At 32.8% G+C, this 288,358-nt stretch overlaps 5 protein-coding genes and 2 long non-coding RNA genes across 15 annotated transcripts; 1 reads left to right on the top strand and 6 right to left on the bottom strand.

Moving 5' to 3' along the window:
* Positions 1 to 28,624: 28,624 nt before the first annotated feature.
* LOC145327222 (uncharacterized) lies at positions 28,625 to 54,760 on the bottom strand. Of its 5 annotated transcripts, none has more exons than XM_080170804.1 (32): positions 54,673 to 54,760; positions 53,540 to 53,635; positions 52,389 to 52,448; positions 51,082 to 51,158; positions 50,125 to 50,191; positions 49,767 to 49,832; positions 49,189 to 49,251; positions 48,683 to 48,745; positions 47,762 to 47,969; positions 47,269 to 47,341; positions 46,775 to 46,847; positions 46,108 to 46,209; positions 44,163 to 44,269; positions 43,670 to 43,738; positions 43,182 to 43,244; positions 42,446 to 42,609; positions 42,184 to 42,281; positions 40,603 to 40,688; positions 40,371 to 40,460; positions 39,661 to 39,782; positions 39,330 to 39,461; positions 38,769 to 38,843; positions 37,863 to 38,012; positions 37,165 to 37,521; positions 36,400 to 36,465; positions 35,266 to 35,314; positions 35,162 to 35,226; positions 34,623 to 34,691; positions 34,176 to 34,251; positions 32,202 to 32,807; positions 32,005 to 32,035; positions 28,625 to 30,060 (listed from the first exon to the last, which is right to left on the bottom strand). In XM_080170804.1, exons 2-30 carry the CDS (start codon positions 53,633 to 53,635, stop codon positions 32,726 to 32,728), a joined length of 2,868 nt encoding a protein of 955 aa, XP_080026930.1. In that variant the 5' UTR covers positions 54,673 to 54,760; the 3' UTR covers positions 28,625 to 30,060; positions 32,005 to 32,035; positions 32,202 to 32,725. The 5 variants fall into 5 exon arrangements, with proteins under 5 accessions (XP_080026930.1, XP_080026929.1, XP_080026928.1 ...); XM_080170803.1 differs by having other exon boundaries at positions 32,202 to 32,394; positions 32,679 to 32,807; positions 35,162 to 35,314; XM_080170802.1 differs by having other exon boundaries at positions 32,202 to 32,505; positions 32,679 to 32,807; positions 35,162 to 35,314.
* Positions 54,761 to 55,218: 458 nt separating this feature from the next.
* On the bottom strand, positions 55,219 to 78,271 carry LOC145327224 (uncharacterized). 2 transcript variants are annotated; one of them, XM_080170805.1, is made up of 14 exons: positions 78,155 to 78,271; positions 77,336 to 77,398; positions 75,682 to 75,746; positions 75,167 to 75,262; positions 72,421 to 72,497; positions 71,946 to 72,025; positions 71,352 to 71,499; positions 69,997 to 70,038; positions 69,330 to 69,395; positions 68,718 to 68,771; positions 65,340 to 66,175; positions 56,992 to 57,285; positions 56,316 to 56,772; positions 55,219 to 55,365 (listed from the first exon to the last, which is right to left on the bottom strand). In XM_080170805.1, the coding sequence occupies exons 1-14, from the start codon at positions 78,200 to 78,202 to the stop codon at positions 55,259 to 55,261; spliced, it is 2,433 nt and encodes an 810-aa protein (XP_080026931.1). In that variant the 5' UTR covers positions 78,203 to 78,271; the 3' UTR covers positions 55,219 to 55,258. The 2 variants fall into 2 exon arrangements, with proteins under 2 accessions (XP_080026931.1, XP_080026932.1); XM_080170806.1 differs by lacking the exon at positions 55,219 to 55,365 and having other exon boundaries at positions 56,316 to 56,817.
* A 141-nt stretch (positions 78,272 to 78,412) lies between these two features.
* Positions 78,413 to 106,184, bottom strand: LOC145327225 (uncharacterized). Its single transcript, XM_080170808.1, has 11 exons — positions 106,066 to 106,184; positions 104,935 to 105,054; positions 100,338 to 100,391; positions 99,750 to 99,865; positions 99,264 to 99,345; positions 98,750 to 98,804; positions 95,532 to 95,593; positions 94,723 to 94,790; positions 89,137 to 89,280; positions 82,609 to 82,656; positions 78,413 to 80,100 (listed from the first exon to the last, which is right to left on the bottom strand). Exons 1-11 carry the CDS (start codon positions 106,162 to 106,164, stop codon positions 80,058 to 80,060), a joined length of 891 nt encoding a protein of 296 aa, XP_080026934.1. The 5' UTR covers positions 106,165 to 106,184; the 3' UTR covers positions 78,413 to 80,057.
* LOC145327226 (small integral membrane protein 14) lies at positions 106,168 to 109,130 on the bottom strand. Its single transcript, XM_080170809.1, has 3 exons — positions 108,963 to 109,130; positions 108,334 to 108,455; positions 106,168 to 107,989 (listed from the first exon to the last, which is right to left on the bottom strand). The coding sequence occupies exons 1-3, from the start codon at positions 109,080 to 109,082 to the stop codon at positions 107,911 to 107,913; spliced, it is 321 nt and encodes a 106-aa protein (XP_080026935.1). The 5' UTR covers positions 109,083 to 109,130; the 3' UTR covers positions 106,168 to 107,910.
* Positions 109,131 to 110,557: 1,427 nt separating this feature from the next.
* On the top strand, positions 110,558 to 242,062 carry LOC145327227 (WD repeat domain phosphoinositide-interacting protein 4-like). 4 transcript variants are annotated; one of them, XM_080170813.1, is made up of 14 exons: positions 110,580 to 110,812; positions 133,184 to 133,246; positions 140,480 to 140,597; positions 160,854 to 160,902; positions 188,613 to 188,733; positions 191,865 to 191,886; positions 193,685 to 193,716; positions 195,547 to 195,623; positions 198,125 to 198,188; positions 202,047 to 202,144; positions 225,516 to 225,587; positions 226,270 to 226,360; positions 240,608 to 240,698; positions 241,679 to 242,062. In XM_080170813.1, the coding sequence occupies exons 1-14, from the start codon at positions 110,717 to 110,719 to the stop codon at positions 241,762 to 241,764; spliced, it is 1,080 nt and encodes a 359-aa protein (XP_080026939.1). In that variant the 5' UTR covers positions 110,580 to 110,716; the 3' UTR covers positions 241,765 to 242,062. The 4 variants fall into 4 exon arrangements, with proteins under 4 accessions (XP_080026938.1, XP_080026939.1, XP_080026937.1 ...); XM_080170812.1 differs by lacking the exons at positions 191,865 to 191,886; positions 193,685 to 193,716 and adding an exon at positions 191,679 to 191,732 and having other exon boundaries at positions 110,558 to 110,812; XM_080170811.1 differs by lacking the exons at positions 191,865 to 191,886; positions 193,685 to 193,716 and adding an exon at positions 193,515 to 193,562 and having other exon boundaries at positions 188,613 to 188,739.
* LOC145327228 (uncharacterized) lies at positions 180,874 to 184,685 on the bottom strand. The gene is made up of 3 exons (XR_013882127.1): positions 184,555 to 184,685; positions 184,166 to 184,205; positions 180,874 to 181,416 (listed from the first exon to the last, which is right to left on the bottom strand). It is a non-coding gene; the product is annotated as an uncharacterized LOC145327228 (long non-coding RNA).
* A 6,634-nt stretch (positions 242,063 to 248,696) lies between the features above and the next one.
* Positions 248,697 to 262,149, bottom strand: LOC145327229 (uncharacterized). Its single transcript, XR_013882128.1, has 6 exons — positions 262,042 to 262,149; positions 260,581 to 260,618; positions 254,688 to 254,713; positions 251,161 to 251,211; positions 249,908 to 249,982; positions 248,697 to 248,773 (listed from the first exon to the last, which is right to left on the bottom strand). It is a non-coding gene; the product is annotated as an uncharacterized LOC145327229 (long non-coding RNA).
* Between the last annotated feature and the right edge of the window lie 26,209 nt (positions 262,150 to 288,358).

The raw sequence follows: 288,358 nt of genomic DNA on the forward strand, positions 1-288,358 counted from the left end.
CTTGATTATGCTCCATATTGATGAGAATGTTGACAAGAAGTATGGGCTGTCAATAATGTTCCCCTAAAAACGTTTAATACGGTAAAACAGACACATCGAAATATAGAGTAACTTCACTAATATAAATATTCGGAAGGGATAATTTTGTTTGGAATTTATATACATTTATCGTTTATTGTCCTTTTCGATGCCTTTTCTTGTGGTTTTTCATATTTGCCCCTTAATATAGCTTCAAACCTAACCAAAATCAATTTGAAGCGATCCTGCTTTTTTATCTTATTAAATTCTAGTTTATTATTTAAAAATCGTGTCAAAATTATCAAAGTGTTTTTTTTAATCGAAACTTTAATATTTATTATTTCCTTTTATAATTGGGATATGAATGAAATGAATTAATCTTTATATGATTATTCTCTTTTGAAACTTCGGAAGCTTATTATAGAATTTATTTTTACTTTACTTGCTTGCTATATAAAGGTTGAGGGAGGGGTAATATTTGGCAGGAACACGCTTAAAGGAAAAGTCAAATATTAAGTGCAAAAATTTTTGAAAATGTTTAAAAACCAACATTTCATACTGATTTTTACATTTTGTTTTAACTATTTCATAATGATGTTAAGTTTGATTGATTTTTAATTTTTTTTGAGTACATTAAAATTTTTCATTTACTATCGGCTTCGCCCATCCATATAAATTGTAGTAGTTCTGCTACGCCTTGATTTTTTATATAAAAAAAGTAAAAATTATATATAAAAGGATGTACAAATATATATACTAAGTGGATAAAAAAAGTTCCTAATAGAATATGTTTCAATTTGTTTTTCTTATTTTTGACACCTAAAATGTTTAATTCATTGTTAAACCTTTGATAAAAAAAATCTCCACCCCCAGGAAATGGAGGGGGGATATTGCTTAACCTACAAGTAACATGTTTAATCGCTTAACATAGTAGTACCATGATCCTTAAAACCTTTCCTTGTGGTCCTAAAGTGGGGATTAATTGTATTTTTTTTAATATGTTATAAGGAAACAAAAATCCTCCAAAAAATATTTTTGTTAATTTGCTAATGTTTTATTCCTGAATTATAATATCAGGGAGGGGGTTAATTTTATAAAGGGGGGTGAATTCACAAGGACCGGAGGATCTTGGGGGTTGGGGGGGGGGAGGGGGGGGGCGCATACAATGAAATCTGTGATGTGAAAAGACTGAAAGAGGATGTCAGATGTTAAAAACATTTTCAATATCAGGGAATAATTATCATACAGAAGGGAGAGCCAGTTGAAAATCTATGACAAAATATGCCCCCCCTCCCCTCCCCCACCAATAATCATTTTTTAGGTCTACTACATATAAGATATTTGCAATTAAAGTTGTAATAAAATGGGTCCTACCCCAAACGTAAGAGTCCCAAACGTCAGAGTGGACAAACGCAAGAGTCCCAAACGCAAGAGTCCCAAACGCAAGAGTCCCAAACGTCAGAGTGGGACAAACGTCAGAGTGGGACAAACGTCAGAGTGGACATTGCTTAAGTAAAACATCAGAGTCTATGCTATTTTAATTATATGACAAAAAATAGACAGTTAGGCCCCCTAGCCTGCCTAGCCGCGGGCGCTCGGCCCCCTAGCCTATAACCTAACCTAACCTAATCATAAAGAAAATGACTCTGGCTGCAGCACTCAGCACCCTGGCCTACCTAGCCGCAGCGCTCGGCCCCCTAGCCTGCCTAGCCGCGGGCGCTCGGCCCCCTAGCCTATAACCTAACCTAACCTAATCATAAAGAAAATGACTCTGGCTGCAGCACTCAGCACCCTGGCCTACCTAGCCGCAGCGCTTTAATGATTATAAAATCGAGACTCATACGTTTTACTTATAAAATGTCCACTCTGACGTTTGTCCCAAAAATCCTGCGTTTGTCCACTCTGACGTTTGTCCCACTCTGACGTTTGGGACTCTTGCGTTTGTCCACTCTGATGTTTTTCCACTCTGACGTTTGGGACTCTTACGTTTGTCGTGGAACCATAAAATGTCCCACTGCCGTTAAAATACCTGGTTTGTCTGATATTAACGTAGACTTTAAAACTACTAACATTGTTTAATAGGGTCATAGACGTCCTGGGGTGGGGGTAAAGGGGTGTTTATTTCTCTCAAACTTTGAAACCCTTCATTTTAACTCCCTCAAAACCTGGCGATACCTAATTTTACTCCCCTCTAAATAAAAAAGGGCTCACATAAAGGAGGCTAAACTGTAGGAGCATAAAAAGCTCTGAACAGAGTATGTTAGCTTTTTAATGGTTTAATAGAACCTCTTAGTTCTCCCCCCCTGCCTGAAAAATTTTTAGTTAAGTGCGAAAGGCAGGGGGACATCTATAAGTTTGTAAGGGGGAACTTCCTACCCCTTCATTTGATTTTAAGGGGGTAACATATGGAAAAAAAATTGTAAAGGGGTATAAGTTCAGCACCTGCAATATAATATATAGTATATAATATAATATATATAACTATCTAAAATTATTGACAGCATAATATTCACTCAACTAGAAGTCAAGGAGGGGGGGGGGAGATGGGGAAAAATTTGACAAACAGGAAGGGGAAAAGGGGGGAAGGGAAATATTGTGCATGCAAGCAAAAGAAAGGGGTCTAACTAACTAACTAACTTACCAGCGCAGCTACTCTATAATATTCATATATCGCATCGGATTATAGACAGCCTTAATCGAATGATAAAACTAAAAATCATAAGATTATTTCCAGTTTTGTTAGACCTGAAGGCCTAAGCTAACAAAACAGGCATTACTATTATGATTTTTATTTTACTATTCGTAGAAAGTTGTCTGTAATACGTTACGACACATGATTATGGCTTAGAACCAGCGGATATTATTCGGTTTCGAAGCCATGCTGATTTATGAATTATGTCACTCTGTCTGTAAAAGTAATTTATTAAATATGAAGTTTACTCTACTGTTTTTTATTGTGTAGATTCTCACAACTATTAGCTTTTAATAAATCCTAAAAAAATTTAATGTCAGGCTGCTCTTTGAAACTACTTATTAGCGTCTTTTATAATATGTTATTCCTAATTATTCTTATTTTATGTGTGTGAGTTGGTGCTGCGCTAATTATGCACAAAGTTGTTCTTGTGTAAAAATTTTTGTTCGAAGTTCTTCACAATAGGGGGGGGGCAAATTTTACATCTTTACACAATTTCTATTCAAATTTTGGATCTAGTGCAGTTCACGGTAAAATGTTACTGGTAACGATTACCTCCCAAAATCTTTGAACTTTATATTTACATAATGTAGCTAGGGTCATGCATATTTTTTCAATAATGCACGGTACACATAAATGCGCGAAAAATACCTATTTAACCCCTTTTTCTCGCACTGAATCTTCATTGGATCTTGGCTTTACACAATTTCTATTCAAATATTTATTCTGAGAAAGATTTTGTTAAAATTGAAGTAACTCACTTCCTACTATAATTTTGAAAGGTCTTTTAAAGTTTAATTTTATTTTAAGAGGAAAAAATGATTTCGACCTAATTCTTTATTAAAATTTCTCAGGAATTCAGACCTTCTCTGAGAAGAAAAGCCAAAACAGAATAGCCGTTTTAGATTTGGCGATTTCTGTAGCAGTTAGGTATGATTGGTAAACTGCTAAAGTTGGTAAAGAGTTTCTTAAATCGTCCCTATATGTTATAGGAATCATCATGCAAAGTTTTAAAAACTGTTATAGGAATCATCATGCAAAGTTTTAAATCGACAGGACAATTCTAACATGTCTAAATCAACGAAAGCTAACCATTCTAGCCGTAAGAACGCTTTAATAAATTACTAGCGGCTTCGCCCCTAGCCTCTAGGGGCTCTGCCCCAAGAGGTTTAATCAAACCAATTTTTGGTATTTTAGATTTAAAAGAAAAATTTTTAAAAAATTTTGGGGAGGGAGAATTTTTTTTTTTGAGAGGGTATTTTTCATTTTTTTGGGGGGGTTGGGGGTGTCCCACCCTCCAAGAAAATAGTTATAAACCTTCACGGAACCTATGAGAAGCTACCCTGTAAAGGAGAACCCGATCGGTTCAGCGGTTAGCGAGATCCTTTGCTACAAACAAACAAACAAACAGACAAACAGACACACAGACATCGTTCTACTTTGTATTATAGATTTGAGACGAAATTTTGATTGAATTCTAACTTTCTGGTTTATTGTGGATTCACACCTTTACCCGTTTTTATGTTGTTATGTTTTTAAGTTTTCATCAAATATGTAACTTAATCCTACATATCTTAATCCCCCCATATCCCTACACACAAAAACTTACACAGACACACACACATACACAAAATTATGAAAAAACACAGACAAACAAACATTCTTACATAAAAGTGAAAAGATTTTTGTATTAAAGAAAATATTTGTTGGTAAAAAGGGGGGCAGGAGAAATATTTACGTGGGTAAAGTAAAAGGCAGATAGGCCCTGAACACAAATTTTTAAAAGATTTTCCGGACAATGTCTAGCCGTTGATTAATAATAATTAATACTAGCGGCTTCTCCCTAGGAGGCCTCTAGGGACATGTAAAATCGTTTCTTTTCAATCTATTTCAAAATCAGCCATTTATCAAAAATATTTTTTTCGTCGATAGATGGTTATAGTTATGTTTTTAGCTTAATGCAAAAATGTCCGTAGGGCGGCGTTTTTTTCTCTTGGGAGGGTGGTGGTAACCTTCCCCAAAATAGTTATAAACCTTCCCAGGAGAATCTACCCTATTAAGGAGAACCCGAGAGAGATCAGACAGACAAACAGACACACATCCTGTTACTTTTTTATGAGGATATATTGCAACATTAGAATTAAATTTGGAAAAATCTTTAAAAAACTGTTTTACCAAAATTGTGGGGTCGGGGACCGAGGGTGGGGGGAGAAAGAAAATAAAGAGGGGGGCATACAGGAAAGGAATAGAGAGATAATAGATAGATAGGAATGGATAAAGAGAGAGAGAGAGAGAGAGAGAGAGAGAAAGAGAGAGAGAGGAGAGTGGTATAATTTTGTGAATAAAATATTCTTCGGCTGACAGCGCCAATTCACCGTGCAGGGCTTCATTTTTTATTAGAAATTTTGTAAAAAATATTTTGAAAGAATATCCCAAAGGCAAATCAGCTATGTAAAATAAGATGTGAATTTCAGGAGAGCTTTAAATTGGTTTGATCTTAGTTTAACTGAGAATATCCCTAAAACTAAAATTTTATATTTGAGGTAAGCAAAGCTAAGAAGAAAATTTTTACTACTGTGACTGATTTTTAAATTTTTATAAAGGGTTTTAAAGTTTTACCCCTCTCCCCCCCTTGTCTCGAATTACTCAAAGGTTTTCAATAAACTAATCACTAGTCTTTTAAAAATGGTGTTTATTGAGAAGATGGTATTAATATATTAAAATTTACTTCTAAAATTTGTTTTACTTTATGAAATTAAATCTCCATTCAATTCCTAATTTTTATTCTATATATACAATATGCTTCGCCCCTAGCCTCTAGGGGCTTTGCCCCAAGAGGTTTAATCAAAAGGTGTTATTTAGATTTTAAAAGAATAGGTAAAAAAATGTTTGTTTTTTGGGGGGGGGCTGGGGGTTCATTATTTTAGGGGGGTTGGGGGTGTTTCATCCCCCAAGAAAATAGCATAAACCATCCCAGGACCTATATGTGAAGCTTCCATAGAATAAAGAACTCAATTGGTTCAGTAGTTATCGAAATCTTAAGCTAGACACTAAAAAAACCTTACTACTTTATACAATAGCTTATTTTTTTTAAGGGGGTGTGGGGATAGGAATTTACTCACGGGATCTTTAAACAAAATTGAGATGATGATGGTTTACTTTTTAAAAAACCCTCTAAATGACAAAAAATATACAAATTACATAAAAAACTAACACATACAAATTACATAAAAAACTAACACATACAAATTACATAAAAAACTAACACATTAATTCCCTAAACAAAAAAATAAAAGATAAAAGTAAAATAAATTTATCCAAATTCTTGTAAAAATGCGCCCCTGTATCCCGTCCCTGTGGCAGAAACGCAAGATAGACGTAGGGGGACTCTAAAAAATAAACTAAGCATAATATTTCTTCAAAAGAATGTTATTTTTGTTGATAAAATGCCATTTTAAAGTTTTTTTTTCTATTTTAATGTAAAAATCGCCAAAAAAAAATTGAAATATATTTTGAACCCCCCTAGCGGATTTCCCTGTTATTCGTGTTTGTGTGGGGGGACGGGGGGTTGGGGGGTGATGGAGAAATTTTAGTTATAGAGGGTGGGGGGGGGGGGGCGGTAGAGAGTCCATGATTAATGGAGTTTGTGTTCACCCGGGGGAGTCGGAGCGGTATATACACACTCACACCCATACACACACAAACATACACACACATATACACACACACAGAAATATACACATACACACAAACATACACACACACACATAGAAATATACACAGAAATTCACGCACATGCATACAGGGTGGAAAACACAAAAAATCCTTACACAATACAGGGTGTTATTCAAGGTTTTTTTTTAAAGCAAAAAATACAAAAAATAAAATAAAAATAAAGAATATATCGACAATTAAAAAAAAATAAAGAAACCGAAAATTTACTCTTTAAATATTTGTCAAAATATTACAAAGCATAAAGTTTGAATTGAAAATATTATAATTATTTTTTGTTGCCAAAGAGATGTTTTACTTTATTTTGGTTGATTTGGTGGATCAAATTTTGAAGGGATTTTAAAAATCATGCAATAAACCCTTTTACAGAAAGGCTTCGAAACCGATTAATATCCACTGGATTAGAACTGGCACTAAAAAATATTGTTTAGCATCGAATCACAGAAATTTTCCGCGAATGTTAAAATAAAAATCATGAAATAATACCTACGAGTTTTGTTAAACCAGGTCTTTAGTCTTTTGATTATGAATAATTTTTCATTTTGAAATACATTCTGGTGTCTATAATAGGATGCGATAAATAACTATTCATATTCAAATCATACAAATTGTTTATCCAATGAAAATCAAGAACCAAAATTTTGATTGACAGATGTCAACAAACAATAAAAATCCACCAATCACAGTCGAGTATTTTACATTTGATTGACAGCTATAGATAGATTTGCAGATTTTTTAACCAATCAGAATTTAGAATAGACACCCATCAATCAAAACAGAAATATTACCAACCAATTAGAATCAAGAATCGACACCCATCAATCAAAATAAAAATATTATCAACCAATTAAAATCAAGTATTCTGGACCTATCAATCAAAATAAAAATAACCAATAACAGATATTTATCATGATACTAAATTATGAAGATGCTGTTCTAAGAAAATTGATACATTATTACTTGGATGTTGCACCAGATTTTCACGTACTTTGATAAACTAATAATCGCAGCTGGCTAAGGTTTCATAATCCACCCCTTTACCACATTCTTTTGGATGAACAAACTGATCAATAAATAAAGTCAATAACAGCAACCTAAATTGACGACAAATTATATCAATATATTCACTTATATCCTATATCCATTGCTATGAAATATTAATTAGATCATACGTGTAAAATGCTAGGACTATATAAATACTATATTTATAGCAACTAAAAGTATAATTATATGAGAAATTGTAATAAAATCCTGCTTATTAGTAATTAAGTGTGAAATTTTTAACCATTACAACCTTAGCATACCCCCCTTCCCCCACCCCCTTGACATTACAATGGCATCAATCATAATTTGACACCAGAGACAACCCTCTCACCCCCCCCCCCTTCGCTTCTGGAAAATTTAAACAGAGATATCTTATTTCAAACCCCCCTCCCCCCAAATTTCTCCACACCTAATTTACTTTGGTTTATTTGTTTCTGATCAATCAAAATTTGACAGAGGACCGAAGTTCCCCCCCCCCCCCCCTCCCCCTTCCAGAAAATTTGTACAGGTTGGAAAATTATGGTTTTCTCTTCAATTTCTACACAGAATTGTTATTTATCGAATCGCATTATAGACATTTTTCCGCGGATTTTAAATTAAAATTAAAAACTTGTTTTGTTAGCCCCGAGGGGCCGAAGGTACGTTTAACAAAAATTGTCTCTAATACGATGCTACCCATGATTTTTCAGTATGGCTGAGACCAGGTTCTAATCATCCAGCGGATATTAATCAGTTTCAAAGCACCGTAACGGATAGCTCGGGGACTTTGCATGATGATTCTTGAAACAGTTAGGTATAATTATGAAAGAGTACCAACTATACTATAATAATTACCAGAGAGACTATTTGTCTTTTTTACTAGATTTTTTAAAAATCTATTTTGTCTACCTTAATACATGACACTGATATTTGCATTTCCCTTTTCTTTACTAAATCCAATTATGATAAACCAAAACCCCTTTTTTCCCTCTCTCTCTTTAAAATTTTCAAGTCCTGTTTGTGAGAGATTTTGAGATTGTAAATTTCCCACCAAGTTTTCTAAATAATTACCATGGAGTAATTATGAAGAGAATTGGAACCATTTTCCATGTTACAAAATTTATATTCTTTATATAAATAATATACATTTTTTTCAAAAGTATTGTAACAGTGAGAAAAAAAAAGAATGACAACATCCAAAATGCGGGTCTCTAAAATATGACGTTAGTAAAAACAAAGATTTCAAATTTTTCCTTTTAAAATCAGAAAATAATATCAGAGATTGTAAGAGTAAGTACCTTCATTTATGTCTATCATTTTGTTTGTCTGTCTTTTAAGATCTCCCTAACCACCAAACCAATGGATCTCCCTTTTAGAAAAGCTGTATGTAGAATTTAGGATGGTTTTATGTTTCTATTTTTTATTCCTAAATTTTTTCTGCCTTAACCTATGAATACTAAGCTTCTTGATGCTTGGGTAGCAGACGCTAGGTTACATTTATAAAAGTTTAATATTGGGGGGGGGGGGAAGGGGAGTCTTTGATCACACCCCCTTTTCTATAGCAGAAAACTTTATTTATAAATTTTGTGTAAATTTGTTTAAAAATTACTTGTTGGTAAAGATGATTATCAAACCACTTGAAATCTTGATTTCAGTTTCAATTTCAAAACAAGGACAGTTATATTGACGCAGCAACAACATTTTTTTTTAAATAAAAAGAACAGTATTATTAAGTAAGAATAAAAATATCTGTAATGAATTAAAGATGATTAAATTGAAAGGTATGGTCCATAAATTATAAAATATTAATGTTTTGAATTGAATTTTATTAAATTTTGATTGGTTAGTTTATTAAATTTAGAATCCAAACATTTCAACCACCAATTGTAATCTACAGAAAAGGTAATTTTGTGTATCATCATTGTAGTTGTACATAAATTAATATTGTCTTATCCCTGCAGATCCCTGCAATTTAGTAGTGACGAATGTTTTGATTATTCATAGAGTAGCTGCGCTACTAATTATTATTGGTTTTTCTCATCAACAAGGAAATATTTATACACAAACATAAACCAAAAGTAAACTCTTTCTTTTTATCTAAACAATACTATTAAAAGCTAAGCTTTTCTATAATTGGAGTTGATCCGTACGTCCGTCCGTCCCTAACGGTTGCCTCTTTTTATAAATTTAGACATGTTGGAATTGTTCCCTCGATTTCAAACTTTGCATGGTGATTCCTTTAGTAGTTAGGTACGATTTAGAAATCGTAGCAACTCTATAATCGTTACCAGAAAGTTTCTACGTCCATTTAAAACATGCTGATTTTCAAAATCTAGAAAACAACTGTTTGTATGATATAATTATCCTATTCTTATGATTTTTGGAATAATGAGTCCTTTGACAACAATATACAATATTATAAGCAAAGCATCTCTACAATAAAATCCAAAAAATGAAAGTATGTCATTTTACATCTTAATAAAAAATTAATATTTTGAGTGTCCTTTTAGATGTAGTTAAAGACACATATGCCGAAAAAATAAAAACATTTTACCGTAAAATAAGAGGTTTTATATGTACATATGATTTAGTACAGGGATCTAAAGGGATAAGCCATTGGCCGATATATTGATGTACATCCTGAATGATGATACAAAAAATTATCCATTCTGTAGATTACATTTAGTGATTGAAACTTTTGGACACTCATCTCAATCAAAATTTAAAAAAAACTCCCCAAAGTTGTTAAGCCAATGATTTAGTTATCATAAAACTTTGGGGACTAGGGTAATAAACAGCGCAATGTCCCCCTACCACCCTGGGTTTAGTGAGGACCATTAAAATACAATTTTCTTTTTATCTTCTCAATTTTAGAAACTGAATTAATGGCTTGCGGCATCATTTTGGTAAAAACCTTTTCTCGTAAATAAGAAGCTTTTTATAGTGCCTATAAAAATGACGTCATTCTGGCCTTTCATTGGTCAATTAAAATTTATACTTTCCTATTATTTGTATTGTATGATATAAAAAAAATTCAAAACTTAATGCTACATCAAAATTAAAAATATGTTTTGAATCCGAAAATATTCTATAGATAAATTTTCCAACAGTCTGTAACGCTGTATTATTTTTTGTTTGTTTCCATGACGTACTTATCATGGAACAAAATTTGGCGGTTTGCCTAATCTACAAAATTTTTGAGAAAAACTGCATTTCTTGTTTTAGGTTAGGTTAGGTAGGAAAAGGTTTTAGAAGTTAGTTGATATTAAATATGATATTCAAATCTCAACAAAAGTAAAAGTTTAACCCATTCATTAATTTAGTATTAATTCATTGTCATCATTAAAGAAAAAAATGAAAGCAAGGATGAGGGGATAAAAATGTTGAATTTTCCCTTTAATGTAAGATGGACCATGTAATATATCATAATCTATTTCCCCACCCCACTGATAAATTGATGTACATAGCCAATGATGATAAAAAAAAATTATCCCTTCTGTAGATTACAATTAGTAGTTGAAATGTTTGGACACTTGACTAAGTGAACCAAACAATCAAATTCAATAAAAAGTCCCCCAAGATGGTTAAGGCAACGAATAAGAAACTGTTCTTAAAAATCTTTGCAGACTAGTGTAATAAACAGCCAAATGCCCCCTCCCTTAATATTTATATGATTTGATGTAATTACTTATATTTCTCCCTTTCGCTTTCATTGTGTTGTTAAAAGGGGTTTGATTATGGTTCAAAATTACATTCTCCGGACAATGCCTAAATTTAAATGGAAGAGTGGCTATTTAGAACTGTTTTTGTGCCCTTACTTGAAGGTTAGAAAACCCCTTTGATGCCCCCCTAGCCCCCTTAGAAGCAGCCCCCACGCCCCGAACTAATGATGACTTTATGACTTGGTCATAAATCTAACTGGAAACATCATTAGAATCAAAAGGCTATGCGACAAACACAAGACTTAACTTTCCTAATCAATTATAATTGAAATAAAGACGGTTTTTAAATCATTGACTTTTCTATATATCCTAAGGTTTTTTTGTCTGAAGTTTAAAATCTCAATAACTACTGTACCGAATAGTTTCTCTATATAGTCTTTAAACATGTTCCTGGATGTTTTAAGGCAATCTAATCGAACACAGTAATAGTGTCTGACTGATTATGACGTAACAAAAAAAATAGCCAATGAGAGGCCGTTATTGACCAATGGTAAAATTTATAGTGGCCCCTCATTTGATATTTTTTTTGTTACGTCATAATCAGTCAGACACTATTACTGTGTTCAATCTAATCCTTATATCTTAGTCTAGTTTTAGGCTATTTTCTATTTTCATTACTATTTCGACTACATAGTCCCTAGATGCTCGGGGTACAGCTGCTACTACTGTAAAAAATCATTAATATTAACATATTCTAGGACTGTAAATTTAGTAGTGCTTGACTTGCCTATTGTTTGTACCATAGCCTCCATTACTATGAAAATGATTTGTTGATATGCTTTAAATCTTTTTATGGGCTTTCACTTTCTGTGTGGGGGGGGGGGATAATTTAAGTGCAAGTTGTACGCATTTTATTTTATTGTTTGCGTAATAAGGGCGTACGCATTTTTTTTATTGTGGGATGCTTTAACTTTTTAACCCTATTTTAATTAATTTAATTACTTAAACTGATTTTTATTTTAATACTTTAATTACTTTTATTTTTAACTTGCGGCTGCGCACCTAAGAAATAGGGGCTCTGTATTCGATAGGAAGAGCAGAAAAGTAGCCTAAAACTTTTTCAATACTTAAATCTACAACTAAAATAGCTTTAAACCAACCCGGGACCTATGTTAAGATTCCTTAAAATGGATAACTCATTCGGTTTAGTAGTTACAGACTAAAAGACCTTACTACTTTATATATTGCGAGCTGCTTTGCTCCTAGCCTATAGGGGAGGAGGGCGAGGTAGGTCAGAAAAAAATACCTAAAACTTTTCCAAGACATTAGTAATGCTTATCTGAAAAAGTACAGCACATTAGGACAAGCAACTTTTGAAATCTTACTTGAAAATCTTACTACTTTATAGTATAGGAAGGATAATTTTGGGATATGCATGTAATAAGTAATATTTTGAAGATCAATATGATATATGTATACTTGATCTTAGGTTAAAAATTTGTCTTTTACCTAAAATAAATATTTTTTGTCAAAAACAATTATATTCTTTTTCTGAATTAATATATCAAGATGAACAAACATACAAAAGTTCATGCCGCTAAGATATTTCTTTCAATATATACTGATTTTTTTTCAACTCTAAAGCTAGCTTTTTGTGATAAATTTTTTTGCTAGAATTAATCATTTCATTATTATAGTTCTTAATAGAGTTAGATCTTAAAGATAAGAAATATTTTTTAAAAAGCTAGCTTTGAAAATAAGAATTAGTGAAAAAACTCCGTTAATATAGTGGGTGTTTATACCTGTCAAATATTTGATTGACAAGGCTTGTATCAGCCAATCAACATTTAGACAAAACTTTATACGGCGGGGGGAGGGGAGGGATTTCAGGGGAATTATATTAAATAATCGGGGTCCAATTAACCAATGAAAATAATGTAAGAAATCAAGAAAGGGAGGGGACAATGGGCTGTTTATTACACTAGTCCCCAAAGTTTTATAACAACGTTTTCTTATTCGTTGGCTAAACAACTTTGGGGACTTTAGTGAAGTTTGACTAGTTGATTCATTAAGTTGAATGTTCAATCGTTTCAACCACTAGTTGTAATCGACAGAAGGGGTAAATTAGCGTAAAATCATTGGAGATGTACATTGTCTTCTCCCTTTAGTTCCCTGGTAAGTTATACTTTACCAAAAGATTCAGCAGTCTCTGGTACACCGACAAACGTCCTACAGTACGAGGTTTAGGACGTTTGTCGCAGTAGGACGCTTGTCCTTAAATTTGGGAGATTTTTTTTATTTCATTATCTTTGAAAATTTTTTTAATGTTTTACTAAAGAGATGTCGCATTATGACGTTTGTCCCTTTAGAAGGTTTGTCGCATTAGGATGTTTTTCGCAGTATGATGTTTAGGACGTTTGTCGCAGTAGGACATTTGTCGCAGTAGGACGTTTGTCGGTGTACCCTTTCTCTTAATGGTTTGCTTAGAAACCTTAAGTAGATAAATTATATCTGATTAGTTGGTTTAAACAAACAGTCTCTAAAGTTTTCAACCAACAATCTTATCTACATAAGTAGTAAATTTGTTCCTCTTCATCGGAGGTGTACTGCAATTTGTCTCCATTGTCTTATCCCTTAAGATCCCAGAAAAAATCATAGAATTTATGCAAAACTGTAAATGAAATCTAAGCTTAAATGCTAAATGCCGTAAAAAGAACAAATATCTATATTTATGTACATATTAAAACACTTTACTATTGGATGCGCCTCTAACCCAATTTAAAAATGGATAAGAATCTGGGAAGATGATTAAAGTCTCCCAATAGATTATGACGTCATACGATAAAATAACCAATGAGAGGCCAGAATAAATTTTACCATTGGTCAATTACAGTGTATACTGGCCTCTTATTGGCTATTCCATCGTATGACGTCATAATATGTTGAGGGACTTTAATCATCTTCAGAATCTGGGGAAAGAGCTATTCTTTATTGGCTATTCCGCTAGTAGTCTCAAGGGATAAAACAATGGACGAAAATTTTGACAAATAAAATTACTCAAGCTGGAGATTAAATTATTGGTTGAAAAGTATGGTTGGTAGGACAGACAAAATGACAAACAGATCCTTATTTAAAGAGTAGCTGTGCTGAGATGTAATTTCAGGGGACATTGGGCTGTTTATTACAATAGTCCGCAAAGTTTCATAATAACGTTTTCTTATTCGTTAAACCAACAACTTTGGGGACTCTCTTAGAATTTTGATTGGTTGGTTCATCAAGTTAAATGTCCAAACGTTTCTACCACTAATTGTTATCTACAGAAAGGGTAATTTTGTGTATCATCATTTGAGATGAACGTCAATTTATTGGCCATCGTCTTATCCCTTTAGATCCCTTGGTAATTTGTTGTACATAAAAACTAATAAATAAAAATTGAACAAGGATGACAACATCCATAAAAGCGAAGCTCTGAAACGGTAGGACAAACGGACATTAACATTTGTATAATGTCAGAACTGAATAATCAGAATGCGAATGTATAAGAGTCAAAGCAAAATTGAAAGTAAAGTTGTTGAAAAACTGCTTGATACAGGATAATGATTATGGACATACTTACATTTTTAGGACTTGATTATGGAGTTGCTTCGCTTATAATATTGTACTTTGTTTTCCCAGGAATCAGTATACCAAAAATCAGACCAATCGGATAATTAGGTCACATACAAATTTGTTGTTAAAAATGTAGAAAAATCAACATGTTTAAAATGGACGTACGGACATTCTGGTAATGAATATAGAGTTGCTACGCTTTTATTCATCGTATATAACTACTTAAAGAATCATCATGCAAAGTTTGAAATCGATAGGACAATTCTAACATGCCTAAATTAACAAAAAAAGCTATTTAAAAAAGTAAAAAAATCAACATGTTTAAAATGGACGTACGGACATTTTGGTAATGATTATAGAGTTGCTACGCTTTCTAAATCGTACCTAACTACTAAAGGAATCACCATGCAAAATTTGAAATCGATAGGACAATTCTAACATGTCTAAATTAACGAAAAAAGCTATCCGTGACGGACGTACGGACGGACGTACGGACGGACGTACGGACGGACAGACTGACCATAATTATAGAAAAGCTTCGCTTTTAAAAATTGGTAATAATATTTATTTATATATTTACAATAAATAATGAAATAATGTATTATTTGCGTCACAATAAGCGTATAAAAGGTATGGAGAATTTATATTTGTGTACGCAATTGTAAATTTTAATCTGATTTTAAACCCTTCCTTTTCTCTTAGAATCACAATGGGCCAAAAACATAAATTTTAATGCAAATCTTCAATGTCTTTAATAAGCTTATTTAAAAACTAGAATAAGATCATTCTATTAACCAGCGTTTCGGAGCCGGAGCCGGGAGCTCGGAGCAGCAACATTTTTGGTGGAGCCGGAGCCGGAGCCGTATTTTTCGTTAAAAACGGCTCCGGCTCCAGATTAGCTTAAAATGATTTTTTAAAGTAATATTATAATTTGGCAACGGTCTATTTCCATATAATAAACTGAAAAACTATTGTTACTTAACAAATAAACACACATCCTTCTACTTTTATATAGCTTTAATCAAATAAAAGCAAAATATTTTATATTATTTATTTTATTTTATCAAATTCAATAATGAACAAAAATTGATATATTAATTTTAAGGTAGGAGCCGGAGCTGGAGCCGGAGCCGTATTTTTAGATACGGCTTCCCGGAGCCGCATCAAAATCAAACGGCTCCGACACGCTGCTTTTAACTTTTGATAAAAGAGAAAAAATTTTATTTAGAAAAAGAAACTACTCATTGAGACCTCTATCCCCCTCAAATAGTAAACTTGCGATTTTGGAATATTTTTTTATGAATAACAGAATACAATAGGCCAAGGCAATTATTGAGATCTTAAGCTTCTGCTGTATCCTTAATATAAAGTAGTAAGGTTTTTGTCGGAAGCAAAATATCTCAAAATACTGTTCTTAACGTTTGTGTCAAAAATCATCCATGTGACGTCATAAAAATGAGGGAATATCCATCTCTTTTTTAGGGGTTTTCTTTCTCACTTCTCCTCTCATCTCCCTCATTTTTATGACGTCACATGGATCATTTTTGACACAATTTTGACACAATTTGGGCTTTGTCCTTATAATAGCTAGACAATTTATTTTTGTCCCAACTTGACCCAACCCAAGTTTATTCTCTGGGGACTACGTATCCATCACAACTTGTCCAAGCTATGATTTACAATCTTTAACCCCATGAAACCCAACCCCTTTACAACCCAACCTAACCTGACCCAATCTATTCCATCTTTACCCCTAATTTGACTCCTTAACAACACCCTCTATCCCCACATTTTCTTAGAAAAAGTTCTTTCAAAACAAGAGAAAATTAGAAATGATGAATTTGCCAAAAATATTTTTTTCTTTTTTTTGGAGGAGGGGATTTCTTTCTTCTAAATAAAAATAATCATTATTGAAACAAACTATATATTTCAGCATGTTGGGCTTTAAGGCTGTATTTCTGATTAATAAAGACATTAATTGTTATTTATTGCATCATATTATAGACAGCTATCCGCGGATATTTAATTGAAAAATTATAAGATTTAAACCAGTTTTGTTAGACCTGGACTTAAGGCTTACGTTTTAACTTATAATTTTTATTTTAATATTCATGGAAAATTGTCTGTAATACTATTTTATAAATGTTTTCTTCAATATGGCTGAGAACTGGTTCTAATCCAGCTAAGAAGCCATATTGGAAACATTTAACCTAGTTTTTAATGGTTGAAAAAGAGTTGAAAATAGTTATGAATTATCCTTTTCTGTTTTAACAAAATGAAATAAAATTAATTTTGTAATATTATTGTTAGCCATATTGGTTTAATTCAAGTATTAGTTTGTTATATTAGTTACTAAATTAGCTATTTTGCAAAAACACCTTTTCAAAAAAATATGAAATTTAAATCCTTCCTTCTCATGTTATCTTTCTTTCGCTGATCTCTCTCTCTATCTCTCTCTCTCTTTCTCTCTCTCTCTCTCTCTCTCTCTCTCTCTCTCTCTCTCTCTCTCTCTCTCTCTCTCTCTCTCTCTCTGTCTCTCTCTCTTTCTCTTTCTCTTTCTTATCTACTTTTCTCTTTCTCTCCTTTCTCATATCTAGGATTTCCTGAATCTGAGATGTTAAAAGATGATCTCTAAAGAAAATATCTGAAGCAAAGGTTTCTTATCTTGGCAAAAGCGATACGGTAAAATCTTTTTAAAATTTTCTTCATTTGTCATTTGCATATATTTAACCAATTGCCTCGCCCCTAAAATCTAGGGGAGGTCAAAGGGGGGATAGGAAAATAGCCTAAAACCAACTATAGACATTGACATACTTACATTTTTAGGACTTGATTATAGAGTTGCTTTGCTTATAATATTGTACTTTGCTGTCCCAGGAATCTATATACCAAAAATCAGATCAAACTGATAATAAGATCAAATAAAAATTTGTTGTAAAAATGAACGTACGGACATTCTGGCAATGATTATAGAGTTGCTACGCTTTCTAGATCGTACCTACCTACTACAGGAATCGCCATACACAGTTTGAAATCGATAGGACAATTCTAACATGCCTAAATTAACGAAAATACGCTATATGTCTCGGACGGACGGACTGACCGACCCTAATTATAGAAAAGCTTCGCTTTTAAAAAGTTCCCAAACCCATTTCTATCCTAACACAGTATTATTCATGTAAATAAAGTGGCACAACCTTTTATCTGATTTGACTGATCAGCAGCAGCCCTCCATCCATCCATCCATCCATCCTGCAGGGCAGGGGCTACCCCCAGGGATCTAAAGGGATAAGACAATAGCCTATAAATCTATGAACATTGTACACCCCCCTGATGATATACAAAACTACCCCTTCTGTAGATTAGAATTATTATTTGAAACGTTTGAACACTCAAGTTAATGCATTAACCAATCAAAATCATTAAAGTCCTCAAAGTTATTAAGCCAACTAAAAAGTAAACCTCATTATAAAACTTTGGGGACCAGTGTAAAAAATTGCCCATTGTCCCCTCCCTCATAGCAGGGTTTACCTTCATGTTAGACACTAGTGCTGTTATTATATCAACATAAGATTAAAGATCATATATTTATAATGTTATTTTTGGATTAGGGTTTCATTCAAAGTTGACATCAGATTAACTAGCTTTTACATCCATACTATTGTAGACAACCATTTTATTGCACGGCCTTTGTCTAGAAGTCTTCATTGTGCACGGTAACTTGTCGTGACTTTTTGGACTAAGGCATGTATTAATACATCTGATATAGCAGCAGTAAGTACTAGGGTTGGGCCGGATATCCGGTGTGGCCGGATATCCGGCCGGATACCGGATATTGAAACTATCCGGCCGGATATCCGGCTCTATAATTTTTTATACTTTACACCAAAAATCTCTGCTTTTTAAAATCTTAAATGGCTATAATTTTCTTATTATTGAAGCTAGAAGAACATTTTTTCTGAATAAGTTTAACTTTATGTAAATTTATATAAGATTTCTGAAGAATTTTTTTTTTAACTTCTTTAATATCTGGTAATTTGGCCGGTTATCCGGCCGGATATCCGGTAATTTGGCCGGATAACCGGATATCCGGCATTTGAAATCAGCCGGATATCCGGTATCCAGTATCCGGCCAAAAAAGTATCCGGCCCAACCCTAGTAAGTACTACTTTTGACCTCTATAGTCTTGACATTGTTTAAGCAAAGATTCGAACCCAACACCTCCGCATAAAGCAAATAATAGTTTTACATAATTTTTTTTCATCGTAGTTTGATTATTTACTTTATCCGCCAGCAGATGGCAGCAAAGGCAGAAGGTTAATTTACTCGCAGCTACAAGAGAAACGGCTGTTGCTTGACAAAAAATATGCAGCTTGATACGGCTGCAGTTGCTTTGTCCTGTAAATTTTACAACCTTATGATAATGAATCCCTGGATTCAATCCGTTCAATCTCGTACAATCAAAACTGTTCTATTCATCTCTAGTTTGCATTGTTGCCAAATTGGATACAGAATACATGGATATATTGACAGGGGAAAAGTTGTCGTCAATTTGGCTTGCTAATATGGACCTCATTTAATGGTTAATTCGTTTATCCAGAAGGAGGGGAGGAGATGGGGTAAATGTATTAGTTGTGAGGTATCGTTATTTCAGCCAGCTGCGAGCATCACTTTATTAGAGTATATGAAAATCTGGTGCAATATTCAAGTAATAATATATTGATTGTTGCCAATAACAAACCTTCTCTACAATTAGCTTCATCTGTAAGTTCATTGTTAGTCTTCTAAAGTAGCTGGATGTTTGTTTGTGTGTGTCTCCAGTAGGATCTCTAAACGGATGTATATAAATGTTTTAAGGTTGACTGTATGTCGGTTGATAAAAGTGGTCTTTAACGACATACGATAAATATGACGTTTTATCAAATAAACTGTCTTTAATTGACGTAGACATTATGGCCATGCATTGATCATCATTGCTATTATTACATATCGGCCATAATAAATTTTTGAAGTTAAAGATGGTGAAACTTTTCAGGAAAGCTTTAATTGCATTGGTTTCATTGTTAATTGAATTTGGGATTATTACACTATTTTAGATTTAATCATTCTTGTAAAATCGAAGTTTTTCTATGATTATGGTAAGTCCTTACGTCTGTCCGGAACGGTTAGCTTTATTCGTTATTTACGCATGTTTTAATTGTCCCATCAATGTCAAACTTTGCATCTCTATAATAAAGTCCTATAACATTTAAGTATGTCCTTAAACATTATCATGTATTTATGCAGTTTTTCAAAACAAAATTACTTACAATTTTGTTTCGTCTTTTAAACGTTTATTTCTGAATATATTATTCAGTTCTGACACTCTACAAGTGTTAATATTAGTTTGTCCTATCGTTTCAGAGCTTCGCTTTATGGATGTTGTCATCCTTGTTTTTTTTGTTATTTACAATATACAAAATTGTATTATTGTATATGTGCAACTTTAAATAATAAAATTTTAAACACTTTCTCTGACATTAGTAAAGTTTGACTTTGATATCTTATACAAAATGTTTGAAAATTGAATAAGGACATACTTACATTTGTATGACTTGATTATCCAGATTCGTCACTTATAACATTGTACCTCGTTGTATTAGGAATCAGTATTCAAATAAAAATTTAAACGATAGTTATATCACATAAAAGATTGTAGTTTATAACATGTTTTAAATGGACGTACGGACTTTTTGGTAACGATTATAGAGTTGCTTTCTAATCCTGATAATAGCACAGCAACTATAAGTTAACAATGTCATAAATAAAAAAATATAAAACTGTAATTTAATAAAGAAAATGTGTGATTGAGTGTGTAAAAAGAGATACTGCGTAGATACTATATTCGTTACTTTAGTTGGAGAGACTGATAGACGTACAGCACAGGGAAGGAGGGGACATTGGGTTGTTTATTCCACTAGTCCCCAAAGATTTATAATAACGTTTTCCTATTCGTAAAATTAAGAACATTGGGGACTTTTGATTGGTTGGTTTATTAATTTGATTGTTCAAACGTATCAATTATGTTTGTCATCATTGGGGATGTACATCAGTCCATCGGCCATTGTATTATCCCTTTAGATCCATGCGTACAACACCAAACAATAGAGTAGCTACGATCCTCAAAGAATCTAATTTTGACCACCATCTATTCCCTCGGGTCCAATCTTTCTCTTAAAACTTAATTTTCACCTGGTTACCTATAATAAAATATTCATATATATTCTTTTAAAACAACCAAAAAAAAATTGCAATAAAATGATTTTAATGCTCTTATATATGTAAAGGTTTTTTTTGTCTGAAGCTTAAGATTTCGATAACTACTAAACCGATTGAGTTCTTTAATTTACGGGATGTTTTAAGGCTACTTCATTTAAATATTTAAGGTTTGCTAGTTTATGTAATAATTAGTATTTATGTGTATGTTAGTAAGTTATTGTATTATTAGAATAGAATAGAATTTATTAACTTAAAATTCTAAAAGAACTAGAACGTTGTTCAGGCTTTATATTATACTCATTGCTTCAACCCTAACCTTTAGGCAATAATAGGTCAGGAAATACCCTAAAACCTACATATAAGGCTTCCCTAAAAAATACCACCCCTTCGAACCAGCAATTTCTAATATTTTAAACTTTAGACAATAAATCTTACTACTTTATTTAATAGGATTGTTTTGGTTAATAATTTTTTTACATATTTATTAATTCGTCTTGTGGAAAAAAATATAAAATAAAGCAATTTAATTATTTCTTGCTTTGTATAAACAATAAAATGTTAAAGGCTTTATTTGGAAATTGAGACAGAAGGTAATAAAATGTGCTTTTATTGATGCTTTATTTATATATCTAATTTTTTTATAATAAAAGTTCAGAAATATTTTTTTTTTAATTATTTTTAATACAAAAATTAAAATTAATGGCGTTTTAATATTATGCAATATTATGATCTTTAAGAATCAATAACAAAAATTTTGAAAGGTATATTGCAATTAAACAATAGTTATTTATCGCATAGTTTCAGAGACAGCTTTCCGCGGATATTAAAATGAAAGATCAATACTGGTATTAATTTTATGATTTTTATTTCAATATTCGTAGAAAATTGTCTGAAATACGATGATATACATGATTTTTCAGTATGACTGTGAACCAATTCTAATCCAGCGGATATAAATCATTTTCAAACATTGCAGATACCCCAAAATGATCTTCGTTGAGACAAAATTTATTGTTTTTTTTTTTGCATTTTATAATGTATAGAGTGTTTTGTCAATTTAGAAGCAAAAAAATATTAATATCTATTTAAAATTTATAGTGATATGATAATTTTAATAAACATAAATAATCATTATTTGTTACCATTTATTTAGCACTTTTATAACATATTTATTATTTATTGATTATATTAAAATGACATATTTTTATTTTTACCATATATATAATCAGGAAGGGAGGGGACATTAGGCTATTTATTACACTAGTCCCCAAAGTTTTATTAAAACGTTTTCTTACTTGATTACATCACAACTTTGGGACTTATTGAATTTGATTAGTTGATTCATTAAGTTCAGTGTTCAAACGTTTCAACGACTTGGTGTAATCTACAGAAGGGGAAATTTTGTGTATTATTATTCTGGATGTACATTAGTGCATTTGTCATTGTCTTATCCCTTTGTATCCCTGCATATGATATAAATCAAATCCCCCCACCCACCCCATATATATTTGTGGTAGTTTTTAAAAACAAAGCTTTTCCAAATATAGTATCCGACCGTTAGTTACTTAGCATATTAGAATTGTCCTATCGATTTTAAGCCTTTCATTGAGATTTTTGTAAGTATGATGGACAAATTTATAGTAGCTCTTTAATCATTATCAGCATTTAAATATTTTTTTTTCAATAACTTTCATCAGATCAATATTAGCTTAACAATCTGGTTTTGTAAATGGTGAATTCTATAACGATTAGGCACAGTGTTATGTGCATAGGATCTCCACTATTAAGTCATATTCAAAGCACGTTCATTTATATTAGGTGTTCTATATTTTAATTATAATCCTTATATTAAAGTAACAGGATTTCTTTGTGTGTGTGTATAACAAAGGATCTCGCCAACCGCTGAACCGATATGGTTCTTTCTGCAATAATGCAATGTTTTTAGCTCTGCATTGCTCTTTCATTTTAGCATTTTTATTTTTCTGTTTTTCTGATTTGCTTTTATAGAAATTATCATTTTTGATCCTAAAATTGGTGGGGGGGGGGGATTATTTGTGGGGGTATATATTCGCCCTCCAGCTGTACAAAATATTATTCTCTTATTATTATTAAGATATTCCACAAACACACACACACACACACACACACACACACACACACACACACACACACACAGACACACACACACATTTGCATTTTCGAATCAAACCACAGAGATTCAGGGGCACCACAGAAAAAGTTTTGCCCCCCCCCCCCCAAGAAATTTTAACATGATAAATGATGTCAAAAAGTTTAACCCAGGTCATCCGTAAGTTGACCCATGCAAAGTCTGAGACTGCCCCTTCCCCCCAAAAAAATATTTTAAAAAAAGAGGTCATATTACAAAGTCAGAAATAAACTTAGATGCCCCTAGATTGGTTTCTACAGGGGGTAGTGTTTAGTTATGCCCCCCTCCCCCTCTTCCATCTCATGTCCCTTCATATTATTTTTCTTTCTCAAAATGCATTCCCCGATACTTATTCCCCCCCCCCCCGCCCCAACAAAAATACGAGAAAATATCCCCCCCCCCCTCCCCCCAATACCCCCGACTCCAAATGTTACCAGCTCCAATTTCCGTTACTGCCAAGTCCCCGAGATTAATGGTTTTTACACAAGGCAGGGGAAGTGGGGGAATATAGTGAAGGGGGGGGGGGGGTATGGGGAAAAAAGGGGAATTGAGAAGAGGAGAGGGCTAGTTCTCTAGGAGACAGAATAAAAGCAACATATTTGTTTCACAATCACGAAACCTAGTTTTTATTGCTTTTTAAAATTTCTTTTTGAAAAAAGCAATTTTCTATCCTCTACAAATCATGAATCAATAGAAAGAGATCTATCTACTTTAACCAATTTTTCAAGTCAAGTTTTTTCACCCCTTAAATCCAATAAAAAAAACCTATTTATTGCCCCTGCGGGTCACCAAAACCCTATACCCTTTGGGACCCTTCAAACCTTAGCTTAACTTAACCTGACCATAAAAACGGTTTTTGTACTATTTTAAATTTTTTTTCCGTGGTCTAGAGGCAAAAGGATATCTATCTCCCTTCCAACTCTATGTTAAAAGCTTCAAAGTTTGTAAATACTTTGGGGAATGAAAGGAGTGTTGATCATATTAAACTCCATTATTATCCCCATCCCTTGTAAAGATGCATTTAGAATATATGTGAATTTTGTGCAAAGGAAAAAATGTCGTTAAATTAGGTTATGGACATCATTTATTGATCAGTTTTATTCATTCAGTAGGTGGGGAGGGGATGGATGGATGTGGATAGGTGGATAGTAACTTTATTTTAGCCAGCTACGAGTTTCAATTTATTGGAATATATGATAATCTGGGGTAAGATCCAAGTAATAATAAACCCTTTCTCGTTAAATCCCAATGAACCTTGCCTCGAATGCAAAACTGGAGGGATTAAGGAAAGGATTGCCTAACATAGAGGAGGAAGGGATTTTCTATTTGGGGAGGGGAGGGGGGAACGAATCTTCACCCCCTTTCACACTCAAAACTGGGAAGTGGGTAAAGGAAGAGTAGGGGGAGAGGGTTGCAGTTTAGAAACACAGGGATAAGGGTGCAAGAATCTTTAAAACAAAATAAAATCGATATACTATTTATATTGATAGGAAAAAAATTTTCATTAATTTAGCTTGCTAATATGGACTTCATTTAATGGTCAGTTCCTTCATTCAGTTATGGCTACAAAACCAATTAATATCCGCTGGGTTACTGAAAAATCGTGTATAGCTTTGTATTTTTTCCACACAAATATTATAATAAATATCATAAAATTAATACAATATTTGATAGCACGGGCCAAAGTTCCCCCAGTGGCTAACAAACCTGGTTTTAATCTTATAAGTTTTTATTTTAATATCTGAGGAAAGTTGTCTGTAATACGATGCAATAAATAAGCAATATATAAAATAGTATAATAGTTATTTCTCGTATCGTATTATAAACGGCTTTCCGAGGATATAGAATGTACAATTATAAGATTAAAACTAGTTTTTTTAGCCCCGAGGTGCCGGAGGCACCGGCTAAAAAAACTGGCTGATAAATATAAAAGAGTTGTTATGCATCCTAGAAGTATACAACAAATATATATTCTAGAATAACAAATCTATACCTATATCCCTGATAAATATAAAAGAGTTGTTATGCATCCTATAGAAGTATACAACAAATATATATTCTAGAATAACAAATCTATACCTATATTCCTGATAAATATAAAAGAGTTGTTATGCATCCTATAGAAGTATACAACAAATATATATTCTAGAAAAGCAAATCTATACCTATATCCCTGGTGAATATAAAAGAGTTGTTATGCATCCTAGAAGTATACAACAAATAACAATAATACAAAGTAGTACGATGTCTGTCTGTCCGTCCGTCTGAAGCTCAAGATCTCGGTAACCACTGAACCGATTGGATTATACTCTTCATGGTATATACCTATTGATCCTGTGGTGGTTTTAAGCTATTTTCATGGGGGGAGGGACACCCCCGACCCCCAAAAAACAAAAAATCCTCCAATCACCTTTTTTTTTGCTAGACATCAGCCTGAAGCAGACCCTATTTTTTTTTAACAAATCTGTACTAGGCATCAGCCTGTAGCAGAGCCTATTTTTTAAAACAAATTGATCAACAGATCAATCGGATAATTAGATCACATAAAAATTTGATGTTAAAAAGTTAAAAATCAACATGTTTAAAATGGACGTACGGACTTTCTGGTAATTATTATAGAGTTGCTTTGCTTTCTCATTCGTACCTAACTCCTGTAGGAATCATAATGCAAAGTTTGAAATCGATAAGACAATTCTAACATGACTAAATTAACAAAAAGAGCTATACGTTACGTACGGACGAACCCTAATTATAGAAAAGCTTCGCTTTTAAAAAGAGAGTGAAAAAGTATTCAACCCATCAGAATGCTTGACTTTTTGGTAATAACCTTTTATTATTTGGCATATTATATTTTTGAACTTTTTTTTATGGAATAGGTATTAATTGTAAGAATTATATTAATGTCGTATTCTGAATATCTTTTTCGAATTTTTAATTGATTTAAATATTGTGTTACTCTGTTTTCATGAAATTGCAGACTATTAAACAGTGGCGTGCACAGTACAGAGTATTTGCAGGGGAGTAAGCGCACTTAGAAATTTTGACACGCCCACGATTTTAGACACCTAACGTAGTGTAAAATACAGTGCTGGATCTTTAAATCATCATTGTGGTAAGCCAGATCGGGGAGAGCCAAATTACCACCAATGAGAGCACAACATTTTATGAAATGCCGCGCTGTGATTGGCTGAAATTCGGCGCACCCCGATCTTGCTCACCACTAAAATGATTTAAAGATCCAGCTTAGACAAGAAAGTTTTAAGTTTAAAACAGGAAAGTTGAGCCTCAGAGTCGAGTTTAAGAATCGATATATGAGGGGGAGGGGGATGCAACCATCTCGTAATTAATGCGCTAATGGCGATTAGAATCCGAATTTTGGAAACGAAGTTGGAAAAGTAACGGCTAACGGCTGCCGGCTCAGTCGTTTTGGGCTTTTTTAGGGCAAAATGATCGATAATACAAATAAACTTTAAAACAAGGATAACAACATCCATAAGTAGCAAAGCTCAAATTTTTTGAATGGATATCGGGAAAAAAATTACTATAGAGCAAAGTCATACAATAAATAATAAACTTGATAAATTAGGGAAATCACAAAACCTTTAAATTCACGTAAAAATCTAGGAATTGATCTAATAGCTCCGCAATTATGAGACAAATCTTAATGAAACTTCATGGAAATCTGTAGAATGCAAAAGTAATTAATCCCTGAAAATTTCAGCTATCTATCTTTAAAAGAAATGGGGAAAACCACAAAAACTTGAAAACTAGGAATCGATCTAGCACCACAAATAACAGCTAGACAGAAGGACAAAACAATGCATAGATTAGACGGGCATATGTCAAAGGAATCTTCACTACAAATTTCAGCTGTCTATCTTAAAAGGGGCCGAGAAAATCACGTTTTCCCCATAGCGTTACGGACGGACTGACAAAGTGACTTATAGAGTAGCTTCGCTCCTAAAAATTTCTATTAACAGCTAGAACCGACTAGAAACGGCTGGTAGACGCTACAAAATTCCAAGAGTATCATTTTAATACCAAATAATGTACAAATATCATTCAAAATGTTGATTCCTACGTAATTACTGATGGATTTGCCAGGAAAATAGCCAATAACCAGCTACTGAATGAACGAACTGACCAATGAATAAAAATATAAAAGCAACCTAAAATGTATTTCAATATATCCCCGATTCTATATCCATTAGTGTAAGACAGACATTCAAATTTCAGAGGTATAAAGCAGCTTATACCAATAACAAAATTAATTCGGAAAATAATCACGAAACCTATACGTGTTTTTCAGCTGTCGTTGGGGGGCAACACATCGTAAAATTGACGACCTCTCCATTTGCCCCCAAATAATATTTTTTTTTCGCTTGTTGGTTATACCTTATACCTGGGTATAAAGCAGAATTGCAAAAATCCTTAGAAATATTTTCTCAGGAGAGTTTAGTATTTGTATGTGAAAGACAATTTTTAACAATAGACAGGTGCGCACTTTTTCATAACACCCATAATTTTAAAGATGTATTTCTTTACTTTACCAACTCCTCCTTTGGCTGTTTATGGTAGGTGTACCAACCCTCCCCCCTTCTAGATACACGATTTTAAAGGAGAATATTTACACCAGCAACAGTGGTTGGCATACGAATAAAAACAAGGATGACAACATTCATAAAAGCGAAGCACTAAAACGGTAAGACAAACGGACATTAACACTTGTATAGTGTCTGAACTGAATAATCAGAATATATAAGTATAATAGTCGAAGCAAAATTGTAAGTAAATTTGTTGTAAAACTGCTTGATGCAGGATAATGTTCATGGACATACTTACATTCTTAGGACTTGACTATAGAGTTGCTTTGCTTATAATATTGTTCTTTGTTGTCCCAGGAATCAATATACCAAAAATCAGATCAAACGGATATTTAGATCACATAAAAATTTGTTGTTAAAAAAGTAGAAAAAATCAACATGTTTATTATGGACGTACGGACATTCTGGTAATGATTATAGAGTTGCTACGCTTTCCTTAATCGTAACTAACTACTTGAGGAATCATCATGCAAAGTTTGAAATCGATAGGACAATTCTAACATGCCTAAATTAACTAATAAAAGCTATCTATCTCGTACGGACCCTAATTATAGAAAAGCTTCGCTTTAAAAATCATTCAAAGCCGATACGAATACCTTATATTGGTTTATACTTAAAGCAGAAATCAGGCTATTGGATATTGGCCCATAGCATCATCACCCAATATCTTTAGTTCAGAGACAACAAGTAGCACATGCACTCCTTCAAAACAAAGGCAAATCGAAATTTTTACTACTTTATGCAGTCTTTCAGCAATTAAAGCCTCATTTACTGCAGGCTTACTTCAAATAACCCATATTGCAGTACGGACAGAGAGCTATAAGAGTCGCATCGCTACTAAAAATAAACGAAAACAATATTTACTCGTTTTTAATATTTATCTCGTAACAAAAATAAATATAAAATATTTAACAAAATTTTCAATAAATAATGGAATGTTAATTAGTAATCAATTATGACGCAAGACACAGGAAACCAAGGAGAAGTAAAAATTATCAGTTTTTTCATGGATTTTCTAAATATCATTAAATAAACAAGACAAATGTTTGACGAAATTTTAATCTATAAATTTATCTTTCGTTGACCTTTCCCCAGGGATCTAAAGGGATAAGACAATGGGCGACATATTGATGTTCATCACCATTGAAAAAATACAAAATTACCCCTTCTGTTGATTACAACTAGTGGTTAAATCGATTGGACACTCAACTAAATTAACCAACCAATCAAAATTCAATAAATGTCCCCAAGGTTGTTAAGCCAACGAATAAGAAAAAACGTTATTATAAGACTTATGGGACAAGTGTGATAAACAGTCCAATGTCCCTTCAGTACCTGCCTTCACTAGAAATGCTTTGCTAAAAAAATTTAAATGTTCAACAATATGAAAATCTACTTTTTAAATGAAATAACCTTTTCCTTGGCCCCTGCGAGATATTAACAAAATAATGAATATGTAAAATTATGATAATAATATAAAATTTTATTCGTATTTTATTATTTAGTAAAAGGATATCTTAAAGTCCTAAAAAGGGATAGTTTCACCAAATGCATTTGTGCTTAACTTAGTGAATCCAAATATTTCCTAGTTCGAAACCGATTAATATCCGTTGGATTAGAACCGATATTGAAAAATCATGTAACACATCGTATTACAGACAATTTTCCACGAATATCAAAATAAAAATTAATACCAGTTTTGTTAGTAATTTTCTACATTAATATAGATTTAAGGATTTTAATACCTTACCAAAAACTCCTTAAATGCACTTAGTGAAACATTCCCTTTAACTAAAAAAAAACTTTTTAAATCCTTATTTTTTCATGAAATAAGATGTTAATAAAGCACTGTTTTGAGAAAGGCTATTAAGTTAAACTACCTCCTATAAGTTTAATTCTTTTAGAAATATGTAAATGTAAAAATTTTCAAATACAAATGTTTCAAATTTAAAGTTTTAAATTTTACAAAACCTTAAAGCTAAAGTTTTGACATAAATGATAACAATTTTATAACAATAATGAACAACATGTTAATAGAAAGCAAGGAGGATGTTTTTTCTCAAGAAAAACTGTTTTACCTAGGTACAACTTTTCAACAAAAATTAATTTTTATTTGTTGAAAACAGCTGATAACAAAAGTAAAAAATTTCTGAAGAATAAAAATATATTTTGACTAAATAAAGATCAATGGGTTTTACAGTTGATACAGAAAGAGGTAAAATAGTTTATTTTCAAGTTAAACATCCCTCGCTGAATGGTAAGTCTTAGGAACTATTCTAATTTTTAAAATCTACTCTAGGGTTGGGCCGGATATCCGGTTTGGCCGGGTATTCGGCCATATTCAATATCCGGCCGGATACCGGATATCCGGTAATTTGCCTGGTATCCGGCGTTGACCAGATATTCATCCGGATACCGAATGTCCGGAATTAGAAATCAGCCAGATATCCGGACCAACCCTAATCTACGCAACTATTTTTTTATTAACTTGGCACCAAATTTTCTAGTCTAATTTTAACTATGCATTAAAAAAGCATTATCAGCAATATAACTCTATACTTTAGTGGAATTTAAAATTATGATAGAAGTTTACACTAAAGATAAAAGAGATTATGCTGTTATATCTAATTCTAAAGGATATTTTTTTACATTAAATGATTCCTTTCCAAAAATCTGTTACAAATGTATTATTCTTATTTTGAAGGTTTTTTTTTATGGTATGATTGACAATAAATTAAATGCTAAACACTGACTTTTCAGCCAAACCTTGCCTATATTTTAATGTAAATAACTGTATAATACATTCATGATTTCAATTTTGTACTTTAAACTGAAAAAATAATAATCAAAATTTTTAATAAAATATGGTCAAAATAAACTTAATAAGAGTTTCCATTATGGGAATGATTGAAAATTGCCGCTTTAGCAATAAGCACCTTATGCATCTATATTTTTTACCCAGTATGGCTTCGAAACCGATTATTATCCGCTGGATTAGAACAGGTTTTTAGCAATACTGAGAAATTTAGCATCTCGTATTTCAGAAAATTTTCCATTAATATTAAAATAAAAATCATAAAAGGGGGGAGGCGGATGTGCCACTTTTTGAAACCAAAACTAAAAGTCAAATTAACTCAACTAAAAAAAGAGTTACAGGTCTGAGATTTTGCATGGCAGTTGCTTTATAGGGTTACAATATGGAACAGTTAAGAAACGGCGGCGAATCCGCCGAAAACCGCCGAGAAATTGCAAAAAAAATTCGGCGGGAAACGGCGGTTGCGCCGCCGTTTCTTCACAGTTCCATATTGTAACCCTATAAAGCAACTGCCATGCAAAATCTCAGACCTGTAACTCTTTTTTTAGTTGAGTTCCTTTGTTGACTTTTAGTTTTGGTTTCAAAAAGTGGCACATCCGCCTCCCCCCTTATTACCTACCTGTTTTGTTAGCCTAGTCCTTCCGCTAACAAAACTGGTTTTAATTCTACAATTTTTCCGGAAAGCTTTCTATAATACGACGCGATAAATAACTATTATGGTTTACACTAGTGTGAAAAAAAATCAGTGATAGAAAGTGGCAATTAAAACCCATTCCTGTGGAACTTTTTATCACTTATTGCTTGTACTTTCTTATATAACAACCATGATAACTAACACAAAGAAACAAATTTGAATCTGGTGCACAGTTCACGTTAAAATGATCCTGGTAACGGCCAAACGGTGGAACATATAGATTATGCTCGCACAAAATTTTAACCGACAAAAAATGACTACAAATAGTCTGAGATATTTACTACTCAATAATGCACAGTTATCTCGCAGTGCACATAATTTCGCGAAAATGACGCATTTGTTCTTCCGTGAAGCTTTCCCTGTGTATCATTGGATCTTGGCTGTTCTAGATTATTTATAGGCCTTCTTATGCCGCTTAACAAGGTGTGCGGGTATGACATGTACATTGAGCCGTTTGGCAGCTAGCAGCATTTAAACTTCATAGATTTTTGGAGATAATAATTACCAGGAACATTTTACCGTGAACTGCGCTAGATCTAAAATTTTAACACTTAATACAATTTTTGAACTGGAAGCTTTTTATAATCATTGATCAACATTTGTATGTGATTGATTTAAGGCAGCATATTTTTTAGAATGCAAAAAAACACGATATTAAAAAAGAAAAATTTTGATATTAAATAAACTTTTCGATGTATAATAAAAAATTGACTTTACTTAAATTACCAACAATAAAGTTTTGGTCAAAACGATGATAGTAACTAGGGTTGGGCCGGGTATCCGGTTCGGCCGGATATAAGGCCATTTTAACATTCAGCCAGATACCGGATATTGAAACTATACGGATACCAGATATTTGGCTGATTTCTAATACCGGATATCTGGTAATTTGCCAAATATCGGCCCATTTTCAATATCCGGCCCAACCCTAATAGTAACTGTATAAGTTGCATTGGTTTAGTATCAAAATACATAGACAATAAATAATTCAAAGCAAATTAATTTAATACTGACAATGTTCTCGGCAAGCAAGAAAACATTAATATATAAAAAAGTTAGTAATAAAACTAAAAATATGATTTTCTTTAAAATATTTAACAAAAAATTGTAATATTATTGACTATAAATAAATACCGATAAAAAATGTTTAATATTTGTAGTAAAATATGTAAAAAACGAATATAAAAAAATTATGGGTATAGTCCCTTTCGTGACAACGCCTCTTCCGGACCTTTCGTCGTATTTTCACAATAGCTTTTGATAAGTTATTTTAGGTTAGGTTGGGTTAGGTGATTGCCCCGCAAGGTTAGAGCCCACCACAGGTTAGAAATAGGGGGAAAGCTACTGTGAAAATACGACGAAACGCTCCTTAAGAGGCGTTGCCACTAAAGGGACTATACCTACCTAAAATTACTTATTTGGACTGGTTTAATTAAAGATATTTGTAAAAGTTAAACAAAAACATGATTATCAAAACTGGTTAAATTTTCTTTTTCCTCCTCCACCCGCTCTATCATCACAACCGAGGCACGTCTAAAAATAATGGATATAAAATATACGTGGATATTATGACAGGGGGAAAAATTGTCATCAAATTGGGTTGCTAACATAGACATCCTTTTTTGGTCAGTTCATTCATCAAGGAGGGTGATGAAATGAATTGGGGGTATCATTATTTTAGCCAGATGGGAGCATAACTTTATTAATACATGAAAATCTGATGCAACATCCAAGTAATAATATATCAATTCTAAAAATATCATTTTGATAACAAGTCAAACATAAACTGACATGATGCGATGATTCCTATTAGATCTGGGAAAAATTTAGAAAGAGAACCAACTCTATAATCATTTCTATAAAGTGCGCACTGCGTATGTTTTGTTCATTATTAACCAATATGGAAGTATCACTTTATTAGAGTACATGAAAATCTGGTGCAACATCCAGGTAATTATAAATCTATTGTGTTTACCTGACCCCTTGAGTAAAAAATAGTAATGATAAAAAGTATACAATTGGAGCCTTTTGTGATTTACAAAAAGCTTTTGATTGATGTTTTCATAACATCTTGCATGCTTTCTAAAAAATTCTTGTTTACCTGACCCCTTGAGTTGTATTGACAACAGACATATGTATGGTGGGACTTCAGTGTTGCGGATCCGAATCCGCAAGGATCCGCATTTTTTTTTTGAGTCCAAGGATCCGGATCCGGATCCTGGGGTATATTTATGGAAAAATCTACCTAAATTTAAATAAAATAGTCACTTACAAATTTTGAAATATCTGGTAACCTTGTTAAGATCAGCTGATTCACTCCCACACTCTTGTCTCTTTTTTTGACTTCGAGATTAAAGAATAAATATTTTTTGAAAAATTTGGTGATTTTATTTTTATTGTCAAGGATCCGGATCTGCACTGACCAAATTTGGAGGATCCGGATCCGCATACAATCAATGCGGATCCGCAACACTGTGGGACTTCCTGCAAAATCTCACAAAATCTAGCTACCCCCATTGGTTGTGTTTATGATGTAAAATTGTGTTTACCTGACACCTTGAGTTGTATTGACAACAGACATATGTATGGTTGGACTTCCTGCAAAATCTCACAAAATCTAGCTTTTCTGTCCTTTACCTAGCAAAATCTCACAAAATCTAGCTTTTCTGTTCTTTACCTAGCAAAATCTCACAAAATCTAGCTTTTCTGTTCTTTACCTAGCAAAATCTCACAAAATCTAGCTTTTCTGTTCTAAACCTAGCAAAATCTCACAAAATCTAGCTTTTCTGTCCTTAACCTAGGAAATCTCACAAAATCTAGCTTTTCTGTCCTTAACCTAGGAAATCTCACAAAACCTAGCTACCCCCAATGGTTGTGTTAATCATGTAAAATTGCATTTACCTGACCCCTTGAGTTGTATTGACAACAGACATATGTATGGTTGGACTTCCAGGAGTTTCAGGACTGGCTAGGGAACCTAAACAACAATAATCATCCTGTTATGTAAAGTTTAAGTAACCACTGGACCGATCGGTTTCTCCAATGTTGGAAAGATTCAAAATAGATCTCGGGTTAATTTAAGCTAATTTGTTTCTAAAGTCATTGGATGGTTTAATGCCTTTTTTCTGGAGAAAAGAGCTTTAGTTTTTGAATAAGCTTTGAGATTCTTCAAACGTTGAAGAGGGTTTTATGCTACTTTGTGTAGTTTAATTGAGGTCTACACCTTCCCTTCCTACAGAGACATGATGACCTTTAATGTCCTGGAAACAATAACCCCCATTCATGAGTAAAACAAAATATAAATCTAAGCTTTTGTGTAAAGGACAAACTAATGCTTTTATATTTTACCTAATGAAGTAGGACCAGCAGAAATAGCACCAAGTGATGTGGGCGCATCTAGAGAGTTGGGACCTCCCCCTAACACAAAATAAGAGGTTATATCTTAAGATTTAACAAAAGGGTGTATAGAAAAATGTTTGTTGATTCGTTGGCTTAAATTTTGGTTACTTTTTGAACTTTTATTGGTTATTACAAAAAAGTAGTGTCCAAACTTTTGAACCAATAATTTATAATCTACAAAAGGGTCAATTTTATTTATCATCATTGGAGATGTATATCAATTAAATTTAAAGCCATTGTTATTGAATATCTGAACATCCTATTTTATAAAGTAGTAAAGGTTTTTGTCTAAAGCTTAATATCTCAATAACTACTGAACTAATTGGGTTAACTTAATTTATTTAAGCTTTACATAGGTCCTGTGATGGTTTTAGGCTGATTTATTTTCAGATTTAAGTTTTTGAATGGTTTTATGCTATTCTTCAGCCCCTGTCTGTCCCTTCGAAAACAGAGCCCATAGATGCCGCAAGTATAAAAATAGAGTAAACCTATTGATGAATGTTGTCTGGGAGGACATGACAGGTGTACACTTGGTTGATACTGTTGGCTGGAGCCTTCACTGTGTACAGTTGATTGATACTGTTGGCTGGATCCTTCACTGGACCCTCCAGATGGACTACCTGGCGTTATGGGAGCAGAACCTAAGTAAAAACAAGTGTGTCATTTTTATTTGCGAATTTCCCGAAAAGTTTAACATATAGTAAATGCGCTTATATAGTCAAACAGTTATGACTAAATGTATATACATTTTAAATCTTCATACCTAATTAAGAACAGTTTGACTTAATAAGCGCTTTTGACTGTGCTAACACACATGTTTAAGCGAAAAACATAACCTTTTATTATTAAAACAAATTTCAAATGTACAAACTTTTAAAGGGAATATTGGTCTTCTGGCAATATGAATAAAATCATGCTTTAAAACATGGACGTCCAAGCTGTACAAATAAACATTCACCTATTCATTCATATATTATGTTATTGGTAAATTGAGCATAAGCAAAACTATTATAAAACTTAAAATAACTATCAAACTTTTAATGTATTTATTTTAGCAAGACTTTCAACCGGCTAATATGATAATTGAGCGTAAACAAAACATAATATTTTATAAGTTTTTCCTTCATTCTTAAACTTTAAAAAAAGCTCCAAATTTTTATTATGTAACTTCATTTATGTTAATTGTGCATGAAAAATGAATAATAAGTGATATTAATGTAATATGGAAAATTTTACTTAAAATTTTCTATTAAATTAAATATTGAACATAAAAATTAGAGAGATTTTCCCTCATTCATAATGACTTGCAAATTTTTTAATACCTATAAACCCAGAGATCTAAAGGGATAAGACAATGGCTGGTAAATTGATGTACTTCCCCAACCAATGATGATACTCTAATTTACCCCATCTGTAGATAATACTTAATGGTGCAACTTAAATAATAAACCAGTGTAAAAACAGCCTGATGTCCCCTCCTCCTGATATAATCCTCATATAAAAGTAACAGGATATTTGTTTGTCTGTGTGTGTGTAGCAATGCCACCGATATGTCCTTCCTTTTCAGTGAAGCTTCTCATTGGTCAAGAAGAGGTTTTTACAACAACTTTTGGGGGGAAAGTACCATCATCCTCCCAAGCAAAATCTTACCAAAATTTTCATAATTGAAAATAACTAAGAGTATCGCCAATAGCCTAAGGAACTTTTAAAATCCGCAAAAACTTACTTGATTCTTCGTCGATGTATGTGATTTCATCGTTGTCAAAATTTGACTTCGTTAGAGAGGATACCCCTGAATGAAAAATATTTTGAATATCCTGTTATATAAAGTAGTGGGTATAGTCCCTTTCGTGACATCGCACCTAAAGAGGCGATTCTTCGTATTTTTCACAGTAGGTTTTCTCCTATTTCTAGCCCCTGCGGGGGGATCAATTACCTAACCCTGTGTGGGCTGTGGCAAACACCTAACCCAATATAACCTAACCTAACCTATAATAACCGATAAAAAGCCATTTTAAAAATACGACAAATGGCCCCTTAAGGTGCGATGTCACGAAAGGGACTATTCCCGAAGCTTCTTATAGCCCCCCCAGGGAAGGTTAATAACTATTTTTGAGGAGAGTATCTCCACCATAATTTAATACCGTTTTATGAATTGGTATTTTCTTATTTATGAATATTTATGGCATGTGGTTGCTGCATTACTTAAATTTTTTTGGTCGATTTTAAAGGAAAATTGTGGTTTCCCTCAAATTACCTAGTCGAGCACTGAAAAGTTTAGACCCCTCCTTATTTTGAAATAAATTGAAAATAAGGGGGTAGTTTTTTCTAGCGTTCTTAGGTGTAACATTGGGTTGGGGTAGCCAATGAGGGTTAAGCATAAAGAAGAAACAATCCAACCCTCTAATTTTCCCCAAAAATAGGGAGGATAAGAGTTCCTGTGCTCGCTACGCACTATGAGGGGAAAACACCAGACTGAAAGAAACTAAACCTGGAGATCTGGCCGGCTCTGGTAACGGTGGACCCATTCTCTGTCCACCACCCGCCGCGGGAACAAGTGGCAGACCGCCAGCCCCCGCCGACCGGCTGCTGTTAGGCCGTCCATCCGGCGATGTTGTTGCCGGCCGCCGTCCGTCCGGCGAAGGAGTATCAAGATATGAAATGTGATGTTGTTGGTTGCTCTGCTGATAGCTGCTGGTTGTTCTTGTGGTGGGTGCCGGGGGGATAGTTTCATACCCCTCCTCACTGTCCAGTGACAGTTTCTTGTGCTGATGCTGTGGGTTGTTGTTGTGTTGAGTGCTGGGGTAGTTGTGGATTGATTGATACTCGATATTTGTATCTACTAGCCCTATGAACAAAAACAAGCAAGTTTAAATCAAAACATATTACTTATCTCTAATTATTCATTTGATTTTTGAAACACTAATTCCTAGAACAAAAAAGTACTAGGTATATAATAAGCGAAGTAAATCTCCAATAAAGTAAAAAAATTGAGTTCGGTCCATAAATAGTATCCTGTATTTACAAAATTTTGCAACAAAATAACACACAATTCTTTTTAGACTTATGATTTTTATTGTACTGATTAAGTTCTGACACACTACTAGTGCAGTGTTCATGCTCGTTTGTCCTGCCTGTTGCCTTTAGAGCTTTTATAGATGATGTCATCCTTGGTAAAAGAGAACTTACCATTTGTATGTAGCTCAGGTTCACTGACTCCAGCCAGAATCCTCCTGGACTGAGCCTGGAGGCCAACAGAAGGCGGGGGGCTGTCAGGCGGCTGAATGGCTGGAGCCGCTCTGGGCCGGGATGGGCCTCCCATGAAACTGCTTGGACTTCCTATAGTAACATTAGATTTAGTAACATAAAATAACCAGGGATCTAGGAGGAATAAGACAATAGCCGATAAATTGATGTACATCCCCAATGTTGATATACAAAATCACCCCTTCTGTATATTACAATTAGGGCTTTAAATGAGCCTTGGTATGGTTTTAGGCTATTCTTCTGCCTTTCCATATCTCTCCGAGGAGAGCCCCTAGATGCTAGAGACGCAGTGTTGTACCTGAAGATCTTGGAATGGCTCCTCTGATGAGAGCAGGACTGGATGTTCTAGATCCTAGTCCACACACACAGTGACACACACACAACCACACACTAAAGTGTTGTACCTGAAGATCTTGGAATGGCTCCTCTGATGAGAGCAGGACTGGATGTTCTAAATCCTAGTCCACACACACACACACTCACACACTAGGTACTAAGATTGTTGTACCTGAAGATCTTGGAATTGCTCCTCTGGTGAGAGCAGGACTGGATGTTCTAGATCCTGGTCCACACACACACACACACACACACACACAAACTAGAGTGTTGTACCTGAAGATCTTGGAATGGCTCCTCTGGTGAGAGCAGGACTGGATATTCTTGATCCTAGTCCACACACACAGTGACACACACACACACACACACACACACACTAGAATGTTGTACCTGAAGATCTTGGAATGGCTCCTCTGGTGAGAGCAGGACTGGATGTTCTAGATCCTAGTCCACACACACAGTGACACACACACACACACTAAAATTTTGTACCTGAAGATCTTGGAATGGCTCCTCTGGTGAGAGCAGGACTGGATGTTCTTGATCCTGGGAGCAGGCTACTATAACCTAAATAAAACAGGAATCGTTAATTGGTTATAACTTCAGGGAAGGAGAGGGGACATTGGGCTTCAAATTATACTGGCACCCAAAGTTTTATCAACACGCTCTCTTATTTGTTAGCTTTGGGTACTTTTTTAGTTTTTGAAAATCTTGATTGGTTGGTTAATAAAGAGAAGTGTCGGAGTTTTGCAACAAAATATTTCACTCTTCAGAATGGGTATTTTGTTAATCATAATTGGGGATGATAGCACATCAATTAATCGTCCATTGTCTTATTAAGTTAAAAGGGGATTAGCTCTAACTTATATTCATAGCAAAAGAAAGATGTAAAATTCTGAACAAATATAGCAATATTTTCTAATTATAAAGGTTTCTTTTGTAAAATGTAAAATGACGTATGCGGAATTTGCCTTTACATTTTTAATCTAACTAATTTTAGAATCATGAGCAGATCTGACAATTTCATAAAATTTCAGGAAAAAATGAGCGTACCTGCCGACAGGCCAGTAAGAGACAGAGGTGGAGTCGAACTTTCAGCCACACCTCCGGATTTTCCTTGTAGAGATCTCATTTTGTTTTCAGGTACAGTCTCATAGCCCGGCTCAGATCCACCAGTATCATATCCTTAAATATTGGTTCATTGGTGCTAAAATTCAAACCTATGTCTAGCAAATGCCGGAGCTCTAACCCTGCAGCCTCGCAGGGGAACTATCACTGTAGATGCCTAACCTTAAATACGCCACTTTGTAAGAAAGCACCAAAGAGGATCAAAATTCCAGACAATTTACATGAATAGTACCTCGATGTAAAAAAAAAACTATACCTGGTTCTTGTGTATCAGCCCTGGCAGATTGTCCAGGCATCCTGTTGGTATTATTAGCCACACTCTCGTAATCTGGATCCAGGGAGGGACGTAGGTCTGAAACAGTTTCATACCCTGGCTCTCTAAACAGCATCATAATATTTAATTAGGGGTAGTTGTTGAACGAAATGCCTTTGAACATAAATAAGTGAACCAGTATTTTTCATATTCTAGGATATCTGCATTTTTAAAGCTAACAAAAGATAGAATTTAAAGGGAATGGTAGCTCTCAAAATATTCTGTAAAATTGTGAGCAAGTTTCCAGTCAAATGTGCTCATTAAGTCTAACTGTTTAATTTAACGCACATTTAAAACAGTTTGACCTAATAAGCGCATTTGACTGGAATCTTATTCACAACTTTACGGATTTTTGCGAAAGCTACTATTCACTTTCCACCATGAAGTTTTTAAATTATCAAGGCTTAATTATACTTTTATGATTTAAACCTATTTTTTTTATTATTTATTTTTTTATGAAAAACTAATGTAATGTATTCTTGTGAATGAAATAATCTTTTTAAAATGGTCACCTTAACAATCACAAAAAATAGTTTATACAAATCTCAAAAACTGTCAAGTAGCTAAACTCGTAAAGTGCACTTCATGAATTTATCCCTTTAATAGGAATCTATTTTAAAACTATGGTTTTAATTGTTCCTAGGTCTTTTTACCTGTATTGTCTATATTGTGGCCTAGAACCAGCACCCCCAGGACGCTTAGACAGGGTCTCGTAACCGGGATCAAAAGAATCCGCACGAAATCTATAACAGTTATAAATTAAGCTACCCAAACTCAAATCTAAACTAAGAGAAATACTACATCATGAACACGTTTTTTTTAGGCGATGAAGTGGACGTTGTTTATTGGATTTAAATATATAGGAATTTGGCATTTTTTTTTTACCTGGATGGCAAAGTTTCATATCCAGGTTCCCGCCCCTGGCTTCCAGAGGGAACTGTTTCATAATCTGGATCTCTACCATCAAGATTCTAAAAATATATATGTGCAAACATAATAATTTTTTTAAGGTTTCACAGGGGTGTATATTTTCAAATTTGACCCTGCTGAGGGGGGGGGGGGGGATAAAAAATATGTGGTTGGGGGAAAAAATGTAAAAATTAAGAGAACTGAAAGCATTTTTTACCATTTTTCTCACCTTTTTGGCGAAAAAAAACTAAAAGCATATATGTGGGAGGGAGGATAATATGAATAAAATATTTTTCCATTTTATTTCTTCCTTGCTGGAAAAAAACTAGGAGTAGAAAAAAATAAAAAATCTTGCAGCCGGGGGAAAAAAATCTTTTGCAGAATATACCTACACCCCTGAGGTTTCATGAGAATAGATAGAATTAGAACACACAGCAAGGGATAAACCATTACAAGGGACTAATAACTTGACTAACCAAAATATAAATTTTACTTAAATTATTCCTAATCCTTAATAACAAGTGACAGGATGTCAAAGAGTGTGTAAAGATGTCGCTAACTCTTGAACCGGTATACATCTCATTTACATTAAAGCTTAAGCTAACCAATAATAGAACGAGTCAAATATTATATATTGTATAACTTGTACTAAAGATAATGGAACATGTAAATATCATCCACAATATATTGAACAAACAGGACGTAAAGCAGTGGATAGATTCAGAGAACACAGAAATTCAATTGAACCAAATTCTGTAAAAACTGTAGGACAACATTTTTCACAAAATGGCCACAACTCTTGCCATTTACAATTTGTTCCTTTTGAGCAACTTCAAAGTAATAATCCTTGGATAAGATTAGCACGAGAAAAATTTTATATTAGAAAATTTAAACCATTGTTAAATCGTAGAACTTGATTTAAAATGCAGTTGCAATTGTTTTAAAAATATTTTTTTTTTCAAACTATATACCCTTCCCTTTCTTTCTCTTATTACACAGCCAGTTTGACCGCTTCTCCTTTATTTGTTGTTTGGTTGTGTCAAAGTAAAGATCAAACAGTAGCTGTGAATTAAAATTTTATTTCTTATGATATATTTTAAAATTTTGACTATTTTTGTATAATTCTTAATGTTTTTTTCATTTATTTATGTTGTTGTTTTCTATTACCTACAGGTGCGATTGATAATAAAGATTTTTTTCTTTGAAATATATTTTGTTATGAAGCAGCAGTAGTTACTAATTTATAAATGTTATGGTTGAGATAGATTTATAACTGTTAAAAGTACGAGTCAAAAAGTTTCGCAGAAGGGGGAGATTCATTTACAGTCCATTGGCTTCTCATTAAACTAGTTCCTAAAGTTCTGTAATAACGTTTTCTTATTCGCTGACTTAACCACTTTGTCGACTTCCATTGAATTTTGATTTGTGGGATTATCAAGTTGAATGTCAAAACATTTCAGCCGCTAGTAGAAATCTAGAAAAGGGGTAAATTTGTGTATCATCATTGGGGATGTACATCAAATGTCTTAACCCCTTGGATCCCTGGGAGAAACCTACCTTTCCATCCTTGCTTTCTCCAGGTAGTACTTCATATTCTGGGTCCTTGTAGGAGTGGCCACCTGCACCGTCCGTCTCGTCCTGCTGGCGTCCACCTCCTGCACATTTTAATAGTTATTTATCGCATCGTATTAAAAACATCTTTCCGCGGACATTAAAATGAAAAATTAATCTATTCGTTACAAAAAAGAAATAAAAATCTCAACAAATAATTATGACTGAATTACATAAGAAAAAATCCTCGAAAATGTAATTGTTGTACCTGGAATAGCGACGCCCTGCGAGGAGGTACCAGCACCCGAGGTACCGGGTGCTCCATGGTGATGGGAGTGGTGGTGGTGCTCTGACAATTTAGATGTAGATGGGTGGGAGTGGGTGTATGGCACTGTTTCATATCCGGGATCTAGCTTATCCTTCTTCCCCATTCTATAAAAAGATATTTTAGGTGTAGCTCTTACAGCTTACCAACAAATTTTGAAGGTACATTATATTACACCCTTCAACCCCTCCCCCCCCCCAAAAAAAAAAAGCTTGAACGTCCTTGACTCCATGTATTAAACTTATATACTATTTATGCAACTTTATAAAGCTACAAGCTCAACTTATTAAACATATTTTGACCAGTTATATCATATGATTTTCTGGGGTGCTGCCACTTTTACCACTAGCAAAAGTACAGCCACTGTGTTTTTGACAAAAATTGGGTGTGTTTTTGTCAATTTCGTTTTTAGCTGTATTTTTGGCAATATTTTTTTATCCACTGTCAAAATTACACCTTTCCGCTGTCATAAACACAGTTTTACTGTCAAGTTCACACCCATGAAATTCAAGTTTGCTGACAAATTCACAGTTTTGATGACAAAAATACACCTATTTTAAATTAATTTTCTGGTTTTCACTCATATAATATGCAGATTTTTTATAGGCTGCGCTTATTTCATGAAATTGATTAATAAGTACCCAAACTAGTAAAAAAGTACTCAAACATATGTTCCTACCTTCCTTTAACCTTGTTCACTGTAGCATAACCGTTGTCATACGAAGCAGTTGGACGTTCCGATCTAATATAAATTTATAAAGTTAATGATATGCATTGCTGATTTTAAAAAAAATTAAATAGGTAGGTATCTTTATCTATAAATAAAGATTAAAGTAAAAGGTCAAATATATTATAAAACCATTCTCTTTGAAAACGGTCGTTGGTTTCACAAAAAGTGCGTAGCGAGCACAGAACCCCCCCCCCCCCGCTATTTATTAAATGCAAATAAGGGGGGGGGGGGGTAGTTTTTCCCTAACACTGCATGGTTTCTCTATACCAAAAATAACCTAACCTAACGATAAGTAAACCAAAAAAAGCATAGAAAAACTATACCAACCCATTTTTTCATTTCATATAAGTTAATTTAGGAAGTGTTAGGGTTGAGATCAACTATAGTCATATAACTATAAGTCACAAAAATTATTAACATATGCAATTAAAACTGACCTCTTCTTAGATTTATCAATTTTGGAATACATAATATTTGGATCTTCCTCGACTCTCCGCTGTTCTTGTCTAAAACAAATAAACAATGATGACAACATCCATAACTCTTAAAAGTCGGACCCCCCCCCCCACCCCTCGCACTTTAATCCAATCCCCCTAATATATCACCGCCTATCAAAGAGGGTTAATTTTTTTGGTGTAGGTCCCCTGTTTCATAAGGAAATTTCGACTTTAAGTCAGACAAAGTCATATTTTGATTTCTTCATCCTTTAACTTAACAACCTTTGTTTTTAGGTCCTTTTTTACTGAAAAATTTGAACGGTTTTTTCTTACTTTTGAAGCTAAGAAAACATTTTTTCCCCTGTCAAAGTTTATTTTTATGTAAATTTTATATTAAAGGTAAAATAACATGAACAAATATGATAATTATATTTTGAAATCTAACAAAATAACTGTTTTAAATTCAACACTTTATTGATGTAAAGTTTTGTACCTATTAGCATGAGCATGAGCTGAGCCCATAGGATCCATATAAACTGTATCCTCTATAGCTGCATACATTTCATCACTTGTCTCTGATAAAGTTACATAGTTCCCCTCCTAAATTATATTAATCACATAAACTGTATCCTCTATAGCTGCATACATTTCATAACTTGTCTCGGATATAGTTACATAGTTCCCCTCCTAAATTATATTAATCATATAAATTGTATCCTCTATAGCTGCATACATCTCATCACTAGTCTCAGATAAAGTTACATAGTTCCCCTCCTAAATTATATTAATCATATAAACTGTATCCTCTATAGCTGCATACATCTCATCACTTGTCTCGGATAAAGTTACATAGTTCCCCTCCTAAATTATATTAATCATATAAACTGTATCCTCTATAGCTGCATACATTTCATCACTAGTCTCAGATAAAGTTACATAGTTCCCCTCCTAAATTATATTAATCATATAAACTGTATCCTCTATAGCTGCATACATTTCATCACTAGTCTCGGATAAAGTTACATAGTTCCCCTCCTAAATTATATTAATCATATAAACTGTATCCTCTATAGCTGCATACATTTCATCACTAGTCTCAGATAAAGTTACATAGTTCCCCTCCTAAATTATATTAATCATATAAACTGTATCCTCTATAGCTGCATACATCTCATCACTTGTCTCGGATAAAGTTACATAGTTCCCCTCCTAAATTATATTAATCATATAAACTGTATCCTCTATAGCTGCATACATTTCATCACTAGTCTCAGATAAAGTTACATAGTTCCCCTCCTAAATTATATTAATCATATAAACTGTATCCTCTATAGCTGCATACATTTCATCACTAGTCTCGGATAAAGTTACATAGTTCCCCTCCTAAATTATATTAATCATATAAACTGTATATATCACACACACACACACCGTATCCTCTATAGATAATAGCTGCATACATTTCATAACTTGTCTCGGATAAAGTTAAATAATGTCAATAATTATAAATAGCGAAGCTACTATAAAAATTTCGGTAGAAAACAGCGATTATCGGCGAGCGGCGGTTCTGTCGCCATTTCTTAACAATTCCACATTGTAGCTCTTAATTACTACCGCCCTGTCAAACCTTAGTGCAGTAACTCTTTTTAGCCGAGATAATTTGACTTTTAGTTTCAGAAAGTGTCCCCTTTTTTTTTTTCGGATCTACTGCAGTTCACGGTAAAATATTGCTGGTAACGAATATTGCTAAAATTCTATGAATTTTAAAGGCTGCTAACTGCCAAACGGCTGAACGTACAGATCATGCCCGCACACTGTTTTAAGCAGCATAAGAAGGCCTACAAATAATCTGGAATAGCCATAAATCAATAATGCATAATTATCTCGCAGTGCAGAGAAAAGCGCGAAAAAGGCCTATTTTACGAGTTTTTTTCTTCAGTGAAGCTTTCCCTGTGCATCATTGGATCTTGGCTATTCCAGATTATGTGTAGGCCTTCTTATATCGCATAAAGTGGTGTGCGGGTATGATCTGTACGTTCAGCCGTTTGGCAGCTCGCAGCCTTTAAAATTCATAGATTTTTGGCAATATTCGTTACCAGCAATATTTTACCGTAAACTGCAGTAGATCCTTTTTTTTTTACTTCTTTGCCTTTTCCTTGTTTCTTTCTCTTTCTAAATTCTTTCTTTTTTAAAATTAATTAAGGGAACTTGAGAGATAAGACAATGGATACGACATATTAATGAAAAACTGACTAAAAACTTTATATTACAATTAGTGGTTGTAACGTTTTGACACTCAACCAAATGAACCAACCAATCAAAATATACATAACTTCCCCAAGGTTGTTAAGCCAACCAATAAGAAAACGTTAATATAAGACTTTGGGGACTATTGTAATAAACAGCCCAATGTCCCCTCCCTCCCTGCAAAACTTGACCTGTATGGTAGGTTGAGGTGGGTGTAGAACTTGTGGTCTCAGGTTCTCTAGAGGTTCACGGACTGATATGCTTGTGTAGCCTTTTGTAGAGTAGGTTGACTCCTAAAAGTTTAATCAGATAGGGTATTAAAGTAAAAATAGAGGGTTCACAAGCTATATGTAACTCTACCCACCCACGAGATAGGGACCCTTTAATTGGATCTTTGAATATTAACCAATAGCGTCGGAAATATTTAACTCAAATCTGATTGATCTTAAAGTAAATTTTCCCTTAAAATTAATGAATGGATGAACAAACCAGTCAAGATTAAATAAAAGTTTTGAAGTCAATGAATTAGAGAACGAATCAATAAAACTGCGTGCAAGTATCATCAGTCAAATATCCCCCTTCCTCCCTAACTTACGTATAACATATAAAGTATCTTTCATGCAATAAGGGTATTTTGTGAAAAATCTATATATTATTAATTGGATACCGCACCAGATTTTCACGTACTCTGCTGAAGTGATGGTAGCACCAGGCTAAAATGACTATATCCCCCCTCTCCTCCCTTCCTACTGGATAAACGAACTGAACAATAAATAAGACTCCTATTACCAAGCTAAATTGACGACAAATTTTCGCCTGCCACTATATCCACGTATATCCTATATCCATTATTTTCACCTGAGAATCTCCAGAGAAATGTTGCTGTGCTCCTTGGTTGTGATTTGGTTCTGGTGGCAGTGGGGTAGATTGTCTAAATAATATATTTGTCAAGGTTCTAGCAGCCATTTTGGAGTTGTTCTTTAATATAAACATTTTAAATTGAATTGAACGATTCTAACACAGATGTAGAAAAGTTTTGCTTTCATAAGTATTGATTGCATAAGATAAAATAGCCTAACCTAGCTCCTTCATTTTACTTTTTTTCAGTATGGCTTCGAAACAGATTAATGTCCGCTGGATTAGAACCGGTTCTCTGTCATCTTGTAATGTACAGGAACGTATTACAGACAATTTTCCAGGAATATTAAAATAAAATCTTAAAATTAATACCAGTTTTGTTAGCCCATGTCTACGGTTCCTTGGGGCTAACACAACCTCATCTTATAATTTTCAGTTTAATATGCGCGGATAGCTGTCCAGTGTCCATAATACGATGCGATAAATAACTTTACCTGCTTGTATTTCTGGCAGGAGGTGGAACCCAGGGTGCAAAGGAACCGGAAGGTGGGAACCCAATGCCAGGTCCTAGAAATACATACATTATTGTATTAATGATTCAAGATTTTTTCAATTTCAGCATGGTAATTTCAGACACGTACAATTCACAAATTAAGCTGTAAATAACCAGGGATATGGTATACCTAATTACTATTTTGTTTTACATTGGGTTACTAATGGAACATCCATTCATACTTAAAAATTTTTCTCCAGGGATCTAGAGGGATAAAAAAAGGTAAAATAAATTGATGTACATCTTCTATAATAACAAAATTATCCCACTAGATTTACATTATTGGTGAAAATGTTTCTACACTGACTTTGAACCAACCAATCAAGATTAACAAAGTCTTTGAACCGACGAATTAGAAAACATGTTTAACAACAACTTTCTAGTACAATTATTATTTACAGTCCAATGTCCCCACCCTCTCTGATATTTCCTACCTGGTGGAAAACTAGTTGTAGTGAGGGGGAAACCGCCGCCACTGACAGCTGCACCTCCTTGTGGATGTGCCCCACCCCCACCACTAGCCCCGTGATGTGGCGGGGAGTCAGACTTGGAACTACCAGGCAGGGCTGCAGAAGAGCCAGGCGGGGCACCAGCTGCGGTCAACTTTTCTGTTGTCTCATATTCTGTATCATCATCGTCCTCCTGCAATATCAGGAGTGTGACGTTAATAATAAAAGCAGGAGAATGGTTGGTTAAGTCCATAGGTCACTCTTAAGGGATAAGACAATGGTAATTCCCTTCTTTACATTGAAATTAAAAATACTAAAAAGTTTGGACTCTGCTAATTTGAGATTTAGTAACAGTACCCTAAAGCTTTTAAGCCAGCTAATGAGAGATTGTGTTTGTAAAACTTTAGTTACAATTTTCCGATATCCCCTCCCTTCCTCATTATTACGTTAATTACGAGATTGAAATCACATTATCCATACTTATTATTACTTAACTTATACCTACAGACTTTTAATAATTTTGTTCTTAAAGCAACTTAAAAAGTTGGGTGTTGTCAGTATTGTGACATTGCCTCTTAAAGGGCGTTTCATCATATTTCAATAGTATTATTTCTCCTATTTCTAACACTTGTGGGCAGGGGCGTCCAAGCTTTTTTTATTGGGGGGGGGGAGGTAATATTTATTTTATAGAGGCATTTTTTTTATTGGGGGGGGGGGGTAATCACCCCATTACCCCCTCCCCCCCCCCCCTTGGACGTCTATGCTTGTGGGGCAATCATTAACATTCATCTAACTTAACCTAGCAATCTATCAAAAGCTACTGCTAAAATACGACGAAACGACCCTTAAGAGGCGATGTCATGAACCGAGAATACCAAAAAAATTTTATAATTAATGTTAACCTACCTCTACTTCTTGTTTTCCATCATGGCCCTCTCGTACCTTTGCATATGGATGTTCTTGTTTACCCTATTATGAAAAATGGATTGATAACTACATGATAATAATTTAATCAATATGTATTTTTTGTATTATAAACAGATGAATCGAATTGTAAAGGCATATCGCAGTAATACTTTTCTCCAAAACACTTAACCATAAAACAACACCTTGATCGTTTTTTTTTTGTAAAACCAGTTTTTGTGGACATTAGGTATTGAATTAGATAAAATAAAATAAATAATATAAAATAATTTGCTTTTATTTGATTAAAGCTATATAAAAGTAGAAGGAAAATACACGAAAAAAATGACCCCCTTATTTATCCTTAACTAGCGGATACGCCCCTAGCCTCTAGGTTAGCGAGATCCTACGCTACAAACAAACAGACAGACAAACAGATAGACAAACAAACAGACAGACATCGTTCTACTTTGTATTATAGATTGTGGTATCTATAATGTGTGTGCTACCTGTTTCTTGACCCTGGCATAAGGATGGTGTGACTGGTCCAGTTCTGGAAGAGCTGCAGCACCCTGTACAAATGGATATATTATTACTTGGATGTTGTCAGCTTATACCACCAACAAACTTAATTTGAAAAGAAATCACGAAACCTACACCTATTTTTAGCTGTCGTTGGGGGAGTAACACATAGTAAAGTTGACGACCTCTCCATTTGTCACCCAAATATTATTTCAGATTTATTTCGCTTGTTGGTTATATCTTATTCATAGGATGTTGTACCAGATTTGCATGTACTCTCAATAAAGTGATACCCACAGCTAACTAACATAAGGATACCTTCCCCCCCTTTACCCTATCCCCTCCTCCCCTTACTGAACCGACCAATAAATGAGTTCCATATTAGCAACCTAAATTGACGAAAATTTTCCCCTGTGAATATATATCCATTTATGTAAACTATAACCATTGTAGAAGATAAATATTTGATGTAAAAAAAACATCAAAATCTAAAATCATTAGGTAAAAACCTAATCTTTATGGGAATCACTAAAACTTCCTCGTACTTATAAAACTTGTACTATACCTGCGTACTATGATTTCTGGCAATATTATCATCCACTGTTGCATACAATTCTGATGTATTATCATCCTGCAACAAACATTCATGTGTATTGTGCATAAAGAAAAAAATAAATACATACCTATATGTTTTTTATCTAATGTGATACCTACTTTTTTTTTATCCTACACCCTTAGAGGCCTCTAGAATCACTTTCGGGACGTCGAACCTCCAATTTCAATTTTAGTTTTATAAAGATTAAGTTAAAATAGGGAGGTGATAATTTTATCTAGGGGAGGATGGTGGTACCCTCTTTCTGTACAAACAGACAGATAGATATATCCTGCTACTTTTTTTTATAAAGATATAAAATTATAAACACCTTAGTTGAACCATTTCTGTAGACATCCTCTGGAAGCTCTGGTAATTTACGGTCATAGGAAGGCGTCCTGTCCAAAATTACTTATTAATTGATTAGCAATAGTTTCTTAGGGTTTGGAACCAAGTAGTCATGGAGTAGGCTAAGACACTTTTGTATAGCCACTAGGGCTATCAAGCTCCACGTTCAAGCACATTATGACTTGACCCGCTATCTCATGAGAGCTACTCATTATTACCTCAGCCTCGCCGAGTATGGCAGGTGTCCCAAATTAAGTCACTGTAATGAATGACGCTCACCGCAGAGGAGCTTGGGATAAGGGTAGTACTGATATTATGTACGTGACTATTGAGTATCCAAACTTACTCAAGAATCCCCTTCTTACACAACCAGGGGAAGTTGCGTGAAGTATTCAACTGAGAAATTTGAGTTTCCACATGTGGATTAGAACTCGAACTCTCATCACCGTAACTCAGTGCGTTACCACTGAGCTACGACGCCCATTCTTTACTTATTAATCACTTGTTGATTTCTTAATAAATGTATAAGTATAGATTTTTGACTCAGACAACTGGCCCAAGTGATGGAAACCTTATTATTCTGCTAGCAAATTGGTTTCTGATCTTTTGCAGCGACTTAGCTGTGTTTATATTTCCGACGCTATTGGCTGATATTCATAGACTATGCAGGCAAACCAGAAATTAATACAGTGCAGTGGTGGTATCCTTTTCCAAAATAGCTATAAACATTCCCAGGACTACACTGTAAAGGAGAACCATATCGTCGGAGCGGTTATTACAGTCAGAGATTCTGTTACTTCTATATAAGGATATACTCATAAAAATAAAACTGCGTAATTTTTATAAATGAGCTTAACTACTTCTTTATGCCAATTGCTTTAAAATTGCGGGCAGCTGCAGTTTCAAAGCCCAGCGAATATTAATTCAATTAATAAGTTGCCTATTGCAGTTGTCGTCAGTGTTAGGTGGGGCCAACAATTTGTGGGATCCATTAGATATATTCAACTGATCTTCATTCTAAAATGGAATAATTATAAAATAAATTTACAAAATAACTTTTATACAAAACCACAATGGCAAAAATTGACAATAAATCACTAAATATGACATATTTGTTGAAAAGTTTATTAATTCTGCCAACGGAACATAACTAAGGAGCGAAGCATAAATAAATCATGGATAGACAAACATTTATTCATTTACTGGATGCTTAATGCTCATCTAATTGATAAAAGGAATCTTTACCAAAGTTTCCAGCGGTCTAACTTTAAAAGCAGCCTAGAAATCACATTTCCTGCATAGCGTTACGGACGGACTAACTGATTGACAGACGAAGTAAATTATAGTGAATCTTTGCTACTAAAAATCCCCTTATTATCCCAATAATCTTACTGCCTTGGGTTTATACAGTTCAAATAATAATAAACCAATCGAAAGCATGAAGAGCATTATTTCTAGTCTAAGGGAATAGTAGCTTTCGCAAAAGTCCGTAAAGTTGTGAGTAAGATTCCAGTCAAATACGCTTATTAAGTCTAACTGTTCTAAATGTTGAAAAAAAAACATAGTATAATTAAACGCTTATTTAACCCCTAACGGTCGGGGGGGGGGGGGGGGGGGGCGTTGAACGCCCCCCCTCCGGTTTTTAATATCTAATTTTCTGTGTGGGAAAGATAAAGAGCCCAAACTGCGTGACTTTTCATGTATGGGTATAACACATAGCTGAGAGTTGGAAGTTTTTGAATATCTCCATCCTGGCGGGCACAGGATGCCAGCAAACATGGCAGGGTCCAGGTAAAGAGCAAAATATTTTTTAGACTTAAACAAAGCATTTTATCTTACCAAAATACTAAAATATCCTCTAGTAGTACATCCTCATATTGTTACAGGTGTTCCAACTTCCAAGTCAATTTCAGGTTCCAGGTATTATCCTGCTGGTCCTGATCCTCCAGGTCTCAAGAAATCTTTAAAAGGCTACTTTGGCCGCAATTTCAGCAAAAAAATTCTTCTAGCTTCAAAAATAAGAAAATTACAGCCGTTTGAAATTCTAAAAACAAAGTCCTCTAGCTCTAATAGGGACTGAGATAATAAGGGGGGAGGGGGCGTTCAACCGATTAAGGTGCGGCAAGGGGCCCGACTGTTAAGGGTTAAATACAGTTTGACCCCATAAGCGCATTTGACAGTAATCTTACTTGCAACTATACGGAATTTTGCGAAAGCTACTATTCCCTTAATCAAATAAAAACTTACTTTTCTGGTAACAGTGCCTTCAACCCCATATATATCAGGATTGCTTCTGCTTACTCGTATCTAGACAAAATAAATATTCAAAAAGGTGACAATTTTTTTAATGTGACTAGATTACGGCGCTAAAATTCCAGAAAGAAATTAAAACTTTTTGTAAGTTAATTAACTGATCTAAGAGGTTATTTATTTATTGCATCGTATTATAGACAAATTCCCGCGGATATTTAAATGATAATAACTAATAAGACCATATTTGTAAACCCCGAGCTAACAATGCTGGTAGGTATTAATTCTATGTTTTTTTTATTTTAAAATTAATTAATTTTCATTATGGATAAGAACCGGTTGTAATCCAGCGAATATTTATCGGCTTCGAAGCCATTTTGGAATAAAAATTCTACTGGTTAGGTGGCTACACACATAAATATTTTCTTAGGTATTCTTTTAATACCTACACATGTGACATGTATTATTTACCTATTATTTTTTCTTTTATTTTACTTGTATAACATACTCTTTGTTTATTGTCTTAATAATTTTATATTTATGTAAGAGGTTAGATAAATAAAAATTGAAAAGGTGTTTGTTCGGAAACTTATATAGTAAATAATTTGGCGCTATACTATATTCTTTTTATATAATTTTTATTATGGAAAATCTTTTTTTAATATGCACTAAGACATTAAATAAAAAGTATGGTATTTTTCGATACAGTTAAAGTCTGACTCTTTTCTGGAGATTTCTTTCGCCAAAAAACTTATAATAAATAAGGGAAGAACTAAATTATATCCTCCTAACAAATATTTGAAATACCAACTTGGGCCACTATTAAATAAATTCAAAACTTTCTACAAGTGTTCTTAAATGAGAAATATCTGTACTTATCCTATTCCCCTTTAATAAGAAACTAGTAGCTACGCCCCTAAATCTAGGAACTCTGTATTCGAAGGGACAGAGAGGGGGCTAGAAATAAATAGCATAAAACCATTCAAAGGATTAAACCTTAAAATTAAAAGCTTTAAAACCAACCAAGAACCTATGTAAAGCCAACCTAAAATAGAGGACTATATCGGTTCAGTAGTTCTTAAGAGATCTTAAGTTTCAGCCAAAGAAAACCTTACTACTTTTTATATAAAAGGAAATATAAATATCACCTTGATGCATAAAAGAAATACTATAAAAATGGCAGGTATTGTCGCTATACTGACAACCAGTACGGTCATGTCAGATCCAGAATAACTCGGCTCCATCTGAAACAGATTAAGTTGGATTTGTATAAATATTTTACTGGTACCCAAAGCTTTATTAACATATTCTCATTCGTTGGCTTAAAAAGAGTTAAAACTTGGGTAGGAATGTCCAATCTTTCAAACAAATAGTTTTGATTTGAAAAAGGGGTAATATTGTTTAACACCATTGGGGATTTAGCTTTGACTTTGGTCTTGTAAAATAAGTTTCCTTGTATCTATTGTTAATTCTTTTTAATTTAACCTGGATGGCTTAGCATTGCAAAAAATAATAGGTACTGAATTACGTTATTTTTGACTGACAGAAAATTAAGAAGCAAAATCTAAAATAAAATACCTATATTTCTATATTCATGGACTAGGAAATGTGATCCAAACAAACAATTCTAAGTGAAAATATCCCCACAACCCTCTTCTTACCCACTTCCTTTCAGTTACACCAAAAACAAGTTTTACGCCAACTCTACGCAAACAAAATATTTAATTTTCGGCAATTTCAAATGGAATTAATTTGCTAAATGACAGCCGCTGACTTAAGAACTATTTCTATTATTTATGAACCAGTTTTTCATCTGATCATTTATATAATCGAACAATGAAATAAAATAAAAAGTGTTTTTGTAAAATTTGATAATAAAATCTAATTGAATAATATTAAAATTAAGAGTTCTTTATAAATAAATACAATTATTCAATTGACAAAAAAAAATAATATTTCTCTTTTTATTACAAAATTTCAATTTAAAAAAAAAAGCTTTTAACAAAGTTAGTGATACTAATACACGAATCAATATATCATTACTTGGATGTTGCATCAGATTTTCATGTACTCTGATAAAATTAAGAACGCAGCTGACTGACGATACCCTCCATCCACCCCCATTTACCCAGTCCCCTCCCTACCTACTGGACAAACAGACCAATAAAAGAAGACTATATTAGGAAACTAAAAATTGACGACAATTTTTTTTCTCCTGTCAATATATCTACGTATATCATATATCCAATAATAATATAAGATCTACAAATCACACTCTTACCTTTGAACCATGACAATAAATTCAGCGGATTTTCTATTCAACCCTTTCAGTCCGACATTTTATTATAAAATAAACTCTGAAATAATTCATATATATATTATAAAATCTAACAAATATTTTATGCTAGATCAGCTATAGTTTATAAAATCATCTATAAGGTCAGGTTTTTATAAACCTTAAAAACATAACATAAGAATTTTAAAATAATCTTTTACTAAAAATGCTTTTGATTTAGCACATTAAATTAATTTTAACTGGTTTTTCTAAAAATTAAAATACTTTAATTACAACATTGATAAGCAAAGTTATAGAAAAAGCTTCTATTGATTAATCTATTTTTTTTAGAGGACATCTAGAACTGAAACATAAAAGATTTTTTTTAATAAAGTAAAAAATATTGTACTGGAATTTTCTTTTGAAACTTTGAAGGTATCTTTTATAAAACATTTATAAATTTAGAATTCAAATAATAGAAAGCTTTTAAAGCTATATTTTACATTTTATAATAAAAAAATAACATCAATGCTATGTTATGGATTCATATACCTAAGTTTTGATGACAAGAATAGTTGAATTTTGAAGTGTTTTAATTATGAATTTTAAGATGTCTGATTAGATTGAGTTGTAATGAAAATCTCATTTCACAGTACAGACACTCAAATGGCTTCTCTTTGTGCGTCCTCTCGTGAATAACTGAAATATAATGGATTTGTTATTACTTGGATCTTACACCAGATTATCATGTACTCTGATAAAGTTTAACTTGTAGCGGGCAAAAATAACGATGTATTCCATCCACTTCCTTTACCCCATCCTCTCCCATCCTACTGAATAAATGAACAGACCAATAAATGACAAGGGAAATAGCAACCTAAATTAACAATAATTTTCCCTTGTCGTAATATCCACGTATGTATTACATCCATTATAGTGACACAATCAACTTCATTTTTTAGTAAGAGATTTAATATTATTCAGTTACCTAAATAACTTTTTAAAACTCTTTATATAAAAGTTTCGACTTTACAAGTGTTCTTTATTTTTATGATGATTTACTTATTCTTTCTTTTTATCAGACATAATAATGAATTATAGAGCAGCTTCGCTACTAAAATAGTTAGCTATCATAATTGTATTTACATAAAATATTTTGAAAAGATTATTTCGCAACTTTTTTCTTATAATAAATAATAATAAAAGTATTTACATAACCGTTATAATAACCTTTCTTAAATATCACGTTTACTTTATCTAATAATTCACTAGGTATAGTGGTCTTGGTCGCGCAGTAGCTGCTCTAAAATTAAGTTGTTTTTTTTACTTTAAGATAACCAATTGTTATTGAAACATTATTTTACTGAAACCATGTAAAGAAACGAGATTTTTCACAAAGAATAGTTATTTGTCGCATCGTATTATAGACAGCTTTCCGTGGATATAAAAATGAAAATTTTTAAGATTTAAACTAGTTTTATGATTTTAATTTTAATATTCGTGGAAAATTGTCTGTATTACGATGCTTTACATGATTTCTCAGTATGGCTGAGAACCAGTTCCAATCCAGCGGATATTAATTGGTTTTGAAGCCATACAGGAAATATCTTTTAAATACTAAAAGAATGCGTGGAAAAATTCTGGGTTACCTTTATTTTCTTGACTGCTAAAAGTTAGGGGGCAATGATTACACATAAATGGCTTCTCTCCCGCAAACCTTCGCTCTGAGAACCTTGTTCCTCCCCCTTCGCCTAGCCCTGCGGGGCTTTTACCGGTGTCAAGCCGTTGCCGTTTGCTCGTATACGACGACGTTGATGTTCTGCTAGAAACCGTTGATGATGAGCTTCTTCGTTGCGTCGACGATGAGCGGCGGCGTTTTCGCGTTGTTTTTGTTGTACTTTTGGCGCCTGATAACTCGTCTGAGGTCAGTATAGAGCTGGACGATTCTGACGGTCGCCGTTCGTCCCCAACTTGTTGGCGACCAGCAGCGGTCAGTGAGGTAGTAGTTTTAGAAGATTTAGACTTGGTTTTCTGACATTTGGTCTTTTTTGTTGAAAGAGACTTAGTTCTGTTGTTTTGATTAATCTTATTCAATCCATCATCTATCTTGACATGCCATAAAGGGAAATATTTTTCTTTTTATCAAAGCTCCTAAAATACAAGCCATCAAAATAAAAATCACAATATTCTGTTTTGTTACAATCTAAAATATTACATGAAATCAACCAAGGCCCAATGATGTGTGTGTGTGAGTGCATGTGTGTGAAGCATGTATTGTTGAAGGCATTAAGGATTTCAAAAGAAGTTTTGTTGAAAAATATTTACCCCTGCAGCAGATTGAAAGCCAAAGTTAGCAATATCATCCTCCAAAATTTGCGGGAAAATATCAATATTTGTAGAATTGGAGGAGGCTGAACACATGGCAACAACTTCTGGCGTCTCCTGCCCGTTCTCGAAGATTCCAGGTATTGAACTTCCGTCAAATTTCTCCAGGATCAGAGAAATGTCGGAGTTGTTGTTCTCCAGCAGGTTGGGAAAGGTTCTGCTCAAGGGTTTGCTTGGAGAGCTGGCGAGCAGGCAAGGGCTGCCCCCCGCGGAATTTACCTTTTCACACACAGCCTAAAATATAATGAATAATGAGCACAAGTAAAGAGTTTCAGCTCTAACCCCGTCATAGCTAAAGACATTAAAAATGGTTTATAATTCTGCTAAAATAAGTGCTTCACGTTGATTTTTAGCTATACCATCATTATAATAAAGTTACAGGATGTTTGCTTGTTTGTCTGTTTGTTTGTACCGAAGGATCTCGCTAACCGCTGAACCAATATGATTCTCTTTTAAGGGGGGGGGGGGGAGTTTGTACAGTTATAGGAAATGAAAATTCAGTAACAAATTTTAACCTGGCCGTTTGGGCCTGTTTTTATAGTTATCAACCTATTTCTTTTTGTAAGCTCTCTTATATGAGTCGATCTACCTTTAAAATTTTGAAAATTGAATTTTGGGACTTTCCCTCTAGGGGCTGGTGGGGCAAAAGACCCCCCCAAACACTAGAATTTTAAGTTATGAGCTTATTTTTAAAGATATCGAGCTGATTTTTTAAATGGAACCTTTTATTATATAGTTGAGTTGATTAGCCACCCCATATTTAATTTTTGCACTTTACTTCTAGAGGCTTTTGGGGTAAAACAACCCCCCAAATACAAAATTTTTAAGTTTTGAGCTTTCATGCCCCTAAAGGTAAAGTGCAAAAATGAAATATGGGATGGCTAATCAACTCAACTATATAATAAAAGGTTCCATTTAAAAAATCAGCTCGATATCCTAAAATATAAGCTCTTGACTTAAAAGGGGGACGTAACTGAAGACTTTTTGATGCAGGGGGGGGGGGTTTTCTCCGGAACCACTTGATGAACCGTGCAGATTTTTTGGACTTAAGCTTTTATGGGTATGAACATCTCATGGTTTCGAAGTCACCCCCCTACCCCCACCCCCTAGCCCCCCGGGGCTCAAAACCCCCCTAAAAATGAACCTAACCTTAATTTTCTCAAAAACTATTTGACCAATAGATATGATTTCTTAGAATTAAGCTTTCATGCTAATCAACTGTCTTTTAGATTAGAAGTCACCCCCCCGCTACCAACCCCTAGCCCTCCGGGGCTCAAAAAAACCCTGAAAATGAACCTAACCTTAATTATCTCAGAAACTATTTGACCAATAGATATGATTTCTTAGAATTAAGCTTTCATGCTAATAAACTATCTTTTAGATTAGAAGTCACCCCTCTGCTGTCAACCCCTAGTCCTCCGGGGCTCCAAAAAACCCTGGAAATGGACCTAACCTTAATTATCTCAGAAACTATTTGACAAATAGATATGATTTCTTAGAATTAAGCTTTCATGCTAATAAACTATCTTTTAGATTAGAAGTCACCCCCCTGCTGCCAACCCCTAGCCCTCCGGGGCTCAAAAAAACCCTGGAAATGAACCTAACCTTAATTATCTCAGAAACCATTTGAGCAATAGAGATGATTTCTTAAACTTAAGTTTTATGCATATAACTTGACTTATAGTTTCGAAGTTACCCTCCTGCCTCCATCCCCTAGCCCTCCCGGGGCTCAAATTAACCCTAAAAATGAACCTAACCTTAATTTTCTCAAAAACTATTTGACCAATAGATATGATTTCTTAGAATTAAGCTTTCATGCTAATCAACTCTCTTTTAGATTAGAAGTCACCCCCCTTCTGCCAACCCCTAGCCCTCCGGGGCTCAAAATAACCCTGGAAATGAACCTAACCTTAATTATCTCAGGAACCATTTGATAGATAGAGATGATTTCTTAAACTTAAGTTTTTATGCTTATACCTTGACTTATAGTTTCGAAGTTACCCTCCTGTCTCCAACCCCTAGCCCTCCGGGGCTCAAATTAACCCTAAAAATGAACTTAACCTTAATTTTCTCAAAAACTATTTGCTCAATAGATATGATTTCTTAGAATTAAGCTTTCATGCTAATATATTATGTTTTAGATTAGAAGTCACCCCCCTGCTGCCAAACCTTAGCCCTCCGGGGCCCAAAATAACCCTGGAAATGAACCTAACCTTAATAATCTCAGGAACCATTTGATAGATAGAGATGATTTCTTAAACTTAGGTTTTTATGTTTATAACTTGACTTATAGTTTCCAAGTTAACCTCCTGCCTCCAACCCCTAACCCTCCGGGGCTCAAATTAACCCTAAAAATGAACCTAACCTTAATTTTCTCAAAAACTATTTGCCCAATAGATATGAATTCTTAGGTTAAAGCTTTCATGCTAATAAATTATGTTTTAGATTAGAAGTCACCCCCCTGCTGCCAACCCCTAGCCCTCCGGGGCTCAAAAAAACCCTGGAAATAACCTAACCTTAATTATCTCAGGAACCATTTGATAAATAGAGATGATTTCTTAAACTTAAGTTTTTATGCTTATAAACTGACTTATAGTTTCAAAGTTACCCTCCTGCCTCCAACCCCTAGCCCTCCGGGGCTTAAATTTACCCTAAAAATGAACCTAACCTTAATTTTCTCAAAAACTATTTGACCAATAGATATGATTTCTTAGAATTAAGCTTTCATGCTAATAAATTATTTTTTAGATTAGAAGTCACCCCCCTGCTGCCAACCCCTAGCCCTCCGGGGCTCAAAAAAAACCTGGAAATGAACCTAACCTTAATTATCTCAGGAACCATTTGATAAATAGAGATGATTTCTTAAACTTAAGTTTTTATGCATAGAAACTGACTTATAGTTTCGAAGTTACCCTCCTGCCGCCAACCACTAGCCCTCCGGGGCTCAAATTAACCCTAAAAATGAACCTATCCTTAATTTTCTCAGAAACCATTTGATCAATATAGCAGATTTCTAGGACTTTTATGGTTTAGAAGTCACCCCCCTGCCCCAAACCCCTAGCCCCCCGGGGCTCAAAAAACTACTTTTCTAGGAGAAGAAGGATGTCAATCAATTTTGTGAGAGTTGGGACTCAATACTTTGTTTATTGAAAAATCTTACAAAGCAAAGCTTTTATTTAATTAGATATGATCTGTGAGGGTTAGCTTTTTTCCCGTTCATTTTTGACATGTTATAAATGTCCTATTGATTTTAAACTTTGCATGATGTTTTCTATAGCATTTAGGTACGATTTAAAAAGCGTAGCTACATAATAATCATTAACAAAAGGTCCAAATGTCCATTTAAAACATGCTTATTTTAAACTTATTGTCATTTTTTGTTTATCCTTCTCTACCATTTAAAAGCTTCTCTTCTATGGACGTTGTCATCCTTATTCCTTGTTTAATGTTTATTTAATATTTCTTAACATTGTTAAAAGCGAAGCTTTTCTATAATTAGGGTCGGTCAGTCCGTCCGTACGTCAGTCACAAAGGGATAGCTTTTTTAGTTAATTTGGGCATGTTAGAATTGTCCTATCGATTTCAAACTTTCCATGGTGATACCTTTAGTAGTTAGGTATGATTTAGAAAGCGTAGCAACTCTATAATCATTACAAGAATGTCCGTACGTCCATTTTAAACATGTTGATTTTTTACTTTTTTAACAACAAATTTTTTTGTGATCTAATTATCCAATTGATCTGATTTTTGGTATGTTTATTCCTGGGACAACAAAGTATAATGTTTCAAGCGAAGCAACTCTATAATCAAGTCCTAAAAATGTAAGTATGTCCATAAACATTATCCTGTATCAAGCAGTTTTTCAACAAAATTACACTTACAATTTTGCTTCAACTCTTATACATTTATATTTTGATTATTCAGTTCTGACACTATATAAGTGTTAATGTCCGTTTGTCCTACAGTTTCAGTGCTTCGCTTTTATGGATTTTGTCATCGTTGTTTTTTTAACATTGTTTGATTTTCTATCTATATTTCACATCTAAAACATAATTTATTAGCATGCACATATCAATTTCAGAAAGTATATACTTTCCGGAAGCCAATCTTTATGAGGAAGGTATTTTTAGAAAGGGGAAAATGTGTAGAAAACACCCATGTAAATTAGAAAATCCGCAGAAATCATTTTTAAAAGTTATTGGCAAACATTTGCAATGTTAATTTGCAAAATTAATTTTATGCCCTAAATGACATATTCTGAAATAAATCTTTTATGAAAGTTTATTATCTTTGAGTTTAGGACATGCTTAAGACGTAAAAAATATTTTCAGTGTTACTTTTTTCGCCCTAAATGTGAAAAAAGGCATTTCTCACATTTTATTATAGAAAATTGCATATAAACAAAATAATTATTTTTTTCTACAGTCAACACAAAAATTGGCATAAAATCTTTCATTTTAAATGTAAAAGTCAGATAAAGAATCCTTTTTAGAGCAAATATAGTGCAAAAAGTAACCAAGACGTTTTAGCAAAGTATGAATATCTAATGAAATAGATACTTTTAAATTTTGATATACATATCAGATAAAAATATATGAAAAAAGAGATCAAAAACTATAAAACAAGGTATATATTTTTTTCACTCTGTCACTGAATAAAGAGCACTTTTAGGTTTGATTTTAACCAATGCAGCACTTAAACACTCATTTTTCAAGGTAAATAAACAAAATAAATGCAATTATACAATTAAGCCAGTTTAATAATACAGTAAGCCTTTTTGTAGCAATTTTTCTTTGTTGAAATTATTCTTTATTTCTATAATAAATTGTATTAAAATCTAATGATTTGAAAATTCGTAATTAAGAACTTCATTTTTACACTGTTTTGACATATAAATTACAAAGAAAAAGATTAAATCCTTTAAGTTTGAATAATACTTTATATATTTACATAATAAAAACATTAAAATTGTTAAAGATTAAAAAAAAAGATAAAAATACGTAATTTTTAAAATCATTTTGTGTCGTCTTCATAAACTATTTCCCCTTTTATATTTTAGTCTGGTAGAATTCATAATTATAAATAACCTTTCTTGAGCATATATATGTTTTATTGAAATTAATTATAAGAATGTAAAACATTTTTTGATTGATTTAATATTAACAATTCACCTAACATTTTGTTATTTTACTTTTTTTTGAAACTCTTTTATTCTTATTAATAATTCTATTTAACACAAAAAGCTCATAGGGAGTTGATAACTTTTATTTCTTGCTTTGTATTCTAATCAGGTATTTTATTTGACTAAATTTTTTAAAACTATACAGCATGCATGTTTGTGTCAATAATGAAGACATTACGGGTTTTTATGTACAAAAAGTTGTTTTAAAGCAAGAAAAAAATATAATCTTTCTAGTAACTAATATACAATTTCGTAGTTTTATATATGTCTGTATTTTGGTTTCTAAAAAAAGTACTATACCAACAAACATGCATGCCTGAAAATTAGTTTCAATATTCGTATTAAACAGGAAAAAGAAACTAAGTCGTCGTTATAATTATTGTTTGTCATTTTTAGTGTAAGGTTTTTTTTTAATGAAACTTTTTTGGATCTCGTGAATTCGATTTCTGCGGATTTTCTGGTTGCCAGAAATGAAATCTACGCATCTTTTTTAGCTAGATGGCATTTGTCTGGTTAAGATTGGATAAAAAATTCTTTGGTTGGTTAAATTTAATAAGTGTGCATGAAAGCTTAATTCTAAGAAATCATATTTATAGGTCAAATAGTTTTTTAGAAAATTAAGGTTAGGTTCATTTTTAGGGTTAATTTGAGCCCCGGGGGGCTAGGGGTTGGAGGCAGGAGGGTAACTTCGAAACTATAAGTCAAGTTATAAGCATAAAAACTTATGTTTAAGAAATCATCTCTATCTATCAAATGGTTCCTGAGATTATTAAGGTTAGGTTCATTTCCAGGGTTTTTTTTTGAGTCCCGGAGGGCTAAGGTTTGGCAGCAGGGGGGTGACTTCTAATCTAAAAAATAATTTATTAGCATGAAAGCTTAATTCTAAGAAATCATATTTATGGGTCAAATAGTTTTTTAGAAAATTAAGGTTAGGTTCATTTTTAGGGTTAATTTGAGCCCCGGAGGGCTAGGGGTTGGAGGCAGGAGGGTAACTTCGAAACTATAAGTCAAGTCATATGCATAAAAACCTAAGTTTAAGAAATCATCTCTATTGCTCAAATGGTTTCTGAGATAATTAAGGTTAGGTTCATTTCCAGGGTTTTTGAGCCCCGGAGGGCTAGGGGTTGGCAGCAGGGGGGTGACTTCTAATCTAAAAGATAGTTTATTAGCATGAAAGCTTAATTCTAAGAAATCATATCTATTGGTCAAATAGTTTCTGAGATAATTAAGGTTAGGTTCATTTCCAGGGTTTTATGGAGCCCCGGAGGACTAGGGGTTGACAGCAGGGGGGTGACTTCTAATCTAAAAAATAGTTTATTAGCATGAAAGCTTAATTCTAAGAAATCATATCTATTGGTCAAATAGTTTCTGAGATAATTAAGGTTAGGTTCATTTCCAGGGTTTTTTAGAGCCCCGGAGGGCTAGGGGTTGGTAGCGGGGGGGTGACTTCTAATCTAAAAGATAGTTGATTAGCATGAAAGCTTAATTCTAAGAAATCATATCTATTGGTCAAATAGTTTTTGAGAAAATTAAGGTTAGGTTCATTTTTAGGGGGTTTTTGAGCCCCGGGGGGCTAGGGGGTGGGGGTAGGGGGGTGACTTCGAAACCATGAGATGTTCATACCCATAAAAGCTTAAGTCCAAAAAATCTGCACGGTTCATCAAGTGGTTCCGGAGAAAACCCCCCCCCCCCCTGCATCAAAAAGTCTTCAGTTACGTCCCCCTTTTAGTGTTTGGGGGGGTCTTTTGCCCCACTAGCCCCTAGAAGGCAAGTCCCAAAATTAAATTTTCAAAGTTTTACAGGTAGATCCAATCATATAAGAGAGTTTGCAAAAAGAATTAGGTTGATAACTATAAAAAAAAGCCCAAACGGCCAGGTTAAAATTTGATACTGAATTTTCATTTCCTATAACTGTACAAACTTCCCCCCCCCTTAAAAAATATAAAAAATTGCCACCCTGCGGACATTTTTGCAATTAGCTATAAACATAACTAACACCATCTAGCGGCGAAAAAATATTTTTGGTAAATCGCTCATTTTAAAATAGATTTAAAGAAACAATTTTAGGTGTCCCTAGAAGCCTCTAGGGGCGTAGCCGCTAGTATACTATTAACTAGGTAGGATTATTTCATTATAAATACTGAAGGGAAACTTAGAAACTTTACATAATGTCTATACCTATTGTACTATACAAATTGATTAGAATTTATTCTTTTGTTGGTTTAAAAAAAAGAGTAGGTTACAAAACAGTGTTACGTAGATTAGAGTATAATTGAGCGTAGCAGTTATACACAAAGCAGGGGTGTATATTCTGCACAAGATTCATTATTTTCCCAGCTGCAAAATTTTTATTTTATTCCCTTCTGTTTTTTTTACAGCAAAGAAGGGGAAAAAATGGAAAAATATTTACAGAACTCATTTTATCCCCCCTCTTGCATATTCTTTTGGTTTTTACACCAAGGAGGGGACAAAAGGAGAAAAATGTTTTACTTTTCAGTTATCTTAATATTTACACCCCCCCCCCCTAACCACTTATTTTTATTTTTTTTAAAACTCCCCTTTAGAAGGATCAATTTTGCAGAATATAAATTATACAACCCCTGACACAAAGTAAAATGTACACCTAACGTTAATAAAAACAAATGTTTAGTGTACACCAACAAAATCTCATAACTAATCATTAACTTGAATTTTAAAAGGATGTTTCTTTTAGAATTAAGTCCGCGAATTTCATTAAAATTTCTAAATGTAATAGCAGCGGCTTGAAAAAAGTTTTAAACGTGTGAGGGATTGGAGGGGGAGGGGGGGTGTGAAAGAAGGGGAACTGTCGTGATTGAGTTATCTAGTATTATAGACAGCTTTCCACGGAGAGTAAAATAAAAAGATTCATTCCTGTTTAGTTGGCCCCGAGGTGCCGAAGGCCCATGCCAACTAAACTTGTGTTGATTTTATTGTTGTGTTGATATAAAATTCATTGAAAATTTCTATAGGTAATACGATACGTCTCATGGTTTTTCAATATGGCTCAGAACCGGTTCTAATCCAGCGGATATTAATCGAGGCCATAATGGAAAAGTGATTCTACTAAAAAATAAACTGATCCTACCTGAATTTCATCAAGATCACTGTCACTCATATTAATTGGCTTGAGAAGATTATTCACATAATTCGGACTGCTGCCAGGAGCCGAACTTGGTAACCCACAGAAGTCATCATCAAAATCATCATTCTCTATCTCAATAACACTACCATGAACATTCTTGTCCACGCCATTTGTAGGTTTTTTGGTATCAATAGATTCACCTGTTGTTAAGTCAGCTATAGAATGATTGATGCTGGAAAGACTTCCGTTTATTTCTTCAACATCATTAACAAAACTTTCATCTTGGCTGCATTTGGTTTCATCAATGTTGTTTTCCTTAGATGTAACATTAATTTCTGAAGCTGTTTCATAAATATCTGGAAAACTTTCGTAATTATGAATTTCTTTGCATGGCTCATTGTCACTATTTGTGGCAGATATATTATCATCATTTTGAGTGTCAGTGCCATTTTGTCTGTCAAGTTTCATGTCATTTTTCTTAACTTTGACTTGTTCTTTGTTATTTTTATCTAAACTGACGGAATCTCTTTGCTTGCTTGATTTCTCAATAACCGGATCATCCTTTGTATTCTCATGTTCATCACTAATCACATCTTTGTCAGGCACAGTCATATTTGTTTTGGTATCACAAACTTGTTTGGGGGTTGTATTTGCTTGACTATTATTAAGATTGTTTTTATCTGACTTTTTGTTGGAGTTATCACTGATTGGTGGTGTTGTATTATTATCACTAGTTTTATTACCCTGGTGAGATCTTGTGTTGGACTTTCTTTTCTGTTTTCTCCAGACAGAGGTGGGTGTACGGACAGTACCAAACAGGTTCCATCTGGGACGTTTACCTGAACAATAAATATTTTATTTTTCGTGGATTTTTCGTACATAGGGTCCCCTTACTACCTGGCTAAATATGCATGTAACTCCTAGTGTCAATTAAAAATACCTATTGAAATAAATATTAACTGCGTGTAATATTTCAAAGGAGGAAAATATAAATCCAATGAGATAGAAATTCACAAAAATAAATATATCAAATTAAACTAGTGTATGTATGTATGTATTTCCAAGTATATAAAAGATCAAGTTACACAAGTGGAGGTAAAACTGTTGGCACTCTTCGAATTACAATTTCAAGGCTTTATGTTGACTAGGTATATGGCTTAATTATAAAGTGAAGTAATATCGACACCACATCCTATTTTTAAAAGCGAAGCTTTTCTATAATTATGGTCGGTCCGTCCGTCCGTAACGGATAGCTTTATTCGTTACTTTAGGCATGTTAGAATTTCATGGTGATTCCTTTAGGTTCCATTTAGAAAGCGTAGCAACTCTATGTCCGTACGTCCATTTTAAACATGTTGATTTTTTTAACAACAAATTTCTATGTGATCTAATCATCCGATTGATCTGATTTTTGGTTCGTTGATTCCTGAGACAATAAAGTGTAATGTTATAAGCGAAGCAACTCTATAATCAAGTCCTAAAAATGTAAGTATGTCCATAAACATTATCCTGTATCAAGCAGCTTTTCAACAAATTTACTTACAATTTTGCTTCGACTCTAATACATTTATATTCTGATTATTCAGTTCTGACACTATATAAGTGTTAATGTCCGTTTGTCCTACCGTTTCAGTGCTTCGCTTTTATGGATGTTGTCATCCTTGTTTTATAGATATTTTGAAACAATATTTTTATCGACTACATTAGACACGCCTTTACTGTTTATAAGTATAACTTAGTATAATAAATGGTTAATGGCTGACATCATATCGACAAACCAATAGTCAATCAACAAATTTCATTTCATTTGGGTAAAATATGGAAAGAAATAATTACACGAATTAAATTTAGTTTATTAATATGAATTTTTATAGAATAAGTTAAATTAACTTTATTATCCATTTACATAAGAACTCTGTACTAAAAATCTACTGCAAAATACTTTATTTAAGGTAAATATTTTTACAGTAAGGCGCGAAGCGCCACTAAAATAAATACAGTGTGGCCACAACCAAAAATATACTGATACTGAAGAAAAAAAAGGAAATACTGAATCCTAAAATAAGAAAAAATACTGAAAATACTGAAGAAAAAAAAGGAAATACTGAAAATACTAAATCCTAAAATAAGAAAAAATACTGAAATACTGAACAAAAAAATACAAATACTGAATAAGTATTTTTTTTATATGATTCCTCATTTCAAAATTGCATATATTATACCTTTATAATTTGGGGGATATTTTAAAGACCTTTTAATTTTGCCTCTTAGATTTTCTTGCACCAATTAAGCAGAAAATGACTGATAAATATTTTAAATGATTACAAAACTTAAATACTTTTTAGTTAATTTAAGAGCATGCTAAAAAACTTTACCTTTAATAATCATGCAAAGTACTCACCTTAGATTATTCATTCTATTAATAGACAAAAAAAATATCTGAAAAAAATACTGTATAAAAGCATCTCAAATATCTAAAAAATTTATATTTGAGATGAAATTGAAAAAAAAATGTATATTACCATCATAGACGTCCAAGCTTTTTATTTTTTTTGGGGGGCGGGTAAAATTTTTTTAAGGCGGTGGGGGGGGGGGGGTAATTCGCTTTTTTTTTGGGGGGGGGGGGGGGTAAAATTCGCGCGTCACAATTTTTTTTACCCCACCCAAAATTTTTACCCCGGGGCTAAAATTTGCTTGGGGGGGGGGGGGTTAATTACCCCCCCTGAAATCTGTTGGCAGGGGTAAATTTTTCTACTCCCCCCAAAATTTACCCCCTGGGTAAAATTTTTTTTTTTGGGGGGGGGTAATTTAAATTTTATCAAATATTTAGTATTAAAAATGCGCGCGAAGCGCGCAAAATTTTTTTTGTTAGAGATTTTTATTTTTTTTGGGGGGGGGGGGTATTTACCCCCCAAAAATTGTTTTTTTTTGGGGGGGGGGGTAAATACCCCCTTCTTAATGGTTGGGGGTAAATTTTAAACGGGGGGGGGGGGGGGGGTAAAATAAAAAAAAATTTGGGGGGGTAATCGCCCCTTTACCCCCCCCCTTGGACGTCTATGATTACCATAAAAAAAAACAAAATTAATGTACAAAGTTATAGGGTAATTTAAAGGAAAGTAAAGTGAGGCGCGAAGCGCCGAAAAAAAATCTGACATCAACTACTTGAAAAAACATCTTATTTATGCAAAATTTTTTGAAATTTAAGAAATAATGAAGATACTGAATCATGAAAATTTCCAAAAACTGAAAAATACTGAATAAAATTTTCAAATACTGAATATTCAGTATTTACTGAAAATACTGAAGCCCCAATTTCTAAATACTGAAGAATACTGAAGATTTTCAGTATACTGAAGAATATGGCCACGCTGTAAATTTCACCTTTTCCGTAAGTAAGAACTTCTGGCTCTTCTTTTTCACATTCAGGAGTAAAGCCTAAAAAGGTACCTATGAAAATTAAATATGACAAAAAATATATTTTTAACATAAATACAACAGAAATTAAACATAAGCCGCTAGTATAATTATAAAGTAATAAGTTTTTTTTGTCTGTAATGAGGGATCTCGCTTACCGCTGAACCGATATGGTTCTCCTTTACAGTGAAGTTTCCTATATGTCCAGGTGGAGGTTTTAAACTATTTTGGGGGAAGGTATCTACACCATTCCACCTTAAGTGCCCCTAGAGACTTCTAGGGGGAGCAGCCGCTAGTTTTCAATAATTGTTTTCGAAGATTTTTTTTATTTTAGTAGGAGGATTTATTTCTAACCCTAAAAATGGATTATCACCCAAGGATCCAATGGGATAAGACAATATCCGTTAAATTGATGTAGATCCCCAATGATAATACACAAAATTACCCCTTCTGTAGATTAACATTAGTATTTGAACCATGAACTTAGTGAGCCAAACAATCAAAGTCCCCAATTTTGTTGCAATAACGAATAAGAACATTGGTAACTACTGACTAGTGTAATCAACAGCCGTTTACTACCTGAATCTGTATCAGTAGATGAGTGCCTACTACGGGGAGTGTTATCAACCGATTCTCTGTCCGATTCTGGTACCAGATCATATTTTACAACGTTGTTCATTTAATGTTTAATTGATAATTTTTGTAGGTAGCTTTTTCCTCGAGTTTCGTTATTGAATTAATAGTTATTTCTCGCATCGTATTATAAACGGCTTTCCGCGGATATAGAATGTACAATTAAAAGATTAAAACTAGTTTTTTTTAGCCGGAGGCACCGGCTAAAAAAACTGGTTTTAATCTTTTGATTGTACATTTTTATATTCGTAGAAAACTGGATATAATACGATGCTAGACATAGTTTTTTCGTATGGATGAGAACCGGTTCCTATCCACCGGATTCAAATGAATACGAGAAAATATATTTTTCATCCCATATGTTCCAAAGGTCCAAGTACATTATATTGTGTATAAGTTATCAACAAAGAAGTAATACAATGTGCTAAAGGATATTTTGAGTAGTTCTGTACAGACCACAAATTTAAAGCTGAGAATATAATATGATAATCTTTTGTAAAAGGCACATTTTAATTAGATTATATTATATAAAAATCAGGTTTATCTTAAAAATTTTCATCGTTTAGAACTCAAAAAATGTTAAAAAAAGGGTTTAAAAATATGATGTTATTTCCTGAAGCTTTTTCAGTCTTATTATTTCTTCTTTCTTTGTTCACCTTTTTATTTGGGTTGGCGTTGTAGAAAGTCATATTATAAGTTCAATAGTATATTTATTCAGGGTAGGAGGGGACATTGGGCTGTTATTACACTAGTTCCCAAAGTTTTATAATAACTTTTTCCTATTCGTTGGCTCAACATATTTAATGAATTTTGAATGAGTGGTTCATTAAGTAGAGTATCAAAATATTGTAAACTACAGAAGCGGTAATTTTGCTTATCATCATTGGAGATTCATTATAGATTATCCAAAAGTCGTAAAGCACCTTATAACAATTGCAAAAAATGGGTAAATGGCAGTTTCTAAGTTATACATACACAATAACATTGTAACTTAAGTGGCAAAACTCTGTATTCTGTCTCAGTCCCTTTATGTACGGTTTTAAAAAGTGACAAATCCGCCCCCCCCCCCTTTTTAATTTGTCTGAATTTATTTATAAATACATTACAAGATTACGAAATAAATTGAGAGTAATTCCTAAAATCTAATATGAAAATTTCAAAGGTTTCTGTGTTGACCTTGGTTCTAGTTTATAACAAGGATAATATAGTAGTTTAGTAGCGGAACAATAAGTTGATAAATATATTGAAATGAACATTAAATAATTACACAAATATTATTGCATATTCAGTAGATAACTGTAATGTGTCAAATAACGCAAATAATAAAAATTGTTATTAATTTAGGTTGCAAACATTGAACTCATTTAGGTAATGGACAATGGTCAGTTCGTTCATCCAATAGGAGGGGATGAGATGGGGTAAAGGAGGAGGTGGACGGGGAGTATCATTATTCTAGCCCGCTGCGAGTTTCACTTTTATCAGGGGTGTATATTCTGCACAAGATTTATTTTTTTCCCCTGCTACAAATTTTTTTATTTTTTTTCCCCCTTAGATTTTTCTTAAAAAGTAGGGGGGAAAATAGAAAAATATTTAAAGAACTCGATATTTTATTTATTTTATCCCTCCTACCACACATTTTTTTAGTTTTTTTAACCAAGGGGGGGGGGGGCGAAATGGAAAAAATGTTTTCAGTTTTCTTAATTTTTACATTTTTTTTCCCTCCAACCACTTATTTTTATTTCCCCCCCCCCCCCCTGAGCCGGGGATCCCATGCAGAATATACACCCCTGCACTTTTTTTTAGAAAAAAATTAAAATCTGATAAAAGACCCAAATAATAATATTTCTATTGTCTACACCAAGAGAAACTGCATAGAGAAGCTATGCTACTCAAAATTTAAAAATAATTTCAAATAGGTTCAGTTCTTCATGTACTGTACTTGTGTAATTTCAATAAACTTTCTACAATCCTGTGAATTGGCGGCTGGTTCATCCACTTTCCAGCCGGCATTTGACTGCTTGGAGAGGCGCAGGCGCAGATTACGCTTGCTGCCAGCAGCTGATAAGTTTGGACTAGCTGGGGGAGTGGTTGTGCTAGAACCAGTAAGCTCGTTGTTCTGAAAAATTAATTTGTATTTGGTAGGTAGGTACTTATTGAAAACATCTAAAATACTACCCCATACCATATAAAAATGAGTTATGTGGTATTATTTTGCATGGGATTTCGTGACCAAAGGGTATTATAGATAAATGAATGAATGATTTTTGCTTACGTGTCTGCAATGTTCAATGAAGAGCATGGTTTAACTTCATGAAATTAGAAACTATTTAATTCGGATGGAGAATAGGTGGTATTTTTTTAAGCTAATCCAGAGCCGTTTTTGAACGAAAATAACGGCTCCCACTAAATATGTATGGCGGCTCCAAGGCTCCCGGCTCCGGCTTCAAATCGCTGACTTTAAGTTTTGGTTTCAAAAAATGTCAAAAGCACCTCCCCCTTATAATATGCCGATTTTCACACGGCTGACGCGCAGCTGCCGAGCCCTGCATTTTTAGAACTAACCTTAGAATTATCACGGATACGAGGTATGCTGTTGTCTAGGGAGGATTTCACACGAATACGCTTTGTCTTCACAGAACCCCCTGAAAATTAAAAAAAAGAAGCAATGATTATTTCAATATAACAAAAAGATGCCTAAGATCTTGATAACCTACGACATTTAATTTTCTTTAAAGGAAAAGTAAAAATAATATATCTTTTCTTTAAAAAAAAAACTCTTAAAGGTTTTAAATAAAAAATAGATGTTATGATATCAATTCTCCTTACTTAATCAAAATAGAAGGATAAAACGTTTTAATATTGAATTTCTAATTAAACAAAATTGTCCATCCCTGCTACAAAAAAGTTTTAATTTTACTTTATGGTACACCCAACTGCATGCTGATTGATTTTTTTCTAATGTCAAACAGATAGGTATGAGAAATTAAACATATTATATCAAGTTAGTAAAAAATTGTAAGATAAAGTGACCAGGTACCTTTCATAGCTGGAGATTTATTGATGATACCTTCTCCAGATAACCTGGATGCTGTTTCATCGGGAACAGCAAATTGCCTGAAAAATAAATATACAGGGTATTTTGAGAGAAATGTTATTAAAAACTTTTTTTTTTTTGTAAAATGCTTTATATATTTGGAAAACTTAACTTGTTCTGGTACATTTATGTTTCAAATATTTAAAAATGATTATTTCAACAAATTATGCCTTTAAAAAGGTTATTTTTGAAGATTTGTGGATTTAAATGTTGTGCAAATAATTCGCAGTTTTAAAATTCAAATTGCGCCGCTTGTGTTAATAGTAGAAAATGTTATGCATACCGTTAGAATCGCCATAAAGTCTATTTTTTATTAAATATAAGAACCAATCCTGTGCTACATATAGAATAGGAGCTACGTGATAAATATGTTTCAACTTACTTAAAACTTTTCAACCTTTTTTCGAATTTTTCAACGTAGGCCCTGAACTACAAATAGCCGTGCCATCCTTAAATCTATATATTATACCTGAGAGAGAGTGAAACAGGTTGAGGATGGTATATTTGATGGTAAAGCAGGGCCGTGCCATCCATAAATCTGTATATTATACCTGAGAGATGGTGAAACAGGTTGAGGATGGTATATTTGATGGTAAAGCAGGGCCGTGCCATCCTTAAATCTATATATGATACCTGAGAGAGGGTGAAACAGGTTGAGGATGGTATATTTGATGCCAAAGCAGGGCCGTGCCATCCTTAAATCTATATATTATACCTGAGAGATGGTGAAACAGTTTGAGGATGGTATATTTGATGGCAAAGCAGGGCCGTGCCATCCATAAATCTATATACAAGGTGGGGCAAATAAGACCGGACAAATTCTAACTTCTAAACAAATGAACATAAAATCGTCAATTTTAAAGATTTTATTGGATTTTAAAAACTGGCAAGCAAAATAGGTATATGACTATTAGATTTAGTGATGGGAATCCGGATCCGGAATCCGAATCCGGAATCCGCCCAATTTTCGGCCAATTTTGGAATCCGAATCCGGATCCGGAATCCGTTTTTTATAGCGGATTCCGGATTCTAAATTGGTAGGCTAAAATTACCGTCTTTTTTCTTACAACTCCCTCTGTTTGAAGGCAAAGATCAAAAAAAAATTTCTACATAACAAATTTTAATAATTACTAATGTGATGTAAATGTTTTAGTTATGCTGGAAGTCAACACTTTAAACAAATCAAGGCTTTAACCAAGTAACATAGTGATAAATTAACGAAAAAAGCTATCCCTCTGTGACGGACGGCCTTTTAAAATACTGCTAGAATCCGGAATCCGAATCCGGAATCCGCCAAAAATAAGAATCCGGAATCCGCAAGAATCCGTCACTTTTTTTGACGGATTCCTTCAGAATCCGGAATCCGAATCCGGCCCAAAAATTCGACGGATTCCCATCCCTAATTAGATTATTCAATAAAATCGCTGCCAGCCTTAATCACCGCCTCTACCCGCCTCCTCAACCGCCGGCAGGTCCAGGTCAAAATGTACCTGTCCAAGCTGGCGTAGTTCTCCTTGATAGTGGCAATGAGGGAGGTCTTTGTGGCATGGGCACGTCTATTGGTGCATGCTTCAAAGTAGCCTCAGGCCCAAAAGTCCATTGAATTAAGATCGGGCTGCTGGGAGGCCACATTTCCTTAGGAACGTGAGTAACCGCAGGATTCAAATTCGCCCAACTTTCAAGCTACCCTTATACACGGAGGCTCTTATTTGGACCACAGTTGAGCTAGAACGACGTTTTTTACCTTTTTAGAAATGGCATGAAGTTTTAGCTAGGGTTGTCAGCGCAACCCATAGTATAAAATGAGTTTTTAAGTTCAATATGGGTCCGTAAAGCCAAGAACCGAGAAATTTTCACGGTTTTTGACGTTTTTTACATCTCAAAATCTGCCCCGTTTCACTTTGCTGGAGTACTACGGCCAAGCCATTTCAGATAGAGAGCTCTAGTCTTTTCTAGTGTCTTACTTATGTATCTGACAGTATCCCCAGCAAGTGACATAACTCTACCTCACCTACAGTTGGGCTGAGGTCAGATTTAGTGGGCCCTAGTCGAGAATCCAGTTTAAACTACGTGCACCGGCGCATTTGGAATCTGCCTTGTTGAACATATGCGCGGCCAGCTCGTTGTACACGTCCATCTTCGTCCAAAGATTTTTTTGTGCTAAAGGCCATTACCTAAGCTTTTTATGGTGTGGTCAAACGTCCTGATTGGTCAAGTAGTTTTGGCGCTATGGCCGTTTAAAGTTTGTCCGGTCTTATTTGCCCCACCCTGTATTATACCTGAGAGATGGTAAAACAGGTTGAGGATGGTATATTTGATGGCAAAGCAGGGCCGTGCCATCCATAAATCTATATATTATACCTGAGAGATGGTGAAACAGGTTGAGGATGGTATATTTAATGGTAAAGCATGGCCGTGCCATCCTTAAATCTATATATTATACCTGAGAGAGAGTGAAACAGGTTGAGGATGGTATATTTGATGGCAAAGCAGGGCTGTGCCATCCATAAATCTATATATTATACCTGAGAGATGATGAAACAGGTTGAGGATGGTATATTTGATGGCAAAGCAGGGCTGTGCCATCCATAAATCTATATATTATACCTGAGAGATGATGAAACAGGTTGAGGATGGTAAATTTGATGGCAAAGCAGGGCCGTGCCATCCATAAATCTATATATTATACCTGAGAGATGGTGAAACAGGTTGAGGATGGTAAATTTGATGGTAAAGCAGGGCCGTGCCATCCTTAAATCCTTTGTTGCAGACTTGGCACTGGAAACTAAAATATTAAAAATTAAAAATCTAATAATACAGCCAAGATGAGTCATCCATAGAAGTCAAGTGGAGGGTTGTATACAATCCCCCCCCCCCCCCCAAAAAAAATGTAGGATGCCTTTCATTAATTTTAAATGTGATATTAAATAAAAAAAACTTGTGATAATATTGCTAAATTTACATATTACTATCTATTATTATAAAGGAGGTCATTTTTTCGCGTATTTTCCGAAAAGTTGGGTGTGACCTTTTCCAAATGCTCTTATTAAGTCAAACTGTTCTTTATTTATGATTTGTCTAATAAGAAGAATAAATCATTTAAAACACACAAACACAAATTATGACCAAACGCTCAGCAAACACTTTATTTTTCGGAAATTACGCGAAAAAATGCACCCCTTAATAGAAATTAATAATATCAACCTGTGATTTTGTTTTTTCGGACTGATGTTCCAATTAACAAAATACTCCTCATCTCCAAACTTAAACTAAATTAAAAGAAGATTAGTTTTGATGAAAACTTTTTACTTTAAAAACAATAACTATCCTATTGTGAACAGACATACAAACAACTCCACGGAACAACTGGAAGTTAATTTCTCGTATTCATTCGAATCCGGTGGATAGGAACCGGTTCTCATCCATACGAAAAAACTATGTCTAGCATCGTATTATATCCAGCTTTCTACAAATATAAAAATGTAATTGTACAGTCATAAGATTAAAACCAGTTTTTTAGCCGGTGCCTTCGGCACCTCGGGGCTTAAAAAAACTAGTTTTAATCTTATAATTGTACATTCTATATCCGCGGAAAGCCGTTTATAATACGATGCGAGAAATAACTATTAAAATTCAATCAAAAATGGAAAAGATATACAAAATTTAATATAGACGAACGAGCATGCATCCTAATCCTTTTAATTTTAAGTAACTAGAGTAATAAATAGGCCAATTTCATATATTGATAGACAGACAGACAGACAGACATTGTGTTTCATTGAGTCTCTACTCGCAAAATTATCTATAACTGTTTCTATTTATATGTTTTCATTAAGTCTCAACAGGATCCATAAAATTAATGATCTATTCAATAATTCTAAAACTTAGTTTTAATCTGTTTGAAAAGAAAATTGTATATATGTAATATTCTAGTTTTGCGAAATTTTATGTGACTGCGAATTTTGTGCAGTAATAATTCTATTTACGCGCTCTCGTCTAAGAACTACAAGTACAGGTTCATGAAATTACAGGACACTCCACATGATTTTTTGTTATTAAGTACTTAAGCATAAAGTAGTTGAAAATCCTATGTATTAAAGAAGCTAAAAGTCTCTCTGTGTGTGTTCAGTTAAATCTCCAAAACCAACCAATTAAAGCCTAAGAAACCAACTCACCTTCAAGGGGCACATCAAAATCTTTTAAATTGATAAATATACAAACAGCAAAAATAAACAAATAAAGCGTACTTTGAAATTATACAATTAACAGTTTATGAAAATAGTATAAAAAGATGCATAAACTTTCAAAACTAAGATTTTTTCTCTCAAACTTAATAAAAATAAAATTCAAGTACATTTGAATAGCAGACAATTATAAAACACTAAATCTGTAAATAACATGAACAAATTTTCGTCCCCATATCCCTTTATTATTGCCTATACTTCTATGATGACCACGATCCAATTGACGTATTTTAAAATTATTACTTACGTCAAAATTATTTCTTTTGATGTATAACTAGTAACTAAATATTTTATTCCTGTGAAATAAAAGTTATTTAAATCACAGTAATTTTGGAAAAAAAGTAAGTTTTGCAAAGAGCACAAGATACCTATATAATATAAAAATTCTCAAATTCACTTTTAAACTGGTTAAGACATGAATATGATGTGCTATTTTCTAACATTTAATTGAATTTAATGCTGAAATTATTCTAAAAATCAAGGGGGCGAAAATACGGGAAAAGCAGGCTATTTTAATTTCAATTAAAAGGGGTGGGGGAATGCGATACCACGCCACACCCCCCTCCCTTTGCAAGCTTATGTTAGACATTTATATTATTTAAAGTAAAAAATACCTTCTTGTTAGCTTTTGATTCGTCGTTCTGTTTTCTTTTCTTTGGCAGATGAATTTTGACCAGCTGCTCAAATTAAAATGTTTGTGATAATGTGTAGATAAATATGAAAAAAGCAACTTTCTCAATCGTATTAGCAAAAAAAAAATCCTAGGAAAACAATCCAATGAGAATCTAACATGTTTTTTTTATAGACACTAATTCAAGAAATTAAATGAAATTCCTGTAGGACCAATTGGTCCTCATGGATTTATATCATTTAATCAAAACAATATCCACCTAGCCTATACTGTCACTGACTTTCTAAATGATAAAAATTTTCCAATTCATAATAGAAATAATATTATATATAAGATTTAATAATTCTTCGCAAAAATAGGAAGTCTGAAATACAAAGAATCCTCATATACCTTTTAGAGGCTGCTAACAGATGGTAAACAATGTAAAACCAATGTAAAATTAATAGAAAATTATCATTCGCATAGAGGAGTTCTTTTATTTGTAGGCCTTATAATGCCAGTTCTCCTGATGTAAACGGCCTGTTTTGGGTTTATTTGTAAGAACTTTTATCTGAAGCTTAAGATTTCAATAACTTTTGAACTGATTCAATTCTCCTTTATAAGGAAGTTTCCCATGGGTCTCGGAATGATTTTATCTTTAGATTCAAGCTATGTGATAGAATTAATTTACGTCTCTGCAGCTGCAAGTGAATTTTAAAATAGAGTAAAGGAGAATCCTTGATATTTACTTAGATTAGAAAAAAATAAATATTTGATTGCTTAATTACAGTTTAGGTTAAAACATTGAAGCACACAAACATCCCTTGACATCACAGGTACGAATCCGCTGGTTACCCATAAAATCTGACATTTTTGTATATTTCTCTATTACAACAAAAAGTGACTAATAGTAGACCAGGCCTGCAAGCACATTCTATCTGAAATAATGGTACAAAAATTTATGTTAAAGGAAGAATTCAGGAAATAACAGCAGTTTGAGCGGTGTATTTCCTGCAGGCTTCCTTTAGGTTAGTTACAAAATATCGAATTTTTTTTTATACAATTTGATACATAATATATCACAATAATTTGTATTTATTCTATTTTCAAGGGAGTATGTATGAAAGAAAGCAAATTACTAAAGCAAGAGACTTCAGCTAGATTTAGGTCTTTATACCTTGTTTCTGCTTTAGTGATGAAGTTGAAAAATTGAAATTTTATCCATATGATATCTCCCTTTTTTGGCAAGCTCGAAAAAGTTAAATTAAAAAAAATGCATTGTATCACAAATAAATGACTGCAAATAGATTTCCAGTATGTCTTCGAAAACGATTTATATCTGGTGGATTAGAACCGGTTCTCAGCAGTACTGAATAATCATAGTTAGTTTCGTAAAACAGACATTTTTCTACAAATATTAAATAAATATTTAATCAATACCAGTTTTATTAGCTCGAACATTCAGTTACCTTGCTGCTCACAAAACTGGTTTAAATCGCATAATTTTTCATTTTTAAATCTGTGGAAAGCTGTCTATGATACGATTATTTTTAAAATACATGGCACATAAAAAGGACGACATACAATCTAAGAAGCACAACAAAGATTGTCATTTTCTCATTTCAATATTTAAAGCTTATTAGTAAAGGAGGCCTGCAGGAAATTGTACACTTGTTTCTAAACGTAAATCCTAGTGGAAACTGAAATTCTATACCTACCGTTATTTTAAGTTTTTTTGTTGTTATTGAAGCATGAGGTTTTAAATTTGTGGTATTTATTTAGCAGTTACAGCGGTGTATTTCCTGCAGGCTTCCTTTGAAAAAATACGCCAAAACCTGTAATTATAATATTAAGATACATGAGCTCTATAATTTAAACATTGGAGAGCGCTCTACAGTATAAAAGAGAACAACAGTATTAATATGGTTAACATATTATTGTTACATAAAAGCCTATTTTAATATAAAATAAAATTAGTGCATTGGTTTTGTTTTTGGCTGGGACAATAGTAATGTAAAAAGACGAAATAGTTTAGAGAATTTTTAAAGTTTAAATATCTATTGTATTACCTACCTATTCTCTACCTATATATTTAATGTCATAATTTCACTCACAGCAAATTATGTAACTTAGTCATTAAGACAAATTTATTAATTTCCACTAAATAACCCTTAGTTTTCATTGAGTTTAAGATCTAAAAGGATAATGCAATGGCAGATAAATTGATATTCAACCCCATTGATTATATACAAAATTATCCCTTCTATAGACTACAAATAATGGTTGAAACGTTTGGACACTCAACTTAATTCACGAAACAACAAACATCCAATTAAAGAATGTCCCCTTTCTCCATGCAGATAATGTCTAGTAATTAACAAAATTCTTCAAAATATTTTGCAGTTATAAAACCTGCTTTGTTTGACAAACAAAATAAATCTATTAGTATTAATATGGACAGCTTTTCAATTAAAAATAATCAATACAAAAATTTTAAACTGTTCATTTATGAAATAAAGATTCATGCAGCAAAAACAAGTTAGGTTGATTTTTTGCAATAAACTTTAATCAACGCACTTTAGCAATCTAAAGATAAGAATACCTTATATTGTTAAAAATCTACCATTGCTAATAAAAATCCTCGATTTTATGTTTTGTTTAAGTAAATACTACTGGCATTGAAACTAAATATATATATTATGAATTCTGTTAGCATAGTATCTTGTTTAAATAGCTGGTAAATCATGTCTGAATGCCAGCCGTGCCAACCTGAAATAAAAAAGAATTTCTAATTTCAACACGAACTAAATAAAGTAGTAAGGTTGTTTTTGTCTGATGCTTTAAATTTCGAATGATTAATTTCTACATTTTAGGGAATCATTAAGTAAGTCCTGGGTTGGAATTATGTTTTTTAGACAAAGGGATAAAACAATTATGATGTACACTCCCAATTATAGTACACAAAATTAACCCTTCTGTGATGTGCAATTAGTGGTTGAAACGTTTGGAAACTCAGCCTAACGAACCAACCAATGAAAATTCAAACAATTAGTGGTTGAAACGTTTGAAAACTCAGCCTAATGAACCAACCAATGAAAATTCAAACAATTAGTGGTTGAAACGTTTGGAAACTCAGCCTAATGAACCAACCAATGAAAATTCAATAAAAGTCCCTAAAGTTGTTAACCCAACGAATAAGAAAACGTTATTAAAAACTTTGGGAACTAGTGTAATAAACAATCCAATGTCCACTCCCTCCCTGACAAAAATATATAGATATTTTATCTCAATATAATAAGGGGGGGGGGGGGGGTTTAATGCAACAATCTCGTAATCAATGTATAAATGGCACTTAAAATTCGAATTTTGATCTAAAATTCTGCATGAGTAATCCTTGGTAGGTCTATTTTCCCTAAATTGAACAAAAAAGTTAAAAAAGTAACGGCTAACGGCTCAGCCGTTTAGCCGTTTTTTGGCTATTTTTAGGGCAAATCTGTCATAAATTACGTAGGAATCAACTTTTTGAAGCATATTTTTGCTTTAAATCATGTGAAATGATACAAAAACAACATTTTTAGATTTCTATTACCAGTAACTACCGGCTGGAACCGTTTGAAAACATTTTGGAGCAGAAAATAGTATTATGTGGAGATAAGTTTTGTGATGATTTGCATTGAAAATAGCCAAAAAAAATGGCTAAACTGCTGAGCCGCCAGTTGTTAGCCGTTATTTTTCCAACTTTTTGTTCGATTTAGGGAAAATAGACATACCAAGGATTACTCATGCAAAATTTCAGATCGAAATTCAAATTCTAAGTGCCATTTATACATTGATTACGAGATGGTTGCATTAACCCCCCCCCCCTTTTGACCAATAATAAGTAGGAACTACGCAGTAGGATGATAAAATATTTTGTTTTAGTTAAAATATTTGTAACTTTGTATTTAACCAAATCTTTTATTTTCAACTAGCGGCTTCGCCCCTAGCCTCTAGGAGCTTTGCCCCAAGAGGTGATTATAAAAAAAATTAAGGTGAAATTCGTAAAAGGACCAAGGAAATCTTCTGAAAAAAAAAAATGGGGGGGGGGATTTTTTGTTTTTTTTTGAGGGGAAAATAGCCTAATTCACCACAGGACCAGTAGGTATATACCCTGAAAAGTAGAATCCAATCGGTTCAGTGGTTACCGAGATCTTAAGCTTCAGACGGACGGACGGACAGGCATCATTCTACTTTGTATTATAGATTAATGTTATCATAAGAGCAGATAACATTAGATAGGCTATATAAAAGTAACAGGATGTTTTTATGTAGGTCTACTTAGGGTTGGCAATCCGTATCCGAATCCGGGATCCGGAATCCGCCCAATTTTTAGCCAATTTTGGAATCCGGATCCGAATCCGTAATCCGCTTTCTTAATTGGTAGGCTTAAATTAGCGTCTTGAGGTTTTTCTATCAACTCCGCCTTCTTGAAGACAAAGATTATCATGCATTATAAATCTGGTTCGATTCTCGGAAGTGAATTATAGATAACACCAAGAACATTAATTTTTAGGATATATGTAGCACTTAGATTTTTAATTTAAAAAAAAGCCTTTTAAAATATTGCTAGAATCCGGAATCCGAATCCGGAATCCGCCACAAATAAGAATCCGGAAACGGCAGGAATCCGCCTTTTTTTGACGGATTTTTGTAAGAATCCAAATCCGGTCAAAAAATTTGACGGATTGCCATACATAGGTCTATTACAGATGAACAAATCATAAAATTTTCAACAAAGTTTTTCTTTAGTCCAAGGCAGGTTTTAGACTCTAATAGGGAAGAGGGAAGTTATCATACCCGCAGAGGAGATCTGGACCCCTAGATACTTTTGAAAACAAATAAATGTGTGTTGGGTGTTATCCCACTCCCCACAATGAACGAAGAAACAAGTTTAGATGGTAGAGAATCTGTTTAATCTTTTTTTTAGTCAACTAGAAATACCAGGGATCTTAAGGGATAAGACAATGGCCGACAAATTGATGTACATCCCCAATGATGTTACACATATTACCCTTCTCTAGATGACAGTTATTCGTAGAAACGTTTGGACACTCAACTTAATGACCTAACAAATCAAAATTCAATAATAGTCCCCAAAGATGTTTAGCCAACGAATAAGAAATCGAGTTTATATAAAACTTTGGGGACTAGTATAATAACCAGCCCAATATCACATCCCTCCCTGTGAAAATATCTATTTATAGAATAGCTGCACAAGTGAATATTTACATATCTAACCTGAGAGCAGTTTCATCTAATTTTCTATCAAGAATAACATCACGATCCCTGAAAAAAATACATCAAAATATTGTTTTAATTTGCAGAAATTGTCATCATATTATAAAAAGCAATGGATGTAGAATTGCGTGGAAATTATGACAGCGTATAAAATTGTCGTCAATTTAGCTTGCTTACATGGAACTCGTTTATTGGTCAGTTCGGTCATCCATTCAGAGTGGAGGAGATGGGATAAAAGGGGAAAATAGATGTTTTAGCCTGCTGCCTGTTTCACATTTAAGAAAATCTGGTGTAAGATCCAAGTAATAATATATCCATTCATTAAGTAGTAAGGTTAGTTTGTCTCTAGCTTTAGATTTCCATAACTACAAAACAGATTATAGGTCCAGGATTGCTTTTAGCTATTTTTCAGACTTAAGTCTTTGAATGGTTTTAGGTTATTTAATGCCTTCTAAACCTACCCCTTAGCTTACATAGCCCCTAAATGCAAGTTGAGCAGCAACTCTGAATATCCTATTATATAAAGTAATAGGCTTTTTGTTTGTAGCGAAGGATTTCACTAACCGCTGAACCGATGTGGTTTTCATTTAGATTGAAGCTTCTTATAGGTCCTGGGATGGTTTTAGGCTATTTCATTTATAAAAAAGTCGTTGTGTGGTTTTAAGCTATTTTTCTGCCCTTTCATATCCCTTCGAAAATCCCTAGATATTAGGGACGCATCCGCTAGTAAAGTATATTGAAACCACAGATTATCTTGACTATAACTAACTTTTTATGAAAAATAAAATAAAAATAATCTATATTCAAAAAAACGTCTTATATAACATAGAGGAAAACAATTGAATTTGCTGCTTTTTTATTACTTCCTAAAATGATAAACTGAATGAAGAAAGAAAAGAAAATCTAATACAGAAATCAAATCTATATGGAAATTTAATGCTTCCAATTGTCGACAATATTTTAGAAATCATTGAAATTGCTTTGTACCTTATGCAATATGAAAAAAAAAAGATAAAAGCATAAAGAATACTAGGTAGGTATATTTTGTAATAAAGAAAGTTTCAAAAGTTGCTATTTTTATGGTGAATATGGAAGTGGAATGGATGTAGAACATGAATGGGTATTATGACAAGGGAAACATTGTCAATTTAGTCGCTATTACCCCTCTCATGTATTGTTCAATTTATTTATCCAGTAGGAGGGGAAGGGATGGGGTAAAAAGGGTGGATCGTTATTTAAGCCCGCTACAAGTTTCACTTAATTTATTAAGAGTACATGATAATATTGTGTAAGATCCAAGTAATAAAAAATCCATTGAAAATACACCAACTCACAAAGTAAACATTTAATAGGATAGGTATTTTGATTTATGGAAGCCAAGTTATAATAGATAGGTAGTTTAGAATTGATCAAAGCATTAAGTCGGGCTCCCCAGAGGGGCTTCGGGCCTGGAAGGTGTAATCCCGAGAGGGTTCAATGCAATGGAAACCATTTATAGTTTTATGAAAAAATAAGAGAATATGTATAAATTCATCTTTGAGGTTATCTTTTCTCCCACAAATAGCCTTAAACATGTCCAAGAAGGAATAAATAAAACACTGTGAAGGAGAAATCTATTTTTTAAGATCTTATACATACATGTTTCTATTTGTAATTGGCCAATAGAATAAATTACCTAATCCAAAACGTGTTTCAACTAACTCATGTGAATATAATCAAATACAAAAACTAATTACAGGGAAATATTTTTCCTTCTTTTTAAAAGCGAAGCTTTTCTATAATTAGGGTCGGTCCGTCCGTCCGTACGTCCGTCCGTACGTCCGTCCGTCCGTCCGTCCGAGATAGATAGCTTTTATTCATTAATTTAGGCATGTTAAAATTGTCCTATCGATTTCAAACTTTGCATGATGATTCCTGTAGTAGTTGGGCACGATTTAGAAAGCGTAGCAACTCTATAATCATGACCAAAATGTCCGTACGTCCATTTTAAACATGTTGATTTTTTTACTTTTTTAACAACAAATTTTTATGTGATCTTATAATCCGATTGGTCTGATTTTTGGTATATTGATTCCTGGGAATACAAAGTATAATGTAATGAGCGAAGCAACTCTATAATCAGATCCTAAAAATGTTAGTATGTCCATAAACATTATCCTGAATCAAGCGTTTTTAAAAAAAAATTACTCACAATTTTGCTTTGACTCTTATACATTTATATTATGATTATTCAGTTCTGACACTATACAAGTGTTAATGTCCGTTTGTCCTACCGTTTCAGTGCTTCGCTTTTATGGATGTTGTCATCCTTGTTTTTTCTTCATTTATTTGAGATTGAGTTATAGGTGAGAAAAAACAATAATTCACAAAAATAATCAAATAAAAGTCTTCATGTAAAAACTTGTGATAAAAAAATTTCGCTTCTAAGAAAGTTCTTTAGAATTTCTACTTGAAAGTCTCGGAAATGAATTTCACTTTGGGTCAGTATAGTCAAAAAAAAACCTATGCTTACATAAAAGTAACAGAATGTTTAAAAGTCAGTCTGCCTCTCTGTTGCTACCGACGAATTTATTTTTGAAGGGGGAGGGGGGGGGGGGGAAAGAGGCACTTTTTTGAGGGGCGATTTTTCTTTGAATGGTGGTGGTACCCTCCTTAATATAGTTAAAAACCTTCCCAAGACCTATGAGAAGCTACTTTGTAGAGGAAAACCATATATCGATCCAGTAAGATCTTTCGGTACACAAAGACAGATATCATGTTACTTTTATTAAAGGATTGAAGTAGTCTAGAGGGTTAAAGTAAAAGAAACTAAGTTTCTTAAGAATAGAAATACACCAATTTATATTACAGTTATAAGTACACACCTCAAAATGTTAACAAACCAGAAATATACTATTTCTACCCTGTCAACAGGGTTTCGTATCCGCATTAATTTTTTGCGGATCCGGATCCTCAAAATTTGGTCAGTGCGGATCCGGTTCCGGATCCTTGACAATAAAAATAAAATCACCAAACTTTTCAAAATATTTTTTCTTTAATTCGAAGTCAAAAATACTTTTAATTTTCAAGTCTGACCCTAAACCTTAAAGATTGGCTCTTATCAAGAGAATGTCTGAGATTTTATATAAATTTAGGTAGATTTATCCATTTTTTCCCGCATTTTTTTGAGTCCAAGGATCCAGATCCGGATCCTTGGACTCGAAAATATGCGGATCCTTGCGGATCCGGATCCGAAACCCTGCCTGTCAAGTTGAAAAAGAGAACTCTTTATATCAAATACGGTTATAAAATACACACACATAGTGTTAAATACATTTCACATAAATATACCAGTTAGGTACTCGCATAGATTATTGTATTAAGTAAGCAGTACAAACCCTCACATCATTTTTTGGTTGTTGTTGTCAATAATGGATTTATTGAATCTTATACCAGATTACTCTAATAAAGTGAAACTTGCAGCTGGATAAAATAACTAACTGACAATAATTTATGTCCATGTTAACAACCTAAATTTTGTCCCCTATCATAATATCACGTATATTTTGTCAATATGTGATTCATCAAAATAAGCTATCATAAAAGAATATGAAAAGGACATTCGTTGGTGCTTGCTTACATGTGAAGACCGGAGCACCGAAAACCCCCCCCCCCCCCCGCTTAGTTTTGACAAAAATCAAAAATAAGGGGGGGGTAGTTTTTTAATGTCTGGAAAACGGCAAGGAGGAAAAAAGCACCGCAAGGCAAAGAATTAACCCCCCCCTTAATTTTGAAGAAAATCAAAAATAAGGGGGGGGTAGTTTTTTCACGCCAGAAAGTTGAGTGAGGTAAATCAAGAAAATCCAGTATACCAGAGGGGAAACCTTATTACAGGGATATTCATGTTTTGGGGCATAATTTCCTTATTTATTGACTTTGGCCAGTAAATAAGGAAATTACGCCCCAAAACATGAATATCTCGTAATAAGGTTTCCCCTCTGGTATACTGGATTTACTTGATTTACCTCACTCAACTTTCTGGCGTGTTGTACAGTGAAAAAACTACCCCCCCCTTATTTTTGATTTTCTTCAAAATTAAGGGGGGGGGTTAATTCTTTGCCTTGCGGTGCTTTTTGCCTCCTTGCCGTTTTCCAGACATTAAAAAACTACCCCCCCCTTATTTTTGATTTTTGTCAAAACTAAGCGGGGGGGGGGGGGTTTTCGGTGCTCCAGTCTACCACATGTAAGCAAGTGCCCATTCATTTCTGGATAAAAAAGCAACTATAGGTACCTAATAAGTTTTTGATTCTAAAACAAAATACATTTAACTATTGCATTTACTATTCTCTGATCTGTAAAAGGGGGAATTATGTGCCTATTAGATTTGGGAATTATTGATTTGTATTTAAGTAACAAAGGCGTCTAGTACATTTCAAAATTATCTCCATGAACCTTCTATTATTGTATAATCTATTGATAGATCTAACTAGTGTATATATAAAGTTTAATCAGTACATTTCTTCATGAATCAGCACATTGATGGACAAAATGTACCTGCACTGAATATCAAATATTTACATTCACTTTAAAGATGTGAAAATCTTGACAACAGTCTTGAATTTAGATTTGGAAAATATTGAAAAGTGAAAAATACACGGAGGAAGGAGACATTGGGCTGGTAATTACACTGGTACCCAAAGTTCTATTAGTTTAAATATTATTTTTTTTAGAGTAGAACTAGTTGCTTCGCCACATGGCTCTAGGGGAGGACAGAAAAATGGATCGAAACCATCCCAAGATATTTACAAAGCTTTCCTAAAAAGTACAAAAACAAAAACGCTTTTCTAGAAATTGGGCTTCAGACAAAAATCCTAACTACTTTATATGATACTAGCGGCTTCACCCCTAGCCTCTAGAGGCTTTGTCCCAAGAGGTTTGATCAAACAAATTTTTCGTTTTTTTTTTTTTTGAGGGGGGGGGAGGGTAATTTCATTTTTTTGAGGGGGGGGGGGGGTAGGGGTGTTCCACCCCCCGAGAAAATAGTTATAAACCTTCCCGGGACCTATGAGAAGCTACCCTGTAAAGGAGAACCCGATCGGTTCAGCGGTTAGCGAGATCCTTTGGTACAAACATACAAACACACAAACACACAGACACACAAACATCCTGTTACTTTATTATAAGGATGATAGTTTAGCGCATCATATTCTAGAAAGCATTCTGTGGATCGTTTGTTCCTTTTCTCTGTTTTGAGTAAGTTTTTATCTGCGTGTGTTACCAACCCCTTCAGACATGACAAGCAACAAGTTTTCAAGAGTAGGCATATCCACTATAGAGAAAGTGGACCATCCATCAAATAACCCCAGACTATCTTAAACTTTTTGTAAGGAATAATGTATTTATAAATGTCGTTTATTGGTCAATCTGGACTTCCAGAAGGAGGGGAGGGGTTGTGGTAAAGGGGATTGAAGGGGGGGGGGGCGTTGTTTTAGCCCGCTGTTTGTTTCACTTTATTAGAGAACATGAAAATCTGGTGTAAAACCCATTAATATATTTCATTTTTGTATTGGCTTCATTAAGTCTATGTCATATTCAGAAGAGCCACTCAAGAACCAAACAAGGGTTCCCCCTCCCTTCTATTTTACCCGAAAATAAAAGGATGTAGGGGGTTAAACTTACGTTATAAGTGATAATGTCTAAAATCAGAGTTTCTTTTGTACCATCATTTCACATAAAAGACATGGAAATAAAATAAAACCACCTTCCCACTCCCTAACAAAATCTAATAATAAACCTTATGGTTATATTATTTTAAACGATAAAAGTAAAGATCTTGGTAAATTCCTTGCCCCGATACATGCCCAATGCAAAACCGTGCGCTTGTGGGACTTTTAGAATAAATGCGTGCAACTAAATCAATGGTCATTTGTCTAGAAAGGATTTGCAATATTTTAAATCTTAACGAGAAAATAGTACATAAATAAACTGTAGTATTGTTACTCTACAAAATCTCTCTAGCCGAGACAAAGTCCACGAATTACAATACACACAAAACATTTGGCAAAATATGGTAAAAAGAACAATGTTATGTGATTCTCTTTATGTAAGTACTAGCGGTTTCTCATCTAACATCTAGGGGCTCAGTGTTCTAAGTGTTAGGGGGATGCTAGAAAATAGCCTTAAACCAAAGACTTATCTTAAAAATAAATAGCCTATAACCATCCAGGGATCAATGTGAAGCTTCCTTAAAAAGGAAAACTAAATCCGTTCAGCACTTATTGAAATCTTTAGCTTTAGACAAAAATCTTACTAGTTCCTAATAGGATATGCGGTTTTAATCAGATATAACAAACAAAGGAATTTATTCGAATAAACATTTGGTTATTTCAGCTGTATTTGGATGCAACGCTTCGTAGTATAGACGACCTTTTAATTTGCTTACGTTACAGCGTTATCAGGACAACGAATGGCAGAAAATGATTAAAAACTTTAAAAATATCAGCATAATTAACTGTTCAATGTTACCCACCCCTCTGCAAAAATCTATACCTGAAGCGTTTCAAAGACAACTCTGTAATTTTTCTACATTCATCAACTTTGAGGTCGCGGATTTTTGGACAATATTCGCCAATTCTTTGGAGGCCAACATCGTTTATTCGCCAGCACCCGGATATATCCAACACCTCTAGTTCACTGAAAAAAAGATGATATTGTAATTCTCATTTAAAAGTAACAGGATGTTTGTCTGTCTAAGTGTAGCAAATGATCTCGCTAACCACTGAGCCACTATGCTTATTCTTTACAGAGAAAAACACGGGTTATAACTATTTTGGGGGAGAGTACCACCAACATCCTAATAGAAATCACCGCAATAAATCATGACCCCCAACAAATTATTGTTTATCTTTTTTTTTGAAACTAAAACTGTTGAATCGAACACCCCCACCCCCTCCCCTTTAACTAAGTGCCCCAAGAGGCCTAAGAGAAGTATCCACTAGCCTTAAATAAGAAAGTAGTTGATGGTCTATTACAGCTTATTCCAACAATGAAATAAATTCGGGGGGGGGGGGGGAGAATCACGAAACCTATACATGATTTTTAGCTGTCGGCGAGGGGTAACACACAGTAGAATTGACCTTTTTACCTGCCCTCCAAATAATATTTTAGATTCATTTCACTTGTTGGCTATACCTGGCTATTTCTAGGTTTATTAGAAAAAAACACGCCGTTCCTGATACGGCCAAGTTTTATTTTGCGCAGAATACAATGATGACAAAAAGAATTCTGACAAATTAACAATAAGGCTTTTAATTGCTAAAAACCCTTTAAGTGACCTTACGTTTTTAATTTCTCAAAAACCCTCTTACCCTTTTCTATTCCTTTTGTGTAAAGCATACAATAAATGGAAGCACTACAATATTATGGTAGAAATAATAATTTTACGCAGGGATCTAAAGGGATATGACAATGGCCTATAAACTGAAGTACATCCCAAATGATGATAAACAAAATAAACCCTTCTGTAGATTAAAATTAGTGATTGCAACGTTTGAACATTCAACACAATGTACCCAACCAATCAAAATTCACTGAAGTCCCCAAAGTTGTTAAGCCAACAAATAAGAAAGCGCTATTATAAAACTTTGGGGACTAGTGTGATAAACAGCCCATTATCCCCCCTCTCTCTATAAATATTAAGAGCTAATTTGATAAAAAGGTTAAAAAGAGCGTAAAAAGCTTATGAAACGCTCACATGGATTTTTAAGTTTCTAAAGCGGTATTCAAAAATGAACACGTTTACTATATTTTAAGTTTTATGAATAACAATTAAGTATTGCAGCTATTCTTTAGTTCACAAACATTTTAAAGTTTAAATTAAGAGATTTTTTTATTGGAGGGGAGGGAGGGGGGCTGGATCAATAGGTACTAAACTTGTCCCTTAAAATTAAAGAACGGTCGGTCTAGTCATTTACGAGATATTAGTAGAATACATAAATACAGGCGGACAGATTGTCGAATAGTATTATGCTACTTAAATATCCCTAAATACAAGTAACAGGATGTCTATCTGTCACGAAGGATCTCGTTAACCATCGGCCAGTTATGGTTGTCCTTTAATAGGAAGTTTCTTATAGGTCCTAGGAAGGTTTATAACTATTTTCGGATAGGGTTACTCAACTTTCCCAGGAAAAATCACCCATAGAAAAAAACCTATTTAAAAAAAATGCTATTCAAGACTCTGACATTACCCAGTGCAAAACAAACTTAGAAACTAACAACTTCTATTTTTTTTCTTGGATTTTCTTATCCTTTTTCTATTAAATAAAATAAGGAACAATGAAAAAAGTTATGAAAGTCTCACATGTTTTTTATTCACACAAAAATAATTTGTGTTACAATAGAAAAAAAAAAGTTTACCGGTATACTGTTGTAATGAATATAAAATGCATGGATATATAGACAGGGGAAAATTAGTCCTCAATTTAGGTTGCTAATATGGAACTCATTTATTGGTTAGTTCGTTCATGCAGTGGGAGTATCGTTATTTTTGCCAACTGTGAGTATCAATTTATTAGAGAACGTAAAATCTATTGCAACATCCAAGTAATAATATATATCGATTACTGTTATTCACATCAGGGAGTAAGGGAGGGGACAATGGATCGAACGGGGAGAAGGGATAAGGGAAGTGGTTGCAAGGGAAATATACACTCGTTGTGTTAGTTTGGAATGTAGCAGACGGGGAGAAGGGAGAAGGGAGGTGGGGGGAAGGGGCAAGGGAAATAAACAGAATAAAAAGGGGCAGTCATATTCTTGCTAGCAGCTGGCCGGGTCCAATAATCTTGTAATATAAAAATCACACCAAAAAACCTCAATATATTTCATCAAAAACAAGTTGTGATTTCACTTTACATGACGCTATGGAAATCTATCATTCAATTAACAATCCCATTATAATTTCCTACAAATTTATTGGATTAAACTGGATTTCATGCCCTTTCTTTGATAACTCTTATATTGAATTAATTGCCCATTGTCCCCTCCCTTACTCCCTGTATTCACATCCACCTTGAAAATTCAGGGCGACCACCGCCTTTTTGATATTAATATTGAAAATAACGTACTACAAAAAAATTACAATGAACACAATAACGTACATTTTTTGAAAAAATAACGTACAATAACGTACCATATAACATATATACATCTATAATACAAAGTAGTACGATGTCTGTCTGTCTGAAGCTTAAAATCTCAGTAACCACTGAACCGATTGGGCTCTACTCTTTAGGGAATATACCTACTGGTCCTGGGATTGTTTTAAGCCATTTTCTTGTGGGTTGGGACACCCCTCCCCCAAAAATGAAAAATACCCCCCATAAAAAAAAATTCTTTTTAAAACTGAAATAAAAAAAAGGAAAGTTGAGTTTGACTACCCCGCCTCTCCCCCCCCCCAATTTGTTTTTTACTTTTTCTTTATAAATCTAAATAACACCTCTTGATTAAAACTCTTTGGGCAAAGCCCCCAGAGGCTAGGGGCGAAGTCGCTAGTATATCTATAATACAAAGTAGAACGATGTCTTTCTGCTAGTATTTATAGAAAGTAGTATACATTATATCAACTTTTGGATTCAAATTAAGGAAAAAAAACCTTTAACTATAAAATATCAACATCATGTGTACATTTTGATCTGAAAAAATCAGTTTGTAAATTTCTCATTTACATAATTTATATGATATAAAAATATGGGAAGACATAATTGAAAGTTTATGTAAATTACATTAAATATTTAAATGGCGTGCTTCGCGCGCCGGAAATTTTTCTACCCCCCTGATATCTGTTTTGGGTGTTAACTACCCCCCCTTAATTACCTTCCCTAAAAAATTTACCCCAATTTAATCATGTAAATAGTACCAACTAATAATGAGGTTTATATTCATTTATTTAAGTATGATTAAATATTCCAGCATCTTCGCCCCTAGCCTCTAGGGGCATCGCCAAAAGAGGTATTGTAAAGTTTTTTTTAAAGGGAGTTTCTCCACCTCACTTATTTGTTATATTTTGCAAAAAGAAAAAGAATTTTTTTTGGAGGGGGGGGGGGGGGGATTCTTTGCCTAAAACCACAACAGGACCAGTAGATATATTATCTGAAGAGTAGAACCTAATTGGTTCAGCGGTTACCGAGATCTTAAGTTTAAGAAAGACCAATAGATAGACAGACATCGTTCTACTTTGTATTATAGAAATTAGTATCTCATTCCTATAGGTACAAGAAAACATAAATATCAACTAAAAATTATCTTGCTAACTGATGAACAAATATCATACTCTTTTTAAAGTTTAACTTCGCATTGTCCTGATAAGGTTTGTAATTGGTTTAGAGGATTTTTTTTATATTTACTGAAATGCTTGATTGAGTTTTTTTTATTTTATGGAAGCTTCACTATGACGTCATAAATCCCAGGATAAATTGGTAAAATGGCGCGCGAAGCGCGGGGAATTTTTTTGGTAGTTTTTATGAAATACAAATACATTAATGATTAGTGATTACTAATACTAATCATACATTACAGAAAAACGTACAATAACGTATGCTGAAATGTTCATATTGTACACAAAAATCAATAACGAACAAAAACGTACCAAAAAACCTAAAAGTGGTGTTCAATATGAACATATTGAACATAACGTACATAGTGGTCACCCTGAAAATTAAAAATATTGACCAAAAGTTTACGAAACACGGGGAGGGAGGAGACATTGGACTGTAAATTACACCGGCACCCAAAAATTAAAGCCATTTGTAAGTGACTTGATCATATCCTTATAATAAAGAAACTGGATGTTTGTTTATTTGTCTGTCTGTGTGTCTGTTTGTACCGAAGGATTTCGATAACCGCTGAATCGATCGTGTTCTCCTTAACAGGGTAGCATCTCAAAGGTCCCGGGAAGGTTTAAAACTATTTTTGGGGAGGTTACCCAAGACATAGCTTACACCATGCATCTATCGGCGAGAAAAATATTTTTCGTAAATAGCTGAAGAAACGATTTTACATGTCCCTAGAGGCCTCTAGGGGCATAGCCGCTAGTATAATAATATAGACGTTCAGGCGAACATCAGTTAAGATGAAGTTGCGCTTTTGAAAAAGGATTATATATTTTTCACAAATCATGTTTTTCTACATTTGTTTTTCCTATTTGTCAGACACAAATCTGATATTGACAGGAAGGGAGGGGATATATTGGGCTGTTTATTATACTAGTCCCCAAAGTCTTATAATAACGTTTTTTTTTATTCGTTGCCTTAACGACCTTGGGGACTATATTGAATTTGATTGGTTGGTTTATTTAGTTGAGTTTCCAAATGTTTTAACCACTAATTGTAATCTACAGTAGGAGTTATTTTTGTGTATCATTATTGGGGATGAGCATCAATTTATTGGTCATTGCCTTCTCCCTTTAGATCCCTGTGATATTGAGATGTGTTTTGCTTATGAGGATCACATGTTAGAAACACATTTCAGTTAAGAATCATTGTTTCTTATTATACATAATATCAATTAATTTGCATGATTTTCTTGCAAGCAGAATCGTGCTTATTAATATTTAAATCTTTTGTCCTGTTCAATAGTTTGTGTTTTAATTGGAATTTTGCATTTGTTGTACCTCAATATTTCAATGAATTCATATATTTCTCTTCTCGTATAAAAAATGGGTAATTACTTTGGTCTTCATTCTCATTCATGATTTTCATGTTCTTTAATAAAGTGAAACTTGCACGGGCTAAAATAACGATTCCTCCCTTCCACCCCCTTTATACAATCCCCTTTCTTCAACTGGATAAATGGACACTGACAGGCCAATAAACGGGTTCCATGCAAGCTAAATTGAGGACAATTTTTACCCCGTCATATCTACGAATGATAAAATCCATAAAAGCAAAACCTCAAATAAGATGGTCACACCAACTAACTTTATTAAATATAGAGTAACAACGCATAAAATATTTACATTATTTATAGAAGCATTGGTTTAATTCGATGGTAAAAGCCTATTGCCCACCCTTATAAATATAATTTCTATGAAACCATTTATGTTTAATGTTACATAAATAAAAAAAATAATCTACCTACCTTAAGTTATCGGCAATAGAAAAGGCAGATTTGTCTGTTAAACTGTAAACCTTTCCCACTTTTAACACCTGAAAAAAAATTTAAAGGAAATTTTTAAGAGGATAACGCCATATATTTCTTTGACCATGTTGACTCGGTGAGCAAAATGCCTGTATTTTGCCAAATTTTGTAGTATATAAAAAATCTGTTGTGGAGGCAACTTTTGAATGGTGATGTTAGCCTTTGGAACCTCTAACTCAAAATTGAGGAAAAATCCAATCAAGATTGTATAAAACTACTCAAATTCTAAAACCATCTAACAAAAGATAATGTTTAGGTATAAAACTTTGGGTACCAGTGAATTTTAAAGTCCCCTCTCTTCTACCTTTTAATATATGTCGTAGAAAAGTAAAATTTTAAAGATAAAAGAAGTAGGAAACAATTAACAAATCTTAAAAATGCTTTAAAACAAAAGAATTTCAAACACAATGTCACAGGGGTGTTATATTCTGCAAAATTGACCTTGCTAAAGGGGGGGGGGGGCGGGGGGAAATAAAAATATGTTGCAGGGGGAAAAAATGTAAAAATTAAGAGAAATGAAAACATTTTATCCATTTTTCTCCCCTCCTTGTTAAAAAAAAACTAAAAATGTGTGGGATGGGGAAAATATGAATAAAATATAGAGTTCGTAATTTTTCCCCCATTTTTCCCCTTACTTTCTGAAAAAAAACCGGGAGGGGAAAAAAATTTGCAGCAGGGGAAAAAATGAATCTTGTGCAGAATATACACCCCTGCAATGTTATTGTATAATGCAAAAAAATAAGGGTTACCTTAAGTTTAGGAAAATTTGAAACAAACATATCCAGAACATCATCTGTTAACTCCCAACAGCCTAAAAAATGGGAAAATATAAAAATGTGACTTTACTACCTACCTACTTACATATGACATTTAATGTATCCGAGAATAGTTATTTATCGAATCGTATTATAGACAGATTTCGCGGATATAAAATGAAAAATTATAAAATCAAAACTGGTAAGAATTGATTTTATGATTTCATTTTTATATTTGAAGATTTTTGTCTGTAATACGATGCTATACGTGATTTTTCAGTATGGCTGAGAACCAGTAAAAATCTATTGGATATTAATCGGTTTTGAAGCCATACTGGAAATTTGTTGATGTTGAGATTAGCTGTATTTCTTCAATACAGTTTGTTAAAATAAGTAGATCAAATGGATATGAAAAATATGGAAATAGACCAAATAATTGTAGTGACCTAATTAAAACTCCAATTATTTTACAAAACTTTTTGTTATTAGGTATAAATATAATAATTCCAATTTGTTATTGGACACCTTATCTTAAGATTTCCTTTAAAACTAATTTGGACCAGAACGATATAGTAGTTCACTCGCGCAACATCTCAGGGTTCTAAAGGGATAGGACAATGACCGATAAATTTATGTACATGCCCAATGCTCATAAACATAAATATCCATTCTGTAGATTACTAGTAGTGGTTAAAATGTTTGGACAATCAAAATTCACCCAAGTACCCAAAGTTTTTGAGCCATAGAATTGGAAAATGTTATTATAATACTTTGGGGACTAGTGTAATGAACAGCCCAATACAAATTAGTAAGAAGATGCGCTACTAGGTAATATTTCAGCCAATCACAATCGTTTTCCTATTTAGGTAAAAAAAATATATTCTTATGTAACTTAATTTTATTTAATATTTTCAACAATACCTATTCAAGTATATAAAATAAAAATTATTTTATTTACTAATATTTTTTATATGAATTATTTCTGATAGAAAAAAACTGCGCGTGGATATTTGTTGAAATATGTTATATAAAACCTTTGAAAAATATCAGTGTTGTGAAGCCGGAGCCGTTATTTTCAGAGCGGCTCCGGCTCCGTGGGTAGCTACACAAATAGATGGGGGGGGGGGGGGGGGGAAGATTTTTTATTTTCAGAGGCGAAAAATTCAAACGGCTCCACAACACTGAAAAATATGTTATATCTATACTTCAATTATAAAGGACAATAATAATATATTTTTTAAAATAATTATATTGTAACAAGGATGACAACATCCATAAAAGCGAAGCACTGAAACGGTAGGACAAACGGACATTAACACTTGTAAAATGTTAGAACTTAATTATCATAATATAAATTTATAAGAGTCAAAGCAAAATTGTAAGTAAATTTGTTGAAAAACTGCTTGATACAGGATAATTTTTATGGACATACTTACATTTTTAGGACTTCATTATAGAGTTGCTTCACTTATTACATTATACTTTGTTGTCCCAGGAATCAAAATACCAAAAATCAGATCAATCCGATGATTAGATCACATAAAAATTTGTTGTTAAAAAAGTAAAAAAAATCAACATGTTTAAAATGGACGTACGGACATTTTGGTAACGATTATAGAGTTGCTACGCTTTCTAAATCGTACCTAACTACTAAAGGAATCACCATGCAAAATTTGAAATCGATAGGACAATTCTAACATGCCTAAATTAACGGAAAAAGCTATCCGTTACGGACGTACGGACCGACCCTAATTATAGAAAAGCTTCGCTTTTAAAAACAAATTAGGTAGGTACGCAACCAACATTAACAAACAGGGATAACAGTTTTTACAAGTAACGCAGAGAAATGAAATGCAGCAGAGAAAAAAAATAAATCTTGTGCAGAATATGCACTCCTGGTTGAAAGTTAGAATTTTTTTTACATTGTTAGGTATAAGGTTTTCCTTTAAAATAATCTTGTATTCAATTAACAAAAGATATTTAAGAAGCTTTTTATTAAGTTTTATTAAATTGAAATACTTACCTATTGAAAAGAAATTACACTTTCAAAAAAAAGAATGACTCTTACGAATGTTAACAATAGAACAATAAACACGTTAGTTTGAAATTTCTACACTATTAAACAAGGATGACAACATCCATAAAAGCGAAGCGCTGAAACGGTAGGACAAACGGACATTAATACTTGTATAGTGTCAGAACTAAATAATCAGAATATAAATTTGTATGAGAGTCGATGCAAAATTGTAAGTAAATTAGTTGAAAAACTGCTTGATATAGAATACTGTTTATGGACATACTTACATTTTTAGGACTTAATTATAGAGTTGCTTCGTTTATAATAATGTACTTTGTTGTCCCAGGAATCAGCATACAAAAAATCAGATCAATCGGATAATTAGATCATTTAAAAATTTGATGTTAAAAAAGTTAAAAAATCAACATGTTTAAAATGGACGTACGAACATTTTGGTTATGATTATAGAGTTGCTACGCTTTCTAAATCGTACCTAATTACTGCAGAAATCACCATACAAACTTAGAAATCGATACGACAATTCTAACATGCCTAAATTAACGAAAAAAACTATCCGTTACGGACGTACGGACGGACCGACCCTAATTATAGAAAAGCTTCGCTTTTAAAAAAATAAAATATTATTATTAAAATTTAACAAAGAAAAAACTAAAAATAATAAATTTCATTGATCTCCAAAATATAGCGCGTGTAGAATTCGTAGTCTCGGAACCTAATATTTAGAATTAATAACAAATATTTATATTTTAGGATTAGCATTAGGCATCCTTTAAAAATGTCCCTTTTCTCTATTAGCCATCAGGAAGGGAGGGGACATTGGATTCTGACCCACAAACTTAACACTTTCTTATTCGTTGTCTAGGTTGATTGTTGATAAACTTTTTCACAATTAAGAGAAAATTTGTAATCATTACCTACTTGAGTTACATTGTTTAATATACCATTGTCCCATTTCTTAACATTAGAGTATCTAGTAACCCCCCCCCCCTAACAGAAAAATTAATGGTGTCCACCCACCCTCCCTCTTTATTCATTTTACCAATGGTCTACACCACCCTAAGTCAGCCAAGAGATGTCAAGTTAAGTCACATGACACAACATCCCTGGCAAAACCCTGTACACGCCACTGCTTAACAAAACTGGTTAATCCTATAATAAACCCCAAATAACAAACCTGAAAGATTTGCTTCAACAAGATGAGGTTGTCCATTGGGAGCACAGGCCATACCCTGAAAAAGATATTTCCTTAATAATGATTTTTTTAAAATTTCAAAGTAAATGTCACGAAACCTTTTTACTTATAATAGGTATTTATAGTTCTTCTGTAGAATGACATAACAGGTAAATTATATATTAGATACAGATTGTCATTCGTACAGGGATATACATAAAAATTCAGCTTTTTATCTTAAACAGCACACAATTTCCATTTTTGAATTTCTTACTGAAGACGGACTTTTCGAATTATAGAGTAGCTTTCCTACTAAAAAGATAACCTTGCTTTCACCCAAAACGAGGGCTATGTAACCGCAAATTTAGTGCATATTGTAAGCAGTATAGGCAACTAAATGTTATCAATATTTTAAGCAATAAACATTTCACTAAAGTGTACCACAATAATACACTTTGACTTAAAGAACACACACTTATTAAATTGAGTAGTTGCGCTACTAGAACAAGTTGTATACCTGGTAATGGGAAAAATAATCTATAGAATCTCTTGAAACCCAGTGACAATCTTCGAGTATCAATTTCTGAAGGTATTTGTTTCTACATAAAAAATAAAAATATTAATTTATTAGATGCGATGGCCGATAAATTGATGAACGAACATCCCTAATGAGAATAAACAAAATTACCCATTATGTAGATTATTACTAGTGGTTGAAACGTTTGGACACTCTACACTAAATGAACCACCAAATCAAAATTCAATAAAGATCCCAAGGTTGTTAGGCCAACAAATAAGAAAACGTTATTATAAAACTTTGGGGACTAGTGTATTGGCTAGCTTAATGTCCCCTCCCTCCCTGCTACGAGTGTCTTTCTTTCTTAATGGATAATCCAATGTTTTTACAAGGTTTTAAAACAGACAATTTTGATATTCATTCCTTTAAAGATGGACTGAACATTCTTTAACTTTTCTGCCATTCTAATTTTAAACCGAAACCCACCTTATTGTGATGGTTTGAAGTATTCCTGAGGTTAAGTGATGACAATTTGATATATTTATGTATGTTAATTGTGTATTATTCTTTACCAACCCTCGTAACAGCTGATCAGTTGCAATCTAGAAAATAAATAGTAAAGTATTTCAGTATATTATGACCTTGCTAACCCGCGGCATCAGCGTGAATGATAGCGAGTCTGCTTGCTGCGGAGAGGTGACGGGTTCGAGTCTGTTCCAAACCGCGTCATACTAGAGACGTAAAAAAGATGCCTATGTGTCTGGCACGTTACACTAACAGTGAGAGTATGGGGAATGCAATGGCCCATAAACAGACGCAACTCATTACCATTCACAGTTAGGACTTCCAGTTTAAGGTCGTGCAATCAAAGGGTTAGTTGTCTCTGTAACGTTAATTAACCAAATATCCAATTACATGCGGATGATGCTCTGGCTTCTCTAGATTATCAGTATCACTTACAATTAGGAAAATCTTGCCCTAACGAGGTAATTGTAAGATCTCACCAACCAAAGACACAACTGAGTTCTTAATTTTAGGGATGCTTCAAATAGGTCCTGGGATGTTTTTTTTTACCTTTGAATTTGATAGGTTCAGGTATTTTAGTTTGGTACAGCCATCAGTCACAATCTAAAAATATTCACCATTTAGAATTCGATACCATATTTGGAGTAGATTCAGAGAGGGGACAATAAGCTGTTTTTTACACTAGTCGCCAATGTTTTCTTATTTGTTGGGACTTTTATTCAATGTTAATTGGTTGCCTCTTAAGTTGAGTGTTTCAATTAATAATTTCAATCTACAGACGGGAAAATTTTGTGTATCATCATTTGGGAAGTACATTAATATATTGGCCATTGTCTTATCCCTTTAAATACTTCCAAAATCCAGTATACTTCCATCCCAGAATGTTGAATAGTCCTACAGGACACTGTACGACAGTTGTTGTAAGTATGTATGTATGTAGCCTTGATTCTCTGAAGTTAGGATTCAGATGCGCAAGGAGATTGGAGGTGAGAATCCTTTGCTTCGCGCACAGCTGAGTGTATTCTATGTTACATTATAAGCTGACCCGCAATTGATTACGAGATGGTTGCATTACCCCCCCCCCCCCCCCCCCATTAATTCTAAAATCTAAGTATTCCCAATTTTTTTTTGATAGATTTATACAGAATTTTTGTTTGAACTTGGATTACTCTATATTTGTTCATGTTCGTATTTATGACCGTCTAATGTTTTGTGTTTCGAGGTAGTGGATATTGTCATTCTTGTTTTGTCGTTTTATATAACACACTAGCGGCTACGCTCCTAGAAGCCTTTAGGGGCACTGCACTGGTAGGAGAAGGAAAAGTCAACCTCATCCTATTTTAAATTTTAGTTTCAAAAGAGTTATAAAAATTATTTTTTTGGGGAGAGGGGGGTGAAGACACCCTCTCGAAAAATAGTTTAAAACCTTCCTAGGACCTATAAAAAGCTTCACTGTAAAGGAGAACAATATCGGTTCAGCGGTTAGCGAGATCCTTCGGGACAGACAAAAAACGCTTACTACTTTATATAATAGGATAAAAGAAGAAAGAAACCTTTGTCATTATTATTCCTTAGTACTTATACTCTATAAATGATCTACACGCGTAGAGATGTTATAAAACTTTTTGTTTTCAAGAATTAATCATTATGCGTAGGTATATTTTTTTCCTTAACTTACATTGTATAAGAAAATGTTTCTAAGAAACTAAGACTCCATTAAAATAAATGAGTAGAACATTTATACTAATTACGATAATACATTGATTAGTATATAGAATCCAATAATTTAAATGTTAACTAAAAACATCTCCCCCCCCCCCTTTTTATTGTTGAATTTTCTTCAAAGTGAGTACGTTTGTGGGGTCCTAATTCTACTGGGTTCTCCAAAATGCTTTACCTAACCTAACCATGGCTAAGAACCTGGCGGGTTTTGGTATTCAATAGCATTCGGAGGAATTTAGCATTAGTAAGTTAGTATTTCTAATAAATCAGAATATAGTTTGTACATACAGGGTGCGCCACATAAAACCGGACTTTTTCTAATTTGTGAACAAATGAACATAAAATCGTCAATTTTAAAGATTTTATTAAATTTCAAAAACTGGGAAGCTAACTAGGTATATGACTATTAGATCAATAAATAAAATCGTCGCCAGGATCCATCACCGCCTCCACCCGCCTTCCCAACCGCCGGCAGTCCCAGGTCAAAATGTACCTGTCCAAGCTGGCGAAGTTCTCCTTGATAGTGGCAACAAGGGAGGTCTTTGTGGTATGGGCACGTCTATTGGTGCATGCTTCAAAGTAGCTCCAGGCCCAAAAGTCTATTGCATTAAGATCGGGCTGCTGGGAGGCCACATTTACTTAGGAACGTGAGTAACCGCAGGATCCAAATTCACCCAACTTTCAAGCTACCCTTAGACACGGAGGCTCTTATTTGGACCACAGTTGAGATAGAACGACGTTCTTTACCTTTTTAGAAATGGCATAAGGTTTCAGCTAGGGTTGTCAGCGCAACCCATAGTCTAAAATGAGTTTTAAAGTTCCATATGGGTATCTAACGTCGAGAATCGAGAAATTTTCATGATTTTACACGATTTTTGACGTTTTTGACATCTCTAAATCTGCCACGTTTCACTTTGTCGGAGTACAACAGCCAAGCCATTTTAGATAGAGAGCTCTAGTCTTTTCAAGTGTCTTACTTATGTATCTAACAGTGTCCCCAGCAAGTTGCATAACTCTACCTCATCTACAAATGGGCTGAGGTCCAATTTAGTGGTCCCTAGTCGAGAATCAATATTATACCACCAGCGCATTTCGAATCTGCCTTGTTGGACATAAGCGCGGCCAGCTTGGAGTACGAGCCCATTGTCGTCCAAAGATTTTTTTGTGCTGAAAGGTCATTACCTAAGCTTTTTATAATGGGGTCAAACGTCCTGATTGGTCAAGTAGTTTTGACGCTATGGCCGTTTTAAAAAAGTCCGGTTTTATGTGGCGCACCCTGTATTTGTACATATTTATTTAATGACTACTAATCCCAATCATATAAAGTAACAGGATATCCGTATGTCTATATGTGAAGTATTAAGGGGCGTCTTAGCTCAGTGGTAACGCACTGAGTTATGGTGATGAGAGTTCGAGTTCTAGTCCCCATGTGGCAACCCGAATTTCTCAGTCGAATACATTCGGCCGGCGAAAGTGGTACCGACACCAACCACAGTCCAGCCCGAAGTAGGCTCAGCCACACCTGGGCCGCCAAGAGAAATCACCTAGTTTATCAAAATCCGCAATTATGTTTACCAGTAATAATAAAAACATATAATTATTATCGATATATTATGAAATATTAACATGTAATTTCAATATAATAATTAATTGTCTATGTGATTTACTCATAACAGGATTGAAGAGTTATTGAATAAAAGTTCTATTATTATTAACTTCCCCTGGTTGTGTAAAAAGGGAGATTATTGGGTGGTTTGGATACTTAATAGTCACGTACATAATATCTGTACAACCCTTATCCCAAGCTCCTCTGCGGAGAGCGTCATTCATTACGGTGACTTAATTTGGGACACCTGCCATACTCGGCGAGGGTGAGGTAATAAGGAGAAGCTCCCTTGAGACAGCGGGTCAAGGCATAATGTACTTGAGCGTGGAGCTTTATAGCCCTAGTGGCTATACAAAAGTGTCTAGTCCTTCTCCATGACTACTTATGTCCAAACACTAAGAAACAATGGCTACACAAACAAAAAATATGTGAAGTATCTCGGTAACCGCTGAAACGATATGAATCCTAAGAGGCAAGCATATAAAGAGCATTTGGCAAAGCCACTAATACCATAATTAATAAGACAGCAAAAAAGTCATTGATTTTTTTTTGCGAAAAAGAAGACTAATGAAATATTATCATTATAGGATAGCTGTGATTAACACTACGAAACGTGTCATAACAATTCATGAGTAACGTAAAACAACTGTTAATTTATAAATTTCAAGAAGTAATCAATATTAGAAGGTGCGGTGTAATTAGAAATATAGGTGGCATTTCTTAACAAGTGTGACAATACTTTACTTACTATCTAAAATACAAAGTAGCTTAATGTCTGTCCGTCTGTCTGTTTTCTAGGGAAACTACTTCACATAAAATTAGCAACATCAGAATTTTTTTTTAAAATTACCTTTTGGGGCAAAGTCCCTAGAGGCTAGGGGCGAAGTCGCTAGTTGATCATAAGGAATATAAGATAAATAAAATGAAACTTTTCTATGTAGGCTATAAACGTAATTGATAATTAAGACTTGTTTATTTCTTCTTTATTATATCCATTTACCCTTAAAACTAACCCACTAAAAATATTATATTGGGATTTTGAAATTAAGTTTAATAACTTAAAATAGGTAACAAACACTGGAACTTTGGAAGTTAAATCGTCAATAAAAATTTGGTATGAATTGCGTTCTCCCAACTACAACAATGACAATGGATTTTTCATTGATTGGATCTTACACCAGATTATCATATACTCTAATAAAAGTGCAACTTGTAGCTGGCTAAAGTGACGAAACCCCCCATCCACCCCCTTTACTCCACCCCCAACGATTTCCATTTTAGAAACCTAAATTAACGACAATGTTTCCCCTGTCATAATATCCACATATATTCTAAGTAGGGATGGCAATCCGTCAAATTTTTGGACCGGATTCGGATTCTTACAAGAATCCGTCTAAAAAATGGCGGATTCTCGCGGATTCCAGATGAGATTCTTATTTTTGGCAGATTCCGGAATCGGATTCCGGATTCTAGCAATATTTTAAAAGGCTTTTTTTAAAATAAAAAAAAAAAATAAGTGTTACATATCATATGTCCTAAAACTTTATGTTCTCTATAATTCACTTCCGAAAATTGAACCAGATTTTAAAAAAAATTATATGTAATGATTATAATCTTTGCCTTCAAACAGGGGGAGTTGATAGAAAAAACTCAAAACGCTAATTTCAGCCTACCGATTAAGAATCCGAATCCGCTAGGTATTAAAAAAACGGATTCCGGATTCGGATTCCAAAATCGACCAAATATTGGGCGGATTCCGGATCCCGGATTCGGATTGCCAACCCTAATTCTAAATTCATTATTAGTTTGGTATCTTACCTTAAAGGCATTCTCTGAGTATTTCCTGATTCTGCTGAGATCTAGTCGTCGTGAGTGTGCAAAGTATTGTCGCACAAGTTCCTTGAAATCTTTGCTAACACAGCGCAAGTTAAATAAATCCTTAATAAAAACAACTTTTTTATCCTACTATATAAAGTAGTAAGATGTTTTGTCTGTAGCGAAGGATATCTCGCTAACCACTGAACTGATACGGTTCTCTTTTACAGTGTAGTTTCTCATAGGTCCTGGGAAGATTTATAGCTATTTTTGGTAAGGGTATCTCAACCCCTGGAGGCCCTAGGGGCGTTGCTGCTAGTTATATGTATAAAGTAGTAGTCTTTTTGTCAGTAGGGCTTAGAATCTTGCTATTTCATTTTCCAAGACTGATATTATATGGTTCTCCTTTGTAAAATTAGTAAAAGATAGTAGAATTACATTATCTGAAATACTTTTATGATAGGGGTGTATATTCTGCACAAGATTTATTTTTTTTCCCCTGCTACAAAAATTTTTATTTAGCCCCCCCCCCCCCCCCCTAGTTTTTTTCTCACCAAGTAGGGGGAAAAATGGAAAACATTTAAAGAACTCTATATTTTATTTATTTTATCCCTCCTACCACACATTTTTTTTATTTTTTTTACCAAGGAGGGGGGGGGGGGGGGGAAATGGAAAAAATGTTTTCAGTTTTCTTAATTTTTACATTTTTTTCCACTCCAACCACTTATTTTTTATTCCTCCCCCCCCCCCCCCCCCCCTGAGCAGGGGATCCCATGTAGGATATACATCCCTGTTTTATGATAAAATAGTTTTTCAAAACATTGCAAGTACTTTTGAACAGGCAGAAAAGATACAAAAGTAGATTTAAGATGGGTTGTATGAACTTTTCTACAACAAGGACAATTATGCACAAAAGAATCACTGAAAAGATGTAAAAAAAACTTAAGTAGTATTGGATTAAGCAGAACGAAAGGGAAGTAAATGGGTAGGTAGGCTTTTGTTACAAATAATCATATTAACTAAACTTTGCCTTTAATAACATGTTGTGATATTTAGACGGCTAGGGGCGATAAAGGGAAATACTACCTATCTCTTTTTAAAAAAAGAGCATGATGTAAAAATAAAACATCTTACCTCCACCCTGAGAGGGCTGAGAATATATGGGAATATAATATCATCATAATTTAAATCAAACAAGCAAACTTCGCGCATTTTTGATGCAAAATTATTCATTCATTTTATCTGTAATAAAACCGGGTGTATAGCATACATAAAACATGTATTTCTTAAAGTTCACTCTAAAAAGTGCATAAATTTCAAAATACTTTAATCCCAGCACCTAAAAAACTCGTGCACAATTTAGAATTTTTTTCTTCTTTCAGAAATAGCAAAAATAATTCTAAATACAATTTTTCTAGATGTTTTTACTTCTTTGTACACAGTAGGATTGAAAGAATATAAATTTTTATTAGTATAGTAATATTTAAAGTTCTAATTGAATGTAATTTTTGCATATAAAGATAATGATTAATATAAACACACAAAATACAATACATATATATTTTATTTTAATTAAGGCTCTGTTAGAAGATCGAGAGTAGAATCTAAAAGTAAACTAATTAAATATAAAAAAAATTATAATTTTGAATTTATTGAGCCTTAAAGCAGAGATGAAAATTTACACAGCATAATAAAAATCTAAATTCCAAAACCAAAAATAAAACGGTTTGGGAGTTAGATTAAAAATCTTCTTTTGGATGGTAACCTTTTTGTAATTAAACATCTCTACTTTAAAGGAATGAAGGTAGGTAAATACAGTTTATATAAAATTTATTTAGTATAAAACTTTTAATAAAAGAGACGGAAAATAATGCCTTTAACTATTTTTAGTTTATTTGGACTATATTTACCAAAACCTTCGATCACAACTATTAATATTCCCATTGCACGTTATGCAGTACAGTATAATACAATATTAGTCATTATTCTACATTATAATATAGAAATCTATTTTATAATTATGTAAGATGAAAGCTAAATTTAAGGTTAAGATATTAATCAGCAAACGGAAAATCATTTTGAAGCTACCTTTAAAATTCAATGATATAACAAGTAACTTTCAAACTAATTTTTCTCGTGTTACCTAAGCAAAGCATCTTTTTAATTATTTAGCTTTAAACGCTCACATAGGTATTTTAGCAAGGGTTAATATTCTGAAAAAAAATCTGTCAAAAGTGTTAATAAAATAATTCAACGTTGGACGTTGAAAGACCATATTTAACATTTTGGACAAATAAAATCTAAAAAAATTAATATCCTTGGCATGACAACAATCTGACAATGAAATAATGAAGAATAATGACAATTTACAATATGAATCACTCGTGGATAAATGTAATTAAAAAGGTAAATATTGTGCAAACCATAAGTATCAACTAGGGTTGGGCCGGATATCCGGTTTGGCTGCATATTCGGATATTAATACTATCCGGATCCGGCTGATTTATATAATCCCGGATATTTGGTTATCCGGTAATTTGCCGGGTATCCGGCGTTGGAGTTGACCGGATATCTGGCGTTAGAAATTAGCTTGATATCCGGTATCTGGCCAAAAAAGTATCCAGCCCAACCCTAGTATCAATTTTTTTTATCAATACTTGAAATTTTATTAAATATAATGTTAAACTCAAAATTATGAATCATTAATTAAAATATGTAATAATAAAAATATTTTATTATAATTTACTATTTAGAAAATATAAACAAGTGTCTTTAAAAGATTTAAAAACAAAAATGCAAATAATCGTTGTATCTACCCATAAAATAAACAACCTACAATTGAAAAAAATCTAATAAAAACAAAAGCTACAAATCAGTCATTAAAACTGGCTTCAATGTATCCTTTAGGTAGGTAGGTATAACAGATGTTATATAGTTTAATTTGGGCAAGATATCCGGTGTCGTGTCGGGTGTATGATTCTACATGACTGCAGGTGGCTCCTCATCACGTCTCTCTGGTCCACCCTGTCCAGGTCCCTGGTCCTTTCTATCCGCAGCTCTGAATAGGTATTGTTCTTGTTTTTTGTTACAATAATAGAATAAGCATTATTAGATCATAACAATCATATAAAAGAAGTAAAATTGTAATAATGGTTAACATTTAGGTACCTATTCTTACTTGAGGGACGATATTTAATCAGAAAATCTTTAGGTGATGCACACTTCACACTAAAGGCATTTCAAAAAAAAAATAAGTATGTATGCAACACATCATTTAGGTACCTATCAAGTTTTCAATCTGAGAGATCTAAAGATTTTAGCGGTCTAAAATGGTGAAGTTTCCAATTTCAATAACTGTTTTAACCCAAAAGATTCGAGTAAGCAGAAGAAAGATTAACCCACCTTGGACGCATGGATTGGGGTCTCATGAGATAGAGAACGAAAGCCATGACCATCCAGGCGACCATCATCATCATCATGGAATTTCCTCCCTCAGGTCCAGTAAGGCCACCTGGTAATCCATCCTGCATATAAAGATGGGTAACTTATGACATATATACTGAACTTAGGCGGATGATTTCGAAGGATCCTTAAACCTTTTAGCTTACCATTCGGGATGCTGTCAATTTTACCACTAGCAAAATACAAACACTGTGTTTTTAACAAAACGTGGGGGGGGGGGGGGGGTTATACCTTTATATACGTTTGCTAGTCGTAAATCCACCATGTACATTGTACACTACCATTCAAGCCTATTCAATGTCAAACCCTTACAGTTTAAGGTTTAGGGACACCCATGCCAGTGATCCATACCTAATCAGTGTCTAGTAGTTTAGCCCTAACTAAGCTTATTCATGGACTAGTATATTTTACCAAATATTCTAGGAATATTTTGTACGTTTTTACTATTTTAGTGCTTTGTAGCTAAAAAACAAACAAGAACAAACCAATAGCAATATATGAGTGTAAAAAAGATTATGAGGCAAAGAAAAAGTTATTTGCTTACAAAACAATCAACCATATATCTTCACCTGAAAGCACTCATTATCGTTGCAGTTGCCCTGGTTGCTTCTCAACAGAGACAACAACCTTCTCATAGCCATCTCATGGTTGAAAATACATTCACAGGGGTCGTAGGATCCGTCAGACATGATGGATTGATATTAAGTTCTGAAATATAATGTAAGACTAGGTTTGATATTAATTTCAATTATAACACATCAAAAGAGGTTATTGTAAAATAGGAAAAAAGCAAAGTTCTTAGGGATAAGAATTAAAAATGTCAAGTTAAAAACAGCATCTTTAATTAGAAAGAATAAATTCTATCCCATGACTCGAGAGTAATTAAAACTATAAATAGTAGGTAATAACAAATCACGTCTTGATAGATATTAACGTACATGTAGTACGTATAATCACTACTTACTTAATTAAATAACCTTAATAACCCTATTATTCTAAATTATGTATCATTATTTTATATTAGATTACAAATTAAAGTTAAAATAAGTTAAAATAAGTAGGCAAAAACATAACAAAAAACACAATATATACTTTAATTCTACGGTTCATTGAATACACACAATGAAGAAGCTAGCAATTTTAAATGAATACAAAAAATATATATCAATTTATCGAAACATGGTTTAATAAAAAAAACTCTTTACTTTAGGCAATTAATGTGAGATTATAATATTCGCATTTTCTTGTCTTGGCAAGCAAAATGAGTATCACAAACTTGTCACCAAATGTCAAACGTCAATGGCATGAAACATAGAAATAGAAGAAAAAGTCACAACAGGTGCTTAAATTTAACACTCAAAATTCATGTTTTTGGTAATATCTAACACGAAAATGACATTTTCTTTAATCAAAATCACTTTTCCTTATCACTATCAGTGCAAAAATGCATCGTTACGTGCGAAAATAGCGTTAAAACACGTAGAATAAGCAATTTAATAATAACAATTTACTTTCTCGCGCACGACTGTTGCCGAATGCCGCGTGCACCACTATTCACCTGACTTGGTCACTTTGCGCATGCGCAAAATAATAAACTTTTTATAATAATCAGAGAAAAAAGACAATTATCGACGCAAAAACTAACTTTCTAATCTATATTTCTCATTTATTATTTATGAAATACAGTCTTCGATAAAAAAATTATATTATTATAACTTTTGGGGTAAAAATGAAAGGCCTTTCAAAAATTTAGTAAAAGAAGCTGATTTTTATTATTTAAAAAAAAATATATTATTATATGAAATCTATATAGTAATAATAATTAACGAAAAACAAATTTTAAACTTACTTTTATTTCAATAAAAAATCATATCAATATTTTATATGATTTACTAACGGTCCTACCCAAATGTAATGCCCGCGGTGGGAGGGCAGTTATTAAATAGCCTAAAACCATGCAAGAAACTAAATGAAGCTTTCCGAAAAGGAGAACTAAACCGGTTTAGTGGTCAGCAAGATCCTAATTTGGGAAGACAAACAAAAATCTTACTTTTTGTTTATATGAAAGATAAGAATAAAGATAAAATTAGTAAAAAATTCTAATTTAAAAAAATCGATTTCCCCTACTTAGACCACATCATCTTCCATTGCGCATGCGCCCAATTTTATTAGCAGACAGACACAATTTAAACGTAAATAAAAACAAAAATAAACAAAAGACCAGCTGATATTAGCAATTTTTCATATAGAGTACCATGATAATTCAAAAGTGAGACAATAATTAGTTATTTTAAGTGATTATTATATATGAAAAAAGTGAAAAATGGCACATAGTCGATTAGGATTGGCTGATGGCTGGGGAAAAATTCAGAATTTGAGACTTAATCAAGATAAATCTATGCTAGTTTCTTGTCAACAGGTATTAATAAATATTTTTTTTTTTACATATTTCAAAGAGAATTGTTTTCAAACGCTGTTGAATAGAATCTTTGTTAAGTTTATTATAGTTTTTATCAAAAAGCAATGCACTTAAAACAATATATCAAAGAGGTTAACTCACAAACAAAATATTAAGATCACATATTTTTTTCAGACATTACAACTTGTTTGCATTTTTATAAAGATGTTTATGTAAAGCTAAAGTTAAAGATTAAGAATAAATTAAAAGGATTTTCAAAGATATTTGTAAATAAAAAATTAAATATTTTTGTACATAAATATTTTTAAAAATATCAATAGATAACAGCACTATTAATTTTCATTTAAGTTATACAAAAGATGTTTCTTTCTTAAAATATTTCTTATTGATCTTGTAACGTAAGCCATGAGAGGAGATTATTTTTGTTTCAGAGCGTTGATTCAATTTTGAGATATCTCGAATAAACAATAGTTCGTACGTGCAAAGAAATAAAAAATATTTGTTTAAGCTTAAAGATACCTAAATAAGGGGGGGGGGGCCCCCCCCTTATTTAGGTATTATTTAGGTATTCTAGGGGCCTTTTGCTCCACTAGCCCCTAGAAGGAAAGTCCCAAAATGAAATTTGTATTGGCTACTTAGTTCGGTTTTGTTAAAAAGTGTTTTCATTAAAAAAATCGTCTCAATATCTCTGAAAATAGGCTCAGAATTTAAAATTTTAGTGTTTGGGGGGTCTTTTGCTCCACTAGCCCATTTAAGGGAAAGTCCCAAAATGAAATTTGTAATGGCTACTTAGTTCGGTTTTGTGAAAAAAAGTTTGCATTAAAAAAATCGTCTCAATATCTCTGAAAATAGGCTCAGAACTTAAAATTTTAGTGTTTGGGGGGCCTTTTGCTCCACTAGCCCCTAGAAGGAAAGTCCCAAAATGAAATTTGTAATGGCTACTTAGTTCGGTTTTGTGAAAAAAAGTTTGCATTAAAAAAATCGTCTCAATATCTCTGAAAATAGGCTCAGAACTTAAAATTTTAGTGTTTGGGGGGCCTTTTGCTCCACTAGCCCCTAGAAGGAAAGTCCCAAAATGAAATTTGTATTGGCTACTTAGTTCGGTTTTGTTAAAAAGTGTTTTCATTAAAAAAAATCGTCACAATATCTCTGAAAATAGGCTCAGAACTTAAAATTTTAGTGTTAGGGGGTCTTTTGCTCCACTAGCCCCTTTAAGGGAAAGTCCCAAAATTCAAGTTTTAAAGTTTTACAGGTAGATCCAATCATATAAGAGCGCTTACAAAAAGAATTAGGTTGATAACTATAAAAACAAGCCCAAACGGCCAGGGCAAAATTTGGTACTGAATTTCATTTCCTATAACTGTACAAACTTTCCCCCCCCCCCCCTTATAGTTAAAGTTAGATAGATTAATATTGACATTAGTGACTTTCTGAAAAGTTTTTTTGTTTACCTTTAGCACTTTTCTGCTTTAAGATTTATCAAAGATTTAAATTTAAACAAGGATGGCAATATGAGCAAAAATAAAGCTCAAAAATTAGAAGGACGAAACTAACAATAACTCTTGTAGAGTGTCAGAACTTGATAAGCAGAACATTAATTTGAAAGTTCAAAAAAATTGTACATAAAGAGAGGGGTAGGTTTCTGGTAAAATCCGTAAAGGTTATGTGTTATAAGTTAAAAACAGTAATAGAAAAACGATAAAGATTTATGTTTAAAAAAAAATTGTATAGGTATAGTTCTTTTTAACAAGAAATACACACATTTAGTGAATATTATCGTTCTACTACTATTTTTAAGCCTCAAAACACACACCTTTACGGATTCTACCAGAAACCTACCCCTCTCTTTGTTGACAAATTGCGTAAATACAGGATACAGTAAAAAGAAAAATACTTACTTTTTAGTATTTGATGATAAAGATGCCTTGCTTATGATTTTGTACTTTGTTGTCCTATAATAATCATTATTCCAAAAATGATATGAATAGGATATTATATTTTACAAAAAGTTGTTGTCAAAATTAAAAAAAAATTTAAACAGACTTTCTGTTGACTATTATAGAGTTGTTCCGCATCTTAAATCGTACCTATCTGTTATAGGAATCATCATGCAATGTTTGAAATCGATAGGACAATTCTAACATGTCCAAATTAACGAAAAGAGCTAAGAGATGGACGGACCGACCCCGATTCTAATGTTTAAATTTAAAAATAAAATAGCTTTAAACCATGCAGGGACAAATGTGATGATTCCCAAAAATGGAAAACGAAATTGGATCAGTGGTCAAAGAGATCTTTACGAATTATGTCAGGGTTTATTTTAAGGCGTTGCTACAAAAGACCAACTCTACAAAAGACCAACGCCTACAAATAACCAACTAGACGGTTCTACAAAAGACCAACACCTACAAAAGACCAACTCTTTAAAAGACCAACGCCTACAAAAGGCCAACATTAAAAAAATCGTAATGCTAGAAGTTCATAGCCGCAGAGCTCGGCCCCCTAGCCTGCCTAGTCGCGGGCGCTCGGCCCCCTTGCCTATAACCAAACCTAACCTAACCTATATGTTTGAATGTTTAATGTACATTAATTTATTTATAGTTTATTTTAAAAAGAATAATAACATAAAGATAGATTGATAAGTAGACATTTTTTATCGATTGTTTAAGACAAAGCAATATTCATTAATCATAATTCTTATAATCAATAAAACATTAAATAAAGAGTTAAAAGGGGTCAAATAAGGTCTTTTACATTTAATGAAAGCGATGCCTTTTAAGAAGAAAAAATGTAAATAACTGGACAAAGTTTTAGTAAAGAAAACATTTTTAAAAATAAACTGTATTGAATCAGTTTTATTTTTTTATATTTTTTAGTGAGGAAGGGGACATTGGGCTGTTTATTACACAAGTCCTCAAAGTTTTATAATAACATTTTCTTATTCGTTGGCTTAACAACTTTGGAGACTTCTATTGAGTTTTTATGAAGTAGAATGTCCAAAAGTTCCAACCACTAATTGTAATCTACAGATGGGGTAATTGTGTGTATCATCATTTGGGATGTACATCAATTTATCGCCCATTGTCTTATCACTTTTTATCCCTGAATAACTCAATAATAGAAAAAGAGAGAAAAATAAAAAAAATTTGCAAAAAATAATATGAAATGTCAAACACAGACAGGCTTATATGACTAAGCAAATTGCAGAGTAACTTTGCTACAATAAAAAAAAAACCTTAAATGACCAACTTATGATAATAACCAAAGAGATCTGTCTTTGTTTCTTTATACCAGGGATATAAATGGATAAGACAATGACTGATAAATTGATGTACATCCCTAAAGATGATACCCTAAATAAATACCCATTTTGTACAATTATTGGTTAAAACGTTTCGACATTAAACTTATTGAACCAACCAATAAACATTAAATGAAAGTCATCAAAGTTGTTAAGTCAACGAATAAGAAAATGCTATTATAAAACTTTGGGGACTAGTGTAATTAATAGCCCAATGTCCTCTCCCTCACTGCCTAATGATTTCTTTATGATAATTTAGTCTCTGATATCTCCCATTCATTTAGATGTATCATGCCAAGTTCTTTTAACCTATATTTTTTTCAGATATTTGTACATTTTGTATTTGTCCTCTAAATTTAAAGTCAGGGAGGGAGTGGAAATTTGACAGTAAATTACACTGGTTCCTAAGCTTTTTTAACCCTGATATCTTATTCGTTAGGTCCAAAACTTTGAAAACCTTATTTGAATTCTGATGGTTAGTTTCTAACTAGTAGTGATCAAAAGTTTCAACCAAAGATTTCAATTAACAGTAATCTATTTTATCATCATTGGGGATGCATTGTTGCAATTCCATTTTTCGCCCATCGTCTTATCCCTTAAGATTCCTGATTTAAAATACAAGGGAAGCTTTATATAAGTTATATAAGTCATAATCGTCCCTGTTATATAAAAAATATTTTATACATTATTGTTCTTGTCTGCTAATAGTACAATCTACACGGTGTATAAATGTTGGAAATAAGTAATTACAGCCAATATAAATGCATCGGGTTATGAAAGGGATTGACTTGAGACAAATTATGTATTGTAATAGATATGTAAGATATAGATAAACACTTTCTAAATCAGCCAATAGGAAAACAGTGGAGGAACAATATGGTAGGGTTGGGCCGTATACTTTTTTGACCGTATATAGGATACTGGATATCCGGCTGATTTCTAAACCCGGATATCCGGTTCCGGCCTGATATCTGGAAAACGTTCGATACCTGGAAAATTACCGGATATCCGGCCAGATAACCGGATATCCGGCCAGATAACCGGATATCCGGAGTAAAAAATTTGTAACCGGATAGTTTTAATATCCGGTATCCGGCCGGATATTGAAAATGACCGGATATCCGGCCCAACCCTACAATAAGGCCATATTTTTAATTAAAAATTGTTACAAAATGCAGGGATCTAAATGGATAAGACACTGACCGATAAATTGATGTACATTCCCAATGATGACTCACAAAATTACTCTTTCTGTAGATTAAAGTTAATGGTTGAAACGTTTGAATACTCAACTTAATGAATCAACCAATCAAAATTTAGTAAAAGTCTTAAAAGTTGTTAAGCCAACGAATAAGAAAACGTTATTGTAAAACTTTGGGGACTAGTGTAATAAACAGCCCATTAACCCCTCTTTATCTGTACAAAATGTCAGTTATTTTTCATTTTATTCACATAATGAGTCAGCTATAAATAGTCGAATTTGTTTACTCATATTGTAATGTGAATCACATGACAAAACATATAGGTACAATACGTTAGAGTAATTGAATTTCTTAGGATAAAGCTAGCTATCGTGTATTTATATCGTCTAAAAATTTCTTCGCTCCTTTAAATAAACAATAGGGTTCGTCTGCTAGGATCAATACTTGTTTTAAGTTTGGCGGATTTTTGATTTTTGGAATCAGATTGACCATCTAGATCTAATATCTATTTGTACTATAATTATGAATACTGATTCTTTACAGAAGTAGGCATAGGCGTCCAAGGGGGGGGGTAATGGGCCATTTGGCACCCCCAAACGCAGTGTTCTGGAGCCGGAGCCGGAGCCGGAGCCGGGAGCCGGGAGCAGCAACATTTTTGGTGGAGCCGGAGCCGGATCCGGAGCCGTATTTTTCGTTAAAAACGGCTCCGGCTCCGGACTAGCTAAAAATGATTTTTAAAAGTAATATTATAATTTGGCAACGGTCTATTTCCATATAATAAACTGAAAAACTATTGTTACTTAACAAATAGACACACATCCTTCTACTTTTATATAGCTTTAATCAAATAAAAGCAAAATATTTTATATTATTTATTTTATTTCATCAAATTCAATAATGAAAAAAAATTGATATATTAATTTTAAGGTAGGAGCCGGAGCCGGAGCCGGAGCTGGAGCCGGAGCCGGGAGCCGTATTTCCAAATACGGCTCCGCGGAGCCGGAGCCGGAGCCGGAGCCGCATCAAAATTATACGGCTCCGGCACACTGCCCAAACGATTTTGGGGGTGCCGTAGGCACCCCCAAAATTTTTTGAACAATACCCCCCCCTAAAAAAACTTGGCCGTAGGCACCCCCAACGATTTTGGGGGGGGTATTTACCCCCCCCAAACCATTTTGGGGGGGGTAATTACCCCCCCCCCAAAATAAATGTTCTTTAAAAAAAAATTTTTGGGGGGGTATTTTACTATTTACCCCCCCCCCCCCCAAATTGAATGTTCTTAAAAAAAATTTTACTGAAAATTTTTTTTTGGGGGGGGGAGGGAGTAATCCCCGCCCCCCCCCCCCCCCCCTAAACCATCCCGGGGATCTATGATGTAATTGTAAAGCACTGAAGATTCCATAAAATAGATACCTAACTAAATTAAATATTTCATTAAATAATGAAAAAGAATTTCTATAGGCGATTTCTTTTGGGAGGATGTCAGGGTGTCTCAAAACTAGTTATAAAACTTACCAGGACCTATAAGACGCTTCACTTTAAAGTATAATCATATTGGTTCATTGGTTAGTGAGTTAATTATTGTATTTTTATGTTCTAAAGAATGAGATACTACTATATATTTGAATAGTAGTGGCGCCCTTAGCATCTAAGAACTCGTGTTTTCTAAAGGGTAAAAAGGGAGGAGAAAAATAGCCTAAAACCACTCAAAGGATTGACCTATAATAGTGTGGAACCATCATGGGATCTATGTGAAGCTTTCCTAAAAAGGAGAACTCAGTATTAAAAGTAATGAAATCTGAAGCTATAGTCAAATAAACCTTACTTACTACTTTATGTTATAGGATAGTACTTATTAACTTAATAGATTAGGTAGGTGCTTTTTTTACATAATTAAATTACCCCCCCCAAAAATTTTACCCCCGGGGTAAATTAGTTTGGGGGGGGTAATTACCCCCCCCAACAGACTTTAGGGGGGTAATTACCCCCCCCAATCAAATTTTACCCCCGGGGTAAAAATTTTGGGGGGGGTAAAAAAAAATTTTGTCGCGCTTCGCGCGCCATTTTACCCCCCCCAAACACGAATTACCCCCCCCCCCTAAAATTTTTTACCCCCCCCCCCAAAAAAAAAGCTTGGACGCCCCTGGAAGTAGGGATTATGAAATCGGCCTAAAACAATTTTAAATATTTTTAAAAAGCAAAGCTTTTCTATAATTAGGGTCGGTCCGTCCGTACGTCCGTAACGGATGGCTTTTTTCGTTAATTTAGGCATGTTATAATTGTCCTATCGATTTCAAATTTTGCATGGTGATTCCTTCTGACACTATACAAGTGTTAATGTCCGTTTGTCCTACCGTTTCAGTGCTTCGCTTTTTTGGATGTTGTCATCCTTGTTTAGTATTATATATATAACTAGCGGCTTCGCCCCTAGCCTCTAGGGGCTTTGCCCCAAGAGGTTATTAAAAAAATAAAATTAAGTACCCCCACTACTTTCTATTAAAAAAAAATGGGGGGGATTTTTTGTTTTTTGGGGGGTTGGGGGTGTCCCACCCCCCAAGAAAATAGCCTAAAACCACCACAGGACCAGTAGGTATATACCCTGAAGAGTAGAATCCGATCGGTTCAGTGGTTACCGAGATCTTAAGGGACGGACAGACAGACAGACATCATTCTACTTTGTATTATAGATGATGATAATTTTGCCTTCAAAAAGGGGGAGTTGAAAGAATAAACCCAAGACGCTACCAATTAAGAATCCGAATCCGTTATTAAAAAAACGGATTCCGGATTCGGATTCTAAAATTGACCAAAAATTGGACGGATTCTGGATCCCGGATACGGATTGCCAACCCTAATTTCTATAGAGAAATTATGTTTTTATGTCTTTCTATCCTTCCATAAATGAAAGAGTACAAGAAATTTCTTGTAATTTATTAGTTTTATTTAATCTATAACTTAGTTTATAGTTTCTATGAGACAAATTTAGAACTAAACAAACAATAATATTTAACATGGATACAGGCATATGCCAATAAAGGTTAATTTAAGAAATAAAAAGTTTTTAGTTGGTAAGGTCAAGGTATCTTAGTTTACCTATAATTACATATCTATAATACAAAGTAGCTTGATGTCTGTCCGTCCCTTAAGATCTCATTAACCACTGAACCGATTGGATTCTACTCTACAGGGAAAATACCTACTGGTCCTGTAATGGTTTTAGGCTACTTTCTAGAAAATACGTGAATATTATGATAGGGGAAAATTGTCGTTTATTGGTCAGTTCTTTCAGTAGGAGAGTAGGAGATGGGGCAAGGAAGGGGGGAATCGTTATTTTAGCCCACTGCAAGTTTAACTTTACTAGAGAACATAGAAATCTGGTGTTAGATCCAAGTAGTAATATTTCCATTGCCTAAACAAAGACAATACAATACAATAGGGTTTACATTTTTTATCTCTGTTATAATTATGAGCTATTGAAGGCAGAATTTTATACATAAATAATATCTCTTGCTATTCCTGTAACACATAGAAACACAGGAATCTAAAGGGATAAGACAATGGCCGATATATTGATGTACAACACACCAAATTACACCTTTTTTAGATAACAATTAGTGATTGAAACGTTTTGACAATAAAAATTCAATAAAAGTCCCTAAAAGTTGTTAAGCCAACGACTAAGAAAACATTATTATAAAACTTTGGGGACTGGTGTAATAATGAGCCCAGTGTCGCCCCTCCCTACTCCCTGTACCAACTTGGCACGGTCACGTATTCAATTACAAATATTGGTCCGCATACAAAACTGATAAATATCTTCCATCCTTTAATAGCTAAATCTTTTTAAAGTGAGGTTCTCCTCAGGGATAAGTCAATTGAAGAATACTTCCAAATGATGATAAACAAAATTACCCCTTCTGTAGATTACAATTATTGGTTGAAACTAATTTATTATTAGTTTGAGCCAAATAATCAAGATTTAATCAAGATCAAGCATTCTCAATGTTTTTAAGCAAACAAATAATAGAAAGTGTCTTTAAAACTTTGTTTACCAGTATAATTTACTGTCCCATGCCCTCTCCCTCCCTTAAATATTATATAATGAAGTCAAAGGAAATTGTTAAAAAAAACATCATTGGCTACAGTTGATTTTTTAATAACATTGAAAATCCGCCAAAAATATACTGAGAACATTTATATAACTGTTATTAGTAACGTGGGGTTATAAGAGGAAAAAAACTATGTCAATTGAATATAGATTGGAAACAAATATGATCTAATAAAAATCTCATTTAGTGAAGGGTACAAGTAAATAGATATGTTATATCATCACTAAACTAGGATAATGGATATGATATTACTTGGATCTAACACCAGAATTTCATGTTCTGCAATAAAATGAAACACGCAGCGGGCTATCATTTTTCCTGCCCCTCCTTTTCTCCATCCTCCCCACTAGATTAATGAACTGACCAATAAATGAGTCCATGTTAGCTATCTAAATTGACGACATTTTTATCCTGTCATAATATCCAACTATATTCGACATCTTTTGCTAGGATATAGAATGCTTCCAAATTTAAGACATCGATTTTTTTTGTTCAGTTTCAATCTTTAAAGCTTAGATAGCGTAATGTTATGGCCCAATAGCAGGCTCATTAGAATTATTACCTCACAGTATTTCTGAAAGTATTTATTTCTGACATGTTTCATTTTTTATGGACGTACTTTTAAGTCTTAGTTTTGCTACATTTATCCAGGAATTATTATCTCCAATATAAAACTGGTGTTAATCCTATGATTTTTATGTTTATATTCGTGGAAAATTGTCTGTAATACAATGCTATACATGGTTTTTCAGTATGTCCGAGAACCGGATCTTAATCGGTTTCGAAGTTATACTGGAAAATAGTTTATATCATATTCAAGGTTACTAAGAATTTATATTTTAATATTAAATAACCAGTCAATTTTTTCGAAGGTCTAAAAATACAGAAATACCTACAAATATTAGCTCAATAGAAATACAAAATTTCTATACAAAGTATGTTTTTCTAATCTTTTACAAATAGGAAGAAAACAAATTTTACTTTTATGTAAAAAAATTGTTTCTCGTTCAAAAAATACAAAATTGAAAACAAAATAAAAATAGGTAAGAATTTCTTGTACTATCAAAACGTTAAGAAGTAGCGAATCTAATATACATGTCTACTATGTTGATTTGTTAGTCTTTCAATAATAAACCTAAGACTTTGAAAGAGAGAAGGTTGGGGACTGGTAGCAGGGAGTAGGTGGTCACTTTCAATCCAGTAGGGCGATGAGCACAATAATTCAGACTTTAGCTATGCTATAATCAAGAATATTTCCTGGAGAGTTTGGCTCAAATATGCCCTCAACTACTAATACCGCGACCTATGCATGCGGGTTATGCTTTCTGTTATTTCTTTCCGAATTGGACAAATTAGATTTCATACTATATTATTGTTTTTAGTAGCGAAGCTACTCTATAATTTACCTTTATCGTCTTATCATTTAAAAAAAATTTCCACTAGTACTTTTTAAGATAACTTTTGTTGGGCGTCTGCCGTCATATCTACTGGGTGTTTCAAGAGAAATGTCTTTTTAAAAACTTAATTATGCATAGAAAATAAAACAATTATGTAAAATGCTTTATATATTTGGAAAACCTATTGTAGGACATTTATGTTTCAAATATTTGAAAATGATTTTTTCAATTAATTATGCCCTTAAAACCGGTTTTTCCCAAGGCCTTTTTTTCAAAGATTTATGGATTTAAAGGGTGTGCAAAAAATACACACATTTTTAAAATTCAAATTGCGTGGCTTGTGTTAATAGTAGAAAAATGTTGCGCATACCGTTGGAATTGTCATAAGCTCTAACTTTTAACAAGGATGACAACATCCATAAGTAGCGAAGCACAAACAATTAAATAAGAATTTAAAGATTAGTTGTCAAAAACATGTATAATGGGGAAAAATCACAAAACTTTTTCAACATTTGTTTTTGCTTTTTAAATACTTATATATCAGTACTATGACTAACAGACTGGCGGTCAAAGTAAATTACATACTGGATGCTCAAAACAACAGGAAATTTAATTTTGATATTTTCAACCAAAAAAGATTTTTAAATCGGACCATAAACACCAAAGATATGAGGAAAAATGTGAAAAATGTAAAAATAGCCAAAAACCTGCAAAAAGGCAGTCTGACCGTCATAGTTGTTTTCTTGAAATGACAGGAAATTTTAGGAAATCTATAGCTGAAAAAATTTTGGAAATCGGACCATAAACACCAAAGGTATGGATAAAAATGTGAAAAATACAAAAATAGCCTAAAACCTGCTTAAAGGCAGTCTGACCGTCATAGTTGTTTTCTTGAAATGACAGGAAATTTTATTTTGATATCTAAAACTGAAAAATTTTTGGAAATTGGACCATAAACACCAAAGATATGGAGAAAAATGTGAAAAATACAAAAATAGCCTAAAACCTGCTTAAAGGCAGTCTCACCGTCATAGTTGTTTTCTTGAAATGACAGGAAATTTTATTTTGATGTCAGAAACTGAAAAATTTTTGGAAATTGGACCTTAAACACCAAAGATATGGAGAAAAATGTGAAAAAAAACAAAAATAGCCTTAAACCTGCTAAAAAGCGGTCCGACCGCCATTGATGTTTTATAGTTAATTGTGCTCCATAATAAAGGGAATGTTGTCAAAAAATTTCAGCCTTATATCTTTTATAGGAACCGAGAAAATCACGTTTCCCCCAAACTAAGACAGACGGACATACGGACAGATGGTCATTTCAAATTATAGAGTAGCTTCGCTACTAAAAATATAAGACCCGTTTTTGTGCTATTTGTAGTTTAGAAGCTACGTTGAAAAATGTGAGAAAAAGGTTGAAAAGTTTTAAGTAATTGGAACATTTTAGCTCTTAGCTCCTATACTATACATAGCACAGGAATGGTTTTTATATATTATATATTTTAAAAAAAGACATTTCTCTTGAAACACCCTGTAGTAAATGGGGGAAAATTGGAGAAAAATATTGTCTCTAGTGATTACAAATAACAAAAATTTTAAAGAAATATCCACACAAAATATAACATGAAAAGAATGTGATATCCACCAGGGGTGGAGGTGACATTAAGCTGTTTATTACACTTGTCCCCAAAGTTTAATAATAACGTTTTCTTATTCGTTTGCTAAACTTTTCTTGCATTTTGATTGATTGGTTCATTAAGTTGAGGGTCCTAAACCATTAATTGTAACCTACAGAAGAGGATATTTTTTGTGAATCATCATTGGGACTAACTATCAATTTATCGGCAATTATCTTATCCCTTTAGATCCGTGGATATTCATAATCACCAGGGAGGAGAGTAAATTGGAATATTAATAATATATATTAAACCTAAAAGCTTATTACCTTGTTCTGCCATCGATGGCTTAAAATCTTATAAGGATTGGTTATGTTGAAACTTTATTGGGTCATATATCAAAAGTTTTCTACTTTTTCATTAACTAGCGGCTTCGCCCATAGCCTCTAGGGGCTTTGCCCCAAGAGGTAATTTAAAAAAATGTAGAACATGTGGTGGATCTTCATCTTCATCATATGCATTATCAAAAAAAAAAAAAGTGAGGATCTTTATCTTCATCATACACATCATCAAAATAAAAAAAAAGATCTTCATCATACACATCATCAAAATCAAAAAAAAAAAAATGAGGGAGATTTTTTTTCTGGGAGGTGGTGGGGGTGTCCCAACCCCCAAGAAAATAGCCTAAAACCACCACAGGACCAGAAGGTATATACCCTGAAGAGTAGAATTCGATCGGTTCAGTGATTACCGAGATCTTAAGCTTCAGACGGACGGACGGACGGACGGACAGATAGGCATCAAGCTACTTTTTATTATAGATAATAAATATCTTATAGGGCCAGGGTGATTTATGTTTATTATAATTATGTTACACTAATTTATATTCTACTACCTCATCGCTAGACGCATAGGTAATTATTTTTCTCGTATTCATTCGAATCCGGTGGATAGGAACCGGTTCTCATCTATACGAAAAAACTATGTCTAGCATCGTATTATATCTAGCTTTCTACGAATATAAAAATGTACAATCATAAGATTAAAACCAGTTTTTTTAGCCAGTGCCTTCGGCACCTCGGGGCTAAAAAAGCTGGTTTTAATCTCATAATTGTACATTCTATATCCGCGGAAAGCCGTTTATAATACGATACGAGAAATAACTATTCTCGTATTCATTCGAATCCGGTGGATAGGAACCGGTTCTCAACCATACGAAAAAACTATGTCTAGCATCGTATTATATCCGGCTTTCTACGAATATAAAAATGTACAATAAGATATATAAGTTTTCCGGAATTTTAAAGTTAGGGGGAGATTTGAAATCTGCATCAAATTTTAAGGATTTTTTATAAAATTCGTTTTTTCTATAATTCTTTATCTAAAAGCGGAAATGCATTTTAAGTTAATTAATTTTGGCATCTGTGATTGGTGGATTTAAAAAATCTGCGCTCTGATTGGATGTCGTACATCATTCAACCAATTAGAGCGCAGGTAGTTTAAAATCCACCTATCCTATTGGTCAAAATTAATTAACTTTAAATGCATTTCCGCTCTTAGATAAAGAATTATAGAAAAAACTAATTTTATAAAAAATCCTTAAAATTTGACGCAGATTTCAAATCTCCCCCTAACTTTAAAATTCCGGAAAACTTATATATCTTAATGTACAATCATAAGATTAAAACCAGTTTTTTTAGCCAGTGCCTTTGGCACCTCGGGGCTAAAAAAACTGGTTTTAATCTCATAATTGTACATTCTATATCCGCGGAAAGCCGTTTATAATACGATGCGAGAAATAACTATTAACAGTATGTAGAAAAAATTCTTGGTTTTATCAAACTGTGTACTTTTGTTTATCCTTTGAAAAATAAAATAAAATTGAATTGCAATTGTTTTTCTTTGAAAACAAATAAAAAGAGATGCAACAAACAATATAAATCAAACTTTTCAGAGCTGGATCTTTAAATCATTTTAGTGGTGAGCCAGATCGGAGTGAGCCGAATTTCAGCCAATCACAGTGCGGCATTTCATAAAATGCTGTGCTCTCATTGGTGGAAAGTTGGCTCACCCCGATCTGGCTCACCACTAAAATGATTCAAAAATCCAGCTCAGGTATCTTATGTCAATGGGCTGGGATTTAAGGGGATAAGACAATGGCCGATAAATTGATGTACAAACTACAAACCCGAATAAAATACGCGCAAAATATTCTTACTGAAGATTACAATTAGTGGTTGAACACTCAACCATTGCCCCATTGAACCAACCAATGAAAATTCAATTAAAGTCCCCAAAGTAGTTAAGCCAATAAATAAAAAAAAAACGTTTTTTTTATAAAATTTGGGGACTAGTGTAATAAATAGCTTAATGTCCCCTACTTCCCTGGTCAATAGGCCATAAATTGATGTACAGCCCCAATCACTATAAACAAAATCACTTCTTCAGAATATGAAGATCATCGGTGGAAAAGTTTATACACTTTTAGTTTGTTTAAGATCTGATAAACTTCCATTAAGATTTGAAGCCAATATATTTATAATACAAAGTAGAATGATTTCTGTCCGTTCGTCTGGCTGTTTGTCTGTCCGTCTGTCTGTCCGTCACTTAAGATCCCGGTAACCACTGAACCGATCGGATTCTACTTTTCAGGGAATATACCTACTGGTCCTGTGGTGGTTTTAGGCTATTTTCTTGGAGGGTGGGACACCCCCAACCCCCCCAAAAACAAAAAAAATCCCCCCTCCCTTTCTTTTAGATTTCCTTGGTCCTTTTTTTCTTATTTTTTTTGAAGATTTCCTTGGCCCTTTTTCATTTTTTATTTTATTTTTTTTTTGAAGATTTCCTTGGTCCTTTTTTAGTTGAAGATTTCCTTGGTCCTTTTTTTATGTTTTGCTGAAGATTTCCGTGGCCCTTTTACGAATTTCGCCTTAATTTTTTATTATCACTTCTTGGGGCAAAGCTCCTAGAGGCTAGGGGCGAAGCCGCTAGTGAGAGTATAAAGTTTATGAAATATTGGGGACCTTTTTACTAGTGAAGCATGCAACATTAAGGGGTAATGTGGATTCTTTTACTAAATAATATAATCCAAAATGTCCGTCTGTCCGACCCTCTCTCCGTCTATAACCTTTTTGAAGAAACGGGATTTTTCTCGGTTCCTATAAAAGATAGAAGACTGAAACCTCTTGTCGACACTCCCATCATTATCTATAATACAAAGTAGAATGATGTCTGTCTGTTCGTCCGTCTGTCTGTCTGTCCGTCCGTCCGTCCCTTAAGATCTCGGTAACCACTGAACCGATTGGATTCTACTCTTAGTTTTAGGCTATTTTCTTGGGGGGTTGGACACCCCCAACCCCCACAAAAAAAAATCCTTCATAATTTTTTTTGATTTTGCAGATGATACAAACTATTTGGTGCTGCACCACATGTACTACATTTTTATAATTACCTCTTGGGGCAAAGCCCCTAGAGGCCAGGGGCGAAGCCGCTAGTGTATCATAATTGAAGTTTTTAATTCTAAAAATTAAAAGCTGTCAGATCCTTTATATACAAACTTTCAGACAAAATCGTCCTTGATTAATAATCGATATATATTTACATAAATACATTTCTAATCAAATTTTTTGTGAATAAATGTTTTCTTTTCATCGTTGTTGATTAGATTTGTCAGCATATAAACATTATACAACTATCGGCCCAGTAACAACTTTACTTTATAATTTGATTCGTCTGTTTATCTACAAGAATTCTTTCCAGATAAACATCATTCAAATATTGGTTCAGTAGAAACCTTTAATTTTGATTTAATTGTGACAATTATCTATAATCGTATAATATTTTAATTTTTATCTTAAATAAGCTCTGAAAATTTTTAATTATTTTTCTCGTATTCATTCGAATCCGGTGGATAGGAACCGGTTTTCATCCATACGAAAAAACTATGTCTAGCATCGTATTATATCCAGTTTTCTACGAATATAGAAATGTACAATCACAAGATTTAAACTAGTTTTTTTAGCCGGTGCCTTCGGCACCACGGGGCTAAAAAAACTAGTTTTAATCTTATAATTGTACATTCTATATCCGCGGCAAGCCATTTATAATACGATACGAGAAATAACTATTCCAGTATGGCTTTGAAACCGATTAATATCCGCTGAATTAGAGCTGGTTTTCAGCCCTACTGTAAAATCAAGTGTATTATCGTATTACAGACAATTTTCCACGAATATTAAAAATAATCATAGATTAATACTAGTAGGTAATGATTTTTCATTTTAATATCCGCGGAAAGCTGTCTACTCTATAATACGATGTGATAAATAACTATCAGGTTTCTTTTTATTTTCTCTCTTTTTGATTATGCTTTCTTTCTGTTTTTTTTTTATGGGATGTTTTACTCTACTACCAAAATGGACTAAGTGATCCTTGTTTTTAAAGTACATGGGGAATTTGTGGCCAGTTTTCCCCCTAGTTTTTAGTGCACCATGTAATTATGTACCCAATCAAACACCAGAGATTAGAAACGTTTTAGCGATAACAAGTAACAAAATTTCAGTGATCTTAAGGGATAAGACAATGAAGGATAAGTTGATGTACATCCCAAATGATGATAAACAAAATTATCGAGTATAGTAACTTTCGTGGCAACGCATCTTAAGGGGCGATTCTTCGTATTTTTCACAATATGTTTTCTCCTATTTCCAACCCTGCGGGGCTAATTGCCTAACCCTGTGGGTCAATCACCTAACCCAATATAACCTAACCTAACCTAAAATAACCTATAAAAAGCCATTTTAAAAATACGACGAATCGCCCCTTAAGGGGCGTTGCCTCGAAAGGGACTATTCCCAAATCATCCTTTCTATAAATTAAAATTATTAGCTGAATCTACGATTGAACTAAATACATTTAGATAAACGTTCCAACGTTTTTCAGCCAGCAAATAAGATAACGTGGTTAAAACTTAAGTTACCAGTGTAGCACAACGTTAGTCATATTAAGTTTTTAAAAGTGACCATTTCTTTCTTGTTTGTAGACTGCTTTTGAACAGCTGGAAAGTCAGAGTTAATAATAACTAAAACAGAGAGTGTGTTAGGATTTTATTGTATTTTTTTTAATAGAATGGGGGGGGGGGAGGCGGGGGGCGGCGCACTTTGTGTTTTAATGGAATTAGATAAATGATTTACTAACTCAGAATTTTTTTTGTATGATTATATATATCTAACAATTGGCATATCATCCTTCATTAACTTCATTTATGCTGGAAGGAAGGAGACATTTGGATGTTTATTAAACTAGTCCCCAAAGTTTTATAATAACGTTTTCTATTTGTTGGCTCAACAACTTTTGGAACTTTTATGGAATTTTGATGGTTTGCTTCATTTAGTTGAGTGTACACACGTGTCAACCACCAATTGTAATCAACAGAAGGGGTAATTTGGTATATCATCATTTGGAATTTACAACAATTTATCAGCTATTGTCTTATCCCTTAAGATCCCTGATATTTATGGCTGTAATTAAGTTTACTTTTGATTTTGACAAAGCATTTGACTGAAAATAGAAATAATGCATCTGCTGTACAGCTAACTCTGTCCGTTTGTTCATCAATGATTTTTAAAAGCGAAGCTTTTCTATAATTCCTGTAGTAGTTAGGTACGATTTAGAAAGCAGAATGTCCGTACGTCCATTTTAAACATGTTGATATTTCTACTTTTTTAACAACATCCGTTTGATCTGAGTTTTGGTATATTATAAGCGAAGCAACTCTATAATCAAGTCCTTAAAATGTAAGTATGTCAATAAAAATTATCCTGTATCAAGCAGTTTTTCAACAAATTTACTTACAATTTTGCTTTAACTCTTATCAATTTATATTATGATAATTAAGTTCTAACACTATACAAGTGTTAATGTCTGTTTGTCCTACCGTTTCAGTGCTTCGCTTTTATGGATGTTGTCATCCTTGTTTAGTTATCTTTGGATCTTTGGTTAATCTTGTTTTTGTTTAAACCTCGTTATAATACCATTTTTGTATTTTGAATAATCAAATAAATAGTTTTATGTGTACGTGTCCCATTTTGGTTATTTTCACCTTATTTTATTAGATTAATATTTTGTATAGAATATAGCTCTACTAAATATGAGCCTAGTACAATCTTATAATTTGTAGCTGTTCACAAGTATGTATGTATTCATAGGTTTAAAATAAATATCTGTCACAATTTGTTAGATTATAATCACGCAACCTTCCCTGAGATGCCCTAAGGTTGTAAGGAGGGAGATTTGTAGGAAGTTAGGATTCTACCAATTAAGCAGCTTCAACCATGCTTTCCCTCGTCCATGCTCCTCGTATGAGAGTGCCATTAATTAGGATGGCTTAATATGGAACACCTGCCAAAACTCTAGGCCTAGGTGATGTAATAGTTGAGTAGCTTCCACGAGAATTGCGGGTCAGCTTGTAATGTAACATAGAATACAATCAGCTTTGCGCGAAGCTTAACAATCTAAGATTGGCCAAAGGTTTCTGACTTCCAGTCTCTGTGTGCATCTGAATCCTAACTCCAGAGAATCAGGGCTACAACAACAACAACATAAGAATAGAATTTGGCATATTTTAAATCAGATCATTTTTTAAGAAATACTCAATGTCAATGGATTTAGAATATATGTGGATATTATTATAGGAGAAAATTGTCATACAAATAGGTTGCTAATATGAAAGAGATTTATTGGTCATTTCGCATATCGGGGAGGGTAAAGGGGTTGGGTGGGGATGTGTTATTGTAGCCCGTTGCGAGTTTCACTTTATTAGAGAACATAATAATCTAATGTATCATCCAAGTAATAATATAACCATTATCATAATATTCAAAACTAATTCTGTTGTCAAATCTCAGTGTTTAAACTTTTCCACATTTAAGTTGCAATCTACAGAAGGGGTAATTTTGTTTGTCGTAGTTGGAGTTGCTATTTAAATCATAGTGCATTGACGTTTCCCTTGTAATAACAAGATGAAAATATTGATATTAGCATTTTTAAAAGCGAAGCTTTTCTATAATTAGGGTCGGTCCGTCCGTCCGTAACGGATAGCTTTTTTCGTTAATTTAGGCATGTTAGAATTGTCCTATTGATTTCAAATTTTGCATGGTGATTCCTTTAGTAATTAGGTACGATTTAGAAAGCGTAGCAACTCTATAATTATTACCAAAATGTCCGTACGTCCATTTTAAACATGTTGATTTTTTTACTTTTTTAACAACAAATTTTTATGTGTTCTAATCATCCGATTGATCTGATTTTTGGTATATTGATTCCTGGGACAACAAAGTATAATGTTATTAGCGAAGCAACTCTATAATCAAGTCCTAAAAATGTGAGTATGTCCATAAACATAATTCTGTATAAAGCAGTTTTTCAACAAATTTACTTACAACTTTGCTTCGACTCTTATACATTTATATTCTGATTATTCAGTTCTGACACTATATAAGTAATGTCCGTTTGTCCTACTGTTTCAGTGCTTCGCTTTTATTCTTTTAAAGAATCTGTAATATTATCCTATCATACTTACAGAGTAGCTCATTAATTTTTAGTTATTTTTATGTAAATTACTATCATGCGTACTATTTCCTTTTAATATAATCAAGCACGTTTTTAGTTTTTTATCCTAAAAAAAAGAAAATAATTCCTAGTTCTTGGTAAAATAAGTACAAACTGTCCTTTTCAAAGAATAGAAAAATACCTAAAAATTCTTTATATTGTAAATTTGTTATTGTTGTTCTACTTATTAATCTATATGATTATTTTCGGTAATCAAAGGCTGTGCTAAATTCAAATATATATTAATTAGGACTTATTAAGGAATATATTGACAGGAAAGATTTGTCGTCACTCTAGGTTGCTAACATTAACCCCATTTGTTGGTTAGTTCGTTCATCCATTGAGGGGTTAAAGGGAGTGGATGGGGGATAGCCAGCTGCTAGTATACCTTTATTAAAGTACATTAAGATCTGGTAATATGTACATCGTAGTTGTAATATATCGATTCTTATTGCAAAAAAATTAATTTTTTTCCGGTTTTAAATACGTCAATTTAATGCTTAGGATTATATTTCCATCCATTTTTTAACAACGAAAGTTTGATAATAAAAATAAAAATTAAGAGCTTTGTGTTAATTTTAAAATGTGTTGATTTTTTGCTTGCCGTCAATTTAGGTTGCAATATTGGTTTATCAAGTAAGAGGATAGTGGATAGGGTAAGAGGATTATGGTACTGTTGTGGTTGTTATTTTAGCCTGCTACAAGTTTTACTTAATTAGAGTACATGATGATCTGGTGTAAGATCCAAGTAATAATAAATCTAATGTTTTACGGGATCAGCTCAAAGTATTCCCCACTTATGTAAACTTAACATATTTTTTTATACATTATGTATTTTTAGAAATTATATAATTTACATTATGTAGATAGAACTAGAAAGTTTTACCTATTATATTTATCTTCCTTATTAAAAGCGAAGATTTTCTATAATTAGGGTCGGTCCGTCCGTCCGTAACGGAAAGCTTTTTTCGTTAATTTAGGCATGTTAGAATTGTCCTATCTATTTCAAATTTTGCTTGGTGATTCCTTTAGTAATTAGGTACGATTTAGAAAGCGTAGCAACTCTATAATCGTTACCAAAATGTCCGTACGTCCATTTTAACATGTTGATTTTTTTACTTTTTTAACAACAAATTTTTATGTGATGTAATCATCCGATTGATCTGATTTTTGGTATATTGATTCCTGGGACAACAAAGTATAATGTTATTAGTGAAGCAACTCTATAATCAAGTCCTAAAAATGTAAGTATGTCCATAAACATAATCCTGTATAAAGCAGTTTTCAACAAATTTACTTACAACTTTGCTTCGACTATTATACATTTATATTCTGATTATTCAGAACCTGACACTATATAAGTGTTAATGTCCGTTTGTCCTACTGTTTCAGTGCTTCGCTTTTATGGATGTTGCCATCCTTGTTAATACATGCACGCATAAGCACATAAAAAATAAAGTTATACAACAGTATAGATAATTAATATCTAATGTAGATATGTCCAAATACTTTTACTGATACAGGGACCATAGTGCTAGGAGCAGCGCGACTTAAACTAAAACTGTGCAAAATGAAATAATCTACATATAATCAAATTGATGTGGGTTTTCTCACAAAATACCCCTCCTCATATTTTTGAAATAATAGAAATTAATGGGAGGTAGTATTTTTTGCTGTGTTAAAACCTCTGCGGGGTCTCTACCTGCGGTGCCCAGATTCTGCAGGGTTACTTATTACCCAATATAATGTAACCTAATCTGACCTAAAGTAATTAACAAACAATGTAGGTACCTCGTTCTCTTTCATTATTTAGAATTTGTTCCGTGGTAATCATACGGTCCGACAAACGATATACCATAGTTATGGAGTAGCAAAGATTTTGAAGCAAATAATACTTAATATTTTATCCAGTATGGCTTCGAAATAGATTAATATCCGATGAATCAAAACCGGTTCTCAGCCATACTGAAAAATCCATACAATTTTCCAAGAATATTGAAATAAAAATCATAAAATTAATACCAGTTTTGTTATGCAGGGTCTTCGGTACCCAGGGGCTAACAAAACTTGATTTAATCTTATATATTTTTATTTTAATATCCGCGTTAAGCGATGCGATATATAACTATTAATAACCCTTTAATCGGTTTAAATAACTATTGAACAAAGTTATCAATGTAATTATAGAGTAGCTGCGCTGGCAATGACGTGTGAATGATATAACACAAATAAAACATTAATAAGATATCAACGGATCTAAAGGGATAAGACAATAACCGATAAATTGATGTACATTGTACATTACCAATGATGATACACAAAATTACCCTTTCTGTGGTTGAAACGTTTGTACACTTCAATTAATGAACCAACCAATCAAAATTCATGAAAAGTCCCCAACGAATAAGAAAGCGTTATTATTAATTTGGGGACTAGTGTAATAAACAGCAATGTCTCCTTTCTCCCTGAAGATATCCCACACACAATTCTCAATAAATTGATTAAAAAGACTTTTTTTTGGAGGGGGTTGTTTTCCCATCAAGAAAAAGTAAATAGACAAGAAATGGTTTGATTTGATATGTAAATAATTATTTTACATAGTTTTTTTTACATTTTGTTGCGGCTCCGGCTCCTACCTAAAATGTAGAAAAACTATTATTGACTTTTGAAGGTTTAAAATTAAATAAAATTTAAACATTAAGTTTAATCAAGGTATAAGAAATAGCCACTCTAAAAATAACGGCTCCGGGTGATTCCTTTAATAGTTAAGTACGATTTAGAAAGCGTAGCAACTCTAAAATCATTACAAGAATGTCCGTACGTACATTTTAAACATGTGATCTAATCATCCGATTGATCTGATTTTTGGTATGTTGATTCCTGGGACAACAAAGTATAATGTTATAAGCGAAGCAACTCTATAATCAAGTCCTAAAAATGTAAGTATGTCCATAAACATTTTTTCAACAAATTTACTTACAATTTTGCTTCGAATCTTGTACATTTATATTCTGATTATTTAGTTCTGACACTATATAAGTGTTAATGTCCGTTTGTCCTACCGTTTCAGTGCTTCGCTTTTATGGATGTTGTCATCCTTGTTTAAAAAAAAACACTTTTTATTATCTTTAATTTCAGTCTGGCTTGAGAATCTACAATGTTGACCCGATAAGAGAGCAATCACACTACAAAGAATCAGAGGTAATTTTAAAATAAAAGTTACAGCATGATGTCTGACTGTGTGTAATTTAAAAAGCTCAATATCCTACTAACTGAGATGATTCTCCTATAAAATAAGCTTTTTAATACGATAAAGTTGTAAGCATACGTGTTGTTATGTTCTTTTATATCTTGAAACGTCTGGACCGATTCCTGTACGTTTATTTGTCTTTCTTATATTATAACTTTACTCATTCTCTGTAAATCTCATAGTTAGTTTTTCTCTAACTTAGACTAAACCTAATCAATAAAAACATTGTCATAGATGAATTTCCTTATATTTTTATTTTGATTGCCATTAAGGGGGGGGGGGGTTAATGCAACCATCTCGTAATCAATGTATAAATGGCACTTAGAATTCGAATTTGGATCTGAAATTTTGCATGAGTAATCCTTGGTAGGTCTATTTTCCCTAAATCGAACAAAAAGTTGGAAAAGTAGCGGCTAACGGCTGGCGGCTCATCCGTTTAGACATTTGTTGGGTATTTTCAAGCGAAATCCATCACGAAACCTCTCTCCACATAATGCTCTTTTCCGATCCAAAACGTTTTCAAACGGTTCTAGCCGGAAATTGCTGGTACTAGAAATCTAAAAAATATTTTTTTGTATCATTTCACATGATTTAAAGCAAAAATATGTTTCAAAAAGTTGATTTCTACGTAATTTATGAAGAATTGCCCTAAAAATAGCCAAAAAACGGCTAAACGGCTGAGCCGTTAGCCGTTACTTTTTCAACTTTTTTTTCAATTTAGGGAAAATAGACCTACTAAGGATTACTCATGCACAATTTCAGATCAAAATTCGAATTTTAAGTCCCATTTATACATTGATTACGAGATGGTTGCATTAAACCCCCCCCCCCCTTATATTAGTACAAATTGGATGCGTACTTTTGATAAAAAAAAGAATTAAGTTTATTATTTTTATTTTTTTTTAAATCCAAGAATAGTATTTTAAAGTAATTAGGTTTGTTTTCTCAAGACCTCTAAAACGGCTCTAGTAGCTAAGGTCAAAGCTGCAAGAATCATCTAAGGTTGATAGAACTTTTTCAAGGAGGGAGGGGGCATTGAGCTCTTTATTACACTGGTCTCCAAAATTTTATAATTACATTCTTATTCTTTGGCTTAACAACTTTGGGAACTTTTGTTGAATTTTGATTGGTTGGTTACCAATCAACCCTTACTACTTTATATAATAGGATATAACCTTTTAGCCTCTGTACATTACAAATGTATATACGAACGAATAAAGTAAGTTGTAGAGTATATATTGATAGAACCAATGGTTGTGATATAAGGAAATATTTTGTAAAGAATTCCCATTGCTCTTTTGAAAAGCAAAGCTTCCCTAATAATATGATCGGTTCTTCCGTACGTACGTACGAATCAAACAATGATATCGAATAATTTTAAAAAAATATTATTTTGAAGGATTCTGAACATTGAAACTATTGGTTGAAACATTTTAACACTCAACTTAATGAACCAATTAATTAAGTACTCAAAGTTTTGAAGTCAACCAATAAGAAAACGTGAATATAAAACTTTGGGTACCATGTTAATAACCAGTCCAAAGTTATCTCCTTCCCTGGCTTTTATGGGCGATGTCATCCTTGTTGTTACATAAAAGTAGACAAGTTTACCTTCAGTATAATTGAATACAAGAAGATTAAGTAACTAAATTTATATTTTTTTCCTTTTTACTGGGCTCTTTGTATTTTACTAGCGGCTAGAGGGGAGGTGTAATTTTTTGTTAGGGGCGATTTCTCTTGGAGGTTGGTGGTACCCTCCCCCATAATAATTATAAACCTTCCCGGGACCCGAGAAGCTGCCCTGTTAAGGAGAACCCGATCGGTTCATCGGTTAGCGAGATACTTCGGTTCAGACAAACAGATAGACATCCTGTTACTTTAGTATAAGGATACTTAAAATTACATCGTTAGCGAGATCTTAAAGAACTTATATGATACTAGCAGCTCGGCCATTAGCATATGAGAGCTATGCACGTACACGGATAGGCATGGAAAGCGAAAAAATGGTCTAAAACCATTCCTATACTTAATCTAAGTTAGATAGCACAAAACCATTCATGAACCTATTTGAAGATCAAATAAAAAGTAGAACTCAATTGTTTTACTAGTAATCAAAATTTATAGACAAAAAAATAGTACTTACGATTATAGAGTTTCTACGCTTTATATAAATCGTCCAAAACTATTACAGGAATAATCATAAAAAAATTTAAATCAAAACGACAATTCTAAAATGCTCCAATTATTGATAAGAGCAAACCGTTACTTACGGACAGACCCAAATTTTAGAAAAGCTTTGCCTTTAAAAACTATACATATTCTGTGTGTGTGTGTGTCTGTGTGTACCAAAGGATCTCACTAACTGCAGAACCGATATGGATCTCCTTTTCAATGTAGCTTCTCAATGGTCCTGGCAAGTTTTATAACAATTTTGGGGGAGGATACCACCACCCTCCCATTGAAATAGGCAAAAATGTTTATATAATGTCGATAGGCGGCGCCATTGTAATACTTAGTATGTGACATTGCCATAAACTTTTAAAGGTCTGATTAGAAAAACGAGGAGAGATTGCGGATAACTTTTTTAAAAGTTATCAAAGATAACGTGTTGGAAAACGTTCCAACAAACATGGAATGATATTCAAATGTATATAGGATGTACGTGGATATAATGACAGGGGAAAATTTGTCGTTTATTTAGATTGCTAATATTGATCTCATTATTTGGTCACTTCGTTCTTTAATTTTGTTTTGGTCCTTTAAGTTAAGTGTCCAATCAATTCAACCACTAATTGAAATCTACAAAAGTGGCAATTTTGTGTATTATGATTGGAGATGCGCATTAATTTATCGGCCGTTGTCCTATCCCGTCTTCACCTTTATGTTTTGGGAGGTGAATTCTTAAAAACACCTAATTAAGTATTAAAGAGAGGGGTAGGTTTCTGCCGTAAAATCCGTAAAGGTTATGTGTTATAAGTAAAAAACAGTAGTAGAACGATAAAAATTTATGGTAACTTTTAAAAAAATTGTCTATAGTTCTTTTCAATAAAAAATACACATATTTAGTGAATATTATCGTTCTACTACTATTTTTAAGCCTTAAAACACACACCTTTACCGATTCTACCAGAAACCTACCCCTCTTTTTGTAACGCAAACATTTTATGATTCATATCCATGTTCATGTCAATAAACATTCAGTAGTAATTAATGTAATTGTAATTATTTATCAAGCATACAGATAGAAAAAGCATAAGAATATACATAAGGTGCATTATTTGCCAAATGTACCACTTTTCTGCACCACCTCTCCGAGTTTGTTTATACTCTATATTTTGGTCCGTTGGGTGATTCAAGGATGCTGGATGGCCAAAATAAAGTTTCAGAGTCCCTGGATGTCTAGATATCTAGCTATCTATGAAGGTAGGTAACAAAAATTTAAAAAACACCCATTTTTTCACAATTTTAAAAATCAATTTTTTCATCAATCTTACATCCAACCTAAACATTTTATACACCAAAATGATCGTTTATTCATATAAAAAGCGCACATAATGCTCTTTTGGCCAAAACTCCAATTTAACAGGGTGTCCAACAAAAAGTGTATTTTGGATATCTAGTGTAATATCTAGACATCCAGGGACTCTGAAACTTTTTTTGGCCATCCAGCATCCTTGAATCACCCAACGGACCAAAATATGGAGTATAAACAAAATCGGAGAGGTAGTGCAGAAAAGTGGTACACTTGGCAAATAATGCACCATAAGGACAATGCCAGGGATAAGACAATGGCCGATAAGTAATCCCAAAGGATGATAAACAAAGTTTTCCCTTCTATAGTTTGCAATTAGTGGTTGAAACGTTTGGGCACTCAACTAAATGAACCAACCAATCACAATTCGCTAAAAGTCCCCAAAGTTGATAATGTTATTATAAAACTTTTGGGTCTAGTGTAAAAAAAACCTTCCTCTCAGGATGATTTTATACGTAAACAGTGCAGCAATAACAATAAAGTTTAGTTAAATTAAAATGATGTGCGTGGATATAATATAAGAAAATGCTTTCATAAAAATTCTACTTGGTTATTTTTTTCAATAATTTTACTCCACTAAAACAATACAATTAATTCCAAGGATTTTTTTCTATAAAAATTAACCTTATTATATTATGTAATACATTTTTAACAGAGTACAATGCATAGGTATAATAAAATTGTTTTAAAATTCAATTAAAAATCACAATTTATTTATTTTACTTGACATGAAAACTTCGTGACAATATATGTGGAATATGCTTGGATGTTATAATGTTCTCTAATAAAGTGAACTTGCAGCTGGCTAAAATAACGATTCCCCCACTCCACCTCTTTAACGTATTCCCATCCCTCCTAATGGATAAACAACTGGCCAATAAATGATGAACATGTTAGCAACCTAAATTTACTAAAATTGTTTACTTGACATAATATACATCTATTTTCTTGACCTTCCTTATATAAAATGTGAGTGTCTGTCTATTTAAGCTGAGATTATAGAATATTATATGAGGCTTTATTTGTACCAGGAATAAGGGGAAAAGTAGGAAGCTGTACAAGTTTATCCCATTAATGGTTTAATTAATTCATAACCCCCCCCCGAATGTTCCAGCTACCAAATGATTTATAATGAAATTTAATGGTTTTAACGACTCAAATGAGAAATGTATAATCCAGTTTGTGACTTGTCTAAAACTATTTGGCAATTTTCTATATTAGGTAGCCCATCTTTTATAGTGGGCCCAGAAGCCCGTCTGGTTGTGGATAATTGGCAGCTAAAATCTAGCCGCCAATAAGTTAACAATTTGTAGCCACAGCGGCCTAAATTTTCAGAACTACCCCTACGCATTTATTTTATTTTTTTCACTGTAGCTTAGTGCACATGAAAGCAGGGATCTGAAGGGATGGAACAATGGACGATAAATTGATGTACATCACCAGTCATGAGGAACAAAATCACCACTTGTAGATTTATATTATTAGTTGAAAAGTGTGGACACTATAGTTTGGAACCAACAATATCTAATAAAAGTACCCAAAGTTACTAAGCCAATGAGCAAGGTAACTTGGTTATAAAACTTTGGGTACCAGTTTAAAGTCCCTTCCATCCTGATATTAAAGACATACGGAACAAATATGTCGGATTGAATAAATGTCAGCTTGACTACTGCAAAGCATTTGTCTTTAGAAAAAACATTTATTATTAATGCACACTTCTATACTATTGTACTTACACAATTTTTCTGGTGCTTTCTCTCAAAGTGACTTGTGGAGCATGGTTACCCCCCACCCCCCCTTTATGTTTGAAATAATTTGAAAATAAAGGATATGGTTTTTTTTTGTCAGATAAGGTTGGGTTTTATTGGGTTGTGGGTACCCCGCAGGTATTGTACCCTAGCAGGTTTTATGTATAACAGATAAATATCTACCTGTATTTTATCAATTTAAAGAAAAAGTGGGGGGGGGGGGGTTGTTCGCTCGATATGCACTTTTAGGGAAAGCACTCTATTGTCTGGTACAATTGAACTGTGTGTATTAAAGGAAAGTTGAAAAAGTAAAAATTTATATATATTTAATTTGAAAAAAATCCTAATCATGTAAAATTCCCTAAAAAGGAGAAACCAATTGGTTCGGCATTTATTGAAATCTTAAGTCTCAATTAAAATTCTCACTACTTTAAGTTATAGTGTGTATTTAATAATTTTTTTTAGATTGGAAGTCTAAGCACAACTGAACTGTTGTACCGTACAAACCTGTTTTTATTGTTCTAGATTTGGAGTGTGAGCACAGCTGAACTGTTGTTACATACAAACCTGTTTATATTGTTTAGATTGGGAGTGTGAGCACAGCTGAACTGTTGTACCGTACAAACCTGTTTATATTGTTCTAGATTTGGAGTGTGAGCACAGCTGAACTGTTGTACCGTACAAACCTGTTTATATTGTTCTAGATTTGGAGTGTGAGCACAGCTGAACTGTTGTACCATACAAACCTGTTTATATTGTTTTAGATTGGGAGTGTGAGCACAGCTAAACTGTTGTACCGTAGAAACCTGTTTATATTGTTCTAGATTTGGAGTGTAAGCACAGCTGAACTGTTGTACCATACAAACCTGTTTATATTGTTTTAGATTGGGAGTGTGAGCACAACTGAACTATTGTACCATACAAACCTGTTTATATTGTTCTAGATTTGGAGTGTGAGCACAGCTGAACTGTTGTACCGTACAAACCTGTTTATATTGTTCTAGATTTGGAGTGTGAGCATAGCTGAACTATTGTACCATACAAACCTGTTTATATTGTTCTAGATTTGGAGTGTGACCACAGCTGAACTGTTGTACCATACAAACCTGTTTATATTGTTCTAGATTTAGAGTGTGAGCACAGCTGAACTATTGTACCATACAAACCTGTTTATATTGTTCTAGATTTGGAGTGTGAGCACAGCTAAACTATTGTACCATACAAACCTGTTTATATTGTTCTAGATTTGGAGTGTAAGCACAGCTGAACTATTGTACCATACAAACCTGTTTATATTGTTCTAGATTTGGAGTCTGAGCACAGCTGAACTGTTGTACCGTACAAACCTGTTTATATTGTTCTAGAGTTGGAGTGTGAGCACAGCTGAACTGTTGTACCGTACAAACCTGTTTATATTGTTCTAGATTTAGAGTGTGAGCACAGCTGAACTATTGTACCATACAAACCTGTTTATATTGTTCTAGATTTGGAGTGTGAGCACAGCTGAACTGTTGTACCATAGAAACCTGTTTATATTGTTCTAGATTTGGAGTGTGAGCACAGCTGAACTGTTGTACCGTACAAACCTGTTTATATTGTTCTAGATTTGGAGTGTGAGCACAGCCGAACTGTTGTACCAAACACACCTGTTTATATTGTTCTAGATTTGGAGTGTAAGCACAGCTGAACTGTTGTACCGTACAAACCTGTTTATATTGTTCTAGATTTGGAGTCTGAGCACAGCTGAACTGTTGTACCGTACAAACCTGTTTATATTGTTCTAGATTTGGAGTGTGAGCACAGCTGAACTGTTGTACCGTACAAACCTGTTTATATTGTTCTAGAATTGGAGTGTAAGCACAGCTGAACTGTTTTACCGTACAAACCTGTTTATATTGTTTTAGATTGGAAGTGTGAGCACAGCTGAACTGTTATACCGTACAAACCTGTTTGCAATAGTATCTGGAGGACCAAATCCTAAATATGCCGACAATTCTGTTATGGTCTTCGATGATAGAGCAGGTAAGATTAAACTTTTTACTGTAATTTTTTTCTTTGTAAACACGTTCTCTCATTCGTTGGCTAAAAAACTTTGGCTTTGTAAAATCAAAACTTGTGTTTAACTGTTTCAAATTACCATTATCTCTTAATTTCATCACAACTATTTTAACCAACAGACAGGGTGTTGTATTATAATTACATTGGAGATGGAAATCATTTTTCCATTATTGTCTTATCCTCAAAGATTCCTGGTGTATTCCATTGTTTTTATCCCTGCTTTTCTGTAGTTAGGTTGGTCCTTCCTTCCGTAACGGATAGCTTTTACATACAATTTTGTTTAGACTTATATTTACACAGTCTACCCTTTAAGTTCATACACTTTAAAAGTGTTAATGTTCGTTTTTAATAAGTCTAACATAATGCTTTGCTTTTTGTGGATGAATGTTGTCATCCTTGGTTTCATAATTAATTTTTAAATTAGAAATACATATCTCATAGGGGCACGAATCCTAAGTGATTGTCCAGGAGCCATTGTGTTCATCTTGGAGGATCACTTATACGAGAAGGCATGCATATTGGCTAACAAACTAAAATAGGACTTACAAGCTTCATATTACAGCTTTTTTAGGTTTATGAATACTAGCGGCTATGCCCCTAGCCTCCAGGGGCTTTGTATTCGAAGAGACAGAGAGGGGATAGAAAAGAGCTTTAAACCATCCCATATCACTTATATCTGAAAATAGAATGACCTAAAACCATTACAGGAGCTAAGTGAAGCTTACCTACAAATGAGTACTCGATCGGTTCAGTGGTTATTAAGACCTTAAACTTCAGACAAAAAAATCCTTATTACTTTTTATAATACTTTTTGCTGCGTCCCTAGCATCTAGGGACTTTATAACCAAATTGAAATGGTAAGAAAGAAAAATCGCTTAAACCATACCCAGACTTATTTATAAAAAATAAAATACACTAAAACCATCTCAGGACCTATAAGAAGCTTCACTGTAAAGGAGAACAATATCGGTTTATCAGTTAGCGAGATCCTTTGCTACAGACAAAAAAGCTTCCTACTTTATATAATTGGAAAAATTACGAAACGTGTAATGCAAGAAAAATAAAATTTGCATAAAAAGAACAAAGGGAAACAAAACTTTTTAAAGAATTCCAATTAATAGAGAAGATTGCAATCATTGTTTAAAATGCAATCTGTTGTTGCATTTTAGTATAGTACAAATCAGCTTATACCAATAACGAAATAAATTCGGAAAAAAATCGGGGGGAAATCACGAAACCTATACGCGTTTTTCAGTTGTCGTTGTGGGGCAACACATTGTAAAATTGACGACCTCTCCATTTGCCCCCCAAATATTATTTTAGATTTATTTCCCTTGTTGGTTGTTGTATACCTTATTCCTGAGTACAAATATGTTTAGTATAAAAAAGAACAGTAATTTTAAATACAGTAATGACTGATTTAAAGTCTTATGAAAGACTGTGTAGTGTAGAAAGAAACTATCGAGAATGCTTGGACACTGTAAAGTCCACAGCTTACTTTACACTGTGACACTTTTCTGATAAAAAAGTAAAATTTAAATAAATTCAAGCAATGAAATTGTAGAAAAATTGTTTTAATTTGGACAAAATATATAATTTTATGACGTCAATGTAAAATTTAAACCACACTTGTCAAATGTGATTTAGGATTATTAATTTTTGTATTTGATGAGTTGGATTGTTACTGTTGAATGTGAACATTGAAAATATAACTAAGAGAAAGATATAATTTTGTTTATCATTTATTAGCGACTTTTTACAGATTGGCAACCCCATCGGTCAAGAATCAAGGAAAATTTTTTTTGGACTTGGAAAATTTTTGTTTTTTTTCAAAATTTTTTTTTAGTCGGATAAATGGTAACTTTTAATTAAAGTAAATCTAAGTTATAATTTCAAATAAAGCTAAATGTGAAAAGATATTTAATTGTTTGTGAATAAAATCTAATTCCTTTTTTTAAAGATAATTTTGTCTGATAAGGACAAAAAGATAGTACAAATAAAGTTTGTCTACTAAAAATAGAGGCAAAAAGATAAAATTTAGTTACTGTAAATAGTATAAAAAAGATAATTTTGTCTGATAAGGACAAAAAGATAGTACAAATAAAGTTTGTCTACTAAAAATAGAGGCAACAAAGATAAATTTATGCTACACTACGTTCTAAGGTTGGTAATAAACATTTTTGAACTAGTTATCATTAAATTTGATGTAAAAAAGAAAACTTTTGATCAGTCAATAAATCAAAATAATAATTTTTATGTTTATGAAGCAAATTTCTCATTTAAAATTGGGGAAAATTTGAAAATTTTATACCATGCAGTTAAAAGATTAATTCAAGATAGATATAATCTACTAAGAATAGATAATATAGCTATAGAAGATAGAGATACAGCTGAGAATCTTAATAATAATTCATTATATGATAGAGAGGAGGTAGATCAAGAAATAGCAGGTCCCTTTACCTTTAGTCATTTTGGAATAAACAGAACTTTAGACAGGTTTCCTGAGTTTAGAAGATATTTAGGAGGAACGATAATAGTTGGAAATAGTCAAATTGATAATATCTATCATTCTGATTCGGAATAAAGTTTTAATAATATACGTCATAAAAATATAAAAATATTGAAATTTTCAAAAAAATTGTTCTATAAAAGTGTAAATATTTCAATACAAGTGTGTACACCGGACATACACTGGAATTATATGTCTTTTATTATATGATATTAAAAAGTTGGGAAGTTGGAAAATTTTTAATTACCTAACATTTTAAAAATTGTTAAGAAAAATAAAATTATAGTTTTGTATATTGGACACAAAAGAAAAGTCCAAATTATAAAACTAAATATAAAGATAATTAAAAAAGATAAAATAAAAGTTTTGTATATTGAACACAAAAGAATAGTTCAATTTATAAAACTAATAAAATTATAAGTTAAAAGATAACTTAGATAAAAATATTTTAGTAAAATAAAAATTTACTAAGATTATTGTTGAAGTGATTAAATGATAAAATTTTGCTTAAATATTTTCGGTTTATGGAAATTAAAAATTCTATGTACTGAAATTAGAGGACAACATTGGATTGAAAAAATTCAAAGCTGTCAAATTAGTCTTGGTTCTATAAATATTATAAGAATTAGGTTCAAACAAACATTGTAAATTTCTTTTTTAGGTTAAAGATAATTTTAAAAGATAACTCTACCTGTTAAAGATAATTTTAAAAGATAACTCTACCTGGTAAAGATAATTTTAAAAGATAACTCTACATTGTTCCTGTTCAGATTTCATCAAATCTGGAAAATTGGTAAAGATAATTTTAAAAGATAACTCTACATTGTTCCTGTTCAGATTTCATCAAATCTGGAAAATTGGTAAAGATAATTTTAAAAGATAATTCTACTTGTTAATCTGGAAAATTGGTAAAGATAATTTTAAAAGATAACTCTACATTGTTCCTGTTCAGATTTTATCAAATCTGGAAAATTGGTAAAGATAATTTAAAAAGATAACTCTACCTGATTAATCTGGAAAATCATCAAAAATACATTGTTCCTGTTCAGATTTCATCAAAATTTGAAGTAAAGATATTCTCTGCCAAGAAAATTGTTCCTGATTTATATAATTTGGTAAGATAAAAATAAAAAGATATTAATTAAAATAAAAACTTCCAACGGTAACCAAATTTTATTTTATAATACACCGTAAAAAAACTTTTTCTTAAAAATAAAGATAAAGAAGATAAAAGATGTCGGACACAGAACAACAAAATGATCCTTATTTTGCTGGTGCCAGAAGAAGAAAGTTTAGTAATTGGATTCTGAAAAATAAGGAAAAATATTTAGAAAGGCTACAAAGATATAAAGATAACTTGGAAAATTTAAATGGAGAAGATTACAAGGGTGTACGCAAAAACCTAGCAGATTTCAATAAAGAGACAATGGATTTATTGCGTAATAGAGAGGCAGAAAGTTATATGACAAACGATGACTTTACAGAGTTTACTGATGATATTTCACTTGGAAATCTAAGGGATGAAAGGGATAGAGAAATGAACTTTGAAAGAGAAAATTTTAATCAACATAAAGATAATTCTAATCAATTTAATTTTGATAGAGAAAATTTTAACACAAATGACTCTGAAAATAATCAATATCAAAATCAGTGGGGTGATTATAGAGGTTTTAATTATAAACAAGAACAAAGATATCCAAGAAATGAAAGATATTTTGAAAGAAATGAGAGAAATTCTAGACAATGCAGAAAAGATAATTTTCAAGAAAATAGAGACTCTTATTTAAACAAAAAGCATATGGATGATTTGCAAAAGAAAATTGATAATTTAAATATGGAGATAAAATATTTAAAACGAAAACCAGCTAGAGGTGAAAAATTTGAAGCTAAAACAGTATATAGATCTGCTGAGAACAGGGACACTAGCCCTGCGGGACTCTCGCTGACCCATGCAGCAGAGGCGGTAGAATTATTAGAGGAATATTTAGTATCAAATCAAGCAGAAAAACGAAAAATGAAAGAAAATGTTATTAAACAATTATCAAAAATTGGTAAGATACAAACATTAGAAAATAAATTTAATTCATCAAAGTATTATAATTGTGAAGATTTCACACCTAGATTTATAGATACAAGTTTAAGATATTACAATGTTGAAAAAGTTAGTGATAAATTAAAAATTATAAAAAATCAACTCCTCTCACTGAAAAATGTAGGATTGATCGATTATATCGACCAATTCTGTGAATTTGATTTCGATGGATTCTCCCAGTATGAATTCAATGCGGTCTTCCACAATTCTCTCCCAAGAGATACTAAAGATAGAATTGAATGCAAAAATATAAACCCAGCAAAATTGACTAGCAAAGATTATTTGAACATTGTCAGTGACATTGTTAACAATGGACGTATAGCAAATCATAACATTGATTATATGCTTGAAACATTTAAAACATCCAAGAGAAACATAGAAGATATTTATGATGAGTATAGAAGAAAAATAAATAATTTGCCTCCTAATATTATGTCTGCTAGTGAAAAAGAAAGAAGGATACATTCACAAATGATGAAATATCTACCAACTCAACTATTATCTATTTTGAGAATAGAAGAAGCTAAATTAGGTAGAAATCTTAATAGTGAAACACTCCATGATTTTATATTGCTTAATAGAGACCAAATAAATAAATATCTTAGATTTGTTCATAATAAAACCCTATAATGAAGAAACATGTTCTTGTTTACAAATGTAAAATAAGATAAATTTCCATAATAATATTGAAGATAATTTTGAGAAATTAAAAAGTCTGTGTTTACTGGCCTAACATTGGTTGGAAAAATGATAAAAAATAATGAAATCTTCAAAATGATAATTTCTTTGATAAACAAAGAATAATGGTACTATTTATTGATATTTTTACTGGCCTGACATTGGTTGGAAAAATGATAAAAAATAATGAAAGCTTCAAAATGATAATTTCTTTGATAAACAAAGAATAATGGTACTATTTATTGATATTTTTACTGGCCTAACATTGGTTGGAAAAATGATAAGAAATAATGAAATCTTCAAAATGATAATTTCTATGATAAACAAAGAATAATGGTACTATTTATTGATATTTTTGAGAAAATCAATGTATATTTAAAAAGAAAAATTAGGAAATTGAATTTACTATATAATTAGGTGTTGATACTTAAAAATGATAGCCATAAAACCGTAAAAAAGGACACCTGTAAAATAGACCTAATCACACTAATTAAGGGTAATTAAATAAAAAGTGTACACTAGTTAATAAAATGTTTAATAAAAACACTTGAAAATGTATATGATTCATAGAAATTTGAAAAGTTTTGAGGTCATATAAAAATAAAATGATAAAATAAACACTCAAAAAGGTATATGATTCATAAAAATTTAAAAAGTTTTGAGGTCATATAAAAATAAAATGATTAAATAAACTTTCATAAACATAAAAATGATTAAATAAACAAAAATTGTATTTTAAATGTGTAAAGTAACTTATTATAGAGTTGAAATAGGAGACATGAAATAATTGCTGATCATTAAAAAATCTAACCTAATGATAGTTTAAATTAAAATGTAAATGTATATTTTCAAAATGTATACAACAACAATCATTTGTTAATTAAAGAAAGATAATCGTTAACTTTTAAAAAGATTAGAGAAGATAAAATTTTAGATATTTACTTCTGTGAGTAAAAAATATTAGTTAAAAAGGAAAAAACCATAGTGTGTTTTATTGGAAAATTTTTATTAAGATAAATAAAATTTTAAATATTCACTTATGTGAAGAAAAATGTTAGTGGAAATGAGAAAAATTATCCATGAGAAACATTAAGATAGTTTTAATATAAAACATGTTTAAAAAATGGAGTGTCCTATACACTATGAATAAAAACGGTCAGGTAAAAATAAAGTGGGGTCTCCAATTTAAGAAAAGGACACTCTTTTAGTAAAATTAAAAAGCAAAATGATTTACTTTGAATTAAAATAAAAATAAAAGTTGAAAAAAAAGATATAAAGATAAAGATAAAGGGTCAAACATTACACACACAACACCACAACCCCCCCCCCCCCAACATACTGAAAAAATTAAAGATGGAGGGAAAAAAGATAAAGTGTCAGAGTTATAAACACCAAATAAACAAAACCACACCACCCCCCCCCCCCCGGAATTATACATTGTAACAGGGGTGACATATTAAAATGATTATTTAAGAAAACATTAAATAAAAGAATGTCCTTTTATAAACTACCTCTTTAAAGGGACACTTACAAAGAAAAATTTATAAGATAAAAAATATAAAAATGAAAGACTTGTAAATTATTCTTCATAAAAGATAATGTGGTTTATGAAATATGATAAAAGATAACTTGGGTTATTAAATTATAAAAATGAAAGACTTGTAAAAGATAATGTGGTTTATGAAATATGATAAAAGATAACTTAGGTTATAAAAAATTGTTGAAATAAAGTTAAAAATAAAGTTAGAAAGTCAAAAGGAAAAAGAGACTGTCCTTTTATAAATTATGCTTTAAAAAAGGGACACTCGGTCTGTTAATATATCAAATTGAAATAAATATTGTTGAGAAATTATTAAATAAATTATTAATCAAAAATAACAAAAGAAATATAAAAAATCTGTTTTAAATAGAAATAATAAACAAGGAAAAAAACTTTAGAAAAACAAACATAAGACGGTTTTTTTAAATAAAACATCTTTTTAAACAAACATAAGACTTCTTTTAAATAAAACATCTTTTTAGAACTGGACAAAAAACTATCAAACTAAAGTAAAGCAGCTGGTATGACATTAGTTAGTTAGAAATACTCTTATTTGAAACAAATCTCAAGTTAAAATAATTAATGATCTCAGTTATAGTAAACAAGAATTCTTGGTTTTAATTTATTTAAAATAAGAAATAAATTAAAATTATAATACAGTTAATGATATATGTGAAATTTCAGAAGAAAATGGAGCAAGCAAGAGATAGAGAAAGAGACAGGAATAAAGATATGAGGTAAAAATTATTACCTAATTTCTTCTTGAGCAGACGGGTTTTTGTCAGTGGCACGCTTCTTACAGAAAAAAATATAAAAGTCTATGGGCTAGTGAATAGAGAATTGAGTAAAATCTATTAGAACACTATAATAAAGATATCCCTCAATTGAACAAAGTATAGTTAAACGTTCAGAAATATCATTATTAAACCATAGCAAAAATTCTTTGAATTAGTTAATTTACGGTAACCATTAATTCGAAGCTTTTTAGAATTATGAATTATATGTTAAAAGTAATTCTAAAAAGATTACCCTTATGAGGTAAAGGGTAATAATACTTTTAAAATGAAAGTAAAAATGGTAAATTCATTTTAAAAGGGGTAATTTTGTATGGGATTCATATGAAGTCACCAGTAAAACCATTATTATGGAGTAACAGACAAGCAAGTAGCGAAGAAATTGCGTGCACAGAGTTGTAATCAGGGTTCCATCCTTAAAAGAAAATTTTTCTTCTAATATAAATTTCACACATTATATCAAATATATTCTTACGCTTATGATACTTAAAATTCTCATTTTTAGTGATATTGGAAACTAAATGCTCAAAGACAATATTAAATACTCAAATTTCCTGTGATTATTAAATACTCGTCAAATCCTTTTACTCATAAATTGTCAGATAATTAATGCCATACCATAGTTTAATGTTTTTTCTACGATAATTTTAAGGTTTAAACCTTAAATCCTCCATATATCATCCATATCTTAAGGTTTAAACCTCAAAAGATACTTATCATATGCTATTAAAGATATATTTAAGGTTTCAAATTTAATGAAACTTTAAAATGGTAAATTTGTGAAATATTTAAGGTTTCAACTTATGAAATTTTATAAAACGATAATATTTAAAGAAATATTTGAAGAAAAATTTAAAAAGATAATTTAAACAAAAAGATAAAATGGTTAAAGAAAATTTTAAAAGATAAATAAAATTTAAGATAGAAAATGCCTAAAGAAAATTTTAAAACAATACAGCATTATTGGTAAAAATGTTTATGAAATAAAAGAAATAAAACCAATAATAAACTAAGGTAAATTTGAGAAAGATAATTAATTTAAAGATGTATAGAATTAAATAACAGTTGAAAAAATTCATTAAAGTAAAATTCTGTTACTTTTAGGGTGTCCAAGGATATGTCAACGGATCCTGATAAAAACAAAATGGCGCTGAACAGCTCATTCAGTAGAAATTTAAATGCTTGTGCCACGGTAAACACAGACATAAGTTTGTTAAACTGAAGGTAAATGGTATTACTACAACTCATTTTAGAAAATATCTATAAAAATTATTAAAAAGATATTACTTTTCTTGGAATACTTATGATAGACTATAAAAAATTATTGAAAGTGTAAAAGATAATTAAAATGAATTTATCAAGAAAAATAATAAAATTAGAGATTAAAATGATAAATTCTAGTAGATGTATATAGATCACTGGAAACGATAAAACTAATGATTAAATATATTACAGAAAATTGGGTTGAAACTGGTATCAACAAAAACCTGAAATCATGAAACTCAAACTTAACAGGATAAAGAAATAATCAAGTGATTTCTATGTTTAATCTCTTGTAAATCGGTAATGTTCTAATTGTAAAAGTTGTGGTTTCATTTCCTTTTTTAAAAATAGAAAATTTTATTATTTAAAAGAAATTTTTACAATTATGTTGAAGTCTCCTCGGAAAGTTTCAGTTAAAAAATTTATTAAAAGTAAAAAGTAAACATAAAATTTTTTTTGTTGAAAAGTAAAATTACAGAAGAAACTTTTTTTTTCCTTTTAATCATTTGAATATTATGAATAGCAAATTAAAAATGTTTTTTGTCTTTTGATAGCAATTTAGAACTTTAGAAAATTCTTTTTAATAGCGTTTGGAAATATTATTAAATGCAAATTAAAGGGAAATCACTTATGTTACCTGACCAATGATGAGTCAACAACGTCGATCCGGGTGCGAGTTCGACTGATAGAAGCAGAAAAATCCATTAATCTGCTGAGGCACCATGAAATATCCATTCATTCCTGGAAATAAAGAGAAGTAAACACAATGAAACTGAAACCATCAGGAGCTGATGAAGTACAGAACACTGTATAACAACAGATGCCACCAGGAATGCCTACAAAAACAAGAACATCTACATAATTAAAAGCTGAATCCCTAAATAATATTGTAATTATAATTTTTCCAAGATGTCTAAATATTATTACTATTCTAAGTTCTGAATGAAAGCTGTAATTCGTTTTTTTATTCTTTTTTCTTTGAAGAAATAAGCAAAACTACAGTATGTTTTTAAATTTTTATTTTTAAGTAAAACAAAAAAAGTACAATTTTTATATATTCAAATATTCAATTTTGTTCAGAAAAATAAAATTTTTTTATCAAACAGTCCAATTGAAATTTTGTTTTCCCTAATTAGATGAATTTTTAAGCTTTGTGGGGGCAGACTGTGACACTTTTCTGATAAAAAAGTAAAATTTAAATAAATTCAAGCAATGAAATTGTAGAAAAATTGTTTTAATTTGGACAAAATATATAATTTTATGACGTCAATGTAAAATTTAAACCACACTTGTCAAATGTGATTTAGGATTATTAATTTTTGTATTTGATGAGTTGGATTGTTACTGTTGAATGTGAACATTGAAAATATAACTAAGAGAAAGATATAATTTTGTTTATCATTTATTAGCGACTTTTTACAACACAAAGACGGACATACAGACAGTAAGACACACCGACCGAATTAACTATAGGCAGCATTCTTGAAAAGCACAAAACAATCCACATATAAAATAATAGCGGCTGCGCTACTAGCATTTAGGTTCTCTAAAATGAAGGGTTAGGGATTGGCGAAAAAACAGCATAAAACCATCACAAAACTAGTTCCTACCTCGCCATTTCTTGAAATGAGTCGAAAATAAGGGGGTGAGGAGGGGTAGTGTTCGATAGGCACTTTTTGGGAAAACACCCATAATAGTGATTAGACATAGCCGGAAGCTGTTAAAACCATTATTCTAAGCGTCCATCTATCATATGATTTTTAAGGGGTTGTATCCAGGAATCAAAGAAAAAAGACAATGGCCTATAAATGATGTACATCCACAATGATGATACACAAAATTACTACTTTTGTAAAATTAATGGTTGAAATATTTGGACACTCAACTAAATGAACCAACGAATAATAAAAAGTTATTAAAATACTTTAGGAACTAGTATAATAAACAGCTCATTGTTCCCTTCCTTCTTGGGTTGCACCCCTGTTTTCCTTGTTTATGAATCTAACTGTAATAAGTTTATTGCAAGATGCAGAGAATAGTTATACAATGGTTAATTAATGTAATAGAAGCTGTACCAGTGTATCTCTGTGCGCAGGAAGGAAGGGGACATTGGGCTGTTTATTACACTAGTCCCCAAAGTTTTATTATTACCTTTTCTTAATCATTGGTGCAATAATTTTAGGGACTTTTAGTGAATTTTGATTGGTTAGTTCATTAATTTCAGTGTCCAAACATATCAACCACTAATGTAATCTGTAAAAGGGGTATTTTTGTGTATCATCATTTGGGATTGCATCAATTTATCGGCCATTGTGTAATCCCTTTAGATCCCTGCTTTGTGCGCCCTGCAGGTGCATATAATACACAGAGAATAAATACTGAGAGAGAGTTAAGCAGGTAGAGTGTTTCCAATGAAAACAAGAAATTTTTACTTTTTGAAAAATTGTGGGAGTCAAAGCAAATGTCACCATATTGATGGTTTAGCCTAGTTTAGGAGAGTTTAAATTTGGTACAAAGTAGACCCTCGGTCCCTCATGGCCATTGAGAAAAAGCGTTAAAATTAGTATTTCATTCAAACAAAAAAATCGTTAAATTGAAAAATTCTATTTTAAGTTCGTAATTAGTGTCTTTTTGACTTCAACAGCACGTTTGAGTAATTTACAAACTGGTATTTTAAACAGCGATGCGGAGCCGTTTGATTTTAGTGCGACTCCGGCTCGGCGGAGCCGGCTGTTAAAATAAGGGCTCCGGCTCCGACTTAAAATCAAGAAAAACTTAACATATTTTTTTGCCAATTCTATTTTTGACTTTTGAAGGTTTTAAAAGTTCAAAGTTTGATAAAAATGGACTTGAAAAAATTAAAAGAGGCATTTGCACACGACATAACAGAGTTAACAAATCTCTTTTTTTGGCTAACCCGGAGCTGGAGCCCTCTTTAACGAAAATAACGGCTCCAGCAAAATATGGCAGCTCCCGGCTCCTCGGCTCCGGCTCCGCAACACCGATTTTAAAAAATAACTGACTTATCAAGTCATATTCTCATGATTAAAACCCTTAATAAAATATTTTGTGTTTTTAAAAAGTTTTGGTTAAGTTTGGCATAAACAGAACAGGGCAAAAAATCTTAGGTTTTATTCTGTATCAAATTTGTATATGATATTATTTAATTACATAAGGCGGCCGTTGTACTTTTTGTCTATCCTTTTCAAGAAAGGATTTTTAACTTTTTATTAAATATTTATAGGCCTATACCTGCGTTGTCCTAACCCTGCGGGGCTACCAAGTACACAATATAACCTAACCTAGCCTGACAGAGCACCAAACAAACAATGAAATACCCCCCCCCCCCTATATTTAATAAATAAGAGGGAAAGGGGATTCTGTGTACAACTAATCACTTAGAGGAAAACCACTATTTGGTCTCATTTTGTACTACTTTGAATTATATTTAAAAAAAATGGTTGTTAAATATGGGGGGGGGGAAGTTCTGACACTTTTGCGTAAACAGTGATTATTGGCTTTGTCTTTGGACTGAGAGGATAGGTTATTAGGGATAAAATCATTCTTATATGATGAATTTTCCCCAGATTTAAGATTTTTTGGATAGGCCTCCAGGTTCCGGAGCTTTAGGCCTCCAGGTTGTCTCTCTACAGGTAAAAATGAAAAAAAAATTTTTTTTAAGAGTTAGATGTCAGCTTATGAGACAAAATATGTATGTTTTTTCTTCAAATATGTGAATAACAATCAAAAAGAAGTATATTTTGTTTTATAAGTTAACTTCTAACTCTTCAAAAAAAAAATCTTATTTTTAATTTTTACCTGTACAGAGACCACCTGGAGGCCTATCCAAAAAATCTAAAATCTGGGGGAAATTCATCATATAAGAATGATTTTATCCCTAATAACCTATCCTCTCAGTCCAAAGACAAAGCCTATAATCACTGTTTACGCAAAAGTGTCAGAACTTCCCCCCCCCCCTTATTTCAAACTTTTTGTACATGAGCCTTAATATTTTCAAGTTGTAATGTCACACATTACAACTCATTGTACTAATTAAGATGTGTTGTACTTTTAGTTACATAAAATATATTTACAAACAAGGATAACAACTTCCACAAAAGCGAAGCTCTAAAATAAGAAGGAGGAACAAACGAACAAAGACATCTTTGAGTGTCTGAACTTCATAATCAAAACATTAATTTGTGTGTCTAAACAAAATTGAAGATGGATTTGTTGCAAAAAATACCGGATATACTGTATAAGGACATACTTTTATTTTTAGGATTTAATTATAGCGATGCTACGCTTACAATATTGAACCTTGTTGTCCTAGAAATCATCATTCAAAAAATCAGATAAAAATGATTATTTTATCATTGTTGTTGTTAAAAAAAAGTTTAAAAATCAGCATGTTTTAAAATGGACGTATGGACTTTCTGGTAACGATTATAGAGTTACTACACTTACTAAATTGTACCTAAATGAAATTCAAGAAATTCTAACATGTATAAATTAAAGAGCTAACAAAGAACTATTCGTTACGGACGGACGTATGAAAGGGCGGAACAAGCCTAATTATAGAAAAGATTTGCTTAGATAAAAGAAAACACTCCCTTGTGTGTCTTTTGACTTGCATAAAATAAGAATTGTTTATAAAAAACAAAACAAGAATTACATTATACATCAAAACCACTAGTTAGGTTAAATATTCCTTACATAAAACAAGGATGACAGCATACATAAGTACCAAAGAACAATAATATCATGGGTGGATTGGATTTACGGACTAAGTGAGTAATAGAGAAAATGCTCATTAGACAAAAATATAAAATCACGGAACTTTTACATATTAATGACCGACAGACTGACGTTCCAAGTTAGTTGTATACTGGATTCCCTGATTTCATTTTAAAAATCAGTAATTTATTTTATATACCAGCCGAGAAAATCACATTTTCCCCATAGCATAGACAGACAAAATAAATTGTAGAGTACGTTCTCTACTTAAAAAATGGAATCTTTGTTCATTGTAATTTAGTGTAGTTCAATAAGCATTTCAGATTTGTATGTTAGCCCTCCTAGTAATACCTACGTTTAGACTGTTTACATATTCTATAAATTATAGAGTATACTTTGATGCTCTAAACAAAAGAATATTTTATGTATCCTTTGACATTCAGTAAATTTTAACATAACAAAAAGAAGAATTTTTATATTATTAACATAATTAAAAATATTCTTAAATCCTGATTTAGTGGAATTCAGGAAGTAGAACGAGTAATTTAATCATTTATTCTAATTTTAATTTGTTGTAGCAAAGTGTAAAATATTGTTGACACGATGATGATCGGTCCGACTTTCAGTTCCTTTCTATTCATAACTAAAGTAAAAAAGAAAAATAATTAAGTATGGAGGTTACGATGCTTAGTTTCCCTCGTATTTCAATCTATTGCCAAAGAACGTGTCCTAACTTTTTTGATTTTATAAAAAAAAAAATAGCTAGTCCACGTATTTAATAAGTAGTATTTGTAAAATGATCCATAGAATTTAGATATGCTATCGTTTTTTTGTAGGGTTCTTATTTTTGAAGTGATTTAATTTTTTTAAAATTAAGTTGGTTTTAAAACGCAACAAAAAAAGAAGAAAATTGCCATTATGAACAAAAAAATCACAAAAGTTTTACACGTTCTTTACAAATGCCATTTTACTGGTTAATTCTTTTCTTTAAATAGCGGTTACGCCCCTAGCATCTAGGAGATCTGCATTCAAAGGGGCTAGAAATTAGCTCAAAACCATCCCAGAACTTAAATCTGACAGTGAAATAGCCTAAAACCATCACGTATTCAATGTGAAGCTTACCTAAAATAGAAAACCCTATTAGTTAAAGGGTTATTTACTATTTAGATTTTAAGCTTAAGACAAAAACCCATATACTTTATATAATAGGATTACAGTAGAATAATCTATTTAGGGAAAAAAAATGATATTTCGTTTTACTTCTTAAATCTTTCGCCGCTTTGACAGTACGAATTTTACATTTTATTTATAAGTATCAAAAAGAATTACATTTGAAGATAAAAAAATGCGTATGAAAATAACAAGTACACTAATGTTTGTAAAATACTAAAGTGAAATAAACAAATTCTTGAGGGGAATAGGGCTCTCCTAACCCTTAACTTAAAAAAGAAAAGATTTTTAAGAAAAAAATGTTTTACTCTGTTTTACTGTTGCGTTCACTGTGGGCTAGAATTGAATCAAGACAAAAGTAAGTGCCGAGCCCTGGGACCTATGTAGGGTGAAAATAGACATAAATCCATGATGATTCCAGGTAGAGACAAAATATTTCAGCGGGGTCTTTTGGTTTTTTTTCAATTTTAAGTTCTGAATAAAAATTGAAAAAAAATATGAAAATCTTTAATAAAAAACAAACAGAAAATAATTTTTAATATTTTTTTTTACTGAAAGATACAAACAACTTATATACATACTATAAGCCTTAAAAAATTCATAATTTTTAAATTTAGATCTTCAATATAAAGATTTTTAGAAAAAACCTAACAACAAATTCTAACATATTTCTGATCAATATAGCAATAAAACGTCTTTTATAAAATCTTTATCATCAAAAATAAATAGCACTTACTAAAGACTTTTTTTCATTTAATCTTATACTTTTTGCATTAATAAACATTAAAGATTGAATTTTTTAAAAAGAAAGGTTGCGTGATTTTTTATTCATAATTTATTGCCCAATTTTGAGATTCAGACAAAAACCATACTGCTTTATATCATGTGATACTCTACTAGCAGTGGCTTTGCCTCTAGAGGCATATAGGGGCCCTTGGGTTGGGGGGAAGTCGAACCCCCCTTACAATTACAGTTTTTTTAAAGAAAAAGTTTAAAATATTTATTTTGGAGAGTTAATTCTCTTGGGATGGTGATGGTACCCTTCCCCAAAATAGTTATAAACCTTACCAGGACATATGAGAAGCTACCATGTAAAGGAGTACCATATCGTTTCAGTGGTTAGTGAGATCCCTTTGTGCACAAAGACTCAAATAGAACCTGTTACTTTATTATAAAGATACATATATACACAGAAACTCTACAATCAGAGTATGTCTGTTTGTTCATCCGTCTGTATAAAAACAATACAGAATATATTTATTTGGTACTAGCGGCTATGCCCCTAGAGGCCTTTAGGGGCACTTGAGAGGGGAAGAAGTGGTTGAATTCTACAGTAAGATTTTTATTTTAGGCTTAAAAAGAAAAAGTTATTTTTTTGTGCGTGTAATGGGCCCTTTTTTAGGGGATGATTTCTCCTAGGATGGTGGAGGTATCCTCCCAAAAAAGTTATAAACCTTCCAAGAACCAATGAGAAGCTACATAAATAAAAAGAACCATTGATCATTGTTACATACTATTCAGGGATCTAAAGTGATAAGACAATGACCGCTAAATTGATTTACATTCCCAAATATGATACATGGATAACCCTTCTGTATGTTTCAGTTAATGGTTGAAATGTTGGGCACTTAATTTAATAATCCAATCAAACAAAAATCGCAACAAGTCCCCTAAGTAGTTAAGCCAACGAATAACAAATTGCTATATTAAACTATAGGGACTAGTCTAATAAACAGCCCATTGTCCCATCTTGCTCTGATTAATATATCTTTGCATCTGTATGTTACACTTGCTATTTTCTTTATTTGTATTCTTTTAAACTTAAGAGCTTCACTAATTATGGATGCTGTCTTCTTTTTTTCCTTATTAAATCCAATTACCTAAATCTGGATATTCTTTGAGGTTGATAATTACAATTAAGTTTTATAAAATGGAAATAGAACACTTTAATCATAATTCAAGATAAAAATTATTTTATCACTAGCGGTTTAGCCCCTAGAGGCATCTAGGGGCCCTTGATAAGTGGGGGGAAGTTGACCCCTCCCCTACTTACAGTGGTAGTATGTAAAAGAAAAAGTTTTTTTTAAGTGTTGGGTAGGAACTCATTTTTTTCTAAACTCAAAACTTCTCAGGACCATGAAAAGCTGGAACCAAAAGGAGAACTACATCAGTTAAGCGGTTATAAAGAATCTTCAGTACCGACAGACACCCACACACATATACACACAAACAGACAGACACAGAAACAGTTACTTTTATATAAGGATTAATAGACACTAAACTACTCCTTTATATGTTGATCCTATTATCAGTCTAAAAGATAAAGAAGAACCAAATTATTCCAGCGGTTAGCAAGATCTTTAGACACAGACAGAAAAAATAACACATGGACATCCTATCTTTTTTATACAGGGATATAACTTTCAAACAATAGCAAAAACTTTTTTTTTTAGATGATATTTCTCTCCCTGTTTTAAAGCACTATTTATTTTACAAAATATATTGATGTCTGTTTGTCCATCTTTCTGACGCTTAAGAACTGATATGGTTCTTTTTTTACTTTACTATGTAGCTTCTCATTGGTCCTTGGAAGATTTTAACTTCTTATGGGATGGTACCTCTACCTCCCTAAGAGAAATCGCCCCTTAAAAAAGGACCCCACAACAAATAAAAAAACTTTTTCTTTTTAAGCCTAAAATAAAAATCTAATTGTAGAATTCAACCACTTCTTCCCCTCTCAAGTGCCCCTAAAGGCCTCTAGGGGACGTAGCCGCTAGTACCAAATAAATATATTCTGTATTGTTTTTATACAGACGGATGAACAAACAGACATACTCTGATTGTAGAGTTTCTGTGTATATATGTATCTTTATAATAAAGTAACAGGTTCTATTTGAGTCTTTGTGCACAAAGGGATCTCTACTATTTTGGGGAAGGGTACCATCACCATCCCAAGAGAATTAACTCTCCAAAATAAATATTTTAAACTTTTTCTTTAAAAAAACTGTAATTGTAAGGGGGGTTTGACTTCCCCCCAACCCAAGGGCCCCTATATGCCTCTAGAGGCAAAGCCGCTGCTAGTAGAGTATCACATGATATAAAGCAGAATGGTTTTTTATCTGAATCTCAAAGTTGGGCAATAAATTATGAATAAAAAATCACGCAACCTTTCTTTTTAAAAAAATCAATCTTTAATGTTAATTAATGCAAAAAGTATAAGATTAAATGAAAAAAAGTCTTTAGTAAGTGCTATTTATTTTTGATGATAAAGATTTTATAAAAGACGTTTTATTGCTATATTGATCAGAAATATGTTAGAATTTGTTGTTAGGTTTTTTCTAAAAATCTTAATATTGAAGATCTAAATTTGAAAATTATGAATTTTTTAAGGCTTATAGTATGTATATAAGTTGTTTGTATCTTTCAGTAAAAAAAAATATTAAAAATTATTTTCTGTTTGTTTTTTATTAAAGATTTTCATATTTTTTTTCAATTTTTATTCAGAACTTAAAATTGAAAAAAAACCAAAAGACCCCGCTGAAATATTTTGTCTCTACCTGGAATCATCATGGATTTATGTCTATTTTCACCCTACACAGGTCCCAGGGCTCGGCACTTACTTTTGTCTTGATTCAATTGTAGCCCACAGTGCGTTACATTTGTTAAATCCAAAAATACAAAGGAGTAATTTTTTTTGTCTGATGGTAAAATTCTCGGAAATGTTTGGGCCGAGCGGGTAGTGCTTTTAGGGAAGTTTTATTAAAAAAAATTTTGTGGTAGTTTTAGGTTATTTTTCTGACCCGTACCTGCCCTCCCCGAATACCTAGGGAATCAACTAGTATTCTTAAAATGAAAAAACTTTTTTTGCGCAAAATGTCTGTATAAATTCTTTTCTCGTATTCATTCGAATCCGGTGGATAGGAACCGGTTCAGATCCATACGAAAAAACTATGTCTAGCATCGTATTATATCCAGCTTTTTACGAATATAATAATGTACAATCAAAAGATTTAAACCAGTTTTTTTAGCCGGTGCCTCCGGCACCTCGGGGCTAAAAAAACTAGTTTTAATCTTTTAATTGTACATTCTATATCCGCGGAAAGTCGTTTATAATACGATGCGAGAAATAACTATTAAACTATGGAAATCTAAATTTTGCTGGAAATCCAAAAAGTCCCAATTTTATAAAATTCGAACAATGTAATGTACAACTAAGACATTGAATTTATGATGGACTGCAAAATTATAAAGTTAACTTTATTTTAGAGTTACAGAACTGAATCCTAACAGACAACATTGTTCGTTAACAATTTCTTTTATAGAATATTAATAAAAGATAAAACAGTCTTTAACCTAAATTTTTCAACAACAAAAAATGTGTAAATTTAGGGAATTTGCAGCCGCGGCAACTAATCCAAATATTTTTTTAGCCACAGCCTTTCTTAACAGAGAGGGAATCGACATTGGGCTACTTATTACACTAGTCCCCAAAGTTTTCTTATACGTCATCCTTATCAACTTTGGGAACTTCTACTGGATTTTGATTGTTTGGTTAATTAAGTTTGTTGTCCAAACATTTAACCACTAATTGTAATCTACAGAAGTGCTAACTTTGTGTATTATCATTGGGGATCAATGATCATATTTATCAATTTACATCAATTTATCGGCCATTGTCTTATTCTTGCAGATCCCAGCTTTCTTAAGCCGCTATTCAGGTTTCCGCTTCAAATAAGGAATAACAAATATTAACATAGCCGTGCCGCTGACTCCCAACGCAAAATTGTATTTTATTCGCAGCCAAAACGCTCTAGAAATTCGCAGCTGCCGAGATTTGCAATAGAAAATAAGAATATTAAATGCAGGAAAATTATAAATGAAATTTTTCCCACTTATTGCCTAGGGAAACAGTTTGAGATAGAACAATATGTACTGCATACAGATTTGTTGCATACCATTTAAACAAAATTATTTAACTCTGACAGAGACGTCTAATCGGGCGGGGGAGGGGTGAAAGGTTGTTCAACCCATTTCCCTATTTAGATTTAGTTTTCTCATGATAGTGGTTGGGGCTTATCCCTATTCTGTTCTATCCTAAAAAATGTATAAAGATTATTCTGCCCTTTTAAATTTTGAAGACAGAAGCATAACTTTGCTGTTTATATACCTACGATTATTTAACAATTTGCCAATGAAATTAAAACAAAAAAGAAATCAAATGCTTTGAAGACTTCAAAGATACACTAATTATTATTTTATCTGTAATAGATCCATGTACAATACTTCAAAATAAAGTTTTCAGTAAACACATATATCAAAAGATCAAGATTCCTTCAATTATTATTCTTTATTTCTTATATAAAAAATTATAATTTATTTTTAGTGTTGTCTTGAATGCTAGTAAGCTCTTTAATATTTATTAATTTGTTTGTTTTAGGGAGACCTGTCTTGGAGATTACCCTCCCCACTCCAGTTTTATCCGTCAGGTTGGTTCATACTTTATTTAAATAACTTTACATAAAAATAACAGGATCTGTGTGTATGTGTCTGTCTGTACCGAAGGATCTCTGTAACCAAAGAACCGATATGGATCTCCTTTACAGTGAAGATTCTCATAGGTCCTTTAAATGTTTATAATTATTTTGTGGATGGTTACTATCACCCTACAAAGAGAAATCGACCCTAGAAAATTACCCCTCTGATACCGGCCCCCCCCCCCTCCCTACAAAATTTCTTAAATGTGCCCCTAAAAGCCTTTAGAGGAGAATTCGCTAAGGATAATAATTATTATTTTTTGACTGTTATTGAAGCTGAAAACAATCGGAGTCGTACTGTAATTGTTTTGTGTACTTTAGTACTATTCCAATTTACATAAAGGTAGTTTACATGTATGTCTGTACTGAGAAAAAAAAACTGTGCCTTTCTAGCAGGGTTGGGGGGCAGATTGGAATGTGAATTATAATGGTACCCAAAGTTAGCTAAAAACGTTTGGGAACATTTAAAAACTTTATTGAATGGTGCCAAACATGTAGTATCTAACCTATCAACCAATAATTTTTGTGAACGGGATGGATTATTTTGTTTATCATTATTGGGGATGTACATCATTTTATCGTTCATTGTCTTATCCCTTAAGATCCCTGCCTTTCTGGTGATCTTGAAAAAGAGGCTGTACTGAAACGAAAATAGACAGATTTGTAGGTGTGCCATTACTTTTCTATTTTGTCATATCTACAAAATTCCTCTAATGGATGTAGAATATATTATGGATGTTATGATAGTGGGAAAATTGTCGTCAATTTAGGTTGCTAACATTGAACTCATATATTGGTCAGTTAGTTCATCCAGTAGGAGAGGAGGGGATTGTGAATATTTTGTTTTAGCCTGCTGCGAGATTCACTTTGAGAACATGAAGAATCTGGTGTATCATCCAATTAATATTAACTCCATTATTCCTGTAGAAATACAGAAATAAATTGAGTGGCTGTTTTGAGGAGATTTAAGTCTTAAGGGCAGATTTTGTTGTGGTAACCGATATATTATCACTTGGATATTGCACCAGATTTTTATGTACTCTGATGAAGTAATACCCTCCCCCCCATCCACCCCCTTTACCCCATTCCCTCCCCTCCTACTGGATGAACTAAATGACTTATAAATAGGGTCCATGTTAGTAAGCTAAATCGACGACAAATTTTTCCCTGTCAATATATTTATCCATTGCTGATGAATAACATCCAATTCTGTAATGATTTGGTAATCCTTATAATAAAGTAACAGGATGTCTGTTTGTCTGTGTGTTTGTATGTTTGACATAGATAGGTATCGTATTATTATTTTTTAAAAACCAAACATTTAAAGTGCCACTAGAGGCTTCTAGGGGCGTAGCCGCTAGTCCTTATAATAAAGTGAGAATATGTGTTTGTCTGTCTGTTTATTTGTACCAAAGGATCTCGCTAACCGCTGAACCGATCGGGTTCTAATTTACAGGGTAGCTTCTCATAGGTCCAGGGATGATTTAAAACTTACTATTTGGGGGGAGGGTACCACCACCCTCCCCAGAGAAATCGACAAGAATTTAAAAACACCGCCATGCGGACATTTTTGCAATTAGCTGAAAACATAATTAACACAATCTATCGGCGAAAAAAAATATTTTTTGTAAAAAGCTGATTTTAAAATATATTGAAAGAAACAATTTTACGTGTCCCTAGAGGCCTCTAGGGGCGTAGCCGCTAATGAGATATATTTAGCAGATATGATGACACACCAGATTTGTACTCAGTGCTAAATAATTAACAGCATTGACCACTCTCTCTTTACATTAGATAAAAGGATAGGTATAAACTTATCTTTCATGCCTTATTGTCATAGAAATTCTCATAATACTTCCAGCAAACTGTTTAAGAGAATTGATTTAACTCAGATTTTTTACCTTTTCGATATTAAATTGTTAGGAGTTTGCTGAAACAACGCTTAAATATATAGAAGATTTAAAACAACAATTAAAGGGGGAAGATTTGACTCCCTCCAACCCAAGGCCCAAGGGCCCCTTAGGGGCGTAACCGCTAGTAAAGGAAAAGTATAAGAAATTCAGAAATCGATAACCAGAAAAAAATGTTTGAAAATATACATATCCCTTTATTAGTTTAACTGTCCAGGGAGGGAAGAGACATTTGGTTGTTTCTTACACTAGTTCCCAAAGTTTTATTATAAAGTTTCCTTATTCCTTGGCTTAACCACTTCGGGAACTTTAATTTAATTTTGATTGGTTGGTTTATAAAGTTGATTTTCGAAACGTGTCAACCACTATTTGTGATAAACAGAAGTGTTAATTTGTGTTTTATCATTGGGGATGTATATCAATCCATCAGCTATTGTCCTATCCCTTCAGATCCGTGGCAACTGTCTGAGCAATTATAAAAATAATTACAAGAAATCTCACAAATGCCTATAGATAGCAACAACCCACTAGAAAATAGTTATTTCCAAGAAATTTTTAAAAGCGAAGCTTTTCTATAATTAGGGTCGGTCCGTCCGTCCTTCCTTAAGTCAAAGACAGTTAACTCTTTTTGTTAGTTTAAACAGGTTAGAATTGTCCTTTGCGAGATGATTCCTGTAGTAGTTAGGTACAATTTAGAAAGCGTAGCAATTATATAATTGTTACTAGAATGTCCGTACGGACATTTTTTACATGTTGATTTTTAACCTTTTTAACAACTAAATTTTACGTGATAAAATTATCCGATTGTTCTGATTTTTGGTATATTGATTCCTGAGACAACAAAGTACAATATTACATATATGCGAAGCAACTCTATAATCAAGTCCTAAAAATGTAAGTATGTTTATAAACATTATCCTGTATCGCTTTTAAGGATGTTGTCATCCTTCTTAATAATTTGTAGCATCTCTTTAAGTATCTTGTACCTACCATTTGATAATTTAATGATAGGTAAAATGGTTTTTATGATAATAAATAAATATAAACAATAAATGTATAAGTATAGATGTATAACCCAGACACCTTTCTGGTTCCAGTGGTGGGGATATTTTTTGTCTGCTAGCAATTAATTTGCTTCTGTTCTTTTGTAGCAACTTGGCTGTGTTAATATTTCCGACGCTATTGGCTGATAAGGAAAGTCGGCACAGGGTTCCCAGCACGTAAACATACAGCTAATTAACCACTACACCTCTACTCTTTTGCTTTATTGTTATATCTCAAAAAACGCGCGGCTAGAGCTAACTACACATTAAGAACACACTTCTTCGTAGAAAATATATTTCGCTTTATTCAAGCCTTCTCAATTCTAATTGTTTGAGAGTTTATGCACGACTGTTATAATGTTATTATGTTTATTGTTATAATTTTGCCTTTTTAACAAATAAAATACCTAACTTTTTCACATATTTTGTTTTCAATGCATTTTTTATTCTTGTTTTAACTTACCAACTAAAATGAAGTTTGCAGAAGAGAAATTATTCATTATATACATACATATATGTATTAAGCTATAAAAATTGGAAAGAATTTTAATGAATATAATAGATTTGAAATCTGCATGAAATTTTAAGGAATTTCTATAAAATTCCTTTTTTGTATAATTCTTTATCTATAAGCGCAAATGCAAATACAAATTAATTTATTTAAATAATTTTGACATCTGTGATTGGTGGATTGAAAACTATCTGCGCCCTGATTGGAGAAGCTTAAGTGACGTACATCATTCAACCAATTAGAGCGCAGGTAGTTTCCAATCCACCTATCCTATTGGTCAAAATTAATTAACTTAAATTGGATTTGCGCTTTTAAATAATGAATTATATAAAAAACGAATTTTATAAAAAATCCTTAAAATTTTATGCGGATTTCAAATCTATTATATTCATTAAAATTCTTTCCAATTTTTATAGCTTAATATGTATATTTATTTATGTGTATTAAAAGTACAAGTACATTTAAAGAGTGCAAGCTTTATTGTGGTAGTAGGACTTTCCTTTTCTTTGTTATGCTAAAAAGGTTTCAAATCCATATGTCCGACCTTTTCTTCGTCATTATAAGTTATTTAAGAACAATGGAGTGTTAAACCATTAGGGTGTGAAAAAGTGGGGGGAAAATTAATTTAAGGAGGGGTTTTGACACCCTCTACACACATTACTGCCCGCCCCTGCTTAAGATTAAAGAAGTAACTTGCCTGAATATAAATTGAGATGAAACATCAATTCATTATGCAGGGATTTATTGTTTATACATACATACAGGGTGGGGCAAATAAAACCGGACATTTTTAAAAAGGACATAGCTCTAAAACTACTTGACCAATCAGGACGTTTGACCCCACTATAAAAAGATTAGGTAATGACCTTTTTGCCCATAAAATCTTTGGACGATAGATGAAGTTTAATCCAAGCTGGCCGCTTATATGTTCAACAAGGCAGATTCGGAGTGCGCCCGTTTTATACCCTGGATTCTATGGCCAAATAAATCTGACCTATTTCCATCTGTATGTAAAATAGAAGTATCAAACTTTCTGGAGTTACTGTTAGATATATAGACTAAAAAGACTAAAGCTCTCTAACCCAGCTGGCTTGGCCGTAGTACCCTAGTAAAGTGAAACACGAAAGATTTTAAAATGTCAAAAACGTCTAAAATCTTGAATATTTCTCGGTTCTGGGGGCGTCATTTAAGCAATAACCAGTGAACATGGCCATACCTCAAAGACCTCAATCGTTGCCATTATTAAGGAGAAATTCGCCAGCTTGGACCTGGATAAGGGCCTGCGGGCGGTTCATGGGGCAAGTAGAGGCGGCGATTGAGGCTGGCGGCATTTTTTTTTTGCATAATCTAATAGTCTGCATATACCTAATTTACTTCCCAGTTTTTAAAATTTAGTAAAATCTTTAAAATTGACGATTTTATGTTTATTTGTTGGTTTAATTTGCCCCACCCTGTACAATTTAAAATTAATTTTTTTTTTAATACAATCTTTACTGATCAAAATATAAAGCAGAATTCTATAATTTATAGTCCATTGTCCTATCGCTGTGTAGCAATATAGAAAAGTAAAATGTTCGTATATTCTTCCAGCAAAATGAACAAGTCAGAAGTTGTTAATTTATTTGAAAAGTTACAAGCCAACTTTAAAAAGTTGGTAAGAAAAAACTTGTTTTTGTATGTAGTATTTTCTGCACTTGTGTGCCGTGTTATGAATTTATGGTTTGATCTTCTGTCGGTTTTTTTTCAAAGTTAGGTTTGGTTATATTTCAGTGTGTTTTTTTAAGCGATGCTTTTCTATAATTAGGGTCAGTCCGTCCGTCCGTGACGGATAGCTTTTTTCGTTAATTAAGGCATGTAAGAATTGTCCTATCTATTTTAAACTTTACATGGTGATTCCTGTAGTAGTTAGGTACGATTTAGAAAGCGTAGCAACTCTATGTTCGTATGTCCATTTTAAACATGTTGATTTTTCTACTTTTTTAACAACAAATTTTTTGGTGATCTAATTATCTGATTTATCTGATTTTTGGTATATTGATTCCTGAGGCAACAAAGTACAAAATCATAAGCGAAGCAACTCTATTTCTTTCATTTCTTTCAAAATAAGGGGAGGAGGTTATTTCAGTTAAAATCAGTTTTGGGGAAATTAAATTAATTAGTCCGCAGATTTTTTTACTTTAAAAACCTATCATTGTCCATCCAATGTCTTATAGTCCATTATGCCATTGTGAATGTGATTCTGATATTCAGATAGATAATTTTGATGAGCCACTTCTGATAGCTATTATCCTTGTAACATCTATAACAGTTAGGGAGTTGAATCCATTTTTATAGAAGCAGAAATATAATCTATGATTATGGTTTTGACCCTCTAAAACTGTAATCTACCTTTCCACTTTCCCCTCTCTTGGTGAAGATATCTTCAACGCCGATACGATTTTTAAAAAGGAAGATTCTACTTTCCCTTCTCTTGGTGAAGATATCTTCAACGCCGATAGGATTTTTGAAATGTAAGATTCCACTTTCCCCTCTCTTGGTAAAGATATCTTCAACGCCGATACGATTTTTGAAATTTAAGATTCCACTTTTGCCTCTCTTGATGAAGATATCTTCAACAAGAGAGACAAAAGTGGAATCTTATATTTCAAAAATCGTATCGGCGTTGAAGATATCTTCAACAAGAGAGGGGAAAGTGGAAGGATAGATTACAGTTTTAGAGGGTCCAAACCATAATCATAGATTATATTTCTGCTTCTATAAAAATGGATTCAACTCCCTAACTGTATAAAGAAACGTTTTTATATTAAGAATTACATGTTACATATGAGTTATAATAAGGATTGCCTATTAGGTAAAAAGTGAAAAAATAAACATTACCACGGCCCTTATCTACAATTACTTTATCTAAACACTTTTTGTTCTAATCTATTGTTGATTGATTTTGTTTTCTGTAAAGCTTAGCATCCCTCTTTATTCATTTGTTTGTATACTATGCCTATTTTCTCATAAATTGATAAAATTTAGATTTTACTTAGATTCACGTTTTGTAATTATAGAGAACACCAAGAACATTAATTTAAAGGACGTATGTAGCACTTAATTTTTAAAAAGCCTTTTATGATATTGCTAGAATCCGGAATTTGAATCTGGAATCCGCAAAAATTAAGAATACGGAATCCGCAGGAATCTGCCATTTTTCATGGACGGATTCTTGTAAGAATCCGAATCCGGTCCAAAAATTTGACGGATTGCCATCCCTACAAAAAATACTTATAGCACTAAAATGTGGCATGGCAATTACCGCCTATTTTGTTTGTTTAACTTAAGCTTGAAACCTAGCTTAATTAATAGATTTATGTCAATTGGTGCTGAGGTGTTAAGGGTGGGGGGGGGGGGGATTAACCATCTCGTAATCCTTGGTAAGTCTATTTTCCCTAAATTGAACAAAAAATTTAAAAAGTAATGGCTAACAGTTCAGCCGTTTAGCCGTTTTTTTGGCAAATTTTAGTTGTAGGGCAAATCTGTCATAAATTATGTAGAAATCAACTTTTTGAAACATATTTTTGCTTTAAACCATGATTCCAAAAACTATTTTTTAAATTTCTAGTACAAGCAACTACCGGCTAGAACCGTTTGTATACCTTTTTTGAGCGGCAAAGAGTATTATGTGGAGATAGGTTTCATGACGGATTTGCCCTGAAAATAGCCAAAAAATGGTTAAACGGCTCAGCCGCCAACTGTTAGCCGTTACTTTTTATTTTAGTATTTTTATATAAAGTAAAACCTTTTAAAATTTTCATGGGTTTTGGACGTTTACGGTCTCGTTACTTTTTGTATCCAAGTGACCATTTTCTGTTTTTTTTTATGGCACAGTTGTGTAACAGTTTCTGTTTTCACTTGTTGTACAATATTAGTTGTTCTATCACGGCCGCACAGCTTAATATATGTAAATTATTGTTTCTTCCAAGTGTCTGTCGATTTCTGAACCTCCTCATTTTTAAAACTAGCTATTAGGCCGACCTTGGGGTCGACCATTTTTTACAGTTTATTTTTAAAATATATTTCCAGAAACGATTTCTCTTGGAAATGTTAGAGATACCCTTCCACAAAATAGCTATGAACTTTAAGAAGCTTTACTCTAAAGAAGAGCTATGTCGGTCCAGCAATTAGTAAGATCTTAAAGTGATTGAGAATCTAATTCAAAACTTAACAGTGGTTTAGAAGGGGTTAATATAAGCAGCATCGAAAGGCATTTTTTTAGTTTAACCTCTTTATTTGATTTTCATGAAAAAAATATAAAAATTTTTTTTTGACTATTTCTCTTTAATTTTTTTTGACAGTAAAATAACGGGAAAAATTTAAGATTATTACTTTTAAACAAAAAATCAAGAAAACTTATGTACTAGACGCTATTGGGTATAATATGGGCTTTCTTTTCAAATTGAAATAATGCGATAATATTAAATTCTTGCAAAAGAGATAGTTTTTTAGCATGTCTTTATTGCACTAAATTTTAAATTGGATGAGGGGTTAAAGGAAAATGCTCTTTTTATTACAAAATGGTGATTCTGACTTTTTCTAGTGGTTTTGTCTTAACAAAAAAAAACATTAGGATTTCATCATTTTTATATTAAATTAATTTTATATAATTTTACGACATAAATTGTAATTTTTCTCTTATATAAATTGCCAAAAAATTCTTCTGGCCAATAGGATCTCAGATAATTCATTGGGGGATGAGGGTTGGAAGGGGGAGGCCAATTTTTGCAGTGTAGCTGTTTCGTTGAACTTTCTCTAAAAAGAGTTGCCAAATTATGACGGATTGAGTTTAAGATTTCATTACATTCTAATTTTTCACATAAAATATGTATTTAGACAAGAGAATTTCAAATATCATTAAAGTATTTATCTTTAATTCAGTTCATTTTATATAAAAAATGTAATAAAATTCAAATTGACCGTCCGTTGCTAACTCTGTAAGTTGTTAACTCTGTAAGTTGTTAACTCTGTTTATTACATTTGCCAGTATCAGCTGATATTATGTGTCGTCTGCTACTCATACCAACGACGTTTCCAAACAAAATATTTATATGATTTTTTTATCAATATAAAATATTAGCAAAATTTGAATGGTTAGATCTGTCCATTTTCAATATTTCATTTTTTTTGTTAAACAGGGATGTTAAAAGTGCCCTAGATGACTTATGATAAGTTACATTTTAGTTTAAATTAAAAGCATATTGGTTCAGAGACACACTAACAGATTACCTTTTACTTTATTATAAGGAATAACAGCTACATTGTTGGGGGCCCTAGAGTTCGTTTGGGGGGGGGGGGGGGAGGAGGGAGTCGAACCCACTCCCTACTTTCAATTGTTTTTTTTTTTTAAAGATTAAAATCTTTCCAGGACCTGATAAGCTATTCTGTAAAAAGGCCGGAGAACCGGCCATATTGGTTCAGCAGTTAGCGAGACTCTTTGGGTGTGCCCCGAGCATCTAGGAAGCTCTGTAGTCAATGGGTAGATATTGTACAGCAAAATAGCTTAAAACCATCCCAGTGAATAAATCTTAAATTAAAATAGCCTAAAACCAACTCGTGAATTATGTGAAACTTCCCTATGAAGAAAAGCTCAATCAGTTTATTAAATCTTAAGCTTCAGACAAACAAACTTCTTTATTTAATATAATGTTGAATTTTAGATAATTTTAGTAAACGGGATATTTTTTATTTCAGAAATAAAATGCAACCAAAATCATGGTACTTATCAACATTTTTATAAAATAGTAAAGGTAATTAATTTCATCTGTTTTATTGAATTTTAAAACTTTAAGTTTAAAGATTTAAACTTCAGTTATTTAAATCTTCAGTTTCCGACAAAAAAATATTTTACATTTGTCAATAGTTACATTTGTAAATAGGTCAAATTTAGAACGCGAATAAAATTTCAACTCTAAATTATTCTTAAAAGTAAGTTTGTCTGTCTGTTTGTCCTTTAGGATTTCGAAAACCGCCGAACCTATAGGATGCAATGCAGTTAAATTAATTATCGAGGTAGTAGTATGAGTTTTTAAATAAACCAGTTATTGTCAAGCCAGACTCCCTTAGTTTCAAAATCAAAACACTCGTCATAATGTGTATGTATGTATCGTTTTAATAAAGTAACAGGATGTCTATACCCATGACTGTAGCTCAACACGTAGCACATCCGCTCGTCATCAGGAAGGTGATAGGTTCGAATCTCGGTCCGACACCGCGTCATAACTAAAGATGTTAATAATGGTTCCTATTGTTGCTATGTCAGATGCTGGACATAAATATTTAGAGAAGGGGGAATGCCTTGTCCCAAAACAGCCGCAACTTATCCAACAAAGGTCGTGCAATCAAAGGGTTGGTTGTCTGATTGGTGTTGATACCCTAGGCAATTGAGTACATTACACTGCGATTTGAAATGGCAGAGTATGTTCAAAGGTGACGTTGAGAGTCAATAGTCAACAGGATGTTTATTTGTCTGTGTGTTTGTATGTACCAAGGATCTTGCTAACCGCTGAACCGATCAGGTTCTCCTTAATAGGGTAACTTCTCATAGGTCCCGGGAAGGTTTATAACAATTTTCTGGTTGGGTACCACCACCCTCCAAAGAGAAATCACAAAAAATGTTGCTTATAGACTTGAACTGAACACAGACAATTACTTTTTAAATTAGATATTTGAAATAAAAAATCCAAACATTTAAAGTGCCACTATAGGCCTCAAGGGGCGTAGTGGATATATATAGGATCGATAATTGAACACGGATAAATATACGAGTATTTTTAGAACTAACAGATTTTTTTGTCTTTATGTTGAAGTATTATAAAAGGATAAATGTATTTCAATTATTTGTTTTTTGTTTTAGGAAACCATGATGTTGCAATGCTGTACAGGAATGAGATACACCCGTTGAAACTTCTTATTTTAATACTTTCTTTGGTTTTCTTTATTGTCTTCTTAAAATTGGAATAGGGGTCATCCTTAAAATAAAGTAACAGGATGTCTATGTGTTTGTATGTTTGTACCAAAGGATCTCTGCTGAACCGATTGGGTTTTCCTTAACAGGGTAGCTTCTCATGGGTCCCGGGAAGGTTTAAAACTATTTGGGGGGAGGGTACTACCAACCTATAAAGAGAAATCAAAGTTTTTCCTAGAGACTTGAACGCATTAAGACAATAATTTCTCAAATCATGTATTTGAAATATAAAAAAACTTTAAAGTACCACTATAGGCGTAGCCGCTAGTATTTTTTATTAAGAATGTGTTCTAAGGCTTTAAAACATGAGTAGAATGCAAAATAGGCACGCCAGTTGCAGAAAAAATTACATCTTTTTTTGTTTGTTAATTCTTGTTTTATTTTTTTTTACAAAAGAAATTACTGTATCAAGGGATACCACGTTTACAGAGAATCAATGCACTAATTTTTTTAGTTTTTTTTAGTTTTTAATTTTATCATGTCCATTTTTAATTGGATTTAAAAACTATTTTTGCTCAAAGTATTACAAATCATTTTTCTTCTTGTAGTTAAATGTTTATCTTACTTATCTGGGTTAGTACGAATTATTAATATTGTAAAAAGGGGGGGGGGGGTAAAATGTGGTGACTCGTGCCACGACATACCAGCAATTTTATTTTGGATGCTACTCCCTTAGATTTAGAGATAATTGGGTGAAATCTTTTGGGTTGGGTCACTAATTACCCCAAGTTTTGGTATCTTTAAAAAAAAAACGGCGGCGGGACCGCCGCTCCCGCCGTTCACCGCCGTTTTCCGCCGCCGCCTCCAAAAAAAATTTCGAATCATTTGAGACCATCTTATTTTTTTCAAAAATTTTTCCCCTTATAACCAACCCTGACTTTTTTTCAAATTCTCGTTATCAAGGTATATCTTTGATTAAAAAATGGCGGCGGTACCGCCACTCCAGCCTTCCACCGGCGTTTTCTGCCGCCGCAAAATAAAATTTTTACCCTTTAGCCATCCTGCGGCGGCGGCGGAAAACGGCAGTACCGCCGCCATTTTTTAATCAAATATTTTTTACTGACCTACCTAAAAAGATTTTGTTTCAATATCTTTAAAAGTCCCCCAGCAGGGTCGGTTATAAGGGGAAAATTTTTTGAAAAAAATAACATGGTCTCAAATGATTCCAAATTGCCTAATTCAGCGAGGAATGCAATAAAAAAAAATTTGGCGGCGGAAAACGGCGGTGGACGGCGGGAGCGGCGGTTACGCCGCCATTTTTTAATCAAATATTTTTTACTGACCTACCTAAAAAGATTTTGTTTCAATATCTTTAAAAGTCCCCCAGCAAGGTCGGTTATAAGGGGAAAAATTTTTGAAAAAAATAACATGGTCTCAAATGATTCCAAATTGCCTAATTCGGCGAAAATGCAATAAAACTTTTTTTTGCGGCGGTGGACAGCGGGAGCGGCGGTAACGCCGCCATTTTTTAATCAAATATTTTTTACTGACCTACCTAAAAAGATTATGTTTCAATATCTTTAAAAGCTTAGGAGAGGGACTGAATTTAAGATATACCTTGATAAACGAGAATTTGAATTTTATAAGAGGAAAAATTTTTGAAAAAAATAACATGGTCTCAAATGATTCCAAATTGCCTAATTCGGCGAGAAATGCAATAAAATTTTTTTTGGGCGGCGGCGGAAAACGGCGGGAGCGGCGGTCCCGTCGCCGGTCCTTTGAAAGATACTAAAACTTGGGGTGATTACTGACCCAGCCCAAAAGATTTCACCCAATTATCTCTAAAACTAAGGGAGTAGCATCCAAAATAAAATTGCTGGTATGTCGTGGCACGAGTCACCACATTTTACCCCCCCCCCCCCTTATTTGTACCATATAAAATGAAATGTGATAGGGGGGGAGGGGGTGTATTGACATCTAAACTTAAACCATGAGCAAAGTGGTCTTAATATCAAGCTAGAAACTTGAAACTTGGTCCATAAGCCTAGTCCTGTAGGTTTTAATCATATATCAAATATAGGTTTTTTTAGTTTTGGCCCCAATTATCTTTAATAATGTCCTTATAAATTGACATACAGTAATCAAGGAAATAATTTAGGAAAAAGTTTTTACATCAAATTACACCAAAATAGGCCTAATAATTCCATTTTTGCAGGGTTTTCTTACCTAACCTTTAAATAAAAAAAAGGGATAGTTTCACGAAATGCATTTGAACTTAATTTAGTGAACCGCATATTTTATCCTGGTTGAATGGTTAAACTACATTTATATGGCATATATTTGAAAAAATTTCAATTTTCTACCACGCAGTTTTTAAAAAATCAAGACTTGAAAATCGTCTTTTTAAATTGCATATATCACAAAAAGACAATTTTCAGGTCTTGATATTTTAAAATTGAATTCATTTCAAATATATGCTATTTAAATGTAGTTTACCCCATTAACTAAGAAAAAATATGCGGTTCACTATATTAAGTTCAAATGCATTTCGTGAAACTACCCCTTTAATTTTTTTTCATTTAGATGTATTACCTATACGACTAGGCTTATGTACAAAGTTTCAAGAATCTAGCTCAATATGTAGACCATTTTGCTCACTGTTTAAGTTTAGATGTCATTACGCACTCCCCCCCCCCCCCCCCTTTCTTCAAAGTGTATGAAAACTGTACATCATATTAATAAATTGTTAAAATTGTAGGTACCTTTCGGAAAATAAACTAATCTTTAAGCTATATTTCGAATAGTTTCATATAAATGTTTTAGTTGTAAAGCTACTCTATAATTAATAATTATGTGCATACCAATATAAATGATCTTCCTTTTACTGTTTTGATTTGCTGCTTTATAAGATAGTTTTAGTTATTTAGTTAACTAATAATTAAACTAATAGCTACTCTCCTAGAGGTTTTACTGGCCTGTGAGGAGGGGAGTTGAATCACAACTTTTAATTGTAGCTTCTATATGAAAGTTACAAAAAGATTTTTTTAGGGGCGATTTCTCTCAAGATAGTTGTACACTCACCTGAAATATTTTAAAACCTTCTTAGGACCTAGGAGAAGCTACCAAGTAAAGGAGAACCCTAATGGTTCAATGGTTAGAGATCCTTCTGTACACACAAAAAGATCCTGTTACTTTACTTTAAGGATTTAACCAGTGACTACTGCTCATCCGCTAATTGTTGGGAAGGTGATAGGTTATAAAATTAACTCGAACACCATATCATATTAAAACATTTCAAATGATGCCTACTCTTGCTATGTCAGGTTCGAGGCGTAAATTGTTACAGCATGGGTGAATACAGGAGACATAGGTTGGGCAATCAAAGGTTCAGTTGTCTCATTCTACGTCAGTCCGTTTTCAAACATAATGAATAATTCATTTTTCAAACAAGAACTTTCTCTTAAAACACCCTGTACAAATGGAGTGGATACAAAACGGTGAAAAATAATATCTTTTCTCGTATTCATTCGAATCCGGTGGATAGGAACCGGTTCTCATGAATACGAAAAAACTATGTCTAGCATCGTATTATATCCAGTTTTCTACGAATATAGAAATGTACAATCATAAGATTAAAACTATTTTTTTTAGCCGGTGCCTTCGGCACCTCGGGGCTAAAAAAACTAGTTTTAATCTTATAATTGTACATTCTATATCCGCGGAAAGCCGTTTACAATACAATACGAGAAATAACTGTTATAATACAAAGTAAAATGATGTCTGTCTCTCTGTTTGTAACAAAGGATCACAATAACTGTTGAACCAATCGGGTTCTCCTTAACAGGGTAGATTTTCATAGGTCCTGGGAAGGTTTATAACTATTTTGGGGAGGGTACCACCACCCTCCCAAGAGAAATAGCCCCTAGAAAATTTTTTTTATTTTAAATTAGATTTTTTAACTAAAATTGAAAATGGAGTTGGAACACTTTTAGGAAATTAAATTATGAATACTTTTTTCCACGTCATGCCACCAGTCATCAAATCTCAACAAAAACATTACTACCAATGACTGGCTGAAGCCAGCCTCTTACTGTTGTCAGCTAACTTTTATAATATGCCACAACCAAAATATTTGATTTTAAAGCTAAGTAGGTAGGTATTTTAAAAAAATTACCAGAAAATCCAAAATTTAAAATCTAGAAAAAAAACTCTATTTGGTTCCCGAAATAAGTTAATTTAGTTATGGAAATTTCTCTTACAATGCAATGTGTTTTTTTAGCCGTAAAGATTTCTGGACACTGAGATTTGCAATTAGAAAGGTTAACTGGCCTCCAAGATTTTATGAATATTGAGATTTGCGTAGTTAAAATATCTTCATGAGGACTACCAAGATTTTGAAAAAAAAATCTGATCAAATTCGTACATGCGTTGAACACGGTTCAATGTAGGAAGCATAGCATTTATATAATTAGGTATTACCAGAAAGCTTGTACATACATCGATGTAAAACATTTATTATTTAAATCTCATGATCACCTGCGTTATCGCAACAATTTTTTTAGGCTAACTTCAGGAGTGTATTCTGCAAATTTGACCCTGCTAAAAGTGGGGTAAAAAAATAAAAATATGTGGTTGGGGGAATAAAATGTAAAAATTAAGAGAACTGAAAGCATTTTTTTTCCATTTTCTCCCCTCTTTGGTGAAAAAAAACTAAAAGAATATGTGGGATGGGGGATAATGTAAATAAAATAAAGAGTTCTGAAAATATTTTTCAATTTTATCCCCTTCCTTGCTGGAAAAAAACTAGGAGGGAAAAAAATAAAAAAAATTTGCAGCAGGGAAATAAATTAATCTTGTGCTAAAAATACACCCCTGGCTAACTATTTATACATGTAGGAATAGTACTTCTCACCACCAATAACGGAAATTTATTTTTGTTAATTTCGACAAGTTTGCATTGTCCTATCGATTTCAAACTTGGCATAAGTATTTCAGCAACAATAAGGTACAATGTATAAAGCATAGCAACTCATTAATGCCAGTAAGTTTCATAAAAGGATGAGTTATTGTCTATGTAATTAAGGATCGTGCTAACCACTGAACCAAATGGTTTTCCTTTACAGTAAAGCTTCCTTTAGGCCCAGTGTAAGTTAAATTAAACTTGAGGAAGTCATCACATTATAATTTTATAATGAACAAGGATGATAACATCCTTAAGTAGCGAAGTTAAAAAATTATGAATAGACATCTGGAAAAAATGATCTAGAGTACAAAAAAAAATTCTATAATAAAAATCATGAAACCTTTAAAAATTGTTTAAGGTCTTTTTTGAAGCATTACGCTAATAAGAAATACGTAAATCTAAAATTCGATTTAGCCCCATAACCAATTAGTAAGTGCTTATAATACTTTGTCAAAACATATAGAATGTTGGCTTAATTAATCACTAAAAATTCCACCCGTTTATCTTGAACTGGAGTTGTGAAAATCACAAAAACTTGAAAAAATAGGAATCAATCTAGCACTCCAACCAATAAAGGCATCTTAATAAAACTTAATGAAAATATGTAGAGTATGAATTTATTTAATCCCTGAAAATTCCAGCCATTTCTTTTGAACAGGAATTGAGAAAAATACAAAAACGTATAAATCTAGGAATCGAACCCCAATTAATACAGATGGACAAAACAATGTATAGATTAGATAAACATTTGTCATATTTATGTTCACTAAAAATTTCAGCTGTCTATCTCTAATATGAGCCAAGAAAATCATGTTTCCCCCATAGCGTTACTGACTGCTGACTGATGGACACATAAAGTGAATTATAGAGTAGCTTCGCTACTAAAAATGCAGTGATAAAGAACTCCTGCATCATATCACATTTAATATCATTCAGACCTTTCAATTGCTCTGAAATAAAGCCTTCAACCATAGACGGAAGGGAAGGTATGCAGCTTAAACCAACAATGAATTCAATTTTTTTAAAATCACCATTCATGAATATCAGCTGTCATTGGGGGGCAACACATTGTAGCTATGACCTTTTCTCTGCCCCCAAAATACCATTTTGGATTTATTTCGCTTGTTGGCCATACCTTATTCCTTGGAGGTATGAGACAGAAAAGTTCCTATACTGAAACTATTCTTTATGAAAGTAACAGGATGTAAGTTTTTCTGTGTACTCACGGATCTCGCTAACCACTAAACCAAATGGACTTAGAAAGCTATTTTAGGGGAGTATACTATCACCCTCCCAAGAGAAATCAACCCTACAAAAAATTAACAATTCGAAAAAAAACTTTCAAGTGCCAACAAGGGCCTCTAGGGTGTAGGTAATAGTATACGGATGAGCGAACATAAAATGATAAAATGCGGACACTCTGGTGTTCCAGGATCGTTTTGACAATTTTAGAAATTTTAGGATTTAAAAAAATAAATTAAAAATTAATTGCTACATATGTCCTAAAAATCAATGTTCTTGTTGTTCTCTATAATTCACTTCAGAGAATCGAACCAGATTTTAAAAGATATTATATATAATGATGAAAATCTTTGCCTTCAAAGAGGAGGAGTTGAAAGAAAAAACTCAAGACGCTAATTTTAGCCTACCAAATAAGAATCCGGAATCCGCTATTAAAAAACGGATTCCAGATTTGGAATCCAAAATTGGGCGGATTCTGGATCCGGGGTCTGAATTGCAAACCCTAGTACTAACACATAAAGATAACAACATCCATGAGTAGCAAAGCTTTAAAACAGTAACAGTTTTTTTTTTAAACTGGACAAAACTGGTTAATAGAAGTAGACAAGTATGACAACATCCATAAGTAGCGAAGCTCAAAAGATATGAATGGATATCAGGAAAACATTTACTAAAGAGCATTCTCATACAATAAAAATTAAATTTGATAAAATAGGGAAATCATGAAACCTTTAAAATCACGAAAACATATGTATAAATCTAGGAATCGATCAAGCATTGTAATTAATAGAAAATCTTAATGAAACTTAATGGAAATATGTAGAATATCATATGAGCATATTCAATCCCTGATGATTTCAGCCTTCAATCCTGAACAGGAATCGAGAAAATCACAAAAAAACTGAAATCTAGGAATCGATCTATCACCCCAATAAATAGACAAATCTTGATAAAACTTGGCGAAAACATGTAGAATGTATTACTGTATAATTAATTCCTCCCCGAAAGTTTCAGCCCTCTATCTGGAAAGAGATGAGAAAATCTTAAAAATCTAGGAATCGAGATAGCATCCCAAATAACAGTCAGATGGACAAAACAATGCATAGATTAGAGGGCATATATCAAAAAAAAATCTTAACTAAAAATTTCAGCTGTCTATCTTAAATAGGAGCTGAGAAAATCACGTTACCCACTGTCCGTGTCTGACGGACAGACATTTGGAATTATAGAGTAGCTTCGCTACTAAAAAAAGAATTTATTGACACACAAATCCCTTCACAACGAGAAATCGAAAGGGGTAGTTACACGAAATGCATTTGAAATTAATTTAGTGAACTGCAAATTTTTTGCTAGTTAATGGGTTAAACTATATTTATATGGCATATATTTGAAAGAATTTCAATTTTCTACTACGTAGTCTTGATATTTTAAAAACTACGTGGTAGAAAATTTAAATTCTTTCAATTATGTGCCATATAATTGCAGTTTTACAAATTAACCAGGAAAAAATATGCGGTTCACTAAATTAAGTTCAAATGCATTTTGTGAAACCACCCCTTTAATACAATTTTTCAGAGAAATGTGTAAATCGGGCCAAAAATGCGAAAAAAAAAAATTATAGGTAGAAGATAATGCTACCTTACATCCGGGAAATTTTTTTTGATACTATTTTTCACAAAAATTTTTTTAAATCAAACCAAAAAGACAACGGGGAATCCTATATAATATGAAATTGCTAAAATAAACAAGCTAATCTGAGTGCCAGGTTTATCATTAATTATGCTCCAAAATGTTGACAAAAAGTATTTTAAAGCGATACAGAGAAAACTATGTTTCTCTCATTCGATTTCTAACGGACAGACATTTATTAGTGTAGTTTGCTACTAAAAAAAGGTCATTATTTTGTATTTATTTATTAAATTACAGTTTGGATAACAAAACATAAATCAAAACGTTAAATGATCATATAAGGATGATAGCATCAAACCAAGCAAATCTTAAAAATTCAGATGAACTAACAAACATTAACAGGCATAGTGTGACTAATTCAATAATTAAAAGAAGAAGAATATTTATTGCATCACAATATATACCTACTACTTTCCGTGGATATTAAAATGTTAAAATTATAATTATCAGTTTTTTTTAAGATTTTATTTCATTACTCGTGGAAAATCAATTTTTCAGTATGGCTAGGTATGTTTAAATTTCAACAGAGGAAAATGCTAAAAAATCGATTTTTAATATCAACTTGCTAGTCACTGTTTTACTTTTAAGACTAAATTAATAGAAATGTATATCTTTAAACAATTCAAAATGTGAACTTGTGTGTTTAAATTAGTGGTGTCAATCTGCCAAATTAGTGGTGTCAATCTGCCAAATTAGTGGTGTCAATCTGCCAAATTTTTGGGTCGGATTCGGACTCTTACAGAAATCAATCAAAAAAGTGGATTAATCCAGGGATTGCGGATTCTTGTCTTTTTGCAAATTGCAGATTTTTGGTTCGCGGATTCTAGCAATATTTTTAAAGGTCTTTTCATAAATAAAAAAAGGAATAAATTTACCCGGCATGGGAAAGAATCTACAGTAGTGCTTTTTAGAATTTTCTTAGTAGCTTTTCTTCTATTTCTAGCTCCCACTTTGGCCATTTTCTAACCCATACTTAACCTAACATAACCTAGAATAAGCATGAAAAGCTACTATGAAAATAAAATACAAAAAACGTTGACTTTTAACATAAATAAAACATTTATTTACTTAAAATTTTATATGTATAAAAAAGGGGGGGGGGGTGGATGTGCCACTTTTTGAAACCAAAAGTAAAACGTGCATGATTTCAGCACATATACGAGTTACAGCTCTAAAATTTGGCAAAGCAGTTGATTTTGGTGGAGAACAATATGGAACTGTGAAGAGACGGCAACATAACCGCCGCTACTGCCGAAAACCGCCCTTTACCGCCAAATTATGTTTTGCCTTTTCTCGCCATATTAGACAATTTCTTATTCATCTGAGATAAACATTTTTTTTTATACAAATTTCCCTTGACACTTTCAAACATGTCAATATTTTAAAAAAAATGTAAGTAAAAATATAAGGGAAATTCAAAAAAAAAGTTTATCTCAGATGATTGAGAACTGTCTAATTTAGCGGGAAACAGCAGTTTTCGGAGGGAGCAGAGGTTCCGATGCCGTTTCTTCACAGTTCCATATTGTTTTCCAAAAAAAATTTTATGGGCTGAGATCATCCACGTTTTACTTTTGGTTTCAAAAAGTGGCACATCCGCCCACCCCCCTTTTACGTGCTACAAAAGGCATAAAAATCAACAATCCTAATCCACAAATTGAATTGCAAATTTGGATTCTGGGTCCGAAAATTGGCCGGAATGCAGATTTTTTTATTTGGATTGACACCCATAGTTCAAATGCACAATAAATTTATCTGTTCATTAATGCTGAAGAGTATACAACAATCTTAATTATAATTAGGGGGGAAGGAATAAACCATTTTTTTATCTTAATTTAACAAGAAGCTAGGACTTGCGGTTAGATGCAACAGTTGCATTAATAGGTACATTCTTTTTAAAATTCTGCATTACAATACATAAATATAAATAAGATTTAAAAAAGCTAAATTGTACCTACTAGGTAATATATGTTTTATTATTCCAACTCCAAGTGGGGAGGCAAAATTTTGCAAGAAAAGACAAAAAAATGCAGCAGAAATTATGTTTTTATGCAGCAGCAGCGTCTACGCTTCCATTCCCTTATAGTTCTAATTTCAGTGCTGAAACTCTTTTGTTGGTTAAGTTCCGTTGACTACATGACAACTTTTTCTCTTTTTCTTCCATCCTACGAAAAAAATATATTTATTAACGTTTACCGAACGTTTCAGATCGTTTACTTTTTAAACAGCCTTTAGAAGACATAATATCACTTCAATTTAATTTAGTGCTGATTTTAATGCCTAGTTTTTTTGCCAATATCCAGCTGAATTGCCATGCATGGCAAACTCCTAATAGGTACATCTTAAACGAAGCAGAAAAAATATAGATAATGTAATATATAGACAATTTCCATGGATATTAAAATGAAAAATTGTAATGTATGCTGGATTAGAGCGGTTTCGGAAAAAAAACTAAAGTCATGTATTTTAATATCAAAGTTACGTAGTGTTTTTAATAATTAAGGAGAGGGGGGGGGGGGGAAGCATATGCTTTTTCTTAGGACTGAGAGGATAGGTTATTAAAGATAAAATCATTCTACTTCTTATATACCTAATGATATAAAAAAATTCTTATTGGGCAATTTGGAATCATTTGAGACCATGTTATTTTTTTCAAAAATTTTTCCCTTTTTATAAATGTTTAACTTAAATTCAGTACTTCTCCTGTGCTTTTAAAGATATTGTAACAAATCTTTAACATGGGTCAGAAAAAAAAGATAACATAAAAAGCGATGATATGACCGCCATTCAATTTTTTTATTGCGTTTCTCGCCAAATTAAGTGATTTGGAATCATTTAACACCATGTTGTTCTTTTTTTGGCAGCAGCGGAAAATGACGTTGAATGGCAGGAGTGGTGGTCCCGACGCCATTTTTTTATTCACATATTTCTTACTGAACAACCTAAAAAGATTTTGTTCAATAACTTTAAAAGCACAGCAGGTGAAGCACTGAATTAACGGGGGCAGGGTTGCTTGTAAGGTAAATTTTTTTGAAAAAATAACATGGTCTTAATTGATTCCAAATTAAATTGATTCTAAATAACCGAGAATTTGAAAAAAATCAACCCGCAGGGTTGATTGTAAGGGGAAATTGAAAAAAAAAATTATATGGTGTCAAATGATTCCAAATTGCCTAATTTGGCGAGAAATGCAATAAATTTTTTTTTGCGGCTGCGGAAAATGGTGGGAGCGACGGTCCTGTCGCCGTTCTTTTTTAAAGATACCAAAACTTGGGGTAATTAGTGACACAACCAAAAAGATTATACCTAGCCAATTATCTCAAAAACTAAGGAAGTAGCACCCAAAATAAAATTGCTGGTATGTCGTGGCATGAGTCACCACATCTTCCCCCCCCCCCCCTTATAAGACAACATAAACATCTTTATAGATATTATTTACATATTTGAATAAAAAATTACAATTGGCCTCCAGGTTCAGGTGCTGAAGGCCTTCAGGTGGTCTCTGTACAGTTAAAAAAATCAAAAGCACTTACTTTTTTTTAGATGTTATTAACATATTTGAAAAAAAATTACAATAGACCTCCAGGTTCAGGTGCTGAAGGCCTCTAAGAAGACTCTGGACAGACCCTAGCAAATGTTATCCTCAAATAACCGTCAAAATTAGCTGATTTTGCTTAAACGGCCAAAATTGTAAGTCTTTTAATGATAGCCCTTGATATGATCAAAATCTTTTAAAATCGTTTTTTGAATCATTATCTACTCTTCAAACAAATTAAGGAAGGTAGGTATATAAAGTCAAAATTAAAAAAAAAAATTTCTCCCCGAGGGGGGACCCTCCCCCTTTTTTTATGAAAATCGAAATTGACATATTGCTGAAAAAAGCTACCAGGACACTTTTTTTGTATCAATATTCAATAGTCATAATATCATAAAAGAAATGAGTTAGAATAGTGCGCCAAAATTTTTTGCATTTTGAGTCGGTCTAACTCTAACCTGGAGGCCTGCCGCACCTGAAGTTGGAGCCCTATCCAAAATATCTTAAAACTTAGGGAAAATCTTTATATAAGAATGATTTTATCTCTAATAACCTATCCTCTCAGTCCAAAGATAAAGCCTAAGCACACTATTTTCTCAAATGTTTCAAAACTCCCCCCCCCCCCCCCCAATACCAATACCAGGTTTGTTGGCCAGGGAAAACAAAACTGCAATTAATCTTTAATTTTTTCATTTTACTATCAGCGGAAATAGGATACGTTAAATAACTAATAAAAATCGTATATTTTATTATTAGCTGAAAAATATTAGGTATTCCAATGAATGGAATTTTTTAATATCTGAATATAAATAACATTAGCACTTTGTGCCATAGTTCATAGCCCTTGTTAAAAGCGAAGTTTTTCTATAATTTGGGTCAGTCTGTCCGTCTGTAATGTTAGCTTTTACCGTGGAACAGTTAGCTCATATTGTTAATGTAGACATGTTGTAATTGTCCTATCAATTTTAAACTTTGAATTGAGATTCCTGTAGTACTTGGGTACGATTTAGGAAGCGTAGCAACTCCACAATTGTTACCAGAATGTCAGTACATTTATTATTTTATTATTGATGTTTAGCTTTCTACAACAAATTTTTAAGTGATTTAATTATCCTGTATTTCAAAAGTTTTAAAAATTACCTACACTTTTGTTAGGTAGGTATGTCTTATACATTTATATTCTGATTATTCAGTTTTGTCACACTTTATGTGTTCATGTACGTTTGTCCTACTGTTTCAGAGCATTGCTTTAATGGATGTTGTCATCCACGTTTTTAACACATTAGATTACATAAAAATAACTAATACGTTTGTTTCCCACCTTCCCCCCGTCAGAATAAAATAGATGTGGGGGGAAGATAAAAAATAATAAAAATTACCGTTTCACGGGTTCTTGCCGACTCCAATCTTAAACTCAACCTTAATATTTAAATATGTTAAAATATTAAACCAAAGAAAAATAAACACAGCCGAATCTTCCTGATTATAGTTCCTTCTACTTTTTTTCAATATATTTAAAATCAAAGAAGGGAGGGATGGATTCTATGCTAGACCAAGTGCTTTGAGTGAAACCGCCTTTGAATCTATATTTTAAAAGTTCAAAGTGCAGAGAGAGAAGAAAGTTTAGGTGTACATATATATTAAGTTTTATTTATTTCAATCAAGAAGTATATGTACTTTTTACATCATTTTATTTCTGAATGCTGCGTCCCTAGCTTCAAGATTTAAAATTGTTGAAATCACTTTCCCTATGAAACCAATAATTTACCTGTCCTGTTAAGTTCCTTGCCTTTTTCTTCATAATTTAAAATTTATGTTTTCATGACTACTTGCCATTTTATAAAAATCTGAAACATGCATTATTGTTTAAAGTATTATAATTAACTAGTGGGGCTACGTCCCTAACATCTAGGGCTCTGTATTTAAAGGGTTAGAGAGGAGCTATAAAAAGAGCTGAAAACCATCCCAAGACCTAAATAAGAAAATAAAATAGCCTAAAACCATCCACAGGAGTACCCAATCGGTTCATGCAGTAGTTATTGAGATTTTAGGCTTCAAACAAAAACCCTCACTAATTTATTTTGGTTTAATTATGTTCCTGAAAAACATTTACTAATTGAAAAAAGTTTTGGTTGTTACTTGAATAATGACATAAAACCCCTCTAATCGAGGGGTATCATAAGTTTCGGGCAAGCTTCGCGCATTTCCCTGTGCACGCCACTGCACAGGAACTTGTAGCTAACTTGTAGAAAATAAATTATTTTTTGTTCCAACCTAACTCAAAATCTATTATATACCAAAATATAAAAATAAATAAATCCTACTAATAAATCTTTAAATGTACTTTTACTTTTACTTCAAATTTTGATGCGCATCTTTTAAAAAAAGAATATCCAAGACTGCACCGGCAGAAAACAATTTTTATTGATGTAGCAACATTCGTTGAAATGAAATAAAATCATATGAATATTTAATCATAATGTGGTTTGAATAAATAGGTATAATAATATTAATAACTTTTGAATAACAAAAAGTTTTTAAATGATAATTTGATAAAATATCACACAAAACTGAATATTGACGACGGCCATATGTTTATTTTTGTTTACATTTGTATGTGTGTGTGTGTGGTAGAACCAACTACAGGTACCTGCCCGGCTGCAATCAGCTGTCTGTATATGTGTGTGTGTGTGTGTTTACACAGGCCAGCACAGACGGAATCAGAGACATGTTTTTATGTGAAACCGCTTACAACGCGTAAGCGGTTTGAATCGCTTGCTCTGTATCGAAGACCAAAAAAATTAAGAATTTTTTGGTTTCGATTTTTTCTATCAAATATATTCCTGTTATGCTAAAATTTATAATTTAAGCATAAATCTGTAGACATTTGTATTGTTTATAGGTTCTAGTAAATTTTTTTTTATTTTTCCTCCCAAAAACGAGAAAATTATGTTTTAAAAATCATCTATTAGGGCAAGAAGTCTATAAGCAAAGTAAGAATATTAAAAATCTATCTCCTATATACCTAATAAAGGAAACTGAATATAAATTGCACTTTTAAATAGCCGTTTTATTGCTGCACAGTCTCTATTACCTCGATTTTTAATTTTCATCCTATATCAAGAAAATTATTTTTTAAACAACGCTTCCTTAACCACCATTTTTTGATCAAGAATATTGGTGCTAAAAAGTAATTCTATTAATTTTTCTATAAAAAAACTTATGGGATTACAAAAATGTAAGTGGTCAATGTTATTGTATTAAGCTAAAGCTTCTACATGGGTTCTACAAGAACCATATTAGCTACCTATACCCTTTAAGCTACAGACAGACACGCAGATTTACATCCTGTTACTTTTAAACATTAATTCAAAGATGTATACTTACTTCTCTTTAATATTTTCTCTATGAAAACACTTGATTTGATTTGTGCTGATAGAACAACAACAAAGTACTTTAAACAAAACACACAAAAAAGAATTGTATACATAGTCAAAAATTTTACACAACAATGAATAAACAGAACAACTATGTTTGTATGCAGCAGAGACCAGATAATAATATTTTAGATGAAAACCAGCGGCAACGCCCCCTAGAAGCCTCTAGGGGCAATTAAGGTGGAAAAAGGGGGAAGTTCAACTCTCACCCTTTTTCAATTTTTCAAAAGAAAAAGTAAAAAAATTGCATGAGTCATTTATGTAGAGGGGTATAGATTTGCTTCCACACTATATTTAAAAACCTTTCCTGGACTTATAAGAAGCTTCACTGAACAAGAGCACCATGAATATCAATATACCCCCTTTCACATTTATTATATTTTTCTATTTTATTTATCGGTTAAAAAAAAAGGAAGTCTGTCGCATAATGCATAAACATAAAGCTTATAATCTTTCATGAGCATCTTCTTAAGCAAATCTTTCAAAACGTTACAGTTCCTTACGAATTTATCACAACAATTACTTGGACTAGTGGCCAATTTAATAGCCAGAATAGTTGCCTACAGACAGTTAGTTACAGAGAAGTAAGGATAGGGAAAACCTAATTGACACAATTAATGTTTTTTTTTTACAGTGTTCTTATTTAATAGAATTGCTTATAAAAGAATAATATGGTCACATTTTGTAATTTTACATCATACAGCGGTTTTTTTTACTTCTTGATCTAAGAAATTTTGAGTCTTTCGTAACTTGATAATATTTCATTCAAGTATTTATTTTCGCTGGTTCTAAGATATTCTTTTTAAAACAAACATGTATAATATAGTACCTAATATAGACATTAGGCAATAGTCCACAAAACAGAAAATAATCCGTGTTGTCCTATAAATCATTGTTCTATAAATCAGCATTATTAAATGGATGTACGGACTTGCTGATAAGAATGATAGAGTTGCTACGTTTTATAAATCTACCGAACTGTCATTGGAATCATCATGCAAGTTTGAAATCTATAAAACATGTCTAACTTGTCTAAATTATATATAAGAGCTATCCTTTACACACGGACGCACCAACCAAATTATAGAAAAGCTTCACCTATAAAAATCAATTTTTTTATCAAAAATATAAAGTTACCCTACAAAGTATAATCAAAATAGACCTTTGTTAATGTTATACATATCATACTTAAGGAAAGAATAATGTAATACAGTTTTTGTTTAAAAGGAAAAAAAGGGGGCGAATTTTCTCAAAGTTCCTCCTGAATGCTGAATCCCCCTCCCCATTCTTATTTTTATTTAAAACAAAAATACGGGTGGAAAGTAGTTGTTTGTTTGTTCATTACTATAGATCAGGTTAGGTTTAATTGGGTACTGGGTAGCCTTGCAGTGTTGGGGCACCATATAAAAAGGCTTTGCAGGGTTAGATCCCCTTCTGTCGTTAGGGATATTTAAAAGATAAGAGAAGTCCTTCTCCCTTTATTTTCATTATATTTTTAAAATGAGGTAGGGGGTTTAGTGATCAACAGGAACGTTTAGGGGAAGTACCAAACAGTGTTATATAAAAGGAAATTAATTTCCGGTAATCTAATTTTTAAGAAAACAAAAAAAGGATGTTTACTTATATAATCTTAAACATAATATCAGATTAATCATATTACCTAACAAGTATAGTAATCTTCATTCTTTCCAGTAGGGCTTCAAAACCGATTAATATCCGCTGGATCAGAACCGGCTCTCATTCATACTGAAAAATCATATATATCACCGTATTAGAGACAATTTTATACAGATATTAAAGTAAAAATATTGAAATTAATATTTGTTTTGTTAACCCGGGCCTCATTTAATGGCCAGTTTGTTCATCCAGTATATACAACTAGCGGCTACGCCCCTAGAGGCCTCTAGTGGCACTTTAAATGTTTTTGTTTGTTAAAGTCTCTACGATAATTCTTTATGTTACGATACCTCTTTATGTTACGTTGAAGTCTCCCAGATATTAATTTTTTTGATTTTTTTTGTCATTTCCTTGAGATGGTGGTGGTACCCTCCCCCAAAATAGTTATAAACCTTCCCGGGACCCATGAGAATCTGCATTGTTAAGGAGAACCCGATCGGTTCAGCGGTTAGCGAGATCATTCGGTACAGACACACAAACACACAGACATCCTGTTACTTTAGTATAAGGATATACATGGATATATTGACAGGGGAAAATTGGTCGTCAATTTAGCTTGCTATTATGGATATAATTTATTGGTAAGTTCGTTCATCCAGTAGGAGAGGAGGGGATGGGGAGTATTGTTATTTTAGCCTTCTGCGAGCATCACATGAAAATCTGGTGCAACATCTAAGTAATAATATATCGAATATAAATATTTTTATTTCAGGATGCGAATGGATAAAATAATAGCTGTGTGCCGGACCAGTATTCATGTCTTCTCCTTCCCCACCAACCCGACAAAATTATTTTCAATAGAAACCAGAGATAACCCACAAGCACTTTGCGAGGTAACTATTTATTGGTAGCGAAGCTACTCTATAGGTCACTTTGTCTGACCGTTCGTCCATCATTTAGTATCGCTCTTGGGATATTTTATATTCTAGACAGGTCTCTGATTTTTTTTTTGCCAAGATACGACTTTCTAAAGACCATCCTGTATACAACTTAAATGGTCCGTCGGTAATTCTCTTCTTTTACTTTAATGTTTCATGCTTTGCTTCTTGTGGTTGATGTCATCCTTGCATATATATTATATACATGTTTTTTAAAAATATGATATACATGTGCAAAAAATAAGTTATTAAAAAGGATATGTAAAAGGTTTCAAATCTCAAAAAAAATATGTTTTGATTCTTCTGTATAAATTTGCAAATCTGTATTCAAAAATCATTGAATAGGACCTCAAAATTTTCCAATATTTTTGTATTTCACTCAAGTCGGAAACCAAGGAAGCAAATTAGGAAGGAATTCCTAAGCAAATTATAAGTATATAAATTATATACAACCAACCATTTTATTGCACGAACTTTGTTACGGAACTATCTGTGTGTTTTGTATTAAGTTAGACCTGAGCTGGATCTTTAAATCATTTTAGTGGTGAGCCAGATCGGTGTGCACCGAATTTCAGCCAATAACAGCGCGGCATTTCATAAAATGCTGTGCTCTCATTGGTGGAAAGTTGGCTCCCCCCTAATCTGGCTCACCACTAAAATGATTTAAAGATCCAGCTCTGTTTGAGGGCAAAGGCATTTCTCCCAACTTTACAAAGTAGTATTTGATATTAATTTTAATGTGTATTTTATAACCCTAACACAACATCACCTTAATTACTGGTTTAAAATTCGCAAAGGTCGGTCAGTCTGTCTGTAATACTGAACTTGTATATACCTTATATGCTGCTTTCATGTCCTACAGCAAAGAATGACTATTGAGAGTAGTGACACCTTTTTTTGTCAAAAACCCTTCAGACAACCAACTGCTTGGTGGCTTAAATTTGCAGGGTAATGATTTGCACCTGTTCATCGGCCATGATTTTTAAACTACTCTTACTATTAATGTCATGCGCTTAACATAGCAGCAGAAAGTACTATTTTTAACGTCTCTAAATATTCTCAATAAGGGAAATAGAATATGCAACATAATTTAGAGAAGAAAAAAAACTCTCGTCCAGTATGGCTTCGAAACCGATAAATATCTGGTGGATTAGAACCGGTTCTCACCCATACTGAAAAACTATGTATAGTATCGTAATATATTCAGTTTTCTACGGATATTAGTTATTCCCGTATCGTATTATAAACGGCTTTCCGCGGATATAGAATGTACAATTAAAAGATTAAAACTAGTTTTTTTAGCCCCGAGGTGCCAAAGGCACCGGCTAAAAAAAACTGGTTTTAATCTTATGATTTTGTATTTTTATATTCGTAGAAAGCTGGATATAATACGAGGCTAGACATAGTTTTTTTCGTATGGATGAGAACCGGTTCCTATCCACCGGATTCGAATGAATACGAGAAAAAAACTATTATATTATTTTAGAAGAATACTGTTATATGATGTATTTCATAACTCAAATTATGAGAGTACTTTTCCTATTTGTGTGAAACCTATTGCAAAATTAAGTTACAAACCTAGCAATTTTCACAAATATGTTACTTAGGTTTAGAAACGTTCTCAATCTTTGTAATGAATTGCCAATAGAAATAATATATCTAGATGGTCCATCTAACCCCTTTTTGTTCAAACTTTTAAAAGGATTTTTTTGCAGACAAAAACCATTTGGCGACATTATTTTCGACGATATAATTTTTAGAAAGCTAACTTTATCTAAGAAATTCAACTATTCATAACTAACTCTTATGCTTCACATTATACGAGGGAAGAAATTTTTCACAAATTGATTTGTCCAAGAAAATCTTGATTCTAATTTATAGCTGACTCATAATGCCATTACGGTCCAAGATCTGTTAAATGTTTCAACCAATGAGATGTCTTGAATGTACCTTTAGTATTCTCCTATTAGCTGATTTACACAGTATGCCTCTAGGGTATCTATTGAATTACCGTACTATTTAATATTTTCTAATAGTTTTGACAAGCTAAGCTTGTAATTTCATTTTCATAACAATAATTAATTTGTTGTCAAGTGTTTTCTTTAGTATTTTAAGCTTAGCAACAATTTTTTACTAGGATAAATGCAGAGAGAGATTTCTGTACAAAAGCCTGAAATAACCCCAAAGCTTTCCAGAGTTTAAGTTAAAACTAACTCTAAAGAATGATCTATACTGCTGCTATGTCAGATGCGCGACAAAGACAACGGGCGTGCAGTTAAAGAGTTGGTTGTCTGTTTATGGAACCTGTTTTGACAAAGAAAGAGAAATTGCTCTCCTTAGTTATCCTTGGTTGTTGGACCTGACGTTAAATGAAGCCAACATACCAATGTTGAGAGTTTCTGAAAATTGTAGGTCAAATAGTCTTGTGTCTGTCCCGTCAGTCTATCCGTCCGAGGCTTAAGGCTATTTTCGTAAGGGGTTAAACATTCCAAATCTGCAATATACGAAAAATCTGATCAATCGGATAAATAGATTACATAAAAATTTGTTGTTAAAAAAGTAAAAAATCAGCATGTTTAAAATGGACGTACGGACATTCTGGTAATGATAATAGAGTTGCTACGCTTACAAAATCATACCTAACTACTAAAGGAATCACCATGCAAAGTTTGAAATCGATAGGTCAATTCTAACATGCCTAAATTAACCAAAAAGCTATCCTTTCCGGACGGACGGACTGACCCTAATTGTAGAAAAGCTTCGCTATTAAAAACGAACAAAATATAATTTTTTAACTTAATTATATGTAAAATTAATTTCAGGTAACTCCAGGAAAACTTTGTGAAAAAGAGCTTCTTGTCTTCCCAGGTTTTAAGGTACGTTTATAATAGTAACTCCAGGTAACCCCAGGAAAACTTTGTGAAAAAGAGCTTCTTGTCTTCCCGGGTTTTAAGGTACGTTTATAATAGTAACTCCAGGTAACCTCAGGAAAACTTTGTGAAAAAGAGCTTCTTGTCTTCCCGGGTTTTAAGGTACGTTTATAATAGTAACTCCAGGTAACCCCAGGTAACCCCAGGTAACCCCAGGTAACTCCAGGAAAACTTTGTGAAAAAAAGCTTCTTGATTGATTGATTAGCCTCCAGGGGAAATCTCGTCAGTGGAATGAATCTGTGTTTTCTGTTCAAGTTACGCCCTCGTCAAGTTTAAGAAAATTCGCCGCCAAAACAGGCTGAGTCCATAGTGATAAAACTGTAAGATGCGTTGGATTGTTGGGGCAGTTGAACAGGTGAACAGTGTCGTGTGGTGTTTGGTTGCAGAGCGGGCATTTATCTTCAATATTCTCGTCAATTCTATGTAGATATGAGTTTAAAAGTCTACTATAGCCAGATCTTAATTGAGATAGTTGGGAACGTACAGATCTAGTTAAATTAGCCTCCATTTTGTTGACCTCTGGGGGGTTGGCCTGGAGGACTTTATTTGGTGGGTAGTTGGCCAGAATTTTGGTAACTTCTCTGGTGTGTATAATTTTCTGCTTAGCTTTAAGGTTGTCTCTGGATACAGGTAGCAGGTCTCGTATGTCTTGTCTCATGTTTTGGATGGTAGGTTTTAGATGAGATCTAGGTGGTAGAGGTTTATGGACATGTTTGTATCCAGGGTGACCAGGAACATGGTTGGTCAGCAGGAATTGTTTGGAAATCATTTTGCAATGATCTCTTATAGGTAAGATTTTGGCTTCCCTATGTATATGTTGTTCAGATGCCATAGCCAAGTTGCCTGTGATGACTTTTAAGGCTTGGTTTTGGACAGATTGAAGTTTCTGCCAACTGCTGTCAGAAATAATTGGGCTCCATATTGGAGCAGCATATTCTAACACACTCCTGACTATAGCTTTGTATGTCATGGACAGGGTCTCCTGGTCTTGCCCCCAGGTGGCGCCTGCCAGGGACTTCATGATGTTAACCTTGGTCTTAGCTGAATCAACGGTTGCTTTTATATGATGACAGAAAGTGTACATGGTGTCAAAAGTGACACCAAGTAGTTTCGGTTTCAATTCAAGTTTTACTACTTCATTTTTAATTACCACTGTGGGATGTTCTTTAAACTCCTTAGTGTCGGGGGTAAACAGGGTGACCGTGGACTTGGAGGGGGAGACTTTCAACTCCCTTTCTTCAAGAAAATCTAGCACTGCTGGTATGTATGTGTTGATGGCTTCGGCGAGTGCAGCATGTGGTTTGCCTGTAGCATATATGCTAATATCATCAGCATATTGGACAACCACAATGTTCTTGGGTGGGTTTGGTAGATGGCGAAGGTAAAAATTGAATAAAATAGGAGAGGTGACAGCTCCTTGTGGTACTCCAGCTCTAATATTTCTGCTTTTAGAGAGGTGGTTTCTGAAATTAACCTTAGATTGACGTCCTTTTAGATAGCAGCAGAACCATCTTTTTAGGGCACCAGGGATGTTGGATTGGTTGAGGTCTTTAAGCAGCTTGTCATGATTGACCATGTCAAATGCTTTACTAAGGTCAATTTGGAGTAGCACTGTTCTATCCGGTTTGATAGAAGCTTTTTCATTGAAACCATTTGATATCTGGATATTGAAGTCATTCAGAGCTGTGACTGTAGAATGATCTTTACGAAAGCCATGTTGGAAGACAGGGATGTTTAAGTTGCTTCTTGTCTTCCCAGGTTTTAAGGTATGTTTATAATAGTAACTCCAGGTAACTCCAGGTAACCCAGGAAAACTTTGTGAAAAAGAGCTTCTTGTCTTCCCGGGTTTTAAGGTATGTTTATAATAGTAACTCCAGGTAACTCAGGAAAACTTTGTGAAAAAGAGCTTCTTGTCTTCCCAGGTTTTAAGGTATGTTTATAATAGTAACTCCAGGTAACTCAGGAAAACTTTGTTAAAAAGAGCTTCTTGTCTTCCCGGGTTTTAAGGTACGTTTATAATAGTAACTCCAGGTAATCCAGGAAAACTTTGTGAAAAAGAGCTTTTTGTCTTCCCGGGTTTTAAGGTACGTTTATAATAGTAACTCCAGGTAATCCAGGAAAACTTTGTGAAAAAGAGCTTTTTGTCTTCCCGGGTTTTAAGGTATGTTTATAATGGATTTATTATTACTTGGATATTACTTGTCTTCCCGGGTTTTAAGGTACGTTTAACAATGGATTTATTATTACTTGGAAATTACTCCAGATTATCATGTACTCTAGTAAAGGAAAACTTGTAGATGGATAATATAACGACTCCCCTCATCCAACCTCTTTACCCGTTCCCCTCTCCTTATTGGATAAAAACTGATCAATAATATTGGCAACCTAAATTGACGACGGTTTTTCCTCTGTCAGTAATATCCATGTATATTCTATGTTAAGTTGATCTTTACAAGTATAGGTATTTATATTCCAGTATGGCTTCGAGATTGATTAATTTTTGCTGGATTAGAACTGGTTCTGTGCCATACTGAAAAATCATGTAACGTATCGTATTTTAGACAATTTTCTACCAATGCAATGATAAAATAAACATCGTTATATTGATACCAGTTTAGTTAGGCCAGGCCTTCGGGGCTAACAAAACGGAAATTAATGTTACAATTTTTAATTTTATGATCCGCGGACAGCTGCCTATGATAAATAACTATTCTATAATTTCATTTGTACGTCTGTGGTACTTAAGTTTAAGGGGTTAAAGACAATGGACGATAAATTGATGAATATCGCAATGATGATAAACAAAATAAATATCCTTAAAAAAATAAAAATGTTGGTTGAAAAGTTTGGACACTTCCAGTTTGTAACTAACCAAACACAATTCGGTAAAGTACCCATCACTTTTGAGTCAATGATTGGTATAACGTGGATATAAAACTTTGGGTACCAGTGAAATTTACAGTCCAATGTCCCCTCTCTCACTCCTTGTTGAAATGTGAAAAAGAACAAAAGTGTATATTTTCTAACCACGAGGTGTAAATTAAATGTCAAGTATTTTTAAATTAAACAAGGATGACAGCATTCATAAGTAGCAAAGCACATAAAGAAATTGACAAATTAATAAAGTGTAGCAGATGTTGAGTTGTCTCAAAGAAAATCGCAAAAGCTTTTCAAAATATATTTTTTTGTATTGAGGCATGATCGACATATGGACGGTAAAAACAAAGCATAGATTAGATGCGCACAAGTCCTGGGAATCTTCACTGAAAATTCCATCTGTCTATCTTAAATAGCAGTTGAGGAAATTTCTTTATCATTGCAGAATGACTGACTGACGGACAGACATATTAAATTTTCGAGTAGCTTTGCTACTAACAAGAGAATGTTTTTAGATTTTAATATTGTCAAAATTCCTCTTAAAACTTCTTCAAATTAATTTAAGCGCAATTTGAAGAGACAAATAAATTTTAGGAATTTTAAAATTGAAATAAACGTATATTCTTACGTCAGGGATCGGCAGCCGCGCGTTAGCCGCCGGTAAGCCTCAGTGAAATCAACCTTTTCCAGTTTTAAAAATCAGCCTGTAGTCCAAACCTGACCCAAATATGGCAATCCCTATTTTGAAACTAAAATTCAAGATTCCCAACGGTTTTAATTTGGGGCTGATTCGCGGCTACCGAGCTCTTTTTTCTACAGATGTTTAATTTCTAGGAAGAAAATAAAATATCTTACTGATTTTATCATATTTTTCCTTGTTTTCATAAATGAAAATGTAATTTTAGGTAAAGTTCACGCCAAATTAGATAAATGTTTTTATTCAGATCCATATATTTGTAGGTTGGAAGTATACAGTTGTTGGACATACATAACATAACTGGGGTCAGCTGCGCTCCTACGTGTATAAATGCTCACAGGTAAGTTGGTTAGTTAGTTGGTTGGTTGGTTGGTTGGTTGGTTAGTTGGTTGGTTAATTGGTTGGTTAGTTGGTTGGTTGTTTAGATGGTTGGTTGCATAGACGTCCAAAGGGAGGGGGGGGGGGTAAAGTGGGGACTACCCCCCCCCAAACAAATTTGGGGGTGCTGCATCCCCCAAAATTTTTTATTTTACCCCCCCTCCACCCCATTTAAAATTTAACCCTACATTGGGGGTGCCGTAGACACCCTCAACAATTTAGGAGGGGGTATTTACCCCCCCAAACAATTTTGGGGGGGTAAATACACCCCCCAAAATAAAAAATCTCTAACAAACACAAATTTTAGTACTAAATATTTAATAAAATTTAAATTACCCTCCCTAAAAAATTTACCTCGGGGTTAAATTTTTTAAATTTTTTGGGGGGGGGACAAAATTTACCCCATCCAACAGATTTCAGGGGGGTAATTACCTCCCCCCCCCCCCGCAAACAAATTTACCCCTGGGGTAAAAGTTTGGGGGGGGGGGGTAAAAAAAATTAATTCCTTCCATGTGTACAGTCTCCCATAATCTAAAAAAAAAACTTCAGGATTGATAAGGTACTCAGGGAAAATACGAATAATAAATATTCCCCCAAAGTCATGAAAATTCAGCCATTGTAGCCGAAAAATATTCGTGGTGGGGAAGGGGGGGGGGGGCACTAAAGATTACTTTAATTGTCATTGCATATCTCCATCCCAGACATTTATATCAGAGAGAAAGGGGACAATGGGCTGTTTATTACACTAGTCCCCAAAGTGATATAATAATGTTTTATTATTGGTTGGCTTAACATCTTTGGGGACGTTTGATTGGTTGGTTCATGAAGTTTAGTGACCAAACGTTCCAACCACTGATTTAAATCTACAGAAGGTGTAATTTTGTGAATTATCATTGGGGATGAACATAAATTTATTGGCCATTGTCATATCCATTATGATCCCGGCACATTCTTATAGAATCTATAAAGATGAAAGGAGAAAATAGAAAAGAAAATATTGAATATTGAAATAAGATAAAAAGAATAATATGAATTTGAATAATTAAATGCTGAGGTAAAAGTCATGATGGAAGGGGACAGTGGTCTGTTTATTATATTAGTCCTCAAAGTTTTTAAACAAAATTTCCATATTCGCTGGGTTAATAGCTTTGAGGACGTTTATTGAATTTTGATTAGTTGGTTCATAGTTGAGTTGAGTGTCCAAACGTTTCAACCAATGATTGTAATGATGTAATGGTAAAAGTACATTTTGTGTATTGATGTATAACAGGGAAGCCGAGGCGTAGTCTCTTATCTTCAAAAGCACTGACCCTAACCGCCCCTTCCCCCCCCCCACGCTTTCTATAAAATACCTAATTTTGTAAGCAATCATCATATAAGTTTGAAATCTATATTGTTTCTAACAGCGTTGCGGAGCCGTTTGATTTTGGTTCGGCTCAGGCTCCGCGGAGCCGTCTGTGATGATGGCGGCTTCGGCTCCGACCTAAAATCAAGAAAAACTCGACATAATTTTTTTCCCCACGTCTATTTTTTACTTTTGAAGGTTTTAAAAGCTCAATTTTTGATAAAAATGGACTTTAAAAACTTAAAAAGGTCATTTGCACATGACAAAACAGAGTTACCAAATTATAATTTTTAATAAATCTCTTTATTTATCTATTCCGGAGCCGAAGCCGTTTTTTAACGAAAATTACGGCTCCGGCAAAAAATGGCGGCTCCACAGCTCCGGCTCCGCAACACTGGTTTCTAACATGCTTAAAGTAGTGCTAAGACCTGTGTTTATTGTAGGACTCGCTCTAATTATAGAAAAGTTTTAATAACTAATTTATGCTTTGGTTATGTAGTTGGTGTTTCAATTGCAATATAAATTATTCTACCGTAAGTTCATTGGGTATATTCTCCAGGGATCTAAAGGGATAAGACAATGGTCAATAAGTTGATGTACATCCCCAATGATAATACACAAAATTACTTCTTCTGTAAACTAAAATTAGTGGTTGAAACGTTTTAACACTCAAGTTAATGACACAACCAATCATAATTCACAAAAAAGTCACCAAAGTTGATAACCCAACGAATAAGAAAACATTCTTATAAAATTTTGGGTACTAGTTTCATGAACAGTCAATTGTCTCCTCTCTTTCTCTCTCTCTCTCTCTCTCTCTCTCTCTCTCTCTGGGTATACTTACAGTTTTTAGAAGCGAAGTTACTCTATATTAATGATTTGTCCCTCGGTACCGTTAGTCTGTACGTCATGTCTTATTAAATGTTCTTATTTTGTCTTAAACTAAAGATCTTAAAAATTGCTATCCCAAAAGGGTTATATTTTTCAATGAAGGTTTATAATTGTCTTGGGTTGGTTTTAGGGTATATTACTGACCTCCGCCGCCCTTCCCCAGAGGCTAGGGGCGAAGCAACTAGTATATTGAAAAAGTGATGAAATAAATTGATATTTTTATTTAGGACTGAGCTGACTTGCCTTGGAATCAACCAGCAAGGAACTATGGTTGCAACTGCGAGTACAAAGGTAATGGATGTACAATATACATGGATAATATGTCAGGGCAAAAATTGTCGTCAATTTAGCTTGCTAACATGAAACTCATTTAAAGGTCGTTCAGTAGGAGGGGAGGGTATGAGGAAGCACGCTGCAAGCTTCACCTTATTAGAGAAATTGAAAATCTGAAAAAAGTGTGGGAGTGTGGCCCCGTTTAAGCCTCGGAGGTTCGTAACAACGAGCAATGCAGACAGACGGACGTGCCTTCACTAATTATAGATCAGCTTCGCTAATCGGAGCATTACCACGAATCAACACAGGATTCAGTTGAGATGTTGTTTATTTGAAAGCAGTCAGATTATTAGTTATTTACAACACTATAGGTTAATACATGGGTTAGGTACAGATATAAGCAAATATAATTGTAGTACTAAATAAAGCATAATCAAAATGGTTTTATACAAAGCTGGCCCCATCCTTGAAATATAATATATATTTTGATCTATACACAATGGCTCCGCCCCTAGTGGGAAGGTGATTAAACAGAAAATTGGGTAGCGCTGGGGAGCGAAGTTATTCTACAAGCCTGATAAAGGAGGACGTCCTACAAAGGATCAAAAAAATAATATATCAAAGGTATTATTTATATCACCTTACTAAAATTGAAACTGAGAAGGTCTACCTTAACCTAATTCTTGACCCGCCAATATAATCTTGTGGATGAAATTTCTTTTGGTATTTATTTTAAAAATTGACTCTGCGCCCCTAATGACACGAAAAACGGGCAGATAAAAGCCTGAAAGAATCCAAAGGCTTAAATCTAAAAAGAAAATAGCCTAAAACCATCCGTGAACCTATGTAATGCTTCCCCTAAGAGAGAACTTAATTAGTTCAGCAGATATCAAAATATAAATCCTCAGACAAAAAAAAACCTTACTACTTTATAAATTCTACAGATATGAATCATCAAGGCTCATTATTGGCGCAGCTACTACATCAAAAGTGTCGGCAAGCGGCTGGCTGTTACTTGACAGTATATCAGCGTGTTGCTTCAGCTGTCAAAAAGATATAATTCTAAATATCCATTCAAAATTTATCGTCCAAATATTCTTTTTGCAAAAATATTTTCATTGAATTAGATTAATTGAATAAATGATAAAAAGAATTATGATTTTTAAATAAAAAAGTTCAAATTTAAAATGCTGAATTGCAGGAAAAAAATGTTTGATATTTCCTCTATTACATTTTTGCAAGTTTTGATAAAAGTTTTTTGTGCTGAAAGAAAACAAGGATGATAACATCCATAAATAGATCATTGTGGTGATTAAAGCAAATTTATATTAGGCATAGTATATCCTAATACCCTTATAATAAAGTCTGTATGTTTTTTTGTCTGTTTGTATGTCTGTACCGAAGGATCTCGATAACCACTGAACCGATATGATTCTCCTTTACAGGGAAGCTTGACTGACGGACATTATAACAGATAATTTGGGCACAGTAAACAATATCACTGTTTCATATTGTAATAGTTCTGTATTTTTATTTATTTTTTAGAAAAACTACTAATAATACTGAAAATATTTATTTATTTTTGTACTTTCCTCTCCCATTCTAAAAAAAACGTACTATCTTCCAAAACAGCATAAAAAATAGCCAATATCATTGAAATTCATTTAATTCAGTTGTTAGAGAGATTTTAAGGGACAGAGAAAGATACGTCTTGTCTTGTGTATATTGATTGTAAAATTATACTAGCGGCTACGCCCCAAACATTTAGATACATTTTATTTGAAAAGGTTGGGAAGTGCAGAAAACCAGCCTGAAACCGTGCCGTGAACGGTTAAGTTCTTTAGTATAGGGTAGCTTTAAAGAACTTTACTTCTACTTTATATAATAGGAGTACATGATGGGCGATTTCCCACCAGAAACAAACTTGTATGGGGGAAAACGTATTTTTATGCTTATTATATTAGGTTAGGTTAAGGTTAGATAAGCACCGCAGGAATTCTACTAGATATGTTTTTTACATATATTAAAAGGGTTTGGTTCAAAAAATTGTGGCTATAGTCCCTTTCGTAACATCGCACTTTTTGGGGCGATTCTTCGTATTTTTTACAGTAGCTTTTCTCCTATTTCTAGCCCCTGCGGGGGGCTCTATCCCTGCGGGGCCAATTACCTAACTCTATGGGGCAATCACCTAACCTAACCTAAAAAAAGCCGTCTTAAAAATACGACGAATCGCCCCAAATGGGGCGATGTTACGAAAGGGACTATTCCCAAAATTCTTTTAGTGAAAGCATATTTATTTCAATGTAATTTTAGTTGCTACCCTGGTATGAAAGACTTCTTCCTTGTTATTAGTTTTCTTTTCAAAGTGAATAATATACGACGTGCACTGAATGTTGTCAAACTACGTGCATTTTATAACTAAATTCCCGTACTAAGAATCGAACCATCTGATGTTTTATTTTAATTTTTTTTAGCTTAAAAAGTGCACAATGGATTTTTTACTCAATAATGATAAAATATTAAGCACTTAAGCAAAATATATTTTTAGAATTATAAAAAATATTTCAAATATTGTTCATAAATAGATAAACGTTAACTTTTATTAGGGAAGCAAAGCTTTCATTTATTTGTGTTTGTCTGTTTTCAATTTTTGCTGTAGAGGAAATTCTTGCTTTCTTTAACAGATCTATCCTATATATATAAAGCAGAAAGGATTTTAGTTGTCTATTTCAGGGTTACTTTATATAGGTCCCAGGATGATTTTAGGCTATTTTGTTGTTACATTTAAGTTTGTGGATCATTTTAGGCTTTTTTTCAGCTTTTGAATGAAGAGCTTCTAGATTCTAGGGGCACAGCCACTAGTTTATATTATTGCATCTAATGTCAGGGATCAAAGGGATGAACTTTTCAACTTAATGAACCAACCAATCAAAATTCATAAAAAAGTCTCCAAAGTTGTTAAGCCAACGAATAAGAAAACGTTATTTAAATACTTTGGGAAACAGTTTAATAAACAACCCATTATCCCCTACTTTCCTGATCTAATGTATCTGTATCGGAAAGGAAGCGTTCCTTGAGTCATTAATCGTGCTCTTTGTGAAAATTTCCTATGCCTCTTAAACCTTACTCCGCTGAGTTAAAAAAGACGACATTTCCTCTAATTTTACCTCCGATAGTGCGGCATTCGTGTGCGAGAGTTTGTTGTTGTCTCTGTGAGCGCGTTTTCTCCTTTGTTCATATATAGTACCTAGTCGCCCTTGTTAATCAGTTTCACTTATAAGAGTGCATTTAAGTGCAGTTTGACATTAATATAGCATTTGACAATAATTATATGATATTATGTCATTTCAAAATTAGATAATTTTATCTTCTTTAATCTTTAGATTAACATTCTTATTTGAAATGGTAATTTTTACAAAATTCTTTTACCATTTACATAGTTTTATAAAAAGAAATTAATACCAAAAATCTTTCAAAAAAATACATCAAAACTTACCTATAGACTTTGGTAATATTCAGAATTCTGAAAATGAAGTAATAGGATGTCTACATGCCAAAGGAGTGGGATGTTTGTGTGTCTGTCTACATAAAATTTTGCTTAACTTGGCCATTATTAATCGGATTTTTTAGATGAAACAATTTTCAGTCCTATACGTATGTCAACGTAGTATAATGTATGGTTGTCTGTCCAAATAAAATTCGTGTGTCGTCTTTTTTCTTCGGATTTGTAATACTTTTAGATATTAAGTTTTTAAAAAATAACTTTTAGACGTTGTTCAGGGTTTGTATGCCTTTACACGAGAAAAAATAGCATTCTTTGTTTTTCAAGTTTTAGGAAAACAACCTAATCTTGTTTCAATTAATTTTTTTCTTTAGGGAACCCTCATCCGCATCTGGGACACAGTGAAGCGAGTTCAACTTGTAGAGTTGCGACGTGGAGCGGACCCAGCTAGAATATATTGCATCAATTTTAGGTCAGTTTATATAATGATGCCTCTAGGAGCACTTGAGGGAAGGGATGGAAGGAAGGGCTTAAGTCGACACTCCACATTCAATATTAGTTTTTGAAAGAAAAAGATATTTTTTAAAATTGTGGTGGGGCATTTTTTTTCTTTTTGAAAATTTCTTTTTGGAAAGTGAAAGTACACTCCTTCAAAATAGTTATAAACCTTCCCTGGACCTATAAGAAGATTCACTGTAAAGGAGAACTAAATTGGTTAAGCGGTTAGCGAGATCCTTCGCTACACACACATAGTTTTCCTGTTACTTTTATATAAGATTTATCACAAAAAATTGTTTGGAAAAAATGTATCTAAGCATATTATAAGTTCCAGATATGATATGTATACATTGGTATCTAGGGGAGGTTTTCGCTTTCTGTTACTTTGTGACTTTTAACCTTTAAGATTATTTTCAGTGTGGCTTAGAAACCGATTTATATCCGATGGATTAGAACCGGTTCTCAGCTATACTGAAAAATCATGTATAGCATCGTATTATAGACAGTTTTTTTACGATTATTAAAATAAAAATTATAAATAACCTCAATCTTATAATTTTTATATTAATATCCGCGAAAATCTGTCTCTAATACGATGCGATAAAAAGCTAATACATGATATATTTCAACATCAAACTCTAAAGATATAACTTTTTATAAAGAAAATCTTCATTTGAAACATACTATATGATAATTATATTATGTTACCATACGAAACTTGATATAATACAGTACACATTAAATAACAATTGATTAATCTAGAACATATTGTAATATACAGTTTACAACTTAAAATAAAAGAATTAATATTTTTTTGGCGCAGCTAATCTATAACCCCATATATAATCTTTGGCATATACAGTGTGTTTTTTTTATGAGAATTTTTTTGAAAGCAATTTTAACCCACTTATAGTTATCAGAATTTAATGATTAATAGCTTATTTTCTTCGTTTTTTATAACCATTTATAGAACATCAAAAAAATATTTCAGTTTTTATTTAAGAAGTACAGTAAAATCAAAAATTCAAAACCTAGGTGTCAACATCTAAAAATGGTTTTAGCGCATTTTTCTCATGCTTAAATCTTCTACCCTTTGCAAGAATGACTGCAAAACGATTCAAAGTTGAGATACAGAGTTAAAAATTGATACAGATACTTTTGGGGACATGCAGTAGAACATATCAAAGTTTGAAGGCCATATCTCAACCAAGGAGGGAGTACTGGCCCCCCAAAGTGGACTACTGAAAATCCAATTTTTTTCTTGCAAAGGGGTAGAAGATTTGAGCTGAATAAAATGCGCTAAAACACACTGTATATATCTTGGTAATGGATTTAGAATATACGTTGACAGGGGTAAAATTGTCGTCAATTTAGGTTGCTAACATAGACATCACTTATTGGTCAGTTCATTCATCCAGTAGGAGGGGTTTGGGATGGAGTAAAGGAGTTGGATTGTTTTTTTATATTTTAGCCAGCTACAAGTTTCTCTTTATTAGAGTACATGATAATCTGGTGTAAGATCCATGTAATAATAAACCCTTTATCTTGGTAAATTTGATGGAACGTTGAAATTATTTTAAAACCATTTAAATTACATAAAATTAACCCTTTGATTTAAAGTCTTTGTCTGATAGTACCAACGTTCATAATTATGAACATAAAATGTTTCAAGGCAAATAGTTTTATCTAATGTCCTAATATAAAAGTAACAGGATCTGTGTCTGTCTGCCATGTGTCTATACCGAAGGATCTCTGTAACATTTGAATCGATATGAACTCCTTCATATTATAGCTTCTCATAGGTCTTAGGAAGGTTTATAACTTTTTTTGGGAACGGTTTCACCACCTCCCAAGAGAAATCGCATCTAGATTATAATTAACCCACCCTTAAGTTTTTTTTAAACTTTCTTTTTAAAACTGCAATTAAAGTGGGTCGACTCATAACCCCCCCTCAAGGCCTAGCCACTAATTAACTACTATAACACAGGGAGTAAGGGAGGGGACAATGGGCAATTAATTCAATTTAAAAGGGTTCGCTGAAAAGCAATGAAAACCAGATTTATCAAGAAAATTTCACCAAAATTGTAAAGGGATCATGGTAACCTAATTTAGAACAAAATTATTTCTAAGAAAAAAATCATTTACTTGAAAATTAAATTATCAACACATCACAATGTAGTAAACATTCTGTAATTAATCACTAGAAAAATCTTGTTTAGAACTACCTCAACCCTTCTCATATATTTATAACTGACACGTAAATTCAAGCGGTTCTTAGATTATTTAATACATAAATATCACAGTAGAGTTTCTATACATGAAATGACATTTTCTTGGGAAATTTTTTTTGTTAAAACCAGCCATTAATAACAAATTTTTCTGTCTGCATTTTCAAAACTAGCTCAGCTAGTTAGCGGGGCATTGATGCGCAAGTACCCAAAGTCAGTCAGAATCTGCTGTATTCGTGCACATTCCCTTTAAGCCAGTACCCAAAGTCTGAGACTCCTAAAAATTGAATTTTGAATTGAAAAATATTTGATCCATTGTCCCCTCCCTTACTCCCTAACTATAACAGCAAACCGTCTGACATAGGATCATTCCTTGTAACATTATCCTAATATTTCAATTTTTTTATGTATCTTTAATATAAAGTAGAATGATGTCTGTCCGTCCGTCTATCCGTCCTTCCGTCCGTCAGTCTGTCTGTCTGTCCGTCCGTCAGTCTGTCCCTTAAGATCTCTGTAACAACTGAACCGACTGGATTCTACTCTTCAGGGAATATACCTACTGGTAATGTGGTGGTTTAAGGCTATTTTCTTGAGGGTGGGACACCCCCCCCCCCAAAAAAAAATAAAAAATTTCCCAATCAATTTTTTTTGATGCAGATGATGCCAACTATTTGGTCGTGCAACACATGTACTACATTTTTTAAATTACAACTTGGGGGAAAAGCCCCTAGAGGCTATGGGCGAAGCCTCTAGTATTCAATACAATTATAAATAATAAATATTATTGGTTATGTCTCAGCCAGACTGGCCTTAAAAAAAAAACAAGGATAAAAACATCCATAAATTAGGTAGTTCAATTCTGCATTATTTATGAACACTCAGTATATGTAAATGGATTTAGAATATACGTGGATATTATAACAAGTGAAAAATTATGGTCAATTTAGGTTGCTAACATGGACATCACTTATTGGTCTGTACGTTCATTCAGTAAGGAGGGGAGGGGGGGATAAGGTGGGTCGTTATTTCAGCTAGTTTTATTTAGTCAGAGTACTTGCTCATCTGTTGTAAGTAGGGTTGGCAATCCGGATCCGGAATCCGCCCAATTTTTGGCCAATTTTGGAATCCAAATCCGGATCCGGAATCCGTTTTTTAATAGGGTAGGGGTAAATTTTAAATGGGGGGGGGGGGTAATCGCCCCATTACCCCCCCCCCCTTGGACGTCTATGATGTTAACCTTTGTAAATATTATGTATCTTTTATTCTCTATAAGTTTTTTTTATGATATGAAAGTTTTCCAATATATTCAATTACTTCTCTGAATGCACATTGAATAGAAAAAATACACTTTTTATACTTATATACTTTTATAGTTTTTGTTTAATAGAATGGATATATGGGAGAAAACACATTAAACATAACGTGGGTATGCGTATGTCTATAACACATATTTCAACAATTATCTGGGCTTGCCAGCCGCAACCGACATAATATTTCATAATATTATTGACTGGAAAAACATTAAAAAATCGTAGCCCCTAGCTGTCAGTCCTTATTTTTAAGTGCCTAAAAAATTCTGCAATTGTCTCCACTTTTGTCGGTCAACTGAGGTGGATTCTTTAAAAAATTTGCCCCACTAATCGATTAGTGGGGCAAAATTGTTTGCGTGAAAAATCCTCCAAAATCACATAAAAAATCTACAAAAATTAAATAAAATCCTATGTTCATAACCCTTCTATGATTTTGTTTAATTTTTGTAGATTTTTAATGTGATTTTGAAGGATTTTTCCCGAAAACAATTTTGCCCCACTAAGCGATTAGTTGGGCAAATTTTTTAAAGAATCCACCTCAGTTAACCGACAAAAGTGGAGACAAACGCAGAATTTTTTAGAATTTCATTGATCTAAAAACAGCTACAGCTGCAATTTTTAGCCACCGCGCCCTTTTTATTTGATGGGTGTAGTACCCTGACATATAGTGTAATTGAGCAGTATTGAACACATCTGGTATAAATAAAAGTCTGGGTTTTGTAAATACGTAGCAAATTAGGATAATAAATAAGTACATTTCTCGTATTCATTTGAATCTGGTGGATAAGAACCGGTTCTCATCCATACGAAAAAACTATGCCAAGCATCAAATTATATCCAGCTTTCTACGAATATAAAAATGTACAATCGTAAGATTTCTATATCCGCGGAAAGCTGTTTATAATACGATGCTAGAAATGACTATTATTTTCTTTTTTAGTGGTCCAATTCTTGAGATTTTTAGTTAATTTTTTGTCTTGCAATGAAAATTGTTTCTAAGTAAAAAGCACAAATTTTGCATTTATATATCAATGCTTTTTCAAGGCTTTTCAATAGATAATAAAGATTTTAAGCATTTTCAACAAAAATTTTGAAAGAAAGATTATTCTAAAAAAACCTAAATATTGTTCATATAATATGCAGGGGGATAAAAAGTACATCAACCAAAAAAACAATTTACCATTTTTAAAAGCGAAGCTTTTCTATAATTGGGGTCGGTCAGTCCGTCCGTAACGGATAGCTTTTTTCGTTTAATTAGGCATGTTAGAATTGTCCTATCGATTTCAAACTTAGCATGGTGACGTCCATTTTAAACATGTTAATTTTTTAACTTTTTACAACAATTTTTTATGTGATAAAATCAGCCAATTGATCTGATTTTTGGATTACTGATTCCTATTACAATAAGTTACAATATTTCGAGCGAAGCATCTCTATAATCAAGTCCTTAAACAGAATTCTATATTTAAGAAGTTTTGCAACAAATTTACATATAATTTTGACAAAACTTATACAGTGTGTTTTTTTTATGAGAACTTTTTTGAAAGCAATTTTACCCCACTTATAATTATCAGAATTTAATGATTAATGGCTTATTTTCTTTGTTTTTTAAGGCAATTAATAGAACAACAAAAAAATATTTCAGCGCATTTTTCTTAAAAAAATGGATTTTCTGTAGTCGACTTTGGGGGGCCAGTACTCCCTCCCTGGTTGAGATATGACCTTCAAACTTTGATATGTTCTAGTACATGTCCCTAATAGTATCTGTATACATTTTAGCTCTATATCTCAACTTTGAAGTGTTTAGCAGTCATTCTTGCAAAAGGTTGATTATTTGAGCATAAGAAAAATGCGCTAAAACCTAAGTTTTGAATTTCAGATTTTACTGTACTTTTTAAATAAAAACTGAAATATTTTTTTGTTGTTCTAATAATTGCCTTAAAAAACGAAGAAAATAAGCCATTAATCATTAAATTCTGATAACTATAAGTGGGGTAAAATTACTTTCAAAAAAGTTCTCATAAAAAAACACACTGTATATTCATATTTTGTATATTCAGTACTCTCCAAGATTTAATGTTCGTCTGTCATACCGTTTCAGAGCCTCGCTTTTATGGATGTTGTCATCCTTGTGTTACAATATTATTATGTACAAAAACTAAATAGAATATATCTGAATAATTTGGATTGTAGAAATGTTTATATTATTTCCATATTCAAACCTATCCAATAACATGGATGGGACATTTTACAGTGAATTGCACTAATAAAGGTACTAAGAAAGAGAGGGAATGTCTGATTGAGCCAATAGGAGAATCGCATCGGTACATACATTTAATTTCATTGGTTGAAATTTTGTACACATCTTGTTACGAATGCTTGTTTTTTTCATTTCATACATAGATAAAAGTCAGCTGTAAACAGTATATTTTCTTAGTAGAAAGCTTTGCGGAATCAGAATTAATTGCCCAAAAATTTCGTTTAAATTTGAAATCTTAGTAACGAGGTGGATTCTTAAAAAAAAGTTAGGCTGGCTACTCGCTGGTGAGGCAAAATTATTTTTGTGAAAAATCCTCCAAAATCGAATAAAAAAATTTACAAAAAATAAATAAAATCTTAAAAGGGTTATTAACATATGATTTTGTTTAATTTTTGTAGATTTTTAATGTGCTTTTGGATGATTTTTCGCAAAAATAATTTTGCCTCACTATCGAGTAGCGAGTCTATAATTTCTTAAGAATCCACATCAGCTTGAGTCGAAAGTAAACAATACTTTTGTCTGCTAGAAATGTTTCTTCTTAGATTTGACGAAAAAAGGGTTCAGAATATGCTTCTATTCTTCTATTTCTATTATTGCACTGGTAATTGAATTATATTGTTTGTTGGCTCAAAAAAATGTGGGTACATTTTGATTGGGTTATAAACTAGGAGTTTCCAAACTGTTCAACCCATGAACAGATAGTTGCATGAAGTGCATGTCAAAAATACCATCAAACATTTTCAATTTTGTATTACTATAAATAACAAGCAATTAGACATCAATAAATAAGTCGTCATGCTGTTTTTGTGAAAAAAAGCTAGCTCTATAAATTTCATATTACAAAAATACGATTTTTAAGTCTTGATATTTTAAAAACTACGTTGCAGAAAATTGAATTTCTTTCAAATATATGCAATATAAATTTGACCAGGAAAAACGGTTCACTAAATTAAGTTCAAATGCATTCGTGCAACTACCCCTTTAATCTATAAAAGGGGTAATTTGTTTATCATCATTGAGAATATATATCAATGCAGTATAAAAAGCAAGTTTTGTAGAGTATCTTCGCATCCACACTTATTAAATTTAACCAACCAAAGAATTTTTTATCCAATCTTAACCAGACAAATGCCATCTAGCTAAAAAAGATGCGTAGATTTCATTTCTGGCAACCAGAAAATCCGCAGAAATCGAATTAACGAGATCCAAAAAAGTTTCATTAAAAAAAACCTTACACCAAAAAGAACAAACAATAAATATAACGACGACTTAGTTTCTATTTCCTTTTTAATACGAATCTTTAAAACTAATTTTCAGGCATGCATGTATTTTATAATATTCTTTACTGAGAAACATAAAAAGGATTTTTAACATGAACAAAAAGCTACTTTTAGTTCTAATGAAAGATACTCTTTTTTTCTTGTAATAAAATTACTTTTGTACATTAAAAAAACCCGCATTGTCTCTATTTTATATTTAAACATGTATGTCGTAATGATTAAAAAATTCAGCCATTTGATATACCTAGAAAGAAAAAAAAGAATATTTTCTCCCTGTGGGCAAAAGAAATTTTTAATTATAAGGGTGAAAAAAAGGTTTTTGAAAAATATAGTGAATTATTAAAAAGTGAGGTGACATAGTAATATAAAAATAATCGGGTGTAGTCCTTTTCGTAACATCGCACCTTATTGGGCGATTCTTTGTATTTAAAACAGTAGCTTATCTCCTATTTCTAGCCCTTGCGGGGGGGCTCTAACCCTGCGGAGCCAATTACCTAACCCTGTGGGGAAATCCCCTAATCAAATATAACCTAACCTAACCTAAAATAACCTATAAAAAGCCATTTTAAAAATACGACGAATCACCCCTTATGGGGCCATGTTACGAAAGGGACGATTCCCAAATAATTAAATATGTTTTTTTTGTGGGACAGTCATTCATTTAGTAGCGAAGCATTGTTATAAAAATTAAATGCCTTTAATTTTTTCAGCAGCTTATTTGTAATGGTTCCAATACTGTATACTATGTCTGTATGTTTATTAGCTCTCTCCAATTCTTCTCTTTAGTATTAAATCTTGTTAGATAAATTTTTTTTCTGTACTGAGAATTTTTAATTTTTGATTACTTTGTTTCCAAGTGACATAAAACAGGCCTTTAATTACTGATTAAAACTGTGTTTTATTTATGCATAATTTTTTTTACTTTGGGACACCCTAAAAAGGTTAAAAATGAAAATACTTTGTTTTGTCAGGTATGTCCAAGGGTGTGTTTATTGTTTACCCCCCTCCCCACATACACACACCCAAAACGCATTTGGGGATGTCATAGGCACCATGTATATTTAAGAAGAAAAAAATGTTATTTTACTCATTCCCCCCCCCCCCCCCCCTCCAACCAAAAAATTTACCAACAACCATTTTGGTGGAAGTATTTACCCTCCCTTCCTCAAATAAAATAGGATTTTAAAGAATTTCGTCTTTTTATCTCCCCCACCCAAATAAAAAAGCTTTGATGTCCATGATCATGGCTCTGAATACAATATAGTTCCACCTGATAAAATGTAATAGTTTGTTGGATCATATGACCTTTAAAGTAAACAATGCATTGGGTTTGTCCAAACAATGTCTGTATCAAGACATTAATAATATTTTTAGGTGTTTCTAAACAAATTATATTCCAAGACAAAAAGAAGTAGGATTATCTAAATTATTTTTAAAAAACGAAAAACAGTTAGCTTGCACCATAAAAATATCTGTTTTGATAAATAATCTTATCTTACATCATACAGGGTGTTTTTTTTTAATAGGACAAAAGTATTGCTTAACCCATTAGTGCCGAGCGCCACTTTTATGGGCCGATCGAGCTGAAAATCTCAGGGAAGCTTTATAATGGTAAAAACGGAAAACATATTTTTTTGTTTTGCTCTAGTGGCGTGCATAGACGTCCAAGGGGGGGGGGGTAATGGGGCGATTACCCCCCCCAAACGAATTTGGGGATGCCGTAGGCACCCCCAATTTTTTTTTCATTTTACCCCCCCCCATTTAAAATTTACCCCTACCCTGGGGTTCCGTAGGCACCCCCAACCATTTAGGAGGGGGTATTTTTTGTCATAGGCACCTAAATTTTTTGATAAATTTAAATTACCCCCCCCAAAAATTTTACCCGGGGGGTAAATTTTGGGGGGGGGTAAACAAATTTTACCCCTGCCAACAGATTTCAGGGGGGGTAAATACCCCCCCCAAGCAAATTTGGGGTAAAAATTTTGGGGGGGGTAAAAAAAAATTTGCGGCACGCTTCGCGTGCCATTTTACCCCCCCCAAAACTGAATTACCCCCCCCTTAAAAAAATTTTACCCCCCCCAAAATCAAAAGCTTGGACGCCCCTGGTGGCAGGCACAGGAAAGTTGGAAAAAAAACCGGCAAAAAAATGAAAAATGTAATTTTTGAACGCCCAAAGTGAGATGAACACTTTTTAGAACTTTGATACGATCCGTAATTTAAAACTACACAACCTCATGTAATCTATAGAGCTAAAAGTAATATACGAAGCGATTTATAACCAATTTAGTGTTTCAGCTATAGGTGCTGCCGTTTTCGATTAAAAAAACCCGTTTCTTGAAGTTTTAAAACACACACACTACAAAAAAAGAACATATAAAAATTGGGTAATACATATCAGAAAACGAGCATAAAAATATTGGAGGACACATATAGAGATTACTAGGGTATACTGATTAGGGTGGCTCAAGAATAATAAATCATAAAAAAATATTTAATGGTTGAAAAGTTAAAACCGGGTAATAAAACCAAAACCGAGCAGGGTTTTAAAACTGTCGGGCATTTATGGCCATGTCGAACCGGGTCATAATAGGGCGTAAAAAAACAATAAAAAAATCATATAAAAAATAATAATTTGAATAAAACGAATTCACAAATAGATGTACTTGTCAATAAACATTAAATTTCACGAAAAAAATCAGCGACTTTACTATAAAAATCAAAAAGTTAGAAGGGGTATTTTGAATTCACCAAAATTTTCGTGGTTTTCAAATTTTGTTGAGCTATACCGGCAAACGGAAGTAAGCAAAACTGCCTGCTCCAGGGGGAAATGAAAACCAGGGTAGTAGAGGAGGGATTCATACTGAGAATGATGCAATTTGAAGACTGGAAACTGTTTTTTTTAACATTTTCTTGAACCGGGTGGAACTGGGTTTTAATACCTGGTTCGTCACTAATGGTTTAATATAAACCACTTGCCATTGACAGAAAATAATAATCTACATCTTAATTTCTTTATTGGGTTGGGGCAATTTGTATAACAAAATAATACTTAGCGATTTTCAACAAATTATGTCATAAAAACCAATTTTTCCAAAGTACCTATATTTGGAAGATTTTTGGATCATGACCAATTTAAAGAGTGTGCAAAAATGCATATATTTTTAAAATTCAAATTGCGCGGCTTGTGTTAATAGCAGAAAATGTTATGCATATCGTTAGAATCATCATAAACTCTACAGATTGACCATCAAAAAAGCATTTTTTATTGCATTAAAAAACATTTCTTTTACATATAAAAAACTACTTTTCAAATTTTACTGAATGCATTTTCTTATAACCAATTTCCCTCCCCAATTGTTAAATGTTTAATAAAAGTTTTTTAGCTGTAACTTTTTTATTTTTTAACCTATTTTAATAAAATAAAAAGTGTTTGATTTCTGTTTATGTAAACTTTTGATCTACTGCTATGTTTTATAGGATTTCTTTGTGTAAGGGAGTTTTTGCATTATACACTATTCTAAAAATGCCTTTTAGAACAAGTGAAAAAAGTGCTTTCAGCATGAAGAAAATTTCTTGGAAACATCTTTATATAAGTTTTGTAAAAAGTATTGAAATTAAAAAGAAAACATGCACTTTCACTTTAAAAAAGCATTTTTCTTTAAAGTTACTTTTTCCTCAGCCACTTTTTCAAAACTTTCTCAGATTTTCAAACGTAGCTTCTATACTACAAATAGCATGAATATGATACATATATTTCCAAAAAATAGAGTTTATGACAATTCTAATGGTATGCATAACATTTTTTACTATTTACACACGCCGTGCAATTTGATTTTTAAAAATGCATGCATTTTTGCCCACACTCTAAATTGGTCATGATCAAAAAATCTTCCAAAAATAGGTACTTTGAAAAACCGGTTTTTAAAGCATAATTTGTTGAAAATTGCTAAATATTTTTTTCTCATACAAACTGCCCCAACCCAATAAAGAAATTAAGATATAGATTATTATTTTCTGTCAATGGCAAGTGGGTTATAGTAAGCAATACTTTTGTCCTATTAAAAAAAACACCCTGTATTTGTATATATGATAAAAATAAATGGTATTGCATAATACATTTATTTTTACATTTTACATATTTTCCTGTGCAGCCGAATTTTATGTGTTTAAATTGGTAATAGCTATTCAACATGTTTATGTTAATTCATTGATATATTGTAAAGAATTAATTTTTAACTAGTTTTGATAGATGATCAAAGACCTAATTTTTTTCTATACTAGAGTACAATATTTATGAAAAATTCAAATCTATTTATCTAAATGATTTGCATTTTTCCAAAAAATTGATTGTCTTATTAGTGGGGAAATTGGGAAAAGGACAGATTCTGTTTTAATCAATCAAAACAACTGAACTATCTATGGGCTGTTTTATTTCACTTGGAAACAAAAATTATAATTAAGGGGGGGGGGGAGTTTGTACACTTATAGGAAATTAAATTCAGTATAAAAGTTTGGGAGGGACATGTGGGCTTGTTAATATAGTTATCAATCTAATTCTTTTTGTAAAATCTCTATTATGACTGGATGTACACATAAGATTTTATTTTGGGACTTTTCTTCTAGGGGCTTGTGGATCAAAAGACCCACCAAAACAAAAAGACCCACTAAAATTATGAGTTTTGAGCTTATTTTTAAAGATATCAACCTGATTTTTTGTAAAGAAATCTTTTTTGATATCAGGTTGATATCTTTAATAATAAGCTCAGAACTCATATTTTTAATGTTTTGGGTGGTCCTTTGCTCTGCCAGCCCCTAGAAGGAAAGTCCCAAAATGAAATGTGTTATAGTTCCTTAGTTTAATTATTATTAAAAAAAGTTTTCTTTAAAAAAATCAGGTTTATATCTTTAAAATAAGCTCAAAACACATAATTTTAGTGTTTTGGGGGGTTTTATGATCCAAAAGCCCCCAGAAGGAAAATCCCAAAATGGAATGTGTAATGGTTCCTTAGTTCAGTTATATTAAAAAAGTTTTCTTTAAAAAAATCAGGTTAAAATCATTAAAAAAAATAAGTTCTCAACTCATGTTTTCAGTGTTTTGGGGGTCTTTTGCTCCACAAACCCCTAGAAGGAAATTACCAAAATTCAATTTTCAAAGTCTTATGTGTACATCCAGTCATATAAGAGATTTTACAAAAATTAGATTGATAACTATAAAAACAAGCCCACACGTCCCTCCCAAACTTTTATACTGAATTTCATTTCCTATAAGTGTACAAACTCCCCCCCCCCCCCTCTTATTTATTGAGTTACATTTTTAGCTCTAAATATGCCAAAAAAAAACAATTTACTAGATTGCTCAATGTAAAATTAACCTAAATTAAAGAACCTGGATTCCAATTTCTTCAATACCATATTAGTTCAGTCATAACACAGAATTTATGCAAATAGATCTTTTTTTAACATTTAATTTGGTTATATGGCTAGATATCAAAAACACTGTGTTTGGTGGGCACCCTGTAAATTTGATAAAATTATAAAAATAAGAGAGGTAGCGACAAACTGTTGTGCTTGGCAAATAAGACACCTTACAGTTACATATGTTGGAACATTAAAAATGAAAAATACAAACTTTTGTTTCTTTAATATCATTTTGCTTTTTTGAAACTTTGACTACAAATTCTTGTAGACAAAAATGAGCAGTCATGAGGAAAACAGAAAGAAGATTTGTTTTTATTGCACTAAAAAAGTAAACAAACAAAAATTTAACATTAATGAATCTTTATTAGACAAAGTAAAAAGGAACGTATTAGCAGAATATGATCCAACTGATCAAAAATATCCCACAATACTTTGTAGCACCTGTAGATATTGGATTGACAAAATGGAAAAAGGAGAGAGAGCAAAGGAAAGACCAGTTTTTGATTACAAAAATATGAACATGCCACTAAATACCAGATCAAACAAGGACGAACCCTGCAACTGCATGATATGCAGCACAGCCAGACAAAAAGGTAACAAAGTTGTATATATGACTACAACTGAAGCCAAAGTTACACAAAACAAGGAAACTATAATTATTTGCAATATTTGTTTTGGTGAAATCCACAAGGGCAAAGGTCATGAATGTGGGGAAAAATGCATACCTGAAAATATTGTTGCACTATTAAGCAATGTTAGTCATCAGAAAAAAGAACAAGTTATTTCATCTCTTTTAGACTCCATTGCTATGGACAAAAAAAGAAACAATTTGATAAGTCTTGCTACAAGGGGTAAACGAAAGTCAATTATAATGAATCCAGAAGTGCCCCAAAAGAAGATGTTTATGAAAGAAGATTTTATATATATCAAGCAACTTATCAACCTCAGCAATAACCAGTTGTTCAAAGTAGCTACCTGGATTCGTGGTGTTCAAGGAATGTTCATTTTAAAAATATTAACTGTATTAAAAACTTCACTGTTACTTTAAATCATGCCAAACCTATGGGTTTAACTAGCATTTGTTTATTTCAATCTAACTCTAACTGACTTACTGTTAGAAAAAAATAAGGTCAAATCGAAACACTGAGCACCTTTTTTAGTTAAAAATGTTTATTTTTAGTAGCCGAGCTACTCTATAACTTACATCTATCCATTTATGTGTCCACCTGTCTGTTTGTCTGGCAGTGCGTCCATCTGTCTGTTCATCTATTTGTTTGTCTGTCTGTCTAACAGTCTGTCCATTCAATGAAGTTGGAATAATTTCAATATTTAGGTAACTACTGTTGCAAAGATATAATATGCCGAAAATTGTTATTACCCCTCTAAAGATTTTTACCCTAGTGTACTATTACAAATATAAGTATCTCATTCCTATACTTGAAAACACAATTAATCAACTCAAAAATATCTTGCTAACTGATGAACCAATATGATTCTCCTTTAAAGTGCAGCTAGATTTTACCTAGTTTTCGGGAGGGTATTTACCCCCTCCCCTCCCTAAATTGTTTGGGGGTTTAGGTAAATACCCCCTCCCAATGTAGGGGTAAATTGTACATGGGGGAGGGGGTTTAAAAATTTTTTTCTAAAAATTGTTTGGGGGGGTAATCACCTTTTGGACGTCCCAGTACTGTTGATATACTTTAACAACTTTAATGATAAAAATGAACCTAAATTAGGATTAAGTGTAGTAGAACCTTATCTGGCTTCATCAGTAGTCGACCAAGGAAGAGAGCTTTTAGATCTGTACAAAGTTGAAACCCATAAGCTTCAAACATGCTCAAAAAAAAATTTTGAAAAATATGAGGATAAGCATATAGTTTTTGCTAATGCATCAACATTGATTGACAGAATTTGCACAGCAAGAAAATACAATAAGGTCCATATCAAACTATATGCTGATGGAGGACGTGGATTTTTGAAATTAGGTCTGAGCATCATTTCTGCAGATAACAGCACCAGTGATTCCTGCGAAAAAATCAAATCTTCAGGTGTAAAAAAAGCTATTTTGCTTGCATTAGTTGAAGACTGCATTGAAACACATTTCAACATTGATCTTTTATTCAAACTCACAGAGATAAACAAGGTAGCATATACCTTTCATGCTGACTTCAAGCTTCTGCTTTATGTTATAGGAAATTGCATAGCTTTATACATATTTCATTTCTGATTTAGAACATAGAAAGTTAATAAGTTAATATTTTGAGCATTTTATGTGTTAGTTTAATAATGAACAACCTTTGTTTAAGGTCCCTTTTACTAAACGGCTTTAAGTTCCTTATTTTTGAAGATAAAAGAACAATTTTTTCAGAAAATGTCCTTTTGTAAATTTTTTATTGGAAATCTTAAAACATAAATTTAGGCAGTGGCAGCTGTACTTGGTAGCTGCCAGCCGCCTCAGCTGGTAATTGGGAAAAAAATTGCTGCGGATTTTTTGAAATTTTAATATGTTATTTAGGTCAAAAAAATATTTTTCCTTTTTATCTGGTTGTCCCTGCTGGCATCCTATGCCGCTAGAATGGAGATATTCCAAAATTCCAACTCTTTGTAATGTGTCATACCCATACTTAAATAGTTATAGCCCTTCAACTTTCCCAAACAGAAAATAAGATAGAAAAAACATTAGGGGTTAAAGGTTAGATAATAATATTTTTATTTGTGACTTGCATTGCAATGTTTAATTAAGTTTATTTGATCAACATAAAGCTATGAAATAATAATTTTACAGGAAAACAAACAGCAATGTCTTCATATCCCTGTCCTTACTGCCAAGTTTCACTTCAAGATCTGAGAAAGAATAAAGTCATAGGGAAGTGATGATATTTATACAAAACTAAATATTAAATTTTATCTATAATACAAAGTAGCTTTATGTCTGTCCGTCTGTCTGTCCGTCTGAAGCTTAAGATCTCAGAAACCGCTGAACCGATTGGGCTCTACTCTTCAGGGAATATATCTACTGGTCCTGTGGTGGTTTTAAGCTATTTTCCTGGGGGTTGGAACACCCCCAACCCCCCCAAAAACTAAAAAAAAACACCCCCCTGAAAAAATTTTATTACATTTTTTGTAAAATCTCAGTAACCGCTGAAGCGATTGGGCTCTACTCTTCAGGGAAAATACTTACTGGTCCTCTGGTGGTTTAAAGCTATTTTCTTAGGGGTTGGGACACCCCAACTTCCCCCCAAAAAATAAAAAAATCCCCACTTCCAAAATTTTTTATTTTTCTTTATTTTTGTAAACAAAAACCAGTAATTGGGGTGGGGGAACCCCACTGCTCCATGGCGTGAAGCCCCCATGAATCCCCCCCTCCAAAAAAAATTTTAATATTTTTTTTTTAATTTTAATTTTTGTGTATGCGAACAACCTGGGTTTAATTTTTACGAATTTAAATTTTTGTGTATAAGGAAAAAAACCTGGGTTTAATTTTTACTAATTGAAATTTTTGTGCATACAGTGCACAACCTGGGTTTAATTTTTACTAATTGAAATTTGAACAACCTGGGTTTAATTTTACCACAGAGTAATTAAACAAAGAATAACTTTATTGAATATTTCCATTTAGGTGGGTTGACTTTCTATTACTTCATAGGGCGAGCCCCTAGAGGCTAGGGGCGAAGCCGCTAGTTATTTTAAATAATATTAAAGATATTTTGCAGAAACCTTAACTTTGTAAATTTGTCTTGATTCACCTATTCACATACTTTCTGAAAAATGCTTTTTAGGGCATAAGTTTTTGAAAACCATGTAAAATAATCATGAAAATGAAGAAAATGATATACTATGTTCTGCTAACCAAATACAATTTGGTTTAACTGAAATGTTTATTGTAGGTTAAAATTTGTTCTTCTTTTGCTGCAATTTTCAAATAGGATTTTAAAGATAAAAGTTATAACTTGATATATTAATCACTTTATTATATAGATTTTGAGGATCTGCAAAATAATGAAATTAAATTACTTACATTTAAAGATCTGCATGACAACCATGAAATGTTCGTGAACAATGGCTCCAACAAATCCAATGCAAAACTAAGTTACAGTACGGTAAATAAGCCGTTAATAGGTGGAGAACAAGACCTACCAGTAATTTCAATTTGTTCAGTTCCTGAGCTTCATGTCATGGAAGGCATAACAAACCACCTATATAATGATGGCATGGTACCAATTTTTGGTAGAGACAGCCTAGAATCCTGCATCAAGGAATTAGGGATTAGTCTAAACCCTAGGGGCGATGCCTTCAATGGCAATAATTCCATGAAGTTATTGAAAAATTGCAGAAAATTACTTGATGATAATGAAATAGATGACATTGCAATGACACCATTTGTTGAGGCAATGGAAGCTGTCAAGCATCTAGTTGACCTATGTTTTACAGCTAAAGAGTTTGATGAGAAAGATGTTGAAAAAGTCACCGATGCTATAAAAAATCTAAAGCAGAAATATCTAAACTGTAATGTATCAATCACTTTAAAAGCCCATGTTATTTTATGTCATATCATTGATGCTCTAAGATACTCAAAGGGAAAACAACTAGGATTTTTAAGTGAACAGTGTGGTGAGGCCATTCATTTTGACTTTTCAAAAACATGGCAAAATTTTCAAGTGCCAGTGCACAGCAAAAGTTATCAGCAAAAACTGTTATCAGCTGTTGCAAGCTACTCATCCTTTCACATATAAAAGGAATATTCTTAGGAAAATTGATTACTTTATTTATTTAAAGTTTTATTTATAACCAAAAGTCTGTCTCTTCTTTTTATACATATATAAAAATATCTGTATCTTTATTAACATATCTATGTTTCCATGTAATAATGTATGTATGTATTTAACCATTTATATCCTATTATATAAAGTAGTAAGCTTTTTGTAGTAAACCTTCATATATGCCCTGAAATAGTTTTAGGCTATTTCAGTTTTATAAATAAGTCTGGGAATTGTTTTTTTCTGCACTTTCATATTCCTTCGATTATAGAGCCCCTAGATGCAAGAGGTGCAGCCTCTAGTAGGTTTTATAATGTTATTTTACCCCCCCCCCCCCCCAAGTCCAAACCCATCCACTTAACCCTTAACAGTCCTAACTGAGAGTTTTTTTTGTATATCTCCACCCTGGCGGGCACAGGATGTCAGCAAACCTGGCAGGGTTATCCAGGTTTTTATCTCCAACCGCCGATTTCGGCGGCTTGCAGCTGCCGAAATTTATGTTTTGAGATTTCTATTATAAAATTTACATAAAAATAAACATTGTATGAACAAGATAAAATAAGAAAATGACAGCTGATTTAAATTTTTTAGTAAAAAAGGACCTACAAACAAAGGTTATTAAATAAAAGGGCGAAGGAAGCGAAAATTGACTTTCACTCACTTATAGTCGGAAATTATCAAACAGAGGGCATGCACAAAAATTTTAAGCCTTTTAGCTCTAATAGGAAGTGAGATAATAGGGGGGGAGGCATTGAACGCCCCCCCCCCCTCCCCCTGGCCGATAAAGGTGCGGCAAGAGGCCCAACTGTTAAGGGTTAAGCTTTGGAAGGGGTCCGACTGTTTAGGTTAAAATAATTTCAATTTATTTATCTCTAGGGGCTCTGTTTTCTGAAGGGTTAAGAAGGGAACGTAAAATAGCTTAAACTTATACCGGGACCAATGTAAAGTTTCCCTAAAATGGAGAACTCAATCAGTTTAGCAGTATCAAACCTTAAGATACTGACAAAATATCTTACTAAGTTTATATAATAGGATAGGCCCAACAAGTGTTATTTATAATTTTAAATTCTATCAGTCTAATAATAAAAGCGGAAAGAGTTTATAAAGACGACACAAAAACATTTATAAAAATTACTTATTTTTTTCTTTTTTTAGATTCTTTAATGATTTTAACGTTTTTATTATGTAAATGAATAAAGTTTTATTCAAACTTAAAGGATTTAATCTTTTTCTTTGAAATTTATATGTCTAAACAGTAAAAATATGAAGTTCTTTATTACGAAATCTCAAATCATTAGATTTTAATTAAGTTTATTTATAAAAATAAGGAATAAATTTGGCAAAAAATATAGCTACAAAAAAGAATTACTGCTTTATAAAACTACCTTGATTGTAGAATTGCATTGATTTTGTTTAATAACTGTAAAAAATGAATTTTTATGTGATGCGTTGCTTATAATCAAACCTAAAAGTGCATTTTATTCAATGATAGAGTGAAAAAAACATATACCTTATTTTATAGTTTTTTTTCTCTCTCTTTTTATTCATTTATATAATATGTATATTAAAAATAAAAAGTATTTATTTCTTTAAATATTCATACTTTGCTAAAATGCCCTGGTTACTTTTTGCAATATATTCGCTCTAAAAAGGATTCAGTATCTGACTTTTGCATTTAAAATGATAGATTTTATACCAATTATTATGTTTACTGCAGAAAAAAATTATTTTTGTGTTTATATGCAATTTTCTATAATAAAATGTGAGAAATGCCTTTTTCACACGTAGGGCGAAAAAACTAACACTGAAAATAAAATGTATGTCTTGAACATGTCCTAAACTCATAGATAAAAACTTTCATAAGAACATTTATTTCAAAATATGTCATTTAAGGCATGAAATTAATTTTGCAAATTAACATTGCAAATGTTTGCAAATAACTTTAGAAAATGGTTTCTGCGGATTTTCTAATTTACATAGGTGTTTTCTGCACATTTTTCCCTTTCCAAAAATACCTTCCTCGTTAAGATTGGCTTCAAGAAAGTATTTACTTTCTAAAAATGATATGTGCATCAAAAATGATTATTTTACACGTTAAGTTTTAAAACATGATTAACTTTCATAATAAAATACATGTGTCTTTTTGTTTGAAAATTCAGTTTTCAAATATGGTTATTATTTAAATTCTCAAAAATTATAAAAAAAATTTAGATTTAATTAGCAACAGAAAATATATAACTTTACTGTAAAATTAATAATGTATGGGTAAAACTGTTTTTTTTGCCTAAAATTTCCATTTTTGGTGTTGAGAACGGCCATAACATGCAAAGACTTAAAACAGATTTAAGATGAAATCTAAAGATGATTTTTCTGAGGCAGGTGAATTTATTTTGCCCTCCTTAAAGGAGGCCTTCAACGAGTTTGGGAACACTACAAAAATAAAATATAACATCCATAAGTATATTATAAATTAACAGCTACGTCCCTAGAGGCCTCTAGGAGCATTTGATGTAAGGGGAGAGTGGACTCGGACCCCCATTTTTAATTTTAAAAAGAATTTTTTTGTGGGGGTGATTTTTCTATAGCTAAAATATCTTTGGAGGTTGGAGGTACACTCTCAAAAAATAGTTAAAAACCTTCCTTAGACGTATAAGTAGCTTCACTGTAAAGGAGACCCATATCTGTTCAGCGGTTAGTGAGATCCTTCACTACAGACAAAAAAATCTTAATCTACAATACAAAGTAGAATGATGTCTGTCTGTCTGTCTGTCCGTCCGTCCGTCTGTCCCTTAAGATCTCGGTAACCACTGAACCGATCGGATTCTGCTCTTCAGGGAATATACCTACTGGTCCTGTGGTGGTTTTAGGCTATTTTCTTGGGGTGAGTGGGTTACCCCCCCCCCCCCAAAAAAAAATGATTAAAAGATTGAAAAGAAAGCGTTATGGGGAACCCATAAATTATAGTTTGCAGCACCAAAATATGTTTTTTTTGCATATGTTCGAAATAAGTGGTTGCATCTTAAATTTTTTTTAATTACCTCTTGGGGCAAAGCCCCTAGAGGCTACGGGCGAAACCGCTAGTACTTTATATAACAGGATATTCATTTTCTATTTATTAACTTAGTTTATCTAAATTTTCATATGTCAAAATAAAATTATTTACCTTTCCTTAAATAGAAAAATAAAAAAAATATTTGTTATATTCACATGTTCAGCCACGAAATATTTAGAAACAACAATTTATATGTCTTAGTAAATAATTAATTATTTAGGGGCACAATATTTAAATTGTTTTCTCATTAACTAACAACACCACAATCGATATATTATTATTTGGACGTTGCACCAGATTTTCATATACTTTGATTAAGTGATGCTCGAAACGATACTCTCTATCCACCCATTTACCATATCCCCACTCCTCCTAATGGATGAAAAAAAACTGACCAATAAATGAGGTCCATATTAGCAAGCTAAATTGACAAAAAAAAATTCCTGTCAATATATCCATATATATCTTATATCCATTACAACCACCAAATTTGGATAATATCCTACTAATCTCATTTGAGATCAACTCATACACACTTCCCTGAAAACTAAGGAGGTTTAAGTTATTTTTAAACAAGATTATTTTCCAGTATGGCTTCAAAACCGATTATTATCCGGTAGATTATGATCAGTTCTCAGCCATACTGAAAAGCCATCGTATTACAGACAATTTTCCACGAAAACATGTTAGAACATAGTTTTTGTTTTATATTATTTTCCGCAGAAAGCTTTCAATAAATAACTAAAAATACCCCAAAAATTAATTTAGAGGATCAATAAATCATTTATTAAAGTTTCCATTAATAAAATTTGGTCAATTCATTGCTAATATCACCAATCTAGATTAGATTAGATTTATTATTCTTGGGTGTACATACATAGAAAAAAAAACTACAATAATAAATGAATTAAATGAATATTATATACATTTATATATACAGAAAAATTTTATTGATATGGTTAATTTATAAAAATATTTTCTTCCCAAATGGCAGTTTCCTAAAAAATAGGAGTATGCAGTAATGTGTATTCACACATTGTTTTCATACAGGCCATATAATAAGACAAAAAAAAAAGATAATAAGCAATAAATGAAATCATATTGGAGAGGAAAGAATGATAATAGGAAGGATTGATTAGGGCATACAATCTAGAGATTTGACAAAACCTTGTTCGATGGAAATCGTTTAGATTTTTACTAAGTAAATTTAATTAGGAACACATGATTCTATTAAATATATTTTAATTGAGGACAACTAAAACTCAAACATTTCTACATGTTTTAAACATTTATGTAAAGAGAAATGTGCATCTTTGAGTTTTTATAACAAATATCACATTTTTTTATAAAAAAATTGTGGAGAATGTAAAAGAAATCGTATAGTCCTAGGCTAATAAGAACATTGGTTAAGCATAATAGACACAAAACCCCCTAAAACTCTACCAAAATAGTTCATTTTTTTACATTATTTTTTATGTTATATAATAATCATAATAATCTGATTTTTGAAATACTGATTTCTTTTATGATAAGGTACAATGTTGTAAGCGTAGTATATCTATAATCAAATCATGTCCTAAAAATGTATTTATGTCCATAAAGCAGTCCTGTATTGAAGCAGTTTTGCAACAAATTTACTTACAATATTGTTTCGACTCATACATTTATATTCTGCTTATCTAGTTCTTAAACTTTATGTTCTACCGTTTTAGAGCTTTGCTTTTATGGGTGTTGTCATCCTTGTTTAAAAATGTTCAATTCAATGTCATATATCCAATTAAAAACCACTTCTAGGATTTTAGTCCAATTATTAAAATTTTCAATCAAACTATTAAAGGGAAGATACTTATATAACCTTGATTAAAGAAATAACGTATGTTATATTCAAGGGAATAAGAGGGGGGGAAGTTTTGACACATTTGCGTAAACAGTGAATAAAGGCTTTATCTTTGGATTGAGAGGATAGGTTATTAAAGATAAAATCATTCTTATATGATAAATTTTCCCAAGTTTTAAGATTTTCTGAATAGGCCTCCAGGTGGTCTTTGAACAGGTAAAAATAAGAATTAAAATATTTTTTTAAGAGAAAGAGTTCAACTTATAAAAAAATTGCATCTTTTTTCTTTAAATATGTAAATAACATTTAAAAAGATGCATATTTTGTTTTATAAGTTGACCTCTAAATCTCAACAAAAAAAATTGTAATTTTTACCTGTCCAGTGACCAATTGAAGGCCTGCAGCTCCTGAACCTGGAGGCCTGCAGCTCCTAAACCTGGAGGCATATCCAAAAAATCTTAAAACTTGGGAAAATTCATCATATAAAAATGATTTTATCTTTAATAACCTATTCTCTCAGTCTAAAGATAAAGCCTATGTTCACTGTTTACGCAAATGTGTTAAAACTTCCCCCCCTCTTATTTTACAAAAGAACATTTTCTCATTAATAAGATTAAGATCATAATTGGAATTTGTTAGAAGCTATTGTATTATATAATACTCCATGAAAGAAATTCATATTAGATCTGTGAAAGAAAGGCATGAATAATCAAATCTGATATTTTTTAAAATTCTCCAAAATAAACATTTCTTGAAAAAAAAAACTCTTCCTGTTTCATATATGACATACATGTTCGTTTTAGAACAGAAGCACAAAAAATGTTGTTATTTTATCATTCAAAGCTAAGCTTTTCTATAATTGGGGTTGATTAAATTGTTCGTCCGTCTTTTATGGTGAGCTCTTTTCGTTAGTTTAGACATATTTGAATTGCATATCGATTTAAACTTTTAATGATGATTTCCTATAACAGCTAGGTACGATTTAGTCGAGTCCTAAACTGTAAGTATGTCCTTAAAAATATCTAGTACTGTTGCTGCAATTTGCAACAAATTTACATACAAACATGTTTAAACTTATAAATGTACATTCTGCTTATTAATTTCTAACACTCTGCAAGTGTTAATGTTTGATTTTTATGATTCAGAGCTGTTCTAATTATGGATGTTGTCATATTTTTCTTTTTATTCATGTCTTATTTCTAGTTTGTCTGGAGAGTGGCTGTGCTGTAGTAGTGACAAAGGAACTGTTCATGTCTTTGCCTTACAAGATTACAGGTATGCATAAAAAATGTAGGAATATAGATGTATAATCATACAACTACCTGGATCCCTCTGTTGGGAACATTTTTCGTCTACTAGCAAATTGCTTTCTGCTCTTTTGAAGCGACTTCGCTGTGTTAATATTCCCGATGCTTATGGTTGATTTTCAAAGACCAAATAGGAAATCGGTACAGGGTCCTGGGTCAGGGGACATACAGTTATTTAACCACTTCCCCCTCTATTGTTTTACCCTAATGAATGCATAGCAGCTACTAAACAGCTAATGTATTAACTTATTAAGGTCGTACATTCCTATGCGAACAACGTTTAAAATACAGTCTCTAGTCTTTTGTATGGTAATAAGGACCTCTGATATAATGGCCTCCATAAAGTTTTTCTGTTTGTCTATCTGTAAAAATTTATCTGTTAATTAAGTTTGGCATATATTATCCGATTTTCAAGTGATTTAAGTTTATTTTGTTAGATGCAAATAATTCCAATCTTGCTATGCAGTATTTTAATGTCAAAAAGGAAGAAAGTGTCGGTCTTTATGAAATGCGTATATTGACCAATTTTCATTTTTCTTTCTTTTTAGTTTGTTGTATATTTGTATTCGAAAAGGCATTAATTTTTTTTATTAAAAATAGGCATTAGGAGAACTAATCTTGTTTAAATGTAGGTTTTATTCTGTTTTTAGATTGAATAAGAGGTCTGCCCTGGCTACAATGGGAGTTCCAGGAGCCTACGCTGGTTCCCAGTGGTCACTAGCTTCATTCACTGTTCCCCAGGTATAGTATTAGTATTAATGGGGGTTCCAGGAGCATACGCTGGTTCCCAGTGGTCACTAGCTTCATTCACTGTTCCCCAGGTATAGTATTAGTATCAATGGGGGTTCCAGGAGCATACGCTGGTTCCCAGTGGTCACTAGCTTCATTCAATGTTCCCCAGGTATAGTATTAGTATCAATGGGTGTTCCAGTTGTATATGCTGACTCCCAGTAGCATCTAGCTTCATTTACTGTTTCCCAGGTAAAGTATTAGTATTAATGGGTGTTCCAGGTGTATATGGTGACTTCCAGTAGCCTCTAGCATTATTTACTGTTCCTTAGGCAAAGTATTAGTATCAATGTGTGATCCAGGTGTATTTGCTGACTCCCAGTAGCCTCTAGCTTAATTTACTGTTCCCCAGGTATAGTATTAGTATCAATGGGTGTTCCAGGTGTATATGCTGGCTCCCAGTAGCCTCTAGCTTAATTTACTGTTCCCCAGGTATAGTATTAGTATCAATGGGTGTTCCAGGTGTATATGCTGACTCCCAGTAGCCTCTAGCATTATTTACTGTTCCTTAGGCAAAGTATTAGTATCAATGGGTGATCCAGGTGTATTTGCTGACTCCCAGTAGCCTCTAGCTTAATTTACTGTTCCCCAGGTATAGTATTAGTATCAATGGGTGTTCCAGGTGTATATGCTGACTCCCAGTAGCCTCTAGCTTCATTCACAGTTCCCCAGGTATAGTATTAGTGTGGGTGTTCCAGGTTAATATACTGACTCCCAGTTGTCTTTAGATTCATTTACTGTTTCCCAGGTATAGTTTTAGTATCAATGGGTCGTTCCAAGGTGTATATGCTGACTATCATTAGCCTCTAGCTTCATTTATTGTTCCCAAGGTATAGTATTAGTATTAATGGGTGTTCCAGGTGTAAAGGCTGACTCCCAGTTGTCTTTAGATTTATTTACTGTTCCCCCAGGTATAGTTTTAGTATCGATTATTCGTTCCAGGTGTAGATGCTGACTCTCAGTAGCCTCTAGCTTCATTTACTGTTCCCAAGGTAAAGTATTAATATCAATGGGTGTACCAGGTGTATATGATGACTCCCAGTAGCCTCTAGCTTCATTTACTGTTCCCAAGATATAGTATAAGTATCAATGAGTGTTCCAGGTGTATATTAAGATATATAAGTTTTCCGGAATTTTAAAGTTAGGGGGAGATTTGAAATCTGCATCAAATTTTGAGGATTTTTTATAAAATTCGTTTTTTGTATAATTCTTTATCTAAAAGCAATTAAAGTTAATCAATTTTGGCATCTGTGATTGGTGGATTTAAAAAATCTGCGCTCTGATTGGATGGCGTACATCATTCAACCAATTAGAGCGCAGGTAGGTTAAAATCCACCTATTCTATTGGTCAAAATTAATTAACTTAAAATAAATTTCCGCTTTTAGATAAAGAATTATACAAAAAAAGAATTTCATAAAAAATCCTTAAAATTTGATGCAGATTTCAAATCTCCCCCTAACATTAAAATTCCGGAAAACTTATATATCTTAGTGTATATGCTGGCTCCCAGTAGCCTCTAGTTTCATTTATTGTTCCCCAGGTATAGTATTAGTATCAATGGGTGTTCCAGATCATATGTCAACTCCCATTATGGTTTTCAGCTATTTTATCTTTAGCCCTATGATTGTTTTTGGATTTTTTTCTGCCCTTGATTATCCTTTTGAATGGAGTCCAAAGATGCTAGGGGCGCAGCCGATAGTTTAGTCATTTTAAAAACCATAATGTTTTGCGTTGAAATAAACTTTCTACGTAACTTATTAACTATTATAAAATTTCAAAAGCGAAGCTTTACTGCAATTAAGGTGACCGTTTTGACTCGACGTCTACCCAGTATTTGAATTTTGGAATTTTAAAGATTTCGTATCAAACTAAAACTTTGAAAGGAGATTCCTGTAATAAAATAGGATAATCTAGAAGCTTTGCAATTTTAAATGTGTAGCATAAACCAGCACTTAAAGTATTTGCAAGACGACCATTTCAGATATCTTGAATTTAAATCATTTGTTCGTTTGTCTTCTTTGGATGATGTTATTAAATCCCTCATTGAAAAGATCATAACAAAGAATGCGTCAACAAATCTAGAAAAGAAGTTTTCTTAAGATATGTTGAACAGACTGTACTATAGTTTAAATTAAAAGTTTTATATATATTAGAGTTTTAGGATTATTTTCTGGGCAAGTGCTCCATCGGTTGCTCTGCAACGAAAAAACATCAATATTTCTGACTATAGCAGAAAATTTAACTTTTTTCAGTATGGCTTCGAAACCGATTATTTTCCGGCGGTGGAATAGAATAGAATAGTCATACTGAAAAATAGTTTGAAGCATCATATTACAGACAGTTTTTCACGATTATTAAAATAAAACTAAAAAAAATCAAGTCCTGTTTTGTTAGACCTGAACTTTGGCCCCTCCTCGGGGCTAACGAACATGGCTTTAATCATTTAATTTTTCATTTTCATTTCCGCGGAAAACTGTCTTTAATTCGATGTGTACGTAACCATTATTTATGCTACTTTGAAATTAAGCATATCATTCGAGCTCAGGGGAATATTTGGGATTGAGAAACTGCGACGATGCTGTATTTTTACTTTTCTTGTAGTAAAAGGACGTTAGACAGGCGTAAAAGTCATAGAGTAGCTGCACTAATAAAAATTTTAGAGTAAGTCAGGGAGGGATGGGACATTGGACTGTAAATTGTTCTAATTCCTAATTTTATTATTTCACCACTTTATCTTATTCGTTGAGAAAAAAATTGAATCTGATTGTTTGGTTCCAAACTAGTTGAGTCTAACTGTTCACCCAATAATTTCAATCAACAGATTAAGGGTAATATTGTTTATCATCATATGTTAATTTATCGTCCATTGATTTATCCCTGAAGTACATAATGTTTAGTTGAGAAGCCTTATTACGTATAAGCTTACGTAAATAAAACTGCGTACAAAATGAGTAGAGATCAAAGATAGCAAGAAAAAGTTGACAAAAAAACGGGGATAGTTTCATCAGAAGTGGTCCCTAAATACCTGAGGTGGGTTCTTAAAAAACCTTACCCCACTGAACTTTGGAACACTTGTTTGGAACACTCATTTGCCCCCTTGTTTTTCCCATTTTTTTGGAACATCCAATGGGGTAAATGTGATTGTCATTCTTAAAAAAAAAATTAATTGAGAAAAATAGTGGGGCAAAATAATGTTCCAAAGAGTGTTCCAAAGTTAAGTGGGGTAAGGTTTTCTACGTTGGGTAGCCACAATTAGATTTGGAATTTTTTTTTATTCAGAGATTTTTCAAATTTTCTAAGATCTAAATTAAGCATAAAAAACATGTCTAAAAAAAACAAATACCAACAAGGACAAAAAAAATTAAAATTTTAATTCAAATAAAATTTGGCACCCCTGATATTTATCATTTGCCGCCATTTTGTATAGGCCTATACATCACATGTGAAGACAATTTTTCTCAGCAATTTGTTCCCTTTTTTAGAGCGATTTTTTTTGAGTCAATTGTAAGCAGTTAATTCCTTTTACTTCGATTTATTAGTTTTAATTTTAAAAAAATTACAATGTGAAGCTGTCCTTAAGCATGGGATTTTTTGTCAAGTAATTTTTTGTCCGAAAATAGTGGTCCAGAGAGGATAATTTTGGACCACTAAAAAAAATCAGTTTGGAACATTATAACCAGTGGGGTAAAGGTTTTTAAAGAATCAATATTACCAAATTTTTTATTTGCCCCACTGGTTATAATGTTCCAAAATGATTTTAGTGGGGTAAATGTTTTTTTAAAAACCCACCTCTGCTCTTCTATTCCTATTGTTTACCATAAAGTTTTTATCAGAAAAGGAGGAGACATTAGGCTGTTTAATACACTAGTCCCCATAAGTTTTATAATAATTTTTCTTATTCGTTGGTTTAAAAAAACTTGGGGGGCTTTTATTGAATTTTGATTGGTTAGTTCATTAAGATAAGTAATGAGTATCCAAGCGTTTCAACCACTAATTGAAATATACAGAAGGGTTAAATTTATGAATCGTTATTGGAGACGTACATCAATTTATATGCCATTGTCTTATCCCTTTAGATCCCTGCGTTTTCATAAATGATGTCTTTGAAATAACAAAATCCTAATAAATGTATTTAACTTCATATTAAAAATAAAACATATTAAAGGGTGTTTTTTTAATATAAGAGACGGAAGGAAATTCATAATGTAAAAAGATAGTAGCCGCGCTTAAAACAAATTTCATTAATGATACCTATAGAAAAACCCTATTTTACAAAAGCATATAAAGGGTTACTTTTTTAAGGAGCCTATCTCATAAAATACTATTGAAGAAACTATCCCTTTGAGCGTTGTTATTATTTCTCTAAATTGAAAAGTAAAGAGAAGTTAAGTATTAGATTTCCTTTTCTTTTGGGTCAGACTTATTGGATTTTTCTATTTTTACAACTATTTCATTATTTTTGACTTCAAAAAGATACTTATCTCTTCTATATCACACATTTTCTTATTTTAAACTCCTTAAAAATCATTTTTGAATCAAGTACAGTTCACGCTAAAATATTGCTGGAAACGAATATTTCAACTATTTCATTATTTTTGACTTCAAAAAGATACTTATCTCTTCTATATCACACATTTTCTTATTTTAAACTCCTCCTCAAAACCATTTTGGAATCACGCTAAAATATTGCTGGAAACGAATATTTCCTAAGAACGAACAATTTTACAGGCGGCTAGTGGCCAAAAGGCTGAACACTAAGAGATATAAGTTTTTAGAATTTTAATGTAGGGAGTAGATTTGAAATCTGCATCAAATTTTAAGGATTTTTTTATAAAATTCGTTTTTTGTAAAATTCTTTATCTAAAAGCGAAAATACATTTTAAGTTAATTAATTTTGACCAATAGGATAGGTGGATTTTAAACTACCTGCGCTCTAATTGGTTGAATTATGTACGACATCCAATCAGAGCGCAGATTTTTTAAATCCACCAATCACAGATGCCAAAATTAATTAACTTAATTTGTATTTCCGCTTTTAGATAAAGAATTATACAAAAAACGAGTTTTATAAAAAAATCCTTAAAATTTGATGCAGATTTCAAATCTACTCCCTACATTACAATTCCGGAAAACTTATATCTCTTACTGAACACTCCAGTTAAGTAAGGGCAAAAATAATAAAAGGTTCTGGCTAATAGATGTATGACTCAGACAACTACCTGGATCCAGTGTTGGTGACCTTATTCGTCTGCTAGCAAATTGTTTTTTGTTCTTTTGTACGACTTTGCTGTGTAATTTTTTACGACGCTATTGGTTGATAGTAAAATACCCAATTGAAAGTAATTAAAGAGTCCATGGGGGTGGGGATATACATTTTTAAAAGCGAAGCTTTTCTATAATTAGGGTCGGTCCGTCCGTACGTCCGTCACTGTTTCGGAACGCATTGCCTAGCCGTTCTCGAAATCTTATCTCGAAGCCCTCCGAATGACCAACATAGTGAAGTTTACGAATGTGTATTTATTACCATGAAAACAGTAAGTCTAAAACAAAAATATAAGAATTAATTACATAAAATTAATGGTTATTATTTTTGTAACATCAAGGTTGCGTGATTTCAATTTAATAAAAAATATGAATTTTCTAAAAAACTTAAAATTGGCACGAAACATATTAAATCGCATCAGAATTTGATAATTTTAGAATAAAATAATCAACATTATAAAAGTAAATATTCGTATATCAAAACTTAGCAGTTAAATGGTCTATTTGTTGAAAAATTAATGATTTAAACTTCTTCATAAAATTGTACCATTCTACGCTTATTTTCAAGAATTAAAAGATAAATTCTTACCACATATGATGTCAAACTAAGCAGGAAGGCTTATTTGAGATGTTCCACACATCAGAGCGCATGTATATTCAAGCAATACATTATTTTCATTCACGTAGCTCCTCACGTGGGACTTATCAAAGGAAAAGTGCGCGTCTCTTTTGTTCGTTTACAAGCCACGCGCCGCGCGGAGATAGTTAGGAATGCCGCGTAACACACTCATTCTCTGGGGAATTCCGGTGTAAGGAAAAGGGATTAATGGGTTCGAACTTGCCAGGGAATACAAGAAATACATACCGAAACACACCCGTCTATTCACTGGGAATCGAACACAATACCTCATCTTTGCAATATGCGTGCAGACAGTGTCCACGAAATCACAATCTCACAACACATAAACCACAAGAGTTTAAAATGTCATGGCCATAAGGCCTAAAATTGGTTATGGTAACTTACGAATACCACAATAACTCAAACCGCCTCAGCTACCACATAAGGACAGGAATAAGGAATGGGAAAAGCATTCAACATTCATGAATTGCACATTTACCACTCACACATCTCATTATATCATGGCCTCATAATCTCAAATAAAATTAGAATTACAGACCATGTAATTGCGAATACATGAATTAATAATCAATAGTACCTAAACTTCAATTAGGTACCTACATAATAAAATAGGTAAATGATTTTTTACTAAAAATCGCATCGATAATTAAATAATCAACTCAAACTTTTTTCATCAAAAGAAAGAAAGATTAAATAATAACATTTCTTCTACTAAATCTTTTTGCTAGAAAAGAAAAGTAAAATTGCATAAAAACTTCTCAATAATTAGAATTTTTCTCCGACAGAAAAATAATTTGCTTACATCTAAACATTTTTCAGATAAGATAAGTAAGATCCTTAAATCTAAACATGTTTTAATAAAATAGATACTTAAATTTAAATAAAATATGACTGTAAAAAAAATCATCAAACTTCGGAAAATTAAAATCTCATAATTTTAAATCTTCGTGAATCAAAATTGCGTAAAATTAAAATTGCAATTGAAATATGCAAATTAAATTTACCAAAATAAAACAAAAGCTCAATATAAGAAAAGAACTTCTCTAAAATGCTGAATCTTCAATTTCTCTCTGTTTTAAGAAGAAAGCAACATATACATATTCATACAGTCATAATTAAAGGCAATTTGGGCCTCAGTTAGAATGAATCCCTCAAGATACAAACTAACAATATCCATCAAATAATAATAAATGCCTTGTTCCAGCTATCCTGTCGGACGTTATGACTTTCCATCACATTATTGATACTGCATAATTTCCAACAGGATTTCTGGCGCAGGGCTGCATCAACTGAAACAAACATAATTAGTGATGTTTAATTCAAATCAAAAATAAAAAGAATCATGAAATAATTCAAAGAAACTTTTAAATTCATCAATCAAAGCAATCAAATTTAAAAATAAAATATTTTATGCTTTAGTTTTGCCGTTTTGCGTCGGGCCTGGCCGAGGAAACAGAGCTTAGGTACGTCGTAAAGCGGTCTTATTAAGCTAAATTCTACGAAAATCAAAGAATCTACTTAATTCATCGTGAAAAAAATCTGCATTTTTTCTTTAGATACATCAGTTCAAAGGTAAATAGTAATAATTTTAATATGCATGTAATATTAAATTATTTATGTGATTATAATAAATCATAAAGAAATATTTAAATGATGTAAAAATCTCATTTTGTTAATTTCTTATCATATCAAATTTCAATCCAACAAGGATAAAAATGTTTACATCTGCGTAGGTACCTAGGAAATATTCCTCGAAAAAAATCCCAGGTCTCGGAAAGACTTAAATCATTGAAAGAACTTGCGAAAACGTATAAAAAACTTAAGTTTGCATTTCAAATGAAAAAATCTTGCATCGATTTGAAAGTTTAAACGAAATTGTATCAAAAATTACGTTACTTATAAATCTTAAGAAATGGGTAATTTCTTTTTAAAAATACTGCTTCAATTTTTATATATGCGATAAAAATGAAGGTAGAGTTAATTTAAAATATGCATAGTTTATCTTAAATTAATTCTGTGACATTCACATAAAATAATAATCAATATTTTAATAATGCCATACATCGTGTTCATTATTATAAATGCTTAAACATGAACGAAAATATATGTACCTAGGAAAATAATTGCTAAAAGTATTTTCTCAAGGTTTAAAATTGTCCGAAATCGCTAGGTACGTATATTACTACGAATCTCTGCTCTCGGAATGAAAAAAAAATCTTTACGCGTGGATTAATAGGAATCCCAGCTCCCGGAGTGAAAGAAAAACTTTTGTACGTGAATTGTTTAAAATCTCTGCCTCCGGAATGAAAGAAAATCTTTGATTTGCTTACAAATTTAAACAAATATCTTGATTTTTTGCGATAATCTTTTAAAATAATAATGAAGAATATTTTAAACATTATCATAATAATATTACATGTTGTGTTCTTTACTTTAATGCATTATTTCATATGAGAATCTGAGAAATAACATTTTTTAAGTAAACGTGAACCATAAAAAAATACCTCGAAAAATAATTTGTACAAAAAATCTATTTTTCTCGATTTAAATTCTGCAAAAATCATTTGGTAGTTAATATACACGAACTTTTGCTTTTCAAAATCATACTTAAAGAAACAAAATCTTTTAAAATCTGCTTTAAAAGTCTAAACAGTTTTGTAGAATATTTGTGCTTAGGTATGAACAATGAATTAGTTGAATAATGAATACTTATTCTTTACAGAACCGATTTAGGTTCCTTTCACAAGCTCAACATATAACTTGTAATATTTTTTCTCTAAAGATCATTTTCACACATAAATAGTTTATGTTGTAGATTAGATATGTGTGGTTTGAAAATTTTCAATGACTTTCTGGCGGCAACACCCGCCATATTTCCACCCGCCATTTGCAGGCCTCTTACCCTGTGTCGGGCGGCAAGGTTGGCAGCAGCCAAGTGTGGCTGTCATAAAACTTAGAATCATCTACCGGCTTTTGTCCAGCTGGAACCGAAACTCCCGTCGGCTCTTGTCCAGCTGGAACCAAAACTCTGATCGGCTCTTGTCCAGCCGGAACCGAAACTCCCGTCGGCTCTTGTCCGGCTGGAACCGAATCATTCATCGGCTCAACACCCGCCGTAACAATATTATCAACGGCTACAGTATCGTCACCAATATCATCAGGATTAACTGCAGCATAACTAACATCAATATCAGTAATAGCCACGGCAACACCCGCCGTAGCCATGCTGTCAACGGCTGCAGCACTAGCAGAACCAAAAGGTTCATCAGCAGCGTTACAGGCAGAACCAACAGGTTCAATAATAGCATCACAAGCAGCACCAACAGTCGGCTGCGGCTGAACATCTGAGCTTTCTGGTTTTAAAAACCCTATAGCTTCACTTTCCAACTCGAAATCTGAGCAGACAACATACCTACTCTTTGCTAATCCATTAGCACTAACAGCAAAATATCCAGATCCAAACAGGCTGGAGTAAAGCATGGTTTCTCCTACTGAGCGTTCAGAGTAGGGAAACATCGACGGGCAGAGGTGCCCAATGAGCAAATCCACCTGCCCATTAACCAAAGTAAAATCTTCGGGTTTCATATCAAATAAAACAGCTGCCTCCACAGGATTCATGGAGCAGATCGCCTCTCTAGGACCAATGAGAGGCACTACCACAGGTTCTAACATGTGATAATTCTTGTGTCGATCAACTAAACATAGCTTGACCGTCGGGAGACATTTAACTTCACCATCAGCTAGAGAAATTCTTGCTGAACGTCCAGTAAAAGGTAACTGAAGTTTATTAACAAGTGACTGGGTTACCATTGAGGTAGTTAAACCAGTGTCCCACATGGCGTTCACTGGGACCTTCTGGCGATTAATATCAACGACGTTTAATTGTTGTAACATTAACATTAGGTTCGCCTCAGGGGAAGTATGTACTTCATAGACGGCGGCAGCCATATCAACACTCTCATGTATAAGGTTGTTATGGGTTTGACCACAATTGTCCACTTTGCATCCGCCTATTACATCTGCCTTCGGGCAATCCACAGATTTATGCCCTTTCTGCAAACAAAGCCAACAGCATCCAGCACTCTCCACAATACTCTTCCTGTCTGGCACTGACAGGTCATGAAATTTTGGGCACTTGTAAAGTAAGTGCATATCATTACAGCCATTAACAAAACATGACTGCTTCATCTTAGATTTACCAGGTTTACCTACGGCGGTAGCTGCTGTCGCAGGATTACCTTTCTTCTTAGAGGGGGTGTCCATATCAGTCGAACACCGCATTAAAATAGCGCCCCTCTGTTCCTCCATAATCTGCATCAACTTTGGCAAATTTGGGACGTCCATTGAGCCCAATGCCAAATTAAGCTTATCTTGAAAATCTCGGGGTAACTTCTTGGATAACATCTCCAGAAGTATCACGGTCAACCACTGGCTGGTGGTAACCTCATCATCTTCATCATCTTTAGTCAGCTGCTCCAGCTGGCTAACTGCACCACCAAACTCTGCTAACACAGTCACAATCTGGTTGGAGTCCGACGGTTTAGACTTCTTCTCCCATTGGTTGAAAAGGCAGAGCATTTGACGTGTCTTAGACTTGAAACGCGAGTCAAGGTAAGCCCACTGAGATTCATGCGATTGAATCTGAGTTAATTGGAGTCTCAGCTCTTTATTTTTACAGACCTTCTCACTGCTCAACAATAACTGCAAATACGACGGGTCCTGTCCTACAGTAAGCTTTTTAAAATTGTCTTTAAAACTTACGTAGGATGCTTCCTGGCTGTCAAAAGAGGGAAGAAGACGCTCGTCAACACGATTCATATATCCTGGCGTGAATATAGAACCGGTGGCGAACTGTGATGTGCCAAACGGTGACACAAATGGCGATGCTGATATGGCACCCGCCGTCGTCGTGGGTGGCTTCACAGGTTCAAGCTTAACCTCAGCCAATTTTTTCATCAATGCAGACAAAGTGTTTATAATTGAATCAGGCAAGGGAAAATATGGCCCTTTAATAACTTTCACGATCTTCAAGCATCGATCATATAGTTCAGCCTGATGGTTAGGCAAATTATCACCAACTACATCAACAACACTTTGAATGTCACTAAGCTCTTCTATAGCATCAAGAGCATCCTTCAAGGCACTATAGTCTTTTTGCACAGTAACTATATCAGAATAAATGTCACTAAATTCATCAAGCTCTTGGATTCGCAAACCAAGCTTGCTAAAACCGCCCATGATGCTGTCGAACGTCTCGAACTTGTCGTGGACAAGGATTGACTCCTTAGTGAGATGTCTAACATCAAGTTCTGAAGTATCACTGACCAACTTCATCACTCTACTTAGCTCACTGGTTAGGGCATCAACGGCTGGACGCAGCCGCTTACTCAATTGATCACCTTTATTCTTTTTAGGACCCATGATTGTCACTAAAGTTAACTGTACTGATTACGACTATAATAATGTGTGTTAAGGTATCACAACCAACACATTCACAAAACTTCACAGATTCTTCTTAGTTGCATCTGTTCTGTCTTGTATTCATTGTTTCGGAACGCATTGCCTAGCCGTTCTCGAAATCTTATCTCGAAGCCCTCCGAATGACCAACATAGTGAAGTTTACGAATGTGTATTTATTACCATGAAAACAGTAAGTCTAAAACAAAAATATAAGAATTAATTACATAAAATTAATGGTTATTATTTTTGTAACATCGAGGTTGCGTGATTTCAATTTAATAAAAAATATGAATTTTCTAAAAAACTTAAAATTGGCACGAAACATATTAAATCGCATCAGAATTTGATAATTTTAGAATAAAATAATCAACATTATAAAAGTAAATATTCGTATATCAAAACTTAGCAGTTAAATGGTCTATTTGTTGAAAAATTAATGATTTAAACTTCTTCATAAAATTGTACCATTCTACGCTTATTTTCAAGAATTAAAAGATAAATTCTTACCACATATGATGTCAAACTAAGCAGGAAGGCTTATTTGAGATGTTCCACACATCAGAGCGCATGTATATTCAAGCAATACATTATTTTCATTCACGTAGCTCCTCACGTGGGACTTATCAAAGGAAAAGTGCGCGTCTCTTTTGTTCGTTTACAAGCCACGCGCCGCGCGGAGATAGTTAGGAATGCCGCGTAACACACTCATTCTCTGGGGAATTCCGGTGTAAGGAAAAGGGATTAATGGGTTCGAACTTGCCAGGGAATACAAGAAATACATAACGAAACAGTCACGGATAGCTTTTTTCGTTAATTTAGACATGTTAGAATTGTCCTATCGATTTCAAATTTTGCATGGTGGTTCCTTTAGTAGTTAGGTACGATGTAGAAAGCGTAGCAACTCTATAATCATTACCAAAATGTCCGTACGTCCATTTTAAACATGTTGATTTTTTTACTTTTTTAAATAGCTTTTTTTTGTTAATTTAGGCATGTTAGAATTGTCCTATCGATTCCAAATTTTGCATGGTGATTCCTGTAATAGTTAGGTACGAGTTAGAAAGCGTAGCAACTCTTTAATCATTACCAGAATGTCCGTACGTCCATTTTAAACATGTTGATTTTTTTACATTTTTAACAACAAATTTGTATGTGACCTAATTATCCGATTGGTCTGATATTTGGTATACTGATTCCTGGGACAACAAAGTACAATATTATAAGCGAAGCAACTCTATAATCAAGTCCTAAAAATGTAAGTAAGTCCATAATCATTATCCTGTATCAAGCAGTTTTTCAACAAATTTACTTACAATTTTGCTTTGACTCTTTTACATTCGCATTCTGATTATTCAGTTCTGACATTATACAAGTGTTAATGTCCGTTTGTCCTACCGTTTCAGAGCTTCGCTTTTATGGATGTTGTCATCCTTGTTTTACTATTGTTTTACTCTAAAAAAAAGCGTAGTTCCATATAATGGATGTTGACATCTTTGTTTTCAATCCGGAAATTAATTTGTATTGTATAAGGTTGGACTTTTGGAGGATAAATTTTGTACACATTTTTTAACCCTTAACGGTCGGGGGGGGGGGGCATTGAACGCCCCCCCATCCGGTTTTTTTTTATCTCATTTTCTGTGTGTGAAAGATAAAGAGCCCAAACTGCGTGACTTTTTAAGTTTGGGTATGACACATAACTGAGAGTTGGAATTTTTTTGAATATCTCCATCCTGGCGGGCACAGGATGCCAGCAAACCTGGCAGGGTCATCCAGGTAAAGAGCAAAAATATCTTTTTGACTTAAACAAAGTATTTTATCTTGCCAAAATACTAAAATATCCTCTAGTAGTACATCCTTATATGAAATACAGGTGTTCAAGTCAATTTCAGGTTCCAGGTATGATCCTGCAGGTCCTGATCCTCCAGGTCTCCAGAAATCTTTAAAAGGCTCCTGTGGCCTCAATTTTTGACTTAGAGACTTTAAATTTTAAACTTAAGCTTTTCTTACATGTCTACATAACGTATTAAAATTTCATAAAGATCCACCGCCGTTTTCCCGCCGACCGCCGACTGCGGCGGCTGGCAGCTGCCAAGTACAGCTGCGGCCGCTGAAATTTATATTTTGACATTTCAAATATAAAATTTACATAAAGATAAACATTTTCTGCAAAAAAATTGTTCTTCTAGCTTCAAAAATAAAAAAATTACAGCCGTTTGAAAGTTTTAAGTAAAAAAGGACCTAAAAACTAAGGTTGTTAAATAAAAGGGTGAAGGAAGCGAAAATTGACTTTGACTTACTTAAGGTCGGAAATTCATCATAACACAGGGGACTTGTACAAAATAATTTAGCCCTCTAGCTCTAATAAGGTGCGGCAAGGGGCCCGACTGTTAAGGGTTAAAGAATACAGTTTGTACATCCGTTATCTTATATTGTTAATAATACAGTCTCTACGCATGTATTTTTATTCCAAAGACCAAACACTTGAGAGTTATTAAAATTGGCGATAAATTGATGTACATTCCCAATGATGGAAACAAAATAACCCTGTATGTAGCTTAAAACAATTGACTGTAGTCATTATTTAAGGATGGCGGGGAAAATGTATATACATTACAATAATACCCAAAGTTTTTTAACTACGCTTGTCTTATTAGTTGTCTTAAAAACGTTGGCTACTTGTAATGGATATGATTGGTTGGTTCCAAACTAAATGTGTTAAAACTTTTTAGCCAAAATTTTAATCTACTAAAGAAGTATTTTGTTTTCATCATTCAGAAGTATCGTCCATTGTCTTATCACTTAAGATCACTGGGTAATAACACTTTTCTTTTTTTAGGAATGTGCCTGTATTTGTTCTTTCGGAAAGGATTCAACTATTCAAGCAGTTTGCATGGATGCCAGCTATCACAAATATTCATTTTCCCCAGGTATAAATATATGGTTGGCAATCTAGTTTGCATGGATGCCAGCTATCACAAGTATTATCCCCAGGTATAAATATATTGTTGGCAATCTAGTTTGCATGGATGCCAGCTATCACAAGTATTATCCCCAGGTATAAATATATTGTTGGCAATCTAGTTTGCATGGATGCCAGCTATCACAAGTATTATCCCCAGGTATAAATATATTGTTGGCAATCTAGTTTGCATGGATGCCAGCTATCACAAGTATTATCCCCAGGTATAAATATATTGTTGGCAATCTAGTTTGCATGGATGCCAGCTATCACAAGTATTATCCCCAGGTATAAATATATTGTTGGCAATCTAGTTTGCATGGATGCCAGCTATCACAAATATTTTCCCCAGGTATAAATATATGGTTGGCAACCTATTTTGCATGGATGCCAGCTATCACAAATATTTTCCCAGATATAAATATATGGTTGGCAACCTAGTTTGCATGGATGCCAGCTATTATAAATATTATTCCCAGGTATATATATATAGTTGGAAACCTAGTTTGCATTGATGCCAGCTATCACAAATATTTTTCCTAGGTTTTAATATATTGTTAGCAATCTAGTTTGCATGGATGCCAGCTATCACAAATATTTTCCCCAGGTATAAATATATGGTTGGCAACCTAGTTTGCATGGATGCCAGCTATCACAAATATTTTCCCCAAGTATAAATATAGGATAGGTTTTCAACAGGGAGGAAGGCGACATTAGTCCCCAAAGTTTTATAATAACGTTTTATTATTCGTTGGCGCAACAACTTTGGGGACTTTTGTTAAATTATGATTGTTTGTTTCATCAAGTTTAGTTTCCAAACGTTTTAACCATTAATTGTAATCTTCAGAAGAGGTAATTTTCTATATCATCAATGGAGATATACGTTAATTTATTAGCCTTTGTTTTATACATTTAGATTCCTGAGTTGATTCTTAAATTTTGTTTCAGAGGGGATCTGCAATCAGATAGGCTATGACGTCATCACTGAGCTGTGTCAAGACTGTGATTGGTACACCATGCGCGGAGAAGTTTAGAACATCAATTCATTTTAAAAACAAACAAAAAATGGATTCTTGAGCCGTTTTGGCATAGTTTGTTACTTTGTTAGAAACAGACTATGCCCCCTCTTCTTACCCTGGACAAACAAAAATTGTCAAGGATAAAACATCAACAGTAGATCCTTTTTTTAACTGTAAATTTTAAGCGGCTTGCTGGCCGCTGCCGATATAGTCAAGAATCCCCCTAAAGTGACTTATATATATTCTGCAGATAAATTCTGAACTACACTGTTTCTAGACATGTCAATATAATATTTTTTTTAAATTAGGAAAAGTAAACATTTTTAAACTAAGTAGATGCAAGCATGATATTAGGTTGAATTTGTTGATAATATAATTTGAAAGGTTAACTTACTATTGGATTACCATATGCTTATTTGTAATTATTATGGTCCTACGACAAACGCAGGAGTCCCAAACGTCGGAGTGGACACTTTAGATCATCTTGTTGGTTTTTTAAATGCCTAACCCCTGCGGTGGGCTTATTTGTTCATTCATATCTTAACCTAACCTAATCTGTATAGAAATACTTAATAAAATTAATATTTTAACACTCCTGCGTTTGTCCACTCCGACGTTTGGGACTCCTGCGTTTGTCCTGGAACCATTATTATCAATACAATAATATTCTTTGTAGTTTAGCTCTGTATGTCTCAATATCCATTAGAAATTCTTTCTTTTCAAGATGAAAGGGATTAGTAGCTTTCGCAAAATTCCGTAAAGTTATAAGATTATAAGTCAAATGCGCTTATTAGGTCAAACTGTATTTAAATATGTGTTTAATTATACTATGCGATTGGTCAACATTAAGAACAGTTAGACTTAATAGGCGCATTTGACCGGAAGCTTGCTCACAATTTTACGGAATTTTGCGATAGCTACTATTCTCTTTGTCGCACTCCAATTTTGTTTTTAACTTGTGATTATTTTGAGAAATATTTAGATCTTTTTACTAATCATATATATTTTTAATTACCAGTGTAAAAAGTAAGCTTTAAAGGGGACTATTCGCTAACAAGATCAACTGATGCTTTGCACCTTCCAGCATGGTTTTGTAAGAAAAATTGATTTTTGCCAAAATATTATCAAATATTTTGTTGAGTTCAAAGTGTCTCGAATAAATTATCCTTGAATTCTTTCTGAATATTTTATATTTTTCATGGTATACCTTAATGTTCGTCAAAGTTCATTGGGCTCAATTTAACAGTAACCAAATTGGTATATTCACTAATGTCTGATAACAATACCAGATACGTCCAAGCTTTTATTTGAGGGGTAAAATAATGATTCATAGGTATTAATGGAGTAATCTAATATATATTTTTAAAAATTTTTAGAGTAAAATGAGGGTTTTTTGAGTAAAACCCTCCCTTAGACGTTTATGATCACTACTGGAGGGTGCTTAACTTCACTTGCGCTCATTTGTACATTTTTTCTTATTTCAAATCTAACAGTATAGTTTTATTTAAATATTCAAAGAGGAAACCCGCAGACCGTAAGAAAACATTAATAATTTTAAAAATTGATTTTATGAATTATTTGCTTTTACTTTTTATTCTTAAAATTCACTTCAAATACTTAAATTAAATATGTCACTATAGGTATGTTAAATTAAATTTTAGATTGAATTAAAATTTAGATGTTGAAAAAGTATTAATCATGAACCATTATGTAATAATTGTATGTCATTAAAATGTACCATATTATGCAATAAACATTTAATTAAATAAAATTGGTTAATTTATGATAATTTAAAATATAAAATATTAAGGCTTTATTATATAAATCCTAAAAAATCCTTCAAATTTTCTATTAATTTATTTTATCAAACTAAAAAGACATCTAATTAGCTAGTAAAATAGGTTTAATTAAAAAAAGTTGTAAAAGTTCCCCTAATGCGACCTTTAAATATGATTAGGTTATTATGTATGATAAATGTTGTGGATCCGCTTTATAAAATCGTTGGGATATAGGGATGGAACAATTCCTATAGTTTTTTTACTGTAAAAGCTTGAATAATATATGATGTATAATTATATCTATAATACAAAGTAGCTTGATGTCTGTCCGTCTGCTGTCTGTCCTTTAAGATCTCGGTAACCACTGAACCGATCAGATTCTACTCTTCAGGGAATATACCTACTGGTCCTGTAGTGGTTTTAAGCTCTTTTCTTGGGGTTGGGACACCCACAACCCCCTCCCGCCAACTCTGTTTAGCACTAGTGCATAGAATGCAGATGATCTTAATGAACATTATCATCACAAATACAAGCATAAATTAAAAATCATAAAACACAAATCTTCTGTCCAACATTCTAGTAACATCATTATACAATGCAGCCGAATCGCCCTTTTGTTCTTTTAGCTGCCAAACTGCTCTTTTTTGCTAAACATTTACCGCTGCAACTTTTTCAAGCTTCATTATACAATGCAGCCGAATCACCCTTTTGTTCTTTTAGCTGCCAAACTGCTCTTTTATGCTAAACATTTACCGCTGCAACTTTTTCAAGCTTCATTATACAATGCAGCCGAATCACCCTTTTGTTCTTTTAGCTGCCAAACTGGTCTAAAATATGTTAGGTTAGATTAAGTGTCTACTCCGACGTTTGGTACTCCTGCGTTTGTCGCAGGACCCCTTTTAATATAGTTTGATACCGATCAATATCCGCTGGATTAGAAACGGTTCTCACCCATAATAATAACTCATGTATAGCATCTTATTGCAGACAATTTTTTACGAATATAAAATCAAATTAATACACCAGGGCCAACAAAAACTGTTTTAATCTTTAAAATCTGTTTAATAAATGTTTCTTTTAATATCGGAAAGCTGTCTATAATACGATGCGATGAATAGCTATTTTCCAAGGAGGGTAAGGGACATTGGGCTGTTGATTACACTAGTACCCAAAGTTTTATGATAAAGTTCTTTTAATCATTCGCTTGAAAACTGTAGAGACTTCTATTAACTTTTTGATTGGAGTGTCTAAACTATTAATTATAATCTGCAGAAGGGACAATTTTGTCTATTATCAAAGCTTTGGATCCTTATCACTTGTTGTATATGCAACAACCTTGAATTATAAAATATAATAAATAAGAACTCTTTGCAAAATATGTCTCGACATAAATTTAAATAATTACCAAGTCAGTTACAAAATCTAAAAAAAAAAATCAAAAGCGTGCTGGGTTTGTATCCCCCCCCCCCCCCCCCCCTCCTCCATGGCAAATTTAGGGTGGGTGAACTGGAACATCTGTAAACACCCAGAAGCTATCTTTAAAAATTAAGCCCCTCAGAAAAAGGCGCAGCTTAAAAAAAGACACTATAAATTTTCTTTATCATTCCTTCTTATTAAATTTAAATTCTAACAATACAAAAAGTTAACTTGTAGAAATTGGGGCAGAAATTCTTCGATAATTGATCACCTATAGAACCCAAGAACACAGTGCGCTGTTATTGGGATGCAACACTCTAACGCGCACTATAGAATTTTAGGTTACTAGCGGCTTTGCCCAAAGAGGTTTTTATATCAAACAAATTTTTCGTGTTTTAGATTTTGAAGAAAATTAAAAAAAAAATTTTTTTTTTTGGGGGGGGGGCATATTTTTCAATTTTTGGGGGGGTTAGGGGTGTCCCACTCCCCAAGAAAATAGTTATAAACCTTCCCGGGACATATGAGAAGCTACCCTGTAAAGGAGAACCCAATCGGCTCAGCGGTTAGCGAGATCCTTCGGTACAGACAGATACACAAACATCCTGTTATTTTAGTATGCAACCAACGATCTTTTTCTGGAAGCATGGTAATGATTTGTCCCTGTTTACGGGCCAAGGCATCATACACTCTTTCCTAGTTTGACGTGCAAGACATATAAGCATATGATACGTATGTTTAACTTAAGAAATACGTACATGCCCGCAGCCTTAGTTACAGAGTAACTGCACTTGTAAAATGTTGAGCCCAAAGAGTTTCCTCTGAATAAGTTGTAACTGCTAAAATATCCCCAGTGTATGTTTTATCCAACTATTGGATTAATTAGAAACTACTTTTCAAAGCTTTACTTTACAAACTAATTAGAGACACTTGAAACAACATTTTAATTTAGTTTCTAAAGATAATTATAAAGAGAGTTGGTTTGCACTCGTGTTTGGGTTTGGTGCTGCTAAATCTAGTTGTAGCAAGGGATCTAAAGGGATTAGACAATGGCCGATAAATTGAAATACATCACCAATGATGATACAAAAAATTACCCATTCTTTTAATTACGATTAGTGGTTCAAACATTTGGCCACTCAACTTAATGAACCAACCAATAAAAATTCATTAAAAGTCCCCAAGTTTGTTAAGCCAACGAGACAGAAATTGTTATTATAATACTTTGTAGACAAGTATAATAAAGAGCCCAATATCCCCTCCCTCCCTGAGTTGAAGTACAATTTCCTCAGAGAAGAGAGATACAATGGAAATTATACTTGCACCCAAAGTTGACAAATATGCTCTCTAATTCGGTGGTTCAAAAGCCTTGGGAACATTTGTCTAATCTTCATTGTTTGGTACAATTAAGCAGAGTTTAAACTGTTGTATTCAACACAAATTTAAAGGGTGAGGTAGGTTTCTGCTAATATCCGTAAAGGTTATGTGTTATAAGTTAAAAACAGTAGTAGAACGATAAAAATTTATGTTAACTTTTTAAAAAATTTTATGTGTAGTTCTTTTTAATAAGAAATACACATATTTAGTGAATATTATCGTTCTACTACTATTTTTAAGCCTTAAAACACACACCTTTACGGATTTTACCAGAAACATACCTCTCCCTTTATTAAAAACAAATAAATAATATATTTACATAAAATTACTAAATTGCAGAGAAGCTTATAATGGTCCCAAATAGCAAAGTTAAATCGACAGGGATAAGGCAATGCACAATAAATAAATATACACTCCTGAATATGAAAAGCTGATTTACCCCTACTATCATTAATATTATTGGAAGGAAAGATTTGGCACTGTTAACTTATACCAACCAATCGAGATTTAATAAAATTACCAAAGTTTGTTGCCCAGATAAGGAGAAATAATAAACCCCTCCCTTCCTAAAGATTATTTAAACATTACAAAATAGAATAAGAAGCATTCATAAAACAGTTAGGGAGTTGAATCCATTTTTATAGAAGCAGAAATATAATCTATGATTATGGTTTGGACCCTCTAAAACTGTAATCTACCCTTCCACTTTCCCCTCTCTTGGTGAAGATATCTTCAACGCCGATACGATTTTTGAAATATAAGATTCCACTTTTGTCTCTCTTGTTGAAGATATCTTCACCAAGAGAGGCAAAAGTGGAATCTTAAATTTCAAAAATCGTATCGGCGTTGAAGATATCTTCACCAAGAGAGGGGAAAGTGGAATCTTACATTTCAAAAATCGTATCGGCGTTGAAGATATCTTTACCAAGAGAAGGGAAAGTAGAATCTTACATTTCAAAAATCGTATCGGCGTTGAAGATATCTTCACCAAGAGAGGGGAAAGTGGAAAGGTAGATTACAGTTTTAGAGGGTCCAAACCATAATCATAGATTATATTTCTGCTTCTATAAAAATGGATTCAACTCCCTAACTGTAAAACTTTATTTTTAAACATTCTTTATTATCACAACAACAACAACAAAAACAAAAGCACAAAACAAATTTTGATATAAAAATAAAACAGTAAAGTGTTATATAACATAACAGTTTTATTAATGTATACAAAAAATTGACAAATTTTGGAAAAAATTGCAAAAAACATTACATATAATTAAAAAACACATTGTTGATGTCAAGGTGCACTGATTATACAATGAATCAATTCTTGGGGCTTTCCCTTTAATTTCTTAACGTTAAAGAATTCCCCCTTCCCTATTTTAGAATAAATATGGTTTATAAGTTTATTTGATAATGTTAATGTCGTGTGGGTGAGTTGCACCTGGACTGAACAGTCAACTTGTCAACTCAAGACCAGACTCTCGGTCCTTCAGCTCATACCCGTAGTACAGTACATTACAGACAACCAACCCTTTGATTGCACGATCTTTGTCTGGAGATCCTAACTGTGCATGGTAATGAGTTGCGCCTGTTGGGGCCAAGGCATTCCCCCTACTCTACTTTTTTTATGTCCTGTACCGAACAAAGAAGGTAGGTGCCATTATAAACGTCTTTGGTATGACGTGGATTCGAGTTGCATCCTTCCCATCAATTTCCTTGGCACTTTAATTAGGACTTGAGGGTAATTTACACTTCAACCTTATGGGTGGAAAGTTAAGGTATCTTGATTTTTCGGTCACTGTATCATTGCGACAACCAAAGCATTAACATTACGCTGTATCAGCAATGACTAAAGTCACATCAAATCCTAGGGACTTATCAATCAACCTAGGATCTAAGCATGCCTCCTAGTCGTTGAACCAACAAACGCCACCAATACACTAGTAAGCTACTACACAATGATGGCCCACAAGGACTTTTCAATCAACCTATGACCTTAAAGGGTTTTTCGATCACTAGTGCACCATCCCAAGGACCACCCATGCATCAGGGCTAAGGCTTCCCCACTACTCTTACTCCAAATATCTACGGGATGTACAGTTTATTTAAATTATGCCTTAATACCTGCGGTGCCATGACCCTGTGGGGTTACCCTGTACCTTATATAACCTAACCTAAGAATTTAACTTGTCTGTAGGATTAAAAATTCAAACGGACAGACAAACAGCTTTCTACTTTGTATTATACAAGGTGTCTATTTTCAAAACTTAGCAGCTGACAATTTTAAATGAAAAAGTCGAAAAAATCCACATAACAAACATGAAAAAAATCTACAAAATAATGAATTTTAGATAGATTTAAAATGTTTAATAAATTCCATTAACGTCCTGTTGATATTGTGGATATATATTTTGTTACTCAGTGCCAAGCTGTCCAATTTTATCCTCAATTCCGCGAACCTACACAAAAACAAAATTAATTAATTTTCAAACTCCCGCATTTGCAATTTTTTTTTTCATAAAAATTACTTTGGTATTGCAGACAAATCATTAGGGCAGAGGTAAAAATAAACAACAACAAAATAATGAAATCAACATTTTAATAACACAGTTTTCATTTCAATTCGTGTTGTCTATTACTTTTTTGCATTCACAATTTTTTTTGGGAGGGCAATTTTCCCCCCTCAAACAAAATTTAACTCTGGGGTAAAAACTATCTGGGGGTAAAAAATTTTCGACGCGTTTTGAGAGCCATTTTACCCCCCTGAAAAAAGTGTGATTGTCCTATCACAGTTTGCATTATATTTGTAAAATTTTGAACTTTTTAGTTATTATTACATGATATATTAGGGACATAAGTGACATTATTGAAAAACATATAACGTAACCTTGGCTAGCCTAAGAGTTAGGTTTTTAGCTCTACATTTTAAAGAACTAGCGGCTACGCCCCCTAGAAGCCTCTAGTGGCACTTTAAATGTTTTTTTTTTATTGAAAATATGTCTATTTTGCGTTTGACGTTTATGTTTGCGTTGGACTCTCTTTCTAAAATCGAGAACGTAAAAAAATGTTGTGATTTCTCTTGAGAGGGTGGTGGTACCCTCCCCCAAAATAGTTAAAAACCTTCCCGGGACTTATGAGAATCTACCCTGTTAAGGAGAACCCGATCGGTTCAGTGGTTAGCGAGATTCTTTGGAACAGACACACAGATACACAGACAAACAAACAGACAAACATCCTGTTACTTTAGTATAAGGATATGCAACACTTTGGAAATTCTATTTCATAGACTAGCCTAAAAAAATTTGAGGATTTGGGCCAATTTCACTACCTACTAATGTTGAGACAATTTTGTGACAGGAAACCCTTCGGTGAAGGGAGGGGACATTTGGCTGTTTATCACACTAGTCCCAAAAGTTTAAGTTTTACGTTTTATTATTCGTTGGCTTGATTAAATTCATTGAATTTTGATTAGTTGATTAATTAAGTTTAGTGTCCAAATATTTCAACCACCAATCGTAATCTACAGAATGGGTATTTTTTGTATCATCATTGGTAATGTACATAAATTTTTTAACCCTTTATTTCCCTGATACCTTTCTGTGAGTAGAATCCTTTAATTGATCCAGCCTGGCTCCAAGTGTTTTCATCTCAGTTTCAAGTTGAGATACCTGTGAAAATTAAAGTTTTTTATGGTTGTGCCGGATATCCGGCTAGGCCGGATATTCGGTAGGATATCCGGTCATTTTCATTATACGGCTGGATACCGGATATTGAAACTATCCGGTCGGATATCCGGCAATATAATCTTTTATATTATACTACAAAAATCCCTACGTTTTAAATTTGAAATGGCTGTGATTTTTCTACTTTTAAGCTAGAAGAAAATTTTTTTCCAGAAAATATTTATGTATTTGAAAAATCAATATTAGAAATCTCAAAACATGATTTTTGGCGGCGGCAGCTGTACTTGGCAGCTGAAAGACGCCAACTTTTACTACTTCAATATCAGGTTTCAATATCAGAAATCAACCGGATGTCCGGGATTCGGCCCAACCCTAATTTTTTTTACCTACTGTACTGTGAAAATTTTCTTTGTTGGAAATACGACAGGCTCTTTCAAAGTGCTTAGTCGGGCACCACCCCCCTCCCCTTTATATGTAATCAAATTAAAAAAGAGGTGGGGGGGTATAAATCTTTTTGTTTTATTTTTGGTTAGGTCCTTTGCAGCCCCACATGATTTGGTCGCCTGCAAAGGTTAGGAATTAAAAGAGATTATCCTTCCTAATTTCAAATATTTTGCAAAAAGAGGGGGTGGGGAAGAGGTTTGTTCCCTATAGCAGTGTGTGGGAAAGAACCCAAAACACTAATCCTAAAGAAGCCGGATATGCAACTGTTTGTGTGTTCGTCTGTCTAGTAAGATCTCGAAAATAACATTTTTCAGGAAAGCTTAATATTGGCATAGAAAAACATCTATGCTATTACTTCGTGGGAGGTCAATCAAGTTAAAGGAAATAACGTTAGGCGTAAATTACATAAAATTAAAAATCATGTTCTTAAAAAGAATTTTATTTCTTATCCACTTCTCCCCCCCCCCCCCCTCCCCTTATAGAAATATATTACAAGCTGATCTGCTTTCTTTTTTAAAAACACATTAAAATTGCAACAAAAAAAACATTTGAATTGAAATGTACAGTACACCAATTTTATTTTATTTAGGATTGTTATCCCGCGTGAATTATAGAGAATTTGCGATATTTTAGATCAGGATCAAGTTCCTTGACGCAATTTTTGTTTGTAAAAACTACAAATCCGGTTTTTAGTTTCCGGTTTATAAGAAAAAGATCACCTCATGATAAAAATCCGATCTAGTTTCGTCCAGCTCTCTAATTAATATTTCCTAAAATATAAAATTATTCCCCTTTCACCTAAAGTGTCTGTTGAGAACTGATACCCCCATCTCTTTATCTTTTGAATAAATTGAAAATAGGATGAGGAGGGTTTCCTATGTCTAAACCCTGCAGGTGCCATATCCCGACGGGGCTAACAAGTACCCAATTTAACCTAACCTATCCTGACCTAAAGTAATGAAAACAACAAAAAACTACACCACTCCCCTTACAATCATTTTTACAAAAAGTAAGGAGTAGGGTTATCAGCGCTCAACAAGATACTTTGTGAGGAAGCTCCAAAATATTTAGAAGCATAGCCACCCTTAAATTTTCCAATAGATATATCTCCCTTCCATCATTCTATACTTTTGTAAAGTTACAAAAAATATTGTTGGAGTTGCGTGGGTTGGTGGGATAGGTGGGTTATAAACCTTCCTGGAAAATGATATTTTAAACGGTGCGTATGGTCGGAAGTGTTCAATTAAATGCTAATTGAGGCTTTGCCTATTTTTCATCCTAATATTCTTGCTTTACTTCGCAATAACATTAATTAATTTGACAATTAAAAATATTTTGCTATTGTTCAGAAAATATTTAGGATATTTTCCATTTAAATTAATTTGACCAATATTTTACATCCCCTCTGGTTAAGTGAATGGCGCAGCTATAACCATCCATCAAATTGTTGAAAAAAAGTCTGCATATAATTTTTAAAAGCGAAGCTTTTCTATAATTAGGGTCGGTCCGTACGTCCGTACGTCCGTCCGTACCTCCTTCACGGATAGCTTTTTTCGTTAATTTAGACATGTTAGAATTGTCCTATCAATTTCAAATTTTGCATGGTGATTCCTTTAGTAGTTAGGTACGATTTAAAAAGCGTAGCAACTCTAAAATCATTACCAAAATGTCCGTACGTCCATTTTAAACATGTTGATTTTTTTACTTTTTTAAATATTTTTTTTCGTTAATTTAGGCATGTTAGAATTGTCCTATCGATTTCAAATTTTGCATGGTGATTCCTTTAGTAGTTAGGTACGATTTAGAAAGCGTAGCAACTCTATAATCATTACCAAAATGTCCGAACGTCCATTTTAAACATGTTGATTTTTTTTTACATTTTTAACAACAAATTTGTATGTGACCTAATTATCCGATTGGTCTGATTTTTGGTATACTGATTCCTGGGACAACAAAGTACAATATTATAAGCGAAGCAACTCTATAATCAAGTCCTAAAAATGTCAGTATGTCCATAATCATTATCCTGTATCAAGCAGTTTTTCAACAAATTTACTTACAATTTTGCTTTGACTCTTATACATTCGCATTCTGATTATTCAGTTCTGACATTATACAAGTGTTAATGTCCGTTTGTCCTACCGTTTCAGAGCTTCGCTTTTATGGATGTTGTCATCCTTGTTTTGTTATGGCTACTATTAATGCTATAATGTCACGCTAAGCTACAATTGAATCAAGACAAAAGTAAGTGCCGAGCTCTGGGACCTATGTATGGTGAAATTAGACATAAAACCATGATGATTCCAGGTAAAACAAAAATATTTCAGCGGGATCTTTTTGAGAAAATTAGATTTAAAAATTTCTAGTTCAATTTTTACCCCCTGGGAGTTGCCGCATAAACATTACAAGAAAAACAAAGATGGTATATTTAAAATTTTGAACAACTTTGCTTTTATAAAGTTTTTTTTAAAACCACTCCTAAAGGGAGTTAATTAATTGCCATTTTTATCAGTTGCTTTGCTAAGGTCACGGAAATTCAGCCTTAAATAAATCATATATAGAGAGGTTTTATGAAAGACTTCATAAAAGCAAAGTTGTTCAAAATTTTAAATATATCATCTTTGCTTTTCTTGTCATGATTATGCGGCAACTCCTAGGGGGTGAAAATTGAATTTGAAATTTTCAAATCTAATTTTCTCAAAAAGATCCCGCTGAAATATTTTGGTTTTACCTGGAATTATCATGGTTTTATGTCTAATTTCACCATACATAGGTCATAGAGCTCGGCACTTACTTTTGTCTTGATTCAATTGTAGCATGGCGTGATGTTATTAGATCTTGAGACGTTCTTATTAGCAGGGAAAGAAGGAAAATTGGGTTGTTTATTAAACTAGTCTCTAAAAGTTTTATGATAACGTTTTCTTATTTTGGAGTTAACATCTTTGAGGACTTTTATTGAATTTTGATTAATTAAGTGTTCAAAAGTTTTAACTACCAATTGTAATCTTCAGAAGAGTTAATTTTGTGAATCATTATTGGGTATTTTTTTAGGTGAGGCTATAATGTTTTACGTTGACTTTAATATCTTGTAGAGAAACATCGCTTCTCAAAAGTGGTGTAATTTTTGGGCCAACCCAACTTACAATATAAAAGAAGAATCTTTTTTAAAAATAGTTGCAAGGTGATATGTTATACAGATATGTAATAATTTATGCTTACAAAAGTTGAGGTCGTGTGTTAAACGTTTATGCTATACTGTTATATATAAATAAGATCTTAATGGTGTTAGAATAACGTCATGTTGATAATATTTCAGCCAAGACCACTTTTATTTAATACCTTTTAGTCGACATAGATTATGTCATGAGAAAAATAACCTTATTTTAATAATAAGCCAGCAATTATAGTATTATATATTTTACTATCTGTTACGCCCTTAAAGGGAAGGGGGTGGTATTGGAAAACGACTCTTGTAAAAAAAAGTATAAAAAATTAAAAGGTTCATTGTTTTCTTCTCGGGCGATATCTCTGGGTAGGAAGGTGTTCCTTTCCCCCCAAAATGATTGAGTAATAAGAAGCTTCAAAGTAAGGAGACCCATATGGATTCAGTGGTCAGGAAGATCTTAACTACACACACAGACAAACATCCTGTTTCTTCTATATATCTCATTCAAGTGAAGTCGACATAAATTAACTTGATAACTTTTGATTTAACAGGGTCTTACTAATCAATAAACTTTTATAAAAATCAGTGAAAAGACAATAATTAACCGAATAACCTGGAAATATTTATTTTTATAATACTAATCTCTTTCCCCTAAGGGGATGATTGAGAGTATGTCTGTTTGTTTGTCCCCCTCCCCCCCCCCCCCCCCCCACAAAAAAATATTTTTTTCTTCATAGACGTCCAGGGGGGGGGGTAAAGGGGTGATTATCCCCCCCAAAATTTTAGATTTTTCAAATTTTACACCCCCTCCCAAATAAAAAAGCTTCCCTCTATTATATAAAGTTAACCCCCCCCACAAATGAGCTTGGGGGTGCCGCAAAATTTTTATTTTCAAATTTTTACCCCCCCCCCCCCCCTCCCCCAAATGAAAAGGCTTGGACGCCCCTGCTTTTCTTTCTAAAATAAAAATTGAAAATAGAGGTTGTTTTTTATTTTACTTCCTTTTAACTACAAAAAATGGAGCGGTCCACCTCAAGTGCTAAAATGTATATAAAGTAAATTTACTTTAAAAAAGCATACCTTTTTCATTGATCTATCAGGAACGCCTGAAAAATAATTTAATTGATAAAAAAAATCAAATTACAAATTAAAAAAGTAAAACAAATAAGACACTTTGCCCCATCCTCTACTCTCCTACTGGATAAACGAACTGTCCAATAAACGAGTTCGATGTGACGACAATTTTTCCCCTGTCATAATATCCATTCTGGTATTATTAGAAGGGTCATAGTCAAATGCTTTGCTTAGGTCAAACCTTATACTAAAGTAACAGGATGTTTGTCTGTTTGTGTGTCTGTACCGAAGGATCTCGCTAACCGCTGAACCGATCGGGTTCTCGTTAACAGGGTAGATTATCATGGGTACTGGAAAGGTTTATAACTATTTTGGGGGAGGGTACAACCACCCTCCCAAGAGAAATGACAAAAAAGTCGAAAATTTTTAAAATATATGGGAGACTTAAACATAAAGAGAATTATCGTAACATAAAGAAGTAAGGTAGAGACTTTGACAAATACAAACATTTAAAGTGCCACTAGAGGCCTCTAGGGGCGTAGCCGCTAGTGTACTTATAATTAACTGAATAGATGAAAGATAATGATAATAAAGTTTAGAGACAGCTGGCTTGAACCAACTTATCAAGATTTAATAAAAGAACCCAAAGTTTTTAAGTCAATAAATGATATTGCGTTTTATTGTAACTTTGGGTACTAGTATAATTTAGGGTTTGATGCCCCCTCTCCAGGGGTGTCCAAGCTTTTTTTTATTTGGGGGGGTAAAATTTTGGGGAGGGGGTAATCTTTATTTCATAGAGGTATTTTTTTTATTTGGGGGGGGGGATAAAAATTGAAAATCCAAAATTTTGAGGGTGCCTACGGCACCCCAAAATTCATTTGGGGGGTTAATCACCCCTTTACCCCCCCCTTGGACGTCTATGCCCCTCTCTCCCTACATATACAGCAATTTATAAAGTAGATATGCTACAAAAAAAAATACATTAAAATAAGAGACAACGAAAAACTATTTGGGATAATTGAGCTATTCTTATATATTAAAACTAAAATCAAAAAATCTATAAGTTTTATTGAAACTATGTAAAACTTTAAAAAATCAATAAACTCCATTGAAAAGGACGCTTCAATAATGCAAGACGTATGTATAGAAAAATATTGCGTTTTAAATTTGATAACAAATTAATAATTTGATAGCTTAATAGTTATTTATCCCATCGTATTATTGACAGCTTTCCGCGGATATTACACTGAAAAATTAAGATTAAGCAGATATGTTTTTTATTCTAATATTCCTGGTAAATTGTCTGTAATACGATTCTAAGCATGATTTCGAAACCGATTAATATCCACTGGATTAGAACCGGTTTTCAGCCATACTGAAAATTCTTTTCTTGAGGGAATAAAAGTTATAGATAAAAATCCATTGTAAATTATTTAAGAGGATTTTCTAATTAAAATTTCACGCTACTTATAAATTAATTTAATATTCTTAATCATACTATTTCTTAAAGTTTTATAATAATATTTTCTTATTCGCTGGCTTAACAACTTTAGGGACTTTTATTGAATTTTGATTTATTGGTTCATTAAGTTGAGTGTCTAATTAAGGAAGTTTGAATTTTTAGCCCCCCCCCCCCAAAAAAAAAGCTTGGACGTACTTGACCAAATGAAAATGAACGCCCTTGTAACAAATTGTTTCAACCACTTGTTTTAATCTACAAAAGGAGTAATTTTGTGTATCATTATTGGAGATGTACATCAATTTATCGGCTATTAACTTATCCCTTTAGATCACTGGTAAAAAAAACTTAAGACTAGTATTTAATATAATAACTAAATTAGGCAAAGCGTATGAAGTGCATTATTTAAGAACCGAATATCTTTTTAAAAAATTTAGATTAAGTTACAGGTAAACTTAATTTAGAAAGCTACGCATATCAACTATATATCCAATACCACTTGTTCTAACTTATTTTGCTGTATGGTTTATGAGCTTCGTATTTGTAAATGTTTGATTAATTGATTGATTAGCCATAGTCTCTTAGGGTTTGGACCTAAGTAGTCATGGAGTAGGCTGAGACACTTTTGTATAGCCACTAGGGCTATCAAGCTCCACGTTCAAGCACATTATGCCTTGACCCGATATCTCACGAGAGCTACTTATTATTACCTCAACCTCGCCGAGTATGGCAGGTGTCCCAAATTAAGTCACCGTAATGAATGACGCTCTCCGCAGAGGAGCTTGGGATATGGGTAGTACTGATATTATGTACTTGACTACTAAGTATCCAAACTTACTCAATAATCCCCTTTTTACACAACCAGGGGAAGTTGCGTGAATGTATTCAAATGAGAAATTCGAGTTGCCACATGGGGACTAATACTCGAACTCTCATCACTGTAACTCAGTGCGTTACCACTGAGCTACGACGCCCCTATTGTGAATGTGGTCATCCTTGGTTGGTTTTACATAAAAGAACTGTAAAAGAAAAGGATAATAATATTTTATTCTGATTAATTTTAACAAAATAAGATCAAGGATAATGTTTCTTTTCACGTTTTCAAAGGATTATTTTGATAATAGAAATTAAACAGAAAATACAAAATCAAAATAGAAAGGTCGGGGACCGAGATTCAGCAAGTTAATTTGTATGGCGTAAAACTTGTTTTTTTTCTGTAGCTAAAGGAAAATAGGTAAGAAAGGAGGAACAGAAAGAGTTTTCACAGAAAATTGTTTTCAGAATACCTGTCCCTTGTCGTGTTCGACTTGTAAGTCAGTATTACAGCAGTCGTCAGTCATTGCCACTTCATCAATAGTATAAAGTCGACATAACATAATTACTGTATATCTTATTACTAATTTAATACCATTTTTGTTGGTCGATCTCACTGACCACTGAGCCAATTAAGTACTCTATTTTTAGTAGCGAAGCTACTTTTTAATTCACTATGTCCGTCCGTCAGTCCGTCAGTCCGTACCGCTATGGGGGAAATGGGATTTACTCAGCTCCTATAAAAGATAGAAAGCTGAAATTTTTTGACAACATTCCCATCATTAAGGAGCACAATTAACTATAAAACATCAATGGCGGTCGGACGGCTTTTTAACAGGTTTTAAAAAAGACATATCTTTGGTGTTTATGGTCCGATTTTTAAAATTTTTTCAGTTAGATATATCAAAATTAAATTTTCCGTCGTTTGGAGAACCAACAATGACGGTCAGACTGCCTTTTTGCAGGTTTTTGGCTATTTTTATATTTTTTACATTTTCCCCCATATCTTTGGTGTTTATGGTCCGATTTTTAAAATTTTTTCAGTTAGATATATCAAAATTAAATTTTCCGTCGTTTGGAGAACCAACAATGACGGTCAGACTGCCTTTTTGCAGGTTTTTGGCTATTTTTATATTTTTTACATTTTCCCCCATATCTTTGGTGTTTATGGTCCGATTTTCAAACTTTTTTCAGTTAAAGATATCAAAATTAAATTTCCCATCGTTTGAAGAAAACAACAATGACGGTCATACTGCCTTTTTGCAGGTTTTTGGCTATTTTTATATTTTTGACATTTTCTCCCATATCTTTGGTGTTTATGGACCGATTTTCAAAATTTTTTCAGTTAAAGATATTAAAATTAAATTTCCGGTCATTTGAAGAAATCAACACTGACGGTCAGACTGCCTTTTTGCAGGTTTTTGGCTACTTTTTATATTTTTTATATTTTCCCCCATATCTTTGGTGTTTATTAATCGATTTTCAAAATTTGTTCAGTTAAAGATATCAAAATTAAACTTCCCGTCGTTTGAAGAAAACAACAATGACCATCAGTCCCATCCACGAAATTTTGTGCTTCGCTACTTATGGATGTTGTCATCCTTGTTAAAATCTATATATAGTTCCCCGGATGGTTTTAGGCTAGTTCTTTTTTGAATTTTAGTCTCTGGATGGTTTTATACTACTTTTTTCTCCTCTTTCTTTTTTTCTCTCTAACCTTCACACCCTAAAATACAGAGCACTTATTTAGACATAACACGTTCTTATTCTTTTTCAAAAGCGAAGCTTTTCTATAATGAGGGTCGGTCTCTCCATACGTAACGGATAGTATTTTCGTTAATTTAGGCAAGTTAGAATTGTCCTATCGATTTCAAACTTTGCATTGTGATTCCTGCAGTAGTTAGGCACGATTTAGAAAGCGTAGCAACTCTATAATCGTTACCAGAACGTCCGTATGTCTATTTTAAACATAATGATTTTTAACTTTTTTAACAACAATTTTTTATGTGATATAATCATTTGATTGATCAGATTTTTGAAGTACTGATTACTATTGCGGTTAGGTACAATATTACAAACGAAGCATCTCTATAATCAAGTCCTAAAAATGTCAGTGTGTCCTTAAAGAGAATTCTGTATTTAAGGAGTTTTGCAACAAATATAGATACATATAATTTTGTCAAAACTTTTATATTTATATTTTGTAAATTCAGTTCTGACACTCCATAAGAGTCAATTTTTGTCTGTCAAACCGTTTTAGAGCCTCGCTTTTATGGATATTGTCTTTCTTGTTTTTTGTGTTATTATTGGCTGGAAAACTATGAATATTGTAAAAGTAATTACAAAAAAATGCAAGAAAGTTTTTCTACTATTTTTAGAAAAACCAAGACACATTTTACTCCTATTCTGATGACTAATCACTTTTTTACTAGAACTAAATTATTAGGTAGAATCCCTTTAAGTAATAGTGGATAAAAAATGCCAAACCACCACCCCTTACCCTCCCTTCCGATGAAAAAACAACAAGTAGAGGGTTTGGATGGGAAGAAAGGAAAGGGGGACGATGGGAATCAAACAAAGTGAAAAAATTGGGCACCTCCAAAACTTCTATTTTTTATTTGGGGGGGGGGGGGGTGGGTGATTAATTCAGTAACCACCCCCCCCCCCTCATTGGAATTCTTTGGAAGAGGGTTTTATTATGTTTACTGACTAAATGGTTGGAGGAAATTTCTAGTAATTTGTGTAAAGGTTTATATTTACATACACTAATGTGTCTGTCTATAAATGTTTCTAAAAGCAAAGCTTTGCTAGTTTTAGGCTACACCTGTCCGTAAGTCTGTAATGATTAGCTCTTTTCATTAATTTAGATATATTAGAATTGTCCTATCAATTTCAAACTTTGTATGATGATTCATATAACAAAAAGGTACCATTTAGAAACGTAGCAACTCCGAAATCGTTACTAGAAACGCCATACGTCCATTTAAAACATGCTAATTTTTAACCTTTTTTTTGACAACAAAATTTATATTAATAATTATTCTATTCATCTGATTTTTAGAATACTGATTCATATTACAAGATGGTACAATTTTATAAGCGACGCATATAATGTTCGTTTTTCCTTCCTTCTGATTTTAGACCTTCGCTTTTATGGATGCTATCATCTTTGTTGATATTTACATAACTACTTATATTATTTGTTAAGATTCATATTAATCTGCTTTTAGTAGTAAAGTTACTCTAATAATAGATGTGTATGTCTATCCAGTTGTACGTAACGCTAGGGAATAGGATTATCTCAGCTAGTATTTAAGATAAAGGACAGAACTTGTGTGTAATGATGTCTTTGAAAAGTATCTACATAACAAATTACTTTAGTTTTCGCTTATCCTGCCTCCCAAGTATATAAAAAATGTAGTATGGTGGGGGGGGGGGGGGGGGATGAATACCTTGTTTTTTTATTAATGACATCTTTCCCCCCCATAGAGCCACTTTTGGAATAGGGGAATTAAGGGGCGTTGCCACGAAAGAGACATACCCGATAATTCTATTTGCTTCTAATGCTGCGTAACTTACAGACATAATTATCCTTGAAAGATATATCTAACTAATCTTGTTATTTACCTGTTTTTTTGTCCTGTATATTTGCCTGGACTTGATACCTACAAAAATAACATTTTATATAACTCATCTCAAATATATTTTTTGTCGTAGAGGGAAAATGGCGTATTTGCCCTGTTTAAAAAGCAAAGCTGTAGTCATGTTGGAATTATTCTAATACTTTTTACTATTACTATTTGTAAGACGATTTCTGTAACGGTAAGGTATAATCTAGAAAAGTTGCAAATCTAATGCAGGGATAAGACGATGGCCGACAAATTAATGTATATCCCCAATGATGAAACACAAAAATACACCTTCTGTAGATTATATTTATTGGTTGAATCGTTTGGACACTAAACTTCCCCAACGTTGTTAAGCTAACAAATAAGAAAACGTTATTATAACACTTTGGTGACTAGAGTAATAAATATCCCTATGTCCCCTCCCACCCTGTCTCTCCAGAACTTCCATTTGAAACATGTTGGCTAGGATAAATAGGTTGGAAGGAATTTTAATGTTAGGGGGAGATTTGAAAACTGCATCAAATTTTAAGGATTTTTTTTATGAAATTCGTTTATTGTATAATGCTTCATTTAAAAGCGGAAATACAATTTAAGTTAATTAATTTTGAAATTATTATATGCGTTATTTTTAAGTAAAAGTTCGCATGTTTCTACGTTTAATTTATTAATCGTTGTTATTTGTATGTTGTTATCCTTGTTTGCTCTTGAAGAAAGTATGAACTGAACAAATAATACAGTAAAAACCAGGAAGGGAGGGGACATTGAGCTGTTTATTACACTAGTCCCAAAAGTTTTATAATAATTATTGTTTATACGTTGGACCAAATTTTGATTGGTTAGTTCATTAAGTTGAATGTATAAATAAACATTCCTACCACTAATTGAAATCTGCAAAAGGGAGTAAACTTTGTGTAACATCATTAGGAATGTACTGTTGCACATTAATTTATCGGCTATCGTCTTGTCCCTTTAGATCTCTGGTCTAATCCCATATAAAATTACAAGGAAAACAATAACATCTACAAATAACATCTACAAATAGATATAATCTGGATACTTTTTCTCTAAATCAGCCAATAGAAAAACAGTGTCAGAACAATCCGACTATATTATTAGTTCGAAATTGTGAACATAATAAGGAAATGAAACTTTGCTAATTTGCTAAAAATAATTTACTTTTAAAAGTATTGTTTTTCAATTAAGGCACAGAACTTAATTCGACTAAAAAATCACAAAAATACAGGACTAGTTATCTATCGCATCGTATCATAGACAGCTTTCCTCGGATATTAAAATGTAAAACTATAAAACTACCAAAACTGGTATGTATTTTATGATTTTTATTTTGATTTAATTGAAAATTGCCTGTAATACGATACTATTCATAATTTTACAGTAAGGCCGAGAACTGGTTCTTATCCAGCGAATATTAATCGGTTTGGAAGCCATACTGTCATACCTGTTCTGGTAGATATGCTGCAGATATCTAACCACCTCCCATTCCCCGCGTTCTCTCGCCATGTCTGTAAAAATTAATGATTATTTGCAACAAATGATTCTTATTTATATTTTGTTTGATGTTGCTAAATACGTAGTCGTATTATATTTTAGCACTAGCAGCTACACCCCTAGAGGCCTCTGAGGACTCTTGGGATAGTGGGGGATTGAATTTGAGGTATTGGGTGGGGTTCCGATTGCCTCTCCCAAAATAGCTATAAACCTCTCTAGGACCAAGAGAAGCTACACTGTAAAGGAGAACCATTTTGGATAAGCGGTCAGCGAGATCCCTCGGTACATATAGACACATAGAGATCCTGTTACTTTAATAAAAGGATTAGGCTTCTGGTTTTAACAGCGTGGAGGGGTAAACTGTTTATTACACTAGGCCCCGAAGTTTTATAACAACGTTTTCTTATTCGTTGCCTTAATAACTATGGGAACTTTACCGGAAATTGGATTTGTTGGATCATTAAGTTTAGTGTCCAAATGTTTGAACCAGTAATGGTAAACTACAGAATGAGTAATTTTGGGTAACATCATTGGGTATGTACGTCAATTTATCCCTTAAGTTCCCTATGTTTTTAAGAAAATTTTAGCCTTCAATACAATTTTGATTTAACATTGTTTAATAGGCTGCTGAAACATGCATATTCATACTGAAGGTAAAACAACAATCTATTTTTAAATTTTAGTAGGTAAATTTGAATACTAAAAGTACTCAACAAATTTGGCAAAAATGCAAATCATGGAATAATGATTTAATAGCTTACCTAAAAATATCTATTAAAATATTTTGTTTAAAGCTTCCTATTAAATGCAATAAATATTTTGATATTAAAATATTTTTTTTATATACTTAATAATAATTAACTTCTTATTAAATGAATTATAACATAAATAGAGCATTATACTCCCCCACGTCGTAGATACCTTAAAAATAAAATAAAACATAAAAGATAGTTATAAATTTTTTGCAAAAAGAAATTTAATATTTTATAAATAATACTTTTAATTGAAAAATATTGAAGTAGCAAAGACAACTTTTGAAATAAATAATAGTATCCTTATACTAAAGTAACAGGATGTCTGTGTGTCTGTACCGAAGGATCTCGCTAACCGCTGAACCGATCGGGTTCTCCTTAACAGGGTAGATTCTCATAAGTCCCGGGAAGGTTTATAACTATTTTGGGGGAGGGTACCACCACCCTCCCAAGAGAAATGACAAAAAATCAAAAAAATTTCAAATTTAGAGGAGACTTCAACGTCAAATAAGGTGGTATCGTACATAAAAAATTAACTTTAACAAACAACAACATTTAAAGTGCCACTAGAGGCCTCTAGGGGCGTAGCCGCTAGTATAATCATAGAACAATACATAACGCTATTGTTGAAAAGATACTATCTACAAAAATGCAGAGGTCTAAAGTAGGAATATATTTCGATCAGTAACTTTCCACCAATGAGAGCACAGCATTTTACGAAATGTCACGCTGTGATTGGCTGAAATTCGGCGCACTCCGATTTGGCGCACCATTGAAATGATTTAAAGATCCAGCTCTTGTCAAGACATGTTTGGTAAACATATTATCAAAAATCTCAAATTTATAGACAGATTAATTGTGATAAGGCATTCGAATCATGTAGTGTACATTTTCAAAAAAAATATCTTGTACAGACAGACAAACACGATGAAATGAAGCATAGCATCTCTGAAAAAATAATACAGGGTCATTAAATCAATTGACGTATTTAACATAAATATTACAGTACGTTTTATTATTAAATAAAATGAATTTACATTTTTAACCTAGCATATATATTAAGAAAAAAAAGATAAAGACAGTTTTAATTTCATTATGTTGGGCAGTTTTTTTATTAAAATTGAAAAAAATATTATTATACAGCATGAAATTTTACAATTTAAAAAAAATAGATTTCTCAGTAGGTTTCTCCGCCATAAAATGGTCTCAAGGCAAAATTTTGCACTGTGGCAAATAACGGCTAAACAGCTTGCCTTAAGCGAAATATACAGAAAAGTTGAAATATTGAAGAAATTACTTTAAGTCCCTCAAACGGGTCCTAAAAGGGCAAAATCTAAAACAACAAAATTTCTAAATAATCCAGGTAAGCTGCACTGGTTTGGAGAAAACGGCGTTTCTTGCAGCATGACTTTCTGAGCGAATGGGAAAGAAACTCGAGGATTTTTGTTTAATTGAATTGCGGATTTTACCCCAACATCATGAAAAATGAAACTTGATTATTAAAATAAAAAAACATCTTCTTTTTATTTAATAAAAACGTACTTTATTTGTCGATCCTTTTTATTAATTTTTTATCAAATTTTTACCTAATTTATTAATTCATTAAGCTGTTTTTTTACACTAGTCCCCAATAATGTTTTCCTATTCGTTGGCTCAACAACATGGGGGACTAAAATTTAATTTTGATTGGTTGTTTTAATAAGTTGAATGTCGAAACGTTTCAACCATTAATTTATCGAAAGTGATACTTTTGGGATGTACATCAATATAACGGCCATTGTCTTATCACTTTAGATCTCTGACAAAGTCAAAATCTCAAAAAGTAACTATAATTAAAGAATAAAATGACGCTAAATGATTTTTTTCCCCCTAGTTTCTTGTATATTAGATTCTATTTTCCAAATTATATAAGTTTTAAGTATGAATTTAATTGCGTTGATCAGTATTCATAAGTTCTAAAATTGTATAATAAAATCAATTTGAATAAGGATGACAACATCCATAAAAGCAAAGTTCTAAAATCAGAAGGAAGGACAAACAAAAAATAACTTTTGTAGAGTGTAAGTACTTAATAAGCAGAGAAATGTAAGTCTAAAAAATTGTACCTATTTTTTTTTTTAAAATTGCGTATACAATTACATAATACAATAAAGGACATAATTTTATTTAAGGACTTGATCATAGATATGCCTCGCTTATAAGATTATACTTTGTTGTCCTAGGAATCAATATTCTAAAAATCAGATAAATAGCATAATTGTTTCATACAAAAAGTTATTGCCAAAAAAGTAATAAAATAAAAAAGTTAACCGTTACGGACGACTGACAATCATTATAGAAAAGCTTCACTATTAAAAATATTGTTTTGTTATGTAATTAATATTCTTAATCAGTACAGACGCATCAAATGCTTTGTTAAAGTTAAACTGACTATAATTAATAGTCTTTTTATGATTACCAGTTAATTGATTATATCTTTGACATCCAAATAGAAAATGCGTTTATTTATGCGATTAATTAATAAATATCAGTTTTTCATAAGATGTCGGGCAGCTGTTTATTTCTGCATTAGTTCTTTCCTGTAAAGTTCCCATTGCGCACTGACTTCCCCCCCCCCCTCCTTATATTAACCCTTACAGATCGGGGGGGGGGGGGGGGGCTCCAGTAGCCCCCCCCCCTCTAGTTTTTTCAATCTCATTTTTTTTGTAGGTAAGATGGAGTGCTGTGACTTCATGACTTTTTAAGTTTAGTAATTATACGTCGGCAAGAGTTGATTTTATTAGGATATCTGGTCTGTGTCGGTCGTGGTGACCGGTCAAAGTCGGTTGGGTAGCACCAAAATTAGAAAAAAATTCTAAATAAATCTTAATTTCTACATTATGACTTTTGTGTATAAGGAGAAACCTAAATTTTTTTTGGTGAATACTTAGATATCAATGACCTTCTGAGAAAAGTTGTGTTATGACCGTTTGACCGCTCCCTGACCGACTTTATGACCGATTTTTGTCTGGCTTTTACTACAGACATATATCATGAATATCGTGGCTTCTATTACAGCTAGAGTCCTATAAATTTTTTGGTAAATCCTTGAGCAGCATCAAACATATAAAAATAATAATTGGCGCCGCCAACCGCCGTTTTACCGCCGTGACCGCCGAAAATGGCGGTTTCCGTTATTTGCCGTTTTTTGGCGATGATCAGAAAAAGTAATTTTTTTGTTATGATTATCCTAGCTGCAAAATTGGCCGCTCTACAGCTGTTTTAAAATTTAGCGGCTGGCCGCTAAAAAGCGGCTAAGGAGCGGCCTGGCCGCTATGACTAGAAAAAGTAATTTTCTCTAAAAATACTCATGAACCACCAGAAAAAAATTTTACGTCTTTATCTGTAACAGGAGCTGAGATAGAGGGGGGGGGGGCTCTTGGACCCCCCCCCCCGATCTATTAAGGTGGGAATTGGGGCCCGAGCTGTAAGGGTTAATAATAAACTGGAAATTAGGGGGGGGGGGCGAATTTTTAACTATGCATTAGAGGGCCCTAATCCTGCGAGGCCAATACCTGCGGTGCCAGAATCCTGCAGGGCTAACCTTTCCTAACTTCAACAAAAGTAATAAACAAACAAACGAAAAACTATCCCTTCCCCCCCTTATTTTTTATTTTGATTTAAAATAAGGGGTTCTACGTTTATAAGGCAAATCACGATTCCTATATTTTACCTTCTTAAGCAGGGTTTTCAATAGCTAGGACAATTCTAACAAAATGAATCCACAACTGAAGCTAATTATGAAGACGAATATTTAATGTAAAAAAATATACACTTTTTTTGACATAAAACTTTATTATTTTATAATTAACTAGCGGCTTCGCCCCTAGCCTCTAGGGGCTTTGCCTTATAAAGTTATGGGAAGTCAACTCTCCTTGATAGAAATATTCAAAAAAATCATTCTTTGTTTAATTACTCTGTGGTAAAATCAAACCCAGGTTGTGCGGTTTATGCACAAAAATTTTAATTTGTACAAAAAAAAATTTTGGGGGGGGATTCATGGGGGCTTCGCCCCATGTTGCAGTGGGGTTCCCCCACCCCCAATTACTGGTTTTTGTTTACAAAAATTTTTAAAAAATAAAAATTTTGGAAGTGGGGATTTTTTTATTTTTTGGGGGGGTTGGGGTGTCCCACCCCCCAAGAAAATAGCTTAAAACCACCAGAGAACCAGTAGGTATATTCCCAGAAGGGTAGAGCCCAATTTGATCAGCAGTTACTGAGATTTTACAAAAAATGTAAAAAAAAAAATTTTGCGGGTTGGGTTTTTTTATTTTTGGGGGGGTTGGGGGTGTTCCACCCCCCAAGAAAATAGCCTAAAACCACCACAGGACCAGTAGGTATAATCCCTGAAAAGTAGAATCCGATCGGTTCAGTGGTTACCGAGATCTTAAGGAACGGACAGACAGACGGACAGACGGTCAGACGGACAGACAAACGGACAGACATCAGGCTACTTTGTATTATAGATAATAATATTTTATGTAAGGAACAACGTGTTTGATCAATCTGTACTAAACAGCAGAGATCTAAAGGGATAAGACAATGGACGTTAAATTTACATAAATTCCCAATGATGATACACAAAATTACCTCATCTGTAGATTGCAATTACTGGTTAAAACTATAGGACACCCAACTTAATGAACTAACCAATCAAAATTCAATAAAAGTCCCCAAAGTTTTAAAGTCAACGGATAAGAAACGTTATTATAAAATATTGGGAACTAGTGTAATAAACAGTCAAATGTCCCCCTCTCTCCCTGACTAAACATATTACTTGGAAATTTGTTGTTCAGAATAGTCAGTTCTTGTTAAATTATTATTTTTTTCTCGCAACATAAATGGCACAGCTATACTTTAACAAGGTTTACCCTTTACTTCTAAACTAGGTTAGGGTCCATTTCCAGACATTTATCGGGTGGGGGGGGGGGGGGGGGGGGATAATAGATGCTTTACTTTGAAACTTGGATATATTTTTATTAAATTTTAAAGCTAAAGGAACAAATTTTCCATGATTAAATTTAGGGATCTAAAAGGATAAGACAATGGCCGATAAATTGACCTACATAGTACATCCTCCATTATGTTACAAAAATGTACCCAATCAAAATCAACAAAAGTTCCCAAAGTTGATAAGCCAACGAATAAGAAAACGTTGTAAAAACTTTGGGGACTAGCATAATAAACAGTATAATATTCCCTCCTAATATTGTCTACTTAGCTATGGACTTATTTATTCTTTTTAAAAGCGAAGCTTTTCTATAATTAGGGTCGGCCCGTCCGTCCGTCCGTAACGGATAGCTTTTTTCGCTAATTTAGGCATGTTAGAATTGTCCTATCGATTTCAAATTTTGCATGGTGATTCCTTTAGTAGTTAGGTACGATTTAGAAAGCGCAGCAACTCTATAATCATTACCAAAATGTCCGTACGTCCATTTTAAACATGTTGATTTTTTTACTTTTTTAACATAAATTTTTTATGTGATCTAATAATCCGATTTATCTGATTTTTGGTATACTGATTCCTAGGACAACAAAGTACAATATTATAAGCGAAGCAACTCTATAATCAAGTCCTAAAAATGTAAGTATGTCCATAAACATTATTCTGTATCAAGCAGTTTTTCAACAATTTTACTTACAATTTTGCTTCGACATTTATATTCTGATTATTCAGTTCTGACAATATACAAGTGTTAGTGTCCGTTTGTCCTTCCGTTTCAGTGCTTAGCTTTTATGGATGTTGTCATCCTTGTTATATTATGATTTGTAATTTATTTAGCAAGAAAAGAAGCAGAACAAGGACGTTCAACTTGTGATAACATAGTAATTAATCAAACTTCATAAGAGTGTCACACAATCAGAATTATAACCGGATGTATCAGTTTAAATTTTAATGATAAGGAAAAGACGTGCAATCAATGGGTTGGGTATATGGTTGTTAATTTCAAAGCTTATCAAGATAAAGAAATTTCCCCCCACGTTAACCTCAGCTATTGCAATTAACTTTACAAAGCTATGGATATTTCTATTCAAGTGCTAATGTACAAAAATTTAAACAAGAAAAATCATATTAGTTGCTATTATAACAATATCTCAGAGATCTAAAGAGATAAGACAATAATGACCGATAAATTTATACACAACCCCAATGATGATACACAAAATTACCCCTTTTGTAGATAACAATTTGTAGTTGAAACGTCTAGACTGGACACTCAACTAAATGAACTAACAAATCAAAATTCAATAAAATTCCCCAATGATGTTGAGCCATCGAATAAATAAACGTTATTGCGAGACTTTGGGGACTAGTGTACTAAACAGCCTAAGTTATTTTCAAAATTAGCTCACTTAATTTTGAGCAATTTGTGGTATGGAACTTAAAAGAAATTTTTTTATATTTTTTATCTAAAGTACTCAGACAGATGGACGGACACATCTTATTACTACAGTAGCTGTGCATCTAATAATTAACTTACCTAATGCAGATTTTCCTTTGTCGGCTCTATTGTATAGCAACACAACAACCCAACAGGAGTCATACATTATCATGCAGGAAAGGATATATTATTACTTGGATATTACACCAGATTTTTATGTTCTCTAATAAATTGAAACTTGCAGCAGGCTAAAATAACGATTACCCCCTTAACTCCATCTCCACCCCTCCTACTGGATGAATGAACTGACCATTAAGGAAGTTCCATGTTAGCAACCTAAATTGACGAAAAATTTTCCCCTGTCATAATATCAATATATATTCTACATCCATGTGTTTAGAGAGCCTGCTTGATAATCGCGCAGCTACTCTATACACATTATTTGTCCGTATTTCCATCCGGATAATATTCCGACTTTTATTCAGGGACTGGTTGGAAAGTATGCTTTAAAATGACCTTTTTGACTTTAAAAAACTGCCAACTATTTTATTAATGAAATTAAAATGAGTTTTTATTCTGTCAAAAAATAGCATCATCTAGAATTTATTCATCCTATTATATAAAGTAGTAAGATTTTTTTAGTTTATAGTGAAGGATCTTGCTAACTGCTGAACCGATATGGTCCTCCTTTACAATGAAGCTTTTTATAGGTCATAGGATGGTTTTAAGCTATTTCATCTTTATAAAAAAAAGTCTGGGTATGTTTTTAGGCTATTTTTCTACCAATCCCTACCCCTTCTAAAATAGAGCCCCTTAATGCTAGGGGCGTAGCATCTAGTTATCCTATTATATAAAGTACTAAGCTTTTTTGTCTGTAGCGAAGGATCTCGCTAACCACTAAACCGATATGGGTCTCCTTGAGAGGGAAGCTTTGTGTAGGCCCTAAGATGGCTTTAGGCTATTTAATTTTTATAAAAAGTCTGGGTATAGTTTTAAGCTATTCTTATGTACTTCCATATAGAATCCATATCCTTTCGAATATAAAGCCCCTATTTAAAAGGGGCGCAGACGCTAGTATTATATATAGGTTTTCTATGAAACAGCTTTTAGTGTATAATAAAAAATGACGTCATACCATTAAAATGTTAGGCCAGTATATGTTGTAATTGACCGATGGTTAAATGTACAGGGTGTTTCAATAGAAACGTTATTTTTAATTTCTTAATTATGCATAGAAAATAAAACAATTATATAAAATGCTTTATATATTTAGAAAACCTATTCTGGGACATTTATGTTTCAAAAATTTAAAATTGATTTTTTCAACAAATTATGTCTTAAAAACCGGTTTTTCTAAGGGCTTTATTTTTGAAGATTTATGGATTTATAGGTTGTGGAAAAAAGGTACACATTTTTAAAATTCAAATTGCGCGGCTTGTATTAATAGTAGAAAAACGTTATGCATATGGTTAGAATCGTCATAAGCTCTAGTTTTTGGATATATAAATACTATTTTTGTGCTATTTGTAGTTTAGGAGCTACGTTAAAAAATGTGAGAAATGTTGAAAAGTTCTAAGTAAGTTGGAACATTTTACCACCTAGCTCCTATGCTATATGAAGCATAGGAATTTTACTTACATATCCAAAAACTAGAGCTTATGATGATTCTAACGGTATGCATAACGATTTTCTACTATTAATACAAGCCGCGCAATTTGAATTTTAAAAATGTGTGCCTTCTTTCCACAACCTATAAATCCATAAATCTTCAAAAATAAGGTCTTTAGAAAAACCGGTTTTTAAGGCATAATTTGTTGAAAAAATCAATTTTAAATTTTTGAAACATAAATGTCCCAGAATAGGTTTTCTAAATATATAAAGCATTTTATATAATTGTTTTATTTTCTATGCATAATTAAAAAATTAAAAATAACGTTTCTATTGAAACACCCTGTATGTATACTGGCCTATCATTGGTCATTTGTATTGTATGAATTATATGGGTATACTTGTCATTGTTGGATAATATTTATATTTATTATTCATTTCAGAAGCAAATCATTATGTTATTCTTTATTGTTTACATCATTGTCTTTCTGTCTTTCATTTTGTTTAACTTTTTAAAAATACACCAAAAATTCAGGGAGTAAGGGAGGGGACAATGGATCGAATATTCAATTTTTAAGTGGTCTCAGACTTTGGGGACTGGCTTAAAGGGAATGTGCACGAATACAGCAGATTCTTACTGATTTTGGGGACTTGCGCATCAATGCCCCGCTAACTAGCTGAGCTATTTTTGAATATGCAGACAGAAAAGTTTGTTATTTATCGCTGGTTTTAACAAATATTTTTTCCCAAGAAAATGTCTTTTCATGTATAGAAACTCTACTGTGATATTTATGTATTAAATAATCTAAGAACCGCTTGAATTTTGGGGTCAGTTATCAATATATTAGAAGGGTTGAGGGTGGTTTAAACAAGATTTTTCTAGTGATTAATTACAGAATGTTTACTACATTGTGATGTGTTGATAATTTAATTTTCAAGTAAATGATTTTTTTCTTAGAACTAATTTTGTTCTAAATTAGGTTACCATGATCCCCTTACAATTTTGGTAAAATTTTCTTGAAAAATCTGGTTTTCGTTGCTTTTCAGCGAACCCTCTTAAATTGAATTAATTGCCCATTGTCCCCTCCCTTACTCCCTGCCAAAAATTTCCCTAACGAACATAATTTGACAGTCTTGAAATAGTTACTTATCTCATCGAATTTAAAATATGTACAATTTTAAGATTAAAACCAGTTTTATCTTATCCGAGGTTCCAAAGGCCGAAACTAACAAAACTTGTATTAATCTTATGATTTTTATTTTGATATTTGTGGAAAATTGTCTGTAATACGATGCTGTACTTGAGTTTTATATTGCTATTCGTGGAAAATTGTCTGTAAAACGATGCTGTACTTGATTTTTCAGTATAACTGAGAACCAGTTCTAATCAGGTCAGATTTTTATTTTTTCTATTAGATAGAATTTCCAATTTTTAAAATAATATGAGCCAATGTACCTAACATATTGTTAAATGTTCTCTGAATTTTGTCATCCTTATTATTTTTAAATCAACTTTTGATCTTTGATCTTATGTTGTAAAAAATATTTCTATTATAATGTAAATTGAGAAGTGATGTTGGCTGGGATTAAAGTAATATGTATGGAAATTTATACTTTAGTTGTCCTATGATCATGGTTAGGCACGCCAATGGATTATTGTGTACAGGGAGAGGTTAAAGTACAACATTAAATGTATCCGTATAGATGTACAATCCTGACATACCTGGCCCAAGCGATGGGGTCCTTTTGCTTCTGCTATGGAATTGCTTTCTGTTCTTTTGTAGCGACTTGGCTGTGTTTATTTTTCTAACGTTATTGGCTAATATTCAAGAAACAATTGACAGTAGGCAAATGGTCCCCCTCAAATGAGAAGAATTTGTAATTATACAGAAAGACAAAACAAATATTTTTGTACGTATGCAGCTGTTGTCGCTCATTGAGTTCAAACACTTTCAGCCCATCAAACTCATTTTACAATTATTCATGAAAAAAATATAAAAAGGTTATCAGGGTGTACCAAACAATATCACTAACAGCTGAGGCGTTGCTATTGACACCGTGGCTCACTGGTAGCACACTGATCTACAGTGGTGAGAGTTTAAGGTCAATTCTCCATTTGTTGACTCAAATACCTCATTCGCAAGAATTATCATGCAATTTCCCCTAGTTGTGTAAGAAGGGGATTATTGAGTAAGATTGGATACTCAATAGTCACGTACATAATATCTAATATCATAATTACTACCAATATCCCAAGCTCCTTTGAGGAGAGCGTGATTCATTATGGTGCCTTTATTTGGGACACCTGCCATACTGGCAAGGGTAAGGTAATAAGGAGGAGCTCTCATGAGATCAAGTCAATGTTGAGCTTGATAGCCCTAGTGCTTATACAAAAGTGTTTTAGCCTACTCCATGACTACTTCTTATAAGCCCTTGGAAGTTTTTATTCCTTTGAGGGGGGGGGGGAGAATACCACCATTCCCCCAAGATAAATCACACCTAGAAAAGAAATACCAACTTTCCCTTCCCCCCACCATATTTTTAATTTGTTAAAAAAATCATAGATGTAAGTGCAAAACAAGGTAGATTGTGTGAAAGTTCCTTAAGAAAATTAATCATATAGATTTAGATAATATTTTTTTGAAAAACGTAAAGTATTTTCACTGAACCCAAATAAAGAATGTTTTATGATCCCTCCAATTTGCATTAATCCATGAATGTATCCAACTGTGTTAGGTATTATCATATCAGATACTGTCTTCCTCTCTTATGTTAGAAAATTATTCTAAATAGTTTTGTAGCTACTCTACGCATCAAAATAATAGCCGTTTCAAAGTAAGAAAGGACCTAAAAACAAAGGTTATTTAATAAAAGGGTGAAGGAAGAAAATATAACTTTGACTAACTTAAAGTCGGTAATTCTTTTTCACAATCACCCCCGCCCTCTCCACCGATTAAGATAAGGAAAGGATCCCAACTTTTAAGGGTTAAATTGCGTTTCTACTAAAATAAAAAGGCATGTATTCTTAGCTTTCCTAGCAATGAGTCCTGGGTAAAGAAAGTATTAAGTTTGAGGCAAAATTGCTTTTCTACAGAAGCATATCAAATAATATATTTTAATTACTTTCTTAGTAAAATACAATTTATAAATTTAAATATCTATGGTTTTATTTATACTTGTTGATTTTTCAATTATTTAAATGTCAAGTATAAATATTAGTATGACATTACACTATTATGGTAATTTTCAACAATTTCTCGGAAAATTCTCATGAAAAAATGTAATCTTATTTTTTCTTTCTGTTCAAATTTCTAATTTTGTATAACCCCGTGGGATGAGGAGTACATAAACCAGGTAAAGTACATCATCAAACATCCAAAAAATAGCAACCATGATTATAGGGATCTAAAGGGATAAGACAATGGCCAATAAATTGATGTACATCCTCATTGATAACACAGAAAATTACCTCTTCTGTAGATTACAATTATTTGTTGAAATCTACAACTTAATCCAACCACTTAAAATTTAATAAAAGTCCCCAAGGTTGTTAAGCCAACGACTAAAAAATGCTATTACAAAACTTTGGAGACAGCCCAATGCCCCCCCCCCTTTCAAGATTGCCTAACTCTAATTCTTAGTGTTATTGAGCGTTTAGCATCATACTGAGTAGCTAGCACCCATTTTTAAAAGCGAAGCTTTTCTATAATTAGGGTCGGTCCGTCCGTACGTCCGTCCGTCCGATACAGATAGCTTTTTTTCGTTAATTTAGGCATGTTAGAATTGTCCTATCGATTTCAAACTTTACATGGTCATTCATGTAGTAGTTTGGTACGATTTAGAAAGCGTAGCAACCAGTATGTTCGTACGTCCAATTTAAACATGTTGATTTTTTTACTTTTTTAACAACAAATTTTTATGTGATATAATCACCCGATTGATCTGATTTTTTGTATATTGATTCCTTGGACAACAAAGTATAATGTTGTAAGCGAAGGAACTCTATAATCAAGTAAAAATTTAAGTATGTCCATAAACATTATCCTGTATCAAGCAGTTTTTCAACAAATTTACTTACAATTTTGCTTCGACTTTTATACATTTATATTCTGATTATTCAGTTCTGACACTATACAAGTGTTAATTTCCGTTTGTCTTACCGTTTCAGTTCTTCGCTTTTATAGATGTTGGCATCCTCTTTCGCTAAATATTTTCTTTATTTTATCAACGTCCCTGGCATATTTTGGCAGCAGTAAGAACCTTATAGCCGGCACAAGATAGCCTCCAAATAACCCGAAGATACTATAATGTGCATGCAATAAGCGCATGGGTAAGGAAACCAAACGTAAAATAAGTGTTTCTTTTGCATTTATGTGCGCTTCGATAAAGCTGAGAATTATTGAGTATCGGATAACCAGATTATTTGTAGGCTTTTTAAGCCTGTTACCCTGAAGAGCAAACTTAACATGTATGTTCAGCTTTTAAGCCGATAGCAGTCTCCAAAGTTCTTGACTGTGTTTAGAATATTTGATTCCAGCTACATTTTACCGGTAATTGTAGTACAACCATACCCTTTAACGTCTTTAGTTTATCGCATTTTTAAAAAAATATTCGAATGAAATTCCAATTAAATTTTTTGATAATGTTATTTTCCTGATCGTAAGAATAGCACCATTCTCCACCAGTAGCCTAGAAAAATATTATCAAGCAGTAAAACCAAATATCTATGCACTGTGGGGTAAATCAATAATGAACTATGACTTTTTCAAGCGCTCATCAATAAAACTTTTTATGTTAATGGAAAAATATGCAGTGAAGTCTATTTTGTAAGTATAAACAAATTTCAAAAAGATTTTTTTTAGAAAACATTAAAAATCAATACTTATAAAGCCTTTTTATGCTATATTTTTTAATTTTTATCATATTAAGAAAGCTAGAGACGAGCTATTTTAGAATTTTATGTTGATGAATTAACCTCACCTTAGTTTAATAGTATTACTTACTTGACTATATCTATAAATCCTTTCCCACTGGCATTATGTAGAGCTGTACATCTAAATAAAATAAAACAAGGATGACAACATCCATAAAAGCGAAGCTCTGAAACGATATGACAGACGAACATTAACTTTTGTTGAGTGTCAGAACTGAATACACAAAATATGAAAATATAAGGTTTGACAAAATTATACGTAAATTTGTTGCAAAACTTCTTAAATACAGAATTCTGTTTAAGGACATACTGACATTTTAATACTTAATTATAGAGATGCTTCGCTCATAATATTGTACCTTGTTGTAATAGGAATCAGTAATCAAAAAATCAGACTAATCGGATGATTTTATCACATAAAAAATTATTATTAAAAAAGTAAAAAAATCAACATGTTTAAAATAGACATACGGACATTCTGGTAACGATTATAGAGTTGCTACGCTTTCTAAATCGTACCTAACTACTAAAGGAATTACCATGCAAAGTTTGAAATCGATAGGACAATTCTATCATGCCTAAATTAACAAATAAAAGCTAACTATCTCGGACGGACGAAGGACGTACGGACGGACCGACCCTAATTATAGAAAAGCTTCGCTTTTAATAAATATTCTGTACTATATTATAATAAGTTGATTGCATGTCGAGTAATACGCCAAGAAAAAATAAACCTATAAAAAGTTTCATTTTGTCAAAAAATTTATTTTTTATATTAACTTTGTTTCTTTTTTTATGAGAGTTGAACATCCGCCCAAAACTCAATTTGTCCGTTTTTCCATTTCATGATTTTTTGTGCTTTGCTACTAATGAATTTTGTATTTTTGGATGTTGTCATCCTTGTTTAATCATTCTGCTTACTCAAAACTTCATAGTGCTCCAATAATCCTCATTAAACTCTCATTGACCAAAGCGATAAGACCTTTATTCTATTTGTTTATAGAACAAGGATGACAACATCCATAAAAGCGAAGCACTGAAACGGTAGGACAAACGGACATTAACACTTGTATAGTGTTAGAACTTAATAATTATCATAATATAAATTTATAAGAGTCAAAGCAAAATTGTAAGTAAATTTGTTGTAAAACTGCTTGAAACAGGATAATTTTTATGGACATACTTACATTTTTAGGACTTGATTATAGAGTTGCTTCGCTTATTACATTATACTTTGTTGTCCCAGGAATCAATATACCAAAAATCAGATCAATCCGATGATTTGATCACATAAAAATTTGTTGTTAAAAAAGTAAAAAAATCAACATGTTTAAAATGGACGTACGGACATTTTGGTAATGATTATAGAGTTGCTACGCTTTCTAAATCGTACCTAACTACTAAAGGAATCACCATGCAAAATTTGAAATCGATAGGACAATTCTAACATGCCTAAATTAACGGAAAAAGCTATCCGTTACGGACGGACGTACGGACGGACGGACGTACGGACGGACGTACGGACGGACCGACCCTAATTATAGAAAAGCTTCGCTTTTAATAAAATTAAGTTTTTCACTTCATGTTGATATTTGAATTACATTGAAGTATTTAATTCTTTTTTCATAAATAAAAAATTTACGTTCATAATAGAGTAAATCTAAGAAAACTGTATTTTAAAAGAATTCGCTTGTGGCGACACTTCCTTTGTGTTAAAATATTAAAAATTAAAATTGTAATCATATTAACCCTTTGGTGATGGTAATGTGAAAAAAATAGAATTGAAAAAATCTTTTTAAAATCATTTAAATTAATAAATATTTACTTCTTTCTTTTAGATAGTAATGGCAGGGGAGAAAAATTGATTTATTGAGAAATAGATAAATAGATATGTACTTATAGAAAACTAGCCAAAAGCGATATAGTTATATTGAGCCAACTCTAGTTGTCAACATAGACGTGGTAAAGACAGACAGACCCATAGTGATATAGTAATGTAGCTTCTCTAAAAATAACTTTTTTCCTACATTATATGTTAAATAGCCTTGAAAATTATGAAACTTTTCCCATTTGGGTGTTTAATGGTATATGAGTGAACGTTTTATTATAAAATAATGCATTAAGGTTCATGCGTTTTTTCTGTTTCTCGGGAAAAGAGTTTTGCAATAATTAGTAATTAATAAATCTATAAAATTACAGGGATCCTAAGGGTTCTGAAAAAGCAAGACATATTAAAGCAGGGGGGGGGGGAGGTAAGAAAAGGCGCAAGACATTATATTTGAGTTTTAAGAATAAAAATATTTTTTTTGTTAGTGTTTTTTCTATGGGCCATTTATCTTGGAAGATAAGAGGAAGACTCACCCAAAATAGATATAAAAAACATTAACGAGATCTTTCAAAAGCTTTAAAAAAGAGCCCTATCGGTCCTGTGGTTAGTTTGATATTTAGGCACATAAACATAGACATATATACATCCTGTTATTATTATATTATGTACAAGGATTTTATAGATATTCTACAGAAAACATAATAAATCTTGACAGTGGGTTTGTCTGTCTAGAAGAATCTAATTTGGCAAGGCGAAAATCATTAATGAAGATAATGGCACACTTTGAGTTAATTATTGATTAATTTTTGATAGCGATGCTGCTTAATAATTCACATTGTCAATTCTTTCTTACGTTAGACTATAAGGCTACCAGGAAAATGTGAATTTTTCAGCTGCTATTAAAGCTATAACTCTGATTTTTCTTCCGACTGCTTTAAAACAGCTTTATAGTTACTTTTCTATTTTTAAGACGAAGCCCATTCTGTACCACTTTTGATTCCTGTGACGTAATAGAAATGAGGGATTTTCCATCTATTTTTTAGGGGGTTTCTTTCCCACTTCTCCTCTCATCTCCCTCATTTTAGCATCACATTAAAGACAATTTTTAACGGAATATTAAAATAAAAATCTTAAAATTAATACCTGTTTTGTTAATTTGGGGCTTCGTCCCTTTTGGGCACACAAAACTGGCTTTAATCTTATAATTTTTCATTTTAATGTCCGCGGAAACCTGTTTATGATAAGATGCAATAAATATCTAATCCAATTTATAACTTTATCAGAATCAGTTCATATGCTCTTTGCCTTGGTATTGATTATCGTCATTTTAGCTTGCTGATATGGACCTCAGCTAGCCAGATCATTATTTTAGCATCACTTTGTTAAAGTACATGAAAATCTGGTGTAACATCCAAGTAATAATAAATCGAATGTTTTAGTTTAAATGGTTAAAGCAAATCATCTTAATATTTTTTTTTAAGCGAAGCTTTTCTATAATTAGGGTCGGTCCGTCCATACATCCGTCCGTCTGAGACGGATAGCTTTTTTAGTTAATTAATTCATGTTAGAAGTGTCCTGTCGATTTTAAACTTTTCCTGTAATAGTTAGGTACGATTTAGAAAGCGTAGCAACTCTATAATAATTACGAGAATTTCCGTGCGTCCATTTTAAACATGCTGATTTTTTAATTTTTTAACAACAAATTTTTATGTGATCTAATAATCCGATTGTTCTGATTGTTGGTATACTGATTCCTGGGACAACAAAGTAAAATAATATAAGCAAAGCCACTTTATAATCAAGTCCTAAAAAGTAAGTATGTCCATAAACATTATCCTGTATCAAGAAGTTTTTCCACAACTTTTCTCACAGTTTTGCTTTGACTCTTATTCATTTATATTCTGATTATTCATTTCTGACACTATACAAGTGTTAATGTCCGTTTGTCCTACCGTTTCAGAGCTTTATTTTTATGGATGTTGTCATCCTTTTTTTAAAAAAAAGAATGTTTAATCTTAATACAAAGTAGTAATATATAAAGGCTTTTTAATCTGAATCTTAAGAACTCAACAACTACTGAACTAATTCAGGTGGGACACCTTAAACCCTCCAAAAAAAATTATACCCCCTTTCAAAAAAAGAAGTTATTTCTTTTCAAAACTAAAATTTAAGAAGCGGGATGGTCGAATAATACCCCCCCCCCCCATCCATCCCCCAAAACAAAAAAATCCCCCAAAAACATTTTTTGTACTTTTTCTTTTAGAATTTAAAATACAAAAAAAATGGGTTGCTGAAATCATTCAACCCTCCCTCATGTGCCCCCTAGAGGCCTCTAGGGGCATATCCGCTAGTTTTAAACAAAGCAAAAAACACGCTTAAGAAAATCCATTAATACTAATACTATCCTTCCTTATAATTAATGATATAATTTCCTGATTAATAATTATAATACATTTATACAACTTATCATCCGATAAAAAGCAGGCATATATAGATAGACAAAAAAAATCTTCAAAAATATTTGTAAAAATCCTTAAAATTTAATTTTAATTCTTAACTTTAGTTTTACATTGACATCTGAAGAGAGCAAAGATGCTTGAAACAATTTGTGATGTCTGAATAAATATGTAAAATTTATATTTTGATTGTTTTTAGTAGCGAAGCTACTCTATAACTTGCAATGTCCGTCTGTCTGTATGTCCGTATGTCTGTATGTCCGTATGTCTTAGTTTGGGGGAAACGTGACTTTCTCGGCCCCTATAAAAGATAAAAGGCTGAAATTTTTTGACAACATTCCCATTATTAAGGAGCACAATTAACTATAAAACATCAATGGCGGTTGGACCGCTTTTTAGCAGGTTTTAGGCTATTTTTGTATTTTTCACATTTTTGTCCATATCTTTGGTGTTTATGGTCCGATTTCCAAAATTTTTTTCAGTTATAGAATCAAAATTAAGTTTCCTGTCTTTTCAATAAAACAATTATCACGGTCAGACTGCCTTTAAGCAGGTTTTAGGCTATTTTTGTATTTTTCACATTTTCTCCATACCTTTGGTGTTTATGGTCCGATTTCCAAAGTTTTTCAGTTATAGATATCAAAATTTAATTTCCTGTCGTTTCAAGAAAACATCAATGGCGGTCAGACTGCCTTTTTGCAGGTTTTTGACTATTTTCATATTTTTCACATTTTTCCCTATCTTTGGTGTTTATGGTCCGATTTTTAAAATTTTTGTAGTTAAAAATATCAAAATTTAATTTCCCGTTGTTTTGAGCATCCATTTACTTTGACTGACAGTCTGTTAGTCAAAGTACTGAAATATGAATATCAAGAAATAAAAAAAAATGTTAAAAAGGTTTCGTGATTTTTTCCCTAATATACATGCATTTGACAACTAATCTTTAAATTCTTATACATATTTTTTCTGCTTCGCTACTTATGGATGTTGTCATCCTTGTTTTTACTTTAAGGGGTTAAACTTCAACTTTTCTTATTTTGATTTATTTGAAAAGATCTAAATATCTTTCATTATTCTCTCCGTGTATCCCTAGTAAATACTAAAAATACAGACTAATCCAAAATAATGAAAAAAATTGCGTAATAATATTTCCAGTGTGGCTTCGAAACCGATTAATATCCGCTGGATTAGAACCGGTCTTCGGTTAAACTAAAAACTCATATATAGCATCGTATTGCAGACAATTTTCCACAAATATTGAAATATAAATCTTTTAAAAATATACCATTTATGTTAGCTCGGACCTTCGGCCCCCCAGAGCTAATACAACTGATTTTAAGCTTATATTTTTTCCTTATATTATCCGCGGAAAGCTGTCTATAATACGATGCGATATTGTTATGTTCATGTAAGCGTGAAGCTCTTATCATTCTTGTTTTAGGGAAATCTTTACTGTTAAAGTTTTAAACCGAATGCGTTTAATAGGGACCATTCGTCCGTAATGAAAAACTCTGAGAAAGTGGTGCAACGCTATAATCACTGTCAGAAAGTCCGTACATTCATTTTAAAAATATATATCTTTTATCTAGATCATAAAAACAAATCTTTACGTACATAACTAGTTGCTTTGCCTCTAGTCTCTAGGGAAGGTCGGGGGTGTTCAGAGATGTAGCCTCCCAGTAAGATATTTTGTCATAGAGTCGCCTTCGAGCTCGTGCAATATATGAACCGATTCCTGTGCTACCTCGAATCACATTCGCCATGAATTAACACCTAATTTGTTGGCGATAAACGTTGGAAAAGAGAGAGAGAGAGAGAGAGAGAGAGAGAGAGAGAGAGAGAGAGAGAGAGAGAGAGAGAGAGAGAGAGAGAGAGAGAGAGAGAGATAAACATATCTTACTCTTTATTAAATTAAGCCGGGAATGGTATGATATCTCTCTCTCTCTCTCTCTCTTTCGCTCTCTCTCTCTCTCTCTCTCTCTCGCTCTCGCTCTTTTAATTTATGCTACTCTGCTACGATATCGATGGCGAACTCGTATGCTACCTTTTGCTTGAAAGGCCGATTTGCCAACGTTTATCGCCAAAAATTAGGTGGTAATTCATAAGCTACCATTTGAGATGTCGAACAACGTACCACGCTACCTTTTTAAAAGCGAAGCTTTTCTATAATTAGGGTCGGTCCGTCCGTCCGTCCGTAACGGATAGCTTTTTTCGTTAATTTAGGCATGTTAGAATTGTCCTATCGATTTCAAATTTTGCATGGTGATTCCTTTAGCAGTTAGGTACGATTTAAAAGTAGCAACTCTATAATCATTACCAAAATGTCCGTATGTCCATTTTAAACATGATGATTTTTTTACTTTTTTAACATCAAATTTTTATGTGATCTAATTATCCGATTGATCTGATTTTTGGTATATTGATTCCTGGGACAACAAAGTATAATGTAATAAACGAAGCAACTCTATAATCAAGTCCTAAAAATGTAAGTATGTCCATAAACATTATCATGTATCAAGCAGTTTTTCAACAAATTTAGTCACACATTTGCTTTGACTCTTATACATTTATATTAGGATTATTCAGTTCTGACACTATACAAGTGTTAATGTCCGTTTGTTCTACCGTTTCAGTGCTTCGCTTTTATGGATGTTGTCATCCTTGTTTTTAAAAGTTTCGCTGGGCTAAAGATCCCTGTTTTGTACGACTATGAAATACCGTACATTTATAGAGTAGTTGTGACAGAAACAAGTTTTTAAACTTTACCTCCATGAATCTTGAATATTGGGATCTGAACCTAAACAAACACAAACCTAATCAAATATTTAAACCATTTTAAAATGCTAAGCTTATCCATAATTTCAAATGTCCGTTGGTCCGTCGGAAGGAAACCGTTCGTGAGAAACGTGACTTTCACGGCTGCTATTCAGGATAAATTGCTGGAAGTTTTATTTAAGATTCCCTATACCAATGAGCATCCAGTATATTAATTACCCAATCTGTCAGTATGTCGGCCAGGCTAAAAATTGACCAATAGATATTTTATACAAAAAGGTTCATGATTTTTACTATCCAGAGGTGGATTCTTAAAAAAAGTTTGCCCCACTAATCGCTTAGTGGGGAAAAATTGTTTTCGTGATAAATCCACCAAAATCACATTAAAAATCTACAAAAAATAAACAAAATCATAGAAGGGTTAGGAACATAAATTTTTATTTAATTTATGTTTATTTTTTATGTGATTTTGGAGGATTTTTCACGAAAACAATTTTGCCACACTAAGCAATTAGTGGGCCAAATATTTTTAAAGAATCCACCTCAGATATATGAACATCTCAGTTTCTCCGTTAGCAAATCCACTTTTTTTTTACTTTGCTATTTATAGATCTTGTTGTCCTTGTTTTTAACTTTTTTAGTACTTGTATAGTACATGCAAATTTCATTTATATTAAATAAGTTCAAAAAATATAAAATTCATATATTATATATTGGCAAAGGGTACAAATTTTGACTAGTGTATCTGCACCTCAGATTAAGCATTGAGAAATATTTGAGGTTTTCCTCGAATTGCCTACTCGAGCACAGAAAACCATGCTCCTTCCTCCACCCCTTTGATTGAAATTAATAAAGTAATTTTGATGCGTTTGTGCTTGCTTAAAGTTATTGGCTATAGAGTAGCATAGCTGGGTTATAATAGCACCACATGTACTGTTAGTCATAATGAAAAAAAATTCACCAATTATTTTCTATTAAATTAAATTCATGGCGAGATTTCTGCGCTCGCTAGGGAAATAATCCTACTCAAAAGAACAAATTATTGAGTGTCTTTCCTTTAAAAAAGAAGCTCTCTAAAGTGCCTGTAAAAAAGGGGATGAATTTAAATACTTTTGGCCGACGTCATATTGAACTAGTCCATTATTCTCATATGACGTCATTTCGGGATTTTTCCACCAAAAATTTTTGAATTTATCCCCTTTTTTTGTAGGAACTATACAGAGCTTCTCATAAAAATGAAGGTTTACATACCTAGCTGAAGTAGAAGCCTGACACACTCCAGCTGTCCATGCAGAGATGCCATATGCAGCGCGGTTAATCCAAACTCACTCAGTTCATTTATATCAAAACCTGAAAATAATGAAAATTAATCCATCTAATAACGATAGGTGATCTACATGCTATAGTCTTATCTATAATACAAAGTAGAACGATGTCTGTCCGTCCGTCTGTTTGGCCGTCTGTCCCTTAAGATCTCGGTAACTACTGAACCGATCGGATTCTACTCTTCAGGGAATATACCTACTGGTTTTGTGGTGGTTTTAGGCTATTTTCTTGGGGGGTGGGACACCCCAACGCCAACCCCCCCCCCCCGAAAAAAACAAAAATTCACCCCGCCATTCTTTTTTTAATTATCTAAAATAGTGGGGGATCTCCAGGTAAAAAAAGATGTAATTATACCTCTTGGGACGAAGGCCCCTAGAGGCTAGGGGCGAAGCCGCTAGTATACCCTAAGTTAATAAAGGAATGGTGCAGTTTCATGTACTTTGATAAAGTGATGCTCACAGCTGGCTAAATAACAATACACACATTCTTCCTGTTTATCACATCCCCTCCCCTTCTTTTGGATTAGCGAACTGACCAATAAATGAGGCTTATAGTAGCAAACAATTGAGGACACATTTACCCCTGTCAGTATATCCACGTATATCCTATATCCATTGTCAATTTTAAATTGCCATAGAGTGTTGTCAAACCCATTGTCAGTGTCTAAACTACATAAATTATAAGAAAGGCTTTGGACTTGGATATCAATTTTAATAAAAATCAATTTATAGTCTTTTTACAAAATTTGATAGCAATAACAAAATTATGGAAATTATGGAAAATTACAGAGTAGTTGTGCTTTTTAAAATGTAAATCTTTTGACCTTCTATTATTGTGATTTTTTTTCTTCAATAAAATATTTTATTCAGCAAAATCTTTTTGTCAAAGTATTTTTATTTGTTATTATTTAAAAGAACAATAAATTATAAAAGTTTCTTTTTACATAGAATTTATTAAAGTGTCTAGATTTTTAGTTTTTCATAATTTAACAATATATATTATTTTTCTATAATATTCCTATCTTTTCGTCCATATAAACGCATGGTTTATCTTTTCAAACAAAGTAACAAAATTATTGATATTGATATTAAAACTGAAGCAGAATAATAATTATCGTCATTTAAGATTTGGAAACAATATAATTATTTCAACTAGTTATCAATTTATATCATAGATTTAAAATAGATTTAATTTAAATAAAGAAGATCTTTCAAAAAAACTAAAATTATATATTATATTGGACAGACCTTGACAATCTTATGTGGTTGTATTTATTCTTGTAATAAAACTTCGTTCTTTTTAAGAACATTTTATAAAACTTTTTTTATTTTGATTCTTTGAACAATAATTATGATGTTTGCAAAATAACAAATTTTAAACAAAAGATTAGTTTTTAAAAAAATATTAATTTTTAAAAGAATATATTATAAAACCTTGATTTTGTTTCTTTTTTAAAATAATATATAAATGATTGTTACAAAATAAAAAAACGTGAACAAAAGGCACATTGTTCTTTAAAATTATTTTTCTTTGCTATTTTATTCTTTTTTATTTTTTTTTTGGCGATGACGTAGATTTATTAATTTTTAAAAATCAGAAATGTTATTTATTGCGACGTATTATTGACAGCTTTCCGCGGATTGACAGCTTTCTGCTAAAAAAGTTGGTATTTTTCTGTGTTATTATTTATCTGTATAAGGATGCTATACATGATGTTTTATTATGGCTGAGAACCGGTTCTAATGCAGCGGATATTAATCAGTTTCGGAGCTATAGTGGAAAAAAATATTATTTTGGTTCCATAAATTAATGCAATACAAAAAAATGAGATGATTTCTACTTGACAAACATCTTTGTTCTTTATTGCCACGTTCCATTGATATGTGTGTTTTATATTGACAGGGCAGCATTTGTCGTCAATTTAGGTTGTTAGGTTATGGACCCATTTATTAGTCAGTTTGTAGGGGGGGGGGGGAGGGGATGGGGTATAGGGAGTGGATATTTGCCTTGTTCATAGGATACCATAGTTAAGAATGTGGGATTTGAAACAATGGTATCCAAATATTTAAAACTTTACCTCAAAATATTGAAAACAAAAATGTAGGTTTATTACTGCAGGGCCTATACCTGCGATGTCCTTCCCTTGTTGGGCTACCCTGTACCAAATATAACCTAACCTAACATGACCTAATGTAAAAAATACTACAATTACCCTTTTACCCATTTAAAAATAAGGGGGGGGGGGTGTTCTGTGCTTAACTAGGCACTTTGAAAGAAACTGCCAAAAAATTTATATTTACCTTCTTGTTCCGATAACTTCTTTATAACTTCTAAATCTCCTTCTTTTGCCGCTGATACTAAGAGAATAAATTAATTAATAAGTTAAAAATACAAGAATAAAATTTTTTTATTAAGACAATTTTAATCATAGTTTTAGCAAAAGATCTATAAGATTTTACTCTTTATGTCATTTAAACGTAGCTGATAAGTAATTTTGGTACCTTTGCAAATATATTTCTGGAGGCAGTTCACAAAGATTTGTGTAGAATATGTTTATACTATGTAAGAAAAGGTTTAAAAGTGAAATATATACAACTGGCTCATTAAAAATTTGGAAAATTATAGTTTATATTTCCCAAAATATAAATTAAAAGTTGGTTATATAAAGTTACTTTTTTTTAAAAGAGATTGAAGGGCAAATTAAATTAAAGTGTAGAATGTAGATGCACTAAAATAACAAAAAGTAATATTTAATAAGCAGCAGAGCAATACCTATGATAGTTATTTTTCAAATTGTTTTATAGACAGCTTTCTGGGGATATTTAATTAAAAAATTGTAAGAATAAAATCAGTTTTGTTAAACCCATGGGGCCGAAGGTCCGGGCTAACTAAACTAATTTTATGATTTTTATCTTAATATTCGTGGAAAATTGTCTGTAACACGATGCTATACGTATGTTTTTTCCAGTATGACTGAGAACCAGTTCTATACAGCTGATATTAATCGGGTTTGAAGCCATACTGGAATCAATATTAAAAAATAAATGGAAATAATCACTTTAAATAGTTTATTAAAATATGTCAACAAACAAGAAAGTTTATTTAACTCTATAAATTACTCTTGAAACGGACATACTCAACTTATGAAATATTGTGCATCTTTTGGTAATTCTGATCGATGTTTGCCTAATACATGTCTGGCCAGAATAAATTAAGGTTATAAAACTTGTGTCAAAATAGAAGGGATCACTATATAAGGTTATCAAAATATTATTATGAGCACAGCATCTCTATATCTGGAACATATTCAGGACGAAAAAGTTCAGAAAATGACTGTTATTCCTTTCTTGTACAAACCAGCAGCAGGTAAAGGGTTCGTCGCACCCCTCACCCTCAAAATTTCAATTTTAGATTTTAAAAAAATTTCACGAGCGATTTCTCCTTGGAGAGAGGCGGTAAACTCCCTAAAATAGTCATAAACTTTCCCAGGATGAGAATCATATTGGATCAGCGCGGCGGTTAGCAAGATCCTTTGGTACAGATAGACAGATAGATAGATTTACAGTCATCATGTTTCTTTTATATAAGAATTCAAAACATAAAAATTTCTTTAAATAATAAATTTCCACTAACTAATATACTTTAACCCTGAAATGGAATACCGAAAACCAATACTTTTTCCATTGATTTCTTGTGTAAAGGTTTTATTTTAAACTTTATCTTCTTCAATCCTAAAAAAGTTAAACTTTCGCGTACAAAAAAGTTGGAGAGTTTTTCTAAAAAAAAAACTGAATAAATTAATCTGGACGTTTATAATAAAGAAAAACACGTTTTCTATATGTAAAATATAAAAAAAACAAGAAAGTTAGTTTTCTTAAACTGGAAGCGTAAAAAGATGTATTTAATTAAACTGTTATTGAGGTCTTAATTGACAAATACATACATTACATAATTTTATTATATAAACGTAACAGGATGTATATCTTTCTGTATAAAAGGATCTAGTAATCGCTGGACTGATAGGGTTCTTCCTTATATGGAAGCTTCTTACAGGTCCAGGAAAGGTTTACAACTGTTTTGGAGGAGAACAGTCTCATGCTCCCGAGATAAATAGCCCCTGAAAAAATTATGCCCCCCCCCCCCCAAGAAAAAGCCTTACTAATTTAC

The sequence above is a fragment of the Acartia tonsa genome, chromosome 8 (assembly GCF_053477335.1).
Source record: "Acartia tonsa isolate MP-2025a chromosome 8, ASM5347733v1, whole genome shotgun sequence".
In the NCBI taxonomy this organism is placed as follows: domain Eukaryota; kingdom Metazoa; phylum Arthropoda; class Copepoda; order Calanoida; family Acartiidae; genus Acartia; species Acartia tonsa.

Excerpts from the sequence above, each read along its gene's own strand:
- LOC145327227 (XM_080170812.1), top strand. The coding sequence starts at position 110,717 with ATGGCACATAGTCGATTAGGATTGGCTGATGGCTGGGGAAAAATTCAG. Across the intron at positions 225,588-226,269 it reads TTTGCCTTACAAGATTACAG|ATTGAATAAGAGGTCTGCCC; the intron begins GTATGCATAAAA and ends TTCTGTTTTTAG. Across the intron at positions 226,361-240,607 it reads CTTCATTCACTGTTCCCCAG|GAATGTGCCTGTATTTGTTC; the intron begins GTATAGTATTAG and ends TTCTTTTTTTAG.
- LOC145327222 (XM_080170803.1), bottom strand. The coding sequence starts at position 53,635 with ATGGAGCCGAGTTATTCTGGATCTGACATGACCGTACTGGTTGTCAGT. Across the intron at positions 47,970-48,682 it reads ATGGAAAACAAGAAGTAGAG|GAGGACGATGATGATACAGA; the intron begins GTAGGTTAACAT and ends CTGATATTGCAG. Across the intron at positions 37,522-37,862 it reads ACCTGAGCTACATACAAATG|GGCTAGTAGATACAAATATC; the intron begins GTAAGTTCTCTT and ends TTTTGTTCATAG.
- LOC145327225 (XM_080170808.1), bottom strand. The coding sequence starts at position 106,164 with ATGAATAATTTTGCATCAAAAATGCGCGAAGTTTGCTTGTTTGATTTA. Across the intron at positions 100,392-104,934 it reads ACTCAGAGAATGCCTTTAAG|ATTGTGACTGATGGCTGTAC; the intron begins GTAAGATACCAA and ends GAATATTTTTAG. Across the intron at positions 94,791-95,531 it reads CAAATTTTCCTAAACTTAAG|GTGTTAAAAGTGGGAAAGGT; the intron begins GTAACCCTTATT and ends ATTTTTTTTCAG.
- LOC145327224 (XM_080170805.1), bottom strand. The coding sequence starts at position 78,202 with ATGTCAGATTTTATGGGTAACCAGCGGATTCGTACCTGTGATGTCAAG. Across the intron at positions 57,286-65,339 it reads GTGATCTTGATGAAATTCAG|GCTGTGTGTGAAAAGGTAAA; the intron begins GTAGGATCAGTT and ends ATTATATTTTAG. Across the intron at positions 55,366-56,315 it reads TAGCAGTCAAGAAAATAAAG|TTATTCACGAGAGGACGCAC; the intron begins GTAACCCAGAAT and ends ATTATATTTCAG.
- LOC145327226 (XM_080170809.1), bottom strand. The coding sequence starts at position 109,082 with ATGTCTGACGGATCCTACGACCCCTGTGAATGTATTTTCAACCATGAG. Across the intron at positions 108,456-108,962 it reads ACGATAATGAGTGCTTTCAG|GATGGATTACCAGGTGGCCT; the intron begins GTGAAGATATAT and ends CTTTATATGCAG. Across the intron at positions 107,990-108,333 it reads CCCCAATCCATGCGTCCAAG|AGCTGCGGATAGAAAGGACC; the intron begins GTGGGTTAATCT and ends ATACCTATTCAG.